We start from the raw sequence: 283330 nt of genomic DNA on the forward strand, positions 1-283330 counted from the left end.
GATCTTTGTGTTGCCTGGATAATTTAAGCTTTTTGACTCCCTTATGATATATCTATAAATACAATGAGGCATACACATTTTCATAAGCAGATTCCTAATTATAAAAGTTATGCATGTAAATATCCACCAACTCTAAAGCTTAAAAAGTGCCTTTCTTTTAAACCTTCATCAATGGGAAATGTGTTCCAAACACACTGAGCTTGTATATATACTGACAATTATATTACAAACAAAAGTTCCAAAATGCATTACTAAATGGTTAATAAATATTTATTGGAAGTATTTAGTCAATGACTAATTACGTACATGTGTTTTACTGAAGCTTGTTTTACTTAATGAAAATTTTTGTTTTGTTATCGATTAAAAAAAGTAAAGTTTCCTTTCAGATGATGTAAAAATTCATCTGATTCTGTGGCCTACGGTTAATGAGGGTGTCATGTGGCCAGCACATTGACCAACCACGTTTACCTTTCCCCAATTAATGTCAGATAACTATTAGAGCTGGGTAGACTCAGAGGCACCCAAAAATCCCAAAATTAAAAATCCAAGTCTTCTCCAGGATTTGAACCTGGGACCCCCGATTTTCTTTACCACTCAGCCACCGCACATCCTCATCAAGTGTTACAGTCAGATCTTGTTGTATGAAATGTTACACTGACCAACTCAGATTGTTTCATACAAAATTTTGATCTAAAAACAATTGTTACTCTGCTAGAATTGGACTGACTTCTAGAGATGGAGTTTCTGTTGTCTACGAGTAGACAAGTCTTTTCCTGTCTTAGAGACTCAATGATTACTTGACAGGATTAACAGGAAGCTTTAAAGTGATTGTTGTAAAATGTATTACATGACTCTTGTTTGGTAGGGGCATAAAGCCTAGAGACTTTGCCACTTTGTTGCATCATACTCTAAGATATAAAGTCTTTAGATGGCTGTTACTTCATGCAGTGTATCAACTCAGAGCCTCTTTGTGATTTAAGTAGCCTGGTCATGGGGTATGGGCACTGAACTGTCAGTTCATACCCTGCCTGCTGCCATCCCCCCAATCGTCCTGCAGAAAGTTTGGACTAGGAAGTAAATTATCTTCAACTTTAAGGAACACACCAAACAGGTAACATTTTACAAGCACGTTCACCTTGAACTTTGATAGCCACAAACCAAATTGCTTCATCCTACTAGATTTGTCAAAAGTAATGAATGTAACCTTCTGCAAAGTTTGTTCCTTGAGTTTAAACTTTACCAGACAATAAATAAAAACAGAAAATAAACTGAACTTTGCTATAAAAATTGCTCAATTTTGAATGAGTGTATTAGCTTTGTATATGCACTGACCTAGAGTTATTGTTAGACTAAATATAATATTTCTGTGGCATTTTACATCTCGGGAGATGTTATTTTCCCTTTGCAACTTCTTGTGTGACTAAAGAGGCCAATCCTTGATACACAGCTGCAGTCACAGGCTGGGCATCTGCAAGTATCAGGTACCATTACATTTTCACCCTTCTTTCTACTACTGTTGTGTATGGCATCTGCAATCTGGGACCCTACCTTTAAGCTCGCTCTCCATGTGGATAGACCCACTAAATATATATCAGAGGATATTCAACTTGAAGGGCTTATAATATGGTTATTAGTAGTAGTTAAATGAATGCAAAGACATGAAGACCAATTTGAAACTTTATTCCATGACATAGGCCTGGCTCACCATTTCCTTCAAATATGTCTGTAGCAGTAACTTAATGTATTACAAACAAAAGACATTCCTTAACCTCTTGCTGTCCACTGTACGAGGACTATTCCTACATAACGTCTGTGATATATTTGATAATTTTTTTCTCTCTTTTATTCATTCATTTGAATGACATTTTCTACAGTATTTTCTTTGTATTATTTACTGTTTATAAAGAAACAATATTTTTTTTATATGTATGTACAGATATAATGGATATTTCCTAATCAATAAATCTTGTGGTATTGATGTAAATATTGTTTTCATGTTTTGATGTAAATTTTGACACTTTAAAATCTGTGTTTATCTCCCTTTCATTAAAATCATGTATTGCTGAGTTTGCAATTAGAGTTTGTTTAAACTAAATAAGGTTTTTACAAATATTTTTTTTTGTTTGAAATTAATTTTATCCAATTTAAACAAACTATGTTTAAATAGCTTTAATACAATTGTTATAAATAGATTTCCAGTACAAATACTGCTTAGAGAATTGTTTTGAAGACAATTTTAGACATTTTTGAAATTTGTTACTGTTATTTTTAATATTATTTTCTTATATTTTATTAGTTTCAGTTTTTTTTTTATATTCTTATGAAAGTCTATTACATCGTGATGAATGTGAATGCTTCTAATTTAAATATTAAATACAGAATTCTTTCATTTTAAATATGGTATTGCTATTTTGCCTACATTTATTCAAGAGTTAAGATAGAGCTATGAGGTAACTTGTCAATGTAAAGAAGTGAGGTCATAGGTCATGTGTTTTCATCTCTGCTAAAAAGAAACTTTTAAACACACTTTTATTTATTTCATTTTAGAATTATTTTTTTTTATTTTTATTAGTTAATAAACAAAAATAATTAAATCTATAAAAAATTATGTTGTTTTCATTCTCATCAGTAATTCTTTTAATATCAACATGGAACTAATCCTATGACTATTTATACAGATATACGAATACAAATGGAATAGTGAATGAGATCGGAATTTGATTTTAATCAAATTTAGTATTAGAAAAATTTAGAATAAATATATATTCATGAAAATGTTTATTTTAGCAGCCATCCAGCTTGCATTACTGTCACAATTTTCTAAAAACAATCAATATTGTTGGGTAGACTTCGAGTCGTCTTTGCACCTCGCTTTCATGTACACATCTTGACGAGGAAAACCCCACACCTGTCATTTATAGTTTGATCACTAACCAGACCTTAAGTCTTACACTGTGGAAGCTGACGTCATCGTTCTGAATAAAAGCAGAAAGAAGCCCAGTTACTTTTTCTTCTTCTTCTAGCCAGCTTTATTGCTGCTGAGCTGTGAGCTCTTTTGCAGACTGTGCCAAGGAAAAAAAGTGTGCTGTTTTCTTCAGTTGTTCAGCACTGCCGTACAGGGTGTTTGTTATGTTGGGCTGTAGTGGAAGTAGGGTCTGCCTAAGGTGTATTAGGAAGGAGCATTCAAAGAGGTTTGGTCCATCCCAAAAGATAAATTAACTGTTCTTCTTCTCCTAACCTGATCTTCTAAACAATATAGTTCAGTTCGATTGAGACCAATTGTCATAGAAGGCCACGTGGCAACCTGTGGGCAGTGGAGACCAATAGCTCGATGCCATGTCACATGTCGTGATATCAGACTTGTGACAAGACAATGATTTATTGACTTAATGTAAGGAGGCCTACATTGGTTTTTAATCAAAGTGCTTGATTGTATTTTCCCCTTCTCCATGATAAGTCCCTCGACCTAGTGTCGGAAATTAAACTGTTCATCACTGCTGCTTTGTATTCTCCAGTTTTTATAAAATCAAAATGCAAACAAACAACAGTCTGTTAATTTACTTCAAAACTAAAAACAAAATAGGTTTTCATACTTTGGTTAAGCTGTTAATAACAGATTACTGTAATTAATCAAAGTATGAAAACCTATTTTGTTTTTAGTTTTGAGGTAAACTAGTAGACACTAAGTCAAATGAAAGACCAGATACTTTTGTATGAAATAATTTATTAGAGCTAGAAATGTAAAAACAAAAACATGATTCTACATTCAATCTGTCAGTAAATGAAATAAATAGCATCACATTTTTATCACATGGACAGCCAAAAGAACATGTTATTCTTAGTAACAAACATTTTTACTTAACAAAGGATATAATATATATATATAATTCTCTTCATGGCTCAAGAGTTTGGACAAAAAGAAAAGAAAAGATCAGTCTTTTATTTCTGAAAGTCGGACTAGAGTTACCCTACGAAAAAAAAAATGAGAGGGGGGGATACAACAAGCAGTATTCACCCGTCACAAAATGGCAGGGCCAGACTTAACCGTTGTGACCAAAAAGTCATGGAAAGATAACTTTTTAAAATTTCTACCCCACGTAGTTTTAGCGCAAAGAAAAAAATAAAAAATAAAAAAAAATAAAAGAGGGGTGGGGGAGAGAACAAGTAATTTAGTCTAATTTATTTATATAAAGGGAAGCAATGTTTGAAACAAACAGTTCAGGGGAGGCAATTAAGTCGTTCAAAATAAAATCGAGTTATTGGACACTAGTGAAGTGGTGTAAATCTGAGATAGTGTGGTTGACATTACAGGTTGAGGAGCATTCTATGGACCTTTTGGGGCATAGGCAAACGGAACGAGGTCATTACTTTGGAGCCCCACTTCTTACATATTACAAAACATTACTTCAAAAAGGATAATTACGTCCTACGCATTTCATGTGTCACTTTCCGATTTCCCCCCCCCCCCCCCAACCTAGAGTCTGTATTAGCAAAGAGCCTACAAATTTTGAGGTCTATGTGTTTGAGAAATACGAAACTTCTCTGGTGCTGTTATAACCAGCAAGACTGATTAGCTGATTGATACTTCTGGTTTATGTGTAAGTACCAACTTTCCATGACGACGATATGTACAGCAATACAGTTGTGGGAATAGGCTCCATTTTGGAGAAGACTAATCATCTACTTCCGCCTCGGCTGCAATGCGTCTGCGCAACAGGTCGTTCACGTCAAAAACGGCTAAAACAGCAGAACACGATGGTACTTAACTCTTTCTCTCCTAATTGACGAGACCATCGTTGATTTGACCTCATTTAATTAAATTTATGTTTAATTTTATAAACTTTACTTTGTGTTATATGAAAAGAGCATGCATTCCCCTTTAACTCTATACCAACTAAAAAAATTTCTGATAACAAACGAAAAAGTTATAGAAGCTTAATCAAAACATGGTAGTGAAATAGTAATAAGCAAATTGAAGAATTCCGTCAGAAGATGAAAAATAATTATGGAGAGAAAGAGTTAAAACATTCGACATTTCTAAGCTTTCTTTCTGGAATTAGGAGATGCCGGAGGCAGAGACGGTTGGCAAATATTGTTTGGAGCCCCAAATGTCCAACAGAGTAAGGGTTAATCGAGGTGAGGGTCCTTATTCCCCCCCCCCCTCCCCACTTAGGTCCTTGAAAAGCCAAAGAATGGCCCTGTTAAGAGAAACAGAAGTGGCCAAGTCTTTTCATACATCTTATTTCTACGCACATAAAACTGGAAAATGATCTATACAATTACTTTAAAATAAACTTTTTTTTTTTTTTTTGTCAGGAAGAGAAATAATAATTCTAGTTGCCAACTAGGGAGTTCAAACAAGAATTCACAGACGTTACATCTCAGACGTTTCAGAACTGAAGATGATTGCGTCCTAGCCCAGACGTCCTGCAGGACATCAGGCGACAGTGTCGGGCAGGGTGAGTCAGGGACCATTGCTGGCATATCACACGGCAGACATACACACCTACCCAAACGCACACACACGTATACACCCACACACGCACTATCTACATGTACTGTCACGTTTAGATGAACACAATGCATAGTGAATGTCCCCCCAGTGCAAAGACTTGGTGTGTCATTAAGAAGACAGAGTGTGTTGACCAGAAGGTGTGTAAGTTTTTAAAAAAAGTAGCTCACCCATATATGACGTAAATCTAGGGGATGTAAAGTATTGGAAAAAGAACACAATCTCATAATGAACAAACTCAATAAATCTAAAAGTGTGATACAATGTTAGATTGAGAACATATGTGTCGAATTTCAATAAAGTTGTATATACAAAATAATATAGTCGTTTTTTTTATAAACTACAAGTCTACTTTATAGATGGTGGTCAATTGTAGTTAATTACATGGTTTGCAGCCTACGAGCGTTTTCAGACATTATAGTCAACTTAATAGTTGCCAGATGTACAAAAATTGAACAGCGTTAAAACACTTTAAACACTTTGTAAACTCTCAAGGCGTTGATTGAACTAAAAATTTCAGCCCTTGATATGTCCCCTGGTTTCCCTGATGTAAATACACATACAACAGCTGATATGCCAAGGGAAACGACTCACAGTTCAGGATTTGTATTTTAACGCAGTGAACGCTCTTGCTGTGATCATGGCATCAATATACGAGTGTTAATTGACAACATTAAATGCTAAAAGTGGCTAATATCCGATACTATGTTTGCACATACAATCTCTGAAGCATACATTTGATGAGTTTTTATCGAACTTACTGGAGATTGTTTGATTATAACAGTGAATACTAATAGGTCCTACATCAAATGGCGGATTATATACATACACTCATGTGTCTATATCTAATCTTATGTGAATCCATTTAGTTCGTGCTGGAGTTCTAGATACACAGAAGCGAATGGACCTCATTCACCAACACCAACGTTCACGTGATAATATTGATGAAACTAAAAAAAAAAAAAAACCACAACTGTCACGTGATAACCATTGTTAATTAAAATTAGATCGTAGAAGACAGAGAAGCACGTGACTCAATGTTGTTTGTTTACGATTGGTGAATGAGGTCCATTCATCAGTGACATAGCTAGGGTTGGGGGGGGGGGGAGAATTTGAAAATCCCCACCGGGCTCCCACTTGGGAGGCGCAAATGATTTTTTACATTAAAAATTAAATATTATGCAAAATGCAGGGGCCCCCCAAAGAGGTCAAGCCCCCCCCCCCCCAAGGCCCCCAAACGATGGAAAATTCCTAGCTTCGCATCTGCCATTCATAAATAGTCAGCCTTTTGGTGTACTCAGTATACAAGATACGGAAGTACTAATATGTGAATAGTTTAAAGTTTAAATCAACCATTAAAAGTTTCTGTTTTCACCTCTTTAGAATCAAATTTCAGAGTTATTTTCCTTGTAGTACAAAGTAATTTGAATTGTTCAGCCGACGACACTGATCTTTCACTTTGGCGTCCTTGACATGATTTCGTCTCTTTATTTCTCCCACTCTTCCTCTTTTTCAGTTTATTATGTTGCTCTCCGAGTTCCATTATATTCCGTCCACATTTCTTCATATTGATTTCCCTTCTTTTTCTCTAAATGGATTTTATTGCCTAAAGAACGCAAACCGGATCTTGATAAATCAAAGCGTAAAACAAAGAGCAGATTACTCGCATTTACTTTTAAGGTGAATCTACTCAATACGAGAAACTATTAGATTACTTCTGTAGAGTACAGTCCCTTACTCTTTTTTTTTCTTACAGTACAATTCAAATTATACACAATTAGCTCCCTTACAAGGGGAGACAAAAGTGATGTTCTCTCGCGATGTCTAGACATCAAACGTATTTCCAGACACAGTTTCTGGATGCCTTCATTACTTTAAACACCTCTATATTTTAAGAGATAAGCTATCATGCGTTGTTAAAAAAGGGAATTTTTCAGCAAATTTGAATTCATTTTGTTGCTAAACGGATAACTAAAGGACACATTGTATTTTATTGACTTTTTCACATGCACTAAAATGTATTTTTTAGGTAAAATAATTCGTAACAAGTTTTAGAGATCTGGGGTTCGTGAATGACCAGGCTATCTATCAAGGGGGCCCGAGTTTGAATATCGACTGGAGCTAAGTTGTGTTTGCTGAACGCCTAAACCTTCTCACAGATACCCCCTCCCGCAAGATGTCCATAACATAGGATGGACCGTAGCGCACTGGACATGTAAGATGCGCTACACGAAAGCAATAGACAAATAAACATTCTCTAAATATTCAAAACATTGAAACCATTTTTGTAAACAGATTAACAAACATTTGAAAAACGTGTTACTTCTGCCAGTATGATTGCAGCGACCTTCACATTGTCTATGACTTCGATGAACCAGCAGACGACATGATGCTGAGGGAGCGTGCGAACTTGTATTCTCAACAATGCGTTGATGTCCAGCCTCGCATTCAGTGGTCACATGACCCAAATAGTCCAATGAAAAAGTGCGTGACGTAGAATGAAGTGACGAGGAGGTATAAGGCTTGATTTGTGCACGTCATTGATGACGTCGCGCCACCATTTGGCTTTTGATTATCTGAAAGAAGACAAAGTATGTGTAAAATTACTGGTGTATGCATTAATTAAAACTAGGCGGAAATAGGGGGGGGGGGGGAGGCGTCTCATTATAAAAAAAAAAAACAGCGCTTGGAGGAACGTAAGATGGTAAGTGAGGCTAAAAGGAAACTCCGATGGTTTTGACATTTTTTTTTGTTATATAATATGTGTTTTAAGTTGCAGAAAATGAATATATTATTCTTATTATTATTATATTTTCAATAATAATAAATAAATAATAATTTTTGTGATTGATGTTTTTTAGACGTAATTTTTCTGCGCATCCAAAACGGTCAGATTTTCACCCGATTTCTATGTGACTTCATGCAAACCTATTATATTAATTCTGTTGACTTACTGTATAACGGAAAACCATACACTATAGTGTACAATGTCATATCAATAAAAGATCTAGGTGTATGCAGTTAGATCTAGATTTTGTAGGCACAGAAAAAAATACGTGTTATGAGTAGATATCTCTGTGGCATTTTACATCTCGAGAGACGATCTTTTCCCTTTGCAACTTCTTGTGTGACTAAAGAGGCCAATCCTTGATACACAGCTGCTATGAGTCCCTGTAAGGTCTAAGGCTAAGGGAGTAAACTCTAACAGAAAATCCGGTCCTGGAGCCCCGTAGACGGGGGGACTGTCTACTGCTGGCAAACTCCTGCAGCCACCTGTCCCCAAATTGTGATGGCTCGCCATCCCTTTGGATCCGGTCAGTAAGGAATAGAGGCGTGTGCTGACGTGTGGGCAGCCCAGCACTCGAAAATTTACCGCCCAGGCTTTCCCCCAGCAATGGAGAGGTCACTCCATCTCTGACAGTAATGTCTTTGAAAAAACATGAGTAGATCTACATGCTTGACTAACTATGGCGGTGTGTATTTTCTCGCCTGACCACCAACACACAACAAACACTATCGCTATTGGTTCTTTTCTCCTGACCAACAACATGTAGCCTAGGCTAGCCTTACACTGACCAGTCACAGACATACGATCTATTTACTTTTTGGGACTAGGAGGGGTGTGGATGAAAATGTTGCTTTTTATCTGGAGTTATCTTAATGCACTGATGCCCAACCTTATACTGCCCGCGGGCCATTTTAATTTCCAACACTGGTGTCGAGGGCCACATTAACAAATAGATACCCCCTCCCCCCCCCCCAAAAAAAAAAAAAGAAGAAATCATTTTAAATAGTATTATTACAATCCTGTGTTACCGGTTGACCTACTTACACTCATAGAGTCAATTATGTAACAAGGGTTTCATATGTCTTATAACTGGAAAAGTTTTTTTCTTCTAAATTAAGTGCTTGTAAATATTATGATCATACCCAGCAGTTGTTTTCGAAAATATACAAGGTTTATATAGACAACTAGGGGTAGAAATCTATTGTATGTATTGCTCGAAATTCCTCAAACAGGGAAGCCTGGCTTTGTGAGTCCATCAGTTCCAGTTGGTGTCACTCCTCAGCGGCGTCATCTGCTGCTCTGTCATTTAGTTTTGGAGCTTTTTACCAACATCGTCTGCTCGACTCGTTTTGAAGTTGTCATGCCAGAAAGGCGGCACAGCTTCAACTGCATCTCTGGACGATTTGATTCCATCACTGCTAGCAAGCACTTTATTTTATTCGTCATTTCTCTTCTCTTATCTTATATAATACAGACGTCACTTCAAAAAAGAGGATGATTACGTCCTTTCGCGTCATGCATTTAGCCATGCATATTAACCAATGACTTAAATTCTGCCAAGTCGCTGGTTTTCCTGGCTAGAGAAACTCTGTAGCCTCCATTGCAGCCAACTCATTTCTTGACTTCTTGGGAAATATGTTCGTCAATCGCTCAACTGTAGACGTAACTTAGCGATCTGTTCTTATCGGCTCATACCAACAATGCCGCCATATTTTTTTTTATAATTTTAGAAAGACGATATATTAGAAAGAATTCCATCAAAGAAAAAGTGAGAATCCTAACAGAAATGATAAAAGTTTCAACCTTTTTTTTTTAGATTTAATTTTTATTTTCTATATTTTGTGCCGATGTTTTGTCGGGCCGGTGGGAACCACGTCGCCGGCCCAATATGGCCCGCGGTCCGTAGTTTGGGCATCACTGTCTTTATGCTTTTAAATCTATATATAGCATTCCATAGCTATGAACTAGGCCGTCACTAAGCTGTAAGAATGCAAGAACTTCACGGAATCTTTAGAAATTCGGATCCAGGAACGTGGACAGCTGATCTCAAAAACGTCTCTAGAAATTTAACAGTTGATGTATATCGTTGAGAAAAGAATTGCTAGCTCGTTGGCCACTTGGAGAAAACTCTAGTTTGACAGTTATAATTTTTCAAAGTAAAAAATAAATAAATGTAAATTTGGCTTGGGTAATAGACTTAGATTTAAGGTCAACATCCGTTCGGGAATTTCCGAATGTATGACATCATTGCTTCAATGTCTGCTGTAATCCCTATAAATAGCATAAAATATTGCCGAACAATTTCTAAAGGTCTTGATACTAGACAGGAAGTAGCGGGGAAACCTTCAGGATTTACAACTGTTAAAGGAATAGTTTTAAGTAGATTCTTATCTATATTTGCTGTAGCCCTAACTCTAGCTCATACTGTCTACACCCATGTTTTTACCTTGTGAACTGTTTCCATCGTTTTGACACATTGGACCCTCACATGGTGACGCCAGCTTAGGTTCAACTCTGACCTCTCCCATTTGTGGGGCTGCATAATAGAATGAAACTCAATCAATCAATCAATCAGTCACATGTTTTACATTAGTATTCAACCAATCTATGAAACAACCAGTCAATCAGCTAATTAATTACTTAAACAAACATTGTCCCAAACCACCAAGGTATTAATCAATTTATCATTAGGTAAGAAAATCAATCATTTAATCAATACAAGTTTATCATGCAATCATCTAATCAACCAATCAATAATCAGTCTATTCAATCATATAATCAGTATTTTCAGTTAATCATCATTTAATCAATTAGTAAAGAATCATTCGGTTGATAAATCAGATCAGAATAAGAATTAGGTTCATCCACCAATCAATCTACCCGAGAAAGCAACACGACTTTACACACCAATTAATAAATATCACGTTCCAACAAGATAGTTTATCTCTCGTGTGTCCCTTGATGTCGTAGATAGTTTCTCTCTCGTCTGTCCCTTCATGTCGTAGATAGTTTCTCTCTCGTCTGTACCTTGATGTAGTAGATAGTTTATCTCTCGTCTGTACCTTGATGTCGTAGATAGTTTATCTCTCGTCTGTACCTTGATGTCGTAGATAGTTTCTCTCTGGTCTATCACTTGATGTCGTAGATAGTTTATCTCTGGTCTATCACTTGATGTCGTAGATAGTTTATCTCTGGTCTATCACTTGATGTCGTAGATAGTTTATCTCTGGTCTGTCACTTGATGTCGTAGATAGTTTCTCTCTGGTCTATCACTTGATGTAGTAGATAGTTTATCTCTCGTCTGTCTCTTGATGTCGTAGATAGTTTATCTCTCGTCTATCACTTGATGTCGTAGATAGTTTATCTCTGGTCTATCACTTGATGTCGTAGATAGTTTATCTCTGGTCTGTCACTTGATGTCGTAGATAGTTTCTCTCTGGTCTGTCACTTGATGTCGTAGATAGTTTATCTCTGGTCTATCACTTGATGTCGTAGATAGTTTCTCTCTGGTCTATCACTTGATGTCGTAGATAGTTTCTCTCTCGTCTATCACTTGATGTCGTAGATAGTTTATCTCTGGTCTGTCACTTGATGTCGTAGATAGTTTCTCTCTCGTCTATCACTTGATGTCGTAGATAGTTTATCTCTGGTCTATCACTTGATGTCGTAGATAGTTTATCTCTGGTCTATCACTTGATGTCGTAGATAGTTTATCTCTGGTCTATCACTTGATGTCGTAGATAGTTTATCTCTGGTCTATCACTTGATGTCGTAGATAGTTTCTCTCTCGTCTATCACTTGATGTCGTAGATAGTTTATCTCTCGTCTATCACTTGATGTCGTAGATAGTTTATCTCTGGTCTATCACTTGATGTCGTAGATAGTTTATCTCTGGTCTGTCACTTGATGTCGTAGATAGTTTCTCTCTGGTCTGTCACTTGATGTCGTAGATAGTTTCTCTCTGGTCTATCACTTGATGTCGTAGATAGTTTATCTCTGGTCTATCACTTGATGTCGTAGATAGTTTCTCTCTGGTCTATCACTTGATGTCGTAGATAGTTTCTCTCTGGTCTATCACTTGATGTCGTAGATAGTTTATCTCTGGTCTGTCACTTGATGTCGTAGATAGTTTCTCTCTCGTCTATCACTTGATGTCGTAGATAGTTTATCTCTGGTCTGTCACTTGATGTCGTAGATAGTTTCTCTCTCGTCTATCACTTGATGTCGTAGATAGTTTCTCTCTGGTCTGTCACTTGATGTCGTAGATAGTTTCTCTCTCGTCTATCACTTGATGTCGTAGATAGTTTCTCTCTCGTCTATCACTTGATGTCGTAGATAGTTTATCTCTGGTCTGTCACTTGATGTCGTAGATAGTTTATCTCTCGTCTATCACTTGATGTCGTAGATAGTTTATCTCTGGTCTGTCACTTGATGTCGTAGATAGTTTCTCTCTGGTCTATCACTTGATGTCGTAGATAGTTTATCTCTGGTCTGTCACTTGATGTCGTAGATAGTTTATCTCTGGTCTGCCCCTTGATGTCGTAGATAGTTTATCTCTGGTCTATCACTTGATGTCGTAGATAGTTTATCTCTGGTCTGCCCCTTGATGTCGTAGATAGTTTATCTCTCGTCTATCACTTGATGTCGTAGATAGTTTCTCTCTGGTCTGTCACTTGATGTCGTAGATAGTTTCTCTCTCGTCTATCACTTGATGTCGTAGATAGTTTCTCTCTCGTCTATCACTTGATGTCGTAGATAGTTTATCTCTGGTCTGTCACTTGATGTCGTAGATAGTTTCTCTCTGGTCTGTCACTTGATGTCGTAGATAGTTTCTCTCTGGTCTATCACTTGATGTCGTAGATAGTTTATCTCTGGTCTGTCACTTGATGTCGTAGATAGTTTATCTCTGGTCTGTACCTTGATGTCGTAGATAGTTTATCTCTGGTCTATCACTTGATGTCGTAGATAGTTTATCTCTCGTCTATCACTTGATGTCGTAGATAGTTTATCTCTGGTCTATCACTTGATGTCGTAGATAGTTTATCTCTGGTCTGTCACTTGATGTCGTAGATAGTTTATCTCTCGTCTGTCACTTGATGTCGTAGATAGTTTATCTCTGGTCTGTCACTTGATGTCGTAGATAGTTTCTCTCTGGTCTGTCACTTGATGTCGTAGATAGTTTATCTCTCGTCTATCACTTGATGTCGTAGATAGTTTATCTCTGGTCTATCACTTGATGTCGTAGATAGTTTCTCTCTGGTCTATCACTTGATGTCGTAGATAGTTTCTCTCTGGTCTGTCACTTGATGTCGTAGATAGTTTCTCTCTGGTCTATCACTTGATGTCGTAGATAGTTTCTCTCTCGTCTATCACTTGATGTCGTAGATAGTTTATCTCTGGTCTATCACTTGATGTCGTAGATAGTTTATCTCTGGTCTATCACTTGATGTCGTAGATAGTTTATCTCTCGTCTATCACTTGATGTCGTAGATAGTTTATCTCTGGTCTATCACTTGATGTCGTAGATAGTTTATCTCTGGTCTATCACTTGATGTCGTAGATAGTTTATCTCTGGTCTATCACTTGATGTCGTAGATAGTTTATCTCTGGTCTGTCACTTGATGTCGTAGATAGTTTCTCTCTCGTCTGTCACTTGATGTCGTAGATAGTTTCTCTCTGGTCTGTCACTTGATGTCGTAGATAGTTTATCTCTCGTCTATCACTTGATGTCGTAGATAGTTTCTCTCTGGTCTATCACTTGATGTCGTAGATAGTTTCTCTCTCGTCTATCACTTGATGTCGTAGATAGTTTCTCTCTGGTCTATCACTTGATGTCGTAGATAGTTTATCTCTCGTCTGTACCTTGATGTAGTAGATAGTTTATCTCTCGTCTATCACTTGATGTCGTAGATAGTTTCTCTCTGGTCTGTCACTTGATGTCGTAGATAGTTTATCTCTGGTCTATCACTTGATGTCGTAGATAGTTTCTCTCTGGTCTGTCACTTGATGTCGTAGATAGTTTCTCTCTGGTCTGTCACTTGATGTCGTAGATAGTTTATCTCTCGTCTGTACCTTGATGTCGTAGATAGTTTATCTCTCGTCTATCACTTGATGTCGTAGATAGTTTCTCTCTGGTCTGTCACTTGATGTCGTAGATAGTTTATCTCTGGTCTATCACTTGATGTCGTAGATAGTTTCTCTCTGGTCTATCACTTGATGTCGTAGATAGTTTCTCTCTGGTCTGTCACTTGATGTCGTAGATAGTTTCTCTCTGGTCTATCACTTGATGTTGTAGATAGTTTCTCTCTGGTCTGTCACTTGATGTCGTAGATAGTTTATCTCTGGTCTATCACTTGATGTCGTAGATAGTTTATCTCTGGTCTATCACTTGATGTCGTAGATAGTTTATCTCTGGTCTATCACTTGATGTCGTAGATAGTTTATCTCTGGTCTGTCACTTGATGTCGTAGATAGTTTATCTCTGGTCTATCACTTGATGTCGTAGATAGTTTCTCTCTGGTCTATCACTTGATGTCGTAGATAGTTTATCTCTCGTCTGTCACTTGATGTCGTAGATAGTTTCTCTCTGGTCTATCACTTGATGTCGTAGATAGTTTCTCTCTGGTCTGTCACTTGATGTCGTAGATAGTTTATCTCTGGTCTATCACTTGATGTCGTAGATAGTTTATCTCTCGTCTATCACTTGATGTCGTAGATAGTTTCTCTCTGGTCTATCACTTGATGTCGTAGATAGTTTATCTCTGGTCTATCACTTGATGTCGTAGATAGTTTATCTCTCGTCTATCACTTGATGTCGTAGATAGTTTCTCTCTGGTCTATCACTTGATGTCGTAGATAGTTTCTCTCTGGTCTATCACTTGATGTCGTAGACAGTTTATCTCTGGTCTATCACTTGATGTCGTAGATAGTTTATCTCTCGTCTATCACTTGATGTCGTAGATAGTTTCTCTCTGGTCTATCACTTGATGTCGTAGACAGTTTATCTCTGGTCTGTCACTTGATGTCGTAGATAGTTTCTCTCTGGTCTATCACTTGATGTCGTAGATAGTTTATCTCTCGTCTGTCACTTGATGTCGTAGATAGTTTCTCTCTGGTCTATCACTTGATGTCGTAGATAGTTTATCTCTGGTCTATCACTTGATGTCGTAGACAGTTTATCTCTGGTCTATCACTTGATGTCGTAGATAGTTTCTCTCTCGTCTATCACTTGATGTCGTAGATAGTTTATCTCTGGTCTATCACTTGATGTCGTAGATAGTTTATCTCTGGTCTGTCACTTGATGTCGTAGATAGTTTATCTCTCGTCTGTCACTTGATGTCGTAGATAGTTTATCTCTGGTCTATCACTTGATGTCGTAGATAGTTTATCTCTCGTCTATCACTTGATGTCGTAGATAGTTTATCTCTGGTCTGTCACTTGATGTCGTAGATAGTTTATCTCTCGTCTATCACTTGATGTCGTAGATAGTTTATCTCTGGTCTGTCACTTGATGTCGTAGATAGTTTCTCTCTGGTCTATCACTTGATGTCGTAGATAGTTTCTCTCTGGTCTATCACTTGATGTAGTAGATAGTTTATCTCTGGTCTATCACTTGATGTCGTAGATAGTTTATCTCTCGTCTATCACTTGATGTCGTAGATAGTTTATCTCTGGTCTATCACTTGATGTCGTAGATAGTTTATCTCTGGTCTATCACTTGATGTCGTAGATAGTTTCTCTCTGGTCTATCACTTGATGTCGTAGATAGTTTCTCTCTGGTCTATCACTTGATGTCGTAGATAGTTTATCTCTCGTCTGTCACTTGATGTCGTAGATAGTTTATCTCTGGTCTGTCACTTGATGTCGTAGATAGTTTATCTCTGGTCTATCACTTGATGTCGTAGATAGTTTCTCTCTCGTCTATCACTTGATGTCGTAGATAGTTTATCTCTGGTCTATCACTTGATGTCGTAGATAGTTTATCTCTGGTCTATCACTTGATGTCGTAGATAGTTTATCTCTGGTCTGTCACTTGATGTCGTAGATAGTTTCTCTCTCGTCTATCACTTGATGTCGTAGATAGTTTATCTCTGGTCTGTCACTTGATGTCGTAGATAGTTTATCTCTGGTCTGTCACTTGATGTCGTAGATAGTTTATCTCTCGTCTGTCACTTGATGTCGTAGATAGTTTATCTCTGGTCTATCACTTGATGTCGTAGATAGTTTATCTCTGGTCTGTCACTTGATGTCGTAGATAGTTTATCTCTGGTCTATCACTTGATGTCGTAGATAGTTTCTCTCTCGTCTATCACTTGATGTCGTAGATAGTTTATCTCTCGTCTATCACTTGATGTCGTAGATAGTTTATCTCTGGTCTATCACTTGATGTCGTAGATAGTTTATCTCTGGTCTATCACTTGATGTCGTAGATAGTTTATCTCTGGTCTATCACTTGATGTCGTAGATAGTTTATCTCTGGTCTGTCACTTGATGTCGTAGATAGTTTCTCTCTCGTCTATCACTTGATGTCGTAGATAGTTTCTCTCTGGTCTGTCACTTGATGTCGTAGATAGTTTATCTCTGGTCTGTCACTTGATGTCGTAGATAGTTTATCTCTCGTCTGTCACTTGATGTCGTAGATAGTTTATCTCTGGTCTATCACTTGATGTCGTAGATAGTTTATCTCTCGTCTATCACTTGATGTCGTAGATAGTTTATCTCTGGTCTGTCACTTGATGTCGTAGATAGTTTATCTCTCGTCTATCACTTGATGTCGTAGATAGTTTATCTCTGGTCTGTCACTTGATGTCGTAGATAGTTTCTCTCTGGTCTATCACTTGATGTCGTAGATAGTTTCTCTCTGGTCTATCACTTGATGTAGTAGATAGTTTATCTCTGGTCTATCACTTGATGTCGTAGATAGTTTATCTCTCGTCTATCACTTGATGTCGTAGATAGTTTATCTCTGGTCTATCACTTGATGTCGTAGATAGTTTATCTCTGGTCTATCACTTGATGTCGTAGATAGTTTATCTCTCGTCTATCACTTGATGTCGTAGATAGTTTATCTCTGGTCTATCACTTGATGTCGTAGATAGTTTCTCTCTGGTCTATCACTTGATGTCGTAGATAGTTTCTCTCTGGTCTATCACTTGATGTCGTAGATAGTTTATCTCTCGTCTGTCACTTGATGTCGTAGATAGTTTATCTCTGGTCTGTCACTTGATGTCGTAGATAGTTTATCTCTGGTCTATCACTTGATGTCGTAGATAGTTTATCTCTCGTCTATCACTTGATGTCGTAGATAGTTTCTCTCTGGTCTATCACTTGATGTCGTAGATAGTTTATCTCTCGTCTATCACTTGATGTCGTAGATAGTTTCTCTCTGGTCTATCACTTGATGTCGTAGATAGTTTATCTCTGGTCTGTCACTTGATGTCGTAGATAGTTTCTCTCTGGTCTGTCACTTGATGTCGTAGATAGTTTATCTCTGGTCTGTCACTTGATGTCGTAGATAGTTTATCTCTGGTCTATCACTTGATGTCGTAGATAGTTTCTCTCTGGTCTGTCACTTGATGTCGTAGATAGTTTATCTCTCGTCTGTCACTTGATGTCGTAGATAGTTTATCTCTCGTCTGTACCTTGATGTCGTAGATAGTTTATCTCTCTCGTCTATCACTTGATGTCGTAGATAGTTTATCTCTCGTCTATCACTTGATGTCGTAGATAGTTTATCTCTCGTCTATCACTTGATGTCGTAGATAGTTTATCTCTCGTCTGTCACTTGATGTAGTAGATAGTTTCTCTCTGGTCTGTCACTTGATGTAGTAGATAGTTTATCTCTGGTCTGTCACTTGATGTCGTAGATAGTTTATCTCTGGTCTATCACTTGATGTCGTAGATAGTTTCTCTCTGGTCTGTCTCTTGATGTCGTAGATAGTTTATCTCTGGTCTGTCTCTTGATGTCGTAGATAGTTTATCTCTGGTCTATCACTTGATGTCGTAGATAGTTTATCTCTGGTCTGTCACTTGATGTCGTAGATAGTTTATCTCTCGTCTGTCACTTGATGTCGTAGATAGTTTATCTCTCGTCTATCACTTGATGTCGTAGATAGTTTCTCTCTGGTCTGTCACTTGATGTCGTAGATAGTTTATCTCTCGTCTGTCACTTGATGTAGTAGATAGTTTATCTCTGGTCTGTCACTTGATGTCGTAGATAGTTTATCTCTGGTCTGTCACTTGATGTCGTAGATAGTTTATCTCTGGTCTGTCACTTGATGTCGTAGATAGTTTCTCTCTGGTCTATCACTTGATGTCGTAGATAGTTTATCTCTGGTCTGTCACTTGATGTCGTAGATAGTTTCTCTCTGGTCTATCACTTGATGTCGTAGATAGTTTATCTCTCGTCTGTCACTTGATGTCGTAGATAGTTTCTCTCTGGTCTATCACTTGATGTCGTAGATAGTTTCTCTCTGGTCTATCACTTGATGTCGTAGATAGTTTATCTCTGGTCTGTCACTTGATGTAGTAGATAGTTTATCTCTCGTCTGTCACTTGATGTCGTAGATAGTTTCTCTCTGGTCTGTCACTTGATGTCGTAGATAGTTTATCTCTGGTCTATCACTTGATGTCGTAGATAGTTTATCTCTGGTCTGTCACTTGATGTCGTAGATAGTTTATCTCTCGTCTGTCACTTGATGTCGTAGATAGTTTCTCTCTGGTCTATCACTTGATGTCGTAGATAGTTTATCTCTGGTCTATCACTTGATGTCGTAGATAGTTTATCTCTCGTCTGTCACTTGATGTCGTAGATAGTTTATCTCTCGTCTATCACTTGATGTCGTAGATAGTTTATCTCTGGTCTATCACTTGATGTCGTAGATAGTTTATCTCTGGTCTATCACTTGATGTCGTAGATAGTTTATCTCTCGTCTATCACTTGATGTCGTAGATAGTTTCTCTCTGGTCTATCACTTGATGTCGTAGATAGTTTATCTCTGGTCTGTCACTTGATGTCGTAGATAGTTTCTCTCTGGTCTATCACTTGATGTCGTAGATAGTTTCTCTCTGGTCTATCACTTGATGTCGTAGATAGTTTCTCTCTGGTCTATCACTTGATGTCGTAGATAGTTTATCTCTGGTCTGTCACTTGATGTCGTAGATAGTTTATCTCTCGTCTGTCACTTGATGTCGTAGATAGTTTCTCTCTGGTCTGTCACTTGATGTCGTAGATAGTTTATCTCTGGTCTGTCACTTGATGTCGTAGATAGTTTCTCTCTGGTCTATCACTTGATGTAGTAGATAGTTTATCTCTCGTCTGTCACTTGATGTCGTAGATAGTTTATCTCTGGTCTGTCACTTGATGTAGTAGATAGTTTATCTCTCGTCTGTCACTTGATGTAGTAGATAGTTTCTCTCTGGTCTATCACTTGATGTCGTAGATAGTTTATCTCTCGTCTATCACTTGATGTCGTAGATAGTTTATCTCTCGTCTATCACTTGATGTCGTAGATAGTTTATCTCTCGTCTATCACTTGATGTCGTAGATAGTTTATCTCTGGTCTATCACTTGATGTCGTAGATAGTTTATCTCTCGTCTATCACTTGATGTCGTAGATAGTTTCTCTCTCGTCTATCACTTGATGTCGTAGATAGTTTATCTCTCGTCTATCACTTGATGTCGTAGATAGTTTATCTCTCGTGTGTCCCTTCATGTCGTAGATAGTTTCTCTCTCGTCTGTCACTTGATGTCGTAGATAGTTTCTCTCTGGTCTGTCACTTGATGTCGTAGATAGTTTATCTCTCGTGTGTCACTTGATGTCGTAGATAGTTTATCTCTCGTCTATCACTTGATGTCGTAGATAGTTTATCTCTCGTGTGTCCCTTCATGTCGTAGATAGTTTCTCTCTGGTCTGTCACTTGATGTCGTAGATAGTTTCTCTCTGGTCTGTACCTTGATGTCGTAGATAGTTTATCTCTCGTCTGTCACTTGATGTCGTAGATAGTTTCTCTCTGGTCTATCACTTGATGTCGTAGATAGTTTATCTCTGGTCTATCACTTGATGTCGTAGATAGTTTATCTCTCGTCTGTCACTTGATGTCGTAGATAGTTTCTCTCTGGTCTATCACTTGATGTCGTAGATAGTTTATCTCTGGTCTGTCACTTGATGTCGTAGATAGTTTCTCTCTGGTCTGTCACTTGATGTCGTAGATAGTTTATCTCTGGTCTGTCACTTGATGTCGTAGATAGTTTATCTCTGGTCTGTCACTTGATGTCGTAGATAGTTTATCTCTCGTCTGTACCTTGATGTAGTAGATAGTTTATCTCTCGTCTGTACCTTGATGTAGTAGATAGTTTATCTCTGGTCTGTCACTTGATGTCGTAGATAGTTTATCTCTGGTCTGTCACTTGATGTCGTAGATAGTTTATCTCTCGTCTGTACCTTGATGTAGTAGATAGTTTATCTCTCGTCTGTCACTTGATGTCGTAGATAGTTTCTCTCTGGTCTATCACTTGATGTCGTAGATAGTTTATCTCTGGTCTGTCACTTGATGTCGTAGATAGTTTCTCTCTGGTCTGTCACTTGATGTCGTAGATAGTTTCTCTCTGGTCTATCACTTGATGTCGTAGATAGTTTATCTCTGGTCTGTCACTTGATGTCGTAGATAGTTTCTCTCTGGTCTGTCACTTGATGTCGTAGATAGTTTCTCTCTGGTCTATCACTTGATGTCGTAGATAGTTTCTCTCTGGTCTATCACTTGATGTCGTAGATAGTTTCTCTCTGGTCTGTCACTTGATGTCGTAGATAGTTTATCTCTGGTCTATCACTTGATGTCGTAGATAGTTTATCTCTCGTCTGTCACTTGATGTCGTAGATAGTTTATCTCTGGTCTATCACTTGATGTCGTAGATAGTTTATCTCTCGTCTATCACTTGATGTCGTAGATAGTTTATCTCTCGTCTATCACTTGATGTCGTAGATAGTTTATCTCTCGTCTGTCACTTGATGTCGTAGATAGTTTATCTCTGGTCTGTACCTTGATGTCGTAGATAGTTTATCTCTCGTCTATCACTTGATGTCGTAGATAGTTTATCTCTCGTCTGTCACTTGATGTCGTAGATAGTTTCTCTCTGGTCTGTACCTTGATGTCGTAGATAGTTTATCTCTCGTCTATCACTTGATGTCGTAGATAGTTTCTCTCTGGTCTGTCACTTGATGTCGTAGATAGTTTATCTCTGGTCTATCACTTGATGTCGTAGATAGTTTCTCTCTGGTCTATCACTTGATGTCGTAGATAGTTTCTCTCTGGTCTGTCACTTGATGTCGTAGATAGTTTCTCTCTGGTCTATCACTTGATGTCGTAGATAGTTTCTCTCTGGTCTATCACTTGATGTCGTAGATAGTTTATCTCTGGTCTGTCACTTGATGTCGTAGATAGTTTATCTCTGGTCTATCACTTGATGTCGTAGATAGTTTATCTCTGGTCTGTCACTTGATGTCGTAGATAGTTTATCTCTGGTCTGTCACTTGATGTCGTAGATAGTTTATCTCTGGTCTGTCACTTGATGTCGTAGATAGTTTATCTCTGGTCTATCACTTGATGTCGTAGATAGTTTCTCTCTCGTCTGTCACTTGATGTCGTAGATAGTTTATCTCTGGTCTATCACTTGATGTCGTAGATAGTTTATCTCTGGTCTATCACTTGATGTCGTAGATAGTTTATCTCTGGTCTATCACTTGATGTCGTAGATAGTTTATCTCTGGTCTATCACTTGATGTCGTAGATAGTTTATCTCTGGTCTATCACTTGATGTCGTAGATAGTTTATCTCTGGTCTGTCACTTGATGTCGTAGATAGTTTATCTCTCGTCTGTCACTTGATGTCGTAGATAGTTTCTCTCTGGTCTGTACCTTGATGTCGTAGATAGTTTCTCTCTGGTCTATCACTTGATGTCGTAGATAGTTTATCTCTGGTCTGTCACTTGATGTCGTAGATAGTTTATCTCTGGTCTGTCACTTGATGTCGTAGATAGTTTCTCTCTGGTCTATCACTTGATGTCGTAGATAGTTTATCTCTGGTCTGTCACTTGATGTCGTAGATAGTTTCTCTCTGGTCTGTCACTTGATGTCGTAGATAGTTTATCTCTGGTCTGTCACTTGATGTCGTAGATAGTTTCTCTCTGGTCTATCACTTGATGTAGTAGATAGTTTATCTCTGGTCTATCACTTGATGTCGTAGATAGTTTATCTCTGGTCTATCACTTGATGTCGTAGATAGTTTATCTCTGGTCTGTCACTTGATGTCGTAGATAGTTTATCTCTCGTCTGTCACTTGATGTCGTAGATAGTTTCTCTCTGGTCTGTCACTTGATGTCGTAGATAGTTTATCTCTGGTCTGTCACTTGATGTCGTAGATAGTTTATCTCTCGTCTGTCACTTGATGTCGTAGATAGTTTATCTCTGGTCTATCACTTGATGTCGTAGATAGTTTATCTCTGGTCTATCACTTGATGTCGTAGATAGTTTATCTCTGGTCTATCACTTGATGTAGTAGATAGTTTATCTCTGGTCTGTCACTTGATGTCGTAGATAGTTTATCTCTGGTCTATCACTTGATGTCGTAGATAGTTTATCTCTGGTCTGTCACTTGATGTCGTAGATAGTTTCTCTCTGGTCTGTACCTTGATGTCGTAGATAGTTTATCTCTCGTCTGTCACTTGATGTCGTAGATAGTTTCTCTCTGGTCTGTCACTTGATGTCGTAGATAGTTTATCTCTCGTCTGTCACTTGATGTCGTAGATAGTTTCTCTCTGGTCTATCACTTGATGTCGTAGATAGTTTATCTCTCGTCTGTCACTTGATGTCGTAGATAGTTTCTCTCTGGTCTGTCACTTGATGTCGTAGATAGTTTATCTCTGGTCTGTCACTTGATGTCGTAGATAGTTTATCTCTGGTCTATCACTTGATGTCGTAGATAGTTTATCTCTGGTCTGTCACTTGATGTCGTAGATAGTTTCTCTCTGGTCTGTCACTTGATGTCGTAGATAGTTTATCTCTCGTCTGTCACTTGATGTCGTAGATAGTTTATCTCTGGTCTATCACTTGATGTCGTAGATAGTTTCTCTCTGGTCTGTCACTTGATGTCGTAGATAGTTTCTCTCTGGTCTGTCACTTGATGTCGTAGATAGTTTCTCTCTGGTCTATCACTTGATGTTGTAGATAGTTTCTCTCTGGTCTGTCACTTGATGTCGTAGATAGTTTATCTCTGGTCTATCACTTGATGTCGTAGATAGTTTATCTCTGGTCTATCACTTGATGTCGTAGATAGTTTATCTCTGGTCTATCACTTGATGTCGTAGATAGTTTATCTCTGGTCTATCACTTGATGTCGTAGATAGTTTCTCTCTGGTCTATCACTTGATGTCGTAGATAGTTTATCTCTGGTCTATCACTTGATGTCGTAGATAGTTTATCTCTGGTCTATCACTTGATGTAGTAGATAGTTTCTCTCTCGTCTATCACTTGATGTCGTAGATAGTTTCTCTCTGGTCTATCACTTGATGTCGTAGATAGTTTCTCTCTCGTCTGTCACTTGATGTCGTAGATAGTTTCTCTCTGGTCTGTCACTTGATGTCGTAGATAGTTTCTCTCTGGTCTGTCACTTGATGTCGTAGATAGTTTCTCTCTGGTCTATCACTTGATGTTGTAGATAGTTTCTCTCTGGTCTGTCACTTGATGTCGTAGATAGTTTATCTCTGGTCTATCACTTGATGTCGTAGATAGTTTATCTCTGGTCTATCACTTGATGTCGTAGATAGTTTATCTCTGGTCTATCACTTGATGTCGTAGATAGTTTATCTCTGGTCTATCACTTGATGTCGTAGATAGTTTATCTCTGGTCTATCACTTGATGTCGTAGATAGTTTATCTCTGGTCTATCACTTGATGTCGTAGATAGTTTATCTCTGGTCTATCACTTGATGTCGTAGATAGTTTCTCTCTGGTCTATCACTTGATGTCGTAGATAGTTTATCTCTGGTCTGTCACTTGATGTCGTAGATAGTTTATCTCTGGTCTATCACTTGATGTCGTAGATAGTTTATCTCTGGTCTGTCACTTGATGTCGTAGATAGTTTCTCTCTCGTCTGTCACTTGATGTTGTAGATAGTTTCTCTCTGGTCTGTCACTTGATGTCGTAGATAGTTTATCTCTGGTCTATCACTTGATGTCGTAGATAGTTTATCTCTGGTCTATCACTTGATGTCGTAGATAGTTTATCTCTGGTCTATCACTTGATGTCGTAGATAGTTTATCTCTGGTCTATCACTTGATGTCGTAGATAGTTTCTCTCTGGTCTATCACTTGATGTCGTAGATAGTTTATCTCTGGTCTATCACTTGATGTCGTAGATAGTTTCTCTCTGGTCTATCACTTGATGTCGTAGATAGTTTATCTCTGGTCTATCACTTGATGTCGTAGATAGTTTATCTCTGGTCTATCACTTGATGTAGTAGATAGTTTCTCTCTCGTCTATCACTTGATGTCGTAGATAGTTTCTCTCTGGTCTATCACTTGATGTCGTAGATAGTTTCTCTCTCGTCTGTCACTTGATGTCGTAGATAGTTTCTCTCTGGTCTATCACTTGATGTCGTAGATAGTTTCTCTCTGGTCTGTCACTTGATGTTGTAGATAGTTTCTCTCTGGTCTGTCACTTGATGTCGTAGATAGTTTATCTCTGGTCTATCACTTGATGTCGTAGATAGTTTATCTCTCGTCTATCACTTGATGTCGTAGATAGTTTATCTCTGGTCTATCACTTGATGTCGTAGATAGTTTCTCTCTGGTCTATCACTTGATGTCGTAGATAGTTTCTCTCTCGTCTATCACTTGATGTCGTAGATAGTTTCTCTCTGGTCTATCACTTGATGTCGTAGATAGTTTATCTCTGGTCTGTCACTTGATGTCGTAGATAGTTTCTCTCTCGTCTGTCACTTGATGTTGTAGATAGTTTCTCTCTCGTCTGTCACTTGATGTCGTAGATAGTTTCTCTCTCGTCTGTCACTTGATGTCGTAGATAGTTTCTCTCTGGTCTGTCACTTGATGTCGTAGATAGTTTCTCTCTCGTCTATCACTTGATGTCGTAGATAGTTTCTCTCTGGTCTATCACTTGATGTCGTAGATAGTTTATCTCTGGTCTGTCACTTGATGTCGTAGATAGTTTCTCTCTCGTCTGTCACTTGATGTTGTAGATAGTTTCTCTCTCGTCTGTCACTTGATGTCGTAGATAGTTTCTCTCTGGTCTGTCACTTGATGTCGTAGATAGTTTCTCTCTGGTCTGTCACTTGATGTCGTAGATAGTTTCTCTCTCGTCTGTCACTTGATGTCGTAGATAGTTTATCTCTCGTCTGTCACTTGATGTCGTAGATAGTTTATCTCTGGTCTGTCACTTGATGTCGTAGATAGTTTATCTCTGGTCTGTCACTTGATGTCGTAGATAGTTTATCTCTGGTCTGTCACTTGATGTCGTAGATAGTTTATCTCTCGTCTGTCACTTGATGTCGTAGATAGTTTCTCTCTGGTCTGTCACTTGATGTCGTAGATAGTTTCTCTCTGGTCTATCACTTGATGTCGTAGATAGTTTATCTCTCGTCTATCACTTGATGTCGTAGATAGTTTATCTCTCGTCTGTCACTTGATGTCGTAGATAGTTTCTCTCTGGTCTGTCACTTGATGTCGTAGATAGTTTCTCTCTGGTCTATCACTTGATGTCGTAGATAGTTTATCTCTGGTCTATCACTTGATGTCGTAGATAGTTTATCTCTGGTCTATCACTTGATGTAGTAGATAGTTTATCTCTGGTCTGTCACTTGATGTCGTAGATAGTTTATCTCTGGTCTATCACTTGATGTCGTAGATAGTTTATCTCTGGTCTATCACTTGATGTCGTAGATAGTTTATCTCTGGTCTATCACTTGATGTCGTAGATAGTTTATCTCTGGTCTATCACTTGATGTAGTAGATAGTTTATCTCTGGTCTGTCACTTGATGTCGTAGATAGTTTATCTCTGGTCTATCACTTGATGTCGTAGATAGTTTATCTCTCGTCTATCACTTGATGTCGTAGATAGTTTATCTCTCGTCTATCACTTGATGTCGTAGATAGTTTCTCTCTCGTCTGTCACTTGATGTCGTAGATAGTTTCTCTCTCGTCTGTCACTTGATGTCGTAGATAGTTTATCTCTCGTCTGTCACTTGATGTCGTAGATAGTTTATCTCTGGTCTATCACTTGATGTCGTAGATAGTTTATCTCTGGTCTGTCACTTGATGTCGTAGATAGTTTATCTCTCGTCTATCACTTGATGTCGTAGATAGTTTATCTCTCGTCTATCACTTGATGTCGTAGATAGTTTATCTCTGGTCTATCACTTGATGTCGTAGATAGTTTATCTCTCGTCTATCACTTGATGTCGTAGATAGTTTATCTCTCGTCTGTCACTTGATGTCGTAGATAGTTTATCTCTGGTCTATCACTTGATGTCGTAGATAGTTTATCTCTCGTCTATCACTTGATGTCGTAGATAGTTTATCTCTCGTCTATCACTTGATGTCGTAGATAGTTTATCTCTCGTCTGTCACTTGATGTCGTAGATAGTTTATCTCTGGTCTATCACTTGATGTCGTAGATAGTTTATCTCTGGTCTATCACTTGATGTCGTAGATAGTTTATCTCTGGTCTGTCACTTGATGTCGTAGATAGTTTATCTCTCGTCTATCACTTGATGTCGTAGATAGTTTATCTCTCGTCTATCACTTGATGTCGTAGATAGTTTATCTCTCGTCTATCACTTGATGTCGTAGATAGTTTATCTCTCGTCTATCACTTGATGTCGTAGATAGTTTATCTCTCGTCTATCACTTGATGTCGTAGATAGTTTATCTCTCGTCTATCACTTGATGTCGTAGATAGTTTATCTCTCTGGTCTATCACTTGATGTCGTAGATAGTTTATCTCTCGTCTATCACTTGATGTCGTAGATAGTTTCTCTCTCGTCTGTCACTTGATGTCGTAGATAGTTTATCTCTGGTCTATCACTTGATGTCGTAGATAGTTTCTCTCTGGTCTATCACTTGATGTCGTAGATAGTTTCTCTCTGGTCTATCACTTGATGTCGTAGATAGTTTATCTCTGGTCTATCACTTGATGTCGTAGATAGTTTCTCTCTGGTCTATCACTTGATGTCGTAGATAGTTTATCTCTGGTCTATCACTTGATGTCGTAGATAGTTTATCTCTGGTCTATCACTTGATGTCGTAGATAGTTTCTCTCTGGTCTATCACTTGATGTCGTAGATAGTTTCTCTCTGGTCTATCACTTGATGTCGTAGATAGTTTATCTCTGGTCTATCACTTGATGTCGTAGATAGTTTATCTCTGGTCTATCACTTGATGTCGTAGATAGTTTATCTCTCGTCTATCACTTGATGTCGTAGATAGTTTCTCTCTCGTCTGTCACTTGATGTCGTAGATAGTTTATCTCTGGTCTATCACTTGATGTCGTAGATAGTTTATCTCTCGTCTATCACTTGATGTCGTAGATAGTTTCTCTCTCGTCTGTCACTTGATGTCGTAGATAGTTTATCTCTGGTCTATCACTTGATGTCGTAGATAGTTTCTCTCTGGTCTATCACTTGATGTCGTAGATAGTTTCTCTCTGGTCTATCACTTGATGTCGTAGATAGTTTATCTCTGGTCTATCACTTGATGTCGTAGATAGTTTCTCTCTGGTCTATCACTTGATGTCGTAGATAGTTTATCTCTGGTCTATCACTTGATGTCGTAGATAGTTTCTCTCTGGTCTATCACTTGATGTCGTAGATAGTTTCTCTCTGGTCTATCACTTGATGTCGTAGATAGTTTATCTCTGGTCTATCACTTGATGTCGTAGATAGTTTCTCTCTGGTCTATCACTTGATGTCGTAGATAGTTTATCTCTGGTCTGTCACTTGATGTCGTAGATAGTTTATCTCTGGTCTATCACTTGATGTCGTAGATAGTTTCTCTCTGGTCTATCACTTGATGTCGTAGATAGTTTCTCTCTGGTCTATCACTTGATGTCGTAGATAGTTTATCTCTCGTCTGTCACTTGATGTCGTAGATAGTTTATCTCTGGTCTGTCACTTGATGTCGTAGATAGTTTCTCTCTCGTCTGTCACTTGATGTCGTAGATAGTTTATCTCTGGTCTATCACTTGATGTCGTAGATAGTTTCTCTCTGGTCTGTCACTTGATGTCGTAGATAGTTTCTCTCTGGTCTGTCACTTGATGTCGTAGATAGTTTATCTCTGGTCTGTCACTTGATGTCGTAGATAGTTTCTCTCTGGTCTATCACTTGATGTCGTAGATAGTTTCTCTCTGGTCTGTCACTTGATGTCGTAGATAGTTTCTCTCTGGTCTGTCTCTTGATGTCGTAGATAGTTTCTCTCTGGTCTATCACTTGATGTCGTAGATAGTTTCTCTCTGGTCTATCACTTGATGTCGTAGATAGTTTATCTCTGGTCTGTCTCTTGATGTCGTAGATAGTTTCTCTCTGGTCTATCACTTGATGTCGTAGATAGTTTCTCTCTGGTCTGTCTCTTGATGTCGTAGATAGTTTCTCTCTGGTCTATCACTTGATGTCGTAGATAGTTTCTCTCTGGTCTGTCTCTTGATGTCGTAGATAGTTTATCTCTGGTCTGTCACTTGATGTCGTAGATAGTTTATCTCTGGTCTGTCACTTGATGTCGTAGATAGTTTATCTCTGGTCTGTCACTTGATGTCGTAGATAGTTTATCTCTGGTCTGTCACTTGATGTCGTAGATAGTTTATCTCTGGTCTGTCACTTGATGTCGTAGATAGTTTCTCTCTGGTCTGTCTCTTGATGTCGTAGATAGTTTATCTCTGGTCTGTCACTTGATGTCGTAGATAGTTTCTCTCTGGTCTGTCTCTTGATGTCGTAGATAGTTTCTCTCTGGTCTGTCTCTTGATGTCGTAGATAGTTTATCTCTGGTCTGTCTCTTGATGTCGTAGATAGTTTCTCTCTGGTCTATCACTTGATGTCGTAGATAGTTTCTCTCTGGTCTGTCACTTGATGTCGTAGATAGTTTCTCTCTGGTCTGTCTCTTGATGTCGTAGATAGTTTCTCTCTGGTCTGTCACTTGATGTCGTAGATAGTTTATCTCTGGTCTATCACTTGATGTCGTAGATAGTTTCTCTCTGGTCTATCACTTGATGTCGTAGATAGTTTATCTCTCGTCTATCACTTGATGTCGTAGATAGTTTATCTCTCGTGTGTCCCTTGATGTCGTAGATAGTTTATCTCTGGTCTGTCACTTGATGTCGTAGATAGTTTATCTCTGGTCTGTCACTTGATGTCGTAGATAGTTTATCTCTGGTCTATCACTTGATGTCGTAGATAGTTTCTCTCTGGTCTATCACTTGATGTCGTAGATAGTTTATCTCTGGTCTATCACTTGATGTCGTAGATAGTTTATCTCTCGTCTATCACTTGATGTCGTAGATAGTTTATCTCTGGTCTATCACTTGATGTCGTAGATAGTTTCTCTCTCGTCTATCACTTGATGTCGTAGATAGTTTATCTCTGGTCTATCACTTGATGTCGTAGATAGTTTATCTCTCGTCTATCACTTGATGTCGTAGATAGTTTATCTCTCGTGTGTCCCTTGATGTCGTAGATAGTTTCTCTCTGGTCTGTCACTTGATGTCGTAGATAGTTTATCTCTCGTCTATCACTTGATGTCGTAGATAGTTTATCTCTCGTGTGTCCCTTGATGTCGTAGATAGTTTCTCTCTGGTCTGTCACTTGATGTCGTAGATAGTTTATCTCTGGTCTATCACTTGATGTCGTAGATAGTTTCTCTCTGGTCTGTCACTTGATGTCGTAGATAGTTTATCTCTCGTCTGTCACTTGATGTCGTAGATAGTTTATCTCTCGTCTATCACTTGATGTCGTAGATAGTTTCTCTCTGGTCTGTCACTTGATGTCGTAGATAGTTTATCTCTGGTCTATCACTTGATGTCGTAGATAGTTTCTCTCTGGTCTGTCACTTGATGTCGTAGATAGTTTCTCTCTGGTCTGTCACTTGATGTCGTAGATAGTTTATCTCTGGTCTGTCACTTGATGTCGTAGATAGTTTCTCTCTGGTCTATCACTTGATGTCGTAGATAGTTTCTCTCTGGTCTGTCACTTGATGTCGTAGATAGTTTATCTCTGGTCTATCACTTGATGTCGTAGATAGTTTATCTCTCGTCTGTACCTTGATGTAGTAGATAGTTTATCTCTGGTCTGTCACTTGATGTCGTAGATAGTTTATCTCTGGTCTATCACTTGATGTCGTAGATAGTTTCTCTCTGGTCTATCACTTGATGTCGTAGATAGTTTATCTCTGGTCTATCACTTGATGTCGTAGATAGTTTATCTCTGGTCTATCACTTGATGTCGTAGATAGTTTATCTCTGGTCTATCACTTGATGTCGTAGATAGTTTATCTCTCGTCTATCACTTGATGTCGTAGATAGTTTATCTCTCGTCTGTACCTTGATGTCGTAGATAGTTTCTCTCTGGTCTGTACCTTGATGTAGTAGATAGTTTATCTCTGGTCTGTCACTTGATGTCGTAGATAGTTTATCTCTCGTCTATCACTTGATGTCGTAGATAGTTTATCTCTCGTCTGTACCTTGATGTCGTAGATAGTTTCTCTCTGGTCTGTCACTTGATGTCGTAGATAGTTTATCTCTGGTCTGTCACTTGATGTCGTAGATAGTTTCTCTCTGGTCTATCACTTGATGTCGTAGATAGTTTCTCTCTGGTCTATCACTTGATGTCGTAGATAGTTTCTCTCTGGTCTATCACTTGATGTCGTAGATAGTTTATCTCTGGTCTATCACTTGATGTCGTAGATAGTTTATCTCTGGTCTATCACTTGATGTCGTAGATAGTTTATCTCTGGTCTGTCACTTGATGTCGTAGATAGTTTCTCTCTGGTCTATCACTTGATGTAGTAGATAGTTTCTCTCTGGTCTATCACTTGATGTCGTAGATAGTTTATCTCTGGTCTATCACTTGATGTCGTAGATAGTTTCTCTCTGGTCTATCACTTGATGTCGTAGATAGTTTCTCTCTGGTCTATCACTTGATGTCGTAGATAGTTTCTCTCTGGTCTGTCACTTGATGTCGTAGATAGTTTATCTCTGGTCTATCACTTGATGTCGTAGATAGTTTATCTCTGGTCTATCACTTGATGTCGTAGATAGTTTATCTCTGGTCTGTCACTTGATGTCGTAGATAGTTTATCTCTGGTCTGTCACTTGATGTCGTAGATAGTTTATCTCTCGTCTGTCACTTGATGTCGTAGATAGTTTCTCTCTGGTCTATCACTTGATGTCGTAGATAGTTTCTCTCTGGTCTATCACTTGATGTCGTAGATAGTTTCTCTCTCGTCTGTCACTTGATGTTGTAGATAGTTTCTCTCTGGTCTATCACTTGATGTCGTAGATAGTTTATCTCTGGTCTGTCACTTGATGTCGTAGATAGTTTCTCTCTCGTCTATCACTTGATGTCGTAGATAGTTTCTCTCTGGTCTATCACTTGATGTCGTAGATAGTTTCTCTCTGGTCTATCACTTGATGTCGTAGATAGTTTCTCTCTCGTCTATCACTTGATGTCGTAGATAGTTTCTCTCTGGTCTGTCACTTGATGTCGTAGATAGTTTCTCTCTGGTCTATCACTTGATGTCGTAGATAGTTTCTCTCTGGTCTATCACTTGATGTCGTAGATAGTTTCTCTCTGGTCTGTCACTTGATGTCGTAGATAGTTTATCTCTGGTCTATCACTTGATGTCGTAGATAGTTTATCTCTGGTCTGTCACTTGATGTCGTAGATAGTTTATCTCTCGTCTATCACTTGATGTCGTAGATAGTTTCTCTCTGGTCTGTCACTTGATGTCGTAGATAGTTTCTCTCTCGTCTGTCACTTGATGTCGTAGATAGTTTATCTCTGGTCTATCACTTGATGTCGTAGATAGTTTATCTCTGGTCTATCACTTGATGTAGTAGATAGTTTCTCTCTCGTCTGTCACTTGATGTCGTAGATAGTTTATCTCTCGTCTGTCACTTGATGTCGTAGATAGTTTATCTCTGGTCTATCACTTGATGTCGTAGATAGTTTATCTCTGGTCTGTCACTTGATGTCGTAGATAGTTTCTCTCTGGTCTGTCACTTGATGTCGTAGATAGTTTATCTCTGGTCTATCACTTGATGTCGTAGATAGTTTCTCTCTGGTCTATCACTTGATGTCGTAGATAGTTTATCTCTGGTCTATCACTTGATGTCGTAGATAGTTTCTCTCTCGTCTGTCACTTGATGTCGTAGATAGTTTATCTCTGGTCTGTCACTTGATGTCGTAGATAGTTTCTCTCTCGTCTGTCACTTGATGTCGTAGATAGTTTATCTCTCGTCTGTCACTTGATGTCGTAGATAGTTTATCTCTGGTCTATCACTTGATGTCGTAGATAGTTTCTCTCTGGTCTATCACTTGATGTCGTAGATAGTTTCTCTCTCGTCTATCACTTGATGTCGTAGATAGTTTCTCTCTCGTCTGTCACTTGATGTCGTAGATAGTTTCTCTCTCGTCTGTCACTTGATGTCGTAGATAGTTTCTCTCTCGTCTGTCACTTGATGTCGTAGATAGTTTATCTCTCGTCTATCACTTGATGTCGTAGATAGTTTCTCTCTGGTCTATCACTTGATGTCGTAGATAGTTTATCTCTGGTCTATCACTTGATGTCGTAGATAGTTTATCTCTGGTCTATCACTTGATGTCGTAGATAGTTTATCTCTGGTCTATCACTTGATGTCGTAGATAGTTTATCTCTGGTCTATCACTTGATGTCGTAGATAGTTTCTCTCTGGTCTATCACTTGATGTCGTAGATAGTTTCTCTCTGGTCTATCACTTGATGTCGTAGATAGTTTCTCTCTGGTCTGTCACTTGATGTCGTAGATAGTTTATCTCTGGTCTGTCACTTGATGTCGTAGATAGTTTCTCTCTGGTCTATCACTTGATGTCGTAGATAGTTTCTCTCTGGTCTATCACTTGATGTCGTAGATAGTTTCTCTCTGGTCTATCACTTGATGTCGTAGATAGTTTCTCTCTGGTCTATCACTTGATGTCGTAGATAGTTTCTCTCTGGTCTATCACTTGATGTCGTAGATAGTTTCTCTCTGGTCTATCACTTGATGTCGTAGATAGTTTCTCTCTGGTCTATCACTTGATGTCGTAGATAGTTTCTCTCTGGTCTATCACTTGATGTCGTAGATAGTTTCTCTCTGGTCTATCACTTGATGTCGTAGATAGTTTCTCTCTGGTCTATCACTTGATGTCGTAGATAGTTTCTCTCTGGTCTATCACTTGATGTCGTAGATAGTTTCTCTCTGGTCTATCACTTGATGTCGTAGATAGTTTATCTCTCGTCTATCACTTGATGTCGTAGATAGTTTCTCTCTGGTCTATCACTTGATGTCGTAGATAGTTTCTCTCTGGTCTGTCACTTGATGTCGTAGATAGTTTCTCTCTGGTCTGTCACTTGATGTCGTAGATAGTTTATCTCTGGTCTGTCACTTGATGTCGTAGATAGTTTCTCTCTCGTCTGTCACTTGATGTCGTAGATAGTTTATCTCTGGTCTATCACTTGATGTCGTAGATAGTTTCTCTCTGGTCTATCACTTGATGTCGTAGATAGTTTCTCTCTGGTCTATCACTTGATGTCGTAGATAGTTTATCTCTCGTCTATCACTTGATGTCGTAGATAGTTTCTCTCTGGTCTATCACTTGATGTCGTAGATAGTTTATCTCTGGTCTGTCACTTGATGTCGTAGATAGTTTATCTCTGGTCTATCACTTGATGTCGTAGATAGTTTATCTCTCGTCTATCACTTGATGTCGTAGATAGTTTATCTCTCGTCTATCACTTGATGTCGTAGATAGTTTATCTCTGGTCTGTCACTTGATGTCGTAGATAGTTTATCTCTGGTCTGTCACTTGATGTCGTAGATAGTTTATCTCTGGTCTATCACTTGATGTCGTAGATAGTTTCTCTCTGGTCTGTCACTTGATGTCGTAGATAGTTTATCTCTCGTCTATCACTTGATGTCGTAGATAGTTTATCTCTCGTCTATCACTTGATGTCGTAGATAGTTTATCTCTGGTCTGTCACTTGATGTCGTAGATAGTTTATCTCTGGTCTGTACCTTGATGTCGTAGATAGTTTCTCTCTGGTCTGTCACTTGATGTCGTAGATAGTTTCTCTCTGGTCTATCACTTGATGTCGTAGATAGTTTATCTCTGGTCTATCACTTGATGTCGTAGATAGTTTATCTCTGGTCTATCACTTGATGTCGTAGATAGTTTATCTCTGGTCTATCACTTGATGTCGTAGATAGTTTATCTCGGGTCTATCACTTGATGTCGTAGACAGTTTATCTCTGGTCTGTCACTTGATGTCGTAGATAGTTTATCTCTCGTCTATCACTTGATGTCGTAGATAGTTTCTCTCTGGTCTGTCACTTGATGTCGTAGATAGTTTATCTCTGGTCTGTCACTTGATGTCGTAGATAGTTTATCTCTGGTCTGTCACTTGATGTCGTAGATAGTTTCTCTCTGGTCTATCACTTGATGTCGTAGATAGTTTCTCTCTGGTCTATCACTTGATGTCGTAGATAGTTTATCTCTGGTCTATCACTTGATGTCGTAGATAGTTTATCTCTGGTCTATCACTTGATGTCGTAGATAGTTTATCTCTGGTCTATCACTTGATGTCGTAGATAGTTTATCTCTGGTCTATCACTTGATGTCGTAGATAGTTTATCTCTGGTCTATCACTTGATGTCGTAGATAGTTTATCTCTGGTCTATCACTTGATGTCGTAGATAGTTTATCTCTGGTCTATCACTTGATGTCGTAGATAGTTTCTCTCTGGTCTATCACTTGATGTCGTAGATAGTTTCTCTCTGGTCTATCACTTGATGTCGTAGATAGTTTCTCTCTGGTCTATCACTTGATGTCGTAGATAGTTTATCTCTCGTCTGTCACTTGATGTCGTAGATAGTTTATCTCTGGTCTGTCACTTGATGTCGTAGATAGTTTCTCTCTGGTCTGTCACTTGATGTCGTAGATAGTTTCTCTCTCGTCTGTCACTTGATGTCGTAGATAGTTTCTCTCTGGTCTGTCACTTGATGTCGTAGATAGTTTCTCTCTGGTCTATCACTTGATGTCGTAGATAGTTTATCTCTCGTCTGTCACTTGATGTCGTAGATAGTTTCTCTCTCGTCTATCACTTGATGTCGTAGATAGTTTATCTCTGGTCTATCACTTGATGTCGTAGATAGTTTATCTCTGGTCTGTCACTTGATGTCGTAGATAGTTTATCTCTGGTCTATCACTTGATGTCGTAGATAGTTTCTCTCTGGTCTATCACTTGATGTCGTAGATAGTTTCTCTCTCGTCTGTCACTTGATGTCGTAGATAGTTTATCTCTGGTCTATCACTTGATGTCGTAGATAGTTTATCTCTGGTCTATCACTTGATGTCGTAGATAGTTTATCTCTGGTCTATCACTTGATGTCGTAGATAGTTTCTCTCTCGTCTGTCACTTGATGTCGTAGATAGTTTATCTCTGGTCTATCACTTGATGTCGTAGATAGTTTATCTCTGGTCTATCACTTGATGTCGTAGATAGTTTATCTCTGGTCTATCACTTGATGTCGTAGATAGTTTATCTCTGGTCTATCACTTGATGTCGTAGATAGTTTATCTCTGGTCTATCACTTGATGTCGTAGATAGTTTATCTCTGGTCTGTCACTTGATGTCGTAGATAGTTTATCTCTGGTCTATCACTTGATGTCGTAGATAGTTTATCTCTGGTCTGTCACTTGATGTCGTAGATAGTTTATCTCTGGTCTATCACTTGATGTCGTAGATAGTTTATCTCTGGTCTATCACTTGATGTCGTAGATAGTTTATCTCTGGTCTATCACTTGATGTCGTAGATAGTTTATCTCTGGTCTATCACTTGATGTCGTAGATAGTTTATCTCTGGTCTATCACTTGATGTCGTAGATAGTTTATCTCTGGTCTATCACTTGATGTCGTAGATAGTTTCTCTCTGGTCTGTCACTTGATGTCGTAGATAGTTTCTCTCTGGTCTATCACTTGATGTCGTAGATAGTTTATCTCTGGTCTATCACTTGATGTCGTAGATAGTTTATCTCTGGTCTATCACTTGATGTCGTAGATAGTTTATCTCTGGTCTGTCACTTGATGTCGTAGATAGTTTATCTCTGGTCTATCACTTGATGTCGTAGATAGTTTATCTCTGGTCTGTCACTTGATGTCGTAGATAGTTTATCTCTGGTCTGTCACTTGATGTCGTAGATAGTTTATCTCTGGTCTATCACTTGATGTCGTAGATAGTTTCTCTCTGGTCTATCACTTGATGTCGTAGATAGTTTATCTCTCGTCTATCACTTGATGTCGTAGATAGTTTATCTCTGGTCTGTCACTTGATGTCGTAGATAGTTTATCTCTGGTCTATCACTTGATGTCGTAGATAGTTTATCTCTCGTCTATCACTTGATGTCGTAGATAGTTTCTCTCTGGTCTGTCACTTGATGTCGTAGATAGTTTATCTCTGGTCTATCACTTGATGTCGTAGATAGTTTATCTCTGGTCTGTCACTTGATGTCGTAGATAGTTTCTCTCTGGTCTATCACTTGATGTCGTAGATAGTTTATCTCTGGTCTGTCACTTGATGTCGTAGATAGTTTATCTCTGGTCTATCACTTGATGTTGTAGATAGTTTCTCTCTGGTCTGTCACTTGATGTCGTAGATAGTTTCTCTCTGGTCTGTCACTTGATGTCGTAGATAGTTTATCTCTGGTCTATCACTTGATGTCGTAGATAGTTTATCTCTGGTCTATCACTTGATGTCGTAGATAGTTTATCTCTCGTCTATCACTTGATGTCGTAGATAGTTTATCTCTGGTCTGTCACTTGATGTCGTAGATAGTTTCTCTCTCGTCTGTACCTTGATGTAGTAGATAGTTTATCTCTGGTCTGTCACTTGATGTCGTAGATAGTTTCTCTCTGGTCTGTCACTTGATGTCGTAGATAGTTTCTCTCTCGTCTGTACCTTGATGTAGTAGATAGTTTATCTCTGGTCTGTCACTTGATGTCGTAGATAGTTTCTCTCTGGTCTGTCACTTGATGTCGTAGATAGTTTCTCTCTGGTCTGTCACTTGATGTCGTAGATAGTTTATCTCTGGTCTGTCACTTGATGTCGTAGATAGTTTCTCTCTCGTCTGTACCTTGATGTAGTAGATAGTTTATCTCTGGTCTGTCACTTGATGTCGTAGATAGTTTATCTCTGGTCTATCACTTGATGTAGTAGATAGTTTATCTCTCGTCTGTCACTTGATGTCGTAGATAGTTTCTCTCTCGTCTGTACCTTGATGTAGTAGATAGTTTATCTCTGGTCTGTCACTTGATGTCGTAGATAGTTTCTCTCTGGTCTATCACTTGATGTCGTAGATAGTTTCTCTCTGGTCTATCACTTGATGTCGTAGATAGTTTCTCTCTGGTCTATCACTTGATGTCGTAGATAGTTTCTCTCTGGTCTATCACTTGATGTCGTAGATAGTTTCTCTCTGGTCTGTCACTTGATGTCGTAGATAGTTTCTCTCTGGTCTGTCACTTGATGTCGTAGATAGTTTATCTCTCGTCTGTCACTTGATGTCGTAGATAGTTTCTCTCTGGTCTGTCACTTGATGTCGTAGATAGTTTCTCTCTGGTCTGTCACTTGATGTCGTAGATAGTTTCTCTCTGGTCTATCACTTGATGTCGTAGATAGTTTATCTCTGGTCTGTCACTTGATGTCGTAGATAGTTTATCTCTGGTCTGTCACTTGATGTCGTAGATAGTTTCTCTCTGGTCTGTCACTTGATGTCGTAGATAGTTTCTCTCTGGTCTGTCACTTGATGTCGTAGATAGTTTCTCTCTGGTCTGTCACTTGATGTCGTAGATAGTTTATCTCTGGTCTATCACTTGATGTCGTAGATAGTTTATCTCTGGTCTGTCACTTGATGTCGTAGATAGTTTATCTCTGGTCTGTCACTTGATGTCGTAGATAGTTTCTCTCTGGTCTATCACTTGATGTCGTAGATAGTTTATCTCTGATCTGTCACTTGATGTCGTAGATAGTTTATCTCTGGTCTGTCACTTGATGTCGTAGATAGTTTCTCTCTGGTCTGTCACTTGATGTCGTAGATAGTTTCTCTCTGGTCTATCACTTGATGTCGTAGATAGTTTATCTCTGGTCTGTCACTTGATGTCGTAGATAGTTTCTCTCTGGTCTATCACTTGATGTCGTAGATAGTTTATCTCTGGTCTGTCACTTGATGTCGTAGATAGTTTCTCTCTGGTCTGTCACTTGATGTCGTAGATAGTTTCTCTCTGGTCTATCACTTGATGTCGTAGATAGTTTATCTCTCGTCTGTCACTTGATGTCGTAGATAGTTTATCTCTGGTCTATCACTTGATGTCGTAGATAGTTTCTCTCTGGTCTGTCACTTGATGTCGTAGATAGTTTCTCTCTGGTCTATCACTTGATGTCGTAGATAGTTTATCTCTGGTCTGTCACTTGATGTCGTAGATAGTTTCTCTCTGGTCTATCACTTGATGTCGTAGATAGTTTATCTCTGATCTGTCACTTGATGTCGTAGATAGTTTATCTCTGATCTATCACTTGATGTCGTAGATAGTTTATCTCTGGTCTGTCACTTGATGTCGTAGATAGTTTATCTCTGGTCTGTCACTTGATGTCGTAGATAGTTTCTCTCTGGTCTGTCACTTGATGTCGTAGATAGTTTCTCTCTGGTCTATCACTTGATGTCGTAGATAGTTTATCTCTGGTCTGTCACTTGATGTCGTAGATAGTTTATCTCTGGTCTATCACTTGATGTCGTAGATAGTTTATCTCTCGTCTGTCACTTGATGTCGTAGATAGTTTATCTCTGGTCTATCACTTGATGTCGTAGATAGTTTATCTCTGGTCTGTCACTTGATGTCGTAGATAGTTTATCTCTGGTCTGTCACTTGATGTCGTAGATAGTTTATCTCTGGTCTATCACTTGATGTCGTAGATAGTTTATCTCTGGTCTGTCACTTGATGTCGTAGATAGTTTATCTCTGGTCTGTCACTTGATGTCGTAGATAGTTTCTCTCTGGTCTATCACTTGATGTCGTAGATAGTTTCTCTCTGGTCTATCACTTGATGTCGTAGATAGTTTATCTCTGGTCTATCACTTGATGTCGTAGATAGTTTATCTCTGGTCTATCACTTGATGTCGTAGATAGTTTATCTCTCGTCTGTCACTTGATGTCGTAGATAGTTTCTCTCTCGTCTGTCACTTGATGTCGTAGATAGTTTCTCTCTGGTCTATCACTTGATGTTGTAGATAGTTTATCTCTCGTCTATCACTTGATGTCGTAGATAGTTTATCTCTGGTCTATCACTTGATGTCGTAGATAGTTTATCTCTCGTCTATCACTTGATGTCGTAGATAGTTTATCTCTCGTCTATCACTTGATGTCGTAGATAGTTTATCTCTCGTCTATCACTTGATGTCGTAGATAGTTTATCTCTGGTCTATCACTTGATGTCGTAGATAGTTTCTCTCTGGTCTGTCACTTGATGTCGTAGATAGTTTCTCTCTGGTCTGTCACTTGATGTCGTAGATAGTTTCTCTCTGGTCTGTCACTTGATGTCGTAGATAGTTTATCTCTCGTCTATCACTTGATGTCGTAGATAGTTTCTCTCTGGTCTGTCACTTGATGTCGTAGATAGTTTATCTCTCGTCTATCACTTGATGTCGTAGATAGTTTCTCTCTGGTCTATCACTTGATGTCGTAGATAGTTTCTCTCTGGTCTATCACTTGATGTCGTAGATAGTTTCTCTCTGGTCTATCACTTGATGTCGTAGATAGTTTCTCTCTGGTCTGTCACTTGATGTCGTAGATAGTTTATCTCTGGTCTGTCACTTGATGTCGTAGATAGTTTATCTCTGGTCTATCACTTGATGTCGTAGATAGTTTATCTCTGATCTATCACTTGATGTCGTAGATAGTTTCTCTCTGGTCTGTCACTTGATGTCGTAGATAGTTTATCTCTCGTCTATCACTTGATGTCGTAGATAGTTTCTCTCTGGTCTGTCACTTGATGTCGTAGATAGTTTATCTCTGGTCTATCACTTGATGTCGTAGATAGTTTCTCTCTCGTCTGTCACTTGATGTCGTAGATAGTTTATCTCTGGTCTGTCACTTGATGTCGTAGATAGTTTCTCTCTCGTCTGTCACTTGATGTCGTAGATAGTTTATCTCTGGTCTATCACTTGATGTCGTAGATAGTTTATCTCTGGTCTGTCACTTGATGTCGTAGATAGTTTCTCTCTGGTCTGTCACTTGATGTCGTAGATAGTTTCTCTCTGGTCTGTACCTTGATGTCGTAGATAGTTTATCTCTGGTCTATCACTTGATGTCGTAGATAGTTTATCTCTGGTCTGTCACTTGATGTCGTAGATAGTTTATCTCTCGTCTGTCACTTGATGTCGTAGATAGTTTCTCTCTGGTCTATCACTTGATGTCGTAGATAGTTTATCTCTGGTCTATCACTTGATGTCGTAGATAGTTTATCTCTCGTGTGTCACTTGATGTCGTAGATAGTTTATCTCTCGTGTGTCACTTGATGTCGTAGATAGTTTCTCTCTGGTCTGTCACTTGATGTCGTAGATAGTTTATCTCTGGTCTATCACTTGATGTCGTAGATAGTTTCTCTCTGGTCTATCACTTGATGTCGTAGATAGTTTCTCTCTGGTCTATCACTTGATGTCGTAGATAGTTTCTCTCTGGTCTATCACTTGATGTCGTAGATAGTTTCTCTCTGGTCTATCACTTGATGTCGTAGATAGTTTCTCTCTGGTCTATCACTTGATGTCGTAGATAGTTTCTCTCTGGTCTATCACTTGATGTCGTAGATAGTTTCTCTCTGGTCTATCACTTGATGTCGTAGATAGTTTCTCTCTGGTCTGTCACTTGATGTCGTAGATAGTTTATCTCTGGTCTGTCACTTGATGTCGTAGATAGTTTCTCTCTGGTCTGTCACTTGATGTCGTAGATAGTTTCTCTCTGGTCTATCACTTGATGTCGTAGATAGTTTCTCTCTCGTCTATCACTTGATGTCGTAGATAGTTTCTCTCTGGTCTATCACTTGATGTAGTAGATAGTTTATCTCTGGTCTGTCACTTGATGTCGTAGATAGTTTATCTCTGGTCTGTCACTTGATGTCGTAGATAGTTTCTCTCTGGTCTGTCACTTGATGTCGTAGATAGTTTATCTCTCGTCTGTCACTTGATGTCGTAGATAGTTTCTCTCTGGTCTATCACTTGATGTCGTAGATAGTTTATCTCTGGTCTATCACTTGATGTCGTAGATAGTTTATCTCTCGTGTGTCACTTGATGTCGTAGATAGTTTATCTCTCGTGTGTCACTTGATGTCGTAGATAGTTTATCTCTGGTCTGTCACTTGATGTCGTAGATAGTTTATCTCTGGTCTATCACTTGATGTCGTAGATAGTTTCTCTCTGGTCTGTCACTTGATGTCGTAGATAGTTTATCTCTGGTCTATCACTTGATGTCGTAGATAGTTTCTCTCTGGTCTATCACTTGATGTCGTAGATAGTTTCTCTCTGGTCTGTCACTTGATGTCGTAGATAGTTTATCTCTGGTCTGTCACTTGATGTCGTAGATAGTTTATCTCTCGTCTGTCACTTGATGTCGTAGATAGTTTCTCTCTGGTCTATCACTTGATGTCGTAGATAGTTTCTCTCTGGTCTATCACTTGATGTCGTAGATAGTTTATCTCTGGTCTGTCACTTGATGTCGTAGATAGTTTATCTCTCGTCTGTCACTTGATGTCGTAGATAGTTTCTCTCTGGTCTATCACTTGATGTCGTAGATAGTTTCTCTCTGGTCTATCACTTGATGTCGTAGATAGTTTCTCTCTGGTCTATCACTTGATGTCGTAGATAGTTTCTCTCTGGTCTGTCACTTGATGTCGTAGATAGTTTATCTCTCGTCTATCACTTGATGTCGTAGATAGTTTCTCTCTGGTCTATCACTTGATGTCGTAGATAGTTTATCTCTGGTCTATCACTTGATGTCGTAGACAGTTTATCTCTGGTCTGTCACTTGATGTCGTAGATAGTTTCTCTCTGGTCTGTCACTTGATGTCGTAGATAGTTTCTCTCTGGTCTATCACTTGATGTCGTAGATAGTTTCTCTCTGGTCTATCACTTGATGTCGTAGATAGTTTCTCTCTGGTCTGTCACTTGATGTCGTAGATAGTTTATCTCTGGTCTATCACTTGATGTCGTAGATAGTTTCTCTCTGGTCTATCACTTGATGTCGTAGATAGTTTCTCTCTGGTCTATCACTTGATGTAGTAGATAGTTTCTCTCTGGTCTATCACTTGATGTCGTAGATAGTTTCTCTCTGGTCTATCACTTGATGTCGTAGATAGTTTCTCTCTGGTCTGTCACTTGATGTCGTAGATAGTTTCTCTCTGGTCTATCACTTGATGTCGTAGATAGTTTATCTCTGGTCTATCACTTGATGTCGTAGATAGTTTCTCTCTGGTCTATCACTTGATGTCGTAGATAGTTTATCTCTGGTCTATCACTTGATGTCGTAGATAGTTTATCTCTGGTCTATCACTTGATGTCGTAGATAGTTTCTCTCTGGTCTGTCACTTGATGTCGTAGATAGTTTATCTCTCGTCTGTCACTTGATGTCGTAGATAGTTTCTCTCTCGTCTATCACTTGATGTCGTAGATAGTTTATCTCTGGTCTGTCACTTGATGTCGTAGATAGTTTATCTCTCGTCTGTCACTTGATGTCGTAGATAGTTTCTCTCTGGTCTATCACTTGATGTCGTAGATAGTTTCTCTCTGGTCTATCACTTGATGTCGTAGATAGTTTCTCTCTGGTCTATCACTTGATGTCGTAGATAGTTTCTCTCTGGTCTGTCACTTGATGTCGTAGATAGTTTATCTCTGGTCTGTCACTTGATGTCGTAGATAGTTTCTCTCTGGTCTATCACTTGATGTCGTAGATAGTTTCTCTCTGGTCTGTCACTTGATGTCGTAGATAGTTTATCTCTGGTCTATCACTTGATGTCGTAGATAGTTTATCTCTGGTCTATCACTTGATGTCGTAGATAGTTTCTCTCTGGTCTGTCACTTGATGTCGTAGATAGTTTATCTCTGGTCTATCACTTGATGTCGTAGATAGTTTATCTCTGGTCTATCACTTGATGTCGTAGATAGTTTCTCTCTGGTCTATCACTTGATGTCGTAGATAGTTTATCTCTGGTCTATCACTTGATGTCGTAGATAGTTTATCTCTGGTCTATCACTTGATGTCGTAGATAGTTTATCTCTGGTCTATCACTTGATGTCGTAGATAGTTTATCTCTGGTCTATCACTTGATGTCGTAGATAGTTTATCTCTCGTCTGTCACTTGATGTCGTAGATAGTTTATCTCTCGTCTATCACTTGATGTCGTAGATAGTTTATCTCTCGTCTGTCACTTGATGTCGTAGATAGTTTATCTCTCGTCTGTCACTTGATGTCGTAGATAGTTTATCTCTGGTCTATCACTTGATGTCGTAGATAGTTTCTCTCTGGTCTATCACTTGATGTCGTAGATAGTTTATCTCTGGTCTATCACTTGATGTCGTAGATAGTTTATCTCTGGTCTGTCACTTGATGTCGTAGATAGTTTCTCTCTGGTCTATCACTTGATGTAGTAGATAGTTTCTCTCTGGTCTATCACTTGATGTCGTAGATAGTTTATCTCTGGTCTGTCACTTGATGTCGTAGATAGTTTCTCTCTGGTCTGTCACTTGATGTCGTAGATAGTTTATCTCTGGTCTGTCACTTGATGTCGTAGATAGTTTCTCTCTGGTCTGTCACTTGATGTCGTAGATAGTTTATCTCTGGTCTATCACTTGATGTCGTAGATAGTTTCTCTCTCGTCTGTCACTTGATGTCGTAGATAGTTTATCTCTGGTCTATCACTTGATGTCGTAGATAGTTTATCTCTGGTCTATCACTTGATGTCGTAGATAGTTTCTCTCTGGTCTATCACTTGATGTCGTAGATAGTTTCTCTCTGGTCTGTCACTTGATGTCGTAGATAGTTTCTCTCTGGTCTGTCACTTGATGTCGTAGATAGTTTATCTCTGGTCTGTCACTTGATGTCGTAGATAGTTTATCTCTCGTCTGTCACTTGATGTCGTAGATAGTTTCTCTCTCGTCTATCACTTGATGTCGTAGATAGTTTATCTCTGGTCTGTCACTTGATGTCGTAGATAGTTTATCTCTCGTCTGTCACTTGATGTCGTAGATAGTTTATCTCTCGTCTATCACTTGATGTCGTAGATAGTTTCTCTCTGGTCTGTCACTTGATGTCGTAGATAGTTTCTCTCTGGTCTATCACTTGATGTCGTAGATAGTTTCTCTCTGGTCTATCACTTGATGTCGTAGATAGTTTCTCTCTGGTCTATCACTTGATGTCGTAGATAGTTTCTCTCTGGTCTGTCACTTGATGTCGTAGATAGTTTATCTCTCGTCTATCACTTGATGTCGTAGATAGTTTATCTCTGGTCTATCACTTGATGTCGTAGATAGTTTCTCTCTCGTCTGTACCTTGATGTCGTAGATAGTTTATCTCTGGTCTATCACTTGATGTCGTAGATAGTTTATCTCTCGTCTGTCACTTGATGTCGTAGATAGTTTATCTCTGGTCTATCACTTGATGTCGTAGATAGTTTCTCTCTGGTCTATCACTTGATGTTGTAGATAGTTTATCTCTGGTCTATCACTTGATGTCGTAGATAGTTTATCTCTGGTCTATCACTTGATGTCGTAGATAGTTTATCTCTGGTCTATCACTTGATGTCGTAGATAGTTTATCTCTCGTCTATCACTTGATGTCGTAGATAGTTTCTCTCTCGTCTATCACTTGATGTCGTAGATAGTTTCTCTCTGGTCTATCACTTGATGTCGTAGATAGTTTATCTCTGGTCTATCACTTGATGTCGTAGATAGTTTATCTCTGGTCTATCACTTGATGTCGTAGATAGTTTATCTCTGGTCTATCACTTGATGTCGTAGATAGTTTATCTCTGGTCTGCCCCTTGATGTCGTAACAGTTCAACCCAATCCCTTGATTCTTTCTGGTTTAGCAGCATCGCAGGTTCTGCCACGGTGTATCACTTTGTTCTACAACAGCGGTTCTCAACCTTCTAAGCTCGGCGACCCCTTATTACAATCCCCCACTCTGCCGCGACCCCCCCCCCCAACCCCACTCACACAGACAGCAATAGAAGAATAGACAAAAATAATCCATTTTTTCGATGGTCTTTGGCGACCCCCTGGCAAATCGTCAATCGACCCCCCCCCCCCTCCACCAAGGGGGTCACGACCTACAGGTTTAGAACCCCTGCTCTACAATCTATCTTTTCTTCTAGCCTTCCTGTTTTTCATCCTACTATCACCAAAACAAACACTTCACCCAATGAACCGACCTGTTTCCTCGTGGCTATAGACGATCTCGTCATAGAGCCCCGGCTTCTGGATGTATCCCCGGTACCCGCACCGGAAGCGCGTACCACGTGACTGCGCGCTTATGATGACGTCAACAGTTCTCGTGCTGAGGACGAGGCACCCGTCGGTTTCTTCAACGATGTCATTTTGATCATTTAAGATCTGAAATAAAATTAAACAGATATAAGAACATTAGATATGTACCCTGAATACAAATAACAATGTGTAGTTATAAATATTTTTATTTTATATTGAAGGGATAAATGTAAGTTATATTGTTACGAAATATTGATTCTATTCAAAGATAATGTTAAATAGTTCTAACTCTGTTATGCTGATTGTAGTACCGTATGACAGTGCGCACAACTATTCAAGCCTTGTCAATATGTGTATTGCAATGTACTAGATTAGAGAGAAGGTTAGTTTTGTTAGACAAATATATTGTGTGTTGTTTTTAGCGACGGTAAAAGTAGTGACGTAGTAAGACAAGACTAATGACGTAGTAGACTTAGGCGAACAAGAGACCAACATGGCGTTATGTTAGAAGTAGGCTGTTTTAAATAGTAGTTAGATATAGCGACGTTTTAGGAAGACTGGACGGATTTCCCAGTGGTTAATAAAGTCTCATATTATAGAACTGAATGTTGTTATCAACTATATTCAGCATATGTCTATTTAGTAATGTTCTGTGGCTAATGTTAAGTATTAAATGATACATAGTCGAAGTCAGATTAGATTAGCCTATTTTCTTTCATTTATTTTTAATTATATGTACACAATTATCGACCTTGACTTAAAGGAAACTGACAATTATTACATCTATGTATACCTTGGTGTTTTCCCGTCATAATTAAGATGTGACTACTTTCAAAACGCTTGAGAACCGCTTCAGAAAATCTGCAATACGGCATACATATTTGAGTACTCGCCCTTGGGCGTAGATCTACATACCGAGAAATAATCGGCTTCCTGTTCTTTGTAATACCACAGTAGCATTCGGGGAGGTAATCCAGTATTGGCTTTGCATTCCAGAGTTATCATCCCATGCTCCATCTTCGGAATATACGTGTTGATAATGTCGGGCTTGGTAGGTTCCGCTGAGGATGCCAAGGGCAAGTAACCTTTATTGAACACATTTATTTTTGATTAGCTAACATTATACAAAAGGGAGAGAATCGAAGCGGTCTATTTGCATAAAGTAGGTCACGAGTATGTATAATATAGCCCCTGTTTCTCACACGTAGATCAGCAAAGAGGTTCTCAAATTACAACAAGTAAAAAAAGCCAAGCTACAATATCAAATTGCAAAATTCCATTTCACTGCATTTCTAAATTGCAAACAGTATATAAGGTTTGTCTTCAAGTTCGAATAAACCCTTTCACTTCGCAATGCAGACCTAGCCCTGACCTACATAATGTGCCACATATCAACGCAGACCAAAACAGAATATAAACATTTTATTGAACCAAGGGAAGAGAGACAGAGAGACAGAGAGAGAGAGAGAGAGAGAGAAAGAGAGACAGATAGAAAGAGGGAGAGACAGAGACAAGAAAGAGAGAGTGAAACAGGAGAAAGACAGAGAGATAGAGAGGCCGAGCCATTTATTCAGACAGACTTAGACTTAGGTCCTCCCGCGCCGTTCGGCGCATTGGGCGGCTAGCTATCTCCATAAAGATCTGTCACTGGCAATGTCTGAAGCCTCCTCCCACCTGGTGTCCACTGTTCTGAGGTCTGAAGGTGTGTCGCCAAGTAATACGAGGACGTCCCTGTTTGCGCTCTCCTCGTATAGGCTTCCATGTCATCGCAACTCTTGGTGTGGGTAATTCATTTTGACGTAGAACATGTCCGGCAAACCTCATACGACGCTCTGTCACAAACTCACTAAGTGTTCGACTCCCAGTTCGGCATAGGATTTCCTTGTTTGAGACCCGATCAGTGTAACTGACTCCCAAAATCCGTCTCAGCCATCTCTGTTGAGCCATATTTAGTCTTTTCTCAATTTTGACAGATGACTTCCACGTCTCGCATGCATATGTAGCAGTTGGAATGACGATTGTGTTGAGAAGTTGTATTTTCGTCTCAAGTCCAATGGCTTGGCTTGTCCAAATAGGCTGCAGCCTTTGGAAAATGCTCCCTGCCTTTCCTATTCGGCACGCTACATCATGGTAAGCATCTCCATCATTTGTTATGATGCTGCCAAGGTACGTGAACTTGTCCAGCTCTTCAAGCTTTGACTCGCCAAGTCTGACGGAGGCACCCTTTGCTTTAGATCCCACTGGCATTTTAGTCTTATCCAAGTTTATGCGGAGGCCAATTTTGGGTGCCTCTCTGTCTAGGCTCTCCGTCATTTCTTGAATGCCTTTGTTTGTAGCCCCGAGTAGTGCAACGCCATCAGCAAAGTTCAAGTCCGTCAATCGGAGTTGTTCACGCCATGGACAGAGAGAAAGAAAAAAGAGAAACAGAAAGGCGAAAAAAAAAATAAACGAAAAAAGAAAGGAAAGGAATAATACGCTAAAGACAAAAGTGAGAGAGAGAGAAAGAGAGAGAGAGAAAGAGAGAGAGAGAGAGAAAGAGAGAGAGAGAGAGAGAGAAAGAGAGAGAGAAAGAGAGAGAGAGAGAGAGAGAGAAAGAAAGAGATAAAGAGAAAAAGCATTTTAAAAGTAAAGAAAGAAGGATAGTGAAATACTAATACTGACAGAAGGTGAAAGAAATCCTCCCCTAGCCTAGTCAACCTAGAAACACAGTTCAACTGTTGTAACACATTCGACCTCAACAAACCGATGCTACTTTCCCGATAGGTCAAGAAATGATCAAACTATTCAAATATTTAAATTAAAATGGGATAATTTTTTTGTTTACCCACATAGTGAATGTCGTTGTCTTTTTTTTTATACAAAACAAAACTACACAATTCGTACTATCTCAAACTTCATTATCAGGTCACACAACTCACCCACGACGTTTAACTCTGCAGTGGAGATGATCTCCCCTTGAGGGGTAATCGCAATACACCTGAAACAGTAAAGTATATATATAAGAGAATATACAAACAATTCGATTTTAGATGGATCAATGGACCTCATTCACCAATCGTAAACAAACAACATTTAGCCACGTGGTGCTCTATCTCTTCTATATAATTTACGATCTCATGTTTAACTCATGATGGTTGTCACGTGACAGTTTTTTTTCATTGTTTTATCAACAAGATCACGTGACTAAATGTTGTTTGTTTACGATTGGTGAATGAGGTCCATTGTCATCCTTTTTTAACCTATCCCATCTAGTCTATCTTATTCATATATTTTTAAGCGAAAATAATAAATAAATAAATAAAATAAATAAAAAATATTATAATACCCTTTCAGGCCTACTGATCTATAGGACAGATAATAAAAAGTTCATCTGTTTCCATTTCCAGACAGTTAACGAGGGTGTCATGTGGCCAGCACAACGACCAACCGGCTTTACTTCTTACAACTAAAGTCAGGTAAACATTAGATTTGGGTGGACTTGGGGGCGCTTTTACAAATCCCTGAATTTTTAAGTTCAAGTGTAAACTGAGATTCGAATCCGGGACCTCTCTTATTTGTAAGCTAAGCGCTAACCACTCAGCCACCATGATCCCAATTTATTTACTTTTTATAAATCAATCGTTTGAAATATCTGATTGTAAAAGAAGTTAAAACAGATACAGCAGAAAGAGACCTCGGCGCATGACAAGGGTGACAACTAGGAGACGATAAAGTCTTTATTTATAAGTCTCATCATTGAGTAGAACAATTCAGCTTATTGATTAATGATTGATTCGTTGGTTATTGGGTAAGATGAGTTTAATTATTGATTATTATGATTTTCGAATAAAAGCGTCTAATGATTTTTCAAATATTTCCACTTTCACTGTTCTAATTTAATTGGTACAAGCTAAGATAAGATAAGATAAGATACTTTTATTGATCTATTGAGCTATGGCTCCTCTTGAATAGTATTAGTCGTCAACACTCAAGTGACAATCTAGATTACAGCAGTTCTCAACCTTTTAAGCTCGGAGACCCCTTTTTACAATCCCCCAATCTGCCACGACCCCACACTAACATACACTTTTAGCAATAGAAGATTGATATTTTCGATGGTCTTAGGCGACCCCTGACAAATCGTCAATCGTCCCCGAAAGGGGTCGCGACCCACAGGTTGAGAATCCTGATCTAGAATCTAGTCCAGCGGTTCTCAACCTTTTAAACTCGGCGACCCCTTTTTACAATCCACCACTCTGACGCGACCCCCCTCCCACACATACAGAAATAGAAGAATAGACAATAACAATCCATATTTTCGATGGTCTTAGGCGACCCCTGGCAAATCGTCAATCGTCCCTCAAGGGGGTCGCAACCCACAGGTTGAGAACCCATGATCTAGTCTATGGCTTAGTATTCCTTAGCTCTTCTCCAGGTGCTCGTAGTAGTGTCCCTTGGGGTTACGCAAATACACAACAACAACAGATTGATAAGAACCTCTGTACAGACAGCCTTACAATAACAAGAGGGGAAACACTTTAACGACTGAACTGAAAAAGACTCTGGCTAGGGCTTGTAGAAAGATGGATATTGAACAGACTGTTTATTGAAATGAAGGATAGATCGTATCTACTTATCTTATATAATACAGACGTTACTTCAAAAAAGAAAGTAGATGATTACGTCCTGCGCGTCATGCATTTAGTCATGCATATTAACCAATGACTTAAATTCTGCCAAGTCACTGGTTTTCCTGGCTAGCTCAGGCAACCCATTCCATGTTCTAATAGCAATAGGAAAGAAGGAGTATTTGTACAAATTTTGTCCTAGCATATGGGACGAGGAATGTGCCTTTATCTTTGAGTCTTTCTGAGTATTTTATTAAATTATCCCCATCTGTAAATAAACATCAGTTGAAGTCTTCAAAAGTTTTCTGAACTATCTTGTAGTTAATTGTTGTGAGCCTTGGATATGTTCGGACTCGCATTAGAATAAGTAAAGCAGTATCAGGCAACAAACAAATTCCAAGCCAGGAAACATAACTCGTATTTCAATTCCCCTTCTATAAGTATCGCATGATTTTTATTTGGTCCAAGCCAGGAAACATAACTCGCATTTCAATTCCCCTTCTATAAGTATCGCATGATTTTTATTTGGTCCAAGCCAGGAAACATAACTCGCATTTCAATTCTCCTTCTATAAGTATAGCATGATATGTATTTGGCGATACATCTGGAAGTCTGAGACAGAATACTCGTGTATTATTAAAGGGAAACTCCGATGGTTTTTCAAATTTGATTTATTGACATATTTAAATTCTGCGTAAAAAAGTTGTAATAGTAAACATTTTACCATTTTGTATTTAAATGCTTAGAAACATTTATATTTAATAAATTAGTCAGTAAATTCTTGACATCTCAAAAATAAAAAAAAACTGGATTCTATGAGATTTTGTTTTAAACCATGTCAAACGTCACTTCCCTCAACAATACTGAAAGAGAAACTAGATTTGACCAATCGTATCGCTTCATTCTTAGACTAGCTGTTAGGCTTAGAGACGGCCTAGTCCAGAGCTATGATACAGTTATAATATATATATATATATATATATATATATATATACATGTATTTATGGCTCCTTTTGTCTCGAAAGGCAATGGATGCGCCCAAATGAGTCACTGGTTTTGGCTTAATCTTGAGACGGGGCAGAATCTGATGTGGCTTATCAAGCCAATTCTAGAACGGCAGACTTTGCCACAATTCGTACATGTGTATGCCTCTGATTTAGGGCTAGCGGACAGGGCAGCTTTCTTTTTTTCCCTCTTGATTAAAGCCGCTTCAATTCTTTTGTTCTCAGCAAGGATTGTCCCAGCACGCACAGTCTGTCTCCATGCACTCCGGTCTTTGGCTATGTTTTCCCACATACTTTCACTGATGCCTGTGGCTCTCATGTCTCGCTTGCAGACATCTCTATATGTTAGTCTTGGGCGGCCCTTGGGTCTGACTCCTTCCACAAGCTCAGCATATAAGATATCTTTTGGGATTCTACCATCTGGCGTGCGGGTGACATGTCCGAGCCAGCGTAGTCTTCTTTGTGTCAGGAGAGCATACATGCTGTTCATATTGGCCAATCTCAAAACTTCCTGATTGGAGACATGGTCCCTCCAAGAGATGCCCATTATGCGTACATGTATAGATAGGTCTAAAAACATTAGGCTTAGGATAATCAACTCGAGAAAAAGAGTAACATTTTCATCTAAGCCTCTCCCTATCCCAAGAAGTAAATAGATCGTGTGTCTGACTGATTCGAACAAACTGGTCAGTGTAAGGCTAGTCGAGACTACGTGTAGTCGGTCATGACAAGACAACCAAGCGATAGTGTTTGTTGTGTGTTGAGTGGTCTGGCGAGAAAATACACACTGCCGTGGTTAGTCAAGCATGTAAATCTACTTTTAATACGCATTTTTCTTTGCTTACAAGATCCTAGATCTAACTGCATAGACAAAGATATATTTCTTTTACAAGAATGTAAACTTTGCTGCATGGTCTCCCGTTATACAATAAGTCAATAGATTAAAACGCATTTGTGACGTCACATAGAAACCCGGTGAAAGTCTGACTGTTTTTGGATGCGCAGGAAAATTACGTCAGAAAAACATCAATTACTAAGTTATTATTGCAAATTAAAAAAAAAAGAATAATATATTCATTATCTGTACATCAAAACAAATATTATATCAAAAATTGTCAAAACCATCGGAGTTTCCCTTTAAAGGAACAGTTAAAATGAAAAAACCTGAATTGTCCTTCGTCTGCGCATGACACATTTCTTATATGTAAGTTGAACTCCACGTGATTGGGCTGAACCGTTATGACTGGCTGGATTCTAGACTGCAAACTGGGTGGAATGTCTTTACTCCATTCTGGAATCTAGGTCAAATATTAAGTCACCATTAATTTACTAGCAGAAACTTCTATAAACAAACACAGCTTTTAAATAAAAAATACACCCACAGCTTTTAAATTAAAAAAACACAGCTTTTAAATTAAAAAAAAACATTAAAAAACCCCACAGTTTTTAAATAAAAAAAAACACAGCTTTTAAATAATAAAAAAAAAACAGTTTTTTAAAAAAAAACCCACACAGCTTTTCTTAAATTTATTTCACGTAAAAACAAAATAACAAAAAACGCAAGAAACACCTAAAAATAAGTAGCATAGAAAAACGCTAAAAAAAAAAGACAAACGCTAGAAAAGAAAAGCTAGCAAGCTGGTTTATAAGATTGGCTACACCCCACCCCAACCCCACTTGCACCAAACCTCTTATCTTATATAATACAGACGTTACTTAAAAAAAAAAAAAAAAAAAAAAAAAAAAAAAAAAAAAAAAGATGATTACGTCCTATGCGTCGTGCATATTAACCAATGACTTAGATTCTGCCAAGTCACTGGTTTTCCTGGCTAGCTCAGGCAACCCATACCATGCTCTAATAGCAGTCTTAGCGCTTTCGAATGCCTGCTTTGCCGGTTATTAAAATGATAAAAGCTTCGCGCACTCATTTTTGGTGTACTATTTTGACACGTTTCATGTCACTTCATTTGTTTGGTACGCTTCGCTGGCGTCTGATGGCACTGAAAGCATCTAGATCAGTTTTTGGAAAAGTAACAATTGAAAAACAAAAGGAGCCTCTTCACTATCAGAAGGTTAATATTTAAATATATCCCAGGATGATTGTTTAACATGAGAAATCAGACTGCGGTGAAACTAGGTCACTGAAAGGTTCGGATTTCGTCAGACTTATTTCATCAGACTTGTTTCATCAGACTTATTTCATCTGACTTATTGCATCAGACTTGTTTCATCAGACTTGTTGCATCTGACCTATTTCATCAGACTTATTTCATCTAACTTATTGCATCAGACTTATTTCATCTGACTTATTGCATCAGACTTATTTCATCTGACTTATTTTATCAGACTTGTTTAATCAGACTTATTTCATGAGACTTATTGCCTCGAACTTATTTCATGAGACTTATTGCATCAGACGTATGTGACTCATTTCAACATATTTATTTTATCAGACTATTTCGTCAGACTTATTTCAGCTATCACTTAACTGATGATAATGGGGCAAATGACCAATAGAGATGACCAGTAAAACTGACCAAGTCCTACCTTTTGCCTGAAGGGTAGATTGACCAGTGACGTCCTGTTCCCATCCGCGTTGATTCTCTGCCACGTGATGACGTACCAGCCTCGGTTGTGTGCCCCTGTCCTTAGCTGACACCGGAGGGTGGCGCTTTGGTCAATGCCGGCCGAGGCGTCATGAGCCGTCAGAGGCGCTGTTGAGCACACAAAGACATGACATTGATCAGTTTCAGAAACATGGCATGTTAAGGTCAAGTCAGCGTTGACTAGTACAAACGGCTTTCTACAACACAAACTTGATAGCACATTCACTGCAGCCCAACTTTGTGGCGCAATCTTTTTCTTCGCGGAAGCCTACATTTTTTAGGCCTCATTACTGCCCTGTATCTTCTCTCTCTTTTGTCTAAAGTAATCGTATATGGATTCATTTAAAATCTCATTTTTGTGACGAAGGCACACTGGAGAGAGAGATGGGAAGAGAGAGAGAGAGAAAGTAAGGGAGAGAGAGAGGGAGAGAGGAAAAGAGGGAGAGAGAGATAGGGAGAGAGAGAGAGAGAGGGAGAGAGAGAGGAAGAAAGAGAGAGAGGGAGGGAGAGAGAGAGAGGAAGAGAGAGAGAGGAAGAAAGAGAGAGAGAGGAAGTGAGAGAGAGAAAGAATGAGAGAGGGATGAAGAGAGAGAGGGAGAGAGGAAGAAAGAGAGAGAGAGAGGAAGAGAGAGAGATGAAGAGAGAGAGAGAGAGAGGGAGGAAGAGAGAGAGGGAGGGAGAGAGAGAGAGAGGAAGAGAGAGGGAGAGAGAGAGAGGAAAAGAGAGAGAGGGAGAGAGAGAGGAAGAGAGAGAGATGAAGAGAGAGAGAGAGAGTGAGGAAGAGAGAGAGGGAGAGAGAGAGGAAGAGAGAGGGGGAGAGAGAGAGAGAAGAGAGAGAGGGAGAGAGGAAGAGAGAGAGGGAGGGAGAGAGAGGAAGAAAGAGAGAGGGAGAGATGGAGAGAGAGAGTGAGAAAGAGAGAGAGAGAGAGAGAGGGAGGGAGGGAGAGAGAGCATAATTTCATAATTGTTAAGTTTCATTTTGTTCTCGCTTGTATTGTATATTGGCAGCGTTATCACGTGACTGGTCTCGGCATTTCCTAAAATCTATTTTGCACTCATCTGTAAGGTAGCTCTGCATCATGGTAGCCATACTTTCCTGTGTTTAGCTACCCATCTCTAGGAAATTTAAGAAGCTCATCATTTGGTGAAACAAGCCTCCTAACAGTGAGCTGATCACTGTGTAACGGTTTTGGACGATGGAGTGGAATCTACAAATAAACTAAAGTACCCTGCAATGGACCTCATTCACCAATCGTAAACAACCAACCTTTAGTCACGTGATTCTCCATCTCTTCTATATAATTTACGACCTCATGTTTAATTCATGATAATTGTCACGTGACAGTTTTTTTCCCCCCGTTGTTTTATCAATAAGATCACGTGACTAAATGTTGTTTGTTTACGGTTGGCGAATGAGGTCCCTTCCTAAACTTCTCCATGATTGAGTGAGGCGTATTTATATCCTAACTTATAAAACTCTGTCAATCTGGAGTCGTCTGCCCTACCCCAAGACAGCTGACGACACTTCTGCTTATCTTGCATCATTCACACTGCAGCCAGCAAACGATCCCAAAGCTCTTCCCACCGTTACCATAGAAACACACACAAACACACACTCCACAACATTGAGCCCCTTACTTTATGTGTCATGATTTGGATAAAGTCATCAAACATTGTTTTTAAAAGCACAATACATGACACCTGACCCCTTTATTCCCAAATGTTTTTATATGGTTGGCTAGAAAAGGAGAAAATTTTGCTACAAGTTCAAGCAATCCAAAAAAGATTGCCATAATCTCATCTAATTGGTAAACCACGGTTTCCTTAAGTAATTGTGACTGTCATCACTCGGTTCAGAATGATTTCTCTAGTACTGCCGTTTCTTGTTTATCTATTCTGCTGGTTGGCAGTCAACTGTTTAGTCAAGATATAGTGCTAGATGACTTCGAATGACTTAGGTGTTGTGCCAATCACAAAAACCAAGGATGGCTGCCTGGTCGTGCGGTTTGCGCGCTGGATTGTCGTTCAGATTTATCGGTGGTCCAGGGTTCAAATCCTGCCCGCTCCCATCCCCCGTCGTCCTGCGGGAGGTTTGGACTAGGAAGTAATTATCTTCAACTCTGAAGGAACATCCGAAACATGTAAAACATTTTACAAACAAACCATCCGATGTTTTGAGTGCTGAATTAGAAAAGCGTATAGCCATGAAGCTGTAAACACGACCAGTCGATGGCCAGTAAACTGACCAGTCTCTGCTCTATTTATTTCTCCATTAGTTCGTTTAGCCCAGCGGTTCTCAACCTTGTATGCTCGGCGACCCCTTTTCACAATCCCCCACTCTGCCCCGACCCCCCTCCCCGCACACACACACATACAGGAATAGATGAGTAGTCAATAACAATCCACATTTTGGATCGTCTTAGGCGACCCCTGGCAAGTCGTCAATCGACCGTCGCGAACCACAGGTTGAGAACCCCTGGACTTTAGCCGGACAAAATTTTTTGAGCTGTCGTAACCTAATAAAAGACTACAGAGTGCTGACATTGTAACGAACCATTATGTGCCTACTAAAACTAATAAGTCTCTTCTTTACTTAAACCACTCCAAAGCCCAACATCATAATGTAAAGATGTTTGGTTCATCAGGACCCTAATTTTGTTAGCTTGTAACCTCTTCTTCAGCTTTAATAAAGAAAATGAATTAAAATACAATTGCAGAAAAAATTATTGCATGTTACATCTCTATAATGTTAATTACGCACTGTCATCCAATAAGTTTTTGATATCAAAATATTGAACACAGAATACAGTAGAAAAATATTCTTGCGTTAATTATCTTCTTATCCTATAAAATACAGACGTTACTTCAAAAAAAAAGATGATTACGTCCTACGCGTCATGCATCTAGTCATGCATGTTAACCAATGACTTAAATTCTACCAAGCCATTGGTTTTCCTAGCTGGCTGGCTGGCTAATTGTTAGAAACAGCCAAATTATCGGTATACTAGTATTTGTTGTTTCATTACAATTTATTCGACAAAATTATGTGGGAAGCGTGGTCGAGAGGCTAAGTGCGCTTGAACTTGGCTTGTCTTGGCTACCTAAACTTGCGTTTACTGAGCGCCTAAAGGCAGCACGGAAATCCAGCCCCCTGCCCCCCACTGGTCCACAAATAAGATTGGGCCAAAGCGCTCTGAGCATGCTATAAGCATGAAAGTAGCGCTATATAAAAGCTATAATAATAAAAATCTGGATTAGAGTTGGATTCCTTAATCTACAATGGATAAATTACTCAGACGGAGAGAGTTGGACATTGATCCTAATACTCCTCTGGCCTCAGAAAAATGGACTCACTGGTATGACACATTTCAGAATTTTCTTTCGTCCATCAAGGATATTAACGAAGACTTTTAATTGTGGTTGAAAAATCACGTATCTACTACGGTTTATATGCTCATCAGTGATGTATCGTCCTCAGTGATGGGCAAAAGTTAACTAAAAAGTTAGAAACTTTTAGTTTAACTAAAAAAAAAAAATAATTAAGGCCATTGTTTAACTAGAAACAAAAGTTTAGTTAAAAATCGTAGTTTAATTATTTTTTTATTAGTTACTAACTAAAAAGTTTAATTAAAATTTGTAAAACTTTTCAACATGTGGTCAGGGTTGAAACGCACTCCCTGTTTTATGCTCATGTGATATCAATAACTTTGATTATCAAAAAAAAAAAAAATGATGCAGTTAACAACTAGTTAGACAGTCTGCATTTGAAGAGGATAAAGTAAGATGCTGGTAGAAGTTATGGGAGTCAATATCTGCACTTGAAAGTAGCAGTATTATTAAATGTTAAAACATTGTTTTGCCAAAAGCTTCTGTGCAATATTATGAATGAGGTTGTTCCGAAATTTTTTGTGAGCCACGTGGAGGTGTTTAATTTCTGTTTATAGTGGGAATCTGATTAGTGAATTAGGTCAATATTTAGTGGTTTTAATCAATTTATTTGCGGCAAACAATATTTTTTTAACTGCAGGAACATCAAGTGCACCCTTTTTATAGTCTTAAGGCTTATTATTGAGATCTATTAAGTCTAAATCAACAGCTAGGCCTATATAGATCTAAAAGCATTAGGGTACCCAACTCTAGAAAAAAAATCTTAATCCACACCCTCTCTGACCATAAAGTAAATAGACTGAGTCCAACTGATTTTAACAACCTGGTCAGCTAAACATACACATGTAGGCCTAGTGTACTGTACGTGTGTAGTCGATGATACTACAAGAATACTCTGCATTTTTTTCATTACGCGTTATGCTATAGTGTTTGCTTAATGTGGAGTGGTCAGACTAGAAAATAACACACTGGCGTGGCTAGTCAAGCATCTTCGTAGATATATCTTTACACTAAATAGTTACACCTCCCCCCCTGCCCAGAAAGTACAAATGTACTAATGTGCGACTGATTTTAACAACCTGGCCAGATAGACGTACACGTGTAGGCCTATATAGTCTACTGAGTGTGCAAACCATAATGACAAGACCACCCTGTTGTTTTTTTTTTCCCTTGCGCGCATTACGGTTATGCAATAGTGTTAGTTGTATTTTTAGTGGTCAGACAAGAAAATAGCACATGTTTAGTCAAGCATGTATTTTACACTATAAAAAAAGTTATACAGGTCAAATGTTTTTAAAACCAACGATTTCGTTTCTATTTCTTTAGTTACTAGATCTCAATTTGAAATTCTAAATCTATGTTATTAATGAGATTTTAAACTTTACCAGTATAAGTAAGATTTTCCGTTATATAATGTTAATATAATTTTAAAAAAAGAGTACCATTCTTTTCTAAAGGTTTTCAAGTAAAAAAAAAATAAAAAGCACACATATTTATTTAGACATCTATTATTTGAATTTGTTTATTGTGCATTAACGTTATGTAAGAAACATATTCCTTAATACTGATTTTATTATGGATAAATATTTCTACAATGTTAAAAGAATAAGATCGAACCGTAGGTATAGGCCTATAGTCGATAGTCGAATGATTATATCTATACAGGTCTAGTTCAACCCCGCCCCCCCCCCCCCAAAAAAAAAAATTATGGAAAGTTTAATTAACTTTCTTTAGTTTAGTTAAACTATATTTTGAAATTCATGATAAACTTTTAGTTTAACTACTCTATTTTAGTTAAAACTAGTTTTAGTTTAACTTTTAAAAGTTAGTTTAGTTCCTATTCGATGGCCATAGACACACTCAAGACAACTTATATTAAGGTAAAGAATGAGATTTTTGCTAGACACTTGGTTGCTACATGTAAACAGCAGCCGGGCCAAACGGTAGAGTCCTTTATGCTAAAGTTGCGAAGCCTGACCCGGGACTGTGACTTAAAAGAAGTAACAGCAGAACAGCACAGAGACATTTGCATTAGAGACGCCTTTATAACTGGTCTGGCATCCAACACTATTAGACAGCGGCTACTGGAAAAGACATCTCTTACTCTACTAAGCGTTTTTAACCCTTAAGATGCGTGTGGTAGTTTAGCCTCTAAACATCAACATAGTAATTTCCTTTTGTATGTCTTCATTGTAAAACAGCTACGCACTTTAAGGGTTAACTAAGCTAGAGTGCTAGAAACAGCCATGTTATTGTTATACCAGTATTGGTTGTTTCATTACACTAATATACGTACTTGTATCAATTGCAAATGCTTAAAATGTAACTAAAATGAAGAAGCTATTTACAACTTTCCAAAAATATAGTCAACAATCAAACTACCAATCAAACACACTGTAAATACAAAATAAAGTTCAGAAATATTGACTCGCCTGACGGCCCACACAACGTAAGAAAATTGTACGCCATCTCGAGAGTAGCGAAGGGGAATAACCTGTAAAATTGGTAAGAGGCTTCAAGAGGTAACATTAAGCAGTAATGCAAAACGCTGTGCTTCAAATTACAATTAATAGTTAGAACTTTAATTATTATTAATAGGGTACAGGTTAATATTCTCATTGGATAATTCCTTGAAAGCCCTAAGATTCGTAAGATGTAAATAGCTTCACAACTGATGCCACAAGCAAAAGAACTGTGGTAAAAGCGAGGCGACGAAGGGGGATGCTTGGGGAAGCCCCGTGTTTAGTGTAAAAGAAATGAAACATTTTACAGTTTCAATTTCTATCATAAATAATGAAATAATGTTTCAAATTACTGAAAATACAGGTATTATGCTTTCAAAAATTACCAGTAATACATTTAAGCATATGTGACAGCCAGGGCCTGTTTAATTATGCAGATTCCCCAGGGACAGAACGTTTGTGGAGGCCTCTACACTTTTTTCTAAAGCTTTAATTAACATCCACTTATTAATGGAGATACGAATATCCAAAAGCATGTCATATTATAAAAGAAATTGCGCACTTGTAAATTACATTTAATTTTCGAACATTTTAAAAATAAAATTATTTAGTAAAAAAAAAAGATTTTTTGTTAGCGTTTACGCAATGTAGTAAATCCTGGCTACATGCGGCGTCGGAACGAAACAGCAGGAGGTCACTCACGAAGGCCGCGGGATACACATTTGAGACCAAAAGAAAATCTGCTGCCGATGACAAACGCAGACGACGAAAAGAAAATCTAAATCGATCACCTGCGGACAATGGTTATGCTTGCCTTGGATGTGGCAAAATATGTAGGTCACAGCTGGGCCTGCGCAGCCACGGGAAATACTGCATCCCTCACTAATCTTCGGACTCGAAGACAAGCCTTATAAATATAAACAGACACTTTGGTCTTCTATTGTGGGGCCCCTTTCTTGTGGATCTCCTGTGCAGTAGCCCCGGCATGACTATCTTAAATCCGGTTCTGTCGACAATTGATAATTCGGACAAGTTTCGGGGACCCCAAATCACTCGGGTGGGCCTTAACGCTAGGAGCGCTTAAAAACTATATGCTTTATGAAGAGCTCCTCATGTCTCAAAGCGAGAACGAGAGCGTGGAGACTACTTTTTACCGACGGCCAGTTTTGTATGACATTTTTTTTTTATTATTCTTGTAAGACATTTAAAACGAATAGTCCCGTAGCCCCAGGGTAGTGATTTTTTTTTAAAGCTTTTTTTATTTTAATTGTAAGGGTATTGGAAGTGGGCCTACACATTTTTATTGAAAACTTAACATTTCGTTCTATTTTTAAGTTGTTTATTTATTTTTATTTAATAATATTTGGTCTTGCATTTTTTGGGGTGAATGTTTAAAAGAAATATTTTGGAAATTCTGAATTACCTCTCTTTGTTCGGTGTACCTTGTGGATTTTTTAAACCGGAAATCGGGCATATTGGTTTATAATAATAACTGAAATTTTCCCTCTATGTCTCTCTGTTAATCATTTTTTTTTGTATTTATTTATTATTATTATTTTTTAAGAAACCTCAGTATTTGTGCTATTCATTTATATCTTTTAAATCCTAGAAATCCTTGGGTCTCTGATTTTGTTCTTTACTCATTCTAAATACTTTTTTTAAAGTATAAAAGTGAATTGAAATAATACCAAAATGTTTTAAAAACACTTTTAATATAATACAATAAACATTGCAATAAAATTGGTGGAATCAAATTTACATTATTATGATAATATTGCTAGACCATGGTTTTCCCAGCTTTATAATTAGAGCTAGACAACATAATCATTTAGTCAAAATAAATTGAAGGCAGAAATACGAAGGAAGAGATGAGAGATAGGGTTACTACAGCGATTGGGCCCCATGATGATCTGTTAAGTTTTAAAAAACGCAAACTAAATTTCTAGGGCCATATTTAGAGAACTTCGGGGCTCGCAAAGACTTTCCTTCAGGGAACAGTACCAGGAAAAAGAAGAAGAGGCAGATAGAATAGAAATAGAAAAAAAAAGGACGGACCTGCTATTGAAAAAGGTTCTATTCAAGGTAAAAGTCGGGAATGGAGAAAGACCATCGACAGATCTTGTGTGGTGCCCCAAAAAGTCCAATAGACCAGGATAGGTAAAGGTGAATTTGGTGAATAGAAGACAGAAAAGCGCAAAAATTCGAGCATTTTGGTCTCCAGTTGGGAGCCAGGTGGATGAGGGATGTCGTTGAAGAATTTACGGATTTTTAGTCCAACTCTACTGGGTAACTGTCGGTACGGAAAGTAAAAGGCATTTGATCGTTGTGCTGGCCATATGACACCTCGCTCATTAACTGTCTGCCAAAGAAACTGATAAGCCTTACATCATCTGCCCCAGAGCGTAGATCGAAATGTCTGAAAGGGATACTGTACCTTTTTTTTTATTGCCGTATGACAAAGTTTAATGTTTGCAGTTTAATAATAATAATAATAATAAATAATAAGGCTTTTCATGAGTCTGAGGATAAACGAGGAGCACAAAATTAATTTCACGCGGCCACGCAGTCCCAGCTGTGACCTACATATTTTGCCACATTCAGAGCAGACATAACCGTTTCCCAACGTTGGTCGATTTAGATTTTCTACTCGCCAACTACGTCTGTCCTCAGCAGTAGAATTTTTTTTTTTGGTCTCAAATGTTTATTCCGCGGCGTTTATAAAAGGAAAAACAACAACAACAACAACACCTCCAGCTGTTTTGCACAGTAGCTGCCTGCAGTCGGTTGATGTGTATTCATCATCATCATCATCATCACTCCTTTGAGTTCCTCATGGAACATAGGGCCTCGACAAAAACATGCCACTCTCCACAGTCTCTTGCTAGTTTTTTGATGGTGTCTCAGCTCTTCCCGGTCTTCTCTGCTTCTTCAAGTACACTGCGTCACCATGTTCTTTTTGGTCTTCCTCTGCGTCTTGTTCCCTGGGGGTTCCACTCTAAGGCCTGGCTATTTCTGTTGCTGGTATCTTTTCTAAGGGTGTGACCAATCCATCTCCACTTCCTCTCTAAGATCTGCATTTCTATATTTTCCTGTCCACTCATCTCCCACAGTTTGGTGTTTTCTACTTTGTCATACCAGTGTATTTTTAGGATATTTCTCAGGCATCTGTTGATGAAGGTCTGTATTTTTTTTGTTGTGGCTTCAGTTGTTCTCCATGTGTATTAGTGAACAACTAAATGTTCCTCTTTACCATTATCATTCGATATTTCAGTTTGTTTAATTGGAAAAAGTGGCACTGGATTGATCCACAAGGAGAGAAAGCATAAAGGCATGGACCTGGACTGCAGGTATGTTTACAGACCGAATCAGATACCCCATTAGTAACGAAACGTCCTGAGATTATCCCCTTAGAGCACGTGAAAGGAAGCGGGCAGTGAGTTCTAAGGTCGCCTTGTGCCAGTACAACGACAGCCCCAATGCCGCACACAAACCAGTTCTTCCTCTATCAAATCCTTGCCCCAATAGACCTTCATGTGTTTGAATTTGAGTTTTTGGCACATCGGCAGAATTTAGGCCATGTCGTGCCCGTAATCCTTCAAGGATTACTCTCCTTTACAAGAGCTAAATTCCATACAGTTAAATCATTAAAAACAAGGTCTATTCACAGTTAAAATAGTAAAGATAATAAAAATTTAATAATTAGTTAATATTATAGGGTCACAATTTCACAAAACAGATCTTCGTAGTCAACCCCACCTCCCGGACAAAGCCCAGTATCTTCCCTGGGTCGACATTGTCGCATAGTGTTTTTAAGTTGTGCGCTCTAAAAAAAAAGTGTTTCCCTAACATCCTGGTATCTGGGACTATCAATGAGGATATGATCCACCGTGAGGCGAGAGTCACAGTATAGACCTTCATGCAGAACGCGACATTCATAAGGAATGTCGTCTGCTGTTTCTTCGTCCTCGACGCAGTGGCGACACCGTGTGACGTAGTTTTCTCGAAACCGTCACACACACACCGGAAGTGGACAGAAGGGCGAGAGTGCAACAGCGTCTTGTGATTACACATGCCCAACTTGTGTGTCCGCATCAAGGACACATTTGAGAAGCTGCAAAGGGAAGTTATCAGATAATAATTCGTAAAATGCCACAGACTAGACTACACAGTGACTCGAAAGCTAAGATCCGATCATTACTAATTCCCCCTTTTAATCTTCACTTTGTCCCAGTAGTAAGTTAAAATCAGCCCAGATGTTTGATTCTATCCCTTTCGGTGTTATATTAGATACACAATATTAAGCAATGGTGAGCATGATTATATAATTATCTCCCCTTAACCTTATTCTAAAGAACTTTTTATTTTGGTCAGCTCCAGTCCTCTCCCCTTAAAGGTAATTTTCCCTTCAATACGTTTAAAAATAGATTCAATTCTTGTACGCAATTTGGACTTCAGCGACTCCTTATTGTCCAGTAGCTATATTTAACTATGCACACGCTACTCAACCAAGACAGCTCTAAACAATTATTCTGATAAATTCATTGCACTATACAGTCTCTGTTATTCCGAACATAATGTAACTATGCACATGCAACTTAACCAAGATAAAACAACAATGTTGATAAATTCATTCCACTTTACAATCTCGGTTATTCCATTCATCAGCACCTTGGGGAACCCCCCTACCTTCTCAAACATTAATATCAATGCAATCAAAATATTAACAAGTCTAATGCATGCTGTGGCTGAACGGTAAGGCGCCTGTCTTCCAAACCAGAGGCCCCAAATTCGAATCCAAAATGAATCCTGGTAAAGACGGATTTTTTTTTTATTTCGTGAACCCTGGGCGCCTCTGGGTACCTGACATTAGTTGCGGAAAAGAAACCGCGGTTGGTCGTTGTGCTGGCCACATGACACCCTCGTTAACCGTGGGCCACACAAACAAAGATGACCTTTTCATCATCTGCCCTAAATAGATCGCAAAGGTGCGCAAATGTAGCTCCCACTGTTATGGAATGTGTTTCTATGGTGACGTTGCGAAGAGGCTAGCGATTGGTTATGAATGATGCAAGGTAGACGGCATTGTCATCAGCGGTCTTAGTTAGGGGAGACGACCCCAGAACGTGAGACTGAATAGACGTGTTAGTGAGTAAGATTTTGTTCAGAATACCATTTTATGGTATTACTAAAATCTACTACATTTATTTTCACTTCATATCAAGTTGATCTTGTATATATTGCAATAAAAGCTCTATTTAATTTTTTTTCACAAAAAAAGTTATTCAAGTTATTTATAAATTCTACAAAATTTAAATATAATAAGCCAACAGTGGTTTAGTTGTCTGCCAGCGGTTTAGTGCTACAAGTCAACGGCCGTCAACACCACAGACCCTGGTGCTATCACATGTCAGCGTTCGTCCAAAATTTCCATGTGACTAGTCGACTGTACCACCCCATACAGGTCAAAATCGATAACCAATCACAGAATTAGCCAGACCCTGTTCCCCCAATCCCTCCTTTTCTTCGTCTATTTCGATCCCATAAGTCAAAATTAATGTCCTTTAACGCCCTGTTACCTCTGTGCTATTGCGCCAATTAAAAAGGCAAGGGGGAATAATGTAGAGGAAAATCGGATTACATTCTCAAGATTGTCCTCTCTTGGCTGTCTACCTAAAGATGTCGCTTCACTAAGCAGCCGACAACATTTTATGGAATTTGTTAAAACAATTGGAAAAAAGGGGGGGGGGGGGAAGGCACAAATGCACGTTTTATTTATAAAAAAAAAAAAAGAGTTATCTTGTGTTGTTTGGATGTGTTGATTGCGCCATTAGTTCGTCTGCTCGAATGAGGAGAAAGTCGCAAGAGTAATGGCCCATGAAGAGTGACGCAACAAACACATTAACGCTCCATCTACCTCCATCTTGTGTCCGCCTCTACTTAAAACAAATACCAATTACTTTAAGTCAATAAACGATGTTGGTAGGTGGGCGCTACACGGAGATGCCTACACGGCACAGGGGTGTCTTCACTACACAATATAGATTACATTACAGGGGCGTTAACTCCACAAAGTCATTTTACTCTTTCTCTCTGTAATCATTTACCACATTCAGGTGGAATCAACGTTGGCATCGTCAGTTAGGAGAGAAAGAGTTAAACTACACAGAGTCATCTACATAATACAGGGCCGTCTTCAATACACAATAACAGATACAATACAGATGGGTTTAAATTATGCAGACATTTGCAATATACTGAGGCGTCATCACTACACAATATCGATTTCACTAGACAGAAATGCTTGTTAGAGAAAAAATGTTTTACATGTTTCGGATGTTCTTTCAGAGCTGAAGATAATCTACTTACTATTTTAAACCTCCCGAAGGCCTGCAGTTTATAAGATAATTGCTAAAGAGTTTGTAGCGGGACCAACTGTGAAATATGCAGTTTTTGTATAACAACTCGTAGGACGTAATCATCATCCTTTTTGAAGTAACGTCTGTATTTTATAAGATAAGATAACTCTCAAAAGTACCCTGAACCAAATTAACTAAGGCTCTCAGATTTGCGAATTTATTCTTTCATCATTATCATCAATCCTTTGACTTTCATGGCGGTGGGGTGTGAAAGTTCGCGTCACAGGATTCTTCCACTCTTCACTTGCCAATGCGAGGAAAGCGCATCCAGGGACGTCCTCGTATAGCTTGGCGCCACACTTTATTAGAATACCTCAGAGCAGTGGACGACACCAGGTGGGAATAGGCTTCAGACACTGCCAGTGACAGATCTTTGTGGAGACAGCTTGCCAAACGGTGGGGGAGGATCTAAGTCTTAAGTAAGTGAAACTCTTATCAGCAGATGCTCTAATCAGAATATGATTCAGATGTCCTTAAGGTCCGAGAACGTCCCGTTCCCTATTATGGGCCTCTTGACCAAGGAAAGGCTTTTATCCATGGCCAGGATGAGGCATCGGCTCTTCACCAATCCCTCTATCCGAAGTCTCGCCTTATCCGAAATGATCATGTATTCACACCCGGTGTGTCGCTGGTCACGACCCCCTTGAGCCAAGCACGAGTTCCCTCTCTCCTGCGAGGCCGGAGGCCGAGCCGCGTGGGGGCCCTTCGTATGCCTATACTTTCCCATCGAACCCGTGAGAGGGTCCATCACAGCCCGTTTGGCCCCCGTTAGGGAACTAATCGGGGGGGGGGGGTTGGACTGATTAGCGGGCCTTTGTTACATCCCTACCACGTGCAATGTACAATCTCTCGACCGTATCTGTGGTAGCCCACTGAGAGCTATGTGCGCTACCATACTTAGCCTATCCGTCTCCTTTGGCGGACGTTTCCACGGAGGCGCCATGCTGAGGCGACGGTAGCTGGAATTTCCTCCGAATCAGAATATGAAGACTGGCCTAGTCAATTTTGTGTTTTTTTTACATCGACCAGCCAGCCTTAGCGCACAAAACCCTTTCTTAAGGCTCCACCCACTGTTGTAAGTTCACATTTTTTCCCTTCCATTGTTACCTTACAATCACGTAATAGGAATGAAAGTTGGTCATTGTGTATTCCACACAACACCCTAGTGAACTGATGGTAACATAATAGGCTAATACATTAATCTTAATCTCCTCTGTCTTATGAAACCGGTCCACGGAGACATTGTGTTTTAAGAATAAACCAAATCTTTCTTTTTCCGGTTTAAACAAAAAAAAAAATGTCTGCAATTTCTTTCATTAATGTAGCGGAAACATTCAGAGAGCATGAGCGCCAATTATTGACACCTTCCGGTATGACGTTATCAAACAGCAACAATGAGAAACACCAGCATTGTAGTCATGGTTACAGATATACTACGTAGCTAGTAACCGGTGAGCTTTGTACAAAATATGGATTGGAACAAACGAGGTTTAAAGCTTATCCATTGGACTGAGGCTGGGTAATGTAGCACTAGAGATGGACAATGTAGCACTGGGGCTGGGCAATGTAGCACTGGGGCTGGATAATGTAGCACTGGGGCTGGGTAATGTAGCACTGGGGCTGGGTAATGTAGCACTGAGGCTGGGCAATGTAGCACTGGGGCTTGGCAATGTAGCACTGGGGCTGGGCAATGTAGCACTGGGGCTGGATAATGTAGCACTGGGGCTGGGCAATGTAGCACTGGGGCTGGATAATGTAGCACTGAGGCTGGGCAATGTAGCACTGGGGCTGGGTAATGTAGCACTGGGGCTGGGCAATGTAGCACTGAGGCTGGGCAATGTAGCACTGGGGCTGGGCAATGTAGCACTGGGGCTGGGCAATGTAGCACTAGTTTGTGGATCTTAACCTTTGACATTTGTGTCTAAGATAAAATACGGTGGACGCTTTGTTTATATAACAAATGTTACTAAAAGACATTACATTTGAAACAAAAGTTGTAGTTAATGGATAAGAAATTGTTAGTTGAGTTCCACCAAAAAAAAAAAGATTTTTCGTTATTGATAACTGTTGAGAATTGCTGATACTTTTTTACAAAGCTGATATCAATTCATTTCGTCTGTCCGTCTGTCTGTGGGGTACACATTTTGTACACGAACTCTTTAATGTCCAGTCTCAAATCAAGCTGAAACTGTGCACAACTATTCATTGTCCATAAAAAAATGAATCAATAAAAACAAAATGACGAATGAAATAATTAATTAGTATTAAGTAATTGATCTGGATAAAGAAAAAGGGAAAGTAATATTACAGCATTGATGAGATATGGCTGTAAATGTACAGTTATTTCCCTTATATATGCTATGTAGCAGTTTTTTAAATTATTTTTTACTTGTTTAATTGTGCTTTTAACGTGGTGACAATGTGTTTACAACATTGATCCCATGTCTTGTTTATGTTTAAAATATTAGTGTCTCCCCATGGTTCTTCCCCTCCCCTTTTCCTTGCAGACGGTTCATGAGGAAAACAATGTAACAAAACAGCTCACCGGTTTAATGACTAACGAAAAAAAAAAACAAAAAACGTTGGCAATAGATGAAAAAAAAAAAAGCCTTATATGACGATATAGCTAAAATAAAACAATATACATAAAACAAACAGATACAATTAACATTAAAACCTACTCGCTAAATTATCGTAAGTGGGGATGGTGTAAGAGAAACCCCCCATCCCCGTAAAGACTTAAAAAAAACAGCTCAGCCAACCCCATTTCTTAACTGGCATAGCAAAGAGCGCCTGGCAGCCAATTTTTCAAGATGGAGACAGCTAGAAGTCTCTTACAAAATAAAAGGGAGGCGCGCTGAGCGGTAAAGCGCTTGGCTTCCGAACCGGGGACCGGGGTTCGAATCCTGGCGAAGACTGGGATTTTTAATTTCGGGATCTTCGGGCGCCTCTGAGTCCACCCAGCTCTAATGGGTACCTGACATTAGTTACGGAAAAGTAAATGTTGTGCTGGCCATATGACACCCTTGTTAACCGTAGGCCACAGAAACAGATGACCTTTACATCATCTGCCTTATAGATTACAAGGTCTGAAAGGGGAACTTTCTTTTTTTTTCCAAAATTAAAAAAAAAATATTTATGAAGACAGTCGCAGACAACGAAAAGAGGACCTAAATCCGCCATCCGCAGACATTCATCTAGTCTGTGTTGCTTGTTACATAATATTTAGGTCACAGCTATGATTGCGTGCTAACTTGAAATAGTGCACCCCTCTGAAATCTTAAGACGTGAAGCCAAGTCTTATATTAAAAACTGAGAATCTTAACACGTCTCGTTATTGAATCTGACGTTTGTGACAACATGATTAATAGCTTTAGGCCAAGAAAAGACAGCTTAAGATGACCGCGTCAGTAACTGACAGCGCAAATGGGATACAAAAGGAAATAGTGCCACTTGCTCAGTGTCAACAAGTTTATCAGCATAAAAAAAAAATATTTTGATTAAAAAATCTGGCCATAGGCAGATTGTTTTGTTCAGTAAGCCAAACAAAGCTAAAGTAAGCCAAACCAAGCCAAAGTAAGGCATAATTAATTTACAACATATATTGATGTAATGCCAGGTTTTTCAGACTTTGTGACTTCGTACCCTCTTTCGCCCGACCAAGACCACAGATCTATTTTTGTGCTTTCCTTAGCTGGCAGGGGTTTCTCAGCAGCGCCAAGCGTTATCCTGCATTCTGAGCTGAAGAAATGCATTCACTTGGACCTTCATCATCACTCCTTTGAGTTCCTTATGGAACATAGGGCCTCGACAAAAACACGCCACTCGCCACGGTCTCTTGCTAGTTTTTTTATGGTTTCCCAGCTCTTCCCGGTCCTGTCGGCTTATTCAAGTGCACTGCGTCGCCATGTTCTTTTTGGTCTTCCTCTGCGTCTTGTTCCCTGGGGGTTCCACTCTAAGGCCTGCCTATCTCTGTTGCTGGTATCTTTTCTATCTGGTATCTTTTCTAAGGGTGTGACCAATCCATCCCCACTTCCTCTCTAAGATCTGCACTTCTATATTTTTCTGTCCACTCATCTCCCACAGTTTGGTGTTTTCTACTTTGTCATACAAGTGTATTTTTAGGAAATTTCTCAGGCATCTATTGATGAAGGTCTGTATTTTTTGTTGTTGTGGCTTCAGGTGTTCTCCATGTTTCAGAACCATACAGTAGGACAGCCTTGACATTAGAGTTAAAGATTCTTAGTTTAGTCTTGTTTGAGATGTGAGGAGATTTCCAGGTTGGTTTTAGCTTGGCGCCTACAAGTCACTATTTCTTCTAGTAAGCAAAGAGCGGGTCAAATAAATAAAGAACTGCTGGATAGGGCAAACATTGAACGTGAGAGATACCGGAAGTAGCAGAGAATGTATTTTTTAAAATGAACTTAAACATCGTAATATTATGTAGAAGGCCTGGTTACTTCCCGGTGGCTGAGAGGTGAAGCGCTGGGCTTCAGAACCGATGGGTCTTGGTTACGAATCCTGGTGAAGGCTTGGATTTTGAGCTTGGGGATTTTTTTAGGACGTCCCTGATTCCACCCAGCTCTAATGAGTACCTGACAATAGTTGGGGGGAAAGTAAAAGCTTTTGGTCATTGTGCTGGTCACGTGACATCATCGTTAACAGTCTGTCATAGAATCAGATGCCCTTACATCAACTGTTCCATAGATGGGAAGGTCTGAAAGGGGAACCATACGATTATCGGGAATAATTTGATGCCAGGTAATCTCTTCTAGGCCAAAATAAGACAAGCTTGTGACCGAGATGTTATCACAGTTTTGACGTACGACGAATGTTTGGACTTGATAATTGAATTGGGGGAGTGTTGTGTATTTATGTTTCTTGTTGTGTGCTGTGAACTGATCTGTTCTAGTGTGTCAAAATGTCTTGGTGTCCAGGTCAGATTGTGTGTGTGTACTGTGTTACTGTGAACTGTTTTGTCATTCTCGTTCAATAAAGCCTAGCATCAAGACATGTCTTCCTGTAGTGTTTTATAAGGTCACTACAGGGAGACGTTTTGAAATGTTTTCTTCCGAAGAAAGTCCACAACCTCCTTGCTGCGACCGTCTCTCTTGACATCAGTGCTTAAGAAATCGATTCCACTTAATTTATAAAATTTTAATCATTGGTAATTATGCCGTTTTCAATTAATTAATACTCATTAATGTATCATTACAATGCAGAAAAAAAAGATTTTTGTCATTAAATATAATGCCTTCGCGCCACCCTTGTAAGCGCGCTCCACAGATTGAGAAGACCTGCGACTGAAAAAAATAACGCTAAGAATAAAATCAGTTTGTACGTTATTTTTCTATTGTCTGCGTTTTAAAAAAAAAAAAAGTATTTAATTCTTTTCTGAGCACAATGAAATATTAACAAAACGTGACGTATTAATAGACATAATGTCATGTTCATCTATTTATGTATCTTACATAAAAAATAGATATTTCAAAGATTTCTAAAGTCAAATTCCTTATGAATAATTCGTTTCCTATAACTGTATAATTAGATCATCATTTTCGCAATGTCAAAAATTATTAGCAACAAAAAAATGGTAAAACTTCTGTCTTCATATGAACTTAAGAATAAAAAAAAACACACCTAGAATTGCTTATTACATCATTAATTAGTTAATTGGGGTGTAGGTATGCAACATGAACTATAGTTGAGTCTTATAAACCTTTTATGTTGGTGACACACACACACACACACAAAGATCCACACACATTCAATCTCAAAACGTTTAACTTCACTGTCACAGTCTCGGTTGACATTGCCTGTTATATATAACCTCGGGTCATGAGGGTGAAAAGACACGTGAAACTCCTGATATAGAAACAGGAAGTAAGAATGACTCAATTGACTCTTAGTCAGTAGTAACCTCGATGGTCGAGAGAGTGGTCACTGACAGTCGGTAGTATCTCTTGGTCACTTGAAGATAGTAGTAACTTTAAAGCAGTCGAAGTCAGTAGTATCTTTTGGTCCGTTGCTGACAGTAGGAACTTAAGTCGAGAGTAGTCACTTGAAGTCAGTAAGACAGTACACGTATTTTGATAGCTATTTTGTATTTGGAGCTGGATACATATATTATTATTGTTTATTGTTACCGGCTGTGATGCGGACGTGATTTAATAAATAAATTTATTATATATATATCTATATATTCCTGAGGACTAAGTATATTAGATATAGTTGATACCGATGTTATGCGGATGTAGCTATATTGCAACTGGATTATTGTTGAAAAAACGTCATAATGTCTGCTCACGAATCGACTTTGTATACTTTTCATGTTTGTTACGTACTAAGTTGACACACAAACCCAGCATTCTACAGCATCACACATTCAGCTGTTACATTCACACATACGTTCCCAAACAAAGTTCCATAAGCCCATACATATTCCCCCACGCAAAGTCCCACTTACACACACTTCCAACACAGTCTATCACACTCATTGCTTAACAATGCCCCATCCTCATGCCAACTGATTGTTGCTTCTTAGCAAATTTAAATGACCAATTTCGCTTCTAGCAGCAAATCTACACAAATAACAACAACTTTGCACTTTTGCATGTAACAGTACATCAATTAGAGAGAGAGAGAGAGAGAGAGAGAGAGAGAGAGGGGGTTAGTTGAGTTTTCAAAAAAATATTTTTTTTTGCTTTGACCACTGATGATCGTTCATTAAACAAACACAGGTGAACAAACGTCGAGAGAGAGAGAGAGAGAGTGAGAGAGAGAGAGAGAGAGAGTGAGAGAGAGAGAGAGAGAGAGAGTGAGAGAGAGAGAGAGTGATGGAGGGAGAGAGAAAGAGAGAGAGAACTAAAAAAAAGGGCAGCTTACTCGCTCACACGATCCATCAACCGTGACCAATAACAGAAGAACGTAAAATCGTCATAAAATCAGGGAAGGCGCCATTACTGCATGTGCGTCACCAGGTAACCAAGAACTTGCCAGATTTTGTCTATAGCAACCCATATTCAGGCCACATTTAATATCCAACAACAAAAACATATATGCATGGTTGTCATTTGTAAGATTTGAAATGATATATTCACCAAGACATTACATGTATACCTAAAGATGTCACTGGCAATAGTTCCTCGATGCTACAACTAATCCTATTATAAATCTTATAATTGTTTTTTTTTCCCTATCAGCTAAATTTGGGTTTATTGCACAAACGAGGAAAAGATGTCATAAGACACGAACAAAACTGGGACCAGCATCTGCCGTGTGATCAGAAAGTGTTTTTTTTTATGAAGATATCGTAAAAAAAAAACCTATCAGCTAAATCTGGGCAGTTGAACGTGAGGTTGGGGTATTGACAGGAACACGAGCCAGGGGGGAAGGTCATCTGTCTATCAGATCACGTCCACCTTTTTTTGTCCGCGCATGCCAAACTGGCAGATGTCCTGATAACTCGAGGGATACGTAATTAGGGCCTCGATTCCCTGGCCATCAGCAGACACTAGGAGGTCGACCTAAACAGGGGGACTCTTTTTATTGTGGCGGTCGAGCAGTTTTAGATCTAGATCTATATTGTCCCACATGACCTGATCACGTGTCAGACATGAGCATTGCCAGGTTATGGTCTTCTTGACGTAATTTGGACAATCTTTTCGTTAAATGCATTACTTCCCCTAAAAGATGCCCAATGGAATTGTTCGGTGGGTCAGATGTCACGTGGAAAAGACCCGTGAAACTAGGACAAAAGTTAAAACAACACAAATGGCACCGAGATACCCGTGTGTAGTCGCTGAATGAACTCTTTATGTTGTGTCTGTTGTATTTATGTGTATTTTTCTGTTGTGTTGTCTTTATATGAGAAAAGAGTCCTTGCAATCACAACAAATTTCCGTAAGGATCAATAAAGCAGTCTTAGTCTTATCTGGTTGCATGTTTGACAGATTATAAATCTAAGTATTGCGATTTCGGAAAAGATTCTTATATTATTAGAAGGCAACTCTTATATTAGTGGAACTATTCTCTTGTATTGTTAGAATATATTTTATTATATTTTTAGAGGAGCCTCTTATATTGTTAAAAGGAACCTATTGTACTTTTATATAGAGCCTCTTAGAGTGCTTGAAGGAACCTCAATCAATGAATAAAACAAAGTGCACAGCACACTAACGCCCGCCTAGTGCATAACAATAAGCCGCCCTTTTAGTGCATACCACACTGCCAGACAACCGCCCTTCTAGTGCATACCGTACACTTTTTTCGTGTGCCCTTACTATCGGAACATTCTATATCAGCGGTTCTCAACCTTTTAAGCTCGGCGACCCCTTTTTTTACAATCCCCCAGTCTGACGCGACCCCGTCCCCCCCACACACACACACATACAGCAATAGAAGAGTAGACAATAACAATCCCTATTTTCGATGGTCTTAGGCGACCCTGGCAAATCGTCAATCGCCCCCCCCCCCAAGGGGGTCGCGATCTACAGGTTGAGAACCCCTGTTCTATATGATACATAGTGAAACACCATGTGACTAATTCAGTGTTGATCAATAGACAACAAAAACAATGCCTGGTAGTAGCTCGTGATACCCGTGATTACCGCGGTAGGATTATAAATAGCATGTCACGCCTGGATGCAGATTTATTAAGAGCTTTGTTATACTTCCAGGTCCAGGCATTAGAATAAAAGTTTTGTACCTGAGAACACTGCAGCGAGTAGGACACTGCAGTGAGTAGGGCACCTTGTCCTGTGTGTGCTTCATCACACACACACACACAATCATACTACACATACACATGTGTTTGACCAAAAAACAAAACAAAAAACAAACCCAAACACACAAAAAAACTCAACAACAACAACAAAAAAAAAAACAGTATGTTTCAATACTAGGTAATATTCTTCAGAGTTCCAGTCAGGCCACAATATATAAGGATCCCTTTATTGTATTGCAATAAAACAATAATTTGAAAATAATAAATGTATTACACAAAAATGACTACTACTACTACTGCTACTACTACTACTAATAATAATAAAACAAAGAAAATATGGGAACCTAGGCTTGGAGATTAAGCGTTTATGGAAGCTATCCAAAATAACAATGTACTCCAATGTTATATCAAGTGAACTCACAGATACCTGCAAGGCCCTTCCTAAGAACATCCTGCTGCAGAGCTGCCCCATCACCAGAAAACTTCTCAGTGGACACTTAATTTTGTTTCTCTTTAACGAGATAGAAAAACAAAGAAAATATGGGAACCTAGGCTTGGAGATTTAGCGTCTATGGAAATTGTCCAAAAAAACAATATACCCCATTGTTATATCAACCGAGGGGATAATAACAACTGACCTCACAGACACCTTCAAGGCCCTTAACATTCCTAGGAATATCCTCATTGCGAGTGCAGCATTGCTTGTGGTTACGCAGCCCCAGCTGGGAGATATTTACATACTTACACTTGGGGGTCGACTGACCATTTGCCAGGGGTCGCCAAAGACCATCGAAAATATGGATTGGTATTGTCTACTCTTCTATTGTTGTGTGTGTGTGGGGGGGGGAAGTCGCGGCAGAGTGGGGGATTGTAAAAAGGGGTCGCCGAGCTTAGAAGGTTGAGAACCGCTGTTTTAGAGTGACTAAGTAGTGTGTGTGTGAAACTTTTTTCCACAGGCCTTTTAACCAATGAGAACTCATCCGAACTACTAATGTATAATTACTATACGATAGAACAGTATCATTAGAATCTAAGGTCTCATAAAACATGTGTGACGTATACATGTCTATGGGTGGAACGTATGCATACAGAAAATTATAGGAATATAAACTAAAGTAAAAAAAAAAAGTTCCCCTTTCAGACCTTATGATTTATAGGGTATATGATGTTGAGACCACTAGGATCATCGGACCACAAAAAAAATACAACTGCTGCCTACTTACCGTACAAAACTTAAAGAAGGAAAAATCATTCAAAAAAAACGTACAAGAATGGACACAAGACAATATTCTCAAACTACAGGGATGTCTAGACTGCACTGACTGGAATTTGTTCAAAGAGACCACTTCAAATCTGGAAGAATGGGTCGACGCAGTGACAAATTACATCAAATTCTGTGAAAACATGTGTGTCAGTACTAAGAGCATCAAGATATACCCCAACAATAAACCATGGGTCACTGCAAAAATAAAACGGGAAATAATCAAAAAGAAAAGAGCATTTATGAGTGGCGATGGACAGACAAGGAAAATTGCTCAACGAAATCTCAACGTCGTTCTTGAGGAAGGGAGGAGAAACTACCGCACCAAGCTGGAAGACTCAATTAATACAAGTGACATGAGACAGACGTGGGGCATCATGAACAAAATGGCAGGAGCACAAGTCAAATTTAAAAATAATCTTGCTACAAGAGACGAAAAAACATTGGCCAACGAGTTAAATGATTTCTATTGTCGCTTCGACACGAAAGATTTTAATTATCTAAGACTCAAAGCCCTTGAGGATGTCAATGTTAACAACTGCTTAGAATTAGCGATTACTAAAGAGCAAGTTTGTAACATTTTCAAAAACGTCAACCCAATGAAAGCTGGTGGGCCTGATGGAATAAAAGGGCGAATCTTAAAAGAATGTGCTGAACAACTAGCTGAACCTTTCCAAGATATTTTTTCTACTTCATTACTAAACCATGAGATACCACCTGTGTGGAAGTCATCTATAATTGTACCTGTGCCAAAGGTTTCCAAACCAAAGGAAATGAATGACTATAGACCTGTTTCACTTACTTCCATTGTGTCTAAATGTTTAGAAAAATTGGTTAAAATGTTTCTTCTGAATGATCTTTGTAATAAGTTAGACCCTTTACAATTTGCTTACCAAAAGGGTAAAGGTGTAGACGATGCCATCCTAAATATTTTAAACTGTGTCTACAAACATCTGGACTTACCGAACACTTATGTAAGATTGCTCTTTATGGATTTCTCATCAGCTTTTAACACTATACAACTTCATTTACTCATTGAAAAGATGAAAGCGTTGCAGATTAGTCCATACATAATACTATGGGCTAATGAATTTTTGACCCAGAGAGCTCAGAGGGTTAGGGTAAACAATGTTATATCTAATGAACGCATAGTTAACACAGGGGCGCCCCAGGGGGCTGTAACATCGCCATTGTGGTTCATTTTGTACACCAATGATTTTCAATCCGATAGTTATTGTTGCTCCTTCACAAAATTCGCTGATGATGCGGCTCTTCTTGCCCTGCTCTCAGAGAGCTCAGACGTAAATGAGTATTTCAAAGAACTAGAACACATTGAGGAATACTGTAAAGATAATTTTTTATTATTAAATGTAAAAAACCCCAAAGAAATGATAATCGATTTTCGTAGGGACAAGAAGGGAAATGATATTGTTTCTGTAGCTGGAGAGACTATTGAAATTGTGCAAACCTTTAAATACCTTGGTACTATCCTAGACAATAAACTAAATTTTACTGCAAATACTGATTATATCAGCAAAAAAGGGCAGCAAAGATTACGACTACTAAGAAAACTGTCCTCGTTTAATGTTAGCGAAAAGGCCTTGGCTATGTTTTATCACGCTCACATCTGCAATATTTTAAGTTTCAATATCACTGCCTGGTATGGCAATCTGAGCATTAAAAATAAAAATAAACTTAATAGAATCCTAAATGCTGCTGGCAAAATCATTGGCAAAAAACAAACCCCATTTGGGCAGTTGTTTGAGACAAACATCTATAAAAAAGCTAACAAGATCCTCGAAATAAAGAATCACCCTTTGTGTCAGGACTTTGTGATTTTACCATCACAAAAGAGATACAAGACACCGATAGCAAAGACAAACAGACACAAACACTCTTTTGTTCCCCTTGCAATCAAATCATTAAATAAGAACAATCTGGTATAAACTTTGTCACATGTAAATTATGAGTGAGTCTGGTGTGAATGTACACTTTGGTTTCTTATAGTTATAATGTTTTTTGTTTGGTGTAATGCACAAATTGTAAGACAAATTTCCTTACGGATAATAAAGATTATTATTATTATTATTATTATTATTATTATTATTATTTCTATTAACACGAGGCCGACGTGGCCAGCGCAACGGCCAACCGCCTTTACTTTTCCTCAACTAATAAGAAGTACCCTTTAGATGTGCTCTTAAAATCCCCAAATTTAAAAAAAAAACAACAACAAAAAAACAAGTCTTCTCCAGGATTCGAACCTGGGACACCTCGGATCGGAAATCGGGCGCTTAACAATTCAGCCACCGCGCCTAATATAGGAATAAAAATAACCTTTAAATTTTGCTAAACTTTGTGAAAACATGATTTCACCAAAAAAAAAAAAATTAAAAAAAATGAGCATATATAAAAAGAAAAAAAAAAGAACAAGGGATATAAGTAAACAAAACATTAGTAAAGTATTGAGAGTTATCTCCTCTTTAAGGAGTTTATTGTCATTGAATGAAATGGAGCCTATTGTTTGCTTAGAGCGCTGTCAGGTAAATTGTACCTTAGGAACACATCATTAACTTGACGGTGTCTGTCATTGACTGGACTAGACTAGACATTATCCTTTTGACGTGTTTTATGGTGATAGAGAAGGAGAGAAAGAAGGAGAGAGAGAGAGAGAGAGAAGATAAAAGAGAAGGAATGAGAAAGCGCAGAATAATTAAAGAGATGGATAGAGAGGGGGGCAGGGAAATAATAGATAGAGGAAGATTAGAAAGAAAGACAGACAGACAGACAGACAGACATAAAAAATCAGAAAGCACAAGCGAAATTGGGAGACTAAAAAAAACAAAGACACTGTGACCAGATTGTGTGAGACCTAAAGACATAGGGAAATGTAAAGAGAATGACGTCACGTTAGATAGATTGACAACTAGAGAGAGAAAAGTAGAGAGCAGAGAGAGAGAGTGGCAGAGAGAAAGAGGTAGAGAAAAAAAAGAGATGAGGAGAGAGAAAGAGAAAGGTAGAGATAGACAGAGAGAGATAGGTAGAGAGAGATAGGTATAGGTGAAAGAGAGAGATATGTGTAGAGAAAGAGAGATAGGTAGAGAAAAAAAGAGAGAAAGAGAGAGATATGTAGAGATTAAGGTAGAGAGAATGAAAGACAGGTAGAGAGAAAGACAGAGATAGCTAATGAGAAAGAGAGAGATAGGGAGAGATAAAAAGATATAGGTAGAGAGAAAGAGACAAAGAGAGAGATAAAAAGAGATAGGTATAAAAGAGAGATAGGTAGAGAGAAAGAGAGAGAGATAGGTAGAGAGAAAGAGAGAGAGATAGGTAGAGAGAAAGAGATAGGTAGAGAGAAAGAAAGAGGGAGAGAGAAAGAAAGAGATATAAGAGAGAGAGAGGTAGAGAAAAAGGTAGAGAAAAAGAAAGAGAGGTATAAAAGAGAGAGATAGGTAGAGAGAGAGGGAGATAGTGAGAGACCTAGAGAGAAATAAAGAGAAAGAGTAAACCCAGCCCAGTTGCGTGTTACCAGATCTCAGAGATAAAGACTTCAACTGCGGGATTCTGTCTACTGACAAACCGAAGAACATCAAACGTGAGTCTGTGAGAGGAAGTAGCCAGTGGTCAGACGTCACGCTAGGGGGCTCACTTTAACTCATTACTTACTAAGATGTAAGCCTCTTCTTTAAGTACAGTGTTGATTTTTATGTTAATGTGCCTTCATCCTTATCCTTGTCTTAAAAGCGACATACAGATTGTCAATTCGCTTGGACAAGGACTTCGCACATATATAATATTTTACAGAATTCTTTTACCATTTCATGGGATAGTAAGTGTGTTTGTTTGGAGTGACCAAGTATTGTATGTGTGTCTGTGTATGGACTAGCTAGTTCACGTGTTGGTCCAGTGAACAGGATATAAAATGTTCAGGGTATGACTGGCCCCGGGTACACTATTCTACCCCAACGTGGCACCCGGGTGGAAACGATCATTTGAGGAAGTGATTAGGCTAAATGAATAGCAAAACAAAACTCCTGTGGGCGTGTCCAAGGGAATGCGAGATCTTTCCCATTGCACGGTGCGGAGTTGAAAAGAGAGCTTCAAGGTATATATCGATAATCCATGCGCCGTTCCTCAAGGGACCGTTACACTTATGGCGAGTCCTGCACGGTTTTGCTTGGTACAACATATGAAAATGGCGGAGGTTCCCGGTGTACTCGGCCTTCGGCCATGCATTCTAGTCCATGCATTCAGAGTGCCAGATACACAGGAAATAGCAATGCTTTACATAGGCATTGACTTGGATCTCTTCCAGACATAACGGTTGTTCAAGCAGGCTTACATGCCTAGAACTCGAAGAGCCTTTGGCTCAACTCTTTTAACAATCAAACGGGTATGACTGTGTAGAATGGAAGTCAGTAAACATCAGAGTGCTGAAGTGGGCAGCGTGGACTGAGACTTGAAGAATGTCAAGAAAATAAAGATATGTGTTCATTGTTGTTATAGTCTTCTCAATGTGTTTACAGTACCTATTACAGTCCTTCTATTTAGTCTTACACCCCCAACAAGATATGATTGTCAACTAATAAATGTTAGATTTTTATAAAGAAGACGATAAGCAAAATGTCCAAAAACATTTAATTAATTAAACTCTTTAATAGATAGAACTTCATGCTGAAATACCAGAAGATGTGTAGACCTAACCCTGTTCAAGAGAAATAATTTCTAGTACTCTAGCCAAATTTAAATTATTTTTTTTATACTTTAAAGAATTATAACGGTCAAACTAGTTTTTCCCATTGTGAGTAACGAGCCAGTAATTCTATTTCCAAAGATACGTACACCAACTGTCAAATTTTTAGGAAAATCATTTGAGCCGTTTTCGAGAACCGTGTCCACCAACCCATCAATAACATTAAAAGGGCCAAAATTTAGATTGACTTTTTTTTTCGTTTCATAAGTTTGGGGCGTCCCATCAGTAATACAGATCATTATGCCTAGGCCCAAACCTCCAGCTGGGTGGCAGTGTCCCATCAGTAATACAGATTAATAGGCCTAGGCCCAAACCTCCAGCTGGGTGGCAGTGCCCCATCAGTAATACAAATTATTAGGCCTAGGCCCAAACCTCAAGCTAGGTGGCAGTGCCCCATCAGTAATACAGATTATTAGGCCTAGGCCCAAACCTCAAGCTGGGTGGCAGTGCCCCATCAGTAATACAGATCATTATGCCTAGGCCCAAACCTCCAGCTGGGTGGCAGTGTCTTAACAGTAATACAGATTAATAGGCCTAGGCACAAACCTCCAGCTGGGTGGCAGTGCCCCATCAGTAATACAGATCATTAGGCCTAGGCTCAAACCTCCAGCTGGGTGGCAGTGTCCCATCAGTAAACAGATCATTAGGCCTAGGCCCAAACCTCCAGCTGGGTGGCAGTGTCCCATAAGTAATACAGATCATTAGGCCTAGGCCCAAACCTCCATCTGGGTGGGCAGTTGACGGCAGAGAGGATGGTTCGGATTTAGGACCATTGGTGCTATTTAAAGAATTGTCCAACATGGGCCAAAACTAATCACTAGAAACTATATTTCTTTCAGGTTGAATATTGTTAATCTTTATTATTGGAAGAGAAAAAAACTTTCACAAAATTTTTTTGTTTTGAGAAGTAAACGTTCGATGGGGCATTCTTTCAGAACTATGACTTTTCTTCCAGAACTATGACTTTTCTTTCAGAACTATGACTTTTCTTTCAGAACTATGACTTTTCTTTCAGAACTATGACTTTTCTTTCAGAACTATGACTTTTCTTCCAGAACTATGACTTTTCTTCCAGAACTATGACTTTTCTTCCAGAACTATGACTTTTCTTTCAGAACAATGACTTTTCTTTCAGAACTATGACTTTTCTTCCAGAACTATGACTTTTCTTCCAGAACTATGACTTTTCTTCCAGAACTATGACTTTTCTTTCAGAACAATGACTTTTCTTTCAGAACTATGACTTTTCTTCCAGAACAATGACTTTTCTTTCAGAACTATGACTTTTCTTTCAGAACTATGACTTTTCTTTCAGAACAATGACTTTTCTTTCAGAACAATGACTTTTCTTTCATAACTATTGCTTTTCTTTCAGAACTAGGACTTTTCTTTCAGAACTAGGACTTTTCTTTCAGAACTAGGACTTTTTTTTCAGAACTAGGACTTTTCTTTAATAACAAGGCTTGTCTTCGAGCTTGAAGATTAGTGAGGAATCAGTATTTCCCATGGCTGCGCAGCCCCAGCTGTGACCTACATATTTTGCCATAACGACATAACAACACCAGAAACATATACAGAGAGAGAGAGAGAAAAAGAGAGAGAGAGAGAGAGAGACGTAAACAACCCCCCTCTTTTCATTTCACTAGCATATTCATTTGTCAGCCCCCCCCCTCCCCCATTTACCTTTTTTTTTTGTTTCTTTCCTAACGCCACTGCTGCCAGTCACCTAGAAGCTGACATGTCAGTGGATGACACATTTGTCACTCTCCCCTAATGCTAATACTCTTCTGCATTACCGCCTGGCTGGTGTCAAAGAGAGGACGGCATGGGACACTGAGTTGCGGGAGTGGGGGGGGGGGTGTTAAAATAAGTAGCAGGCGAAATAAGACTCAAGTCGGGAGGGGGGGGGGAGGACTTATTGTAAGTGACACGATGTAACAGATTTGAACTCGTTCTAAATGATGTCCTTTTTTTTTCCTGTGACATGTGATGTGTTTTGTAAGATTACTTCAGACGGGAAGGGGAGAGTCTTGGGGTTGGCTGAGAAGCAAAGCGTTTACTGCTGAGCGAAGTGACTTATTTTTTTAATCTAGGAAGTCTCTAGGATCCGTTGTGTCACCAAACGGTTACCTGACATAAGCTAGAGAAACGTCAAGGCCTGCGGTCATTGTGTTGGTCACTTTACACACTTGGTCTCTAGAATCCATTGTTTCACCAAACTGTTACCTGACATAAGCTAGAGAAACGTCAAGGCCTGCGGTCATTGTGTTGGTCACTTTACACACTTGGTCTCTAGAATCCATTGTTTCACCAAACTGTTACCTGACATAAGCTAGAGAAACGTCAAGGCCTGCGGTCATTGCGTTGGCCACTTTACGCACTTGGTTCACATGAGATCGCCACTTGTTGAGAAAAGCCTGAGAGGTGAGATAGATGGGATAAAACTGTTGAAGGGTCAACATTGAACCCCAATTCTCCCCCTCCCTAACAGATATAAGGGACATAAATGTAAAAACTGCTGAGACAGGCAACAGTAACAGACTCTTTACTTAACAATACTTCTTTGAAAAACTGAGACTGAATTACTTTAAAAACTAACGGACGTTGTTAACTTGAAGGTAGCCGCAACAATACAGGCAGTAGGCAGCCGCAGCACTACGGGCAGTAGGCAGCCGCAACAATACAGGCAGTAGGCAGCCGCAACAATATGCGGACAGTAGGCAGCCGCAACAAAATGCGGACAGTAGGCAGCCGCAACAAAATGCAGACAGTAGGCAGCCGCAACTAATGCGGACAGTAGGCAGCCGCAACTATACGGGCAGTAGGCAGCCGCAACTATACGGGCAGTAGGCAGCCGCAACAATACGGGCAGTAGGCAGCCGCAACTAAGGCGGACAGTAGGCAGCCGCAACAATACGGGCAGTAGGCAGCCGCAACTAATGCGGACAGTAGGCAGCCGCAACAATACGGGCAGTAGGCAGCCGCAACAATACGGGCAGTAGGCAGCCGCAACTAAGGCGGACAGTAGGCAGCCGCAACAATACGGTCAGTAGGCAGCCGCAGCAATACGGGCAGTAGGCAGCCGCAGCAATACGAGAAGTAGGCAACAAAATGTGGGCATTAACAATACGGGAAGTAGGTAGTCGCAACAATACGCGAGGTAGGCAGCCGCAGCAATACGGGCAGTAGGCAGTAACTCGGGTGCGGCTAAACCCGGACTATTTCGATATTAATACACACAAAAACAAAAAATTAACCAACCTTGGAATTAATTAGGTCTTCAATAAAAGATCTGAACATATAAAACACTATATCCATAACTTTTTATTTAAAGAAACACGTCACACATTCGGAACATTTAGCGGAACACTTTTTACACATTCGAACATTAAGTGGAAAATTTTGCTTATTTTTTTCGAGATGGATTATTTTCTATTTGTTAAATTAAAAAAAAAAACACAACATTTTCTAAATTTAGCATTATTACATATTATGATATATAAAATAAAATGTACTTATAAATGTGAATTGTCTCATGGCTGTGTTGTATCTTTGATATTTGATGATATCAGGCATGATATTTGTACTTTTTGAAAGAGTAAGACCTTAGACATATTTCATGTTTCTGTGTTTATGACTAAGAAATGTGCTTCGCTGCTATAGTTTTCAGATCTATGAATATTATTAGCTAAACCAACAGCTTGTAGGAAACAATTAAAAAGACGACAGTTGGTTTTGAAATATGGTGGCACTCTTCAGAAAAACTCAACTAGAAATCACTTGGATGGTTGGTCTTGGTTTTGAAATAGTGGTAATATCTAAATTCAGAAGCGTTCCAACGCACAGTCATGTTGTTATAGTCATGTTGTCATTGTTAAATCTTGTTGTTATAGTCATGTTGCTATTGTTAAATCATGTTGTTATAGTCATGTTGTTATAGTCATGTTGCTATTGTTAAATCATGTTGTTATAGTCATGTTGTTATTGTCATGTTGTTATTGTTAAATCATGTTGTTCTTGTCATGTTGTTGTAATCATGTTGTTATTGTCATGTTGTTATAGTCATGTTGCTATTGTTAAATCATGTTGTTATTGTCATGTTGTTATAGTCATGTTGTTATTGTTAAACCATGTTGTTATTGTCATGTTGTTATTGTTAAATCATGTTGTTATAGTTATGTTGTTATTGTTAAATCATGTTGTTATGGTCATGTTGTTATTGCTAAATCTTGTTGTTAAATCATGTTGTTATAGTCATGTTGTTATAGTCAGGTTGCTATTGTTAAATCATGTTGTTATAGTCATGTTGTTTTAGTCATGTTGTTATTGTTAAATCATGTTGTTATAGTCATGTTGTTATAGTCATGTTGTTATTGTTAAATCATGTTGTTATTAAGTCATGTTGTTATAGTCATGTTGTTATTGTTAAATCATGTTGTTATTAAGTCATGTTGTTATAGTCATGTTGTTATTGTTAAATCATGTTGTTATTGTTGCTAAATTATGTTTTTAAATCATGTTGTTATAGTCCTGTTGTTATTAAGTCATGTTGTTATAGTCATGTTGTAGTAGAATCTTTTTGTTTCGTTTGCCAATAAGAGCTTTAAAAAAATCAATTCCGATTTTATTCTCTGTATTCAATTGTCAATTCTTAATTATCCCAATAATTCTCGGAACATTTACTCAAGCCTCGCTGGATAGTGTCGTTTGGCGAAACAGTATGATATTCCTTTGCTGTCTTTTTGTAAAATATCTGACTAAAATTGTATCTACTATTTATCCAGTATATTAATTTGGTCTTTTTATTACGCATCACAAGCTCGATATTTCGACTTTGAAATAGATCTACATTGGTTTGCATGTGTACATATTCTTTCAAAGTGAGAAAAAAAAAGGGAAGCAACTATTTCAAGTAAAACGTGTGCTTCTCCTTCGGGTAAATCTCCGAAACCAAAAATATTTCAATATATATTAATATATACAGATTTTGATATAGTCTGACCTAAGTATAGTAAATTATAAATATATCAAAAGAAAAAAAATCTGTACAAACCATTATGTACCAAACAAGAACTAAAATATTTACTAAAATATATCTCTTATATTTGCTTGATCAATGCATCTATGTTGGTACACATTCATGATGGTGTCAATCAATATATTAACACAGTAAAGCCAATTATCTCAATACTGTACGATTTATTTCCATTATGGATATCAAACAATGTTAAAGGTTACGTTATCGTGAATAATGCCGGGAGACGAGATAGTTCAAGAAATAATCACCCGATATAAGCGACAAATATCATAATTGGGACGCAGGGGCCAAAAATAGTTTCAGGGATATTTTCAAATGCTCAGACGAGAGAGCAAATTAAAAAAAAAATAAAAATTATTGAATGCAAAGTGAAACAATATAGCGCTAAATAAAAATACCAATAAAAATACCAATATTGTCCATTAACTTAAAGAAAAGGGAATATATATACATATATGAATATGTGTATGCCAGTGTGTATGCGTGTGTATATATTATATATATATATATATCTCCCAAATGATCCTTTTATATATTTAAAGACCCTGTAACCATATAATTGAAAAGACCAATACTCCAAATAAAAAAAAAACAGTGATCGCCCCTTGAAATTGACAAGGGTTAAGACAATTCAAGACAGTACACATACACGAAGGCCACGCCTTGACCTTGTGACTGTAAAGACTTAAACCAAAGTTTTGATCTACAAAGACGAACGAGTTAGGCAGGAGAAAACGAGAGATCTCATTCGATTAAAACAGAGAATCATATCGCAATGGAACATTAGGCCGGCAAGTCAAGGAACGGAAACTCAATAAGGAACCAGGAGCGAACACGTGAAAACCCAAGAAAAGGGAAAGAAGAGTAATTCCAAGAAATCAAGAAAAAGGGCAGACCTTTACGTTTTATGTAAACACTGTTTTTCTTCTGTTTTTTCCTGTATTGAGAATCAGGCATGACCACATGATATCTAGCAAACAATTCTTTGTATAAATGTGTACTTTTTAACAATTATGTCCATAGTGACTTCTTTACGAATATTGAAAAAATATCACCACTACCCGTATTGTGCATACCCTACATATAAATATGTTATTTCTTACTACCTTGCAGACGTTTACAGTCTACATAGTTATTGTTGTTCTTCTGTTGTTCTAATATTGAGCATCAACATAACCTCATATCTCAACAAGCTTCTACATCAAATTGTTACTGAATTAGTATTAAGCTTAATTTTTTTTTTTTTTTTTTTTTTTTTTTTACATATGTCAAAGTTTTTACTATTGTTAAAACAAAATTCTCCACCACCATTGTCAATATTGCGCAAGCTTGTGCAGTCTACAGATATATAATATATTTAAGAGGGGAAGAGGAAAGATAAAAAAAAAGGGGGAAAATATTCAAGAAAAAAAAAGTATATATATACATATAAAATAACTTTCAGTACGACTCTAATTGGCCCCTGTGACCAAAAAAAAAAAAAAGTCACAGAGAAATTGTCTCTGAACAGAAACTCCCGATATACTGGCTTTAGCAGACAGGTATTCCACCTTGATGATGAGAAAGTAGTTTTCCAAATCTCAAGGGAGGAAATCAAAAATTGTCATAAAAAGGGAGACAACAAAAGAAACAATATAAATGTTTAAATGCCTATGTTAACATAAGTGTGTACACACATAGATGTGTATGCACGTTTGATAGAAGTTAATATAAAGAACTGGGGTAATGTAGCAAAGCACAAGGGAAACAACCATAAGCAATGTAGACAAAGTGGAAAAAAATGTGACTACGATGTTTAAAATGTTTTAATATCATTTAAGTTTCTACTTTCACTCTTTGATTGTTTCTATTTAATTATCTATTGTTGACATTCTCACCACATATATTTTATGAACCTTAAATTTCAAAAATATTCATTATATGCTAGTGGAAAAAAATAACGCCATATACAAAGTAATTTAAAACGTGAAAATATTATGACAACCTAAATGTAACTATATGCATTGCTATGTTTTGCAAACATTGTACAGTAAAATGTAACTATTTAATTTGTACGCTTACTAATAAAATATGCATCTTTCGTTATTTAAAAAAAAAAAAAAAAAAAAAAAAAAAAAGCCCAATAAAGAGGCCACTAGCCCAAAAAAGAGGCAATGCCCAAAAAAGAGGCAAAAGCCCAAAAAAGAGGCAAAAGCCCAAGGATTTCTAGGATGTAAACAGCTCGACAACTGAAGTCAAAAGCTAAAAAGCTGAGGTATCCTTAAAAAAAGCTAATTACCTCGATACTGTACGATTTATTTCCCTTATGGATATCAAACAATGTTAAAGGTTACGTTATCGTGAATAATGTCGGGTGACGAGATAGTTCAAGAAACAATCACCCGATATAAGTTACAAATATCATTATTGGGACGCAGGGGGCAAAAATAGTTTCAGGGATATTTTCAATCATTCCGAAGAAAGAGCAATGAAAACAATGTTGATTACAAGGGGCCAATATCTCAAAAAAAAAAGCTTAGGGCCTTGTCAAGTCAAAATCCGGCCCTGGTTATAACAATATGTTTGAGTTGCAATATTCATTATTGATACAAATCAAGATAATTAGTAAAACACTTTATCTAAGAGAAAATACCGAGCATCGGTAACACCGCCAAGGGAAAACTCTAGTTATACAGTCTATTCTACAGTGTATTTTGTATCATTCGAAGCATGACTTCCTTGAAATAAAAACCAATCCACTTTCCCCCCAACTCTCCGAACCTCTGTATGAACAACCTTATCTGCATTCCCAGCATGCACCTAACGATGATTAATGGCGCGAAAGAAGATAATGCCTTCCTTGTTTCACACGTTCTTAAATGTAAATCTAATTTTCCAGCCTGATCTGGCTTTCTTAGTTCCGCGCCCGCGACGTGCACGCATGCGCAGAGATAATTCGAACATGCCCATAGGAGTGGGATATTCATTTTGTTGTTTCCCTTTCATGCGATCATAGTTTTTTGTGCGCTTTTGTTTAATTGAATAAAAAGTGCTAGAAATGCATAACTTAACACTTCAATGTTTGCAGACTAAATGAAGAGGTCGAGAGGTTATGCACGCTTGACCTTGGCTTGGCTACCTATCAAGGGGGCTCGAAAAAATCTTGGAAGACAACGGCCACCCTCTCCATCAGAACTACGTCAGGTCGTCGCGAAGTGGGCGACTGCTGTCAATCAAAACAAGAACGGAGCGGTACAAAAACTCGTTCGTACCTCACTCGGTCAGACTCTTATCACCGCCACTCATTGATCAGGGAACATGAAATGCACCAAGATACCTGTGTGTAGTCGCTGAATGAACTCTTTACGCTGTCTGCTGTATTTATGTGTATTTTTCTGTTGAGTAGTCCTTATATGAGAAATGAGTCCTTGTAATCACAACAAATTTCCGTAAGGATCAATAAAGCAGTCTTAGGTTCGACAACCAACTCGAGCAGAGTTGCGTTAACTTAGCGCCTAAAGGCAGCATGGAAAAAACCTTCTCCAAGATACCCCCTCCCCCCACTGGCCCACAAAAGAGATTGGACCATAGCGCCCTGAACATGCTATAATCTGATCTGATATATTACAGACGTTACTTCAAAAAAGAAGATGATTACGTCCTACGAATTTCATGTGTCAATCTATCATGCATGTTAATCAATGGCTTACACTCGTTAGTTTTCCTGGCTGATTCAAGCAACCCATTCCATTCTCTAATGCTATCAGCATGAAAGTTGCGCTATATAGAAGCTTAAAAAAACAACAACAAATAAAAACAAAAAGACCCCCCCCCCACACACACACACACACAATCTGTTAACATTGCTGGCTCAGTATTAGAAAGGTAGACCACATACCAGACACAGAAATCTTAAAGCTGTCCAACATGCACAGTATCAATGCGACAGTAAAAAGGTCCCAACTTCGATGGGCGGGACATGTAGTCCGCATGCCAGACAATCGCCTTCCCAAGCGACGGAGAGTTGTGTGCAGGAAAGCAATCCCAAGGACGCCAATACAAGCGCTACAGAGACACTCTGGATCGCTCCTCATGGCATGAAGCTGTGAGTCTCGGAGTCTCAAGATTTCAAGCAAGAAGAGTGGCCAGCGCGAAAGAGCGCCGAATCAACAAAAAGCTGAGAGAAGAAGCAACTGACATAACCCACCCATGCCACATATGCGGCCGGCTTTTTAAAGCGAGGATTGGACTTTACAGCCATCTTCGAGTCCATAGGAAATGAGAAATGTGCTCATCTTCGACCACGAATGAGGAGCTATATATATTTATATATAGAAAGGTAGATTTCTAGGAAATTACTTCTGAAAGTTATCCCCACTATTTTGATAACGAAAGGAGAATGATGGTTATCCTCCCTTGATAAATGTAAATTAAATTTTATAAAAGAGATTAATGAAACACGTTTATGTTTTGAAACATTATAGTCCAGGGGTTATCAACCTGTGGATCGCGACCCCCTTGGGGGTCGATTGACGATTTGCCAGGGGTCGCCAAAGACCATCGAAAAAAGTATATTCTTCTATTGCTGTATGTTTGTGAGCGGGAAGGGGGGGGGGGAGAGGGTCGCGGCAGAGTGGGGGTTTGTAAAAAGGGGTCGCCGAGCTTAAAAGGTTGAGAACCGTTGTTATAGTCGCTTAAATCCAATCTACAATGTTGGAAATTGCTCGGCCATTATAGAGTATTGACCTAGATTTATGATTCAAAGCGCAATAGCTAAAGGTCTAAATGGTACGACTTAATATCTAATTCCGAGAGGATCAGATCTTCCTTTCAACTTGAGGGTGCAATAGCTGTAGTGAGTTGCCAACAAACTTGTCGGCGGTTAATAAATATATGTTATATAGTGTTTTAAGACCCGTTTTGGCGCCCCCTACGCTTCAGCTCCCGGAGCAACTGCCCCCACACCCCGCTTCCTCGTTACGCTACTGTCAGCACCGCCAACACTAGCAACGCCAAATTGTTTTAATTTCATGTGTCTGCTTTCTCAATTTAGGTTTGAGTGATGGATTATATAAACGCAAATATATGAAAACCCATTTACATAGCAAGTTGCATTCAAGTAAAGGTATTAAATGTCTAAACGTGTTTGAATCCCACTGGAAACTTATTTTAAATTCGCATTTTTGTTTTGGTTGTTGTTTCTGAGTTTAGTGGTTGCCTGAAATTGTAGGCAAAACTAAAAAAAAAAAAGTTTCAGTATTAACTCTTTTTCTCCGTTATTATTTGTCCACTTTTCGAAAGAAATTTTTCATTTTGCTCATTACTATATCACTCCCCTGTTATGATTAAGATTCAATAGCTTTTGTTGTTTGTTATCAGAAAATGTTGTATTTGGTCTAGAATTAAAGGGAAATGCATGCTCTTTTTATATAACACAAATTCAAGCTTATAAAATTAATAATTAATTTAATTTAAAGACGTCAAATCAACGATTAGGAGAGAAAGAGTTAATATATGTATTCCAAGTTGTATGTCTATTTGATTAGGCTAGAAATGCCCCCTGTGTTAAGTGGGTTAGCCTTAGTGAAGATGACAACTCAATTTACACCATTCTAAAACCTAAACTCAGTAAGCCTAAAGTTTGTTTTTGTGTCTATTAGCCTTAATAACAGTAAGAAAAGGATTGGGAGAAAGAGAGGTTGTTTCATTGTTCAGTATCGAAATCCCAGTGGAAGGAGGACATTTTAAATACCGGTATTTTTATGCTTTTTATGCGCTTCTGAATTCATGCATAAAGAGACTGCATTAAAAATGCGGAAATTCGACACAGGATCACATTGTCTATTTGACCCACATGGACCTGCTGACAACTTTTAGTTTAGACTTACAGCCATTTAACGAGTTCCTCAGGACCCCCTCAAAACTTTCCGAAGGGAACGGTAACAGGCAAAAGAAGGTAAAGCAAAGAAAGAGTCGGATTGCTGGGAGTGTTTGATGACTTCGTGTGTCAGATTAGGAAAAGTCAACTGTAACAACTTTTACGCGTTTCGAATGAAATCGAACAAAGGCAGCCAAAGGTTTGGTTATTTATGGCTGGATGCTACAAATGGACCTAATTCACCAATCGTAAACAAACAACATTTAGTCACGTGATAATATTGATAAAACAACGAAAACAAAACTGTCACTGTGTATTAAAATTAGATCGTAATTTGTATAAAAGAGATAGAGAAGCACGTGGCTAAATTTTGTTTACGATTGGTGAATGAGGTCCATTGCGTAGATGACAGTTTGGACTGCATAGATTTTAGGCATTTAGAGTTGGAACGCACTACAGTTCAGAGACCTTGAACACAGCATTTAGTGACGACACGGATAGTGTGTGTGTGTGTGTGGGGGGTTTGTATGTTATTTTTAGGACTTAAATAAAAGCACATAGGATATTGACAGAGACACGAGCCCTTTATGCATTAAACAATTTTATGTCGTTGAACTGTCTTTAGTTCTTTACTCGGCTGCCTGGTCGTGCGGTACGGTTTGCGCGCTGGACTGTCGTTCAGATTTATCGATGGTCCAGGGTTCAAACCCTGCCGCTCCCATCCCCCGTCGTCCTGCGGGAGGTTTGGACTAGGAAGTAATTATCTTCAACTATGAAGGAACATCCGAAACATGTCAAACAAACAAAGAAACAAATATTGTTCTTCTGATAGTTTGTCTTTGCATCAAGCTTGAATGAATTTAAAACACGCCCGTACAAGGCACTTAAACATCACTTGAGTAATTGTAAAAGTCAGACATACATTTGTAACAGCAAGGCAACCGGTACAGTACAAACGTGAAATACTGCTATAGACTCGAATACCAATCTTATAATTAGCGAGATAATGTCTTTCCATAAAAATACAATGGACATCATTCACCAATCGTAAGCAAATAAGATTGAGTCACGTGCTTCTCAATCTCTTCTATACAAATTACGATCTAATTTTAATCAACAATGGTTATCACGTGACACGTTTTTTCCCCCGTTGTTTTATCAATATTATCACGTGACCGTTCATTTTGGTGAATGAGGTCCATCACTTTCTTATCCATCTATCACAGCGGTTCTCAACCCTTTCAGCTCGGCGACCCCCTTTTACAAGTGCCCACTTTGACGCGACCCGCCCCCCTTGCACACACACACACACAGGAATAGAATAATAGACAAAACAATCCAGTTTTTCGATGGTCTTTGGCGACCCCTGGCAAATCGTCAATCGACCCCCAAGGGGGTCACGACCCACAGGTTGAGAACCCCTGATCTATCATCAAAAATCATGACAAATAGAAACCAAAAAAAACAGAAAGATAAAAGCGCATTTCTTATTCCGCATGCTAAGACTAATGCATACAAGTGCCCCTTCTTCCAGGGTGCCATTAGCTTATGGGAAAAGGTTGCCTAAATCAGCCGGGAAGAGTTTAAAATCTCTTAATTATAATGCACGACTAAAATGAAACATAGTTAAACGTAGGGCGCAGTTATCGTCTGTTAAGAAAGATCTGTAATTTTTTAGATACATTTATAAGACAAAAAAAAAAACAACAAAAACTGTATATCAAACTATCAAAATACCAATGCCGGTAAGTCCGTCTACCGAACCAACATCATTTTGTAGGTTATCTATCAAAATTACTGAAGTTTTACTCTCTTCATATATATTATTATAGGTTTTATACAGCGCTACTTTTCATGTTTATAGCATGCTCAGAGCGCTTTTGGTCCAATCTCATTTGTGGACCAGTGGGGGGGGGGGGGGGGGGAAGGTATCTGGGAGTTGGTTTTCCGTGCTGCCTTTAGGCGCTCAGTAAACGCAACTCTGCCCGAGTCGGGTGTCAAACCTCGAGCCCACTTCTAGGTAGCCAAGCCAAGCCAAGTTCAAGCGCACTTAGCCTCTCGACCATATATATGTATACATAGGCTATGCCATAATTCTGAGGATTTCTTTTACAATACTCTTCCCTGTATACAGTAGGGCACGGAACATGTTGCCTGAATCAGCCAGGAAAACCAAGCTAGACTGCTCTTAACACAATGATAAATGCAGAGCGTGGCAATTTTCATGTTTGAAAGAATGTCTATAATTAATAAGATAAATTAAGATGATTATCTTGATGTCATTTTATAAAATACAAATATTTTTCTTGACTGCTTATCAAATACTATAATTTTGGTATCTTTAAAACATATAACGTTGGCCGTATTTAAAGATTAACGAATATCTTAACTGTTGCCCAGATTCTAAAACAAATTGATGTCAAAATTTAGTCAGACATCTAATTTGTATAAAAGAAAAATCAAAATATTTAGTTACAACTGTTTGGGTCAAACAGTAATGCGGGAAGGCCGCACATTCACTCGTATCTATACACACACAGGGACTACTGCTCAATCAAATGCCTTTCAAAAACGCCCCTTGTTTTCCCGCGCGCCTACATCCGTCATTTGTTCTCTAACCCCCGTTACGTTGGGCGCCACGCAATTTTCCTTTTTTTGACATTGTGAGTGCGCGAGCTTGTGTGCGTGTGTGCGCGCGCGCGCTCACGTCTGCTTTGTTCGGCCTCAAGTCCATTTCCTGGCCAGATAAGATTAGCCATTATAAATGTGTATGTCCCAAGTGGCCAGTTAGTTCAACAGCCACTCGGCCCAACAAAACGTGTCACAATCCAGAGTTTTATTCCCGTTCCCCCTTTCTCAATGTCCATTACCCCAAAGCTTTAATGGCCGAACATGAATTCCAGTCGCGACATTTCAACGGACTCACTTAATCCCCTTCTAACCACGATACAACTTTTTTATTTAAAAAATACAGAACAAAAAAAAATCATCTTTAAAATGGCGCCAAATTATATCCACTCGTGATTTTTTTTTAAAGAAAATATTAAACCCTAACAAAGTGATTTCCCTTTTAAGGTCAGCTTTGATTTTTAAAGAATCCAGCTATACACAGAAGAAGTCAAGAAATAGTTCTTGAGAAACGCTTAGTGCTGCGCATTTGATTCAGCGTTCCGCCGTTTTGACAGAAAAAGTGAAGTCACATTTTTTTTTTACGAAACAAAACAAAGAGAGAGATTAAATGAAAATGCTCTGAACAAGTTTTTAAACTACTGTGCACAAGAGTGAAACGTTTAAATAATAATTAGGGTCAAGGTCACCCGGTGCCATTAGCTCAACATGTCCCCCCCCCTCCCTTATCTTAAAAAAAAAATAGAAACAAAAACCACACATAGCCCCCTTAACTCTTTCTCTCCGTAATTATTTACCACATTCTGGTGGAATCAACGCTGGTATCGTCAGTTAGGACAGAAAGAGTTAAAAATACACAACCCTTAGATTATTGTTTAAATCATAATACATAGAGCACCTACATTCATTGATTGTTACACAACGGTAAAACAGAGTTGATTAAATGTTAACTCGGGATAAGTCTCCGACCCAGTGCAGCTTTCGAACTGTAAGTAGTGATTCTTTACTGCCAACACTAGCCTCCAGCAGTACACGGTTATTTGCCAGGTAGTTCTGCCATCGTATGTCCACAATGGAGTGGAGGCGCCTTTGATATGCAACGTTCGAGGAGCCTTAGATACATTCACTAGAGCACACGGGTCTCAGAGCCAGACAAAAGTTTGATGAGACCCACTGCTAGGCAGACACTGATTTTTGTAGACTAGGTTAATTCCGCCACACTCTGGCCTGGAAAAAAAAAAAAAAGCTCTATTTCCCTTAACAAGACGGTTATAAACCTCCATTGAAACTGATGCATTGTGGGATACCGTGCTTCCAAGATATAAGGGGGTGTCCATTCACGGTAATCTTTAGGGGTGAGTAAATTGTTTTGACGACTTCTGAAACATGGTTTCTGTTAATTTTTTTTTCGAGGTGTACTGGTAAATTAAAAGAAGTCGATAATAAATGTATAAAATTGGTATTATGTTTAGAAGTGGAGTGTCTGGATATAGGCCTGTTATAGTTACATAGCAAATAAGACAGTAGTTTTTTTTTAAAAGTATAACAGTGTACATTTTATCTTTAAATATACATAGCTCTAAATCAACTCTACGCTTTTTATTCGACATTTTAGAGTTGAGATGTTGTACGAACCAGCGCAGTGAATGAAAGAAACAGTAAACACCAACTTAACTGTCGCTTTTTTGAATAAAGATTAACATTTTATTCACTTCGCTTGTGCAAATTTCAAATCGGCAGACGCTACCAGAAGTGAGTCATAAAAAATCGCAAGACTACTCCAATGTTTCGTCTCATACTATAAACAATTACTTGATTTTGTTGTTTCTTTTTACACTATTTGTGAATTTTTTATTTTAAATTATTCACGCAAAAGATGTCACTAGAACAACGGTACTTTAATTGTACGGTCTGCGCGCTGAACTGTCCTATGACTGGACCATACCTTGACCACTGCCATCCCCCGTCGTCCTCCGGGAGGTTTGGACTAGAAAGTAGACTGTCTCCTGCGGGAGGTTTGGACTAGAAAGTAGACTGTCTCCTGCGGGAGGTTTGGACTAGAAAGTAGACTGTCTTCAGCGGGAGGTTTGGACTAGAAAGTAGACTGTCTCCTGCGGGAGGTTTGGACTAGAAAGTAGACTGTCTTCAGCTCCCGAAGAAACATCCAAAACATGAAAAACATTTTACAGACAAACAATAACCGGTAGAAATGTATTGTTGTAACATTCGCGACGCAATAGGGTTAACTGTGTATAATCAACTGACATATGTGACACAGGCCAGTAATACAGTTTAGCGTGCTGTACTGAAAGGCAAGGGACAGTACTGGCATGAACTTTGCACGTGAATAGGACCAAAGCCAACGTGAGGTCACGATAGGACCCGGGTTATGGTCGTCTGATCATAAGCCTGCGCGGACCAGAGACACAGTTTGTGTAAGGCAGTTGCAGTTCAAGACAGGACAGCGAGGAGACCGGGACTGTTAGTCTGCCATGAAGTCGGTCCTGGTGGAGTCCTGAAGTGAATGTACGAGTTTAGGAAGAGATAGAGACAGTAGAGTTTATTAGTTTAGTACGGCGATGTACAGTGTAGCATTTTTAGTGTTGATGTATTGCCAATAGTGTCATATTGGTTGTTTTAATTGACCATCATTAAAGCACCAGATTATTTGGAGCCTTGTCGTCAAGTTCTTGATGTGTTGTTCGTTTAGCAGTGTTTACAGAACGCCTGATTTGGAGAAAGAATCGTCACAGTATCCTATTTAACGTATAGCGGTAGATAACTCTACATTTTCTTCTTTAAAAAAAACATATTAATTCAATTTGGGTGCTAAAGTCTTAACGCAAAGTACAAAATAAAAAAGGTTTTACTTTAGAGATGAAACGTCACTTCTTTTTTTTTTTTTAAATAATCATTTTATTACTAAACAAGGTTACAAAGACAGTTTGTGTGGAAACACTAACTCAAAATCGACCCTTCGAAGTGGTCCACCCAGGCAGGTAAAAAGGCAGGTGTCAATATTTTCAGAAAGAACATCACAATTAAATTCGATCAAAGACGAATGACAGAGAAAGAAGGTTGACAGATCTTGTGTGGTGCCCCAGCGGTCCATCAAACCAAAGGAGAGGTGAAAGAGAATGTGAAGTTAGATGTGAACGTGGCCTAACTGATATCTTGTAATGAATATCTAATTGATCTAATTGCTTTGTAAATGATCAATCTCTAATTCCTAAAAAAAATAAAAATTCTTTAGTTAAGTGTTCTATAACCTTCATGATTCACGCGATAATACGAAAAATTACTTATTAAATGGTGTTTTAAACTATGTCCAACTTGTATGTATACTAAGTCGATTTTTTGTCTTTAAAAAAGTAAACATTTTTTTTCGTGTAAATGTAGTCGTTAGTATGACAATACAAATGTAAAAAAAAAAAAAAACATTTGGCAAAAAATAAAAATAACGTTTGCGTAAATGTGTTCAGAATATGTAAAATGGCTTCTTCCCCTACTAAATAGCCTCCAGTGTTTGTTACTATTAATAGTGGATAGTTGTAAAAGTGGTGTATTTTTATGAAACAACTGCTTGCATAAGTGATTTTAAAAAATTAGATTTTTCGTTTTTAGAAAATAAAAAAAGTAGCCGTTGCATCAGAACTTTGAAAGGACTAAAATATTATGAGGTCGGATTTTCACTATCTTTTCTAGTTTACGAGATCTAAGCGGGACGGACGGACAGACATTTCACACATAACGTCTTTTCCCCTTTCGGCGGCCGCTAAAAATTGGTAACAATTTGTTTTTTCATTGATAATAGTCTACTTAAATATGCAATGAACAATAAATCAACAATTTCTTTTTTTGGCCCTTAGCAAAATGCGCCTTTCCTAGTTGTGCCACCTTTAACCCTAATGCTGTGAAACTGAATCTGGGTATGTTACGTGCATATACGTGTATTTTGAATGTTATAGGAATGGTGCAATTAGTTTTCCATTTCCAAACAAAGAAAAGCGTGCCAAACACAAAAAAAAATAGAATAACTTCTCTACCCCTCAAGCGAATGCCGCCTTAACATGTGGACGGGAATGCCTCTCGAGAATGGGGCTCCGCTGTCACATGAACAAGTGTTCTTCGAGACGAACCATGGTCGTTCTAGGACTGAAGGAGGCCAACACTTTATTTGGATTGATTCTTGCGTTGTCATCGACAATGAAATTGACAGCAAAGCCTCAACTTGATCCGAAAACGGGAAGTGACAGAAGTAACGTGCACACGTTTTAGATCTGACAGAAAGACTAAGAAAATACAAAGTAAGCTAGGTGAAGAAAAACAACAACAACAAACAACTTAAATATTAGATTTAGTTGCTTAAATTACATTGGATAATTCTTTTTCAGGTATTTACAAAAAAGGTCAAACTTTTAAGGATACTTTACACGTCATTCAATTATTTTAATGTATTTAAACAATAATTTTAACATTATGAAAGATAATTCCTGGCAGCTTGGCCTTGACCTTGGCCTTTTCCAAGGTTATTCATTACGGAAATCATACAACAGAAATGCATTTCTAATTAGCTGATAATTGGTTGTAAGTGATTGCAAGAGAGTTTACTTTCTCTATAGAGATTGGCAGTTCCAGTCATCTAATGTGTGGTTCTAGTCATCTAATGTGTGGTTCTAGTTATCTAATGTGTGGTTCTAGTTATCTAATGTGTGGTTCTAGTTATCTAATGTGTGTGCATAGTTATCTAATGTGTGTATCTAGTTATCTAATATATGTCTAGTTAACTAATGTGTGTGTCTAGTTATCTAATATGTGTCTCTTGTTATCTAATGTGTGTGTCTAGTTAACTAATGTGTGTCTCTTGTTAACTAATGTGTGTGTCTAGTTAACTAATGTGTGTGTCTAGTTAACTAATGTGTGTGTCTAGTTATCTAATGTGTGTGTCTAGTTAACTAATGTGTGTGTCTTGTTAACTAATGTGTGTATCTAGTTATCTAATGTGTGTGTCTAGTGATCTAATGTGTGTGTCTAGTTAACTAATATGTGTCTCTTGTTAACTAATGTGTGTGTCTAGTTAACTAATATGTGTCTCTTGTTATCTAATGTGTGTGTTTAGTTAACTACTGTGTGTCTCTTGTTATCTAACGTGTGTGTCTAGTTATCTAACGTGTGTCTAGTTAACTTATGTGTGTGTCTAGTTAACTAATGTGTGTCTCTTGTTATCTAATGTGTGTGTCTAGTTAACTAACGTGTGTCTCTTGTTATCTAATGTGTGTGTCTAGTTAACTAATGTGTGTGTCTAGTTAACTAATATGTGTCTCTTGTTATCTAATGTGTGTGTCTAGTTATCTAATTTGTCTAGTTAACTAATGTGTGTGTTTAGTTAACTAATGTGTGTGGCTAGTTAACTAATGTGTGTCTAAGTTATCTAATGTGTGTCCAGTTAACTAAAATGTGTCTAATTAATTAATATGTGTCTAGTTAACTAATTTGTGTCTGATTAACTAGTATATGTTTAGTTATCTAATGTGTGTAAGTTATCTAATGTGTTATTCAGACCAGCCAAGGGTCCAGCGATGTCTAATCGTTTGGTTAGCATAATTCGACTTTTACGAAGTAGATTAATGCTTCAGTTAAAATTCATCTCAGCGGCAAAAAATGTATTTGCTGAGAGCCTAAAGACAGCACGACAATCATGCAAATATACCCCAACCCGCCAACCCAATCAGTATACAAAAAAACTCAGACAACAGCCAATGATCAAGCTTTAGGAGCATTTAGACAGAAAGGATCAAGCCCGTTTTCGCACTAGACCCTGCCCAGTGTGATCCCAGATGCCGACAATGCTGCTGGAAAGAGGAAACAGTGGAAGACATTCTGAACGAGTGCAGGATGCTCAGGAACAATGTCAAAGGTTTCACTGGTCACGAGAACGATAGAACTGGCGCATGCGGGGGTCTCGCCCCCCATATACCTAGACCGAGCTATAAGAAAGTAATATCAGCTTCGAGCTTTAATTCACGGAGGCTTACAAATAGTAGCGTTTTAAGATTCTCAAAATGGTCGCATTTATCTTCTAAAAAAAAAGAAAAGAACTTATTTACAAATCTCATATCAACTCAGTCTGATTGGTAAAAGTATGTACACGTCACTTGTCCCATACTTATTCACGGATCAAGCTAAAACTTCGCACAATTATTCATTGAATTAGACAGACATGAAATATTATATTAAAGTAAAAAAAATGTTTTTTATTCTGACTAAATTTCTCGATTTCTACAATTAAAGAAAAGGGTCTAAACACACGTTAAAGCAAGCAAAGTTAATATATATATATATATATATATATATAAAAACACTAAAATTTTATCGAATGAACAGAACACCATTGCTGCCATCTCTCAATATTGCAAAGTTTATCTTCCAATTTTCTAAATAAAACGAAATTAAGAAGATACCACTAATTAGTTAACTTATTGATTAATTTTTGACGTTGACATGTGTTGTCATCGATAGTATGTCGCTTGACAAAATTTCAAACTTGATGCGAGAATGGAAAGTGAGTGAAGTAACGTGTGCACAATTTTTACCAGACAGACAGGAAGACAGACAGACAAGAGTAAATATAAGCTTTGTAGCGAGCAATAGAAAAAAAAGATTACTTTTTTTTTTTAAAGAAACAAGCTTCTCAAAGGAAACAAACTCTAATTACATCCCTTTATCTGAAAATGGCAGTGTTTAGCTCCCTTTTCTTGAAAGCAAAGCAAAACTAATTAATAATTACTAATCGATTAAACTATTGGTTAATTTTTGGATAGATTCGTGTGTCGTCATCGACTATGAATAATTATGCAAATTTCAACCCATATTCAAGAAATGGAAAATAGGAAAAACATGCAGAGGTGCCTATATGCCAAAATGGAAATGTGTATTCTCAGACCTGGAAATGTGTATTCTGAGGGACAAATGTGTTTTTTCCTTAAATATAAAGAAATATACTCAGGAAAGACTAAACATCATCCAAGCACGTAATGCAGCTATCCTACAGTTAACACAGCAGAAAGTTATATAAGACATCTTGTACATTTGTCAAAATATTTACACTTTTAATCTTTGTCACCTATAGACCTTTTTTAGAATATGTTAGAATGATGCCGTTCTTGCTACTTGGCAATGATCTTATGATCATAATGCCTGTAGTGTTTTCTACATTTCACAATAGCGGCAACAGAAAATTCATTCAAAAGAAAATGGACATTTTTGTTACAAGTGAAATTAGACTTAAACCTGATGTAATGATTTGCATAGCTGGATCAGTGACATCTAACTCTATAAAAGTAGTTTTGTTTATAGGCAATGTTCTTTCTGAAAATATTGAAACCTGAATTTTTACCTGCCTGGGAGGACCACTTCGGGGGGCCAATTTTGAGTTTAAGTTTCCACACAAACTGTCTTAGTATTTTACACGTTTCGAACGTTCCTTGAAAAATTGAAGATTCCAACATCCCAGCCCAGGCCTGTCACAGGAGGGCGACGACAGGATTCGATCGCGGAATCATCAAAGCGTAGTCCAAAGCCAGGTGGCAATCACAACCAGACAGCAATCACAACCAGGAAGCAATCACAACCAGACAGCAATCACAACCAGACAGCAATCACAACCAGGCAGCAATCACAACCAGGCAGCAATCACAACCAGGCAGCAATCACAACCAGGCAGCAATCACAACCAGACAGCAATCACAACCAGACAGCAATCACAACCAGGCAGCAATCACAACCAGACAGCAATCACAACCAGACAGCAATCACAACCAGGCAGCAATCACAACCAGACAGCAATCACAACCAGGCAGCAATCACCACACTAAGGCTAAGTGAGATGAGAAGGGTTCTGATCTCTTTCTCCGTTCGTGGCTTGTATAAAGAGTTGATATTTTTTTACCAATTCTATTAACAGGCGCTGTGGCTGAGCGGTAAAGCGCTTGACTTCCAAGCCGCGGTCCGAATCCTGGTGAAGACTGGGATTTTTAATTTCGGGATCTTCGGGCGTCTCTGCGTCCAACCAGCTCTAATGGGTACCTGACATTAGTTTGGGAAACGTAAAGACAGTTGGTCTTTGTGCTGGCCACACCCTCGTTAACCGTAGGCCACAGAATCAGATGACCTTTACATCATCTGCCCTATAGACCACAAGGTCTGAAAGGGAAACTTTACTAACTTACTTTACTATTTATATCATTGAACGAGCTCATTATCTTCTAGTTGAGAATTATTTCAAGAGAGATAAAAAACAACATTCTCTGGCACTGTTCATTCCTAGGCATTCTTCACTCGCAATAAGACTACGACTCTTGAAGCTACAAACAAGCATCATGGCGTCTGCGGAACATCGTCTGCTAGGTTCACTTAAATTTGCTCATGTGGATAGTATGATCTTTTAAAGTGGCGGGGAGAATGAAGTAACTCCTAGGCATTGTAATCATTGAGCTCTTGAACTCTCAATACCAAAACGTAATGACGTCATTGGTCAATGCAGAGTTCTCGTCTCCTACCCCCAGGTGCCTGGGTCTTCGTAAAAAAAAAAATGATTTCCGTACCAGTGTAAGTAATTAAAAAAAAAAAAAAGGCCCATCTGTTTCATTGAACGACAGTGAGCGAGGGTGTCAGTTGGGCACTCACTTGGAATTGGGCTCCCAGAGGCTCGAGTTGGGAAGTCAGACTCTTTCCAACTCCACCACCACGCCCCTATTAATGAGAAGGGAGCCAGTCCGTTGGGAATTCTTACTTTTATTTGATACGGTAACGCAAAACCGAATTCTTACTTTTGCATCATAAAATACCACATCATAACCCTGAAGATATAAATTTTAATAATATAACAAGAATTTCAGTGGATAGTTTCCAATAATTAGCCTCCTTTACACGGAGAGCGTCAAATATACAATTGAGATAAATGTTTAAGTATCGGCTGCTGAATAGCGATAGACCTAATGCCATATATAAACCACATTTTTTTGTAATAAATTTGCTGCATAAAAAAAGAAATATTAATATTTTACATTAAATATTCACTTGCTTTGGTTTAAATAAATATTTATACAATAAATGTCCTCAATATTTACTGAATATATAATATTTCAAACAAATGTACTCATAAAAGAATGTATTAAATTAGTTATCTATATTTATTAAAAAAAATAATCTCAAAGTTTTGTTGATGAAGTCCCTTTAAAGACAGAGAATCTGCGAGAGGGGTTATAATAATCTTCACCATATTTTGTATTCATTATGACTTTCTATTCAAGTGTCTTGGTATGTCCTTATTTTAAAAGTAATTCTTAAGTGAACGAAAGAAAAAAAAAATTACTATTTCAGGGCGCCTAGATCTGCTATTCCCAGAAATCATATAAATAATATAGATCACAATAGAAAGGCTTAATATAATAGGAGGCCTTGGCGAAGTTAAATTGGTGGTCCAAATGGGATTTTTAAAAAAAAGGCGGAAATTAAATTAAGCAATTTATATAAAACAAAGTGACTCCAATAATAACATTGGGCACAGGTATAGCTATTTCTTCTCTGTACGAGTCCCCAAGAAATCGTTGGTCCTAGGCGGCTGCCTAAATTGCCTATGCCAAAGGTAGGCCCTGTTTCCAAACCTTTCCAGCCAGGGGCCCATATATATATATTACCAACACTATTAAGTCCTCTGTTAGAGACCCCCTCCTCTGTTTGGGACCCTCGTCTGTTAGAGACCTCCTCCTCTGTTTGGGACCCTCGTCTGTTAGAGACCCCCTCCTCTGTTTGGGACCCTCGTCTGTTAGAGACCCCCTCCTCTGTTTGGGACCCTCGTCTGTTAGAGACCCCCTCCTCTGTTTGGGACCCTCGTCTGTTAGAGACCCCCTCCTCTGTTTAAGATCCTCGTCTGTTAGAGACCCCCTCCTCTGTTTAAGATCCTCGTCTGTTAGAGAACCCCTCCTCTGTTTGGGACCCTCCTCTGTTTGGGACCCCTCAACTCAAGATAACGTAAAGACCCCAACTAGAGCCGTGAGATTTATAACAAACTAATATTCACATTTTGTTTAGAAAGACACAAGATAAAGACACATTTGTTTACTCCATATTCTAGGACAAATGTGCGCAAGTTTGAAATAAAAAAAACAAACCATAGACTTATATATACTATATCTTGACTGGACATGGAGACTTTTTAACACTACAAAAAATGTCGTGAAAATGTTGTAGAAAGTTGGATCAAGGTGTTGTTTTGTAAAGTAGTTCAAAGAAGTAAAGGCTTTTTTTTCAACCCTAACCTATGTAACATATAAGAGTACTCTCGTCTCATAATTATTATTTTGCAATTTTTAGATACATAATCTTCTTTATCAAAAAAAATTGAATGCAACACTAAATTTAGATTTTTGGTGTATTTTTGATAATCAATTACTAGATCTAGATCTAAAAAATTAAATTCTATGCTACATAGGTTAGGGTTGAAAAAAACACAACTTGACTTCTTTGAACTATTTGACAAAACAACGCCTTGATCCAACTTTCTACACAATGTTCACGATCAATCAGTCGCGGATTGCACCAGAGTGAGTTGCTGTACGCTTTGTAAACAGTGACGGTGTTTGCTACATATCAGCATCGTAAAGAGTTGACCACACCGGTGGATTCATTCTGTTTCTTGACTTTTACCTTTACCTATCCTCTAGTCTTTGGACCGTTGGGGCACCATGCAAGACTCGTCGACCGTCTTTCTCCATTCTCATGTCTTTTGCCTTAGTCAGAGCCTCTTTCAATGTCAGGCCCGTCCATTCTTTTATGTTGTCTTCCCATCACTTTCTCTGCCTCTTCTTCTTTTTCCTGGTACTGTTCCATGAAGGAAGGTCTTTGCGAGACCCGAAGATCTTGTTATATGGCCATAGAGTTTTAGCTAGCGTTTTTTTTTTTTGGTTGACTTTTCAGTTCTCTATATTTGGAAACTCAGAGCGGAGTGACGTCACTACCAGGAGCGCCATGTTGAATTCTGCCACTTCCTGTCAATTTTGAATTGTCCTGTTTTTAGAATGATATTCTCATTGAGACACTCAAGGGGAGATTACACATGGGACTATTTTATATCGTAACTGCAGGAGGGGAAAATTTTAATTTCAGCTATATAGGGGGAACAATCAAGGTTTGCAGTCGACATAGATTGTATTAAGAAATATTTGAATATAAGCAAAGTCGTCGGTTTAAAACAAGTAAATTATAATAGTATTAGTATATAGTATTAGTAATAGTATTATAATACAAGTAAATTACAAGTATATAATATATATATTTATTTTTGAATATAGAAAACTAAGATTGGAATATACCTGGTGTTTGTCTATTTAAAAAAAAAAGTATTCCTGGAGGCGATAATGATGTATCGGGAGATACAGAAAAGGAGATAACTCGTATAGAAGAGAGGGGAGGAGTACTACTCCTTGACAACGAAGTGTTGGTGTGTAATTGTGTATGTGTTTGTGTGGGGCTGAACAGTGTTTTCTGTTTGTTGTTATCTGCTTCCCTAGTAGATCCGGTGAAACTGATGTGGTCGAATGATTATTATCACAGTATTATATAGGCGAGTTCGATATAGGCCCGAGTTTTTCGATATAGGCGAGTTCGATATCATTAGCCTTTCAGAACAAAACGACTTATAAAGATGAGTGTAGGAGACAGCCTGTAGAGTAGATATTTTAGACAGCCTGTAGAGTAGATATTTTAGACAGCCTGTAGAGTAGATATTTTAGACAGCCTGTAGAAGAGATGTATTGTTTATTTACAGATGAAGGAATACCATCATCCACACCGTATTTTCCCTAAACTATCAGTCATTTCACTCCCATCTCTCCCTTGACTTTCGTCGTAGGTGGCGCTGTTACAGTTCGCGTCACCAGCTCCCTCCATTTTTTCCCGGTCAGCAGCTGTTCTTAGGAGGATATCAAGAGAGAGGCCGGTCCATTCTTTTACGATGTCCAGCCAGCTTTTCTTTGGACGACCTTCGTGCTCCCTCCCTCCCTCCCCCTCTCTCTCTCACTGTACCTTGAATATTTGACTTTCGATAATGAGTCATGTCTTAACTCTTTCTCTCCTAACTGACGATAACAACGTTGATTCCACCAGAATGTGGTAAATAATTACGGAGAGAAAGAGGTAAAGGGAAACTCCAATAGTTTTTTTTTCAAATCTGAGTAACAGGCATATTTAAATTCTGGGTAAAAATTTGTAATAGTAATAGTCACACAGACTAAAAACTAAGAAATATCTAGGGTGTGTAATAATAAAGGAGAAGTTATCATGGAATCCCCTTATTGAATGTGATTGCTTGATGAAATTATATAAAAGAAATCAAGCAAAACATAAAGGTTTGTTAAAAGATTTTTTTTACGAATCAAATAAGAACGTACAACTAGAATGCTATTAAACTTGAGTTAGGCCAATATTAGAATATGCATCCTCTGTTTGGGATTCCTCAACTCAAGAAAACAAACTAGAACAAATACAAAATAGAGCAGTGAGATTTATAACAAACGAATATTCTAATTTGATAAGAGTAGCACCGTTAGTAAACTCTCTATATGTATATTTATGTTTATCTTATGTATATCTATGTTTCTGTGCATCCATGTTTATGTTCCTCTATGTTTATCTACGTAAAACTATGTTTATCTACGTATATCTATGTTTATCTACGTATATCTATGTTTACCTATAATTATTTATTAGTAATAAAAAATGTATTGAAACAATCTGATCAATGGTGTAAATAAGAATGACTAAATCCTTCTGTTTTCACGTGAACCCTAACATTTCGAGCCATAGAGTCTTCATTGTCAAGCTATGTAATTAACAAATAGGTCATGATCGCATTGAAGACTTGTTGAGCCGCGCCCCCATCGTGTGATTAGTTCAGCTTTAGTGTAGGTCTAGCTTTCATCATTACCATCATCTTCGTCATCAGCATTAGACCTTTGGCTTGTGACATCATCAGTATTAGACCTTCGGCTTGTGACGTCATCAACATTAGATTTTTTCGCTTGCCCTCATCAGCATTAGACCTTAGGCGCACGACGTCGTCAGCATTAGGCCTTTGGCTCATGGCGTCATCAGTAATAGACCTCTGGTTTGTGACGTCATCAGCATTAGACCTTTGGTTCGTGACGTCATCGGCGTTAGACAGAGTAAAGAAGCACAAAAATAAGTGGTACATTACGCTCCACCACTCAGCATTGTATTACTGAGGGGGGGGGGGGGGGCTCTGTCCAGTTAATCTTATTGTTCATTCTCCAATTCTGGTGACCTACTGCTGGGGTACGATGAAGAATGGCCTTGGCCAATACATTAAAAAAAAGTAACAGTGAATCCGAGCCATTACACAAGCCTACATCGGCCTGGGCATACATAACGACCTGCTTTCATCTCTGATGTCTGTACTCTACAGTTAAATATAGACCTACGCGATTGAATCAAGGGGGGCGAGCACTAGAGGATAGCACATCCTTTGTAGCGCGATAAATCAATTAAAACAATTTATTAACTGCTCTTGAACAGAGTGATTTCCCTTTAATTGTGGCTCTACGCTTCTAAAGCGACAGACTTTTGACGGAATGAATGAATGAATGAATGAATGGGGGGGGGGGTCACTAGAGACTAAAGGAGAGACAGAGCGAATGAGTGAGCTTGGAGTCAGTCTGCCGTACCAATAACACACTATGGTCGCCTCAAGTGGATGTAGATGCACTATACCGAACGGACGGCTTCACTAAAAACATTACGACAGACATGTATAAGCCGACTCTTTTTTTTCCATCCAAGACTCCTGTATCTCACATTCTCTCAAGTTCTTGGCGAGTCTCTCAAGTTCTCACATTCCACTTTTGTATCTTAATTTCATAAATCTCTTCTGTTCTCTTTTATCTTTCATTTAAATAAAAACATTCTCTATGTTCTTTTCTTTCTCTTGTTCTTTCGCTTGATCTCATTCTCTCTATCTCTACTGCATACATATCTTTATTTTCTCTCTTTTTTTCTCTACTCCTAGCATTGAAGCAGTCTCTATACTGATCTCTATGTCTCTCTCTCTCTCTCTTCTCAATTTGAAAACACACACACACACACACTAATCAGACACACACTATCAGACACACAAACTATCAGCCACACATTCACACACAGACTCACACTATCAGACACACATTCATACACACACACACTATCAGACACATACTATCAGACACTCACACACACACACTAATCAGACACACACTCACACACACTAATCAGACATACACTATCAGACACACACTATCAGACACACACTCACACACACATTATCAGACACACATTATCAGACACACACTATCAGACACACACTCACACACACATTATCAGACACACACTATCAGACACACACTCACACACACATTATCAGACACACACACACAATCAGACACACACATTATCAGACTCACACTATCAGACACACATTATCATACCCACACTATTAGACACACACTATCAGACACACTCTATCGGACACACACTATCAGACACACACTGTGTTATTTCAATACAAAGACCTTCAGTCGTAGTACTGTGTCACGTTACGTAAATTAAGAACATCGTTTAGGAAGCTTCACAACCTGCGAGAGGATAGTAAGATGTTGGTCACTGGTGTATTAGAATGTTGGACACTGGTGTATTTGAATGTTGGACACTGGTGTATTTGAATGTTGGACACTGGTGTATTTGAATGTTGGACACTGGTGTATTTGAATGTTGGACACTGGTGTATTTGAATGTTAGACACTGGTGTATTTAAATGTTGAACACTGGTGTATTTGAATGTTGGACACTGGTGTATTTGAATGTTAGACACTGGTGTATTTAAATGTTGGACACTGGTGTATTTGAATGTTGGACACTGGTGTATTTGAATGTTGGACACTGGTGTATTTGAATGTTGGACACTGGTGTATTTGAATGTTGGACACTGGTGTATTTAAATGTTGGACACTGGTGTATTTGAATGTTGGACACTGGTGTATTTGAATGTTGGACACTGGTGTATTTGAATGTTGGACACTGGTGTATTTGAATGTTGGACATTGGTGTATTTGAATGTTTGGGCACCATTATTTATTATTATTTATTACCATTATTTATTACTTTATTTTCAACTACTGTACACATTTCTTATAAGAGGTTGCTTTGTGGGCTTTTTCAATTTTCGTATACACTATTCCTCTTACTTATACACCCCCCTACGATTGGAATCTTCCACGGCCTAGATAGGTCTCACGTGCATTCCTAATAAGAAGGATGTCAAAGGTCAAATGTTGTGCGTTAACGGAAATATAAATATATATCCCCGAATCTATCCAATTAGTTAGTGCTGTGTATCACTTTCACCAGATTGCCTGAAGAGGTCACGGCCTTGAAGCGAGAAAGGTTAGACTCACTGAACTATATGTATGGTATTAATTTTTGCAAAGCATCGAACGAATACATGTTCCGTGGCCTCGGTGGGGCTAATAGTTCTGAGCGACATCCCGTGAGACATTTTAGAACTCACATGACACGGACACACACAGACATGTGAAAACATTAATACAACTGTTAAGAACATTAGGCAACTGAAAACCAGAAAATAGCGATAGAAAACTATCCAATGTTTTCCCTAGGAAACACTTTTTTTTTTGTCCTGGCTAATGGATGCAAGGATTTTACAATTAAGACAGATTATGGGAGTGACGTCGTTTTTCGCTGACCTCATTCTGGACAGGAAGAATATGTGGCTAAGTGTAATAAACCGCTTGACTAGCTAACATAGAGGGCTCGAGTTCGAATCGTAAAATGCTGGCTTGGTAGTTTTAATTGGAGATAAGACTTGAGCTGAGTTGTGCTTGTTCATCGTCTACAGGCAACAGGAAACCTATTAGATAGCTACTTGCCCAATATGTTCTAAAAGAAACAAGAAAACCTACCTGACAGCCACTTGCCCAAGTCTTAAAGGAAACATGGGGAAACCTAACATATAGCCACTGCCCAATATGTCCTAAAGAAAATACGAAAACCTACCAGATAGCCACTTGCCCAAGTCTTAAAGGAAACATGGAAACCTAGCAGATAGCCACTGCCCAATATGTCCTAAAGAAAATACGAAAACCTACCTGACAGCCACTTGCCCAAGTCTTAAAGGAAACATGGAAACCTAACAGATAGCCACTGCCCAATATGTCCTAAAGAAAATACGAAAACCTGACAGCCACTTGCCCAAGGAAACACAAGAACCTAACAGATAGCCACTTTGCCCAATATGTCCTAAAGAAAATACGAAAACCTGACAGCCACTTGCCCAAGGAAACACAGGAACCTAACAGATAGCCACTTTGCCCAATATGTCCTAAAGAAAATACGAAAACCTGACAGCCACTTGCCCAAGGAAACACAGGAACCTAACAGATAGCCACTTTGCCCAATATGTCCTAAAGAAAATACGAAAACCTGACAGCCACTTGCCCAAGGAAACACAGGAACCTAACAGATAGCCACTTTGCCCAATATTCCACAAATTATACCAGAACAAACTGAGCTTACAACATGGGGAATTTTTCACGAGAGATTAACAAGATTCTCAACAATGCCGAAGACGGTGTTTTAAAAGATGACTGCTGCTAAATACAATCTTATAAATGTGATTCTACAGTGCTCAAATGTGCGCATAATTTATCTTATACCTTGTAAATGAAATAGTTAAGCAACACTTACTACTTTTTGTACACCGAATATACCACAAAGCTAGCTAGTTACAGTGATCCGCCACAGATGAAAATCTAAAATGAATATACAAGACGCGCTAAACTAAAGCAATAAGAATAATACAAATATTAGGAGAAACTCTTTTTTAGCGGCCCAAGAAAGGGGAAAAGACGCTATTAGTTTTGTGCGAAAAGTCTGTCCGTCTGTCCCGTTTAGATCTCGTAAACTATAAAAGATATTGAAAATCCGACATCACAATATTTTAGACCATTCAAAGTTCTGATGCAACGGCTACTTTTTTTTTTTCTGAAAGCGAAAAATCTCATTTTTCAAATCAGAGCTAAAAAAAAAAATACGGATCGATGAAATCACAACTATTTGTAGACTATCGTACTGTTAACAAGAGTTAACAATAAAAATATATAAATTAACGGATCATAATTATTAAATCATAGACACTCTGATATATCTTCTTCAATTATTACGTTTGACGCATTGGGCTAAGAGCTACGTGGACGCTCTATTTTGATTTCATTTTCAACCTGCAAACATCGTTATCTTAGATATTACTTCCCTTTACTTGAGCTGAGATTTTCAGGGACTCTCAAACGTCTACGACTACGTAGTCTGAACACCACTGTCACACTATTATTTGGTAGTTGGAGACATTGGTTGGTGGAACACAACCAGATATGTGAGTTTATGGAGAATAAGATGTTTCACGTGGAATAGGGGAGTCCACAGTGGCATCATGGGAATAAAATCTCCTTCTCGACCACATGGGCAAGAAGAGTAGACCCTAGAGATATGTTGAAGAAGACAGGCGTGTCTTGTATTAAAGTTGAAAGTATTTACTACATATGTAGTTATGAAATTTTATTTATGGATTATGTGGAAGCTATGTTATATGATTCATTGGTGGCTGAGATTGCAAATTAAATATGTATTATCTTTTTATGAAGAATAAATATTTCGTCTCCTAAGACAGTGTTGGTTACTATATATTTGTGTGTTGGGGTCATATTACTCAGTGGATCTAGTAGACATACGCTCAACAAGTTTGGTATAAAGAAGGACTTTTAATTAATACACTATGAACAATCAAATAATACCAAAAGAGGTAATAAGAGTAATATCTTATCTTATATAATACAGACGTTACTTCAAAAAAGAAGATGATAACGTCCTAGGCGTCATGCATTTAGTCATGCATATTAACCAATGACTTAAATACTGCCAAGTCACCGATTTTCCTGGCTAGCTCAGGCAACCCATTCCATGCTCTAATAGCACTAGGGAAGAAGGAGCATTTGTACAAATGTGTCCTAGCATATGGGACGAGGAATGTGCCTTTATCTTTGTGTCTTTCAGAGTATTTTATTAAATTTTGTTTTTGTATTTGAAGATTATGGTTCAGTGTTTTATGTACCAGAAGAGGTCTCAACATACTATTCAAGAACAAAAAACACTCATTCATGTAAAAGTCTGACAAAGACAAATACTTGGAGATTTCATGTAGGATCAATTTTCGAAGACTCCTTTAGGGCTTATGTGGAGATTGAAGGCGCATTATGAGAACATGATAGCAGGATTAAATCACCAACAAGGACGATCCGCAGAAAGCAGGTTGCATGGTCATCTGTACTTTTACCAGCACTAGACGCCATGGCTGGCTAGGTCATGGGAACATAATCCCACAGGGGTCGACTTTCACAGAGCATACTGCATACAGATTTAATAGCGGGCAAGAGAGACGCATGTCGTTCTTTTTTTTTTTTAAATATAGTGATGTTCTTATGCATGACTTTAAATACCTAAAGATCTACACCAAATATTAGGGATAAAAAAAAATAAAAAAAATTATTAACCCAGCCCGCATAGCATGAAGCGTACAGGAGGGAGATCTAAACCGCAAATGTTGAACATCAGAAGCAGAAAAAAAGTTGATGCCTGTTGCTGATTCTGAATGATCAATCTCCAATCGTGCTTATGTCTCAGGCCGATGCGCTGGCTACAGGAGGAAGATCTAAACCGCAAATGTTGAACATCAGATGCAGAAAAAAGTTGATGCCTGTTGGTGATTCTGAATGATTTATCTCCAACCGTGCTTATGCCTCAGGCCGATGCGCTGGCTACATAACACCCTGGTAAACCATAGGGCCCAAAAACAGATAACCTTTACTTCATCAGTCCCATAGATAGCAAGGTCTGAAAATATTAATGACTTTATATAAACTCAAGGGTTGGCCTCTTTAGTCCTACGGGAACTTGCAAGGATCTTCGTTCTAACTAGAAATACAAGAATCTGCAAACTCCCAGGGTTTGCCACTATTTTGAGACTCCCTGTAAGGCCAATCAAAGAGAACCGCTTAATGCACACATCTTGTTGTTGTCTTCCTCTGGTCTTGTTGACATTTGACACAGGAAGTAAACCGATAAAGATGGAGATAAGTATCTGGTTGATAGACGTCACGTGGGGTCAGTGGTCAATACAGATGGTACTTCATTATTTATCTCGTATCGTAGACTCACTCCGTCATACACCCCTGCCCCCCAGCGCCACTCTCCAGTTTCATACTATTTATCATCCAGAGTTCAGGAAATGAAATCTGCTGACTGTGGCGTTATAGGGTGCGGTCGGAAAAGTTAAGAAGGGCGTCCGTAGGAGAGTTAGGAACAAGACAGTTTGACTTAAGTAGAACGTCTAATAACAATTACAGTATAATATCATATAAGGCCTCCTTCAGTCGTAGAACGACTATGGTTCATCTCGAACAATTTTTCATGTGGCTGTGGAGCCCTATTTTGGAGAGACGCTCCCGTCCACATATATTGCAGGTCAAGGTGGCTTTCGCTTTGGTGGTAGAGGAGCTGGCTATTTTTGCGTATGGCACGCTTTTCTTCCAGAGCTGAGGCCCATATTTTTTCACGGTCCATAGCTTTCTTGGTCACCATTTCTCTTCAACTAGTGCGGTCTAAGGCTATGTGTTCACAAATGGTCAGTATCAATGTTTACTGTTTTGAGGTCCCGCTTTATCACATCAACCTAACGGAGGTGGAGGCGACCAGTTTTTCTTGAGCCAGTCGCTAGTGGCCCGTAGAGAATGACTTTCGGTATGCGATTGTCCGCCACCAGGAAAACATGTTACAGTATAATATCCAGATAATAACTAGATAGAACAGAGATAATACCCAGAGTAAGTCAGAGCAGTTCTAAAGTCGTAATATCACTTTAAGATGGACATAAATAGAAATATTGGACTACTAGTATTGTACATCTCAAAGTTTGGGGAGGAGAGAGAGACAGTGAAAAGATAGACTAATAGGGAGGGAAGAGAAGAGAGAGAGAGAGCAAAGAGAGAAGAAGAAGAGAGGAAGAAGGAGAGAAAATTCACTATGCGAGAAAGAGATGGCGAGTGACTGAGAGGAAGAAAGAGAGAAAGACACACACACAAACACAGATTAAAAAGAAAGATCAAGATAATAGACACATATAAGAGATAGAAAGAGATGAAGAGAAAGAAAATCTTAGGCTTTGAGAGAGAATGAAGAAGAAGAGAAGAAAGTCAGAGAGAGAGAGAGAGAATAAGAGAGAGAGAGAAAAAGAGAGAGAGAGAAAGAGAGACAGAAAGAGAGAGAGACAGAAAGAGAGAGAAAGAGAGAGAGAAAGAGAGAGAAAGATAGAAAGAGAGAGAGAGAGAGAAAGAGAGAAAGAGAGAGAAAGAGAGATGGAAAGAGAGAGAGATAGAAAGAAAGAGAGAGAAAGATAGAAAGAGAGAGAGAGAAAGAGAGAAAGAGAGAGAAAGAGAGAGAGAGAGAAAGAGAGAAAGAGAGAGAAAGAGAGAGAGAGAGAAAGACACAGACAGAAGTGAGATAGATAATAGATAACAGAGAAAGAGAAATAAAAGACACATAAGAGAGAAATAAAGAGTGAATAGACACAATTTAGAGAAAAGAAAACAAATGTGACAGAGATATACGTAGTGAATAACAAATATGCTAGAAAAGAGAGACAATGGTTAAGAATAGAGAAAGAGACAGAAGAGAGAAAGAGACAGAAGAGAGAAAGAGACAGAAGAGAGAAAGAGACAGAAGAGAGAAAGAGTGAGAGAAAGACGACAAAGATAAATAGGAAAAGGTGAGAAAGAGAGGATAGAGAAAAGCGATGGTACAAAAAGGATATGATTGAGTGTAATCTAAAACAAAATTCAGCTTAATTACCTCCCATTAGCAGGCATACGTTAGAGTTTTCTCTCCCTTGTATTCCCATCGATCGAAGCTTTACCTGGGTCATTATCTAGCCTCCCTTTGACATGAATCCCTGTCATTAACCGAGACTCAGACTATGTCACTATTTGTCTCATTGGGGCATATTGTCACGGTAGAAACTGTCCCGACGGGGCGAGATGTCTCTACAGTACCTCATTTTGTATACATTGTTTTAAACCGCCATCTTTACTCTTACTAAAAAAACCAGCTACAAGGTATGACACCTTATAAAACAAACTATAAATAATTTATAGCTATTACCTGAGAATTATTCTGTTCTAAAGATAGTAAAACATATATTAGTATATAGACATCGAAATCTTTTTTTTATAACCAATTAATTTTTTTTTGTTTATATACAAAAGTATAAAGAGAGTTAGTGTTATCACACAGGGACGGCCCTCGAGGGCTCGTTCACGGGTGTGTAAATCAATTTTTTTATATATAACATTTTCAGCACAAACTACAATCTACCAACAGCTACAATCCTCCTCTTCATAATAATAATAATAATAATAATAATAAAGGGACTACGATGAATTTTGTTTCTCTTTAGCGAAACTCGACCCTGGCAGTGCCAGAGAATGACTACTTGTTCATTTCTAACATAATAATAATAATAATAATAATAATAATAATAATAATAATAATAATATAATGACTACTCGTTCATTTCTAACATAATAATAATAATAATTTTATTTATAAAGCGCTGTTAACAAACAAAGTGTAGGCTCAAGGCGCTGTAATAACATTACAAACACAAACACGACAGCTAAAATGACAAACTGATCATCAAACTCTATTTTAATGAGGACTTGAGAAGATAGACCATCTCTTGCAGAGGCCCTGGACCGAAACCCTGCGGTTGTGTATAATGTATGTCACCATATAGGTCAAGAACTTGTGGCTTCAAAGATTTGTCGAGACGGAGGTCAGCAAGGCTGGGGCAGTCGAAAAGAATACCAGACACGGTTTACTCGCCCCGTCACGGGGGGCGCCCTGAGCGAAAAAATGAGCCAACGAGACAACTGCTCGTCCTGTACCGGGCAACAATAGTTTGTAAAGGCCTGGGCAGCAGCCACTATGGGCAAGGAAATGTTCGGCAGTTTTATTCTTAGGGCAACTGTGTCTGCAGGTGGGTGGATCTTTGGGATATGTGGGCAAGTTTGTGGGGTAGACCTTTGTGGGGTAGACCTTTGTGGGGTAGACCTAAGTGTGGAGGCGGATCAGAAGTGTGTGATTTAATTATAATTGTCTCTCTAGGAGGAAGTTGATCCTATTCCAATCATTGCGCATGCTCATCAGTCATAAATAAATGTACATCGTAAAGCTGGAAATAATTGATTCAGTCTAGTCCAAATTTTTGTTTTACCTACACGATTGTCCCACGGGGTGGTCTTTCACGTATATACAAGTGCTCCTTCTTCCCTAGTACCATTAGAGAACGGAATGGGTTGCCTGAATCAGCCAGGAAAACCAACGACTTAGCAGAGTTTAAGTCATCGATTGACATGCATGACTAGATTAACACATGAAATGCGTAGGACGTAATTATCTTCTTTTTTTTTGAAGTAACGTCACTAATATATAAGATAAGATAGCCACTAACTGGCATTGGTTCATGTATGGCTGTCTGGTCGTGCGGTTAGCGCGCTGGACTGTTGTTCAGATTTATCGATGGTCCTGAGTTCCAGGGTTCAAACCCTGCCCGCTCCCATTCCCCGTCGTTTGGACTAGGAAGTAAATTATCTTCAACTCTAAAGGAACATCCGAAACATGTAAAACATTTTACAAACATGTTTACATGTTAATTTAACGCGGAACTATGTGGACAAAGACTTTGTCTGCCTTAGATCTGAGAACATATACAGATTGCAACTAAGGTTCAATATATATATATATATATTAACAACACGTATAACATTAATGTATTTGTAATTGAACAGTATCCAGCACACTTGAGTTGTTTTTTTTTTTGTTTTATTCTCAGCATTTCTGTTTATCAAGATAGGATTTAGTCTTTCTTTACTGCGGGCCTTTCTATTATTTATTTAAGTACGGCTTCTTTTGGTGGGCTATAAATGCCATTTAAAAAAAACAAAAAATAAAATTGTAAAATAATGTTCATTCGCTACATATAACTGTATTTAAGACACATTCTAAAAATGGAAAAGAAAAAAATAATAAAAGAGGAAACAAAAGACTTCATATTAACAAGCAGTTTTAGGGGGGGAGGGTGGGAATCTGTGCATAAAAAAACAACGAAAGTATAAGAGACATACAATATAAGATTATATACACTTAAATAAAGATCAATACAATCAATTATTTAAAATAACGTTTTTTTTTTAAAAAAAGGAAGTTATAGTTATACTAATTTTTAAGTAGCAGGATTTACAAGTTGAGGTATCCCACCCAAAGTGGTCCCGTTTAAGGACTTGGAGTTTGTTGTGATTGTTGTGAACTCCTTACTGGGATTATACTTGACACATAACGTACTAGCAATACTTCTTTCAATAACTCAAGAGACGCCAGAGATGGATTAACAACAAAATTGAACTTTAATAAAAGTAATCAGGGTATCTGTAGCTGAAGACAACGCATCAACTGTTAATTAAATGAATACACACATAACTATGAAACTGACTTCGATATAACTCATATCGTACGACTAGGCTCCATAACCCAGGCCTCAGCCAACAATAATAACAAAACATCAAGCGCTGTCACTCCGTCCCAACCAATGGACCAATGAAATAATAGTAAAAACAATAAATAAACATAGAATTCTTTAAGTCTTACAACCAAGGTTCTATGACGTGCCGTTTACAATATTATATACAAAACATAATCACCACAGAGCTCCTCTATTTGGGCGAGCTTGGGGCCCGTTCTGCATCAATTTGCACCTTCTTTTCATCGGGACACGTGACTTCCGCCCCCGTGCCAACCAGGAAGTAGAGCTGCAGAACTGAGCCTTTGCTTTTTGGTTAGGTTCAGGTGACGTAATTTTGTATAATGTGGCCCGAAAGTCAGCTGTATTGTTCTTCCAGTTTCTTCACAGTGCGGTTCCTTGGTCTGGTGAGACAGACTGCCTGCTATCGGGCCTAGGTCATGCTGTTGCTTGTTCTTGGTTGTGGTACTCTGCTCACTCTGATAGCATGGACGGTGTTGACAGGGGCTTTGCCATTATTTTCCAATAGCCTAGTTATAGTCGTCTTGGCCACCGGTCACTTCAAGAAGAGAAGGGTCGTCAAATGTCACTTATGTTTTTCAACACAACCTGCACCATTTCGGGACTTTACGGCCGCCACCAAACTCTAATGAGTGCCTGACAATAGTTGGGGAAAATAGGTCGTTGTGCAGGCCACATGGCAGCCTAGTAAACCGGCGGCCATAGAAACAGATAACCTGAATCTTATAAATTCCATATGTAGCATGGTCTGAAAGGGTAATTTACTTTGTTCATGCAGTATGATTAGAATATTAATGGTTATAAAGCAAGAAAAAATATAAAAGAAATATTTTTGTTGATATCTAGGTTGCTCTGCTTTGCATGATGTTAGTAAATATTGTTTAATATTTTTTTTTATTTAACAATAATAATATTAGTTTTACCTGTTTTGTAACAAGTATATCAATGTCACAAATTGTGTAATGTTTTTAGTTCAAAATCTGTTGTTGCAATTAGATATTTAGGTTATTCTTATCTTACATAATAAAGACGTTACTTCAAAAAAGAAGATGATTACGTCCTACGAGTCATGCATTCAGTCTTGCATATTAACCAATGATTTAAATTCTGTCAAGTCACTGGTTTTCCTGGCTAGCTCAGGCAACCCATTCCATGCTCTAATAGCACTACGGAAGAAGGAGTATTTGTACAAATTTGTCCTAGCATATGGGACGAGGAATGTGCATTTATGGTTATTGGTTAATATGCGTGACTAAATGCATGACGCCTAGGAGGTAATCATCTTCTTTGTTCAAGTAACGTCTGTATTTTATAAGACAAGATAAGATACTCAAGTGAAAAACACATTGATACATTCCTAATTCGATTTCAGATAAATTTACTTCACAATTTTTCCCCACCCTCAAAAAGAACATGTACAAATGGAAGCGACCTAGATAACTCTGAGACATTGTTATAAGCGAAAGGAAGATCAATATAGACACGTTTAAACTGAAAGATGGTTCCGGATGACTAATCTCAAGATTGTGTAATTTTTTTTTACTTTTGTGTGTGTGTTTTGATATTAATACAGGTTTTGGTTTTACCGCACCCATTTATTTACCCTCTGACCGCCCAGTTGCAGACCTACGATTTGTCGTGGAACCGATTTACCGTACCAGTGTAAATCGTATCGTGGCGCCAGGGATAAAACTGGTCGTTAAAAAAATTAGGCCAATAATGCTGCAAAACAGAACTCTAGTTGGTGTGCCTAAGAACCGAGTACCTTGCATTGGCGGGAATGAAAGAGATCCCTTACAACAAGGTCACTATCCTCATTGATCCGTTTTATGGCGGACAACCGTACGGCTGATGTGGTACAGAGAAAGAATATAGGGAAGTACAGCCGGTCTGCCTTAGGCCTCGTTTCTGACCCAAAGCGTCTTAGCTAGAAACCATCGGTAATAGGGATGTAACAAAGTATAATCTACTTGGATCCCTGCCAGGCCGAAAAGTTGAGGGCCGAGGGATATGAGCTTTGATGGGCCTGGAGTTCCAAGAGTCTTCAGTTCAACTCTTAGGGCACTTCCAGAGAAGTGCGGAAATTGTCAAAGTAATTCAAGTTTTGAAAAGTATTATTCTTATCTTATCGTATATAATACAGACGTTACTTCAAAAAAGAAGATGATTACGTCCTACACGTCATGCATTTAGTCATGATTATTAACCAATGACTTAAATTTTGCCAGGTCACTAGTTTTCCTGGCTAGCTCAGGCAACCCATTCCATGCGCTAATAGCACTAGGGAAGAAGGAGTATTTGTACAAATTTGTCCTAGCATATGGGACGAGGAATGTGCCTTTATCTTTGGTCTTTCAGAGTATTTTTATTAAATTTTGTTTTTGTATTTGAAGATTATGGTTCAGTGTTTTATGTATAATTGCTACTTTACTTTTAAGTCTTCTGTCCTGAAGGCTTTCTAAATTTAGTGTTTTTACTAAAGGTGTTACTCTAGTCAAATGTGAATATTCGTTTGTTATGAATCTCACAGCCCTATATTGTGTACTGACCCAAAGCGTCTTAGCTAGAAACCATCGGTAATAGGGATGTAACAAACTATAATCTGAATGGATCCCTGCCAGACCGAAAAGTTGAGGGCCGAGGGATAGGAGCTTTGATGGGCCTGGAGTTCCAAGAGTCTTCAGTTCAACTCTAAGGGCACTTCCAGAGAAGTGCGGAAATTGTCAAAGTAATTCAAGTTTTGAAAAGTATTATTCTTACTGTAATTGGGCTGAAGATATTTCTGTTTTTTTCTGTTACCTAGATTATCAGTTTCAACAATAACCAGTCTTACACACGCTTCTCAAAATTACTGAGAATCGAATGACCACTAATGTCTAGCATATTTAATTGGAACAGCGCTTATTCCGATTGAATCATGTGATACACAATACATTTACAGTGGTTTAGTTGTCCATCAGCTGGCTGCCTGGTCGTGCGGTTTGCGCGATGGACTGTCGTTCGGATTTATCCTCGGTCGAGGGTTCAAACCCTGCCCGCTCCCATCCCCCGTCGTCCTGCGGGAGGTTTGGACTAGGAAGTAATTATCTTCAATTCTGAAGGAACATCCGAAACATGTAAAACATTTTACAAACAAACATCAGACGTTTGGTGTTGCAAGTCAACAACACATAGTCAAATGGTTTTGAGATCAGCAATATGCTTTTTTTTAAATTTACTTTTTATTAAGTAGATTTTATATACGAGATCAGAGCAATGCTTTACTTTATTTTATTTTTATATTCAGTATTGTAGAGATTACCTTGCTAACAACACATAAGACACTAACATAAGTTGACGGTTTACACAACAGTTCACGTTAAAATTGGTCATATACTGTCCAAACATGACGATCACTCGGTTGTCCATTGTCCTGTGTTGTACTTATGTAGACGGACGAAGTTATTGGGATTCTTACGGAAGGATCTGTCCTTATTTCCTAAGGAAGCCCAAAGGTTCCAAGAAATATAAATGTTTTTGTTAGTGTGATTGAATTCCTGAAACTGTTGTTATGTACCACAAGGCGGGCTAATGAACACAATACATTGTTCGTGTTCATCACTCAGTCATAAGACCCACGCCATTGTATACAGGATGAACACTATTACTATGACCGCTTTCCATGAACATTTGTAGAGAAAACCCCCACATGTTAACTTGTCATCAACCCAAAATTGAGGGTACAGAGCAGTGCAATGGATAACGTGATGAATAAAAAGATTACAATGTATAAAAAAATAAAATAAATATTTAAGTTTATATTTCGGTTTATCTTCTATGCAAAATTTAGAGAAAAAAAATGTACTATTCTCTATTTAAAGATATTATTACATTTATTTTTAAATAAAATGTATATCACTATTAAAATGAATGTAATGTTTTTAATTCAAAATGTGTTTGTGTTGGACATTTACCTAAGCGAAAAACACTGATACATACCTAATTCCTTTTTCAGATATGGTTACTTCCCCCTTTTATCCACTCCTAGAATATAACATGTTTAAGGCTAAGATATACATTGATATAGAGATAGGATGATCAGGGCCGGACTTAGGTATAAGGAAGCCGTGAAGCAGAATTTTTGTGGAGGCCTCTACACAGGGTCGCCGCGAGGGTTGTGGCCGCTTGCGTGCGAAATTAAAAAATTTCCCCCCCCCCTTTTTTTTTTAAGAATTTTTTTTTTTAGGGTTGACGCAATGTATTTGGTTTATCCGAAGTTTATTATAAGAATACGAGCACAATAAAAAGAGAACACTTTTTAACCAAGACAGTGTAGTCAACTGTAAGATTTAAAGTGTGGTATCGTTGGTAAAAATGAGAAAGTAAAAATGATTCAGACCCGTCGAAATAAAGATTTTTTTTGGTCTTTTGTTCAGTACCCTTTCTTGTGGATGCACCTGGGCTGTAGCCCAACCTTCCCTCCCTTAAATGTGTCCATGAGGATGATTAATATATACGCTTTTGTCAGAATATTTTGTTAAAATAAGTTAAATAGTTAAATTATTTAACATTTGAGATGGTTCTTGAGTGATTTTAAGGTTACATATCTATCTATCTATCTATCTATCTATCTATCTATCTATCTATCTATCTATCTATCTATCTATCTATCTATCTATCTATCTATCTATCTATCTATCTATCTATCTACCTACCTACCTACCTACCTACCTATCTATCTATCTATCTATCTATCTATCTATCTATCTATCTATCTATCTATCTATCTATCTATCTACCTACCTACCTACCTACCTACCTACCTATCTATCTATCTATCTATCTATCTATCTATCTATCTACCTGTCTATCTATCTATCTATCTATCCATCTCTCTCTCTCTCTCTCTCTCTCTCTCTCTCTCTATATATATATATATATATATATATATATATGTGAGTGTGTGTGTGTGTGTACATGTATATACTTATACGTACGTGTGTGTGTGTGTATGTGTTTTGTTATTAAAACAGGCTTGCTCTCCCTACAAACATTTCTCTGCCCGCTCTCGCCTAGTTGCAGTCCTACCTGAGTTCACGTGTGTCAGCTGAACCAACAGTTAACCCTTTCGCGTCGCCTATAGGGTTATAACAATATATTTGTCACAAATTAGTTTAATATGTTCTAAGAATAGCAAGTGCTGTCTGGGTTCTATTAAAAATAACAATTTCTAGGCCTACAGCGTTTTAGTTCAACTGTCTGGAGCTACAAGCCACAATGACCGTCCATTACAACCCCTCTCTCTTTACCTATATTTTTTTTCCGCTCTTTCTTTATATCTCTTATCTTATCTTATATGATACAGACGTTACTTCAAAAAAGAAGATGATTACGTCCTACGCGTCATGCATTTAGTCATGCATATTAACCAATGACTTAAATTCTGCCAAGTCACTGGTTTTCCTGGCTAGCTCAGGCAACCCATTCCATGCTCTAATAGCACTAGGGAAGAAGGAGTATTTGTACAAATTTGTCCTAGCATATGGAACGAGGAATGTGCCTTTATCTTTGTGTCTTTCTGAGTATTTTATTAAATTTTGTTTTTGTATTTGAAGATTATGGTTCAGTGTTTTTTTGTATAATTACTACTTGACATTTGAGTCTTCTGTCCTAAAGGCTTTCTAAATTTACTGATTTAAATAAAGGTGTTACTCTAGTCAAATGTGAATATTAGTTTGTTATAAATCTCACTGCTCTCTGTAATAGAAAAGGAGGGGGGGTGAGAGTGTAAAGAAAGATTTCATTTGGGGGAGTGTAAAGAAAGATTTTAGTTTAACAAACTTTATTTGGTAGTCATTGTGACTATACTATTCGCATGAACGCTCTACGCCCCGGCCGTCAACTGACTTCTACGCAGTCATCCGTAAACATGCATGATCAGTTCGTTCAATCAATATTTCAAACTGTCAGGTAGAGTTGAGCTTAAAGTCTCTTTAACTCTAGACCAGCAAAGTAAGAGCATAAGAGCTACATTTCCAAGATCCAAAATAGTGTCAATGTTTTACACCACTATTTCCGATGATTTATACTTTCCTGACACACGGAATTAAAACGTAGCTGAAGGCCGAGCACACCTGGGGCACACCACCGTTTTCATACTTTTTACAACAGTGACCGTGTGGGACAAGCCTTGCAACCGCGTCCAGTGCTATCAGCATATTCTAGCACCCTTTAGGCACTTCTACGGGAGTCTTGTTATTCACTTGGCTTAATCGTTTCCTCTTACGACCCCCGGCGCCGGTATAAGGCAGAATTGCTTGCCATGGATTTAACTTGATAACAACAAAAGGTTAATCAGTTAACACGAACACACAAACACACTTTCCTTTTTTTTAAACTAATTCAATAGTTACGTCCATATTTTTATTTCACTCCAGCCCACACCTTTTTAAAGCCCTGCGACTCGTTTTTACCTAAAGTTTCGGTTTACGGGCTTTCTCAGTGCATGGACCATCTAGCTTGGACACACTCACTACATTGAGTATGTTGTCTACTGTAGTTATAAGACCCATCTCTTTAACCTTTTCGGGAAAGACGACTTTCCAAAACACACACTATTATTAAAGACAACCTGCACCCAGTAAACCACTGTTATATCAGATCTGATCGAAGTGGTCGTCTCCTTTTCATTAGGACTAAAATAAAAAGATTTAAAAACTCCTTCATCCCACTTTCGGTCAGAGTGTTACAAGATCAGCTGTCGTCATCGGGAAGTACATAGAAGTCAAACTCATAAAGCGCTGGTTGTGGGTGTGTATGTGTTTAGTATGCGAATGTTTCTCGTATTTACATCTACATTGTTTTGTTTCAGTGGTTACGCTGAGGTGGTCAATGGGCCTCGTTCACCAATCGTAAACAAACAACATTTAGCAACGTGATTCTCTATCATTCTATACAAATTACGATCTAATTTTAATACACAGTGGCTTTCACGTGACAGTTTTTTTTTCGTTGTTTTATCAATATTATCACGTGACTAAATGTTGTTTGTTTACGATTGGTGAATGAGGTCCATTGTAGTCTAACTGAATTTCCACTTGGTTGAACCAATAAAAATTATCTTATCTTATCTTATCTGTTATCCTAGCGCCTTGAGTACCTATATGTTTTTGTTATTAACAGCGCTCTATGAATAAAATTACATTATGATTATTATCTAAGTCTCATTTTTTCTCTTTCTCTCTCTCTCTCTCACACACACACACATACACACTCCCACACACACACACACAATTTCCTCACTCTCCTTCTCTCTTCCTCTCTTTCCATTTCCATCAATATAAAAAAAAAGTGATCCGATATTTTAAGACCAAATAAACCTGGCCTAGATCAAAGTCTACAGAAGAACAAAGCGAGAGGGGAGAACGGGGTGAGGGGGGTGGTGGTGGTGGTAGAGTCTAGCGAGCTGACGTAACAATGTAGGAAAGTTTGTAAATCTGAGATTTCATCATTTGAAGTCTTAACACACACAGACTCACGTGTAGGTGTGTGAGAGAGAGAGAAAGAGAGAGAGAGAGAGAGAGAGAAAAAAGAGAGAGAGAGAGAGATAGAGATGTTTTGTTCAGCCTTAGCTTATTTAAACTTATTGCTCCATTTCTCAACTAAACTTATTGGGAAGGAAATTCTTTCCTCGACTGTCTTGGGAGAGAAAGAGAGAGACAGAGAGACACACAGACAGAGAGGGAGATACAGAAAGAGGGACAGACAGAGACTTAGAGAGAGGGAACAGAGATATTGTCTGACAGAGGCAGGCAAAGAAAGAAAGAGAGAGAGAGAATGAGAGAGAGAGAGAGAGAAAGAGAGAGGTGCTGAGAAATATGAGGGACTTTTTGCAAGTGGCAGATATATACATATATATATATTCTCGCAATAGTTATACCTCCATATTTAAGCATTAAATCAGGTAGAATTGAATTATAATAATTAATTAACAATGATTTAGAAAGGCTACAATGAATTAAAGTTTCATTAAAGAGACTCCGTATCCTCTTCTGCGTAAGACCTTTTTGTAATGTAAAAGCAAAACATTTTCGCAGAAGGCGCCTGAAACAAAAATTGTTTTAATTTTTTTTTTTTTTTGGAAGAGGATATTTCAATACGTCTACGGCAATGCGATTCTACTCGACTTTCTCACGTCAGAGCCGTTACATTTCTCTTGCCTGTCCTACTGCCGACGACTTTTGAGTGAAGAAAAAAAAAATGTCTGCGACTTCACATCTTACACGAAGGTCACGTATAAGGACGTATGAATCTCAACTGGTACCAAAACATCAACAGTTCTCGTTCTTGACTAAGAACTAGATCAAGATTCTGTCCCCTTGTCAGTCACACACTTCATGCATCGCTTTCCGTCGGTACAGATAAAGCAGCGCTATGGCACCCCTGTAATAATGCAGAGGGTGCCGAGTCACATAGGTGTAATGGGCAACACTATTGCAGACTCCTTGGCCCACCAGGGAGGGCAAATTCCACCAACTGAACAGGCTGTAAGTTTTCATCATGCCCTGGCTACAATTCAAAAAACAGAAATTGAAAAGTGGTTTAAGTGCTGGGACAAGTCCCAAAAAGCCCGTGGAGTCTGGAAACGCATGAGGTGCCATGACCGCATTTTCCCGTGGTGGAGGCTGTCCAGGCCTGAGCAAGCTATTATAGCACAGTGCAGGACAGGCCACTTTCCTGTTGGCTCATATTTCTCATGGCTATGGCCAAATTTCGATTCACGGTGCCCCCGCTGCGGGGAAGAAGAGGAAACCATGCCTCTGTTTGACTGCCCCAGACTTGCTGATCTCCGCCTCGACAGGTCTGGGAAATAAAAAATTCTCGACCTGTATGGTGACGTGTCCACACTAAGCAAGACAGCGGGGTTTCTGTCCAGGGCTTTTGCAAGAGAGGATTTGAGCGTCTCAAGCCCTCACTCTAATGGAGTTTGATGATGATGATCGGTACAGACACACTCGTTCTTGAGTTACATAGACGTACATACACTAAAAGCGTACACTAAAGACGTACATACACTAAAAACGTACACTAAAGATGTACACTTAAGACGTAGGCTCACTATTATGTATCTGAAATATCTCTTGTATTATAAAGTATGGGTCAATGCTGCTCCTGTCTGTATTACAAGCTGTTTTTTATTACAAGGCGGAATACTGCGATCTGGACGCTAGGATAATGAAAGTCTGAAGCTAAAGATGCTTTAGTATTAGTCCCGCCCACATTTTGAAACCTTTTTATTTGATTTGCGCTTTATTAGGAGGGGAAAAAATGCATTTTAGACGCCATTAGAAGGCAGGTCAGGCAATTGAATAGCGCAAAGCTCCACCTTCGGGGCAGCTTTCAGTACTTTCCCAGAACCTCTTGCTGGCTATGGGACAGGGTTGGGCGGGGTTGGCCGAGGGGCAGCCTGCTGCAGTTCCACAACAAAATGCAGAAAGAACTATTTCTAGTGGCTACTGTGCATTAAACTAAACAGCTTCTACGAAACACTACTTTTGAAACTAAAACGGTCTATGAAACACTACTTTTGAAACTAAAACGGTCTATGAAACACTACTTTTGAAACTAAAACGGTCTATGAAACACTACTTTTGAAACTAAAACGGTCTATGAAACACTACTTTTGAAAATAAAACGATCTATGAAACACTATTTTGAAAATAAAACGGTCTATGAAACACTACTTTTGAAACTAAAACGATCTATGAAACACTACTTTTGAAAATAAAACGGTCTATGAAACACTACTTTTGAAAATAAAACGGTCTATGAAACACTACTTTTGAAAATAAAACGGTCTATGAAACACTACTTTTGAAAATAAAACGGTCTATGAAACACTACTTTTGAAAATAAAACGGTCTATGAAACACTACTTTAGAAAATAAAACGGTCTATGAAACACTACTTTTGAAAATAAAACGGTTCATGAAACACTACTTTTGAAAATAAAACGGTCTATGAAACACTACTTTTGAAAATAAAACGATCTATGAAACACTACTTTTGAAAACATCTATGAAAACGTACATTTAAAACAAGAAAATAAATGGTGCTAAACAGTACATTCCGAATTTAGCCGAATCAATCTTTAAGACCAGAAGAAATACATTGCTTGGTTGTTTTGATTTCTGCCGGTATTTAGACAGTTCATCGACCTTTTTGTTCCAAGTGGCATTAAAACGTGGAACGGGTCGCCTGAATCAGCCAGGAATAAAACAAAACAAAACTATGATTTGGTAAAGAAAAGAATGGCTAGAATGATCATAAACAGCTCGGTTAAAACATGGGTACGTCTGTAAATGGACAGCATTGATGCCTTTTTCTGCAACGTGAAGAGTCCTACTTCGTTCTCAGTACTTCATTCACAGTAGGTGACAATACAGTGTTATCAGACTTCAGTTATTAAAAGTATCATTACAACGCCATCTTGTTTACTTCATAATAAGTGTCATTACAACACAATTTTACTTCATTCAGGGTGATCCAAATATAGGTGGATATCATGCTTCGTTCTCAGTACTTCATTCACAGTAGGTGTCAATACAGTGTTATCAGACTTCAGTTATTATAAGTGTCATTACAACGCCATCTTATTTCATTCCTAATAAGTGTCATTACAAACCAATTTTACTTCATTCAGGGTGATCTTAATATAGGTGGACATCAGGTAGAATACTAATGATAAGTCATCACTTCGAGTAGGAATAATAATGAGAAAGTCCTAGCAGTGATCTACATGGTATGCCACATTATGAATATTCATTTGTTATTTTGAAACCGATACAGTTGTCGGTGCAATTATATCGTGTTCTTTTAGATTATTCGTTTTGCAAGAATAGAACCAAAGCAATTTTTGAATTATCGTTACTTATAACAATAAATTAATGTATTAAAATTGATTTACATTAATGTGCATAATTGCAGTACTATTGTGAGGTGCGAGATTGTTCTGCTTCCTATTTCGAGCTAGACTAACTGTTGTTTTTTTTTGGCCCACAAGATACATCAAATGGCTTTTATTACTTTCAATACGTGTCTATTATATCGACGTATTTTTTTTTCTGGCCAGTGAAAGATTTTTAGCCTATACAGACATGTGGCTTGACATGAATTCCTTGACGTGAGTTCATTGATGAAGGCTGACAGCGTGTGGCATTGCTGGTGTCAAGTTGGCAGTTGGTATTAGAGAATATTATCAGAGCTTTTTTTTTTGGCAAGCCTGCAAATGTTTTCGGCAGAACAGCAGCATTGGTCCTGATCAGAAAGTGTAAAATTAAAGCCTTGAGGCCCAGTGAAATCTGCCCATGTGGAGCATCACCAGAAAATGCCGACCATGTCCTCCAAAACTGCTCTCTTTACCAAGAGACCCGTATAAGACATTGGCCCCAAATCACCCCAATAGAAAGAAAACTATATGGAGAGCTCCCTGATTTGGAAACCACTGCGCAGTCATGTATTGGTCTAATCATATGAACACCCCAACATAACAATGAGAACGAAGAAGAAGAAGAAGAAGAAAGCCTTGAGATAATGTTTCTATTGAAGCTCTGGTAAGTTATATATATAAATATAGTAATAATACTGTCATTTCAATATAACATTAATTTTTGTTATATTTATTATTTATATGTAGTAGTAATTTTAGTCTCTTATTCGAATGTCATTGTAGATATGGTGATAATTCTTAAAAGCCTGCAATAATTATATTCGTTTTTTTTTTAGTTCAATTACAAGGGGTATATAAATACCCTTTCAGACCTTGTGGTCTATAGGGCAGATGATGTAAAGGTCATCTGTTTCTGTGGCCTACGGTTAACGAGGGAGTTGGGGAAAACTAATGTTAGAGCTGGGTGGACTCAGAAGCGCCCGAAGATCCCGAAATTAAAAATCACAGTCTTCACCAGGGTTTGAACCCCGGACCCCGGTTCGGAAGTGAAGCGCTTTACCGCTAAGCCACCGCGCCTTTTGCATTATACAGACACGTTCTATGTTAGATTGTATTAGTTAAATGGAGCTATATCACAGCCTTGCTGTATCATGCACTATCAGATCATTTCTTGTTATCTAGGACTACATAAAATAAGAGATGGACATAACAAATTGTCTTGCCATTTAGATTCTATCTATTTGGCGTGTAAATTGTGATGGAAAGAATTTAGAGCGAATGTACGTTCAAATAAAACTATATAATCTCCTACTTTATCTGACAAATCTCGAATGTAGCGGTGACGACGCTAGAGGCACGCTACCTGGAAGTCAAGATACCTTAGAAGAAGGCTACCTTGGAGGGAGACTACCTGGGGGAGTGTCAGGCACATAAAACAGACTGATACACCAAGGGGGTGTTTTTGATGCACATAATAACATTAAAATAGAACATCCTAAAGGAGAGTAATAATAACTTATAATGATTACAAAGTAGTGTACTTCAACTGCGACGTAGTGTACTAGAGGAAGCCAAGAGGACCGGAGAGAGCTGGGAAACCATCAAAAAAAAAACTAGCAAGAGACCGTGGAGAGTGGCGTGTTTTTGTCGAGGCCCTATCTTCCATGAGGAACTCAAAGGAATGATGATGATGATGATGATGATGATACTTCAACATGATAACTTCACGTTGACATCCTTCAAGACTTATTGGTGATGTACAGAATCAATGAGTCTGTTATATCTGTAGATAATAAGGTACCACAACATCAACAGTTCTCGATCTTGAATAAGAACTAGATGAAGATTATGTCCCCTTTTAGTTACACACTTCATGCATCGCTTTCCATCGGTCCAGATACAGTCGTTCTAGGATTACATAGGCACTGGCCTTAAAGACAATAAATAGTACTCTAATTAATTCTATTTAACCAGCTATAGCTTCTAAAATAACGTGAACAGGATATTCAACAAGAAGAACATTAAAAATATATTTAAGGCAATACCTCCTTTATAGAACTCATAGAGAGATTGTTTTTCACTTCATAACTAATGAATTAAACAAGGTTACAAAAGACAGTTTGTGTGGAAACACAAACTCAAAATCGGCCCCCGAAGAGGTCCACCCAGGCAGGCTTCAATATTTTCAGAAAGAACATCCAAATGAAATTATATCAAAAACAAATGAGAGATAAGATTGGAGAAAGAAGGTTAACAGATCTTGTGTAGTGCCCCAACGGTCCCGCAGATCAAAGGATAGGTGTAAGTGAATGTAAAGTTAGATGTGAACCTGGCCTAACTAGTTCCCCTTTTAGACCTTGTGGTCTATAGGACAGATGATGTAAAGTTCAACTGTTTACGGTTAGCGAGGGTGTCATGTAGCCAGCACAACGACCAACCGCCTATACTTTTCCCCAACTAATGTCAGGTACTCATTGGAGCTGAGTGGACTCAGAGGCGCCCAAAGATTCCAAAGTTGAAAATCCCAGTCTTCACCAGGATTCGAACCCGGGACTCCCGGTTCGGAAGCCAAGCGCTTTACCGCTCAGCCACCGCGCCACCCCTGGCCTAACTGATGTCTTATAATTGATCTAATTGTTTTGAAAAGGCTCAATCTCTTATTCGAATCCTCAAAAAAAAATTAAAAAAAAAATTTCCACAATAAAAAAAAAATGTTCAGAAAAAATGAAGTTTATAAGATCACTATTCATTTTAAATTAGGTCTAAATTATAATGCATACTAATGAGCTTTTTCTCTTTAAAAAAAACTGCTTGCATAACTGATTTTTAAAATTAGATTTTTCGCTTTCAGAAAAAAAAAAAGTAGCCGTTGCATCAGAACTTTGAATGGTCTAAAATATTGTGATGTCGGATTTTCAATATCTTTTCTAGTTTACGAGATCTAAACGGGACGGACGGACAGACGGTCAGACATTTCGCACAAAACTAATAGCGTCTTTTCCCCTTTAGGGGGCCGCTAAAAACAATGCAACATTTTTTAACGCCCGCTACCTCCCCCTTCTCCCCCTTCCCCGAGAAAGAATCCTGGCATATATTTACTGCACTTTATAATATTCCAATAATAAGCTTTTAGATCTAGACTTAGAAGACGAAGCGCCAATTTTTACTGAACATTCATTTAGTAAACTCTTGAATCAATAAAGCCTTCTATTCGAAAATTCCCGAACGCGATTGTCCTTTCAAAAAAAATTAACTGATGTTGGATCAAGACTTAGATCTAGTTCTCTAGCCAAATGTAAATTTATTTCATTTTTTTACTTGACAAATTATAAGGTCAAACCAGAGTTTTCCCCATGTGTCCCATTGGTGTATAAATGCATCATTCGAAGCAATTTAAGTCATTGGTTAATATGCATGACTGAATGCATGACGCGTAGGACGTAATCATCTTCTTTTTTGAAGTAACGTCTGTATTATATAAGATATGTTTGTAAAATGTTTGTTTTACATGTTTCGGATGTTCCTTCAGAGTTGAAGATAGTTTACTTCCTAGTCCAAACCTCCCGCAGGACGACGGGGGATGGGAGCGGGCAGGGTTTGAACCCTCGACCGTCGATAAATCCGAACGACAGTCCAGCGCGCAAACCGCACGACCAGGCAGCCAGATAAGAAGACTTTGAAGTCTTAATCAAGAAAAACATTTTTGGTTGTAATGTTCTTTTGGTTAGTTTGTACTAGTTGATGAAATTGTTACACAAGATACTAGCCAGAACAAGTGCGAGAATTAAATTTATGTAGCAAAACTGGTTGAATTCTCCAATTTCCAAATTTAACACAGTCAAACTGTTAGGAAGATGTCTTTTTGGTCCATGTTCATTATTTAAATGTCCTTTATTCTGATTTTCAAATAGAGGTTTAAGGATAATCTTATATGGTGATATAATAGAGGAGACGGCTGTAGCATCACAAGAGGAACTGATCGGAATAAAAAAGAAGAGCTTAATGTACCATTTTAAAAAGATATCAGCTCTTCTGGCTTCAAAAATGAGTATATCTTATATTATGGAATAAATATAAAGTTAGTAGTTGCTTTTTTATTTTCATATATAGTGGACATATGTTTCAGCACGATTGCCAATATTGTAAAAAAAAATAATATAGAAACAAACTGGACATCGCTAAATGATGTTTGAGAACTTTTAGATCGATTTGAACCTTGTATTATGAAAGCATCAGGCGCATCCCTCTTTTATGGATGATACCCGCCTTGTTAAGTGATTTATTTTTCTTCGTTTTAATTTGAATTTCTTTAATATATAAATGGTCTACAACTTAACGTTTAACAAAAATTATCTATTTCAATCTTCACCTAACTTCAGTTGGAAATCATTGGGAAACGCCAACATGTTTGTAGTTGAATTATCTAGAATGAAATATTAGCTAGGCAGGTAGTCTGCTAGAAAACCGGAAAACATGGCAAGGGGTCTACGAGACAAAAACGTTTGAGAACCACTGGGGTTAGACGAATCTACATCATGACATAAATACGACATTAGTCAACACTATGGCCACCCGTTACAGTACAGTGCTGCATGACCTACACATTCAACTACACACTGATCAGTCTGTCAACTGAAAACATTGAGGGACCATCCATAACAACGGTCAAACGGAGTCATACAGACAATAAGTCACATTCAATAAAATAAGACAATATGAATCTACTGCCATTTAATCATATCTCTTTATCTTTCTATGTTTGAATGTAGCAGTGACGATACTGGAGGCATGCTACCTGGGAGTCAGGCTACCTAAGAGGGAGGCTACCTTGGACAGTATAATGTCCGATACTTTTTTAATCACCTATGTTGTGTACAAAGACTTGTTTGTACAAGTTTAGACCCAATCTGTACACGGCGGAATCTGTGACGACATCAAGGGATTTACAGTACTTTACACGAAGTCCACGATTTACAGCCTCGTGATTCATATTTAATGAAAGTTAAGCTTGGCTTGTCTCCCTTTGTCATGGTATAATTGGAGAAGTTGTTTTCTCTTTAATTTAATTTAATTTAACGCTCTCTGACCGTTTGAAGGCTGTTTGTAGTTTACGTCTGTATCTCTTCGTTTGTAGTTTAATTTGAATTCACACGTTTGTAGATTATGTTTGTATATTTTATTTTGTATCACATGATTGCAGCTCATACACATGTTATTTTCTTAGCTATTGTATTATTGAGTTGTCATGTGAAAGACTGCACTCCCCTTGATCTTCGACATTGAAGATATGGTTTTGGATAATTGAATAAAAATCAAACTTTACACGTAATGGCTAAGAGACACTGTGATATGGACACACATTTGGTGTGATATAGTATAATTCTTTTGCATTGTTATTTATAATGCGCCAATTGCCAGATACATTTCCTCAAGCTAATAAACATGTTTATTACTATTAGAAATGAACAACAAATGGTCCTTCCAATTAGATTCTTCACTGCTAGGCAGGGCCGGACTTAGGCCACTGCAACCTATGCGGTCGCATTGGGCTCCGCACTTTTATAGGCCCCGCGCTAATTCTAGGTGTAAATTATTACATTTAAAACATTATAACTTATACATAATAACAGGTTTTGCGTGGCTTCCTGATTTTCCAGAGGCTAGTGGAAATTTCTTGTAACTGCAAAATATACCAAAAGGTTTTAGAAAACTCTTGAAATTAAAAATCTCCTGAAAACTCACCAAAATCTTTTGAAAAATAGACAAAGTTGTCATTTTGGGGTAACAATCCTACGAGCGATTAAAAAAAAAACGGCATTGTCAGCTTTCATTTAGCAATTTAAAGACGAATGTATTTTATAATACAAAATCTTAATGTTGACATTATGCGTATCCCTACCCTGACTAGGCCCCGCGCAATCCGCTTCGCATAGGGCCCCGCAATAGCTAGGACCGGCCCTGCTGCTAGGGTCGAGCTTCGTTGTACGGAAACAAAATTCATTGTAGTCATCTTAACAGTGTCCACTGGGGAATTTTCTGGTTATGTGGTAGGTCAGTAACAGTACTGCACTCTGACAGGCAACGAACATCTTTTTAGGGATGCTTAGGCCCTCGAATGTGTTTGCAAGAACAGTGGTCATCATCCCCTCGGTTAATATGGAAGCGTGGTCGAGAGGCCAAGTGCGCTTGGCTACCTAGAAGGGGGATCGAGGTTCAACACTCGACTCGGGCAGAGTTGTGTTTACTGAGCGCCTAAAGGCAGCACGGAAAACCAACTCCTAGATACCCCCCCCCCCCACCACTGGTCCACAAATGAGATTGGACCAAAAGCGCCCTGAGCATGCTATAATCATGAAAGTAGCGCTATATAAAAGCTATGATAAATAAATAACAGGGTATAGTGTTCTCTGTTATCTTTCTTAGTCGCTTAACTCTTTCTCTCCTGACCGACGATACAAACGTTGATTCCATCAGAATGTGGTAAATAATTACGGAGAGAAAGAGTTAAGCTTAGGTTTTGACGTTTTGTTACTGTTATTAATATTATTATTATTATCTTATGTTTATATCATACGAAGTTGCATAACATGGATGGAAATATTATTGTATTTATATATATGTTTGCATCTTGTCTGTACCAAGTTTCTAAAAAAAACAATATGTACTTTTTTTGTTTGCAAAAGTGTGTATTAAATGTTTGTAGGCTAAAAAGTATGACACGTTTGTAGTTGATGCTTGTAGTTACTATTTTTAATAAATGTTTGTATTAAATGATGGTTGTTCTAGTATTTTATGTTTGCAGTTTATGTTTGTAGCGTAAATATTACGTTTGTTTGTGGAATTCATAAGTTATGAATAAAACGCCAATACTACACTTTGCTGATGTCCGGGTGGGGGGGGGGGAGACTGGTGTGGGCAACATCGTTCGGACCACAATGCCTGGGCATTCACTTCGTTTATCCAAAGCCCTAACCCTTCATGAAGAGAAAAAGAGGAGCCCCACTCTTAAACTGGGCACTTGAATTGTACGGTCCTAACAAACCGGTCTCAATGATAACTTACTGAACATAGGAACACCAAAGCGAATGCCACCTGAACCTGCGTTATATGTGGACGGGAAGGTCTCTGGAGATAAGGTCTCCACAGTCTCATGAAGATGTGTTGTACGAGATGAATACAGTCATTCTACGACTGAAGGAAGGAGTCCAACATACTACACTTAATAAGGTGCTGCAATTTCATGTCAAATACTAAAAACCATATTATCGAACCCCCAGAAGCGTCTTCGGAGAAGTAGATGCCGCACCATAAAACGCCGACTCCAACGAAAATGTGTAAAGCCCCAAATCGTCAAGCACTTTGTGACAAGATAGAAAATTTAGCTCCTAAAATATAAATTGACGACTCAAGAAGAAAAAATAAGGGAACAATGTGCTATTGAGTAAATAGGTATAAAACTAAAGTTTAAAGTGTGTACACTAATACAGAAAACCAACTTAGAAATGAAATACATTTCATGAATCACATTTTAAAAAATTTAGGTATATTTTTTCAAACGTCATTCTGCATACAGACTTTTAGTCATGCGGTTTGTCTTTATACGTGATTCTATTTATTTGTAATGTATTGCTGTATATATTTTTTTTAAAGTGTCCTTGTTTCTGCCCCTGTGTAGACCTTGAGTGTAAAACTGTGTCTTCGACTCTTGTGTCTACGGGTGTCTGTGTTAATATTGGATTTATGTCAGTGTGTCTGGCTCCTTGTGAAGTTTCTGTGTCAGTATCGGTCTGTGTCAGAGTGTCGCTCAGTATCTCGGTGGGTATCTGGAAATTTAGGCACCGGATATTTAGGCACCGGATATTTAGGCACCCGGAAATTTAGGCTCGGTGTGTCCATGTATGTATTAGTGTCGCTTATTATCTCTCTCTGTCGATGGGCCTATAAGTATACTTGGGTTGACATTTTGAAAAGTTTCAAAGCAAATCAGAAATACCTACAAGTACGCACCTTGCGTATTTTTGTACGCAAATGGACACGAAAATATTCGAGTACGGTTTATGATTTTAAAATGCTCATTTCCCAAGGGGGGACAATGCCTTAAGCTGGAACCCCCCAAGGAAAAAGGAAGATGGGACGGCCCAGGAATACATGGCGATTTGGAAGCAGATGGGCAATTTGGGGACAGTTGGAGCGTGACCTCCGTGACCCCATGTCGACGGTGCCGGTTGGAGAGACTCGCCCAGAACCCAGACGCCTCGAGGAAGCTGGTTGGTGGTCTGTGCCCCCAGAAGGGACCACAGGCAAAGATGAGATGCGATTTAGAATCCATATGAATGAAAATACACATTTGCCCCTCAAAATACACATTTCCAGGTCTGGGAATACACATTTCCAGGTCTGGGAATACACATTTCCAGGTCTGGGTATACACATTTTCAGGTCTGAGAATACACATTTCCAGGTCTGGGAATACACATTTCCAGGTCTGGGTATACACATTTTCAGGTCTGAGAATACACATTTCCAGGTCTGGGAATACACATTTCCAGGTCTGGGAATACACATTTCCAGGTCTGGGAATACACATTTCCAGGTCTGGGAATACACATTTCCAGGTCTGGGAATACACATTTCCAGGTCTGGGAATACACATTTCCATTTGTAGGCATCCATATGAATGAAAATACACATTTGCCCCTCAAAATACACATTTCCAGGTCTGGGAATACACATTTCCAGGTCTGGGAATACACATTTCCAGGTCTGGGTATACACATTTTCAGGTCTGAGAATACACATTTCCAGGTCTGGGAATACACATTTCCAGGTCTGGGAATACACATTTCCAGGTCTGGGAATACACATTTCCAGGTCTGGGAATACACATTTCCATTTGTAGGCATCTCTGGGCCCAATCTATCCCCTTTTGTAGTGACGTTAGTTAATCATTGATATGTCAAAAGTTAATTTATAAAACGACAGAAAAGCCCTAGTGTTGGGCACTTGTTTGCTTCCTCAGTCATTATTGCCCCCCAATATTTTTTATTTTTCTCAATGAACGCTATACAATCATTGATTGATAAGTGAACATTTTGGTTTGCTCTGTAATAAAGTTTTATCCACGGCTTCGTGTCTTCTAACTTATGAAATTGATTTATCCTAACCTGTTCAGGGGAAGTAACTAAATGTGCCAAATCTCTCACTGAGTTATTTTCTCTTTTTTTTTTAGGACGTTCTTACATCAAAAGCAACAGTAGCTACCCCCACCCCCTCCTATTCCCTAACTATTGCTTACCATGTTACCTTCTTTCTCCCCCCTCTCCCCACCCTTAACTATTGCTTACCCTGCTCCCCGTCTGGCCCCTGCACGCATTGTCACCGAAATGTCCGAAGCCTGGTTAGCGTTAAGCTCCGTATTGACGGACAGGCAAGGGGGGACAACTGCGAAGTCTTTGATGTCGCAGTGGGCTGAAATTGATCCGATGTTGCGCCCCCTTTGTGCGCGGGAAATTGGTTTGATTCTATTAAGTGTGGATTGGTCGCCCGTGTGCTGTTTGGTTGTCCCCTCAATGCTTGCCACTTGTTTTCCGAAGAAAAGAACCAAAAAACAAAACAAAAAAAAAGTGTGGGGAACGGGGATGGCAATAAATTTGGTTTGGTTTAAAGAAACAATCTGGCCAATGTAACCCGCAACCAATTTCACAAGACTCTTGAAAGTTGTAATCGTGTTTATAAATTGTAGTCTGCCTGGTTACTATTGTAGTAGAGATAGGCCTATCCGGCCACATGGGAATACTTAAAAGTATTTTTTAAAATTATATTAAAGTGTTGGTTGTGGCAATTAAAAACAAAACCGAAGCACAAACGTTGCTGTCGGATTGATTTCATCTTCTACTTGCACTTTCAGTTAAAAAAAACAACAGAATCAAGCACTTGACATTCATTTAATTTTGTAAGAAGCAAATATCCAATGAAATGAATAATGGGCCCCATTCACCAATCGTAAACAAACAACATTTAGCCACGTGGTTCTCTATCCCTTCTATATAAATTACGATCTAATGTTAATACACAGTGGCAGTCACGTGACAGTTTTTCCCCCGTTGTTTTATCAATATGATCACGTGACTAAATGTTATTTGTTTACGATTGGTGAACGAGGTCCATTGCCGTTTTCTAGGTATCTAGACAAAGGGTGTATTCGTTCTAATTGTAAACAACACACCCACGTGACCAGCTCTCAAGTCAACCAACAGGTAGACTTCTCTTGACCGTTGTGTCAAGGTTGGCCACCCGTGTCGTTCAATAACTATGTTATCACACATATCATATTTATTAATATTCCCTTTCTCTAGGTAGATCAGTGTAGACAAGTGATGCCCAACCTAATTCGACCTGCGGGCCATTATAATTTCTGACACTCGTGTCGCGGGACACATGAACGAAAAGGTACAAAAAAAAAATGAACTGAAATTGACCTGAATTTGTAACTAATTGATTAGAAACCCGTGGATCTAGTACTTACATTAAGGATATGGATATCTGAAGCGATTTTTTTTTTCACGCGTCTGAAAATGTCTTAATTTCTCTACTTAAAATAGAGCAACAATGTAGCTAGCTTTACTGCCGACTCATTTTGTTGTCGATTTTTGGTAAATATTCCTATCGATCCTCCAATCTGTAGGCGTAGTTTAACAATCTTTTATTCGCGGCTCAAACCAAGAATGTCGTCATGTTTGTTTCATACTGACGTTTGTATGGTTGTTTCATACTGACGTTTGTATGTTTGTTTCATACTGACGTTTATATGTTTGTTTCATACTGACGTTTGTATGTTTGTTTCATACTGACGTTTATATGTTTGTTTCATACTGACGTTTATATGTTTGTTTCATACTGACGTTTGTATGTTGTTCTTTTTTTTAAACAGCCACACTTTCTTTACAAATCAAATATGCTGGTTTATTATCATACTCCACAAAAAAAAAATGTTAAGATCCGTTCTCTTTTTCTGGTAGATTCTCATTTCATAAACACACTAATGTTAAATGTCATGGTACCAATCAATTAAAGAAAAATTGAGGGCCCTAACATAGGTAAAGATACATAAGTCAAACTTTTTTTTTTGGAGGGGGTATGTCTACACTTCGTGCCAACATTTCGGCGGGCCGGATGAAACCACGTCGCGGGCCGCATCTGGCCCGCGTGCCGTATTTCGGGCATCACTGGTATAGACTATAAAGCAATCTGTTCAATACATTTGGCTTATTAATTTCTGACTGCGTATCAGGTGACATCACTCAAAAGAAATCGCCCATTGCAATTATTCCTTTACGGCCTCTTTGCATGCTACGGGCATAGTATCTAAGGCCGAATAGTACCACCTCGAGGGTCGCATATTGCCCGAGGCCGTAGGTTTACTAAACTAAATCTGTATCAGCATTGTCATGAATTCGAGCTTCAGTTCACCCGAGTCATTCATTTAGCACATTTGTTTAAAATATAGATTCGCTTTGGAGCTTATGTTGCCTATTGGTAGATCCGGCCCCGATTCAGTACATTACAAAGATGAAACAAAAGAGTTACGTAATTTCAAACGGCCAATCAATAGCAGCACCAAACTGAGGGGTCTCTGGCTTGACTTGGTGAAGACTGGGAATTAGAACTTCGGGATTTTTTGGGCACCCCTGAGTCCACCCAACTCAAAGGATACCTGACTTTAGTTGGGGAAAGTGAAGAAGTAAAGGCGGTTGGTCGATATGCTGGCCACATGACACCCTGCTCGTTAACCGTTGGCCAAAGAAACAGATGACCTTAAACATCATCTGCCCTATAGATTCCATGGCCAGAAAGGGAACTTTTTTTTTTAAATTTTCAAACAGCCAAACAATAGCAGGACCAGTATTCGCCTACTTATAGTGTATCCAAAGGTCCAAAGTTTGTCCAAGTAAGAGTTAAGTTGAGCTGGCTAAACGAAACCTGTGTTCCTCCAGTGTCATAGAGTGCGTGGAAAGATTTAACGAAAGAGAGTAGAGGATGAAAAAAGAGTCAATTTCCTCTCTTAAAAGACACCACAGATGGAACGAAGTATCTGGCTAACTGAGAAATGACATTAGGACGAAGCTGGTTGGATCATAAAATGTTCACCCACAAAGTGGTTGAGCAATCGTAAAAAAAATCTGGCAATGATCAGAAACAAAGTCCCATAATCGTCACAACTTTATTGGCCATCTTGACTTGGAGCTATTGGGTGAAGGTGGTGTGTTTGTATGTGAGTGAAGGTGTGGGTACAAGTGTGTGGGTACAAGTGTGTGTGTGTAGATGTGCGTGAGATCAATCTCTGTTGGGTATATTTGTAATTTTGCGAAGATTTTAGTTTTTGGTGAAGGGAATTAGTGAAAGTAACGAAAAAAAAAAAAGGTGAAAAGTCTGAGAAGTGAAAGTATATGTGTGTGTGAGAGAGAGAGAGAGAGAAAGAGAGAGAAAAGAGAGACAAACATTGATTCAGAAAAACAAAGGTATTCTGAATTCAGAGACAGACAGAAAGAGAGAGAAAGAGAGACAGACAAACAGAGATTCAGAAAAACAAAGATATTCTGATTTCAGAGACAGACAGAAAAAGAGAGACAAAGAGAGAGAGAGAGAGACAGAGAGAAAGAGATTCATAATTCAGAGAGGAACAGAGACGGAGGCAGTGATTCAAAAAGAAAGAGATATTCTGAATTAGGAGAAAAAGAGATTCAGTGTGTGTGTGTGTAAGAGAGAGAGAGAGAAAGAAAATTGAAAGAAAGAGAAAGGTAAACATAAAACATACAGGAAGAGCAAAAGACTTACAAAGAGAGATGTAGTAAGAGACAGAGAAAGAGAGACAAACAGACAGAGAGACACACACACAAAAAAAAAAGAGATAGAGTAAGACAAGATGTTGAATGTGTCATTTTCATTGCATTATACACACGAAAGAACGCTCAGTTCTTGTTTTAAGTCTTAAATGTTCCCCATTTCTGTGTGTGTAACACAAGCTTGTCTCATTTTTTAATCGTTTCAAATAATGTCAATGTTTTAGTTTTGTTAACAATTGTTATACCACCCATCTGTTTCTTTCATATAGAAATAAACATTCTTTCATTCTAGCACAAACCTTATACTAGATATCAAATCAATAAGACAAGAACGTGACGCGTTCAAATATTCTCTCCAGTCAAAGACAACCTAGTTTCTTTTTCATTGCTATATATTATTTACGCCAATTTTCATCCGTTTTAATCAACTCTGAAAGAATTATCTTCTTATCTCATATGATACAGACGTTACTTAAAAAAGGAAGATGATTACGTCCTACGCGTCATGCATTTAGTCATGCATATTAACCAATGACTTAAATCCTGCCAAGTCACTGGATTTCCTGGCTAGCTCAGGCAACCCATTCCATGCTCTAATAGCGCTAGGGAAGAAGGAGCTTTGGTACAAATTTGTCCTAGCATATTAAACTATCTTTCATGACTATCAGTCACTCAGAGTCACTAGTGCATTATAAACATATACTGTATTATACCCAAGTGATATGTTCATCTACACTTCTACTAGGTATTTCCTTTATAACCATCTCTTTACAAATATAAGATCGAAGTACTCTAATGCCCCAATGCGAACACCCTGAGCTATAGATAAATCCCATCACTGTTACATTGCTAGCACAACTACCTAAAAATCTGAATATAGTTTTAGTCCTAGGCTGGGTCAGGATATTTCTGCCTCAGAAAACTCATAGTATTGTTACGCTTCTCTCTCCTAATCAGACCTTCTGTAAACACTGCTAAACACAACACAACACATCAAGAACTTGACAACAAGGCTCCAAATAATCTGGTACTTTAATAATGAGTGAACAAGTAGATAACAGCCAATACTTGACAATTGGCATCAAACACATCAACAACTAAAATGTCACTCTGTACATCACCGTACAAAACTCTACTGTCTCTCTTTCTGGACTTGTACATCAACACATGAGGACTCAACCAGGACCGACTTCATGGCCGACTAACAGTCCCGGTCTCCTCCGTGTCCTGTCTTGAACTGCCGCTTTCCTACACACTGTGTCACTCGTACACGCGGGCTTTCGATCACATGACCATAACATTGGTCATATTTGCGTGTAATCGTAGTACTGTCCCTTGTCCATGGCCCCGCTGACCTGAGTGATTCACGTGTGTGTCAGCTGAGCCTATAGTTAACCCTTTTGCGCCGCCAATAGGGTCATAACAGTCTCCACGCAACCCTGATGCAGTCTCGTCTCAATAGCGATGGGCAGGTCACGTCTGCAGAATGGGCAACTCCCACATCCCTAAAAGTGAGGGCCAGTGACGTATGAAAAACGAGCTCATTGTATTCAGAGAAAGCGAATCAGGGAAACATTCATCTCTGAAAAAATTCAGCATAGACTCTTCCAGCTGAGCGACGGAAGCAGCCCTTTTAAAACCGTTCCAAAAAAATCGCCGAAGACCAGACAACCGCGATGGGAAAAGAAAAGCTCCACAGAGAAAAAGAAATCAAGGAAACTCACACAAGCTCCAGCTGAAATAGGTTACCCAGTGTGCAGCCAAACATTTTGGGGTCCACCAAATAGTTCTCAAAAAGTCTCACGAAAATACACAAAAACCGCTGTGCAAAGCCTCTCAGTTCCCTGAATAACAAAAGCGGTCAGCATCGTATTACAATTGTGATGTTTACAGTCGTTGACACCTAACTGCTGGTAGACCACTAAACCCCTATAGGCGTATTATATTTTAAGACTAAGACTAAGACTGCTTTATTGATCCTTATGGAAATTTGTTGTGATTACAAGGACTCTTTTCTCATATAAAGAACACCACTTCTAAAACTTGAAAGAACTTGAATAAATTCTTAGTGAACAATACTAGAATAGTCGTCGTCTACTTAAAGTCCGCTGACGACAACGCCACCTATCTTGCATCATTCACAACCAATCGCTAACCTCTTCCCATCGTCACCATAGAAACACACACTCACACACTCCATAACATAAACTATTAAAGTGCTACATCTAGCTATTTTTAAATCGCAAAGCTGTTACGAAGTTTATCATAGCTATCCTTAGATCACAGTTAGCAGCTAGCTATTGTAAAGAAACGCAAGCTTAAAATCTATGGCCATATTGCAAGATCCACGGGGGCTCGCAAAGACCTTCCTTCAGGGAAAAGTACCAGGAAAAAGAAGAAGAGGCAGACAGAGAAAGCGATGGGAGGACAATATAAAAGAATGGACGGGGCTACCATTGATAGAGGTTTTAAACAAGGCAAAAGACAGGGAGGAATGGAGAAAGACAGTCGACAAATCTTGCTTGGTGCCCCAACGGTCCAACTGACTAAGGGATAGGTAAAGGTAAAAGGTAGATCACAGAGCTGTTAACTCATAGACTACAGACTTTAATTTTTAAAAAGAGGATATTTACGTCCTACGAATTTCATGTGTCAATCTAGTCATGAATGTTACTCAGTCTTCTCCCGGCTGATTCAAGCAACCCATTCCATTCTCTAATGACACTAGAGAAGAAGAAGCACTTGTATGAGTTCGTCCTAGCATATGTATATACGGAATAAGAAATGTGTCTATAGTGCTAGATATAGTTATCTTTAGACCCCAGAGCTGTTACAGTGCTAAATTTAGCTCTCTTAAGATTCTACTGTTGTTACAGTACCAGACCTATATTTAGAATCAAGCGTTGTAACAGTGCCAGAGCTAACTCTCTTTTGGAGCCCAACTAACGTTAGTGTGTTGACCAATGTCTCCCGAAGATGCCAACTAAGTGATTACCGACCACTAAGTGACCACTACCCCATCCCAGGCACTAAACTGTTTAAACACCGACAATTTTGATGTGTCCAGCGAATTCCGTAACTCAATCTAACTACCGATTACACCTAATTAAATCGACTACAGCTTAGGAAACGCGTAATCGGATCCAAGATCCCTGAGAAATCGGATCTATTCTTTATTAGTGACAAGTACGATACAAACTCGCCCCCCTTGCATTCCCACTCTCCAACAGCCAGTGATGTCTTATGATAGAAGTCCAGCTTCCATTCAATTCCTACGGCCCCCTCTCCGCTCCCCCCCCCCCCTTTTTTTTTTCTCCCGCTGGTTGGCGACAGCCCAAAAGTAATAAAAAAAAAAAATGAAGAAGTCGATAAAGACGGCATCCAACTCCAGAGGCTAGACTAAATCATATCGATGTGAATATGTTAGGATGGACTTATTAGGGGTTAGGTAGTCGCATATTTAATGGGCTTAGTAAACGCTGATATAATTAAAAATCCAGAGGCTTACTGGAATTATAGTGTCCTTGCAACAGTTCATAATATATAATACTGTAACAATATTAGGGGCATGGTGGCCGAGTGGTAAAGCACTAAGCTTTAGAACAGAGTGGTTTGGAGTTCGAATCCGGTGAAGAATATGATTTTGAGCTAAGGGATTTGAGAGGGAAACTCCAGTGGTTTTGACAATGTTTTTATAAATGTGTTTTGATTTTTTTTTTTCAATAATAACTTAGTAATTGATTTTTTTTAGGACGTAATTTTTTCTGCGTATCCAAAAAGAGTGAGATTTTTCGCAGGGCCTCTGTGACGTCACACAAACCTATTAATTTAATCTGTTGACTTACTGTACAACGGAGAACCATACGGTAAAGTTTTACAGTCTCGTAAAAGAAACAAATCTAGATCTTTGCAGTTAGATCTAGATCTTGTAAAACAAAAAATGTATTAAAAGTAGATTTACATGCTTGGCTAAAAACGGCAGTGTGTATTTTCTCGCCTGACCACTCAACACATAACAAACACTATCGCTTGGTTGTCTTGTCATGTCGGACTACACGTAGCCTAGGCTAGCCTTACACTGACCAGTTTGTTAGAATCAGTCAGACACACGATCTATTTACTTTTTGGGACAGGGAGGGGTGCACATGAAAATGTTGCTTTTTTTCTGGAGTTGGTTATCCTAATGATTATATATATATATATATATATATATACATATATATATATATATATATATATATATATATATATATATATATATATATATTTGGGGTTATGGACTAGGCCGTCACTAAGCCTAACAGCCACTGGATGAGTGAAGAGATACGATTGGTTAAGTCTAGATTCGCTTTCAGTACTGTAAGCATTAAAAAAAGAAAAGGTAAAATGTTTATTTTAATTTTTTTTTTACACAGAATTTAAATATGTCTTTAACTCAAATCTGAAAAAACCATCGGTGTTTCCCTTTATCACGGACCGGCTCTCTCTCTCTCTCTGTGTCTCCCTCTCTAGTATCCTTGTCCCCTATCACTCAAGACGACGTGGCGTACGTTGGGCAAGTAAAGACGGTCGTTGTGCTGGACACATGACGCCCTCGTTATTCTTCGGCCATAAAAAAAAGTGAGAATAATACTTGACGAGCCAATGTTTTTAAAGTCGGAAAGGGTTAATTTTATGTTTTACTTATTTATTATTTATATTTATAAAAAATGAGCAATACATAGAGAAATTTCTTCTTCGTTCTCATTGTTATGTTGGAGCGTTCATATGACTAGACCAATACATGAGATGAACTGCGCAGTGGTTTCCAAATCAGGGAGCTCTCCATATAGTTTTCTTTCTATTCGGGTGATTTGGGGCCAATGTCTTATACGGGCCTCTTGGTAAAGAGAGCAGTTTTGGAGGACCTGGTCGCATTCTCTGGTGATACTCCACATGGGCAGATTTCACTGGTTCCAATTTTGAGCTTCCGGTACATGTGTTGATAGAGAAATGAGATTGAATCAAATATCAAGATTTTCTGTGTTCTTCTAGTAAAGTTAATTCTATAATGTACAATGGCTGCCTGGTGGTATGATATGCGATCTGGACTGCCGTTTGAAGGTTTAGAATACTAGGGTCTATATGGCCTTCGTTCGAACCCTTCAATGCCACCATCTCCCGCGTGCTGCGGGAGGTCTGGACTCTAGTGAGAAAAATTTTCAACTTTGAAGGACCATGAAGTACTTTTACAATGAAACGATATACAGAAAGACTGTAGCGCTTGTTCCTTTTACAAATTGTGTTTTAACTTCAACAAATCATGTTTGTGAGTTAGGGCTTAATGTTTCGATCCCCATTACTTTGAAAACTTATCGTACTTTTGGTATTGAGAAACTGATCATGAATGGCACACGGGGCTGTGATATCAAAGTCAAGGGTTTCTCTAAGATAGTAGCGGGGGGGGGGGGTATATGGATGCTGATGTTCAATATATTAAGCAGTAATGTAAAAAAAAAAAGATTTTAGTATCTGTAATATAATAGATCAATAAATAGTGTCAACAAAAACTAGTTTCTGTTATATAAACAATAGCAAATAGTGATACAAGTGATCATTAATACCAGTATCAGAAGTATGATTGATAAATAAATACTAGCGTACCCAAGTAACCATAAAGCCTAGTATCAGTAGAATGATAAGCAGTACTATGTAGTCAATATAATTAGCATATTGTAATAACTTAAGTGAGGCAACTCAACGAGGACATAGACGTTTATTTACATAGAGACATGACAAACACAAAGGGCATCTGCCTTGAGTACAGCATCTCCATATTGGCTCTCTACTTGGGCGGAAATCGTTAGTCTCCTAATGTCAACACCGACTTGTTTAGTCACAGATAGTGCGCACTTTCTTTCTGCACTTTCTTGGATGGCGATGCGCATGGCAAAGTCATAACATTGCCCCCGTCTTAGCACTTTTCGTCCCGAAAAGAAACACTGCAGCTGAGGTTTGACAGTTCAGGTGGAGGTCGATCAGTGGGAGCCACAGGCGGCAGGGAGCGTGTTCTCCACGAAGCCATCAGCATTGTTTTCCCCCAGTGCCGCTTTCTCTTTCTCCAGTTGACCAGGCTGTTGTTGCGATGATGACGTGGCCGTTTGACACACAAAGAGATAGGGTCGAGCACTGTTTTCTTCAGCACAGCCGTTGATCGGACACGCTGTCTCAGCAGACCTTCCCGACAGACGCCTCTCATGGGAGCTGCAGGTTCACATGCAGCCACGTTGCAAACAAAGTCCAATGCACCGCAGTCATCCTCAGACAACAGTCTCACGTCCAGAAGATAGGTCTCTTCAGTTTCAAGTGGAAAATGTCTTCCTCTTGACAGATCAGATTTAGAGTGGTTTGATTGACATTCATCTATGCCAATGTCGATGATGATGGTAGAAGTACATATGCCCTGTTGGTGGTTTTCTTGGCATCTAAATTCTATGTGTGATGCGCCGCACGTACAGTTCATGCCAAACTTCTGGATGCAGTTGTCAAGCTTCGAATTTCCTTCGTGAGCACCGGCAGATAGGCAGAGGTCATTAAGGTCCATAGCAACAGGCTTGAACGCAGACCCAACGTTGTCTTGATCTGTCCGGCTCATTGAGGTATTGGTAACAGGTGCAACAGGAACAAACACTTCAGGCACATAACAGACTTCTCTTGTTTCTTCATTTGTTTCTTTCCTTTCGATTTGAAACATACCGTTCAGATCGTCGAAGCAATCGTCGTCACGTTTCTCGCCTTGAAAGTCACCCCCGACAGACTTGCCCACAACACAGTCACAGACGGCGCTCCAATCCCCAGCGCCTCCATCACCACTGTTTGTGCAGCCACAGTCCTGACCAGGCGGCTGCTCCTTCCCCAACGAGTTTATTCCTCCTTTTGCTTGCGACACAATTTTATCACTTTGGTTTATTTGGACTTCTACTTGCAATTCACTTTCATCTACTTTGTTCCACATCATGCTCCTCATCTTATTCCTAATCATGTTCAATTGTTCATTAAATGCATCCCTAAAGTCCTGGTACTCGCCAATGAACTCAACAATCCCAGGTTCAACTTCAAATTGGTAGGTTTCTGGATCTTCTTCTTCCTCGATCAAGGCTTGCAGGAGACGAGCCGTGAGCGTTTCTCTGCTACCGACGGGTCTTAAACCTCGGTACTGAAGCTCTTGTCTTAGCTCTTTAATTGAGAGCTGATGTAAAAGCTTCAAATATGTCATTGTAATCAAAACCTACCTCCTCTCGTTGAGTTGCCTATAATCCCACATCTGAGACCAATTGTAATAACTTAAGTGAGGCAACTCAACGAGGACATAAACGTTTATTTACACGGAAACATGACAAACACAAAGGGCATCTGCCTTGAGTACAGCATCTCCATATTGGCTCTCTAATGTCAACATCCGACTTGTTTAGTCACAGATAGTGCGCACCTTCTTTCTGCACTATCTTGGATGGCGATGCGCATGGCAAAGTCATAACAATATACAATAATAAACAAGTATAAACTATCATAACACATTTCGTCGGCAAAATACTGGACTGGGGTTTGTAATATACTCGCCAGCAATTAAAACAGACGCGCCTGTAGAGTCACCCCAAAGCTACAGATATAGAGACGGTTTATGACGTTCAGTTATAACGAATTAAAAAAAACACTCTTTATTGGATTACTGGTCAGAATACCTAACACTTACAATGAGATAGTCAGAGCACGGCGAGGCAAATTTCAACAAGTATAAACTATTATAACACATTCAGTCGACAAAATACTGGACTGGAGTTTGTAATCTACTCGCCAGCAATCAAAACAGGACGCGCCTGTAGAGTCACCTCAAAGCTACAGATATAGAGGCGGCTTATGACGTCCAGTAATAAGGAATTTAAAAAACTCTTTATTCCATTAATGGTCAGAATAAACTTTACACTTACAATGAGATAGTCAGACCACGGCGAGGCAAATTTCAACATACAAATATGCGAATACATAACACACATTTCTCATCCCTCCCAAGTGATAAGAACAAAAAAAAATTGCAGCCCTCCCCCCCCCCCCAACTGTGTTTCTAAAAATAAATAATTCAAAAAAAAGTTCAAGAGCACAGGCATTAATTCCCATACTGCATTAATTCCCACACCGCATTAATTCTCACATGGCGTAATGGCCTTTCTCGGCCTGTGAATTAATCACATTATGAAACTGCGTTTCAAACTAGATCTAGTAATTAAGCTTTTGTTTTTTTTTTAAATTGATGCTTTTATCTTGAAAAAATGGCGACGCTATTTAGCAAAACAAATAGATAATATGCCAACTTATTTATATTGTATTTCCTTGATATTATTAACCTTACGCTTTCATCTAGCATGTCTGGGAGCAGAGATAGGTGTCACTGGGCGCACAACGCCCTCATCATTTAGGGCATGATAGAATGTTCTTGGTTCCCTAATGGCCATTTCACAAGCCACAATTTCAACAGTAATTGTGTTAGCAAAGAAAAGGGGAAACAATACGGAGCTAATTTTGTTGTTGCATAAAAATCGCGTTAAAAGTGTGAACGCCAAGCCGGCAATAAACAGAGGAACATTTAAAATTTAAACACTCGTTTTGGCCAGATAAGCGGCCATGCGTCCAACCAAACATCCCCTTTCTATGTGTAATTTTAAAAAAAAAAATGTAGCTATTTAAGAAATATTTTAAGATAGCTAGACTTTTATTTTTTTCCAAAAGCTTTTCATTTTTATTTAAATATCTATACAGCCATTATAGACGAAGGCTGAAAAACTAAATGAACCATCAAACTGAGATACACTTATTGGGAGAATTTAAGGCAGATTAAAAATAGAGATCTACATTTCACACATTTTACTTCATGCATTTTTAGTAAGTTTAAGAATCGTAAACACAATGGAACGCAGAAGCTATTAAAATAAACAAAAAAACATTGTTCCTTTATTAATATGATTTTAATAGTATCTTATCCTATCTTAACTTATCTTAAATGATACAGACGTTACTTCAAAAAAAGAAGATGATTACGTCCTACGCGCCATGCATTTAGTCATGCATATTAACCAAATGACCTAAACTCCGCCAAGTCACTGGTTTTCTAGGCTAGCTCAGGCAACCCATTCCATGCTCTAATAGCGCTAGAGAAGAAGGAGCTTTTGTACAAATTTGTCCTAGCATATGGGACGAGGAATGTGCCTTTATCTTTGTGTCTTTCTGAGTATTTTATTAAATTTTGTTTTTGTATAGAAAGATTATGGTTCAGTGTTTTATGTATGATTGCTACTTTACTTTTAAGTCTTCTATCCTGAAAGCTTTCTAAATTTAGTGATTTTACTAAATGTGTTACTCTAGTCAAATGTGAATATTCGTTTGTTATGAATCTCACTGCTCTATTTGGTGTCTGTTCCATTTTCTTAATGTTCTCTTGAGTTGAGTGGTCCCAAACAGAGGATGCATATTCTATTATTGGCCTAACCATGGTTAAATAACATTTTAGTTTTATATTCTTATTTGATTTATAGAAATTTCTTCTAATAAACCCTAATGCTTTGTTTGATTTTCATAGTATTTATAGTTTTGTTTTTATAGTTAGGGTTATCAACAACCGCACACCCATAGGTGGACAAAAAGGGGGGACACAGCCTTACACAGGAGGACACAAGAAAATTAAAAAGATAAAACAAAGAGAAACAAAAACTTGGCTCACGATGTATCGGATAACAATCAGTTATTCAAACAAAGGCTGCACAACTTAAGTTTCTATATTCTCAAACAAATCAACTTATCGATTATTTAGTATTTATTTTTCATGCAAATATTCACATGGAACTCCATGCACATTTAAAAAAAAAGATAATTACACTATAATTAAAGCAAAAAAAAAAAGGAAAGTCCATATCTCTCTTTCGTCCATTGTGAGTTGCTCATTAAAAAAACCCTACTCTTTAATGTTTGCATTACTCCAGCGAATGCAATGCAGATCTTTGGAATCTGAATGTCTTCAAATGAACACAGTTGTCTGTAGTTGCGTGTGTTTTGAACCAGAAGATATGAAGGAAACAATTCGATTGATGGAGAACATTCCATAACAGTGAGATAGAGAATTCGACTTTTTCACACTCATTCGGCCGGAAATCACTCATTCGGCCGGAAATTTTGTTACCATAATTAGGTGTAGACCGCATACATCATTGACTCTGTTCTCGCCTACGTTCTCTTATGTCAACCCGTAAGAATGAAATGAATATAAGAGAAGGGATCCGTGCTGCCTCTAGGCGCCCAGCAATCACAGCTCGGGCTCTAGTCAAATCTCCAAATAAAGCTACACCAAGATTCGAACTCTTGCACCTCAGGGAAACAGATTGGTTTATGCTACACAGGCATCCCACAAGATGTATAACACTACAGCTGCCAGTGTCTGATCCTCTGCATTCGTCTATTTTGAACCTCAGTCCTCTCAGAGTCCTCTGGTGGCTGCTCTCTCTGTTTTTAAGTTGGCACTTGCCTATATGTAAATATATTGTTCATCTTGTATAATGCGCTTGTTGATCCATAAAATATAGCTGCACAGAAAGAGCGATACATCATTCACTCTTTGCATCGCCATTCTCTCATTTCTTCTCCCATCTCTCTATCTCTGAGCGTCTCAGGTCACGCAGCAGTGACCCTTGGGCAAATAAAGATGGCCGTTCATATCCCAGTTAGCGTCCATTCCACGCACAAATAATGGCGCCTGGAGCAAGATTTATTCCTAACCTCTGACCTGAATTTTTTAAAAAAGTAGGGAGGAAAAAAACAACAACACAAAAAAGAAACTCTTCTTGTTCTGAAATGTGTCTTTTGTGACCCCTGTATGACCTTGAAATGTTCGATGTATGACCTGTATGATTCAGGTTTGCACAAGGGAACATAAATTGTGTGAAAACGATGTTCCCTCGTGATAGAGACATGAGAAGAATAAAGCCACACTGGCCAAGGATGGCTGCCTGGTCGTGCGGTTTGCGCGCTGGACTGTCGTTCAGATTTATCGATGGTCCCGGGTTCAAAACCCTGCCCGCTCCCATCCCCCGTCGTCCTGCGGGAGGTTTGGACTAGGAAGTAAACTATCTTCAATTCTGAAGGAACATCCGAAACATGTCAAACATTTTACAAGGAAAACAAGAGGAGGTAACTCTGCATGATTTATCTACCACTCTTTGTTGTATGGTCCCATTTAGCCTCTATAGTGTCTTAATAACCAGGGCCAGTTCTAACAGAGTGCATGACGTGGAGCTCGGGGCTACTGCAATAGTTAGAGTCGGCAGGGTAAGAGAATGGTGGGGCGACCTGTCAGTGTTACTATCACCCTACTCTAGCGATAACAGTATAGGTATAAGTTAAAGACGTCTGTCGGACAGTCGGGTCGTGTTTGCTATGCGATCTAGACCGTCGTTCAGAAGTCTCAATGGTCTTGAGATCGCACCCTGCCCGCGGTCAACACCCCCCCCCTCTTGGTCCTGCGGGAGATGTAATTATCTTCATAATCTGAAAGAACAACCGAGACGTGAAACGACGTCACTGAAATTGTACCACTTGGTTATTTCCCATTAATAATACTGTCCCTTTAACTTGAAATTAAAAAAAAAAAAAAACACTACTCTAATACTAAAACAAATACAACAGATGTTCTATTTGTCCTTCTACAGCGCCCCCTACAGTTTGAGAATCCTGATGTATAAAAAAAAGATTTCAAAATTTAATTTAAACATAAACATCAAACCGCATGTTGATTTTATTCTGCCTGACAAGGTCTGCAGAATGTTAAAAAAAAAAATGCACATTTAAAACAAATAATTTTTAACAAAGTTGTAGAACTTTAGTTGTAATAGTTTAAAACCAGTACTTTGTTTACATTAGAATTAACATTTTTGGCAGATAATCATCTTAGAAGCCGAACCGAAGAGAATAAAATACAATAGAAAGAAGCTTATTTTAAAAGTTGAAGTGAAAGAAAAAATACACAAATCCTCCGCCGATGTATTTCCTTTCGACGAAGAGAAACATTTAAAGACAACGAGGTCAATTCAAATTCTTTTGAAACATTTGGAATTAGGAACCCTCCGATTTTTGAGAGAGAGACAGAGAGATAGAGAGACAGAGAGAGAGAGAGTGAGAGTGGGAGAGAGAGAGAGAGGGAGAGAGAGAGAGAGGGAGAGACAGTGAGAGAGAGAGAGATCTTTGCTTCGTTTTTTTAAATCCAACAATTTTATTAGTTCTAATTTTTTAATTATTTTGAAATGAAACACAGGAATATGTGTTTGACTGGTGAAGCTCGTAACCTATCCCGCTTTTTTTACAAGGCTTATATCAAGTCACTCCGTCCATCTGTCTGTTTGATATACATTTTGAACACTTGATTTCTCCCACTTCCCATTCTCCAATTAAGTTGAAACTTTACGAAATTATTCACACTGTTCTTAACAAAATATAAATCAATAAAAAAATTAAATCAATTAGATAATTAAATGGTGGTAATTAATTAATTTTGGAGGATATCAAGAAAGGAAAATAAAACTTGCAATATTGATAGTTATGGTTGTAAATATGATGTTCTTCCCCCAGGGATAAGCGTTGCTTGTTTTAAAAGCACAAACACATTCTCTCTCCCTCTTTCTACCGCTCTATCCTCTGCAAACCTATCCTCTCCTCTCTCGCTTATCCACTATCCTGTCATAAGCTTATATCGACTCTGTCTGTCTGTCTGTCTGTCTGGGTAAACATAATTTGTACATTTAATAGTTTGCTCACAAGTTTCATGTTTTATTGAATTTTAAACAAGTATTTACAGTGCCCTTTTCATCTCACATGGGGACGCGATGGCTGAGCGGTAAAGCGCTTGGCGTCCAAACTGGGGGTACGGGGTTCGAATCCTGGTGAAGAATGGAATTTGTAATTTCGGGATCTTTGGTCGCCTCTGAGTCCACCCAGCTCAAATGGGTACCTGGCATTTGTTGGGGAAAAGTGGCCACATGACACCCTCTTAACCCAAGGCTGCAAAAACAGATGACTTTTACATCATCTGCCCTAGAGACCACAAGGTCTGAAAGGGCAACTCTACTACTTTTTAATATCGCATATGGATGGCAAGCGGGCGGGGCATCAGCTCTTTTCTTCAATATTCTCCGTAACTTTGAGCCATAGATGACAACTTGCACCCTCCCCCTTCATTTTGCAAAAAAATCCGGCAGGCGCCAATGGGGTGATCCAAACTAATTGATAAAATTACAAGTCATGCAAATCTTTTTTTTTAATTTATTTTATTATTATTTGTCTGTGTGTCTTCATCTTTCTGTTTCTCCCCGTCTCACTAATTGTCTCACTAATGTGTGTGAGTCTCACCTCCTCTCGTCCACTCCACAACTGGTCAAACTCAGCTGACCGCAAACGCTGATAAAGCCCAGGTCAATTTAGTGGCGGTTGGTCAAGCCAGTGACACCCGTGCTGATTTGGTCACTCTGCAGCTGACCCTAAGGGGAGTTAACACAAACCTCTGCTTCGTGTCCAGGTCAGGGGACACAACTGAAGTGGTTAGTAAGTGACGCTTCAAAAGGACCACTATTGACCAGAAAAGTAGCCGTTACTTGGGAAGGAGGAATGCAGAAACAGAGGCGTAGCCCTTGTTGGAGTTTAAGAAGGTCGTGAGGGTTTCTTATATCTAAAAACGAAAGATAAACTTTTTTTTTCCTAAGAGACTTATATATTACAGAGGTTACTTTAAAAAAAAAAAAGATTGGTTGATTGAACGGAATGGCACTGATCAACATATTCTGACCCCAATCAGTTTAGAGCAGCGGTTCTCAACCTTTTAAGCTCGGCGATCCCCATTAGCTCACATACACAGCAATAGAAGAATAGACAAAACAATCCATTTTTTCGATGGTCATTGGCGACCCCTGGCAAATCGTCAATCGACCCCCAAGGGGGTCGCGACCCACAGGTTGAGAACCCCTGGTTTAGAGTCTTTGGCACATCGGCACAATTTAGGCCATGCTGTGCCACTTCTATCAGAGGCGGATTTAAAGGAGTCGAGTGAGGTCCTTAGCGAAAGGGAGATTCTTTAAGATAAGATAATTTTTATTGATCCAATGAAATTGAAATTCAGTTAGACTACAATTGACAACCTCAGGGTAACTAGTACTTTAATTACTATTAGCTCATCATGCAAATATGTCTGGCATCTTCCGCATTGGCTAATGTGACCAAACGATAGGTTCTAGACTTAGACTAAACTGTCGTGGATTACTTCGAAAAAAAAACCCCACTTAAGCCTAGGTTTGGGTTTTGGTTGACTTTTTAAACCTAGTCTCGTTTTCCCTGGCACCTGCTATTCCAATAAACTAACAGGTGACAAGTGAGTATGAAATCTCATATTCCTATATTATCCTATAGATTACAGACGTTACTTCAAAAAAGAAAATAATTAAGTCCTACGCATTTCATGTGTCTATCTAGTCATGTTAATCAATGACTTAAAACTCAGCCAAGTCGTTGATTTTCCTGGCTGATTCAGGCAACCCATTCCATTCTCTAATGGCACTAGGGAAGAAGGAGCACTAGTACGACTTTGTCCCAGCGTATGGAATAAGAAATGTGCTTTTATCTATGTGTCTTTGAGTATTTTATTAACCTTCGCAAACCTACATCCGATATAACAAGACCTGGAACACGAAAGGAAGGAGGCAGGTGGGCAGCCCGGAAATACATGGTGCCGAAATTTTGAAGCAGACGTCAAGTAGATAGGCGAGACGTGGGGGACAATTGGTGAGACTCGCCTGGAGATGGTTGGTTGGAAGCCCCACACGAGACCAGATGTTATGAGCGGTTAAATAAAGAATATAGGCAGGCAAAGCGCGCTGAAGTTGAGAATGGCATGTACTCTCGAGAACGGCGCATACATACAAATCTTTAAATATGTATTGTTTTTAAAATCGTGGATTTCTAGATTTTAAAAAAAAAATGTTTAAATTTTTAAATTCAATAATAGAAGTGTTCATAAAAAAAAAATATAAAAAAATTAGCCGCTGGATTTCTTTTTCTTTATTATTTTATTTTTTTATCTAAGGATAAAATCAGATTTTCTATTGTGTTTTTATTTATTTTTTTAGATCTAAACGAGACACACACGACGACGAACAGACAACATAAAGAACATAAAGAAGCAGCTTCATTTTTATGCCTACCTGCAAATAAATGGAGTCAAATACACACATTATATAAGTAGATGTTTTTACAATTTAAATCATTTTCTATTAGCTTAAATGCTTAAAATTTTCTCTCTTATAATTCCTGATTAGAGAGGAAAGTTTATAATAATTTTTCTTTAAAGCAAAATTTTGAAGGTCTCATATTAAAAAGTAATAAAAAGATTACTTAAAACTCTTTTATAACACGAATACTCAATCCATAAGTGGGATTTCTTATAAACCTAATTTCGATAAAATATGCAAACACTTGTTGACTTGTTACAGAAAAAATATTTTTTTGAGTAGGTCGTAGCATACTTAAATTTGTGTCAGTACAATAGACGTTAATAAGTGCATATCTGTGTTTTACAAGAAACACTTGACTTTATACACAGTCAAAAAAAAAAAGATTTAAAATAAATAAATAAAAAATATTTAAAATGTTAATAGTTAATTCAATTAATCTCGAACAAGTCGCTAAAATCTACTATTTGAGTAAACGTTGATCATGTTTTATACTTATAAATAATAATAATAATTTTATTTATAAAGCGCTGTTAACAAACAAAATGTAGGCTCAAGGCGCTGTAATAACATTACAAATACAGACACTACAGCTAAAACGACAGTTAATCTAAAAAAAGTTTTAAACAGATAGGTCTTGATGTTCTTCTTAAAAGTGGTGTAGCATGTTGTCTGTCTGAGATCAATGGGGAGTGAGTTCCAAACCTTTGGTCCGTGAACTGAAAAAGCCCGCAGACCGTAGCTTTTGAGGGCGAAACATGGCACTACTAAAAGCGTTGAGTCCATTGAGCGCAGGGCTCTCCATGGGGACATATGGAGTATTTAAAAATTCATTTCATTCTAAGCATGTATGCAAAATGTGAAAATATGTTAATAATAATAATAAAACAAAGTAAATTGGAAATTCGCTTACGCTTACATATTTACATTAACGTGTTCCCGCCTTTTTTTCTAAACAAAAAGCATGGAGTAGAATGACGAGAAAAGGCGACAGTTTATACCAACACCATTTACAAACATTTTCAAACACAAGGATTCACACTGACTCAACTGACGTCCAAGAAAGGAACGTCTTTATGGCGTATCAACATTGAGTGTAATTAAGAACTGATAAATGAATGTCTATTTTATATTCAAGTGTAATCAAGCATTGATAAATTTATGTATATTTTATATTTGATTCATTAAATTATGTAAATGTTATAAAAAAAGAACACAAAAAAAAAACCTAGGACAATCGGAAAACGTTGGACGGAACTAAACGGGTTGTCTCTGTAAGAGTTTATAATCAAATTTAACCTAAGAATCACTACACACATTAAATTAACTCTTTCCGTAATTATTTACCACATTCTGGTGGAATCAACGTTGGTATCGTCTGTTAGGAGAGAAAGAGTTAAGACATTCTATATATATATAAATCTAGGTTCAAGATGGAACTTCTGTAACTGGTTTACTTGCTAAATGTTGCTATCTATTGTTTAGCTTGTTGCATTTAATGTTGTTGTTGTATTTGTTGACACAACGGATCAATCTCCCATCTTGAAACTTTGCTGTCTGTGCGTATAAGAACGCCTTTCAGGAACTAATGTTGCCATGAACACGTCTTCATCTAGATAGCCAAACTTGTACTTATATTTAAATTACTTCAGACTTGTGTAAGCAGGTAGAGGTGGGCAGTAAACATTTGTATGGGGCCTGGTCAAATGAAACTGGGGCTCCACTTTCCACACATTCTCAGCAAGAACTGAGCCTCATGTAATCAAACAAAGCTCATTGTAGCTTCTCTCAGACACCTACCTGCAAAGCTCTTGGTGTCAGAGACACTGCTACTGCTGCTGCAAACTGTGCACATTTCTAGCGAGTAATTCGGGGTCTTGTTACTTCGTCTGAAATAAAAGCAGCATCAAGACATTATCATTTCCCTTTAGGGTGGCTATCCGGCAGTGTGATGTATGCTTCTGACTGACCACACAGTTCGCGAATTTCATGCCGTCGTTCACTTCCGTGATACAGGAGGATAGATTGCCTAATTCAATTCACTTCAGTGCTACAGAAGGCTAGATTGCCTAATTCACTTCACTTCAGTGCTACAGGAGGCTAGATTGCCTAATTCACTTCAATTCAGTGCTATAGGAGGCCTAGATTGCCTAATTGTGGTGGAATAAGTCCGCCCATCGGTTCGTTTGCACTTCCCGATGGGGACGATGGCCTGCGACTCCTAGGGGTAAAGTCTTAGAGCCACAACGTGGTAAATATTTTGTTGGTATTATATAGGCACATAGACAGGCACAAGCAAAACGCAAAGCTTAACGATTTCGTAGAAGAACAAGTATTTAATAAAGATAAATTAAGAAGAAATACAATCAGTGAGTGGGGGGGGGATGTACAGAATGATTTAGGATTTTATGATGACGTTTAAGATAATATCATCACTGGGATGTTGCTCATAAAGATTCGTGTATGGTTTGCTTATTCGGCTGTCTCTCACTTATCTGTTATGCAAGGTTCTCCTTCGGGGTTGGATAAGTTGAAGCTCCGTTGTGTTGTAGCCAGTTGCTGGTGCCCTGCAGGTAGGCAGGCACTAGTGTGATGAATATGAGGATGCCACGCGGTGGGCTTACTCCTGCGGTAGTTGCAGACCGGTCCTGGGACGTCAGCCTGGAATGCCTTCGATTCGGGTCGAGGGTGATGAGTGACTCACCCTCAACAGGAATGTGTGGAGAGCTGCTGAGGTCTGCCTTCAGGCAACAAAACACGCCAGCCCTGGTGTAGGAGGCTATGAAATGAGACATGAGAGGAGCCTGAATTATTAAACCATACAGGCTGGTTGGCGAGGGGCGCATCCTTGATAGGAGCGTCTCCCTCAGACTAACTAAGATACATGTTAATGGCAGTTCACAAGGACTGATAATAATTGCTATACAAATGATATAATAACAATGTTACGGATACACATATAAATGTACAAGGCAGGGGCATAAATGAGGAGGGAAACAGGGAGACCATATTACAGGGTTGTAGCCCCTGTGACCTCATTGACCCACAGGTAAACAAATCCGCGGTCACTCGTGACCAGAGGACCGTGACAAGAAGAAAGGGGGAGGGGGTAGAAAAGGGCACATAATTATGCAGGTCGACAAGCTGAAAATAGTGGGGTAGACACGCGAGACTGATTCTCGGGCCTAAGGATGCATGGTGACAGCACAGTATGTGCATAACCAAAACAAGCATAATCATAATGTATATATATGTGCACATATACAGGTACATATGCACAGGTAAGAAAATGATCTAGACGCGAGTAGGTCCAGATGAATATGGATATGAATAAGTAACAAATGCATAAATAAATATTAGGATTAACTAAATTGTAAGGTGGATGTCCACCGTTGGGAATACAGTCAACATTGACGAGTTATTAAGGAGCACATATTCATAGAGATTTACAAATATAATATTTGGAAGCAAACAAGTATTAACATGGTAATGATACATGAACCTAAATGTTACAGGCGAAGACACACTAAATAATAATGATAAAGTTTTTCCAACTCACCCGCTTTGCCTTACACAAGTTCCCAAATGAATCGTTGACTTGAGAGTCTTCTGACTTCTCAGTGATTCTGATCTAGAATGGCATTAACCTGAAACTTTCGTCTCCGGCTTTTATAGGTTACCGAACGGTATGTTAAGAGTAGTGATGATCCAATGGCCAGCGAGTCTTTTGAGTTTAGAATTGTTAAATTGGACCAATCTTTTCATTTGGGGCTCATTCACCTGACTTCTTTAACCCGCGACCCGGGGGGGGGGGGGACGAAGGAGGATGAAAGCGGAACCATACCATAATTATCAGGCTGGACCATCGCTCGACGGTACAGCGGACGGAAACGATTTGAATAGCCCTGGACGTTAGGAGTGTCGACTCAATTTGAATAGCCCTGGGCGTCAGAGGCGTCGACTCAAAGGGATGTACGTGGACACCAAATTTTAATGTCCCTGGACTTTACGGTTGCGTGCTTTTGTTTCGGCGTTTGGGGCGTAACATTCAATTTTAATGTTCCTGAACTTAACGGCTGCGTACGTTTGTTTCGACGTCTGGGCGTAACTTGGGATGTGTGTTTATGGCCTATAATTTGGGGGTTGGATCTAACCTTGGCGTAATAGATTGTTTGTGTTCTACCCTGGTCAGTTTAGTGTAAAAAGGGCTATACAATGCTAACTAGTGGTTAAGAGGGGGGGGGGGTTAGTTCCGCACTGGTCAGTTCTGTATTGAGAAGGGACGCGTTTCGTCACACACCCCTCCGCCAAAGATAATGCATTGTAAAGGCATTATTCATTTCGAAATTCTGAACTGACCTGCGGGATGTGAACCTAGTTGATAGAGGGACAAGCGGAGCCCCTACGTAGGAGCGAGCATTCGCTGATCACGTAATCAGGTCCAGCGTGAGCTGGGAAGCTATGGTGGATATCAAACTCCACTGCAGTATCTAGGGTTGATTTATTGGCAAACACAATTGTGCACCAATCAAGGAAGGCGGGAATTACTCCCTCTTTGTGACTGCCGTTACGGGCAGGAGAGTGGCTAAATAGTAGTAGCCGGGACTGGGCATTCAGCTTGTTTTCATTGTGTTGAAACTGCAGGAGGCCCTTCGAGAACTTAGGCGTGGTGAGAAATACCTTACGCCGGCTGCAAAAGTGTGGCCACCTTATTCTATCAGACAGATAGCCTAGCAAGAACGTAGTGAGCATAAGTGTTACCACCAGTACTGGTTTGGGAAGCACATGGAGAGTTGAACCATCGTGTGAGGGCCCATGTGATGCTTTAGGGTTGAACCAGTAGTATTGCGCAAGAAACATCAACGAGACTACTAGACATAGAAACTTTAGACATATTTTGCGGTCTTCTCGTTTATTAGCCGAGCTAACTTGCAAGTTGGATAGTCGGCTGGGTGGCGGGTCGCTTTCACTTAGAATGACCTCAGCGTAGTTAGAGGGTAGCTCATCTATGTGGCTTAAGGGCGGATGCGGTTTTAGGCCCTCGGCGTTGAGGAGGGGTGCAGAAATGTGTAAAGTGGGGGACAGAGATGCCTTACCAGGCGGCTCGAGGGGGAGACATTGTCTTGTCTCATAACTGTTTGTACAGGCGCTTCTCGTGTTGAGTGGCCTGGGGTGGGTTTCGGTGGACCGTGAGTTGAAGGCGGCACCAAGGGGTTTGATGCCTCGCACGATATCAGGTGCAATCATTGTGGCGCTGGATGCGATGTCCATTACGCTGTCGATGCCAGTGTCCTGCGGAAGGACGATGGCGGCAGTGCCAGTGCCCTGTGCATTGATGGGTGCGCTGGCAGAATGGGTGCTTCGCTCGGTGGCGAGAGCGTTGAGATTGGCGACCTGTGTAACAACAGGCGTGCCGCTAGAGCCAGCGTTCTTCGTGATGGAACAGCTGACGGGTTTCTCGGCCGTTACTCCTTGATTCTGTTTAGAATCCTGGGAATTGTGTTGGCCAGTTTGCTGGGTTTGAGGGCCGAAGCGCTGGGACTGGGCCGCATGACTTCGTGCGCCTCCCTCCCCGCCCGAATGGTGCTGTGGGAGGCCCGGTTTGCGAGCTATTGGGCGCCTATGGATTTTCGACTTATCCCTTTTCACGGGAACGAAAATCTTTGCAGACGATAAATAGCTTCGTGGGGATTCCTTGTATCCTCTGCGGAGAGAGTTAAGGGTTTCCCTTGCGCCATCCTGTGGAGCCTGGGCTCCAGTAATCACAGGGAATGCGCTGATGTGGTCCGTTTCAGGGACCGAGGGGTTATTTGTATTGGGGTTCACCGGAGTGACCTCTGAGGTAGTGAACCTTGGGCCTGTAGGAGTTCCCAGGAACACGTATTTATCACCAAGCGTTAGGTCAAAGCATGGATTGTCCATGACGGCCGCCTCTATCCTACCGTTGACATATCTAGATCTCACCTTTATTCGGGCGATCGGAAGGGTGAATGGGGGAGAGTTCAAGTCTGCGCCTTGTATGGTGACCCATTTGTTGCTAATGTAGCGGGGCTTTACCAATGATTTCCTGACGATTGCCGAAAAGGAACACCCGGAATCGTATAGACAATTAGAGGATATTCCGTTCACTAATACCTTTTCGACCGTAGGGGGATGGTTACTCGGTGATGAGTCTAGGACGGGAGTTGCTTGCGTTATCACCATCAGTGGTTGGGCTGAGTAAGGGCGACTTCTATTGTGACACTCGCTGGAGTCATGGGTAGGAGAGTTATGGAAGCTGCACCACTTCTTTTGCGGCCTCGGCGGGTTGGGAGGAATGGGGTGGCGGGGTGCTTGGTTGTTGGGCTGGCGTGTTTGTTTGTTGTTATTGTTATTGCTGCTACTTGGAGGGTCGGGCTGCTTATCTACCTTCGCTATCGATGGGCTTTGGTCTGATGTTTTAGTTTTCTGCTCCCTGTGGGCTGCTAGAAATCTATCAGAGTAACTGACTATTTCTTGTGGTGTTGTGACACCGCTTTCATCTATGAAGATGCGAAGGTCAGGGGTCATACATTCGCGGAGCTGTTCTACCAGAATAAGGTCTTTTAGGCCTTCATAATTTTGAATGAAGGGACTTAAGGATAACCATTTATCCAAGTATTTCTCTAGTCTAGTAAAGAGACTGGAATACATCTCGCGCCTTTCAAGGCGAGAGTTCCTAAATTTCTTGTGGTAGGAGCTGGCGGTCAAGTCGAACTGGACCAGCAGTGCGTTCTTGAGCGCTGAGTAGTCGTTTTGACTAGATGAGGGGAGCTTAGCATACACCTCGTAGGCCTTACCCCGAAGAGCTTGTGACACTCTAAATGACCATTTGCCCATTGGTAACTGGTTGTTGGTAGCCACGTTTTGAAACCTTTCTAAGAAAGTCTCTATACTTTCTTTGGTTTCATCGAAAGGTTCTAAGTTGAAGTGAGGGGTTTGACAATTAGGGGAGTTTTGATCGGCAGCAATTGTGATGCGGGATTCGTCGTTAGCTTTTAATTTTTCTAACTCTATTTCCTTTTCTTTCATACGGAACGCGTGAGCTTCCTTTTCCCTCTCTCTATCTATTTTTTCTTTTTCCCTCTCTCTATCTATTTTTTCTTTTTCCCTCTCTCTATTTTCCCACTCCTCGAACTTAGCCAGGACGAACGTTGGTCGATCATCAGGTCTGATACCTATTTGCTCTGCTAGCTCGTTGAGCTCGCGAATTTTGATAGATTTAGCTGATTCGGCTTTTGATCTAGTGCCTTCAGCCATGTTTGTGGGATAGAAGTGATGGGGAAGTATGCTCAGAAGCTGAAGCGGGTGAGGAGGCTAACTGAATATTTATTTAATTATGTCTTCACCTGTGTTATTATCTAAATATGATACAACAAGTATATAGTTAATATAATATACTATACAGCATTGACATAATCAAACCATACTGAGCAATATGTAGTTCTATGTTATCAATATATATTTATAGGGTCTAGTGGGTGGAAATTTGTGAACGTTCTGCTTATTGCCTTGTGCCTATACTGAATGGGTTAGGGTTTTGTGATCCCGGACAGGCCCCCAGTTTACCCCCGTTGTGGTGGAATAAGTCCGCCCATCGGTTCGTTTGCACTTCCCGATGGGGACGATGGCCTGCGACTCCTAGGGGTAAAGTCTTAGAGCCACAACGTGGTAAATATTTTGTTGGTATTATATAGGCACATAGACAGGCACAAGCAAAACGCAAAGCTTAACGATTTCGTAGAAGAACAAGTATTTAATAAAGATAAATTAAGAAGAAATACAATCAGTGAGTGGGGGGGATGTACAGAATGATTTAGGATTTTATGATGACGTTTAAGATAATATCATCACTGGGATGTTGCTCATAAAGATTCGTGTATGGTTTGCTTATTCGGCTGTCTCTCACTTATCTGTTATGCAAGGTTCTCCTTCGGGGTTGGATAAGTTGAAGCTCCGTTGTGTTGTAGCCAGTTGCTGGTGCCCTGCAGGTAGGCAGGCACTAGTGTGATGAATATGAGGATGCCACGCGGTGGGCTTACTCCTGCGGTAGTTGCAGACCGGTCCTGGGACGTCAGCCTGGAATGCCTTCGATTCGGGTCGAGGGTGATGAGTGACTCACCCTCAACAGGAATGTGTGGAGAGCTGCTGAGGTCTGCCTTCAGGCAACAAAACACGCCAGCCCTGGTGTAGGAGGCTATGAAATGAGACATGAGAGGAGCCTGAATTATTAAACCATACAGGCTGGTTGGCGAGGGGCGCATCCTTGATAGGAGCGTCTCCCTCAGACTAACTAAGATACATGTTAATGGCAGTTCACAAGGACTGATAATAATTGCTATACAAATGATATAATAACAATGTTACGGATACACATATAAATGTACAAGGCAGGGGCATAAATGAGGAGGGAAACAGGGAGACCATATTACAGGGTTGTAGCCCCTGTGACCTCATTGACCCACAGGTAAACAAATCCGCGGTCACTCGTGACCAGAGGACCGTGACAAGAAGAAAGGGGGAGGGGGTAGAAAAGGGCACATAATTATGCAGGTCGACAAGCTGAAAATAGTGGGGTAGACACGCGAGACTGATTCTCGGGCCTAAGGATGCATGGTGACAGCACAGTATGTGCATAACCAAAACAAGCATAATCATAATGTATATATATGTGCACATATACAGGTACATATGCACAGGTAAGAAAATGATCTAGACGCGAGTAGGTCCAGATGAATATGGATATGAATAAGTAACAAATGCATAAATAAATATTAGGATTAACTAAATTGTAAGGTGGATGTCCACCGTTGGGAATACAGTCAACATTGACGAGTTATTAAGGAGCACATATTCATAGAGATTTACAAATATAATATTTGGAAGCAAACAAGTATTAACATGGTAATGATACATGAACCTAAATGTTACAGGCGAAGACACACTAAATAATAATGATAAAGTTTTTCCAACTCACCCGCTTTGCCTTACACAAGTTCCCAAATGAATCGTTGACTTGAGAGTCTTCTGACTTCTCAGTGATTCTGATCTAGAATGGCATTAACCTGAAACTTTCGTCTCCGGCTTTTATAGGTTACCGAACGGTATGTTAAGAGTAGTGATGATCCAATGGCCAGCGAGTCTTTTGAGTTTAGAATTGTTAAATTGGACCAATCTTTTCATTTGGGGCTCATTCACCTGACTTCTTTAACCCGCGACCCGGGGGGGGGGGGACGAAGGAGGATGAAAGCGGAACCATACCATAATTATCAGGCTGGACCATCGCTCGACGGTACAGCGGACGGAAACGATTTGAATAGCCCTGGACGTTAGGAGTGTCGACTCAATTTGAATAGCCCTGGGCGTCAGAGGCGTCGACTCAAAGGGATGTACGTGGACACCAAATTTTAATGTCCCTGGACTTTACGGTTGCGTGCTTTTGTTTCGGCGTTTGGGGCGTAACATTCAATTTTAATGTTCCTGAACTTAACGGCTGCGTACGTTTGTTTCGACGTCTGGGCGTAACTTGGGATGTGTGTTTATGGCCTATAATTTGGGGGTTGGATCTAACCTTGGCGTAATAGATTGTTTGTGTTCTACCCTGGTCAGTTTAGTGTAAAAAGGGCTATACAATGCTAACTAGTGGTTAAGAGGGGGGGGGGGTTAGTTCCGCACTGGTCAGTTCTGTATTGAGAAGGGACGCGTTTCGTCACACTAATTCAATTCACTTCAGTGCTATAGGAGGGCTAGATTGCCTAATTCAATTCACTTCAGTGCTACAGGTGGCTAGATTGCTTAATTCACTTCACTTCAGTGCTACAGGTGGCTAGATTGCCTAATTCAATTCACTTCAGTGCTATAGGAGGGCTAGATTGCCTAATTCAATTCACTTCAGTGCTACAGGTGGCTAGATTGCCTAATTCAATTCACTTCAGTGCTACAGGTGGCTAGATTGCCTAATTCAATTCACTTCAGTGCTATAGGAGGGCTAGAATGCCTAATTCAATTCACTTCAGTGCTACAGGAGGCTAGATTGCCTAATTCAATTCACTTCAGTGCTACAGGTGGCTAGATTGCCTAATTCAATTCACTTCAGTGCTATAGGAGGGCTAGATTGCCTAATTCAATTCACTTCAGTGCTACAGGTGGCTAGATTGCTTAATTCACTTCACTTCAGTGCTACAGGTGGCTAGATTGCCTAATTAACTTCACTTCAGTGCTACAGGAGGCTAGATTGCCTAATTCAATTCACTTCAGTGCTACAGGAGGCTAGAGTGCCTAATTCAATTCACTTCAGTGCCACACAACTCATCTCATCTTTGCCTGCAGTCCCTTCTTGGGCATAGGCCACCAATCAGTTTCCTCCAGGCATCTCGGTTCAGGGCGAGTCTCTCCAACTGCTCCCATGTCTTGCCCATCACCTTCCAAAATTGCGGCGCCATGTATTCCTGGGCCGTCCCCTCTTCCTCTTTCCTTGGGGGTTCCAGGTTAGGGCTTGCCTTGTTATGCTGGATGCAAGCTTGCGAAGGGTATGACCTATCCATCTCCAGCGTCTCTGAACGATGTCTACTTCAACGGGCAGCAGCGCATTGTCACACGACTGCTAGGACTGTAATTATTCATATTTCTGAAAGCACGTACAAAACATACAAGTCAAGATCTGTGCTTTTAATGCGATCACATTGGCGCTAGTTGTTGTTGTCTATTTTGAGTTGTCGCGCCTGTCTATGGAACTGTGCTGAACAAATATTTTATTGAGTTTAACACATTATTTTTTTAAAAGAAGATAAGCGTGTATTTAAAATTAGCTTGAGCTTATTTTGAGGGCTTGGCGTCTTCCGATGAGTACATTTATTATTATTATTGCTATAATTATTATTTTTATAACTATTATTTTTATTACTATTAGTATTACTTTTTTAAAATGTCATTTCTTTCTCATCTCCCATCTATTTGTTGACCTTTGACCTAGGCCTAGGGGGTCATTAAAAGGTTCAAAGTTCAAAGTAATCAAACCCTTCCTTTAGCATTACTTCCAGTGTACCTTGCAGGATGACTTTTGACAATGATTCATGTCCTACGATATGACCAAACCAGCTCAACTTTCATCTCTTCACAGTACTGAGGAGTTTCTCCTTTTGTCATTGAGAGTGTTAACTTGTAAAAGTACAACCTCGTTAGTCTTTTTTATTCTTTTATCTGATCACCTTAACCTATCATTTAAGTCTGTTGAACCGTTGGGGCACCACTCAAGATCCGTTGACCGTCTTTCTCCATTTTTCTGTCTTTTGACTTGGAAATAATCTCTTTCAATGACAATTTCTATTTCTTTTAAGTTGTCTTCCAATCGCTTTCACTGTCTGCCTCTTCTTCTTTTTACTGGTACTGTGCCTTGAAGAAAGGTCTTTGCGAGGACCTTTGTGATGTGGCCATAGAGTTCTACATTGCGATTTTGACAGCTGTCAGAAGGCCATCGTGAAGTCCGATCGCAGTATTAACCTATTTGTTTGTGATGCTGTCTTTGTATGTTTAATCAATAGGTTGATAATAGCTAATAGTGAGGGAAAAAGTTTTTAAAAAAATACCACCACCAAAATCTACTTTCCTATAGAGTATAGACCCATCTATCTCTTCTCTCGTTTAGTAGCCCTGAGCGTTATAACCTATCATTGAACTATTTTAAAATGTAAGTAAGACCACATATATGAATAGAATTATATTAGCTACTTCTTATATTAAAATAGGGAACAATAACAAGTGAAAGAAAAATAAAACCTAAATCTAGTGTCCTATAAACCCAGCCATCTCGTTTCTCGTTTAATTTGTCGTCTGACAAATATTTACAGGACTCCGTCCCAAAATGAAAGGATAATATTAAAACACAGACTAATTCAAACACGCGTCACTGGGCAAGCACACACCCACACACTTATCAAAATGCCCGTTTCAGAGACACGCGACCAACAAGAGACACTCTCGGACCCAAATGTAATCTCAAATATGTCCAAATACATTAATTTACTCTCGACGAAAAAAGCGTTAAAAAAAAAAAGAGTACCCGACAAGAATCTACGAAAATAGGGAATGCTGGCAACAGTGTAGATAAAATGTTTCGAATGTTCTCAATCAGACAAGGCCTCGCTTATTTTGATGGGGTCCCCTTGGCCTCGAGTTGGCGTTAAGAAGCAAGACAAATACAGGGCCACTTGTTGATCAGCCTCTTAGATCAACACTGATCTACACCGTGAATAGACCGGCAGTCTACCCTGTCCATTGGGCTCCACAAAGTGTCGTGTTTTTGTACCATCACTGCGCGAGCGCTCAGGACCCACACCCAGCACTTGCCAACTCTTCAAATTGACTCAGTTTATCCCCAGTTTAACGTCTCTCCCCCCCCCCTTTTCCCTCTCTCATTTATCCCTCATCCCTAATTTGCGCCTGTGAATACAAGTATTTCTCTCTTTTTAAATCTTCTTTTAAACTTTCTCTCTCTCTCTATTTTTGTCATCACTTTAGTGTTCCACTTGCAAGGGAAGTAATACATTTACCCATTCCCTGCATTTACACCGTTAAAACTAACAAACATTATTTCATGATTTGGTCAATTGCAAAGTTGTTTCCCTTGTTCTAAACATTCTATTTTTTTTCGTTTATTGTACATTCGCGTAGTTCTTAATACAATAAACAATAACAAAAAGTATGCGTGAGACGTGCATATGATATTAATATATCAATATTCACATTTGACTCGAGTAACACCTTTAGTACAATCACTAAATTTAGAAAGCCTTCAGGACAGAAGACTCAAAAAGTAAAGCAGCAACTATCCATAAAACACTGAACCATAATCTTCAAATACAAAATCAAAACTTAATAAAATACTCTGAAAGGCACAAAGATACAGGCACATTCCTCGTTACATATGCTAGGACAAATTTGTAAAAATGTTCCTTCTTCCCTAGTGCTATTAGGACATGGAATAGGTTTCCTGAGCTAGCCAGGAAAACCAGTGACTTGGCAGAATTTAAGTCATTGGTTAATATGCATGACTAAATGCATGACGCGTAGGACGTAATCATCTTCTTTTTTGAAGTAACGTCTGTATTAAATAAGATAAGAGGAATAGTAATACAGTCTTAACATCGCTTTACTAGTTGGCGGACAGCTGCGTGACTCAAGAAGTCTATAGCTCAGATCTTGATGACGGATGGGACACTGAATGCAAGATGTCAATTTCGATTCGGATATTCTACCAGAATTGAAGAATTTTACATCCATGCCCAAACCCGTAGCGGAACGGCAAGGGATTGACTTCCCAGTCCGGGACGATCGGGACGAAAGTTCAAGGCGCATACCTAATTTCGAGTCCGGAAAAAGAACAATTGGTTAGTAGTTGTACTGACCACACGACACCATCGTCACTTGTTTCTCCACAGATAGATGCGATTCTTCAACATTAGCTCTAATCTTACGTTTAGACATACCATGGAGCTATGGTTTAAGTCGGATAATCGGCATCCAGTTAACAACAAAATTGGCCCTAGGAGAGACAAATGCATATTTACTAAACCATAAACATTTCATTCTTCTGGAAAACATACATTTATTTTTTTTATGTTAAAACAAAAGCACACATTTCCTGTTAGTATATAGTACAATAAATGGTGTGTACACTATTAATATCTTTATAATGTAAACCACAAAGCGACATTTCATTAAAAAAAATTATTTAGAACCACACCTTATAATTGCAATTGACACTTTTTGAAACCGACACTTAAAGCATTTGGTATATTAAATTGACTACGAAATATGTAAATGAGCAATGAATAGTTTATAATTGAATTGTCGCATTTAAGATAAACATTTCTTATATGCAGAGTTTTAAACTTCTCAATTCTTATGGCTATTGTTACATTTTTTTAAATATTATTGTAACTCCGCTCCCGCGCCGACACTGATGGTGCGCATCAGAGCACAGTTCAACATGAGTAGGAGGACTGTTGTAGATCCGGCTGAGGGGATCTGCAGGTTATGCTAGTCTGAACTGTCTGGGGCTAAGTGCTGTCCTGTATGATGCGGCGACACGACAATTCGTTCATTGACATTTTTACCGACCAATCATTCACGACTTTTCGTTCACGCGACAATTCGTTCAACAGACATTTCATTCACGCGACTATTCGTTCACCCGACATATCGCTCACCGACAACTTGTTCACTGACAACTTGTTCACCGACCAATTGTTCACCGACAACTTGTTCAACGACAGATGGTTCACACGTCTCTTCTCCTAACTCAATCTAACTCTCTAACATCCACAAATTCACTATTCCTCCACAATTTTAATAATTAGTAGCAAAGTAAAAAATAGTAAAATAATAATAATAATATTCGTTGCATGCGCACCCGTTCGCACCAATTCGTTGCATACGCACCCAATCGCATCGATTCGTCACACACACGCGCCCACACCTCGCACTTTTATCCTTTATCGTTGCACACGAACCTATTCATTGCACACGCACCCAATCAAACAGCCATTTTTTTTTTTCACGATTTCTCGGTCACGTTCGTTGCTGCTGCGGAGATAGGTTGTGTCCAAGGTTTCTGGTCCGCCTCCTCCATCTTGATTTCAGCTGCAGATGCCGTCTGCTCTTCCTTTACAGATTCTCCAACTTACGCTTTTCAAAGTGAATCTGAGTGTAGGAGGTAAGGCGTAGGAATGCGTGAAATGAAAATATATCCCGAAACTTTTAAGGAAACCTCTTTTTTTTTTTTTTTAATTAATATTGGGCCTTTTTAAAAAACACCTTTTTTTTACAGTGTTCATTGATATTTACCAGCCGCAGTTTATAAGGAAACCTCTTATTTTTTTTTTCTCAAAATGACATGCAAATAAACAAAAAAAGCGAAAGACACTGTTGACTTATAAAAGTAAATCATGTACCCTAACGAGTACAGAAGTGCAGCAATAACGAAATGGCTAATGGCTAAAAAATGTCATAGTTTTATCCAGTAGTGAACTTGTATTCTATTTAGTTGTTAATTTCTATTAATTATTTTATATTTCTGATTTATCTATTGATGTATTCCTCTCTAAACCAAAAACGATCTTACTTCGCGAGTTACGTTTCTTTACTAGATTGCATACTACCAGATGAATGTAATAAGATTTAAATAGTTCAACCCGGAACACAGTGTAAGAGATAAATACTAGAGAAGATCATTTTATGGTTCCGCACAGATGGAAATTCAGTTTGACTACAATTTTAGACCTCAGTATAACTACTAGAACTATAAAAATATAGGCGAACATCATTCACACACGAAACACACACACACACTAAACCCACAGGGCTTTATGAATCAGGCTTCTAGGTCCTTCTCGGTGACGACAGGTGACCTTGCAAGGAGTTTTTAATAGCCTTAATGGAGAGGAGACGACCACTTCGTTCAGATCTGTTGTAACAGTGGTTTAATGGGTGCTGGTTGCCTTTAAGGATCGTGTGTGCTTTGGAAAGGCATCTTTCATGAACACGTTCTTCAAGAGATGGTACCAATGTTTGACTGATATACGATGCTTTTTAGTATATTATCTTATTATCTTATATGATACAGATTTACTTAAAAAAAGAAGATGATTACGTCCAGCGCGTCATGCATATTAACCAATGACCTAAATCCTGCCAAGTTACTGGTTTTCCTGGCTAGATCAGGCAACCCATTCCATGCTCTAATAGCGCTAGGGAAGAAGGAGTATTTGTACAAATTTGTCCTAGCATATGGGACGAGGAGTGTGCCTTTATCTTCGTGTCTTTCTGAGTATTTTATTAAATTTTGTTTTTGTACTTGAAGATTATGGTTCAGTGTTATATGTATAATTGATGGTTTGCTTTTAGTTCTTTGGTTCTATTAAATGTTTTTGTGCCAGTGAAGTAATACCATACCAGCAGGTGATGGCAAAGTTAATTATACTGCATTTGGTTGCTGTTTTGAAAAGTTTAATTATTGTTTTGATTTTAAATTGTCTTAGCTTTCTAATATAGCAGGGTCGTTGATGAATGTTGGTGAAAACTATTTCTACAGTGTTCATGTACTTAGGTATTTATATTCTTGCACTTGGTCTACGATTGAGTCAGTAAACTTTATGATGAGCATATCAACTGATTGGATCTGAGTTACATTGATGTAGATGGTATACAGTACTGATGAAAAAAAAAATCAACTGATTGGCTCTGAGTATCATTGGTGTAGATTAGGACAGGTCCTAGTAATTGCGGGGCCCTATGCGAAACCGTTGCGAGGGGCCCAGTTTCATTAGGGATAAGGATAATTGGCTCTGAGCATCAAAGGTGTAGATTAGGGCAGGGACTAATAATTGCGAAACGATTGCAGGGGCCCAGTCTAATTAGGGATAAGGATAATTAGTGAAAATTAATATTTAGATTAGAAAATATATTCGTCAGCCTTATATTCATTCTTTAGAAAATCAAGATCAAATAAAAAAAAAATATGGCTTTTGATTTTTTTGTAATAGATCAAGGTTGATTTATATCTATATTTATATCTATATTTATAATCCAGCGAATAATAATGTAAATAAAGGTAAAGCGAAACTTCGGTATTGGTTAAAATTCGCCTTATTATTACATTTTTATTAAATGAAAGCTCACAATGTCTTTTTTTAAAGCACATAGAATTGTTATTTTCCATATTGAATGACACCACAAAACGACTATTTTGTCTATTTTTCTGAAGATTTTTCACATTTCCAGGAATATGGAAAATCAGAAAGCCGCAGGAACCCTGTTAAAAGCTATAATGGTTTAATTTAATTAATAATTTATACCTGGAATTAACGCGGGGCGTAGGAAAGTGCGGGGCCCACTGCGACCGCATTGGTTGTAGTGACCTAAGGCCGACCCTGGTGTAGATGGTATACAGTACTGGTGAAAGAAAATACCTCTAGGGCGCTCCAGTGCTAGGCTCTCTAGTGCATAGGCATAGGCCCGTTCGCTTTAATATATAGTGGGCGTTTAATCCAAAAATTTAGAACAAAAGCTTGAATGTGTTTGCTTAGGTTCAAGTCAGTAGCTGCATCATGACATGTTGTTGGATGATGTTGATAGCGGATGAGAAGTCCAGCATAGTGTTTCTCAGTATCAAGTTGACGAAACTGACGATCCAGAATGAATAGTACATCTTCAGTACTTCTGGACGGTTTGTATACAAAGTGGTGCGGGTCAAGACGTGTTTCTAATTATTGAAAAAGACTTGTCAGAATATTTTTTTCCAAGCACACCATTGGAAATGATGTAAGTGTCACTTGTATATTATGTTTGTCTGATTTGATGATCTTAATGATATCAATTTGTGACATATGCGGATTCGGAGGTGCCTTGATTATAGTTTAAACACTTAAATAATCAATGAAGCAACAATTTGTCTATATACTTTTCTAGAGTTTTAATTAATTTAAAATTGAACTTCAAACAATAAATGTATGTACAAAGATATATAAAGCAGATACAGGATTCAGTAAAATGATCAATAAAATGAGTAACTAATTACTTTAAAAACTATCGACTTCTAAGTCTAACTTTCTAGCTCTCTCTCCCGTCTCAAGCTAACACTCCTTCTTTTATATCTTTCTTTAGAATAAAGAACCATGACAATCTCAATACCCATCCTTGACTCCTTGACTCGTTTACATTTAATTTTCCTTTTAATTGTTTTTGTAATTTAACCTACGTTAATTATGTTTCCCTGCTGTAGCATTGAACTAAGTTTTAATCGGCGTCTTTCTGGCATTTAAGCGTGGGTACGCGTGACCTGATTTGAGATAGGTACACTGTCCTTATTTTGTGAACAATGAGGTGTCACTTGTCACGTGACAGTAAGTGCCTAGGGGCGCAGCTACGCTGTTAGAAGCAATGATCTTCTTTTTGGGTACTGGAATTATTTCTGATGTCTTTCAAATGGTAGGTATAAGTACTAATATAAAAGTTGCTAAGTAACAATGTGTCAGACTTTAAATCGTTTTCATTCTTACGGTCAATCATTTTTTTTTTGTTTGTTTTCTTGGAAGGACTCCAGTGGGTTCGTATTGATCGTAGAAAATAGCGTAATGAATTTTTATCGCGCCATGTTTGCTACGCCACTGCTCTAGCCCATAACAGGTGCACAGAGGACGAAAACTTAAACAGACCCCCCTGGAGGACAACGGCTTTGTCTGCATCATATTTGTCAAAATATGCAGCTCACGAATTTGGCTTTGCGTGGTCACGTGAAATTCTGCACCCCCCTTCCTTAAGCTTCGGAATCGAAGACAATACCTTATTATTATTATAATGGAGAAGTTGTGATTGTGTGAGTGCTAAGCGTTTCTTTAATTTGACATCTCACGTGATCTCTAAAGTCTAATAATAGATTTCAATGAAGCCAGGGACGACAAACCTTCTTCGGCCTGTCATGTGGACTTCACGAGTGTGACGGCCTGTCATTACCACAAAAAAAAAAAAGCATCGATCCTCAAGGAAACTGTGACTGCTACAGCTTGTACTGTTAGTAGACGTGTCAAGGGGCAGCACCGCGACACGGGATGCTTTGCTACGCCAGTTTACAGAAAGAAGTTTGGCGTGTAAAAGTTAAGATTCATTTTGTTTTCTATTCTTCGGGTTAGGTTTTATATAGCGACAATAAAGTCATATTAAAAACAAAGACTTGAATAAGATTAGTTCATATTTTAGCGTCATTGGAGACATGTTTGGTTAATTGAGAACTTTTTTGACGACGTAGACGGATTACATTCATTACTAGATTTAATGATTTGATCGTCAGCACTCTTGATTATCACACTGTATTGTTACTTCCCCTGTGTTCAGTTGGTATTAGTTGTTACCTTCCCCTGTGTTCAGTTGGTTAGTTTCGAATAGTTGCTACCTTCCCCTGTGTTCAGTTGGTTAGTTTGGAATAGTTGCTACCTTCCCATGTGTTCAGTTGGTATTAGTTGTTACCTTCCCCTGTGTTCAGTTGGTTAGTTGGTATTAGTTGATACCTTCCACTGTGTTCAGTTGGTTAGTTGGTATTAGTTGCTACCTTCCCCTGTGTTCAGTTGGTTAGTTGGTATTAGTTGTTACCTTCCCCTGTGTTCAGTTGGTTGTTTGGAATAAGTTGCTACCTTCCCCTGTGTTCAGTTGGTTGGTTGGAATTAGTAGCTACCTTCCCCTGTGTTCAGTTGGTTGGTTAGAATTATTTGCTACCTTCCCCAGTGTTCATTTGGTTAGTTGGTATTAGTTGCTACCTTCCCTGTGTTCAGTTGGTTAGTTGGTATTAGTTGTTACCTTCCCCTGTGTTCAGTTGGTTAGTTGGTATTAGTTGCTACCTTCCCCTGTGTTTAGTTGGTTAGTTGGTATTAGTTGCTACCTTCCCCTGTGTTCAGTTGGTTAGTTGGTATTAGTTGCTACCTTCCCCTGTGTTCAGTTGGTTGGTTGGAATTAGTTGCTACCTTCCCCTGTGTTCAGTTGGTTGGTTGGAATTAGTAGCTACCTTCCCCTGTGTTTAGTTGGTTAGTTGGTATTAGTTGCTACCTTCCCCTGTGTTCAGTTGGTTAGTTGGTATTAGTTGCTACCTTCCCCTGTTTTCAGTTGGTTAGTTGGTATTAGCTGTTACCTTCCCCTGTGTTCAGTTGGTTAGTTGGAATTAGTAGCTACCTTCCCCTGTTTTCAGTTGGTTAGTTGGTATTACCTAGGCCTGAACCTAGTCAACACTCAAGACACGACGATGAGGTGTCCAATAGTTGGAGCTGGACATAGACAAAGGCAAACTAGGGCCTCCGATTGCTTGAGGCGTCGGACAAGACTTGTAAACAACTTTTTAGAGAGAATATAGCGAAACTTGTGCCAAATGTTATTCTTGGGAGTCACTAGCCTGACTAGGTTTCAAATAAATTGTGGAATTTTTTTTTTCACTGTTTATTTTTTATGTCGTTCTTTTTCAGTTGGGGGGCCACCAAAGTCCCTTCACCTAGGGCCTCCAATTATCTAAGACCGGCGCTGCCAACAGAGTCCAGAGGCGTATTTTAAAGATCACTGTTGTAACTAATTTGACAGAAATGCAAATCAAAGTTTTAAAAAAGCAAAATTCTCAAACTTTTTTTTTAAAGTATACCCCCCTCTCATGCACCCCTCCAGCAAAGCTGAATTATCAAATAAATGTTCTCTGGTTAGATCACGCTAGTAGAATGGCACATGTGTAGGTATCATTATCTATATATTCAAAGCTTCAAACGTCACTCCTCGTAACAGCTATTGCTGTCTCTAGACTGCAACTGTATTGAATTGTGCTGTGATGTTTTTTTAGGAAAGAGCATAACTTACTTAGAGAGTTTGTGTGAATGGGATTTACACGTGGAGATGACGCCATCAATACACGTGTGTGTGTGCTTGCGACGCAAGTCTAAATATAGCCCGTCGCCCTATTTACTATCTTGACGTGTCGACCTCCTAGCGAGATTTTGTGTAGATCAGTGTCTTTTTAACCAGGAAGAAGAAAGAGACGCAGACAAAGAGAATCTTACGTACAAAGATGTCAGAGAAAGAGATATAAAGAGAGAGATTGGGAGAAAGAGAGACAGTGAAGGGTTTAAGAAAAAAGAGAAATACAGATAAAGCGAAAGAAATAAAGAGAAAGACTGAGGAAGAAAGGGGGAGAGAGAGATAGAAAGAGAGAGAGAGAGAGAGAGAGAGAGAGAGAGAGAGAGAGAGAGAGAGAGAGAGAGAGAGAGAGAGAAAATAAAATGATAAAAGTAAAGAAACATGAAAGATTTAAAACCTCCTATTCTTCTTTTCCACAGTCCAAGAAACATATCAATTGACCAGGAAGAGAATCTATGACTTAAATACATTGTACCAAAATTAAGCGTAAAAATGGTTTAAACCTAATTGCCCTTTTTGCCCTAGGTTAGGGAACTTTAGAGTGGATTCACATTATTTTTAAGACTGGTTTCAATGTCAACTTTTTTGGTCTAATTAAGTACATACACTATTACAAAATAGACAAAGAAACCTAAAGAAACTCGGGTGATTTGTCGAGAAATAACTTTAAGCATTGTTTCCTTTACATCTTTAGAACATCAATTAAATACAGAAAATTTACTCCAGGGTGGGTCATGACGCCCCCCAAAAAATTACTGCCATTGCCTCCCAAGATCTTATTTTAAAAGAAAAGACAATTATGTCCTACGCATTTCGTATGTAATAAAATACAGCAACATTCATACAGGTCTTGGTTTCATCGGTCAATCTAGTAATGCATGCTAATCAATGACTTAAACTGCGAAGTCGTTTTGTTTTCCTGGCTAGCTCAGGCAACCCATTCCATGCTCTAATAGCGTTAGGGAAGAAGGAGCATTGGTACAAATTTGTCCTAGCATATGGGACGAGGAATGTGCCTTTATTTTTGTTTTTGTGTCTGAGTATTTTTTTTTAATTTTGTTTTTGTATTTGAAGAAAATGTTTGAGTACTTTATGTATAATTGCTACTTTACTTTTGAGTCTTCTTTCCTGAAGGCTTTCTAAATTTAATCATTTTACTAAAGGTGTTACTCTAGTCAAATGTGAATATTCGTTTGTTATGAATCTCACTGCTCTATTTTGATTCTGTTCTACTTTCTTTGTTTTCTTGAGTTGAGGGATCACAAAAGGAGGGTGCATATTTCTAAAACTGGCCTAACTTAAGTTAAATCACATTTTGGTTTTATGTTTGATTATATCTGGAATCCACAAGGGATGAGAAACGCATAGAGACCAAAGCAAGCATGGATCAGTAGACCAAGAGGCCAGGATGCCAGGAAGGACACGGACCGACCCAGCGGATGGAAATAGCCAAACGTCCGGTCAACGATGACCAAGTGCTGTTGCGGCCCTATGCTCCACTGGGAGACAAAAGGACCAAGTCAAGTCACAAAACACTTATGTTAGTACATTTTGTATTGCCGAACAGTTCAATTTTTTAGATGGAAGCTGGTTTCCAGAACAGCATGAGCAAACAATTAAAAGCCAGTAAGTTATTGCACAGCATCTACGTGAATATGGAGATAGCATCTATCTCCACAAACGTTAAAAACATTATATATGCATATTTGCGTTACCTTTTTTTGGTTTGGTTGAATGTCAATATCATTTTGAAATAACACTGCGACAATAATGGGGCATTTGTTTGTATATATATATATATATATATATATATATATATATATATATATATATATATATATATATATATATATATATATATATATATATATATATATATATATACAATGTCGTAGAACAATGTAGTCTTGTCCTAGTTGGTGCACCGTGGTGCTCAAGATGCGATGCGCATGTTTTTAATGTGCAACATATAAGCAAGCCATTTCAGTCTCTCCCCAGAAATACGTTTTCAATGTCTGTTACATATAGCAGCGCTACTCATTGATTGAATAGGAAGACAAGATGAGACATGAAACAGCTCAGACGACATTTTATTCAACGACATCCAGACCACATAAAACTTTTAACCAAAAGAAATAAAAACACAACCTCTTCAAAACTTCTCTTGGAAATCTCAGACTGAACGAACGAAACGAAAAAAAAACAAAAAGGTCAACTCTTGGAGCATTTAGTGTAACCATAAGATATTCCGTGGACGGCAATTGATAGTTTGACATGTTGAAGGTTCGCCTGTCACTATTTGTTGACATATTCAATTCTAGGAAGTAAGTTTGGGTGAATCGTGACAGCGTCAATTAATGTCTTCCTGTCTGAGATACAGGCATCCGACAGATACAAGAAACAAAAATACGTTCTGTCCACAAGGGCAAAGATCTAGTCATGCTTCCTTCGTCTTTTAAAGGGGCGGCGAACTCCTCCTCTGTTACGCCTACGCGCCAAAAAATAAACACTGTAATACATCTAAAACTGGAGTAGTGAAAGGGACAAAATGAGCTAATACACTTTCATTTCAGTGTCAACCTATTTATTTGGCACCACACATGAGGACATTGTTCGCTAGGGCGCTTTGCAATAATGTTGTCAAAGTGTCGATATAAATTGCCAATTTGGGGCGACACTTCAAAGAGAATTGCGTTATGATGATAGGTGCATAATACTAATATACCATTTATCAAAAAAACAAGTTTTGAAACACAAACAAAACGTTTAATGTGGGCTGATACCTTGGTCAACTTCACTATTTTATAAACTAGTTTACATTAGCCCCAAAACATAACAGGTTAACAATGTTAACTTCATAAAGACTTTTCACTGCTGTAAATGACACATTCATTCATAACTGGGAAGTCTGTCTAGTCTTCTTAACCGTCAGTATTTATGTATCTATACTACTAAACGACCTTCTACGCTATCGCCATATTGTTCGCCTATTATGTCATGTCATTGGTCTTGCTACGTCACTACTTTTACCGTCGCTAAAACAATACACAATATATGTGTCTACCGAAACTAAACTACTCTCTAAACTAGTACATAACACGCTCTACAGCGAACCGAAGTCATGACAGATTATTTAAATATTATTTTATAGCTCAACGAGATACAAAAAGATCCGATAGTTTTTCGAATAATCTTCCCTCTCTTAGTCTCTGTACGCTTGCTTTGATTATCTCCCTTTAGAGAAGTATTCTATTTATAAATCATGGGAAGATAATTAGAACATGTACCCAAAATGTTAGTTTACTTGTTTTTACTTTTTTTTTAGCACTTGATTAGTCAAGGACAATTAATATAAAAACGCAACACATGTTGGTGTTAAGCGAAGAAATGTTGCTTCAGTAAATGTATTTGAATGTTTGGAACACATAAATTAAGAACTTCACATTTTAATCGTTAGATTTACAAGTCCGTAAAGAGTTGCAACTATCAATGGAAACGAAAAGTACTTCGCAAACGAGAAAGGAGACAGAACCTGAAGCCCTTATCCATTGCATGTTTCATCTTTTATGTTTCTTTAAAAAAAAAAAAAGCAAACAATTATATATAAATCAATTAAGCAAACAATTTTTTGAAAACTATTTAGGTCAGACAATCTTTGATTCGCCAACACGTCTTAAGAGGGAAAAAAATAATTCAAAAGTGGGGCGGGGGGGGGGGGCGGAGTCAATTAAAAAAAAAAACGTCATGCGCCAAAAGGTCTCAGGGCAAAAAATGGGGGGTGGGGGGGGGAACGGTATGTGTAAAAAAAAATAACGTCTTAAGGCTAAATGTCCATGTCGCGCGCCAAAACACCATGCATTAAAGGACAAGAACAATTGATATATAGAAGAAGACCGTACTACCACTCCAGCCCAACATAACCAACACCCTGTACGGCAGTGCTGAACAACTGAAGAAAACAGCACACTTTTTTTTCCTTGGCACAGTCTGCAAAAGAGCTCACAGCTCAGCAGCATTAAAGCTGGCTAGAAGAAGAAGAAGAATATATAGACGAAACTAGAAACAAACAACGCTATGACTGTTCAGCATGTCGAGGAACATATTTTGAGAGCACTCTTATCAAGGTTACTGGTTAGAGACTCTTCTACTACAGTTGTCATACCCCCCCCCCATGGTACTTATTCCCCTCGGTTGTCCCTCCCCCCCCCCCAGATAGTTCAGGAGAACGCCAAAGTCTGATGTAAGCTAAGTGAAGTCTGTCGTAATTCGGCCAGGAAATGACCGGAAATGGGTGAAGACAACAGAGGCTGACATAGTTAATTGATGACCAACACGCCATGAGACCAGACACCCTCTAAAGAAGGATTTTCTCTCGCTTCGCTTTCTACAGCTCACTCAATAATCACGGGAATTAGGGCCGGAGTAAGGGAGAGCGGCGCCTTGGGACTTTAATTTTACAGATTTTTTTCTTTTTAAAGATAAGAATATTATTTTCCAATATTTTCTACTATGGATAAATACCGATTTTTTTAGGGTGGTGGGAGTGCTGGGAATGAGGTGTGTTAAGACTATCAAGTCAATTATCATGTGCTTGGTATGCAATCTGCCTTTTCAAGATACTTTTTAGAACTCGTTTATTATATTAGTATTCTGTTAATTAGTTATAGGAAAATCATCATCCTTAATCAACAAAAATTGAAGAATTGGTCCTTTTGTATGTCACAAAAAAAAGTATTTGTTTATCAAATATTTTGTGAATACAAATTTTGTAACAGAAGTGCCCCCTGTAAATGCTATAAAGATCAACTCAGGCGCCATTTTGCCCTAACTGGCTTAGAGGAAAGTAGATGGCGGCCAATGGCCTCTGGAAGAGATAGTCGGTGAGCTCTCACGTTTGAGACCCAAAACCTTTATTGAAGACAGGCGCAGAAGACGAACAGAAAACTTAAATAGACCGCCAGCGGACAACGGCTTTGTCTGCACTACGTGAGGAAAAATATGCAGGTTGCAACTGGGTTTGCATAGTCACGTGTAATACATCACATATCCTTAATCTTCGGAATCAAAGACATTGCCATTATTCTTATCATTAGTTCATTAATAAAGTAAAGTAATGTTCCCCTTTCACACCTAATGATCTATAGGGCAGATGATGTAAAGGTCATCTGTTTCTGTGGCTCAAGGTTAACGAGGGTGTCATGTGGCCAACACAAGACCAACCGCCTTTACTTTCCTTGACAAAAGTCTGGTACTAAACAGAGCCCGGTGGAGGGGCAGTCTAAATAACCAAAATTAAAAATCCCAGTCTTCACTAGGATTCGAACCCAAAAAGCTTCGGTTGGGAAGCTAAGCGCTTTACCACTAAGTCACCGCATAGCACAATATTTTCAGAGATGCTATTGGCTCCAATGGCCACCTTCAGTCAAAAAACAACCCTGATTGAACTCGAGGGTTAAGACGACAGCATGGATATTATCTATAGTCAGAACAGTGTCGCCCACACAGATGGGTATTATCTATAGTCAGAACAGTGTCGCCCACACAGATGGGTATTAACTATAGTCAGAACAATGTCGCCCACACTGTTGTCCCATTCCCCGCATCTGATGACATCTATCTGACATTGCATTTCGAGACAAGTGGAGAACAAACGGAATATTTTCCCCCACAATTTCTTGGATTAGACTGAACTATATAAGTTTCAGACTATTCAGATTATAAAGTCTTGTTTAACCTCTCCTTTTTTTTTTTTTTTTTGAAGTGACGTCTGTTTTTTATAAGATAAGATAGATAAGATAAACGCGTACGAGCACAAACATATGCTACTTCTAAACAGACATTTCTTGAGAGTTTATCAACGTGTCAAAGCCCTCGCCTGTCAGTGGTTAACTAGCTGTGCGCCCCGTCGCTTTGTGGGTAAAGTATCGCTCATTTCACGCTTCATTTCGTAGCGTTCATATTCTCTTTCCGCTCGGTTGAACGGCTCAACTTGCGACAAGAGTGACTTTTAATATCAGTTAAGTTACACAGTAACGTTGCTAAGCCGACGGGTTACGAGGATATCATGTGACCAACATGTACCCGATCGATGTGGGTAAAATCAGACACTTTGTTTCATACTTTAAATCGAAACATATTAAAAATAAAAAAACAAACAAAATTAATAATAAGAGGCTCAAATTTGCGACTAAGAAGATGGTTAACAAAGTGCTTTCTAGTCTTTCAATTTTATGTAGCATCATGAGTGGTCGGGGGGTATGCGCTCTGGACTGTCGTCTCCATGATCAAGTATTCAAACCCTCCCTGACGCCATCCCACCAACCGACCTGCGGGGGTCTAGGATGTAATCATTTTCAATTCTGGAATACCATGTAAAACAAAATAATATAAATCGACTTTTCTGCTGACAACAGAAAGTTAGTTTGTTTTTTTTAAAGTCTTTTTGCAAGAGATAATTTCAGGTTGAAATTAAATAAAAAATAGATTAATTAAGAAAAAAAAAAGGAAAGAAAACATGTTTTTAATTAACCTTTACACACGTAGGTTGGACAGAACTTTTCTTGGCGGCAATGTTGTGAACAAATCTTGATACTTTATCAAATGGGAGGCTCGTTGGTTGAGTGGTAAAGCACTTGGCTTGTTAACCGAGGGTCCAGGGCGCCTCTGAGTCCACCAAGCTCTAATGGGTACCTGACATTTTATGGTGAGAAGTAAATGCGGTTGGTCGTTGTGCTGGCCACACGACACCCTCGTTAACCGTCGGTCACAGAAACAGATAACCTTTAAATCAGGGATTCTCAGCATGTGGATCGCGACCCCCCTTGGGGGTCGATTGACCATTTGCCAGGGGTCGCCTAAGACCATCGAAAATTTGGATTGATATTGTCTATTCTGTGTGTGCGAGAGGGGGGGGGGTCGCGGTAGAGTGGGGGATTGTAAAAAAGGGGTCGCCGAGCATAAGAGGTTGAGAACCGCTGCTTTACATCATCTGTCCTACAGATCGCAGGGTCTGAAAGGGACAATTTAAATGTTTCTAAGGAAATGGTTTATTGATAATGTGGCTTCATGGCGTGGATACAGTTAATTTAAAATACATTTCCAATGCCAAGATGTTAGGGGCTATACCTTAAATCTGGCTAGTGGTCCCCTAAAGGCAATATAGATCTAACACGCTCACTCGATTTCATTGAAGATTTTCACGATCAATTCGGAACACAATTATCTCCTCTTTGTTTGTATTTCGATTTTTAAGAACCGAGTTTTGCTTGTTTACGTAATAAACATAGACATAAATAAATATAGACTGGAAAAGGATGTAACTTCATGTAACTTGAAAACATGTATATCTATTGTATTCGGATTTCCGAATTATGAAAAGTTGCATGATCTTCATTCTTAGAGATTAAACAAAACTACACTGCCTCCTTATTTACAATATATATAGGTGTGTATAGATATGAATACTTAACTTTTATACTGCTCATAAATGCTTTATAATAAAGTACACAAAATTGCAAGTCACAAATTTTCGTTTCATAAAACTCCCTAATTGGCCAGTCTATATTTATTTATGTCTATGGTAATAAAGGACATTAACATAGAAACAGGATTTGCAAAATATAGATGCTGCCAACTACAACTTAATAATAAAATTAGTTTGAGCTAGAAGGTGCGCAAAAAATTAAACTTAACTGACCTAAATTATATAAATATGAGAGAGAGAGAGAGAGAGAGAGAGAGAGAGAGAGAGAGAGAAAGAGTGGACCAATTTGTATATTTAGTCAAGCACAAAAATTGTGTCTGATCCAATAAGTTGTTACACAGCCATTACCAGCAGTTTATTTCAGCCATTCATTACGCACTTGACTGTATCAAAGCATGTCAAACGTTCGTCTCTGAGTTCAAATCAATGCATGACGGAAGTAAAAGATACGAAACTAAAGTTAGATATCTTAACTCTAATTTTCTCCTAACTGACGATACCAGCGTTGATTCCACCAGAATGTGGTAAATAATTACGGAGAGAAAGAGTTAAAACATATATGTCAAGAGTCGTATCCTCCTTCCTCTTAAAGGAATCTGTCTATCTGTCTGTCTGTGGCATTTTACGTCTCGAGAGACGATCTTTTCCCTTTGCAACTTCTTGTGTGACTAAAGAGGCCAATCCTTGATACACAGCTGCGATCGCAGGTTGGGCATATATAATCACCAGGCGCCGTTACATTTTCACCCTTCTTTCTGCTTCTGTTGTGTATGACATCTGCAATCTGTGACCCTTCCTTTATGCTCTCTCTCCGTGTGGATCTGTCCAGTGCCACCTCTTCCCAGTTGCCAGTGTCGATTTTGAAGTCGCGTTTGCATACATCCGTATAACGTAAAAGTGGGCGACCAGCGGCTCTCCTGCCTTCTATTAGATCGCCATACAGGATGTGCTGGGGGAAAGCCTGGGCGGTTAAAGGAATCTATGTGTCGGCTTAAGTGGTGAAGCCGCTTGGCTTCCCAATCAAGGGGTATCAGGTTCGAGCCTCGGCGATTGTGAATTTTAATATTTTCATGACCCTTTGAGTCCAACCAACTCTAACGGCTACCATTAGATATTAGTTGGAGAAAGTAAATGCAGTTGGTCGTTGTGCTGGCCACTTGACACCCTTGTTAACAGTCGGCCAACAAAAACAGATGAGCTTTGCATCATCCGGCCCATAGACCTCAATGTCTGAAAGGGACATTATACAATTCTATGTATCATCCTCAATGCCATAGAAACACCAGCTGAAGTGTGTAGTTGTCAGTGTCCTTGTATTAGGATGGCTGCCTGGTCGTGAGGTTTGCGTGCTGGACTGTCGTTCGGATTTATCGACGGTCGAGGGTTCAAACCCTGCCCGCTCCCATCCCCCGTCGTCCTGCGGGAGGTTTGGACTAGGAAGTAAACTATCTTCAACTCTGAAGGAACATCCGAAACATGTAAAACATTTTACAAACAACAAACATTTGTGTTTTTTTTTTTGTGTTTTTTTTTTTTGGGGGGGGGGAGGGTGAGTGCGTGTTTACGTTACGTATTTAATCCACAAAAAAATAAGTCAAAACATTAATCTGGTCAGGCAATGAGTGAAAAAAAAAAGTAGCTAGCACTAAGACAAGGGCCAGAACTCACCAATTAGTAACAATCTTGGTGGACGGCTTATTACTTTTTTTTTTAGCTAGTGACATTTTTTTTTTAAAGGATTAATTAGAAAAAGAAAAAAAAAAGAGATTTTTCCCTAAGGGCAATAACTGAGTGTTGAAGTATTGCCAACCAGAGTTACACATTTATTTACACAGCTGTCATCCTGTCTATACCGGCTTTAGTTTGGGCGACACAATCACTTGTCTCCCTTGGACTTCAATGTTTGAATGTAAATTAGTTCCACACATGTACATAAAACGTGGAGTATAGAAAGATGGAAATTGAGAGAGGCGAATGGAAATTGAGAGAGGCGAAGACATGAAAAGATGAACTCAAAAGTATTCAGATATACACTAGTAGTTTGATATTCTCTCTGCCTATTAAGTCGCACCATAGAAACAAAACTTATCCGTTTTAAATATAGTTAGCTGTAAATACATAGATTTTTATGATGACAATGCAGTTGTCATTTAAATCTTATAACTAATCTTTATTACATAGACTTTTTTCTTGAATTACTATTCTGTCAAACTAATAAATGTATGTCTGTCTGCCTGTCGAACTATCTAACTACCTATCTACCTACCCACCTTCATGTCTGTCTGTCTTTCTGTTCGTCTGTCTACCTACGTTTCTAAATGTATGTCTGTCAGTCTACCTACAAACCTACCTACTTATCTAGATACCTACATATCTACTTATTTACCTACCTACCTACCTACCTTCCTATCCCTCTCTCTCTCTCTCTCTCTCTCTCTCTCTATATATATATATATATATATAAATATATATAAATATATATATATATCAATCAATCAATCTCTATATCAATCAATATCAATCAATATCAATCAATCAATCAATCAATCAATCAATCAATCTATCTATCTATCTATCTATCTATCTATCTATCTATCTATCTATCTATCTATCTATCTATCTATCTATCTATCTATCTATCTATCTATCTATACCCTCTTAATTTTCACATTTTCTGCCCCAGTGAAAATTTAAAATTCAATGCTTTCATCTGACTTCATCTAAGACTTATGGCGATATAGGACTTTGCTAAATAAACTAATTAACCAACCTATGTTCATGCTAATATCTAAAACCTTAAAAATAACTTTAAATCTAGCCTATTTATTTATAACTGATAAATAAAACATATGTCCGTCCACACTGAATACATCTTGTTACAGTCACATATCCAGTATATACAATGTCAAAGCCTGCAAATAAACAGATTTCGTAATTCGTTCGCTGAATTCAAATCACATTTGTATGATATATTCACATAATAAACTGGAATTAACGAATTTCGTTTTTTTTTATCCTTGGGATCCAATCAATTGCTTGGCTTGTCCACAATAACTCAACATTTCTGTTTTTTGTGGGGTTGTTTTTTTTTTCTGTCCTTGTTTGTAAATTATTAATTTCTAAATACAAACATTGAACAAGCAGATTGATTTGATATAGGGGCAGTGTTTGTACTCTTAACTAGATACAAAACATGGACCACTGTTTAATATAGAGATAATGTTCTCGTCATATAAAACTTGTCTTCAGAATGTATAAGAAGAATGCTATATTTGACGCGGTTTCTCAGACCCACCCATGGCCTACATATTTTTACACATATAACGCCGCTGTTGCATAAATATAAAGATAATTTTGACAAGTATTTTTTTTTTAGTTAGGGTAACAAAGAAGTCAGGTCAACTTTGTCAAGTTGTCTTCAATGTAACGATATGAACAATACTCATAACCTACTATTTAATTTGGAAATAAAAAAGGGAATCTTCTTCTTCTTCTTTCTACTAGTTCTCATTGTTATGTTGGAGCGATCAGGTGACTAGACCAATATATGAGGCGAACTGTGCAGTGGTTTCCAGGCAGCTCTCCCTCCATATGGTTTTCTTTCTTTAGGGGTGTAAATGGTGACCAGTATTTATTTAATTGGTGGCGAGTATGTGTGGGCGGCCTCTTACTTAAGAAAAAAGGGGAATAATTGATGTATTTGACATTGCATTTCGAGACAAGTAGAGAACAAACGGAATATTTCCCCCCACAATTTCTTGGATTAGACTGAACTATATACGTTTCAGACTATTCAGATTATAAAGTTTTAGTTCAAATTTACTGCTGGTTGACAAGGAGTGGGGTGGGCAAGGTTCGAACCAGAGAACAACCAAGCGCTTAACCCTTCAGACACTGAGAGCCCAAGTTAAGTATGGCTTTTAAATAAAGACATTTCATTTAAATACGACACTGCATTGAACTAGCTACACAATCAACTCACACACAATATGAATGTATCCACATGAAAGGCGTTGAAGATTGTAATTAAATCCTCAACGTGAAACGAAAAAAAAAGAGGTTAGCGTAAATTGTTTATTTTTCTTATTATCAGCCGGTCAGATTCTGAATCACTGGACACCCAGAAACAGAGAAATAAACTTATCCGATATTTAGCTTGAGCGAAGAGTTGAAAAAAAAAATCCTCAAAAGAGTTATCCTTTATAAATCTGTTTAACCCGGATTTTTTCATTTGAGTGATAAAAAATGAATTTGAAACAGGCTCCGAACAGAAAATGCAAGACTTTTTTTTTGATAAACCCAGTGAGAAATATTAGACCTACACAAGAAAGTTATAGTTAGAAATAAAATATGTTTACGGTAATTAAAAAAATATTAGGTTCTTAAGAATATTAGATTCTTTCAAAAGGTTACTGTAAGTACTTCTTATTTACATACGTATAAATAAGTAATATGATGGACAATGAAAAACAATCAGCTGTACCGGCTGTTATAGGGGGCAGTGAAGTACTCGATATATCACATTAATCACATAATATGTGTTTAGTTGCAAGTAATGTTTATAGCATAATGTAAGTCGGTACGAAGAGTAGGTCTATACAATTGATATGATGGGTTTCGTCTAGTGATACGTAAGACTTGAGAAACATGTACTATACGGTAAGTCTATAGTTTTATGTACTAGATTAGAGAGTAGGTTAGTTTTGTTGACAAATATAGTGTGTATTGTTTTAGTGACGGTAAAAGTAGTGACGTAGTAAGACAGACTAATGACGTCGTTGACTTAGGCGAACAAGAGACCAACATGGCGTCATGTTAGAAGTAGGTTGTGTTTTGGATAGTAGTTAGAAATAGCGACGTTTTAGGAAGACTAGACAGACTTCCCAGTGATAAATAAAGTCAGATAGCCTACAAGATTAGCCCACAACAATAGTTACAAGTAGGACTGTCTGGTCGTGTGGTATGCCCTATGGACAACCGTTCGGTAGTCGGTAGGGTTCGAATCCTGCCCGCTGGACATCCCTAACGTCATATGAGATATTTGAGCTAGGAAGTAGATTATCTTCAAATCTGAAGAAACACCCGAAGAAACACCCGAATATATATCTTTTTTTTTATTTATTTTCTTTCAGCCCTTTCGATCAATGGGGCAGAATGTTTAACGAGGGTGTCACGTGGCCAGCACAAATTTATATTTTTTTTTTTTTTAGTTTTTAGTTTACACAAAAAATGTAAGGTTGGATGTAATCAAAATCCTAGTCTTCCGGTATTCAAACCCAAGCCTCCTCTGAACGAAATCCACAAGCTTGACCACTCACTGACCATATCAAGAAGTATGTCTATAGCCACAGTAATATCGATAGTTCAAAGTAAAGTAATAGATATTCTTACAGCTACACTTGTCTTGGGTTACCTATACGTTTAGCGTCAGGTATATCTATATTTAAAAGTACATAGAAAGCAAAACAAATAAGAACACCGTAAGATAATGCCCATTACTAATTGTACAGTTCAAAGTTTCATTATGAACTCTCACTGACTTCTCGAAGCTTCACAAAAATAATGACTAGATGTAATATTTTTTGTGAAAATATTTAAAACAATGTAAGACACAGGGGTACGTTGCAATGACATTGAGGTGAAAAGATGTATCCATTGTTCACATTAGATCAAAGTATTGAAAGGAGATTTATCAAAGAATTGAAAGGAGATTTATCAAAGAATTGAAAGGAGATTTATCAAAGAATTGAAAGGAGATTTATCAAAGAATTGAAAGGAGATTTATCAAAGAATTGAAAGGAGATTTATCAAAGAATTGAAAGGAGATTTATCAAAGAATTGAAAGGAGATTTATCAAAGACTTGAAGGAGATTTATCAAAGACTTGAAGGAGATTTATCAAAGAATTGAAGGAGATATTACTATGATTGTTGGGAAAGAAACATTTGAACAGTCTAAACACATATTTACAACCCAACTCCCACAAAACAGCTTTGGACTCTTACTAAATACATTTTAACTCTTTAGCTCCCAATTAACATATTTAAACTCTTTAGCTCCCAGTTAACATATTTTAACTCTTTAACTCTCACTAAACACTTTTTAACTCCTTTTTCTCCAGCTAAACACATTTTAACACTTTAAATATTACTAAACATATTTTAACTCTTTAGCTCCAAGTTACATATTTTAACTCTTTTTAAGTCTTACTAAACACATTTTAACTCTTTAGCTCCCAGTTAACACATTTAACTCTTTTTAAGTCTTACTAAACACATTTTAACTTTTAACTTCCAGTTAACATATTTTAACTCTTTTTAAGTCTTACTTAACACATTTTAACTCTTTAGCTCCCATTTAACATATTTTAACTCTTTTTAAATCTTAATAAACACATTTAACTCTTTAGCTCCCAGTTACATAGTTTAACTCTTGAAGTCTTAATAAACACATTTAACTCTTTAAATCCCACAGCTCACGTTGATGCGTCTCGAAAGAGCTTCTTAATGCGGAGAAATAGTATGTATGAATTACTGTAGGCAGGGGAAAAAAAAGATTTTTTAAAACATTAAGCCAGTGGTCCTTCAACATCGGCCTGGGACCAAGCAAACGTCCATCGCGATAATGTATCGAGTGCCATGGTGTGAAGCCTCTGCGGAGTTAATGCGAGCAAAAGTGGTTAAAAGTATTTCGGAAGCAGAACATCACGGAATGACGTGCCCCAGAGATCGTCGAATGAGCACCACCTGCTTTAAACAACTAGGTCTGTACTTACATGGGTCATAGTACGACATGTCATTGGATGTCACCACGACCTCCACAGAGGTCAGCATGGCCAGAAAGAATATCACAGCTGGAATCATAACCAGGTCACACTTGAAGGTTAAAGCCATTTTCTGGCCCACTTTGAGATCAGCCACGCTGTCAGTTCCTGCCTCTGAGGAGCCACCGTGACGCAGTCATTCACAGTAACTGCTCTTTATATTTTTTTTTTACATCCAAGTGCAGATAATCCAATGAATATTAAATTAATATAGAAGTTATCTTTTTTGATATATGTATTTAAAAAAAAAATAACTTTGAGTGTGTCGAAGTTATCACTATACTTTTAATTCCAGTGACATCGTTGTTGAATCTTTCTAACACATACACACAGATTTTCAAACTACGAATATGTAACAACTAAGTGAAGGAGAAAAAATCAATGCCTAAATGAGTTTTTGCAACAGGTCATGTGACAATCATGTGACTTTGAAGCTGGCAGCGAGACAAGAAACTGAATTAAATGAAGATGTGTCACTATCAACTCCTTGCTGCGTTTATACAACTGTTCAAGCCATGGTCGAAGTATCTTTAACAGGAAGAGTTTAGTTGCACTGGAAAGAGCTTCCGAATCTCTGTTAGAAGAAACATTAAGTCGTAGAAATATCATTCCTTGTTTTTAAAATATACTTTATCAACAATTTAAACATTTTGTGTGGCATTACCCTTTTGGATTCATAGCTAAGGGGTTGAGTTCGAATCCCTATGTAGACAAGGAACTTTAAAGTCAAGATGATAATCAAGATTAGTTGTGTTTCCTAATCATCAAAATTAGTTGTGTTTCCTAATCATCAAGATTAGTTGTGTTTCCTAATCATCAAGATTAGTTGTGTTTCCTAATCATCAAGATTAGTTGTGTTTCCTAATCATCAAGATTAGTTGTGTTTCCTAATCATCAAGATTAGTTGTGTTTCCTAATTATCAAGATTTGTTGTGTTTCCTAATCATCAAGATTTGTTATGTTTCCTGATCATCAAGATTAGTTGTGTTTCCTAATCATCAAGATTTGTTGTGTTTCCTAATCATCAAGATTAGTTGTGTTTCCTAATCATCAAGATTTGTTGTGTTTCCTAATCATCAAGATTTGTTGTGTTTCCTAATCATCAATATTAGTTGTGTTTCCTAATCATCAAGATTTGTGTTTCCTAATCATCAAGATTTGTGTTTCCTAATCATCAAGATTAGTTGTGTTTCCTAATCATCAAGATTAGTTGTGTTTCCTAATCATCAAGATTTGTGTTTCCTAATCATCAAGATTAGTTGTGTTTCCTAATCATCAATATTAGTTGTGTTTCCTAATCATCAAGATTAGTTGTGTTTCTTAATCATCAAGATTTGTTGTGTTTCCTAATCATCAAGATTAGTTGTGTTTCCTAATCATCATGAGTAGTTGTGTTTCCTAATCATCAAGATTAGTTGTGTTTCCTAATCATCATGAGTAGTTGTGTTTCCTAATCATCATGAGTAGTTGTGTTTCCTAATCATCAAGATTTGTTGTGTTTCCTAATCATCAATATTAGTTGTGTTTCCTAATCATCAAGATTTGTGTTTCCTAATCATCAATATTAGTTGTGTTTCCTAATCATCAAGATTTGTGTTTCCTAATCATCAAGATTAGTTGTGTTTCCTAATCATCATGAGTAGTTGTGTTTCCTAATCATCAAGATTTGTTGTGTTTCCTAATCATCAAGATTTGTTGTGTTTCCTAATCATCAAGATTAGTTGTGTTTCCTAATCATCATGAGTAGTTGTGTTTCCTAATCATCATGAGTAGTTGTGTTTCCTAATCATCATGAGTAGTTGTGTTTCCTAATCATCATGAGTAGTTGTGTTTCCTAATCATCATGAGTAGTTGTGTTTCCTAATCATCAAGATTTGTTGTGTTTCCTAAGCACTTAAAGACAAGGAGGAAAACGTATCCCAGAAACCCTTTACTTCAATGACCCAAAGCGCACTGGGTATTTTATAGGAAAATGGAGGATGCGTTATACACAAGCAGCAATAATGAGCCTTGGTTTTGTGATATGGTTATTATAAATAGCTGAAACAAGATGCAAGCTTATAAGCGACACCCGAGCCTGAACCTCAGAACGAGGCTGATGAATAATTGAAATATTTAAATGCGCAGAACGTGACGTTAACTTAACGTGTATTGTGTACAACGTTAAGCTGTGAGTAGAACAGACCCACAGGGGCCACAAATAAGTTTGTGTGTAGCACTGACTCATTTTATTGTCTTGCTTTTTGAATATCTATCTATCTATCTTTCTTTCCTTCTATCTATGTAACTATATATGTATCTTTTTAACTATCTATGTATCTATGTATCCATCCATCCATCCATCCGTCCATCCGTCCGTCCGTCCGTCCGTCCATCCATCCATCCATCCATCCATCCATCCATCCATCCATCTATCTATCTATCTATCTATCTATCTATCTATCTATCTATCTATCTATCTATCTATCTAAAACCGTTTCCCACTATAGTGCATCCTATTGACCAGTTTACAGTAGTAAAACGCTTCAAAGCTGTTTCTCTAGTCCACTGGCTAAACCAGTTAGTTCAAAGCAGATATATCAATCAGAGAATAAAGGAATATCAAAGACACTTTGAAATGTCCCAGTTGAATACATGCATGAATATTTGTAATATCTGCATGTTTCTCTGATCATATATCATAAGTTTGATTCTTTAGTCTTGTATTAACAGCATGATTCTTTAGATTTGCAGCAACAGCATGATTCTTTAGTCTTCAAACAACAGCATGTTTCTTAAGTATTGTAACATAAACATGATTCTTTAATCTTGTATCAACAGCATGATTCTTTAATCATGTATCAACAGCATGATTCTTTAATCTTCTAGCAACAGCTTGATTCTTTAATCTTCTAGCAACAGCATGATTCTTTAATCTTCTAGCAACAGCATGATTCTTTAATCTTGTGACAACAGCATGATTCTTTAATCTTCTAGCAACAGCATGATTCTTTAATCTTCTAGCAACAGCATGATTCTTTAATCTTCTAGCAACAGCATGATTCTTTAATCTTCTAGCAACAGCATGATTATTTAGTCTTCTAGCAACAGCATGATTCTTTAATCTTCTATCAACAGCATGATTCTTTAATCTTCTATCAACAGCATGATTCTTTAATCTTCTAGCAACAGCATGATTCTTTAATCTTCTAGCAACAGCATGATTCTTTAATCTTGTGACAACAGCATGATTCTTTAATCTTCTAGCAACAGCATGATTCTTTAATCTTCTAGCAAAAGCATGATTCTTTAATCTTCTATCAACAGCATGATTCTTTAATCTTCTAGCAACAGCATGATTCTTTAATCTTCGAGCAACAGCATGATTCTTTAATCTTCTAGCAACAGCATGATTCTTTAATCTTCTAGCAACAGCATGATTCTTTAATCTTGTATCAACAGCATGATTCTTTAATCTTCTAGCAACAGCATGATTCTTTAATCTTCTAGCAACAGCGTGATTCTTTAATCTTGTATCAACAGCATGATTCTTTAATCTTGTATCAACAGCATGATTCTTTAATCTTGTATCAACAGCATGATTCTTTAATCTTGTATCAACAGCATGATTCTTTAATCTTGTATCAACAGCATGATTCTTTAATCTTGTATCAACAGCATGATTCTTTAATCTTGTATCAACAGCATGATTCTTTAATCTTGTATCAACAGCATGATTCTTTAATCTTGTATTAACAGCATGATTCTTTAATCTTGTATCAACAGCATGATTCTTTAATCTTGTATCAACAGCATGATTCTTTAATCTTCTAGCAACAGCATGATTCTTTAATCTTCTAGCAACAGCATGATTCTTAGGTCTTGTGACATAAACATGATTCTTTAGTCTTGTGACAACAGCATGATTCTTTAGTCTTGTGACAACAGCGTGATTCTTTAGTCTTGTGACAACAGCGTGATTCTTTAGTCTTGTGACAACAGTGTGATTCTTTAGTCTTGTGACAACAGCATTATTCTTTAGTCTTGTGACAACAGCATGATTCTTTAGTCTTGTGACAACAGCGTGATTCTTTAGTCTTGTGACAACAGCGTGATTCTTTAGTCTTGTGACAACAGCGTGATTCTTTAGTCTTGTGACAACAGCATGATTCTTTAATCTTCTATCAACAGCGTGATTCTTTAATCTTTTATTAACAGCGTGATTCTTTTATCTTCTATCAACAGCGTGATTCTTTAATCTTCTATCAACAGTGTGATTCTTTAGTCTTCAAACAACAGCATGATTCTTCAAACAACAGTGTGATTCTTTAGTCTTGTGACAACAGCCTGATTCTTTAGTCTTGTGACAACAGCATGATTCTTTAGTCTTGTGACAACACCATGATTCTCTAGTATTATAATAAGAGCATGTTTTTCCCTTATCATATAACAGGAGAATGCGTCTCTTATCGCGTGAATTATATTTCTTTTATATTATAACAGTGAAAATGTTTCTCTATTCATCTCTTGTATGTAACAAGTCTTCTACACGAGAGTTACCAAACCAGAGCAGTTCAAATTAAATAACAAGTATGAAACATCTATGCAGCCATGACCAATGCTATTTGTGTTTGTTCTATCAGCTCCTCTTAAAAGAGGACATATTTCCTTTACAAAGAAGTGATCATTGAGGTAATATGGAGAGTTTCAGCAGCAAGAAGTTTCCAATAGTGTCCACTAAACGACGAACTGCTATCTCTTGTCCATGATTCTTATTCCACATTACAGCAAGGTGATTCAAAGCGGTACTAAAATACTAAAAGACCTTTGGTTTGATAGCCAAGCACTTTATCCCTGGGTCACATCAAACGACTTTTGTGAACCAATGCAGGAACTTAAAGTAATTTCTCAAATTTAACTCTTGATTCACTGAGCTATTGCTTTGACTCTTTCAATGGCAAGCCCTTCTTCCCATCGGTTTTTCTGTCTGCCTCCTCTTCTTTTTCTGATACTGTTCCCTGCAGGAAGATCATGGCCAATTCTAAGGAGCTTGTGATATGACCATAATATAATTAGAAAAACATAACCTAAACTTAATAACTTAATTCAATATCTAGACTTTGGTGCTTCGATCAATAAACGTTGGCGCTTTAACTCTATCCAAATACAACTTGTTCTCAAATTCACTTAATTATTTCATACAAAAATAACTAAATTAAACCTTCATATTAACCTGTTAATGAATCAATGAACATACGGAGCTAAAAGAACACTTAAATCTTCCACCAGCAGATTAAAGCTTCGTCTGCGTGAAGTGTGGCAAAATATGTAGGTTACCCCTAGGTCTACAAAATTTTAAAAAGTTTTAAACTCTTCGTAATGTTAGAACTCTCAAAGATAAAGCTATATGAACCACAGAAGTCTAAATTTGCATTAGAAAATCATCTTACCTTAAAATTTTATTCGGTGAACTTTTAGCATCTAAAAATAAAAGTTGGCAACTTTTTAGATACTGATCAGTGAAATCATCGATTGAAGTTATAGCTACAATGTTAACTCAATGCTGCCAATTGATAGTTTTTTTTTTCTGTGTGTAAGCTCCCAGCGCTGGTGTTAATTAACCGAACCATATCAGACTGGTAATGAATGACCACTGAGAGCAAAGGGGCAGACCGCCGTCAGAGGAAGTAGACAGCGCCGCTTACATTGTGGCGTGGCGGAGGGGGGGGGGATGGAGTGAAATACGAGGGAGGGCCGCTGGAGTTCGTTTCCGGGAGTGATGAGAGGGCGCTGATGGTTTCGGGGTGCTGGCGACAATTTTTTTTTAAATAATAGGCAGCTTTGGTCTTAGATTTAATATTTCTTTCTCTCTGTCTCTCTCTGTTTGTCTCTCTCTCTCTCTCTCTGACTCTCTCTGTCTCTCTCTCTATGACTCTCTCTCTTTCTTTCTGTCTGTCTCTCTCTCTCTCTATATATATATATATATATATATATATATATATATATATGTCTCTCTATCTCTCTATATATATCTCTCTCAGTCTCTCTATCTCTGTCTCTTTCTTTCTCAAACACTTTTCTATCTGTTTACTTTGTCGTCATTCTCTCTATCTCAATCTCTCTTTTCTCTCTCTCTCTCTCTCTCTCTCTCTCTCTAAATCAATCCTAGTTCTGTTATCTTAACTTATATAATACATCTGTCAATCTTTCTCTCTCTCTCTGTCTTTCTGTCTCCTTCTCTCTATATCTATCTGTTGTATATTTGTGTGTAAAAGAATGTTAAAAGATCCTCATTTGACCTAAAGGTTTGAACACTATAGTCTCTACTAACACACCTCACTAACTCAGATCCACTCACTGACTTAGTAACTCACTGTCGATGACTGTGTGTGTGTTTAGATACGGCACAAGATCTAGACTGCTAACCCTAAGTTTAACATAGAGCAGTATGTGGTTACTTAAACAAAAATCTTATAATTCTTTTTTTTTAAAGGAAAAAAATAACACAATTGTTTGTTCATTATCTACATTGTAGTATGCACTTTCACTATGAGCGTAGTGATATATAAATTACAAATTAAACCACAACACGTGAAAAGGTTTCAAATTAAAGCTAATCATTCACATGTTGCTAATTAACTTCATTAAACCCTAAATTCTGCTAGTAAGGTCATTGACACACGCATACAAAACAACAATATTTGAACAACTATTTAAAAACAAATTCACAAGAAACCTAAAAAAAATTCAAACATTTTACCGTTATAGGGAAGATACGAAACCCCGATCTGAAAGTAAACAGACACAATTTTATTCCTTTTGGAAATCAAATCAATCAGTACAATATAATATAAATTAGTGTTTCCCAAACTGTGTTCCGCAGACCCCTAGTGTTCCGCGCTGCCTAAATAGATGCTCCAGGAACCACTGGAACAATTAGCTAATAGCCACCACGAGAATTAATCTCTCAAAAAAAAAGCGAAGTGTTCCGATAAATACTCAGAATGTGCGTTAAGGAAACAGTGGTCTCTAAAATATTTCACATGTAATGTTTTGTTTTGTGTAATGCTAAAATTGTAAGACTATAACTTCCTTATCTTATCTTCTTATCTTATCAAGATATTATAATTATTATTTGTGTCAACATTCAGCATGTTTCGGTCTAGATCTCTTTCTTCAGATCTCTAAAGAGGAGCATCCTTCTAAAAATAGCATCAACGTGAAAGTACATGCAAAAACATCAGTCAAAACTTCAAAATACTAACACGCCTACATTCACTAAGCCACGCCTACAATCACTAAGCCACGCCTACATTCACTAAGCCACGCCTACTTTCACTAAGCCACAACTACATTCACTAAGCCACGCCTACATTCACTAAGCCACACATACATTCACTAAGCCACACATACATTCACTAAGCCACGCCTCCTTTCATCTGGTCTCCAGAACAAAACTTACTTCTTATAAAAATACAATGTTACTAATGTTCTACTTCACTGAAAACCCTCCAGTCTGAGTATGAAGTTGACATTGTACTGAATAGCAAGTGGCTTGTTTATAGTACGTTAAACACAATTATCTTCAACTCTGAAGGAACATCCGAAACATGTAAAACATTTTACAAACAAGTCTCCATTCAAGACTCCAGTCCAATGACAACACCACTTAGAAAAGGGCGTAAACAGACTTACGGACGTCATACATAACATAACAAGCATAATATACAAAATATGTTTTTAAAAAGCTTGTATAAATGGAAGCACTGCACAATCACTGTCTTATATATTAATACAAAGTTCGCTTACAAAAAAAAACAACAAATTAATACCATTGATTAACTAATTTTATTTTAAACTGATTCGTGTGACGTGCTGGACAATAAGAGATTACTTTTTTTAAAGAATACACCCAGACAGACAGACAGATAGACGGAGAGAGTTAATATTTGCTTTGTAAAAATAAGGAAGATGTTTGTCAAATGTTTTACATGATTCTGATGTTCCTTCAGAGTTGAAGATAATTTACTTCCTAGTCAAACCTCCCACAGGACGACTGGGGATGGGAGAGGGGCAGGGTTTGAACCCTCGACCGTCGATAAATCCGAACGACAGTCCAGAGCGCAAACCGCACGACCAGGCAGCCATCCAAGGGCCTATACAGTACGATTATAACAAAACGTACAGCAGAAAGAGCGATAAAGACATAGGGGCTTTCACATTACACAGTGTCGGTTAAATGACCGTAAGGCAATTCGAATCAGCCGTGTCTTGCAAACTAAATTTCAGTGGCCTTTGTGACTAAATCGACGCTTACACACTGGATGGTTTTCATTGGTTACGTCAGGAGAGTTGAACCAATCACAAAGCAGTCATTTATTTACGATTCATTTTACAAAACACTATCAACAAATGATATACATGAAATAGGGAATATGTACATACGCCCGGGAAAATCCCGTCCAACGGAATACCATGTAAAAGAAAACAATACATATCGACTTTTCTGCTGACACAAGAAAGATTTTTTTTTCTTTAAGTCTTTTTGCAAAATATAATTTCAGATTGTAATTAAATAAAAAAAATAGATTAATTAAGAAAAAAAGGAAAGAAAACATGTTTTAAATTAAACTTTACAAGTTGGACAGAAATTTTCTTGGCAGCAATGTTGTGAAAAAATCTTGATACGTTTTCAAATGGGAGGCTCGTTGGTTGAGTGGTAAAGCACTTGACTTGTTAACCGAGGGTCCCGAGTTTCAATAATGGTGAAGACTGGGATTTTTTATTTTCGTATCTTTGGGCGCCAGTGAGTAAACCCAGCTCTAATGGGTACCTAACTTTTGTTGGGGAAAAGTAAAGGCGGTAGGGAATATGTATATACGCCCGGGAAAATCCCGTTCAACGTCTAAGCTACCACGACAAAAAAATATCGTTTAACGTCTAAGCTACCACGACAAAAATATTATTCAACGTCTAAGCTACCACGACAAAAATATCGTCCAACGTCAAAACTACAACGACAAAAATCTCGTACAACGTCTAAACTACCACGACAAAAAATCCCGTCCAACGTCTAAACTTCAACGACACGGAAAAACTCATTTGATTATTTGACGAATTCCATGTCGTATGCCAGGGACTTGACAAAAAAAACACGACACCAGTCACAAGACTCAACACTGGAAAGACATATGTTCTAAAATTGCTGCTTCCCGGGCATGCTACCCTGCCTCATAGTGGCGCCCAGAGGGAAACGATCGTAGGAAGAAACGATTAGGCTCAAGGGTAGCAAAACAAGACTCCCGAGGGGGTGCCTAAGGGGGTGCTAAAGCATCCTCATTGCACTGTGCGGAGTTGTAAAAAAGCTTCCACAACCTTTGTCACAATCCAGGCGCCGTTCCTCAAGGGGCCGTTACATAAATGGCGTGTCCTGCACGGTTAGCCTGGTCTAGAAAGCATCTTCTGGAAAACGTTTCTGAAATCTAAAAAAAAAAAAAAAATGGATCACGATTAAAAACTTCCGTCCGGTCTCTTTTTAACACTACAGCGGTTCTGCTTATGAAATAAAAAGTGAGCAGCCTTGGTTTTGGGTTTTACCACAGCTTTCTCTATATCGATATTCAATACAATACCCACGCCAATATTTCTGGTACATGTTTGTAACATGTTTGACATCTTTCGGGTGTTCGTTCAGAGTAGAAAATAATTTACTTCCTACTACAAACCTCCCGCGGGACGACGGGGGATGGCAGCGGGCAGGGTATCAACCCGAGACAATGCATACGACCAAACGACAGTTCAGTGCGCATACAGCAAGATCAGGCAGCCAACCATATAACTGAGATTCGCAGTTACATAAATATGTGAAAACTCATAGATGTAAGGTTTGACTGAAACTGGTGTATATATATATATATATATAATATATATATATATATATATATATATATATATATATATATATATATATATATACACAATAAATATATAAAATTCGTTTTATAAATAGTTATGTTTTGTTTGGTGTAATGCACACATCCTATGAATGATACATTTCCTAATGGATTATTATTATGAAAATGAATGAATTTTCGTTCTCTGATACTGCCATGGTCGAGCTTCGTTTAATGGAAACAAAATTCATTGACCCATTTTCTGATAATGTATAAAGTCTGAGGCAGTACTACCCTTTGACAGGTAATAAGGGTCCTCTTGGGAAGGCTTAGGGCTTTGAATGTGTCAGTCTGCAGCAGTACTACCCTTTGACAGGTAATAAGGATCTTGTTGAGAAAGCCTAGGGCTTCGAATGTGTGCATGAGGTCAGTGGACATTATCCCCTCGCTTAATATAACAACAAAAGGTATGGTTACCATAAATAGCTTCCATTGTCGCTAAATCTGTAAACGTAGATATGTTAATTTTCTCCCGTTTTTCAGTTTCAGTTTTGATTGTAAGATAGAGTTATAGCGATGTCAATGATGGTTGCGAATTTTTGTTATTATTATTATTACTATTATAAACAAAGAGTTTGATATTTTTAAGTCCCAAGCATGAAACATCACGAAGATATAAGAAATAACAATCCATCTGGGTCCGAGCACAGAGTTATTTTATTCAATGCATTTTTTTTTGCAGCTGAATTAATATACTTAATCATTCGATGCCCTAATAAAATCACTTTAATTTGTTTTTCTATAAGTCCCACAGTAAGAGAATCTAACACAAAATCTGTTGTGTGTATAACTAGATATGCAGAAAGAAATGCGCCAAATTATAAACTAACAAAATTTAGTTATAAACACATTGAATAAAAATTCGGGATGTGTAAAGACTTTAGCAGTATTTATCACAAAGACATTCTGTCAGTGATTATCTTTTATCTCCAGAAAAGCTTGTGTAAAATATGAGACTATTAATACAAATAAAGCTGTCTCTGCTAAAATTAGACTACTGCACTCTTTGGTCATGCTCGCCATCCAGCAGTTCTATAAAGGGTGCTACATTAAGGCCTGTTGACCAGGGCATTGTTTTACAAAATATAATTGATTCAATGTCTTAATAGGCTTGTCTTCGAGTTAAAAGATTAGTGAGGAATGAAGTATTTCCAGTGGATGCGCAGTCCCAGCTGTGACCTACATATTTTGCCACATCCAGGGAAAGCATAACCATTGTCCGCAGGCGGTCGATTTAGATTTTCTTTTTGCCGTCTGCGATTGTCCTCGGCAGCAGATTTTCTTTTGGCCTCAAATGTGTATCCCGCGGCCTTCGTGAGTGACCTCCAGCTGTCTCTATCTGAGGCCGCATGCAACCAGGTGTTCTTCTATGTCAGCCAAGGAAAGTTGACGCCTAAGCTGGTCTTTGCAGAAATGTCTTAATAGGTCACGTAATTATAGGTTAAACTATATATTAAATTAATGTGTGAGTGAAAAAATATTTTGAACAGAGTTATGCTGAGCTCTTAGGGGGGGGGGGCGCGGTGGCTGAGCGGTAAAGCGCTTGGCTTCCGAACCGGGGACCGGGGTTTGAATCCTGGTGAAGACTGGGATTTTTAATTTCGGGATCTTCGGGCGCCTCTGAGTCCACCCAGCTCTAATAGGTACCTGAAATTAGTTAGGGAAAAGTAAAGGTGGTTGGTCGTTGTGCTGGCCACATGACACCCTTGTTAACCGCAGGCCACAGAAACAGATGACCTTTACATCATCTGCCCTATAGACCACAAGGTCTGAAAGGGGAACTTTACTTTACTTAGGGGGTCTCCAAAAAAAAAATAATGTTTTCATATCAAATTGGAAAGTAATGAATAATATCTCAGTCATGTTGCTCGCGTGGAACTGTCTTGCATTTCCGAATAAATTAATAACCTTTCAGTTGTGTGTTATTACAAATTTAATTTGAAATTAAAGCTTAAAAAAGTGTTGTTGATTTTTTTTTTTAAGTCTAGCTTCTCAAACAACTATCGAGAGGTCACAACATCTCAAGAAGGCTGCCTGGTCGTTAGCTAACCCAGCGAGATGGGGACGAACAGAACTCCACACAAAAGATGGGGGGGGGAGCCCCTATAACCCCTAAATATGGGGGGGAGCCCCTTCATGCCATATTAAGTATCCTATATAAGTATTTAAATATTTTTTTGGGAGGGAAAGGGCAGCAGGGCTGACATGTACTCAGTTGTCTGCTGCCCAAATACTTCTGGCGGAAGTGTGTGTCTTGTATTCTGCGCTCTGGAATGTCGTCCAGGTGTCAAACCATGCTCGCAGTCACCCCCCCTCCCCTCCCTGTTGTGAAAGGATCCTGGTGTGTGTGTGTGTATATATGTCGTTGAGCATGAGTGTCACCCTTAAGTTACGCCCCTGTTCTGTACCTGTCCAGCGGTTGAATGGGTCAGCCTAGCGGGGTAGCGAGAGGTCAGGAATGCAGAAGCTCAGTGAAGCGGCTAGGCCTGTTAGTGCAGGTTGTGAGGTAGAAACTAGAGAGGAAATATAAAGTGCTGTTTTAACAGACAAGAAAGCTAGTCCAGTTTGGTTACTTTTATGTTTTGTAGTGCATTACAATGAGGAAGTCGTCACACTCCCCGCCGTCCCGAGAGAGGTTTGGGCAAGGATCTTTAATTCTGAAGAATCGCCCGAAACCTGTTTACCACTGATAGCATCACCACAGAATGCTGACCATGTCCTTCATAGCTGCAGACTACATCAAGAGGCCCGAACAAGTCTCTGGCCCCCGAAACCCCTCCTATAGAACAAAAACTATACGGATCTGGCTAATCTGGAAACCACTGCGCGGTTCATCTCAGATAAACTAAATTTTACTGCAAATACTGATTATATCAGCAAAAAAGGGCAGCAAAGATTACGACTACTAAGAAAACTGTCCTCGTTTAATGTTAGCGAAAAGGCCTTGGTTATGTTTTATCACGCTCACATCTGCAATATTTTAAGTTTCAATATCACTGCCTGGTATGGCAATCTGAGCATTAAAAATAAAAATAAACTTAATAGAATCCTAAATGCTGCTGGCAAAATCATTGGCAAAAAACAAACCCCATTTGGGCAGTTTGAGACAAACATCTATAAAAAAGCTAACAAGATCCTCGAAATAAAGAATCACACTTTGTGTCAGGATTTTGTGATTTTACCATCACAAAAGAGCTACAAGACACCGATAGCAAAGACAAACAGACACAAACACTCTTTTGTTCCCCTGGCAATCAAATCATTAAATAAGAACAATCTGGTGTAAACTTTGTCACATGTAAATTAGGAGTGAGTCTGGTGTGAATGTACACTTTATTTTCTTCTAGTTATAATGTTTTTTGTTTGGTGTAATGCACTAATTGTAAGACAAATTTCCATACGGATAATAAAGATTATTATTATTATTATTATTATTATATAGGATTACAGATCTGAACTCTCCGACAAGTAAAATGAGAACGAAGAAGAAAGCATAAAGTTAGTCCGAGATTCTACCATTCTTTACAAACAACAATCCGACTTCATCAATGTGGTTGGTTCAAAAACATTTTTTACCATTGAAGGTGAGCATGTAAGTAAATCAATCAGTCAGGACTACTGCGCTCTCGAATATTCTTATCTCACGTTTTAGTGGTGTCTTTAGAGTTGAGTGCCTCAAATGCTCTTTGGAGGATCTTAGTGTAAGATATCATGTCTTGTCCAACGAATGTTTGAGAATCTTTGGTGGACCTTAGTGTTAGATATCCTGTCTTTTTCCAATGAATGTTTGAGACTCTTTGGCGGATCTTAGTTTTAGATATCCTGTCTTGTCCAATGAATGTTTGAGACTCTTTGGAGGATCTTAGTGTTAGATATCCTGTCTTGACCAATGAATGTTTGAGACTCTTTGGCGGATCTTAGTTTTAGATATCCTGTCTTGTCCAATGAATGTTTGAGACTCTTTGGCGGACCTTAGTGTTAGATATCCTGTCTTTTTCCAATGAATGTTTGAGACTCTTTGGCGGACTTTAGTGTTAGATATCCTGTCTTGCCAATGAATATTTGAGACTCTTTAGCGGACCTTAGTGTTAGATATCCTGTCTTGACCAATGAATGTTTGACTCTTTGGCGGACCTTAGTGTTAGATATCCTGTCTTTTTCCAATGAATGTTTGAGACTCTTTGGCGGACTTTAGTGTTAGATATCCTGTCTTGCCAATGAATGTTTGAGACTCTTTGTCGGACCGTAGTGTTAGATATCCTGTCTTGAAAATCAATGTTTGAGACTCTTTTAGGATCTTAGATATCCTGTCTTGTCCAATGAATGTTTGAAACTCTTTGAAGGATCTTAGTGTTAGATATCCTGTCTTGACCAATGAATGTTTGAGACTCTTTGGCGGATCTTAACTTTAGATATCCTGTCTTGTCCAATTAATGTTTGAGACTCTTTGGCGGACCTTAGTGTTAGATATCCTGTCTTTTTCCAATGAATGTTTGAGACTCTTTGGCGGACTTTAGTGTTAGATATCCTGTCTTGCCAATGAATGTTTGAGACTCTTTAGCGGACCTTAGTGTTAGATATCCTGTCTTGACCAATGAATGTTTGAGACTCTTTGGCGGACCTTAGTGTTAGATATCCTGTCTTTTTCCAATGAATGTTTGAGACTCTTTGGCGGACTTTAGTGTTAGATATCCTGTCTTGCCAATGAATGTTTGAGACTCTTTGGCGGATCTTAGTTTTAGATATCCTGTCTTGTCCAATGAATGTTTGAGACTCTTTAAGGATCTTAGTGTTAGATATCCTGTCTTGACCAATGAATGTTTGAGACTCTTTGGCGGATCTTAGTTTTAGATATCCTGTCTTGTCCAATGATTGTTTGAGACTCTTTGGCGGACTTTAGTGTTAGATATCCTGTCTTGCCAATGAATGTTTGAGACTCTTTAGCGGACCTTAGTGTTAGATATCCTGTCTTGACCAATGAATGTTTGAGATTCTTTGGCGGACCTTAGTGTTAGATATCCTGTCTTGTCCAATGAATGTTTTAGACTCTTTGGCGGACCTTAGTGTTAGATATCCTGTCTTTTTCCAATGAATGTTTGAGACTCTTTGGCGGACTTTAGTGTTAGATATCCTGTCTTGCCAATGAATGTTTGAGACTCTTTGTCGGACCGTAGTGTTAGATATCCTGTCTTGAAAATGAATGTTTGAGACTCTTTGACGGACTTTAGTGTTAGATATCCTGTCTTTTTCCAATGAATGTTTGAGACTCTTTGGCGGACCTAAGTGTTAGATATCCTGTCTTGAAAATGAATGTTTGAGACTCTTTGGAGGATCTTAGTGTTAGATATCCTGTCTTGAAAATGAATGTTTGAGACTCTTTGGCAGACCTTGTCCTGTCTTGCCAATCAATGTTTGAGACTTTTCAAAGATTTTTGTAAGATTGGTTATATACTCAAAACTAAGTGATTAAATGCTCTATAATGCGCCATATTAGCTTTCCTATTAGCCATATTAGCTTTCCTATTAGCCATTCCAGTTTGATCTATTAAATTAAACAACTTAAATATCGAAGTATAATAATGGCAGTGTCTTATTTTCCAATTTTTATAAGGATGTTTGCAGTGATTCACATAACTATGCAGACCCAGTTGCGACCTGCATATTTTCCCGCAACTCGTGCAGACAAAGCCTTCGTCTGTCGAATTACAGAAGCATATATATATATATATATATATATATATATATATATATATATATATACATATATATATATATATATATATATATATATATATATATATATATATATATATATATATATATATATATATATATATATATATATATACATATATATATATATATATATATATATATATATATATATATACATATATATATATATATATATATATATATATATATATATATATATATATATATATATATACATATATATATATATATATATATACATATATATATATATATATATATATATATATATATATACATATATATATATATATATATATATATATATATATATATATATATATATATATATATATATAATTCTCTTCTTCCCTCAACAGTTTAAATGAGAAGTAAAGGAAAGATCACTCTCTTATTTCTGCGGATAGTCCACGAGAAAACACAAGAGTAGTGTTCACACTACGGGTTTACAATACTATCTTTATTAAGAGCTTGCGTAGAGAGTCAGACCGAGATAACCTCCTAGACTAGCCTACAGAGAGAGTTCTGCAAGAGGACCAAGGACATCAAAGAAAGTGGGAGGACAATGTCCTTGACTGAGAGGCACTGAGTCAGTCATTACGTGCTGGTAAGACCCTAGCAGACAGCAAAAGGGAGGCGATCTCAAGGCAAGAAAAAGAAGAAGACAGCTGCCCAGACTGCACTAAGACACAATCATACTCATACACAAACTGGGGCAAAATGTGCCCGCTCCAGGATCGGCCCGTCTAGTCCTATCAGATTCGGCCCGACGTAACGAGAAACGATGTGCACCAGTAGCGGGGTGAGCCCGTTGTCTTTCAAAACATAATGTGCCAAAGTTAAGATAAATAATAATTATGAACGATTATGTTTGCAACCTGATGACGTGTAGGTCATGATAACATAGTTTAAAAACGAAAGACTGTAAATTACTAGAAAAGAAAAGTATTGATCATCATAGGCGTAGACAGGGGAGTGGGGGGGGGGAGTTCAGATATCAGACACAATAAAATATTACAACACCCGGAAAGATTTTACAAGCTGTTTTTCCTATCAGTCGCTGGGCTCCATTGATAGAGCAAGTCTACGACGATGATAACAGCCCGAGAAAAACAAGACCCTGATGTTCATACACCCCCCCCCCTTTTTTTTTTCAAGAAAAATGAAGCAACAGTTACACTCACCAAATTCCATGAGCGTAGAAAAAAAAGGGGTGGCGTAGAGGCTAAGTGTTACAAAACTTGGCTTCCGAGACAAGGAGCCGAGGATTGGAATCTCGGTGAAGACTGAGATTTTTTAATTTCGGTATTTTTTAGGACGCCCCTAGTGAGTTAGTCATCCACACCAATCTAATGGGTACCTGGCAATAGTTAGGGAAAGTAAAGGTCGTTCAGGTGGCCACGTGACACCTTTGCTCGTTATACAGAAATACAGAATAGAGAAACACTTAACTCCAGAAAGAACTTATTCTCAAATGCCATAAAAATTTATCTCCGATAAAAAAACAACTGAATGGACTATCTGTAATAAGCAGTATTACGTGAATTTAGATTTATAGATAAATATGTATAGAAAGATAGATAGATAGACAGACAGACAGAAAGACAGAAAGACAGACAGAAAGACAGACAGACAGAAAGACAGACACATACACACACACAAAGACACAAACACACACAGACACAGACAAACACAGACACAGACACACACAGACACAGACACACATACAAACATACATACATACAAACATACAAAAGAGCGACAAAGAGAGAAGAGAGAGAGAGAGAAAGAGAGAAATTGGTAGGTGTGTGTGTGTGTTTGTATCCCAAGAAAAAAACGAGAATAATGTGTTACCCCTGATTAAATTCCCACCCCAACATCTTGGTTACGCCCATGTTTATCATTGTCCTAATAAACGACAGCTCTCTTCAACATTTCATTGTCCTCATGTTTAGAGATTAAAGAACGTGTATAGTATTTTTACTTGGCTATAAAGACCCATGTTCGACTTGCATATTTTGTCACAAATGACACAGACAAAGCTGTTGTCTGTCGGGTGGTCTATTTGATATATATGTGGGAAGCGTGGTCGAGAGGCTAAGTGCGATTGAACTAGGCTTGTCTTGGCTACATAGAAGGGGGCTCAAGGTTCGACACCCGACTCGGGCAGAGTTGTGTTTACTGAGCGCCTAAAGGCAGCACGGAAAACCAACTGCTAATTACCCCCTCCCCCCACTGGTCCACAAATGAGTTTGGACCAAAGCGCTCTGAGCATGCTATAAGCATGAAAGTAGCACTATATAAAAGCTATAATAATAATTTTTTTTTCTCTTTCTGCGATTATCTTAGACATTTGGAACTAAAAAAAAATATATATGTGTCAAGTTTTGTGGAGGGTTGGAGGAGGCGAGGTAAAAGCCTGAGTCTAAATATCTTTAGAATACAAGAAAAAAAACTTAAAGTGATGATAGGCTTTGCACAATTTAATCTAGTGTTGCCCAAGCGGTGTTCAGCTGAACCCTAGTGTTCCGCGAGACCTAACAAGGTGTTCTACGAGATACTGGAATAATTAACTAGTAGGCCACCAGGTGAATTAACCTCTCGAACAAAAATAAGCAAAGTGTTCCGGTAATTACTCTGAATGTGCGAAGTGTTGCACTAACGAAAAAGTTTGGGAACCACTGGTTTAATCAAATATATATATATATATATATATATATATGTATATATATATATATATATATATATATATATATATATATATATAAACCAATGAGGAAGTGCTACGAAAAGCAGGGTGCCAGACATCCGCTCTGTTATCAGCAGCAGACGCCGTGGCTGGCTTGGCCACGTTCGTAGAATGCCAGTAGGTCGACTTCCACTCGACATCCTGTATGGCGATCTAATAGAAGGCAGGAGAGCCGCTGGTCGCCCACTTTTACGTTATACGGATGTATGCAAACGCGACATGAAGCTCTTTAAAATCGACACTGGCAACTGGGAAGAGGTGGCACCGGATAGATCCACATGGAGAGAGAGCATAAAGGAAGGTTCACAGATTGCAGATGTCATACACAACAGAAGCAGAAAGAAGGGCGAAAATGCAACGGCGCCTGGTGATTATATATGCCCAACCTGCGATCGCAGCTGTGTATCAAGGATTGGCCTCTTTAGTCACACAAGAAGTTGCAAAGGGAGAAGATTATCTCTCGAGACGTAAAATGCCACAGATATATATATAAGAGTGATGCAACCCTTTACGCTTATCCACGCTTATCTCAAATGTAGTGAACACGTGTAAAAAGAAGGCGTGGCCGTTCAGTCGACTTCCTTGACCTTGACTTGTCCGTAAGACTCAAAACGATTAAGTTCTTATGGAAAGGGAAGAGCACTCTTACCTGGTCAGTCTTGAACTCAGCCTATCCGTTTCACCACCTGGACTTTCCGCCCGCGTATTCCTCTGCTACTCCTTAACAACCGGGGGATGAGCGGAACAGCGAAGCGTGACCAGGTTTTGTTGACAATCGATAGCCAGCACGTGCCTCCCTTCAATGTCACGTGATGTCAATGTTTACATTTGTTTCGCTAATGTGCGAGCCACACTGTCGCCCCCCCCCTTCCTATCAGCAGCATGTTTAACAAACGTGAAGCTATCGCTAAAGCAGCAACATTTCCTTTCCAGATCCATCCATCTCGGGGACAAACATGGAGGGGGCCGTGGCCTGCTTTAAATCATCTCCATCCGGTTCTATCCCCTGCCTTACGCTCTCTATGCCAGGTGTTGTTGACGGTCGTTGACTTGTAGCACCAGTCTGCTAGTAAACAACGAAACCACTGTAGGCGTATTATATTGTTATAACCCTATTGGCGGCGCGAAAGGGTTAACTGTAGGTTCACATGACACACGTGAACTCAGGCGATGGAGAAGGGACAGTACTACGGTTGCACGCGAATATGACCAATGTTATGGTCATGTGATCCAAAGTGTATAAGAAACCCATCGACTGCTCAAGACAAGGACAGCGAGGAGACCAGGACTGTTAGTCTGCCATGAAGTCGGTCCTGGTGGAGTCCTGAAGTGAATGTACGAGTCCAGGAAGAGATAGAGTCAGTAGAGTTTATTAGTTTAGTACAGTGATGTACAGTGTAGCATTGTTAGTGTTGATGTATTGCGAATTGTGTCATATTGGCTGTTTTAATGGACCTCATTCACCAATCGTAAACAGACAACAGTTAGTCACGTGATCTTATTGATAAAACAACGAAAAAAAACTGTCACGTGACAACCATCATGAATTAAACATGAGATCGTAAATTATATAGAAGAGATAGAGCTATACGTGGCTAAATGTTGTTTGTTTACGATTGGTGAATGAGGTCCATTGACCATTATTAAAGCACCAGATTATTAGGAGCTCTTGTTGTGATGTGCTGTGTTTAGCAGTGTTTACAGAAGGCCTGATTTTGAGAGATCGTAACCATATTATAACTTGTAAGACGTAGAAATAGCTTGAATAACTTTGTGTGTGAGCAAAACTAAATAGAACTTCAGCAATACTATGAAATTGTATTTTGTACTGTCACGTGACATGTACTAAATCTAACTGACTACAAAAAAAAACACGTCTTTTCACTCTGGTAATCTCTCGCATAATTCACACTCCATCGTGAGCATTTTCCCACCGTCACCATAGAAACACAAACACTCCATAACATGTATGACACGTCAGCTTCGAGGAGAGAGGGAAACCGTTGTTTGGGCGACATCTTTCAGATTATGGCAATGGCTCAGCTTTCATTTCATTAACATAAGATAATGCATAGTCGCTTAGTGACGGAATGAGGACATAGACAGAAGCTAGTCATTAACCAACTAATATCACTAATAAGCTCTTTGTAAATGTCTTTTTATTTCTTTTCTGGTAAAAATGTTTGTAAAATGTTTTGTTTGTAAAAATGTTTTACATGTTTCGGATGTTCCTTCAGAGTTGAAGATAGTTTACTTCCTAGTCCAAACCTCCCGCAGGACGACGGGGGATGGGAGCGGGCAGGGTTTGAACCCTCGACCGTCGATAAATCCGAACGACAGTCCAGCGCGCAAACCGCACCACCAGGCAGCCATCCAGCCATGGTAACAACAATATCATCAAAAACATCAATTTCTATCATTAGTGCCTACGACTTTAAAGTGTTCTCACTTGCAGACGAACAGAAACGTGGGTCACGTGATGAGTGTTTAAATAATACAAATGTATTTATTTTGCAGAGTTCAAAGGTTGGCGCCACTGCTTCAGTCGAAATGGGGTAAAAATAATGTTCATCTCAAATAGACCGTGGCAGAATTCGGGCGCCCAAACCGATGCCTGTTCGCCCAAGCCCAACGGGTATGTGACACAGCGACAGACCACTTAATGACCAATGTCCACTTAAAAGACTTGTCAGAAAACTGTCACAACACGCCTAGTACCTGACAGCGAAACGTATCCACATTCGGCCACGTAAGCAAAACTGGCATGAAATGACCTGACATGTAAGTCAGTCACACTACCAGTCTACCCTGACACCATTTCTCTCCCAACTTGTAATTAGATTTACTGCCACGTAGAACACTCAAACATCTGACTTTCGTTTATTTCAAATATCAAAGTGAATAAGAAACTGAATGTTAGAAAAAAAAGGTTATTGATAAATAGCAGAGAAACTATGCAGTATTTTTGTTTCACTCCCTTTATTGTCCTGGTATAAAATTATCATTTCGCACATTTGTTTAATAAGTAATGGATATTTCCATCTATCGTAGATACCTATTAGCTTTGATACCGTTTGATCGTCTTAAGAGCTGAGCCGAAGGCTCTTCGAGCTCTAAGTTTGAAAAAAAAAAAAAAACCTGTTTGGACGCCAAACAGTAAAAAAAAAAAAACCTGTGTGAACACAGTTCTGTTTGAGAGAGACCCGAGTCAATGCCTATGTAAAGCATTGGCTGTTTCCGATGCTTTTGGCCCCGGACGCATGATGTGATACACTTGATGTCCAAACTAATGGAAGTGTGTAATGAAACAAGGAACGTGCCGAGGGTGTCAGGCGCCCGGTGCGCCCAGGGTAACAGTGCCTCTCGTCCTCTCACCCATATCTCAATACTATACATAATCTTATCTTATCTTATATATTACAGAAGTTACTTTAAAAAATAGAACATAATTAAGTCCTACGCATTTCATGTGTCAATCTAATTATGCATGCTAATCCAATGATTTAAACTCTGTCAAGTCGTTGGTTTTCCTGTCTGATTCAGACAACCCATTCCATTCTCTAATGGCACGAGGAAAATGAGTGTATCTGTATAAATTTGTGATAGCGTATGGAATAAGAAATGTGCCTCTATAGTTATGTCTTTCTGAGTAGTACATATTTGCATACGACAATATCCCCAGAGAGCGATACAACGTTTACATACAATGTTAACAAAGTTAACGGACGTCTGTGTCAGCTTTCCGTTTGGTAGATGCCTACAGAGAAGTGTAGGTCATGGGCAGTGACACCAAGTTTAGGGACAAGGCACACCAAACAGAAACACGGATAGTGTAAGTGCCAAAGGAGCGCGAAGCTAAAAAGGCAACACATCGAGAAGAGGCATTAAAATACACAGATCATAAAGGAATCTTAGTGGAACTGAACCCAAAACTAATAAGAAGAAATAAAAAACTAAAGCAATGATGTCTTAAAAGAACCGCTCTTTAACGAAACGATCGTGGACCTCCTCAATAATATCGAACAAGAGACAGACACACACCCCGATACAAAGTCAAAATAATGGATGCCAAAATCTCCTTTAAGCAGCTAAGTCAAACACTAGCAACAGTAGTCAATTTCTAAGACAAAAAAAAAATAGACTTAAAAATGTACAAACACAAGAAGAAGACGAAGCAACCAGAACACATACACTAGCACAACCAGGAGAACTATTCAACTATATTAAGTCATTGGTTAACACGCATGACTAGATGCATGACGCTTGCAACGTAATCATCATCTTTTTTTGGAGTAACGTCTGTATTCTACAAGATAACTATCAATACAAAGGAGAGGAATGGAGGTGTACAAGTATTACAATGACAGAAAGGCCTAACAATTTTTTTTTTTAATTGCGCTTTGTTTTATCAGCAGAACAAAACATCCAAACAAATAGGTAGAAAGGGAGAGAATACACACGACTTCGACGTAATAACAGGACGTATACAAAACACTTTTCTAATATATATGACAAGCTAAAAAAATAAGACACACACATATATTTACAAAACTGCAAAGAAATACATAAGCTAGAACAGATAGAGACAGACGCTCTCTTTACGCTTGACGAACTGAGGGCTGCTTAATATACAAACCAAGAGAACAACTCCCCCAGACCCAAATGGTTTGACATTAGAATTGTACAAAACCTTTTTTTTTTCCCAAATATGACTCTACAGTTAAAACAATACAGCGAAATGCCAGTTGACTTCAACATAGCAAACATCACACTCCTACCAAAAACAACACAACAAAAAACAAGAAAACAGCACAACACTTGGTATTAATAGTATCCCTGGATCAATCTCCCTACCAAACATCAACTACTTTAGTAAATACACTAAATTTAGAAAGCCTTCAGGATAGAAGACTTAAAAGTAAAGTAGCAATTATACATAAAACACTGAACCATAATCTTCAAATACAAAAACAAAATTTAATAAGATTCTCTGAAAGACACAAAGATAAAGGCACATTCCTCGTCCCATATGCTAGGACAAATGTGTCCAAATACTCCTTCTTCCCTAACGTATTAGAGCAAAGAATGGGTTGCCTGAGCTAGCCAGGAAAAAACAGTGACTTGGCGGAGTTTAGGTCATTGGTTAATATGCATGACTGAATGCATGACGCGTAGGACGTAATTATTTTTTTTTTAAAGTAACGTCTGTAATATATAAGATAAGATACTAATTCCTGACAAAAATTATCTTTCTAAGACTAAAACCCCTCTTACTACACTTAATAGAAAAAGACCAATACTGTAGCGACCCCGAAATAAAACATCAACGAACTGAATCATTTTTAAAAGATATTATATATGACTGTATTGATAAAGACTTAAGGAAAAAGTCTTGGATAGAGCAGACAATGACTAACCTTTTTAAAGTACTTGACAAGACCGAAGACGGGCGTATAGCTGAAGAAATATATAAAGCTGGTCTAGACAGAAGACAAAAACAAAGTCAATAATAAACCAAACCCTTAGTGACAGTATTCCCATAAAAAGATTTGTTAGGCAAGGGTGTACCGCTTACCCCTTTGACTAGAATTTCTTTTAGAAACCTTAGGCTAGATAGCGGAATCAAAATCCCAGGACCCATAAGCAGATGCCTGAGAAAAAGAGATAGCCACAAACATAGACAAGTTTATTCAATTTGAGAGGTCAAGTGGGTCAAAATCAACATAAGTAACTCTTATATTATGGGATTTACCTAAAAAATAGAAAAAGAAATACAAAAAAATATGTGGCATCGTTTAGACCAGCAACGCTCCACATTACCACTTAAAGAAGTGGGAGAATATTTTGGCCAAAATCAAAAGCACATTCCTAAGGTCTCATTACGTAACGACTACCATATTTGGTAGAGCAATATTGATGAACAACCTAGTCATCCCCGAAGATAGTTTATTAAGCAAATATCACAGAACCACCGCCAACTTTTACACGAAACATAAACACAATCATTGGGAGTTTTATTTTCAAAATCACTCTCAGAGGCATTAAGAATTGGGAGGGGGGGGGAATAAGCTTACAAGACATTAGAACAAAAATACAAGCACTTAGATTAAAATATTGTAGTAACTGCAGTGGCGGACCGAAAGGGTCAATGCATGAGCGGCCTACTGATACACACGACTCAGGCCAATCACACAGGTCAACGGGTCAACGGCTGTTGAACAAGGGACACTACTGCTAGTTCATGCAAGAATGACCCATGTTGTGGTCATGTGACCGAAAGCCTTCAAGGAAGAGGCACAGTGTGTCCAGGACAGCAAGGCAGTAAGGACTGTGTCATGGTACCTTGCGAGTCCTTGACAATGTATCTGTACGAGCTTGAGAGACTTGTATGATTAGTTAGGCAGTTCTGTTGTGTATCAAAGCATTTGAAGTTAGTGTAGCCAATTGTGTTTATTGGCTGTTGTCGGTGTAATTGTAATTAAACCGCCACATTGTATATTGAAGCTCTTGTTGTCAAGTTCTTGTGTTAGATGTGCTGTTGTGTTGTTAAGTAGTGTTTGCAGAAGGCATGATAGAGAAGATCGTAACAATATAATGCGATACTATAGGACAAGAAGCCAAGAACCCGAACATTTTCACTGATAAAAATATATATTACAGAGTAAGATTAGGTAGAATATTTCCAGTACAAAATGACACCCCACACTACTTGGTATAAACACACATCCATTATACAGATCCATATCAAGAATACCCCCCCGGGCGATGAACAACTTATACACAGTAAACTAAAAACACACACACAACAGTGAAACAAGAGCTACAGCAAGGATTATTTAATTGGATTAAAAGGGTGGGGGGGGGGGGGAGAGAGTGGGGTGTAACAGGGTTCAGGGACACTGCACAAAACAAACACATCCCACCACAGGCTAGAGACATGACATAAAGACTTGTGTTCGGAACTAAGGCTTGAAATGTACGTATATGTTTTTTATGTCACACAAAGAACGTGAACAACGCAATGAAAATGCTACAACCGCTTTGAAAGACCTATTGCATGCAAACTGTAATACCAATGTTAATCTCAATCTTGCCGATTGTTTAAAAAAAAAACAACTCTTAAAATAAGATGAACTTTAACCTAATCTAACTCCTTCTTCCCTAGCGCTATTAGAGCATGGAATGGATTGCCTGAGCTAGCCAGGAAAACCAGCGACTTGGCATAATTTAAGTCATTGGTTAATATGCATGACTAAATGCATGACCCGTAGGACGTAATCATCTTCTTTTTTGAAGTAACGTCTGTATTATATAAAAAAAAGATAAGAATAGTTTCTGAATACATAAATCTAGTATGGCTCAATATAATTAAGTTCTTAATAGCAAAATATCTGTAAATCCTTATAATTTAGATTTAATATTTAGAAAAATAATTGAACATAGAATAGACAAGGCCTACTTAATAAATTTGCTAGATCTCAGCCCTATCTAACAAAAGGCTAAAATAGTTTAATTTAATCTTAAAGGTTAATTTGACATTCCAACGTGTTATTAGGTCATCTTGTCTCTAAGTGTTTACGTGAGTGTGTGTGAGTGTATATGTAAATGTGTAAAAGAAAGAAAAAAAGGGGGGGTGAGTAATGGAAAAATCAAAAGAAACTTTTAGTTATGGAGCAACTTAGGGAAACAAATATTTGAGGACTTTTTTCTTTTAGAGAGGAGCCAACTCATGGACTTGCGTTTGCAGGTTTATTTTTTCTATTTTAATACATCCCTTTAGTTCACGTGACTAGAGAGCATATCGCAAGTCTACATGAGTGTAGTTTTATCTGGTATACACTCAAAGAACACGGCAAGCCCATGGAAACGAATAAAAAAACAAAGAATGTGTCAATGTGTATATCCTAGCGACCACATAGTATAGAGCAACGGTTCTCAACCTTTTAGGCTCGGCGACCCCTTTTTACAATCCCCCACTCTGCCACGACCCCCCCCCCCGCACAAACATACAGCAACAGAAGAATAGACAATAACAATCCATTTTTTCGCTGGACTTAGGTGACCCCTGGCAAATCGTCATCAATCGACCCACAAGGGGTGTCGCGACCCCCAGGTTGAGAACCCCTGGTGTAGAGACAAGCCAAAAATGAATGCAAATAGAACATGAACTGTAACCCAACTATTAAGCCCAGTTTAGAAATTTAAAATACCGTTTGAAGTCTAAATGAAAATTAAACTATAGAGATTTCAACTAAAATAATTTGTTTAACTCACAATGAAGAAATGTAACAGGTATGCAGTTAGACTGCACATGGAATAGAGTGGTTGGCCTTCAACGAAAATGTTTCTAGTCCTCTTCAAATATTGGACTCTTTGTCGACTTGATAACATTGGGAGAAGATTCTTTGTTCCAAGTTGAAACAGGGAACAAATTGTTGCTAATGACAAGGAAGACTATACTGTCACTTATTCAACTCATTTCTATCTACCATGTTTGTCAGACCTTTAGCAGCACAAACCATCGGCCATCTTATTCAACCTTCGTATTTACCATATATTTTATAAGATAAGATTCGTCTGTCCCCAGGGCTAAGTATTGGTACATCCTTGTGAATGGACCTCATTCACCAATCGTAAATTAACATATTTATCCACGTCATAATATTGATAAAACAATGAAAAAATACGAATCACGTGACACCATTTATGGATCAAATACTTTGTAAAGAAGATATAAAGAATCACGTGGCTAAATGTTGTTTGTTTACGATTGGTGAATGAGGTCCATTTACTTGGTTTCATTACAATGGTCAACTATGTGGTGAGTCGGATAACAAACCAGGACGAAACGAAATATTCCCAATTCAAGTTTTATACTCAAAAATGTAGGAGAACAGTTATCAAGAAACAGCAATGGAGTACAGATCATTAACCGGTTCATTGCGCTGGGCCCATGACCAACATGGACACAAACGGGCGCTTGTAAAGAGAACAAAAATGTGTAGGCTGTAAGACTTTAAATGTTTACATTCTTACATCAGCTTACTTAACAATCAAATCATTAAATAAGAACAATCTGATATGAACTTTGTCCCATGTAAATTATGAGTGAGTCTGGTGTGAATGTACACTTTGGTTTCTTATAGTTATAATGTTTTTTGTTTAGTGTAATGCACAAATTGTAAGACAAATTTCCATACGGACAATAAAGATTATAATTATTATTATTAACCATTGTATACATATTGTTATTAAAAAAATAAATTTTCTGGTGTATTTCACAAAAGAGCCAATTAATAAAGCAATGTAGATTTTATTATTATAATATAAACTCTATTAAAGAACGGCACCTCTTCAAATGTCGGTAAAGAGTTTCATTCATTCTAACATATTAATATTAGATTAATGATAATAATAATAATAATAATAATAATAATAAAACTGTAAGTTGTTGACAAATGTCAAAAGGGCGGAACCGCGGGCGAGTCAATAGCGCACATTATGGCAAGTTGTTCATTTTTATCAGAATCTGCATACCTACGTCACCATAACCAAGTGGCGAAACTAATACATCAACACACCATACTACAAATACTTTGCTAAGAGTAATACAGAATTAAAACAATTACTAATTATACTGATATAGGTCTATTATGACCGACATTTGAATCGCCCTGAGTATGTGTGTGTATATATGGTAACGAGGAAGAGGCAGAACTAACTAGTTGGTCAGACCATGTGGTCTATAGGGCAGATGATGTAAAGGTCATCTGATTCTGTGGCCAACGGTTTACGAGGGTGTCATGAGGCCAGCACAACGACCAACCGCCTTTACTTTTCCCCAACTGATGTCAGGTACCCATTAGAGCTGGGTAGACTCAGAGGCGCCCAAGGATCCCGAAATAAAAATCCCTACCAGTCTTCACCAGGATTCGAACCCGGGACCCCCAGTTCAGAAACCAAGCGCTTTACCGCTCAGCCACCGCACCTCCTGGTCTGTCATATGTCATAACGGATGTTAATTAAGTCACGTGGGGGATAGTTGAACGTTTTTTCTAAGAGACGTAAGGACGAGCTTGCGGAGTGAGTTTGTACCTTGACCTTAGTCCTTTTGGACCGTTGGGGCACCATGCAGGATTTGTCGACCGTCTTTCTCCATTCCTGTTTTTGCCTTTGATAGAACCTCTCTTTCAATGTAATGACTTAGGTTTGTGTTTAAATTATCACTTCGTTTATGTTACTTATATCTCATTTCGTGTGGCACGGAAAATGGCCAGTTCCTCTACCACAGGGGTTCTCAACCTGTGGGTCGCGATCCCTTTGGGGGTCGATTGACGATTTCCCAGGGGTCACCTAAGACCATAGAAAAATTAATTGCTATTGTCTGTTCTACTGCGGTGTTTGTGCTGGGGGGGGGGGGGTCGCGGCAGAGTGGGGGGTTTGTAAAATGGGGTCGCCGAGCCTAAAAGGTTGAGAATCGCTTCTCTACCACCAGAACGAAAGCCACCTTGATATGCAATATATGCTGACGGGAGTGTCTCACCAAAAAAAGGGGCTCAAAAGCCATATGAAAAAGTGTTCGAGATGAACCCTAGTCGTTCTACGACTGAAGGCGGCCACTGATCTCATTTCAAGCTCAATCTATGTATATTTTAGTTTTATTCAATTTCATCAAACGGAAGTCTTTTCAAGTTCATCTAATCAAGAAACAAATACGCCTACAACGGGGATGGCTGTACTCGCTGTTTTGGAGCTACTTACCAATGACCAGGGCCGGCCTTAGTCAAAGTCAAACTAGGCAGCAGCGCGGGGCCTCCAATGAGTGGGGGGCCTCCAATGAGAGGGGGCCTCGAACAGGACTAGCAAAAAAAAAAAAAAGAGAAAACATTTCGAAATTTGGATCAGATCTTAAGCATGGTAGAGCGGTACAAAAACTCGTTCGTACCTCACTCGGTCAGACTCTATCACCGCCACTCTTCGATTAGGAAACATGAAATGCACCAAGATACCTGTGTGTAGTCGCTGAATGAACTCTTTATGTTGTCTGTTGTATTTATGTGTATGTTTCTGTTGTGTTGTCTTTATATGAGAAAAGAGTCCTTGTAATCACAACAAATTTCCGTAAGGATCAATAAAGCAGTGTTATTGTCTTATTGTCTTATTGAGTCTGTAGTTTGGAAATTGCGATATATTAATTTCAGTTATTTTTGTTGATTTAGATCTAGACGGGCAGGTTTTTAAATAAATTACGTATTTTTTTTTTAAATTGTTTTTTTTTTTTCTGGGTGGGGGAAAAGGGCATAAAATTCACTTCGCCTCCATTTATCCAAGGCTGGCCCTGCAATTACCGACCATCATATCCACCCCCCTTTCCAGATTAGATAGACTAGACCAGTGATGACCAACCGAACTCATCCTGCGGGTCATTTTCATTTCCAGCACTCGTGTCGCGGGACACATCAACAAAAAGATACAGAAATCAAGAATGCCGCCATATTTGTTTCGTAATGCCTTTTATACTTTCTTGTTGTTCTTATTAAACCCCCTTTTTTTTTTTAAATACACCAATATGTTGGCTTATCATCATGTTCCACAAGTTAAGATGCGTTCAGTTTTCCTGGTTGAGTCTCCATTCAGAAATGTTACGGGTCATGGTAAATATATATTGGGTACATAATGAGGGCCCTAATTTAGATACATTTTTCAACCAATAAGGGGGAGGGAGGGTATTTTTTACACTCTGTGACGGCGTTTAGTGGGGACGTATGGAACAACTTTGCGGGCCGGAACTGGCCCGCGGGCCGTATTTTGGGCATCACTGGACTAGACGATGTTAATATCATAGTCGAGGGGCAACGTTACGTTACTGAATGCATTACTCAGGAATCGATGATAGTTTATTTAGTACTGAAGGGTTAAACGAGCTAGGCCTTGAACTTTTCTATAGGCGCTAGAAAATACTTAGAACATGTCCAGATAATGAAGAGACATCCTGAAGCGGGGAGAGATGCTGGTCACTGTAAAGTCAGTGTCGGTGCGTAGATTATGGCATTCTAGCACCAATGTGTATTAAGTGCACACTTTTTGAACGGACTTTCTTTTGGTTGCCTTGCTTGTAAGCTGATGGAGTGGTTTTGTTATTATGCTGGTGAAACGTTGTCTTTGAGATTCTTCTGTGTTCCCCTGTTTAGGGGAGTAAGTATGGGATTGGAGTTCTACACCAAAATACTAGATTCAGCAGTGTTTTTGTTGGGATTGCGAGCATTTATGTGTCACGTTGTCGGACAGCAAGGTGTAGAATTACTGTTTAATTAATAGATCCACAATATTAGAATGTTTCCAATGCAATGTCATTACTCCATCAGTTGTCATCATAACTTATATTCATATCATTAAACAATTACATTGTCAACAGTGAATCACTTATTTATTTGTAAGCACGAAGGTGCCTGTTGAATCTCAGGGGCCCGGGTAAACGAGCTAAGGCCTTCACACAACCCTGACAGTCAGGGACATTCAATGAAAAGTTCATGAAGAAAATGAAACAGCCCAGGCAGGGGTGGGAGGGACTATGCTTATAACGAAATGAATATTCAGACTGGATTTAGAGTAGCAGCATTGGTAAAGTCACTAAATTTAAAGACGATTCCGAGCAGACGACCATAAAGTAAAACAGCTTTAATACATAAAACAACGAATCATACTTTACACATACAAAAACAAAACCTAATTAAATACCCCTAAAAGGCACATTCCTTATTCCGTATGATAGGACAAATCCGTATAAGTGTTGTTAGTGCATGGAATCGGTTACACGAGTCAGCCAGGAAAACCAACGACTTAGCAGATTAACATGCGTGACTAGATTGACATGTGGTCACGCGTAGGACGTAATAGTCTTATCTTTTGAAGTAGCGTCTGTAATTTATAAGCTTGGTTCTGTGTATCTATGAATCTCTCTTTCTGCCTCTCTCTCTCTCTCTCTTACACACACACACACAAATACACAAACACACGCACACGCGCACGCACGCACGCACACACACATATACACACACACATATATATATATATATATATATAACAGGAACACATCTACAGTGATCCTATGATATTCACATGTTACTCCTTGAAACAAAAGTCTATTGTCGTTCTGTAACCCCCCCCCCCCCCCCGGCTATGTATAGAACAAACCTTGACCCTTATCGACCTTCTTAAACTACGTAGACTGCAAGTTGAATAAATAAAATATATTATTTATAGCTCAACGCCTGTAAGGACTAGAACTCGCATCGCCCTTATTAATCCCCACCCCCCATACACCCAACCCATATACACTCGCCACTTCTTTGAACAGATAACACTTCACAGCCCACAAGTCCAAAATAACACATAGACACTGTTTTAACCGAACCGACAAACAATCTCATGAGAATTTAAAACACAAATTTGTGTCCCTAAGTTCACCAAGAGAGAATAGCGCTCTCGCGCAGTCATTAACTTTGTCAGATTGCATACCAAAAAAAAAAAAATAATAAAAAATTGTGATATTTTAAAAAGTGTTTAAAATTCTAAAAATACATTTTTTAATCCTAGAAAGACACAGTGAATGACGCGCGAGATGAGGCATTGTCCTGGCTCCATGTTCTCTGGATTCTCTTTCCATTCAATGATTGAATCGTACAGAGCAGGAAGAGACAGGTCTGATGAGTATCTTTTCATGTCATAGACTTCAAGAATTAATGTTTCCCCTTTTTTCCCACCCGCCCTTTCTATTTCACAGCTACATGTGAATCAAGACAGTGAGTCAAATAGGTGGTGGGGCGTAGGGGAGGGAGGGAGTCGGAGGGGGGCCTGGGGGAGCAGTGTTGCCAGCTTAGACATTAATAATCCCAACAAAGATGACCCTGTTGGTGGACCTAGGCGCAAAAAAAAAAGAAGGCCGGGTATGTTGAGAGCGGAGAGGCGGGGGGGGGGGGGAGGGGAGAGACAGAAGGAAAGCTAACTTCCGGTTCTGTAATAGAAACCCGTGAACAAAAGGTAGAGCTAATGAAATGAAGCTGGAAGGATGAGGGTTTGAATGTGGATGTGGGCTGGAATACAAGATTGCAGATTATGTTGGAAATACATACAAAGAATCTTAATTGGTCAGAGGAAATTTTTATTTTTCCATTTTTTTAAAGAACCTAAAGAAGAACCTAATACCAACACACGCACACACACATACACTATACAAAGGAGGAGCAAGAAACGGGTCTCTATTTTAGTCCGAAATCAATTTTGTAATGCAAAAAAAAAAAATCAAGAGGGAAAGAAAAAAAACTGTTTCAGAGAATATTAATGCATATTTATGAAACCTTAAATTTTAAAGAGATATCTTCTTATATTTTAATTGTAAAAATAGCACCATCGCCCCTAAACGGAGGATTAGATTTTAGTGGCAATATGTGGTAAGTTTGTGGACTAAGATTTAGAGGCAATATGTCGTAGATTTTTGGACTAGATTTTAGTTGAGAAGTTTTGTAAAATGTTTTACATGTTTCGGATGTTCCTTCAAAGTTGAAGATAATTACTTCCTAGTCCGAACCTCCCGCAGGATGACGGGGGATGGGAGCGGGCAGGGTTTAAACCCTGGACCATCAATAAATCTGAACGACAGTCCAGCGCGCAAACCGCACGACCAGGCAGCCATCCGATAGCTGCCAAATATCTAGACTTAGTCGACACATTTTTTATGGCATTGAGTCAGGAAATGGTGGAACAGATTTGACTGTTTTTGTTGTTTTGTTTTGTTTTTCAGTATTTTTTTGAAGTTACATAAATATCTTATACACAACACAAAGGACAACAAAACAATGTGACAAAGACTTCTGAGGGTAAAGCCGTTCTAACTGAATGTCCATAATCTCCACTTCCCTAGGGACATAATTAACTATGTTATAATTATATGTTCCACAATCTGTGCTTAACCGGAGCTATTAAGTTTACCATCACAAAAGAGATACAAGACACCGATAGCAAAGACAAACAGACACAGACACTCTTTTGTTCCCCTGGCAATCAAATCATTAAATAAGAACAATCTGGTATAAACTTTGTCACATGTAAATTATGAGTGAGTCTGGTGTAAATGTACACTTTGGTGTCTTATAGTTATAATGTTTTTTGTTTGGTGTAATGCACAAATTGTAAGACAAATTTCCTTACGGATAATAACGATTATTATTATATTATATATATGTAGTTCGTCCATCGTGGTTCGATGATGACCACTTTGTCATCCAGGGGGCTGAGGGCTTTGCACTGGGGTTTTATGCCTCCTCATGTGGCTGGTGAGACCTATGTGAGCCTGAATGTTCGGCCGCACACCGGGCAGGTTGTTTCAGCTGGAGCTAGTGTCGTTTGCCTTGCTTTTCGTCTCTGGCGTTTTTCTTCTGCCAGCGTTGTTCCTTTTTCCTCAGCAACCTGTGCGCCAGTTTTCACAGCGCGACGCCATGATGCTCTGTCATGTGCCTCTGTCTCCCAGGTGCAGGGGTCTATGCAGAGTTTAATATATATTGTAGAGAGGATACTGTGAAGTCCACCTGCCGTTTTTTCCTCATGAAATATTGGTTACAATAACAATATTACAAACACAAGTGGACAACGAAACAGTGACAGTTAAAGACTTTTGATGTTAATTTTTTATTCTGTAATACTATCCATAAATAGAATTGACATTGATAAAAAAAAATTTTGTGAAAAAATCAATGTAACATTTCATTAGGTCAAAGTAGAGGTATGCAAAGCCGATATTTCCTTATTAGAATTTTACAATTATGAAACGTTTTCTAAAAAAATTGCGCTTTTCTTTGGACACTAATATTAGAATTATAGATAACTATACAGTGACAGCCACAGCTGTTGATGGACTGCCATACCAGCTGCCCTACTGTTGGCCGCACCCTTGTGGAACAACTTTTTTTTGTTTATTCAGTACTGAAGAGATGACATTGCCAACAACACATAAGACACTAACATAAGTTTACGGTTTACACAACAGTCCACGTTAAAATTGGTCATAAACTGTCCAAACCTGACGATCACTGCGTTGTCCATTGTCCTGTGTTATTCAGTACTGAAAAGATTTTTCTTTTACCACTTTATTTTCCAAAAGATACATTGCGAAAAAAAAACGAATTTCATGGTATCACAACAACAAATGTAAAAACTTTGTTCAGAAATTGTTCATAGTTCTTGCTTTCATTCGCTGGTCCTTTTTCCTGCCCTAGACGCATGAAAGTCCGCATACAACCCACACGGGCTTGCATCTCACACGAAATGTCAGAAGTTTTTATGGAGCGTGTGTTGTCAGTACTCAAGTCATTATGAAACTGATGGGGAGGCTTGTGTATACAGCTTCTGTTATCTCGTAGTCGCAGCTATCGGAGCATTAGCGAATGGTCAAATTAAAAACTAATCAGTTTTTCATGTTCATTACAAGGTCCAAGATCCAAACCTAGACATAATACATTTTTTTTTTAATTTTTTTTTTCTATTTTTTTTGCTTTTGTTTTTTTTTTTTGTTTTTAATTTTTTTTTTCTTTTTTTATTTGTAAGTTATCATAATTCACAAGTATTAAATCATAGACAATTGAAAAGTGATTAACCTAAAAATAAAAATAATAGTAATACATTTTTTTTTTAGCACAAACCTTGCTAACAAAACATTCTCTGATTTTGAATTATTATCTTGAAATTCTTATATTTTTAAATTTAATTGAATAAGCTTTTAATTGGTTCCATTTAACATGAATAATTTGATAAAGTCTATTTGTAGCATAATCTTCTTCTTCTTAATGTTTTTTTTTTTCAAAATAAATTCATGCGATTGGTAAAAGAAATTTGTTAAAGTATGCATTTTGAAACGCTTACAGAAAATTTTAAAATGGCCAGTTGAAAAAAAAAAAGTACCTTCTTATCTTATCTTATCTTATATAATTCAGACGTTACTTCAAAAAAGAAGATGATTACTTCCTACGCGTCATGCATTTAGTTATGCATATTAACTAATGACTTAAATTCTGCCAAGTCACTGGTTTTCCTGGCTAGCTCAGGAAACTCATTCCATGCTCTGATAGCATGGGTAGAGTCTGTGAGTCATTTATGGTGGCAAAATCGGCAAGAAATATACTACTTTTTTTATTGACTACATTCAGTTGGACTACTAGTCACAAAGGATACAGACTCAGAATGTACTTAATTTAAAAAAAAAACGCGATCAAGGATCTTACTAGTAAATTTGTTCATAAAGTCATTATAAAAGTCATAAGGCCAAAATAAATATTTTAGGGAAATGTTTCTTCTCTTCTTTATGCAACATTACATTGTGTACACCCCATTGGCATTCACATGTCATCAAAATATCAATATATCTTATATGTTACTGACGTTACTTCAAAAAAGAAGATGATTACGTCCTACGCGTCATGCAATTATCTCATTATGTAGATTATGTAGATTAACAGAATGATTTTAACAAATTATTAAGAAGCTGGAGCAGACACGAACTAGAGCAGTGAGATTCATAACAAAACGAATATTTACATTTGACTAGAGTAACACGTTTAGTAAAATCACTCAATTTAGAAAGCCTTCAGGATAGAAGACTTAAAAGTAAAGTAGCAATTATACATATAACACTGAACCATAGTCTTCAAATACAAAAACAAATTCCAATAAAAAAAACTCAGAAAAACACAAAGATAGTCACATTCCTTGTTCCATATGCTAGGGATCAAAATTTGCACACAATGTCCTTGGTGCTATTAGAGTATGGAATGGCTTGCCTGAATCAGCCAAGAAAACCAATGTCTTGGCAGTGTTTGAGTTATTGATTAATATGTATGACCAGATTGACATAGGGACACTCGTAGGACGTAATCATCTTTTCTTGAAGTAACGTCTGTATTTTATAAGATAAGATAAGATTTTGGTTTGTCTTTTTACAATCGTCAATGAATCTTCTACGAGCTCCGAACAGATTTATTAACAACAAACCTCCCCCCCCCCCCCTAATAAGTTTTATGAATCAACCACGCAATCGTACCCTTCTAATGGGCCATCTATGTAGGCTGATACTCCAAGTCTGGTCACAGTGCCACGGCGACATCAGCAGATCGATGTCATGACACAGATGACATGAGCGCAAATGTCAACGAGGGATTTAAGCTCTCGTAACTAGATGTCATTAGGCCTCTCCCCCCCCCCCCCTCATAGAATGCGCCGCCTCCCTCTCAACTGCTAAAAACATTCCCGTGTAAGGAATGACTTTACCCTGCTTGTAAGGCTTACCTTTAAGGGGGCCAAAGGTCATAGTGTAGATCCGACAACACAATGCTGAGAATGTGTGTGTGTGTGGGGGGGATATTGAAGATCTTGTGGCAATGTCTTACACAAGGAAGTCATAAACAAAACATGGAACGCATACAAGCAGCATGAGAAGCGATATGGATCCAGATACAGTAAAGAGAAAGGCGATCCCTTTCAGACCTTGCGATCAAGGTGTCAGATGGTGTAAGGCTCGTTAAAGAGGATGTCCAGTCGACATCACAACGACCAGCCGCCTTTACCTTTCAGAGTATGCCAGGTACCCATTGGATTTGGACGAAGTCAGGGGCACCATGAAAATCTAGGATGGAGTCAGGGGCGCACTAGAAATCTAAGATGGAGTCAGTGACGCATAAAAATCTCGGATGGGATCAGAGGCGCCATAAAAATCTCGAATAGAGTCGGAGGCACCCTGAAAATCTAAGACGGAGTCAGGGGCACCCTGAAAATCTAGGAAGGAGTCAGGGGCGCCCTAAAAATCTCGGATGGAGAAGCCAATATCCAACATAACAAGGCAAGCCCTATCTAGAAACTCCCAAAGGGGAGTGTCCAAAAATACATGGCGCCGCGATTGGGAAGCAGACGCCAAGCAGATGGGCAAGGCGTGGGAACGTTTAGAGAACCGTCAAGCCTGGAGGAAGTTAGCTGGTTGCTTTTTCCCCAGACGGGAAATAAAGGCAGAGAAGAGATGACTGGTATACAAAAAAAATAACAAAGACAAAAAAAATAACAAATAAAAAAAAAATAACAAATACAAAAAAAATTTAGGCATCCGAGTTTTATAAAAAAACATAACTTTGAAACATTTTTAAAAATATATTTCCATGTGTTCAAGAGTTACGATGTAAGTAATTAAGTATTAGTTCTGGTGTTGAACCAAATGTTAAACCAGATGTTAAACCAAACAGGCTTGTGGGAAAGAGAAATTGTAAATGCAAGTTGAGATTCTATTGAAGTATAGTTCATTTCACTCGGAATTATTTTCTTTCAAGAGATTTTACAAAGCAATGATGGATGCAAATGTGACAGACTTCCAGACCTTCAAAAACATTTTTAGGACTTGTCTCAATGGCATCGATTACTTAGTTCTCTCAATGACGTCAAGAATATTCTCGATTACTTACTGTTACGGTCGACTCTTTAGTCAACCTTTATGTACTATTGAACTAATGAAGCACGGGCTTGTCACTAGTATTTATTTTTAAAGGTACAGTACAAACATGTATGTAAATCAGCGGTTCTCAACCTTTTATGCTCGGCGACCCATTTTTACACCTCCCTCACTCTGTTGCGACCCCTCCCCCCAACACACACATGCAGCAATAGAAGAATAGACAATAGCAATCCATATTTTCGATGGTCTTAGGCCAGCCTAGCAAATCGTCAATCGACCCCCAAAGGGGTCGCGAACCGCAGGTTGAGAACCCCTGATGTAAATGATGACACGAACGCTTTAGTCCAGATCTATATTTTATGATTAGAAATGAATCACCAGCTTTCTCTAACGGGACCTAAACGGGGGACTGAACTAGCCTCACGTAATTTTTATCTCCCCGACCCCAGCTACCATTTTGCCTGACCTTTTGAAGTCTCCCCTCATGCCCCCCCTCCCCACCCTGCCAGTCTCTATTGTATGGTCAACTAGTTGAATCCCCACTGTCCTCTCCCTTGCCCAGATAAGAAACAAAATCGTTATTGAAGTTTAATCATAACAGGAGAGTGGAATACAAATGAGCAAATTGAATAAAACTGTTTTTTTTTAAAGTTTCTCTCTCTCCTACTCAGCACTTCTGTAAACAACGGCTCAACACACAGCACATCAAACACAAGAACTTGACAACACGAGCTCCGAATAATCTGGTACTTTAATACATAGATAACAGCCAATACTAGACCATTGGCAACATAATCAACTACTAACAATGCTACATTGTACATCACCGCACTAAAATCTACTGTCTCTTCCTGGACTCTTACGTTTCACATGAGGACTCCGCTGTTTGCTGTTTTCTTCAGTTGTTCAGCACTGCCGTACAGGGTGTTGGTTATGTTGGGCTCTAGTGGAAGTAGGGTCTGCCTAAGGTGGATTAGGGAGAGGCATTCAAAGAGGATATGGTTTACGGTTTCAAAAGGGTGGGCGCAGTGTCTGCCTTACACACTGTGTCTCTGGTCCACCATGGCTTCTCATCACATTAACCATAACCCGGGTCCTATTCACGTGCAAAGTTCGTACCAGTACTGTCCCTTGTCCATCGACACTGCACGCTAAACTGTATTACTGGCCCGTGTCACACATGTCAGCTGAAAGTACAGTTAACCCTATCACGCCGACAATAGGCTTACAACAATACTATCGAAACGTGGAAAATTTATTACGGAGAGAAAGAGTTAATGAATAACAAAAACCGCATAATGTGGAACAGTGGATTCCGAATCATTCAAAACCAGTTAAGAACGTTCATATTTTAAAATACGAATATGTCTTAAAGTTAAATGCATCAATTGAAACATTCAATAATAAAACACAACTCTTCAGCCATCAGAGATAATGACAAGATAGTCCCATCATTTGACAGTCACACAGCATAAAGACAATAATGCATCCATCAATAATCAGAGATACGACATGAAAACATAAAAAAAAAATAGTTTATTAGACATACAACGTGGAGAGAGAGTATCCACCATTCGACAGATAAACAGCATAAAGACAAGATGTATTCATTATTAGATGGACTGAAAACAATCATAAAAGTATCTATCATGATCATCTCATATTGACTGACAAATAGCGTGAAGACAAGACATACCCATCTTTATAGAGGCACATAGCATGGTCATTACATCAAGAATGAATTGAAAGCTAATCCATTATCTATCTTGTCTTATCTTATAAAATGCAGACGTTGAAATAAGAAGAGGATTAGGTAATATGTATGCCCCTAGTTCAATCTAGTCATGCAAGTTAACCAATGACTTAAGCACTGCCAAGTCGTTGGTTTTCCTGGCTTATTCAGGCAACCCATTCCATGCTCTAGTAACACTAGGGAAGAAGGAGTATTTGTACATATTCGTCGTAGCATATAGATGGACGAATGTGCCTTTATCTTTGTGTCTTTCTGAGTATTTCTTTTTTTTATTTAAAGATTATGGTTCAGTGTTTTATGCATAATTGTCATTGTATTTGTACATCTGCTATTCTGAGGGCCTTTAAATTTAATTATTTAACTAAAGATGTTACTAAAATCAAGTGTGAATATTCATTTTTTATAAATCTCACTGCTCTATTTTGTGTATTTTCTAGGCTGTATATGTTTTCTTGAGCTGAAGGGTCTCAAACAGAGGATATATATTCTAGTATAAATCCTAAGTGTCGACAATACGAATTAGACTATTTAGACAAAACCACTCCTAGATATAGTGTACAGGCAGGCAATATAACATACATAACATTTTTATTACAGATATCAACAAATTCGTGGCAGTTTCAAGCACTGCAATACTGCAGAATTATCTATAACTTATAGATCTAGATAGAGTCATCCAACATTATTTCCCTTTGCAGGCTAGTCCCCCGTTGCCCGGGATCTAACGGTGGTATTTTCACACCAAACACTGAATGAAAGAAGTACGCCATTGCTTTGATCGCGGCATCAGTGGCCATTCAATCAGGAGATAGCCAATCAGAACCCGTCATCTTTTCCTTACAATACAGTGAATGTCCAATCAAATTCAGACTTGCAAAAAAAAAAAAAAAACAACAAAAAAATAAATTAAATAAACAAGAAACTCTCGACCCATTCTTCAATGTTTACAAGGACTCGGGGATGTGTTGATCATAAGCAGAACAGAAGGGAGGGAACTGCACGGTTGAGGGACTAGATATTTGCCCTTGCTTGAGCACCCCACATCTGTCATAAAGACACATTTGTTCAGTAGGTGTGTTATTAGGAGTGTGTGTTTCAGTTTTTTGTAGATGTGTTATTTATTATCTATTTTCTATGTCTAGGCGTGTTTCTTAATATAAATGACTAACTGGCTGGCTGGCTGACAGGCTGGCTGGCTGGCTGGCTGACAGGCTGGTTGACTGGCTGGCTGACTGGCTGGCTGGCTGACAGGCTGGTTGACTGGCTGGCTGGCTGGCTGGCTGGCTGACAGGCTGGCTGGCTGGCTGGCTGGCTGACAGGCTGGCTAGCTGGCTGGCTGACTGACTGACTGACTGACTGACTATCTATCTATCTATCTATCTATCTATTTCTCTCTATATATAATATATATATATATATCTTTATATATATATCTGTCTCTATAGCTTAGGTACCCCCCAAAAAATAAAATATCTGGACCTATAAAGGACCCCATATTTGATATAGTTAAGGCTTTTTTCATATCTAAATAAGGCAACTGAGCAGTTTTGATGTTTTTTTTAGTAGAAAAAATGTCTAGATTGATTTATGTATGCCGAAGACCATTACGTACTGTCCTTGTGTATTTCTAAGTAGGCCTTTAGGGCAGACGATGTAAAGGTCATCTTGTTTCTGTGACCTACAGTTAACGAGGGTGTCATGTAGCCAGCACAACGACCAACCGCCTTTACTTTTCTCCAACTCATGTCAGGTACCCATTAGTGCTGGGTGGACTCAGAGGCGCCCGAAGATGCCGAAATAAAAAAATCCCAGTCTTCACCAGGATTCGAACCCCTGGTTCGGAAGCCAAGCGCTTTACCGCTCAGCCACACCTCCTGCCCGATATATGATATAGAACAATTGCTTAAGGCCGACCCAGACCACGTTAGGGGAATGTTTTGACGGTCGTTGACTTGTAGCATCAATCTGCTGGTAGACAACAAAATCTTTGTAGATGTATCATAACTTAACTTATAAAACGTGAAATGACTTGAGTAACTTTTTATGTGAACACTATTAAATATTGGTTTTATTATAATATAGACAAAACTTGTGAATAAATGCAATGAATATAGTAGGCTTTAGTAATAATATAAAATGGTATTTTTTAACACAATCTAATTCATTACAATTACACTTCTTTTCAGTCTCACGTTCTGGAGTCTTCTCCCCTAAATAAGACCGCTGACTACAATGGCTAATTATCGTTCATCATTCACAACCAATCGCTAATCTCAATCCCACCGTCACCATAGACACACACACATACACACACTCCTTAACAGGGGCTGTCCATTCACGTTGATGTTTGAGGCCTAGCATATTTAATTTGGGTGACTTCTGAAAGAGGAAATCTGTTATTCAAAGGTTTATTGTTAAACCAAATGAAGCGGCAGCGCGCGAAAATTTTCTGACCGCGAGATGGAGCTCATGTTCTGTGTGAGCAAATAAGACGCAATCCTCGGCACAGAGAAGCTCTGTTACAACCAATTCCTTTGTTTTTGTTTGTAAAATGTTTAACATATTTCGGATGTTCCTTCAGAGTTGAGGATACTTTACTTCCTAGTCCAAACCTCCCGCAGGACGACGGGGATTGGAGCGGGTAGGATTTGATCATTCGACCATCGATAAATCCGAACGACAGTCCAGCGCGCAAACCGCACGACCAGGCAGCCATTTTGGTATGGGATAGTAGGTGTCCAAGATTGAACACATCGCCGTCTGAGCGGAACCGGAAGTATGTCTCTTCACGCAACGTATACCGGTGCGTCGTTGTTCTGCTCTATTCATTTTTCTTGCACTGTTGCACTAAAGCTAGATTACCTCTCAGCACCTGGTTTAGTAAGGAGTTGGTCAGTCGGTCAAGCAAGACTCGAGCAAAAGATATTCCCTGCTAGTAACAGAAGTGAAATGCCTCGATATTCATTGGCCTCCTTCAGTCGTAGAGACGACTATGGCTGTGGAGCCCTATTTTGGAGAGACACTCCCGTCCACAGATAGCGCAGGTTAAGGTGGCTTTTGCTTCGGTGGTAGAGGAGCTGGCCATTTTTTCGGATTGTACGTTTTTCTTCCTGAGCCGATATTAATTCGTTAAAAAATGTTCAATGTGTATGGCGTGTGATGGGGGGTGGGGGAGTTTGAATGACGACTGTCTCACAAGAATGGAAATAAGGATGAAGTGTATCATCTTTAAAGTCTTCTAGACTCCACGAGTGTGAAAGTGTGTGTAAAATGTCTTATGGGTCGTATAATGCTATTCATCTGAAGAAAAAGAAAGTTCTGCAAAAAAATTTTGAACTGAAGTAATATACGTACGAATTGCCAGCCTTGACTATTAGCATTGAAAATAAAGGAACACACGCACACACACACTCACACACAATGAGTAAGTAACAGATCTAAGGCCATAACAGTGATACTATCAATGACACAGACATACAAACTCTTATTATGTCAAACACACACAAGACAAATACACACACATAAACACAATGATCCACACAAGCAAACAAAGGCACACAAACATCCGCGCTTGAAATAAACATTCACAAAACACACACGGATGGCTGCCTGGTCGTGCGCTCTGCGCTCTGCACTGTCGTTCCGTCCCGGATTAAAAGCCTTGTCCGCTACCAACCCCGTCTTCCTGTGGGATGCTTGGACTAGGAAGTAGATTATCTTCAACTCTGAAGGACTATCAAAAACTTGTAAAATATGTTTACAAAAATGCAAACATACAAAGATAGACACAGAAAGACCCACATACAAATTTACACACACACACACAAAAGACATGCGCACACAAATTCACACATACACACATACACACTAATTCACATACGCACACACAATGACTACGATCCTGTTTATTTTGTTTCCCCTTTCAATTGTTCAAATCCGAGTAAGAATACAATCAAGGATTCTCAACTTATCTTCAGCTGTCCCCCCGATTGTAATCTTCCATGTGTCAAGACTTGAGTTATCGATCAACGGATGATAAAACTGTTACAGCTAGCCTTGTGTCATCTTGTCACATTTCTCTTGACCGCTGGTCATTCCTTCTCATCTCATGGTGTATCATCTAGGGCTAGATGGGTCAGTGTTGTTGCTTGCGTGCGCGCGAGTCTGATTATATATATATTGCAACGAATCTCTCCTACTATCCAGGCTCTCTGCAAACTGCACCACACGACACAACGAACTTAAAGAACCTCACAACTCGGGGCTCCAAAGTAACAGTAGCAATTTAATTTCAAACTAGATGCATGAATCCTAGGACGTAATCATCTTCTTTCTTGAAGCTACGTCTGCACTATATAAGATGAAAGACCCGTTGACTCCACGACGTATATGTGAAGCGGTGGCCATGGTTAGGAATTAAAGGCAATACGAAGGAGCAAAATCAAAACAAAGCTACAGAAAAAAAAATCAACTATTTTAATGACACCAGATATTGACGTGTGTAAACAAATACAAACATAAATACAGTCAAGTGTATAGCATGCATAAAGAGAAAGATTTCTTGTTCTCCCCCCCCCCCCTCTTTTTTTCCTGAGCCGTGCTTTTCGCCCCCCCCCCTCCTTTAGTTACAACAGAGTAGATTACTCCCCCACCTCTTTTTTTTTTAAACGGAGGTAGAAATAAATTTAAAAAAAAAAAGTGATAGTTCTTGGTTGCTATTTTGTGACTACGCGTGTTCTCCCCCCCCTTTTTTTTCCCCTCTTTTTTTCTCGTGGACTATTCGCAGAGTGATCTTTCCTTTACTTCTTGTTTGAACTGTTGAGGGAAGAAGAGAATTATATATATAGAAGATAGATAGAAGATAGATATAAATAGATGCATTACAACATTGTACAGTTGGCAACATCATCACACTAACTGTCCAAAAACCTAGCCTTGCTCCGCCTGACTTCACACACCGTGCTGTTTCTAACTTCGCCTCGTATTGGTCACATTGCGGGGTAAGGTGAAGTGTCGTGAAGTCTTGACTCAAAAACACATGCTCTTATATAGGGTCTCTACTGCTCTTCCAGAATCGGATGGAACGTTCTTGACCACTCAGAATGATCACAATCGCCGTGACTCGCGTGCGTAATATTTACACACAGGTCGTTGCCGAACTGGCGTGTACTGTCACTGGTCACGGTTGACCGCTCGTCCTGCGCTGGACTGTGACGATTTGCATAGGCTAAAAACACACACAGCCTACGACCATCTGTGTCACCACCAGGGTTATAACAATGTTTTCAAAAGAAGAGAGTATCCATACCAAATATAAGTTTGGACTTTGTATCTCACTGAATGACTTTAACAGAGATAGCACCGAAAATTTGTTTAGGTTTTTAAATGTTTCCAGCGTCCATTCAGAGTTGTAGAGTGTTACGTCCTAAGTCAACTCTCCAGAACGATAACGGTGAATGGCGTCGGCGCAGTGGCGTAGCTAGGAAATGGCCATCATTTGAGGGTCCCGGGGGGGGGGCTTGCATTTTGCCTAATATTTAATATTTAATGTTAAAAGTACACTCATTTGAGAGCCTCCCTCATGTATTGGCCCGGGAGGTTTTCAAATTTCCACTTCCCTACCCCACCATAGCTACGCCTCTGCGTCAGCGGGCAGCGCTCAAACTCGGCACCATCGAAGCCGCTGTCCAAAGCAAAACGGCAGGACAATGCAACCATCCTCCAGTAGTTTATTTATAACTATTATAATAATTCTGTTGTTGAATGTGTTGAAAGCATTAAGAGTATGGGAGTATTTATGATAATAATAGAAACACAATTAAAATTATTGAGAATTTTCATCATAATTATTACCGGTTTTTAAAGTATGTACAATGCGGGAAGTGGTTCGTGCATAAACTGTGTGTATAGTGGACTGGTACCACAATAGTCCCGAGTTCAACCCGTCCCTATCGTCGCCCCCTCACCCACCCAGCAGGAGGGTTAGGTCACTGTAGGTCAGTTTAGGTCAGTCTAGCTCAAAGCCATCTTTAGTTTTGAAAGAACGTCTTAAATTTGTCATGCAAAAAGCTAAAAAAAAAACATTTCCCCGTAGAGAACAAACGAAGAAAGGTCCAAATATAAAAACAGCTGGCTGGACAAAGCAACAACAAATATATATATATACACTGTCCTCTCTCTTGCTATCCTGCTAAGGACATCTACTGACCGGGAAAAGTGGAGGGATTTGGCTAGGTGAACTATCACAGCCCCCCTTCCATGTCAAGGGACAGATACGAAGAGAGAGAAGAGAGAACTATAACTCCAAAATGAAAACACACAATTCGACCACATCTGAATATTAGTACATTATGAGATCTAAGTATTAGATGAGAGATATACAATGTTAACATATTAATGTCATATCAACTGTTAACTTCTTCACTTTTCTTCTAAATAACAAACAGTTATCGCAGTTAAGTCCCAAAAACGACAGATCCCTGGCGTAGAGGGCTGGACTTAGTTTGAATAAGACCTATGATAAAGGTGAAATAATAAATGGCTACCTGTGAAAGCATGGTCAGCAACTGTGTCCATGATTGTCTGTATGTGTGTATAACTTTGCATGTTTATCTGTCTGAACTGTCAATCTGTACTTATGTATCTATCTAGATACCCATTATCTTTGCGTGTTATGTACATGAATAAGTCTTGGTCTATATCTGCATGTATCTGTTGTAGTTGATAAATTAGAATAGAATAGAATAGAACTGAACTGACTGACTGACTTACTGATAGATACATAGATAGATACATTGATAGATATATAGATAGACAGATTGATAGATAGAGATAAATAGATAGATAGATATAGATATTGAAAAATCATAGAAATAGATATAGATTTATATTTATATTATTATATCTTATCTTATTAGTTTCAAAACGCTTATTCTCGGATCAAGTTGAAACTTTACATAATTATTTATTGTATAATACAGGAATCAATTACAAAAAATTACCGATTAGCTAATTATTAATGGACATTCATTGTTTTTGTTTGATATCGAAAAAAGGAATATAATGGCAACATTATTGAGATATTTAGTTGTAAATGTGGAGTTCTTCCACTTAGATCAGCTGCTTTTAAAAAAGTTTTTGTTATATTTTGGTTGCTTTTTCTTTTCTTGACAGATTTCTGTAATGCAGATTTACAAATAGGGAACTGACAGATCTTTAGTAACTTCCAGGTCGCCCCAGACAAAACTTGCGTTTATTTCCCGACAAAAATCTGAGAACCTCCACGAAGTATTTTAAATGTTTTGATATTGTCTTAAGTTTCGGACGGAGGAGACTTGAGGAGGCAGGGTTTTAATCCTGGACCATCCTGATGACAATTTGAGACTTAATTAACCCGCCCAGTCAGGGCCGGTCCTAGCGATTGCGGGGCCCTATGCGAAACTGATTTGCACGGGGCCTAGTTTGTGTGGGAATAAGGACAAAAAGCGAAAATTAAGATTTTTAATAAGAAAATAATTCGACTTTACTAAGTTAAAAATTGCGATCTGTACTTTACGAACATTGTAACCAATGACCTATTTAAATGCCAGTGGCTATAAAAGTAAATAAAGTATTGGAACTTCCGATTAAGGTAAAATGTGCCCGATTATTACATTTTATTACATGAAAGCTGACAATGCTTTTTTTTTTCTTTTATCGCGCGTAGTATTGGCGTTTTCCGCAATGAATGACACCGTGACCCACATATGACAATTTTGTCTATTTTTCTTGAGATTTCAACAGTTTTCAGGAGATTTTAATAAATTCAAGAGATTTCCATGAGTTTCTCGTATATTGTTTTGCAATTTAATAATTACACATTGAATTAGCGCGGGGCCCACTGTTACCGCATAGGTTGCAGTGGCCTAAGACCGGCCCTGCACCCAGTAAGCATCTGTTTTTATATCAACATTATAACGTTACAGTACGTTTTCCATAAAGATTTGGAAGCAGACGATCTTAAGATTTCTTCATTCATTGGTCAATATTTATGAGGGTGTCATGCGGCCATGAAGACGACCTACTAGAAGGACGCTCTACTACAAAAAAACAACAACAAATAAATGTAATAGAAATTAGAATTTTGTATAAATGGTAGGGGGAGAAACTCTTGTTTTAGCTGTCTTGACTTGCTATGTACAAAACTAGTTTATTAAAAGACATCTTATTAATTACATCTCAACGTACAGCCACGAGAGTAACATTCGGTAGACCCAGATAAACAATAACCTCCAAACCAAAGTACTCGTGTTCATTACCGACTTCACTCGCTGCCGGAAATTAATGTGTCAACCAATCAATGCCCTCCTTTCTGTCGGAGTGGGAAAACAATGGTCCCGCGGTGAATAAGGTGTGACTCTAGAATTGGATGACTTTCGCTGGCCCTGGTCTCAGAGGTGTATCGAGGAGGGGAAAAAAAAAGATCTTTTGAATTCGTGGGGGCGAAGAAGTCATTTAGAAGGAGCATCAATTATATTAAGAGCCAAAGTCCATTAGTTTCTTTAGTTGAACGACTAACATTCTGTTGAAAAACATTTGGAGTCAGAATATAAATGAGAAAACTAAGAGTACAATCAGAACTTAGACTCGTTCAAAACAAAAATATAGTTTAGTAATGGGTGGTATAATAGTAAAATGCTTGACTTAGAAGCTGGTGAGTTAAGGGTTCGGATCTCGGTGAAATTTTGAACGTATTGATTCCTACAATGTATACTTAGACTTAGGTCCTCCCGCGCCGTTCGGCGCATTGGGCGGCAAGCTGTCTCCATAATGATCTGTCACTGGCAATGTCTGGAGCCTCCTCCCATCTGGTGTCCACTGTTCTGAGGTCCTCCATGAAGGTGTGTCGCCAGGTAATACGAGGACGTCCCTGTTTGCGCTTTCCTCGTTTTGGCTTCCAGGTTATCGCAACTCTTGGTGTGCGTAATTCATTTTGACGTAGAACATGTCCCGCAAACCTCATGCGACGCTCAGTCACAACCTCACTAAGTGTTCGACTCCCAGTTCGGCATAGGATTTCCTTGTTTGAGATCCGGTCTGTGTAACTGACTCCCAGAATCCGTCTCAGCCATCTCTGTTGAGCCACATTTAGTCTTTTCTCAATTTTGACAGATGACTTCCACGTCTCACATGCATATGTAGCAGTTGGAATGACGATTGTGTTGAGAAGGTGTATTTTTGTCTCGAGTCCAATGGCTTGGCTAGTCCAAATAGGCTGCAGCCTTTGGAAAATGCTCCCTGCCTTTCCTATTCGACATGCTACATCATGGTAAGCATCTCCATCATTTGTTATGATGCTGCCAAGGTACGTGAACTTGTCCAGCTCTTCAAGCTTTGACTCGCCAAGTCTGATGGGGACACCCTTTGCCTTATATCCCACTCGCATAATTTTAGTCTTATCCAAGTTTATGCGGAGGCCAATTTTGGGTGCCTCTCTGTCTAGGCTCTCCGTCATTTCTTGAATGCATTTATTTGTAGCCCCGAGTAGTGCAACATCATCAGCAAAGTCCAAGTCCATCAATCGGAGTTGTTCATGCCATGGAATACCAAAGGCAGTCTGGTTCATTGCTCTCCTCATTATGTAGTCGATGGCTAGGAGGAAAAGGAAGGGAGATAAGATGCACCCCTGTCTCACACCTGTCTCGATTGTAAAAAACTCTGTTGTTCCCTCTTCTGTTTTAATGCAGCAACTAGACTGACTGTAAAGGCGTCGTAGGATCTGGACGAATTTTTCTGGGATACCGTATTCTCTAACTATTTTCCATAGTGATTCTCGGTGGACACTATCAAACGCTTTTTTGAAGTCCACAAAACTGATCATTAGCCGTTGTTGGTACTCAAGACTTTGTTCTATGATATTTCGTAAAACGAAAATCTGCTCTGTACATGATCTGCCTCTTCGGAAACCTGCTTGTTCTTCTCTGAGCCTTTCATCTACAGACTGTTGAAGCCGTCTCAACAAAACAGTGCTGAAAACTTTGCCTGGGACAGAGAGGAGAGTAATGCCCCTCCAGTTGTTGCAATCTGCCAAGTTGCCCTTTTTTGGAAGCTTTACAATCACTCCCTTTTGCCAGTCCTCTGGGACTTTTGAAGTTCGCCAACAGAGATTTAAGAGATCAGTCATTCTGTTAACAATGCACTGTCCCCCATATTTTAGCATTTCTGCTGATATCATGTCTAGTCCTGGTGCTTTGTTATTCTTTAGCACTGCTATGGCCATGGTAACCTCCTCAGCAGTTATTGGGTCTGTCTTGACCTTGAGATCATTGTCTGGAGAGGGGTCCTTGAATATGTAAGTTAGGTCTGGCGACAGTTGGTTAAGGGTCTCTTTAAAGTGCTCTACCCATCTTGCATCCTGTTCTTCTTTGGTTAACAAAGTTTTGCCTTGCTTGTCTTTTATTGGTGCCCCATGTCCACTCTTTGCTCCAGTGAGATCTCGGACAATACGATGGAGGGTTTTTGTGTCATTTCTGCTTGCAGCTGCTTGTGCCTCTTGTCCCTTCTGCTCAATCCAGTCACGTTTATCTTGCCGACAGCTTCTCTTTACTTTCAGATCTGCTTCCCTATAGGCTTCTTCCGCTAGGCTGCGATCCTGTGTTTCATTTTTCTGATCTCGTCTACGTTTGGCCTCTTTCCTCTCATCTATCAATTTCCATGTTCTGTCTTGTATCCACCGTTCCTTGTATGAGCCTCGCCTCCTTCCGATAACTTCTTCCGCGCATCCAATAGTGGTATCTTTGAAGTTGGCCCACTCTTCTTCAAGGGTCAATATATCTGCAAGAGCCTCAAAGCGGTTCGTTAGTTTCAATTGGAACTGTGCTGCAGTATTGCCGTCTTTAAGCTTCTCTACATTAAATGGGCGGGGTCGTGTGGTTTGTTTTGGTTGGCGTTTCAATCGGAGCTTACATTTGCCACTGACAAGGTAGTGGTCTGAGCCGATATCAGCTCCTCTGCGGGTCCGCACGTCTAACAGAGATGACCTCCATCGTTTGGAGATGCAAATGTAATCTATCTCGTTGAAGGTTTCTCCATTTGGTGATCGCCATGTTTTTTTGTGTATTTGTTTGTGCTTAAAATATGTGTTTCCAATTGAAAGGCTGTTGGATGCGCTGAGAGAAATCAAGCGCTCGCCATTATCACTGATGTTTTCTGCAGAGCCATATGGTCCCATTACATATTCAAAGCCAGTTCGGTTGGGATTGATTTTGGCGTTAAAGTCTCCCATCAGTAGAATTAGGTCGTGAGTAGGTGTTTCATCAAGAGTGGTTTGTAGTTGATTATAGAAATGATCTTTGATGGTATCTTCTGCATCCTCTGTAGGAGCATAAGCTTGGATGGTAGTGACTTTAATTTGCTTTGTTTGGAGTCGAGCTGTAATGATGCGGTCACTGACCGGCTTCCAAGCAATTAGCGCTGAAGCTGCTATTTTAGACATGATGATTCCTACACCACCAATGTGCTCCTTGTCATGTCCTGAATATATTATTGTCTTGCCATCATTGATTATTTGTCCACTTGATGTCCACCGCATCTCGCAGATCCCAAGGATGTCCAGCCGGTAAGAGTCAAACTCTCTTAAAAGTTGGGCCAGTTTACCGCATTGATTCAGGGTTCTTACATTCCACGTGCCTATAAGAGTCGGTTTCCTTGCGTTGAAAGGCTTGCCATGTATCAGGTATTGGACTTCCAGTTGGCTTTGATCCAACACCGTCATCAGGGTTTGGCCGCCCTCGCCGCATGTATAGTTTTCATTATGTGTCGAGTTTGCCGTTTCTGTAGCAATAGTGGTTTTACAGGGTGGGGTCGCTAGCCCCACGCCAAACCCTCCTCCTTTCTCACCCGGGCTTGGGACCGGCATATACACAATGTATATGAGTCACCCAAATCTAAGTGACAGTTTAGTAATGGGTGGTATAATAGTAAAGTGCTTGACTTAGAAGCTGGTGAGTTAAGGGTTCGGATCTCGGTGAAATTTTGAACGTATTGATTCCTACAATGTATATGAGTCACCCAAATCTAAGTGACACCTGACATTAGTTGGGGCTTTTAAAGGCGATTAATCGTTATGCTAGCCACGTGATTCCCACGTTAATCATCAAGCATAGAAACAGATGAGCTTTACATTATCTTTCCCATCGGCCTATTCATGCTAGCATAAATAATAAAACTTTAAATATAATGGTTGTCTTTACAATGCAAACAATAAAAAAAAAAACTGTTACATATAAAAGTAACACATCCGAAACAATTACAACATTTTGAATCTAAGTTTTAAGTGTTTTTTTTTTGTTTTGTTTTTTACTAAAGATTTCTCGAAGAATGATGATCAAGATACAGTACAAATGGTATCGCTAGAAAGGTTATTTAAGTAGCTTTAATAATATGTAAGTTGTTTTTTGTTGTTGCTGTTGTTGTTGCTGCTGCTGCTGTTGCTGTTGTTGTTGCTGTAGTTGCTGCCGCTGTTGTTGCTGTTGTTGTTGTTGCTGTTGTTGTTGCTGTTGTTGTTGCTGTTGCTGTTGTTGCTGTTGTTGTTGCTGTTGTTGTTGTTGCTGTTGTTGTTGCTGTTGTTGTTGTTGTTGTTGCTGTTGTTGTCGTTGCTGTTGTTGTTGCTGTTGTTGTTGCTGTTGTTGTTGTTGCTGTTGTTGTTTCAGTTGTTTTTGCTGTTGTTGTTGTTGCTGTTGTTGTTGCTGTTGTTGTTGTTGCTGTTGTTGTTGCTGTTGTTGTTGTTGCTGTTGTTGTTGTTGCTGTTGTTGTTGTTGCTGTTGTTGTTGTTGTTGTTGTTGTTGTTGTTGCTGTTGTTGTTGCTGTTGTTGTTGTTGCTGTTGTTGTTGTTGTTGTTGCTGTTGCTGTTGTTGTTGCTGTTGTTGTTGTTGTTGTTGTTGCTGTTGTTGTTGCTGTTGTTGTTGTTGTTCCTGTTGTTGTTGTTGCTGCTGTTGTTATTGCTGCTGCTGTAGTTGTTGCTGTTGGTGTTGTTGCTGTTGCTGCTGTTGTTGTTGCTGTTGTTGCTGTAGTTGTTGTTTTTGTTGCCGATGTTGTTGTTGCTGCTGTTGGTTAAAAAGAAGATAAATAAATCAGTGGGGCAGATCACAGGATTGTATAATTTGGGTATATGTAGGATTTGTCGAAATACCGTCTTAATATATTTGTTTGATAGATGAACAAATATATATTGTTAAAAGAAAGGTGGTGGTTGATTTGGTTTAAATCATTTCAACTCCAGTGAAGCATAGGGCCACAACAGTACCTCACAGTCACACTCTGTTCGGCTGTCTCAGTTGAGCCCATGTAATTATCGTCTTCTTTTGAAGTAACTTCTGTGATAAGATGTCTAGCCTGTCGTAAGGACTCTATGATTTCCGTGAAGTTTACTGATCATTAATAGGCACCGTTCAAAAGCAGGCCAATTTGTTATAAAGTGTAAAAAAATATGATTTCTATTATTAGTATTTATATAATTAACTGAAGGTCTTAAGATTTTGCGACTTTCGTATTGCTAATGGTGGAGCGGGTAGGAGTGGTCGTGACACGCGTCACCGAGGCCTGTGTAATGTACTAGTTTAGAGAGTAGGTTAGTTTTGTTAGTTAAATATATTGTGTATAGTTTTAACGACGGTAAAAGTAATGACGTAGTAAGACAGACTAATGACGTAGCAGACTTAGGCGAACAAGAGACCAACATGGCGTTATGTTAGAAGTAGGCTGTTTTAAATAGTAATTGAATAGTAGTTAGTTATAGCGACGTTTTTAGAAAGACTGGACGGATTTCCCAGTGGTTAATAAAGCATCATTTTATAGAACTGAATGTTGTCATCAAGTATATCTATTTTGTAATGTTCTGTGGCTAATGTTAAAGTAATAATTGCACAACATGAAGTCAGATTAGATTAGCCCACAACACCTGTCAAGCGAGCCACGAAACTGCCTGGTCGTGCGGTTTGCGCTCTGGACTGTCGTTTGGATTTATCGATGGTTCAAACCCTGCTTGCTTCCATCCCCCGTTGTCCTGCTGGAGGTTTGGACTAGGAAGTAAACTATCTTCAACTCTGAAGGAACATCCGAAACATGTCAAACATTTTACAAAGAAACATTTTAAATTTTACCGTTAGACAACTTACTTGTGTGGTATGCGCTTAGGATTGTCTTCTTGGTGGTACCGGGTTGGAACCCTGCTCGCCGTCACGAGGGACGTTTGGACAAGGACGTACAAATCAATTCTGGAGGTACATCTACCTCCGCGAGCTAAGGGGGGGGGGACCTGTCTGAGCAGTCACTCGACTTGTATAGTAGCTACGAGGCATTAAGACGAACGGCTAAGTTTCTTGCCAGAGCACTACGGGAGGATTGAGTCCTTCCTGCTGATTTTTTTTTCAAAAGGAGTTCACCTCAGGAGGTACATCCAGACACTCGTCAAAAAGTTCACAATAGCCATCGGGAATCCAGTCGCGTAACGAGGGTGTCAAGCCACCTTGGGAGCAACGCCTACCGGCGCCCTACCATCATCCAATAGTGTACGAAATTCATTGCATCAGTCAATACAAAACTTGCATATAATGTAAACGAGGCTAATGAACGTAGCGACAGAGCTAGGCTAGATCAGTGATTCCCAAAGTGGTCTATATAGACCCCCAGGGGTCTACGAGACAAATAAGTAAGGGAACCACTGGGCTAGATCATATTTTATAAAGCAACTGACCCAACATACCCATGCTACGTATGTGACCTGCTTTTTCAAGCGAGGATTGGACTTGACAGTGACTTGGCAGTGACTTGACAGTGACTTTACAGTCATCTTCGAGTGCATATGATATCAGAAATGTGCTCATCTTCAATCACGAAGGCGGAGCTATATATAGCCTATTGTGTAGGACAGCGGTTCTCAACATTTTAAGCTCGGCGACCCCTTTTTACAATCCCAAAGTCTGCCACCACCACCCACAGAGCAATAGAAGAATACACCAAAAAAATCCATTTTTTGATGGTCTTTAGCGACCCCTGGCAAATCGTCAATCGACCCCCAAGGGGGTCGCGAACCACAGGTTGAGAACCCCTGGTGTAGGACTTCCAGATTCTATTACCAGACACCGGCATGCTCGTAGGAGATTTGTTTTTTTTTTTTAATAAGGGAAGACAAAGTCTTATAAAAAAAGACCAGACAAAAAAAAAGTCAACTTTGAAAGCTAATCATGACACGTAACATAGCAGCAGCACTTTAGTACAATTGATCATGCTTGACCGCTCGCATTACGCTGGCTTGTATCACGTGTGTCGACCAGTCACAAGCACGGCTCCCCCCTACCCGCGACTCCAAACACTACGAAATAACACAAATGAACTTTCACTTCTGGCGTCTGATTTACTGCCGACACACCAGTTATAATAATTCTGGCGACACACCAGTTATAATAATTCTTGGCGACACACCAGTTATAATAATTCTTGGCGACACACCAGTTATAATAAGTCTTGGCGACACACCAGTTATAGATCTAATTCTTCGTTTTTAACAACCCATCGTGAATTGGACGTGTGACCATCGTGGCGTTATTGAAGCGTGTTATGAAAACAGCCTATCTGTAATAGCGACGTTTTGCACTCGGTCGAAAAGCATCTGTACCAGACCGGAAAACTATTTTTAGAAACCCACTGAAACAAATTATATATATATATATATATATATATATATATATATATATATATATATATATATATATATATATATATATATATATATATATATATATATATATATATATATATATATATATATACGAATAGCAGGGTCCCAGGACATCCGCTCTGTTATCAGCAGCAGACGCCTTGGCTGGCTTGGCCACGTTCGTAGAATGCCAGTAGGTCGACTTCCACAGGACATCCTGTATGGCGATCTAATAGAAGACAGGAGAGCCGCTGGTCGCCCACTTTTACGTTTATACGGATGTATGCAAACGCGACATGAAGCTCTTCAAAATCAACACTAGCAGCTGGGAAGAGGTGGTACTGGACAGATCCACATGGAGAGAGAGCATAAAGGAAGGGTCACAGATTGCAGAAGCACAACAGAAGCAGAAAGAAGGTGAAAATGCAACGGCGCCTGGTGATTACATATGCCCAACCTGCGATCGCAACTGTATATCAAGGATTGGCCTCTTTAGTCATATATAGAGAGAGAGAGATTTCTTTTCAGAAAAATAAACTTTTTTTTCTAAATAGTTTGGTTCTTTTGAAGGATTCATTCAAATATTGTAGATCTTTAAGCCCCACCCTGTATTACTAATACAAAGGGTTAGTCAGCGTTAGAGGTGACACATAATGCAGGTCAAAATAGAGCCAAAAAGATGGGCTTTTAAAAAAGTAATGCCTAAATATTTTTTTTCCAATAGTTTTGAAGGTTCATGCTTAGCTATTGCTTAGAATTGACTTGTAAAAGTGATAGTCGGGATTTGAACCTAAGGCACGTCGTGACGAGTTTCACAGGTTGGAAAACTCTGCCTCAAATCAATGTCATCGATTGCTAACGCGCTCGTGGTAAAAGAAAAACAACTTACAAAATAATGGCGGCTATAAAACAAAGAACAAAAACAAAATTGAGAGATATCAATTCCAGGGAAATAACCGTGGCTTTGAGTGAAAATACATTTCTGAAGAGTTACCTTTCTTTAAATTGAAACTTTTTTGACCAAAGACTATGTCTAATAATTTTTTGTATTACACGTTTCAGATATTTCTTCAAACTGCTCAAATTTTTCAAAGGACAGTGGGGGGAATGGTTGCAAGGATGGTTCGAACCTGGGACAATCGAGGCGACAGTCCAGAGCGCATAACACTTAACCCGACAGCCACCCAAGATAACATTATTTTGGCAGTTTAGAGCTTGTTTTAATCTCTCGTGATTAATATACAATTAAATTATTCTTTTTAATTTTTTTTATAAGTCTAAATAAATAAACTCTTTTTGTGTGTCAAACGAAATGCATAAAACACTAAACCATAATTTACAAAAAGAAAAACCTAATGAAATACTCAGAAAGATATAAAGATACACCAAAGCACTGAGACACATTTCTAGAAGTGCTCCTTCTTCCCTAGCGCCATTAGAGCATGGAATGGGTTGCCTGAACTAGCCAGGAAAACCAACGACTTACCAGAGTTTAAGTCATTGGCTAACACACATGACTAGATTGACACATGAAATGAAACAATAAAACGCAGCAAAAAATACAAAACAAAAACAAAAAAAAAAACAACTATTTAACTCATAAAGAAATAATGTATATCAATTCTAGAGCTTATTCTTAATTACAAAGATTCAAATAAAACATTCCCATATCTTAAATATTGCATCTTTTTTATTCTACTTGCCAATTAGTTCTCCTGTTTTCCATATTGGAACTCTTATATATAAGGCTTATAGAAACCAACACTGATCAATTGTAATGAAATTTGGCTTATATGTACCTGAAATCATCGTGGGGACCGTAGTAGGCCTATATGCTAGAACAATGGCGACGATCTGTATTTCAGTTACTTTAAATTTTTTTTAAATAGAGTACATCTAGATCTCTACAGTCCATTTCATGTACATTTGTCAACGGAAGTAAATCACAATGGCCTGTCGTGTGCAAATACAGTTTTTTTTTAATATAAATGACAATTTCCTGTTGTCTGTAAATATAAAAATGTAGTTAAGAATAGACTGCCAAGAGCGACTGATTTTAATTCTCATAATTTTTTTTTTAATTTGAAGATTATTCTTGTGCGTGCAAAATATATAGACCGACAGGAAACATTTTTAAATCTGAATCTGTCACGCTTAAGCTTGTAAGTATGACAAGGTTAAGGCTACTTGCAAGAATGTGACGTCACATAATCGGATGTTCATGACTGCAAATCCACGAGCTAGGTTTGGTAACCAAAACAAAAAGGCGGATAATTAGTGGTGAAGCCTGAAATAGTGTCAACTTCAGAAGATAGAAGTTTTGGGGTCGAGATTATGACAAGAACCGCAGTTAAAATTTGGCTAGACTTGTAGTCAGTTACAGTCAGGGTCGGTCAGAATGGACCAATCGTAAACAAACAACATTTAGCCACGTGATTCTCTATCTCTTCTATTCAAATTACGAGCTAATTTTGATATTCAATGGCTACCACGTGACAGTTTTTTCCCGTTGTTTTATCAATATTATTACGTGACTAAATGTTTACGATTGGTGAATGAGGTCCATTAGGACTCGAGTCAGAGCTAGAAGTCGCCAGTTTAGCGTAATTAGTTGGTTACTTTTATTTCATCATCATTACTATTGTAGTATCGTGTATACCGAGTAAATATATTTATTGTTTCAAGTTCGAGTTAAAGGAATTAAACTCAAGAAAATTGCATACACTGTAACATGTGTTTCTTAGTAGTGTTTGTCTTAAACTAACGGCACCTCCGAATGCTAATAATAGAATATGCATCCACTGTTTGGGACCCCTCAACTCAAGAAAACATTAAGAAACTGGAACAGACACAAAATAGAGCAGTGAGATTCATAACAAACGAATATTCCCATTTGACTAGAGTAACAACTTTAGAAAAATCACTAAATTTAGAAAGCCTTTAGGACAGAAGGCTCAAAAGTAAAGTAGCAATCATACATAAAACACTGAACCATAATCTTCAAATACAAAAACAAAATTTAATAAAATACTCTGAAAGACACAAAGATAAAGGCACATTCCTCGTCCCATATGCTAGGACAAATTTGTAAAAATACTCCTTCTTCCCTAGTACTATTAGAGCATTGAATGGGTTGCCTGGGCTAGCCAGGAAAACCAGTGACTTGGCAGAATTTAAGTCATTGGTTAATATGCATGACTAAATGCATGACGCGTAGGACGTAATCATCTTCTTTTTTGAAGTAACGTCTGTATTATATAAGATAAGAACATGTACAAGGGAAGCGACCTAGACAACGGAACACTGGGACATTGTTACAAGCGATCAATATAGACACGTTGAAACTGAAAGTAACGTCTGTATTATATAAGATAAGATAAGAATGCTCATGTCAACTGAAGTGCGAAAGAGAGGCAAGTCTATCTCTTCAAACCTGACGCTATCTACTGACATCGTGAACGGCGACACTTGCTATATGGTTTGTCTACGGAGGCGACGATCATTAAGACTTAGTTGAAATCTCCTGCAGGTTTGTAGGTGATGGAATCGAACAAGGCTCTAACTTGACAGTCAGACGCGCACAGAAGACGATAAAAAAAAATTAAGAGATCCACGACAGACAACGGTTTTGTCTGTATCAGATATGGCAAACTATGGAGGTCGCAGATGGTTTAGCAATGTCATGATAAATACTACAATCATCATTGATCTTTGAAACATATAGGCCTATTTATATATATATATGTGACAGACAGACACAGAGAGAGAGAGAGAGAGAGAGAGAGAGAGAGGGAGGGAAAATTTATACAGAAACATATGTAGCAGATGTCTCAAAAAAAAAATCCTAGAAAAGAAATAAAGCTAAATTTACTGGGAAAATGCGGAGTAGGGTGTCCAGTGCACAATTGAACAGCAGTCTATTAAGGGGGGGGGGGGAAGTGGAGAATGCGACCTATGACCAGAAGTCAACTGATGAACATAAATGTGCTACCAGGATGCGTGTAATAAGATACAAACTAAGATACTAAAATACTTAGATAGAAAATTCATACAATACTAAGATAGAAAAAAAAATACTAATATATTGGAATACTAAGATAGTAAGATAGTAAGACACCAGAATGCTGAAAAACTAATTTAATTGATACTAAGATATTAAAATGCTAAGATAGACGTTTAGATGCTCAAACACTATGACGCTAGAGTACTAAGAGACAAACTACTAAGATACATAGACACTAAGATAGTAAGATAATAAAAGACTAATATATTAAATAATCATATACTAATACTATTCTAGGGCACTAAGATACTTAGAAAATAAAGCATGAAATATACCTAAACAATAAGATTAAAAATTAATAAGAAATTAAGGCAGTAATATGTTAGATTCTCTAATCCACTAAGATAATAAAGTACTAAGAAAGCAAGACAGGTACTAAAACATTAAACTTTTAAACATTAAGATAATAAAATACTAGATACTAAGACACCAACATGCTAAGATATCAAGATAAGATATTATTTCCATAATATACTAGGATACTTAAACATTAGGATAGTAAGAAGATACGATATGAACATACTATAATACGAATATTGTTTATACTAATAGAAACAAAATTGAAATAAAATGAAACTCAAAATAGAAAAAGAAAAAAAAAATGTGTAGGACAGGGTGTATGTCTGATAGAATGTAAAAATAGAGGGAAAAAATACGGTCCAAATTAATTTTTACCTTAATTGTGGCGTTAACATTCATTAGGTAAATCTTGATCTAGATCAGCGGTTCTCGGCAACCCCTTTTTACAATCCCCCACTCTGCCGCGACCCCCACCCTCCCCCGCACACACACAGCAATTGAAGAGTAGACAATAACAATCCATTTTTTCAATGGTCTTAGGTGACTCCTGGCAAATTGTCAATCGACCCCCAAGGGGGTCGCGACCCACAGGTTGAGAACCCCTGATCTAGATTATCTAGAGTAGATATTTGTAAACCTTATCTATTAGATCGGTGTTTCCCAAACTGTGTTCCGAGAGGCCTGATATTTTTGTTTTTTTGGCACAATTTAGGCCATGTCGTTCCGCGACACCTGATATAATGAATAAGTCAATAAGTGTTCCACGAAATACTGAAATAATGAACTAGATCTAACTAGATCTAGAACGCCAATTTTCATTGGGATGCCATTAAATAAAAACGGCATTGTGAGCTTTCATTTAATAAAAAAATTATTTTAAAGACGAATGTATTTTCTACAAAATCTTTATTTTTACACTATGCTTATTCCTACCCAGACTAGGCCCCGCGCCATCCATTCAACAGAGGGTCCCGCAATTGTTATGACCCTACTAGGAATTAAATATTTGGCCTGCATGCATAAAAACAGCACGAAAATCTGCAGAAATGAGTGCCGTGACCTTCACCTTATGGAGGCCAATCATTTTTTCCATCTATTTTTACTGTTTGAAAAATAAAAGTCTTACCTTAAAGAGATATTAATCCATAAGAATTCATGTTTGTAACAATAATCCATTGAACAAGAAAATAAATATATCCAAACAATAAAAGAAATACGCTTTAGAAACACCGACTGATGCAGATCATATCACGTCTGCTCGCACAAGAACTAGCGACAAAGGTGAATCTTTGGAGAGACACGAGTAGAGCCCGACGTAACACAGTTTGAGACTTCCGGTTAACGAAAGGTTATGACACACTTGCTTTACTTGGCCAATCGTGTAGGATTTGTGTTATGCATGTTTCGTTATAGCCAGCACTTGGACTTATAAGCAGAAAGATTACGATTACTAAGAAAACTGTCCTCCGTTTAATGTTAGCGAAAAGGCCTTGGCTATGTTTTATCACGCTCACATCTGCAATATTTTAGGTTTCAATATCACTGCCTGCTATGGCAATCTGAGCATTACAAATAAAAATAAACTTTATAGAATCCTAACTGCTGCTTGTAAAAATCATTGACAAAAAAAAAAAACATTTGGGCAGTTTTTTGAGACTGGTGTGAATGTACACTTTGTTTTCTTGTAGTTATAATGTTTTTTGTTTGGTGTAATGCACAAATTGTAAGACAAAGACTTATTATTATTATTATTATTATTATTATACAGTCTAATAGTTATAAGACATTTGATGACTAATTCTTATTTAAATCATATTCTTGTAAACCAGTGATTACCAAAATACGGCCTGCGGGCCAGATCCGGCCCATAAAGAGTTTTTCATTCGGCACTAAAGACAGAAAATCCCACTCCCCCCCCCCCTTCCCAATGTTCCAAATGTATCTTTACCTACGTTAGGGCCCTCACTTTGTTTTTTTCTAATGGATTACTATTAAGGAATTTAACATTTGTGTGTTCATGAAATCATCATCATCATCATCACTCTTTTGAGTTCCTCATGGAACATTGGGCCTCGACAAAAACACGCCACTCTCCACGGTCTCTTGCTAGTTTTTTGATGGTGTCCCAGCTCTTCCCGGTCTTCTCTGCTTCTTCAAGTACACTGCGTCGCCATGTTCTTTTTGGTCTTCCTCTGCGTCTTGTTCCCTGGGGGTTCCACTCTAAGGCCTGCCTAGCTCTGTTGCTGGTATCTTTTCTAAGGGTGTGACCAATCCATCTCCACTTCCTCTCTAAGATCTACACTTGTAAATTTTTCTGACCACTCATCTCCCACAGTTTGGTGTTTTCTACTTTGTCATACCAGTGTATTTTTAGAATATTTCTCAGGCATCTGTCGATGAAGGTCTGTACTTTTTTGTTGTGGCTTCAGTTGTTCTCCATGTTTCAGAACCATACAGTAGGACAGCCTTGACATTAGAGTTAAAGATTCTTAGTTTAGTCTTGTTTGAGATGTGAGGAGATTTCCTTGTTGGTTTTAGCTGTGTAAATGTCTGACGCGCTAGATTTATACGGCGTTTAATGTCTTCATCAGTTCCACCTGATATACTGACTACACTCCAAAGGTATACTTAATTTTCTACTTGGTCTATTGTCTGAGAATCATGAAATGGGAATATAGAATCTACTTGGAAAAGTGAACGGAATCTACCAATGTATTACCAATGTATTACAAATGTATTACAAATTTAAGACAAATGTATTACAAATGTATTACAAATTTAATACAAATGTATTACAAATGTATTACAAATGTATTACAGATGTATTACCAATGTATTACAAATTTAAAACAAATGTATAAAAATATATCACCAATGTATTACAAATTTAATACAAATGTATAACAAATGTATTACAAATGTAATATAGATGTATTACAAATGTAATACAGATGTTCTACAAATGTACAACAAATGTATTACAAATGTATTACAAATGTATTACAAATTTAATACAAATGTATTACAAATGTATTACATATATAATACAAATATATTACAAATATATTACAAATGTATTACAAATTTAATATAAATGTATTACAAATGTATTTCAAATGTATTACAAATGTAATACAGATGTACTACAAATGTACTACAAATGTACTACAAATGTATTACAAATGTATTACAAATATATTACAAATTTAATACAAATGTATTACAAATGTATTACATATATAATACAAATATATTACAAATATATTACAAATGTATTACAAATTTAATACAAATGTATTACAAATGTATTTCAAATGTATTTCAAATGTAGTACATATATAATACAAATATATTACAAATGTATAGCAAATGTATAACAAATGTATTAAAATTCAATACAAATATATTACAATGTATTACAAATATATTACACATGTATTACAAATGTATTAAAATATATTACAAATATATTACAAATGTATTACAAATTGAATAAAAATATATTACAAATGTATAACAAATGTATTACACATTTTTTACAATTGTATTACAAATGTATTAAAATATATTACACATGTATTACAAATGTATTACAAATTTAATACAAATGTATTACAAATATATTAGAAATGTATTACAAATGTATTACAAATGTACTACAAATGTAATACAGATTTACTACAAATGTATTAGCAATGTATTACCAATGTATTACAAATGTATTACAAATTTATTACCAATGTATTACAAATAAATTAGAAATTTAATACAAATGTATTATAAATTTAATACAAATGTTTTACAAATGTATTACAAATGTATTACAAATGTATTACAAATGTATTACAAACGCTTACTTTACAAAACGACATAAAAGAGTTGATACTTAGTTGCAAAGAGAAGTTTGAACCAGTTCTCTGGACGTCGTCTTCTGTTCCACCAAAAATCAAAGAACAAAAAACTTGTGCATGTTTGGGTGAAGTTAAACAAGTCACCAAAAAACTTGTGAATGTTTGGGTGAAGTTGAACAAGTCACCAAAAAACTTGTGAATGTTTAGATGAAGTGGAACAAGTCACCAAAAACTTGTGAATGTTTAGATGAAGTGGAACAAGTCACCAAAAAACTTGTGAGTGTTTGGGTGAAGTGGAACAAGTGACCAAAAAACTTGTGAGTGTTTGGGTGAAGTGGAACAAGTGACCAAAAAAAACAACTAGAAAAACGAAATCACAAAGGTTATAGGAAATGTAATTCTTAATGAAAAAAACAAAGTAGGATACCAGCAACAAAGCATAACAGACGAGGAGAGAGAAAGAGAGATAGAGAGAGAGGAAGTGGAAGAGAGAGAGAGAGACAGAAGAAATGAGAGAGTGTCAAATTAAACAATACACTTATAAGCTTAATATTGCACTAAAGGAACACTGAACTCTGTAAGCGACGCCAACACTACACGCTGGATACATCCGACTTTTTAATAACACATTCTCACATAACACAGGCTATATGTTTATTGCTATTCCACTAGGTATGAAAGCTCATATAGTGTTGTGTGTAACTCTGTCTTATCTTATATAATACAGACGTTACTTCAAAAAAGAAGATGATTACGTCCTACGCGTCATGCATTTAGTCATGCATATTAACCAATGACTTAAATTCTGCCAAGTCACTGGTTTTCCTGGCTAGCTCAGGCAACCCATTCCATGCTCTAATAGCACTAGGGAAGAAGGAGTATTTGTACAAATTTGTCCTAGCTTATGGGACGAGGAATGTGCCTTTATCTTTGGGTCTGAGTATTTTATTAAATTTTGTTTTTGTATTTGAAGATTATGGTTCAGTGTTTTATGTATTATTGCTACTTTACTTTTGAGCCTTCTGTCCTGAAGGCTTTCTAAATTTAGTGATTTTACTAAAGGTGTTACTCTAGTCAAATGTGAATATTCGTTTGTTATGAATCTCACTGCTCTATTTTGTGTCTGTTCTAGTTTCTTAATGTTTTCTTGAGTTGAGGGGTCCCAAACAGAGGATGCATATTCTATTATTGGCCTAACCAAGGTTAAATAACATTTTAGTTTTATGTTCTTATTTGATTTATAGAAATTTCTTTTAATAAATCCTAATGCTTTGTTTGATTTTTTTGTAGTTTCATCAATATGTGGATTCCATGACAGTTTTTCATTTATTATAACACTTAGGTATTTTGCGTTTTTAGTCTGTGTTACTGGTTTGCCATGAATAAGATAAGTGGAATTAATTTGTTTTAGTTTTTTTGTTACTCTTAACAACTGACATTTTTCTGGGTGGAAAGACATGCTCCAATTTGATTCCCATTTCTGTAATTCATCTAATTCTCTTTGTAAAATATCTGTGTCTTGTGTTGTTTTTATTGTTCTATATATTATACAATCGTCTGCAAATAATCTGACTTTTGTTCCTGAAGTAATGCAATTTGGTAAATCATTTATGTAAATTAAAAATAGTAGTGGACCCAAGACTGTTCCTTGAGGTACACCTGAGTTTACTGTTATCGGTGTTGATTTAGAGCCATTTATTATTACAGTTTGTTCTCTCCCTATCAGAAAGTCCTTAATCCACTGATGCAGTGGACCATTAATGCCGAAATATTTTAATTTTTTAAGCAAACTATGGTGGTGAACTTTGTCAAAAGCCTTAGAAAAATCTAATAGGTCAGATGATGTTTAGATCGTCTGTTTCTTTGACTAACTGTTTACGAGAGAGTCATGTGGCCTGCACAACGACCAACTGCCTTTACTTCCCCCTACCCCCCGTCTAAAAGGGAACTTTACTTTAATATACTTCTGATATAAGTTCTTGCAGTACAGTCAAGCATCAAAGGTTCTTATCAAAGTCTTGTAGAAATACGTGAGCTTCAATCAACCCATACATTAATACAGTAGTCACTCAATGACTCTTCCAGTTCTGTAAATGCTGTCTTAAATGTAGAAATACGTTCAGACAAACGCAGGTAAGCATTGGAATCAATACAACATTTTTGGTCTTGAGGATTTGGTTATTGAAATTTAGTAGGTGTTTTGTTTTAATGGATTATTTAGTACCATTATCTAATTATCACACATATATTTGTTTTGTTACCAACATTGACTCCTCGTCGACACATTTGTTTTATTACACTGTTAAAATATGATGCAGAAAATTAAATGTAACTTTTGAAATTACAAGCAAAGACAAATATGTTTTTATTCTTAAAGTTAGTATTTTATCATTTATTTCCCTTGAAAAGAAAACTGCCGCGATTTGTAACACATGTTAAAAGTTGGATATCAAATAAAACATTTAATTTTTTGTTTGTTTCTTTTAAAATGATTGCTAAATTTTTAATTATATTTAAAATGATAAAATACTGTCTACATTTAGTAGGTTGTTTACTGTTAATCTATCGGCATATTTATTATACAAATTAAATGTAAGTTTATGAGGTACATGGAAAGACAACTGTGTTTTTATTTTTAAAAATTAGTATTTTTAGTTAACTCCCTTGAAAAACAAAACATGGCTGCTTGATAGAAAAGAACTTTAAAAAATAAAATCAAACAACACACTAAAATTTTAATTCGATTAATTATATTTTATTATACCCGACAACTTTTTGTATTTGAAATGTTTGCAAACTTTTAGATTGCATTTTAAATAATTAAAAAAAAACAACAACATAAGAACTACATCTAATAAATTTTTCCACAAACCTGATCGTCGATAGCAAGTTCTGGTAGATTCGGTTTGTAGTTGAACAAGTTTCAATTATTTTAAATGTAAATTACAAACAACAACATGGATAACAAGGGAAACAAAACATTGTAAGTTTAAAGATAACATACACAATTTATTTACATAACTCAAGACTAAAGAGACATTTAAGTTTGATGTTCAGAATGTCAAGGGTTCTCAAAGACATCTTCATGGTGGAGCTGGACAACTCACAAGGGAAACAACTCACAAGACAACACCAACTCCACTGTAATTTAATCCAGACTTGAGACTTCCACTGTGGACAAGTTCAGGCCAAGTCCAGTCATTATACCCCAGACAGTAGACATGTGCTCACTTACTTCCTGGACATGTACAAGTTGTATAAGTCAACTTAGATCTAAGTTCACCCACCTCTAGTCTGTCCTTCCATTGACCAACACTGACCTGTTTAAAACATCCATGAGGATGTGACACTATAAAGGTCAACTTGTGTTTAGATCTAGAGGCAATGTATTTGTCACAGACTTTCCTCCAGATATTTAAAAAATGTTTGAACATTCCCATCAGTTTATTTCCTAAAGTTTTATTACATGTCACACATTTCAACCTACACCAGTCATCCTCAATGTTTACATCTACAACACTGACCTTATCAACAATGTCCACTTGGCTGTCATTACTATCATAAAACAATCTCAAGGTTGTGTGGTTGGCCTCAATGTCATCAAAAACCACATGTGTGGCTGTGAACACATCAAACTCCCACCACACATTGCTGGGTGAGTTTGAACCTTCACATTTTCTACACCAACACTTTGTGTAGTCAGTACGTCCATAACGTCCAACTTGTCTGACTCCATCTTGGAACTTGTTTACATCCCACACTCTTCCACTTCCTGTCCTCAAGTTTCTTCTCTCACTCATGTTAGAAAATGGATATGGTCGAGTTGTCTTTGGATAAAACGTTGGTCTGTCTGGACTTGACATTCTAACATCAACCCTAACTGTGAGGTCAGCTATAGCTTTGATGTATTCATACAAATCACTGTCTTGAAGACCTTCAGGTAAATGTTTCAAGGTGAATGTATCAACAGGTATAAACTGGCTATGACCTGGATTCTTCTTACAGCCCACAAGATATTTGTGTAGATCAGCTTCTCCACCTTCTGACTCCTGAGTTTCATGATTACCTGGAGAACAAGGAAATAAACTTGATCCAATGTTTACAACACAATGTACAGTATTGAGTCTATCAAGAGATATCTATGAATAGATCAAGTCTAACTCATGTGTTGATCTCTACAGTTTATACACTAAAAATGAAACTCAAAAGTTACCAATTAGTGGAACTTCAACCTCATCTGACTGGACTTTGAACTGGTCACTGATGAAATGATGAGAATCTGAATGGATGAAAGTCAAATAACTATTTTATATTTTCTTTTCTGTTATTATTATTAGAAAATAGACTTACACAAAAACCTTTCTCTAACTAAACATTTACAAATCAAAAGTTTACCTGTATCTTGATTCTCATCCCCAGGACTGGAGAAGTCTGCTAGGTCAGTCTGATCCTCTGATCCTGAAATAGTTTAAATACATGAGTCAGTCTAATTTTTTACAGAAATATTTTTATTTCTGAAATAAAAAAGATTTTTTTTTAATACTGCATTTTATTCATAGAGAAGAAACTAAATATTTAAAAAATAGTTCTAGAAGCTGAACATAGACCTAACTTTGCAACAACCTGAATTTGACATGCTACATATTATTGTGCTAAATTCTAGTTGAAAATTTGATAATAAAATAAAGCCATAAACTTAGTTTTAAATTTAGGTCTTGTTTCATTTTGATTTCATACCATTTAGTCCACATGTGTCTTGAGGAAAACAAAGGTCTGTACTGTTCTGGAAAATAGAATAAAATATGTACATAAAGTATCATTTATTTGTTTATATATATAAACCAATTTACATCATAAAAATGTTCTCAGGCAAATCTATTTTTTTATTTTTTTTTTGTTTGGGTAAATTGTTTAAACTAAAATTAACTGCATTTTTTCTAGGACTTAGACTGAATGTAATATATGTGACATGCTTTATAATGAAATGTAAAAAAATAATAATTCATCAAACTTTGGTAGTCTAGATTTTAATTTAGCGCTCTATTGACTTTAAAACTACTTTTGGAGTACAATATCTTGATTCTAAATCTAAATGATAAATTTCTTAAGATAGAAAAGAAAATAATAAAAATGAAAACTAGTAATAAAAGAACATATTAAATAATTAATATTTAAATACCAAAAATATAAAGAAAAACTAAAAACAAAAAGATTAGCCTAGGATTTCTTATGTATAATATTTTGTATAAGCCCAACAGTATCCTTATTACACAAATGGGATATTTTTATCTAGATCTGGCAGTCTTGTAATAAAATATATATGCAATAATAGTTGTCTCTCCATAGTCTTAGGTTTGAGTCCTGCCCACTCCATCCCCAGTCATCCTGCCTTAAGTTTTCAAATTAGAAAAAAATCTGTAAATACATCTACATTTTAAAGTAAACATTCTAAATATTATCTAGTAGATTTTAATTATTTGTTTTAAACAAAGTTATTTACAATTTTAGAACTAGTCTAGATCTAGTAGGCTTACTTTTTGTTTATCTATTAGATCTAGAAATTTAGATTTTATATAGATGCATTGACCTTTATTTAAATCTAAGTAGGCCTATATCTAAACTCTAAAGATGGATATATCAATAGATTAGATGTAGTATGAATTTAATTGATTATATATCTAGACTAGAAGCTTATGTGAATTTAGATGTAGATCTAGATGTTCTACATTACCTAAGATCTAATAAGCTACGGTAGTTTAGATCTAAACCAGACCAGATTAAAATCAAACCAGTTTAGCTTAAGTTATTTAAATTGTACAGATGTTACTTTAAAAAGAAGATAATTATGTTCCATGCATTTATGTGTCAAACTAGTCATGCATGTCAATCATTGACTTAAACAATGCTAAGTCTTTAGTTTTTCTGGCTAATTCAGGCAACCCATTCCATTCTTTACTGGCACTAGGGAAGGAGCACATGTACGAATTTGTTCTAAGTAACAAGTAATGCAATGTGGTGCAGTGACTATACAGTAAAGCATTGGCTTTTAAACAAGGTTTACTGGTTCCAATACTAGTGAAGACTGGGATTTTTTAGTATAATATCTGCCTGAAAGAAATACATTTCACAAGAAATACAAGTCTCTTAACACTAGATAGATCTATTTATAGGTCTATACTGATTATAAATCTAGTAGAATGTTATCTAAACATATAGATCTATCATAAGATCATCTAGGTCTATAAATTAATTAGATATGATTCATCTAGATCTATTTTAAAATTAAAGCCTATAGGTTAATTTAGATCTTTCAAGAATTAAATGTTTAGAATATTTACTACTGAATTTTTAGATCTATGAAATTAAAGGTTTAGTCTACTCTATTTCTAGATCTAGACTCTAGAGAAGCTAGTATAGAAAAGAAAGAAGAATGGATTTATCGGCTGCAGTATTCGTTTCTCGTAATCGACACATTCATTTACGCTTAAAATTCAAATCTCTATAAAAATATGGAGGAATACAATAGTCATTTCACAAAAAGTATAAATCTGGATTTAGTTAAGATTTTTTAAACATATATACATATGCTCATTTATCACTGATAGACTTTATTTTACAAACACCATTAACATTTTTTATAAAGATAATAGATCTACCATTCAATACTACTAGTTTTAGATTTGAGTAATTGAATTAAATTTCAATTCAAAAGTAATCGCATTCATGTAAAACCAGATTTTTCTGCACTTTAAAATTGCAATTTTAATTCTACATTTGTTATTGTCTTTGTTAGTATCATTATTGTTATTATATTAGAAACGGAGGAATTATTATACTCAGACACTTCCATGGATGGTCTAGATTCGTTAAGGAGAAACAAAATTCATTGCAGTCACATTGATGATTGTAAAAATGGCAATTGATATTTAATTTTTCATTAAAACCCTACCTGGCATGTCAAGGTTGAGCGTGAGTGAAGAAAAAAGTATGAGATGAAAAAAAAGTTGTTTGTACATGTTTGATATTCGACTTCCTAGTTAAAACCTTACGCTGGACGACGGAAGAGGGGAGCGGGTGTCATGCACTTATGGATTGCTTCTTTGCTAGGTGTGTGTGTGTGTTTTCTTATTTTTTTAAACATAATGTCGCGCTGTTTCTAAGGACGCGCTACGTTGGCGTCTTTGTTTTTTTCTGTTTTGCTTGTGTATCAGATTTTTGGCTGGAGCTCTCTGTTTGTTGTTTTTCCCCCTATTGGGGACACTTGAGACTGAAGTCAAGCCTGATTTCTAGTTGCATGGACACTACTTGGCTATTATACTTTGTATTGGGTTGTAGGCATCGCGAAGCCGGACTAGACTGTTGCATGTGAGGTGTGTTTGCCTGTTAACTAGATCTATGTTGTATAATTTCACCTAACTTAGGCCTTCTAATCTAGTATTTATCATTAGGTATAATCATCATTTATGTCTGAGTTTGAGTTTTGAGTTTTTGGCACATAATCACAATTTAGGCCATGTTTCTCAAACTTTTCTCTCAGATGCCATCTGCTGCCCGTGAATACTGCCAGCTACTTTATTCTATGCCAGTGAATACTGCCAGCTTTTTATTCTATGCCAGTGATGACAAAATAGCGCCTAAGTGGATCAATATAGCGCTCACTCTGAGGCACCTCTGTAAATCCGTTCTACTCAAAACTCGCCAAAGAAGATCACCTTTGACACGCAGTCGTCTTCCATGTGGGATAAGTGTTAGTGAAAGCATAACAATTAATAAATTGATGACATTTTGTTCAAATTTGCCATCGCTTCTTTATAAATGTTTTTTTATAGAGGAGGGCGCTTGCGGATTTTTCTAAAGAAAAAAATACGAAGAGGGGGCGGTACGCTAAAAAGGTTAAAGATCACTGATTAAGATAGTTTGTTGAGATATGGGCAATGTTGGAGATGTGCATAAATAAAAGAAAATTGTGTATTTAATTTAAACAAATACAGACTTACTTTTTCTGTTTTGTGTCTTTTCGATACTGTTCTATCAGTTTGAGTTTTTCTCTTGCAGGACATTTTTAAAGAGTTCTAAAAGTAAATAAGAATTGGTTCATAACTAAAACTTTTTTTTTTACCTTTGTTACCCAAATAGACTTTTTTTATCTTATGATTCAAGAAATGACGTACAAAACTCTGAGTACTTTGTAGATTTTCTTGTAACTCATGTTTCACTTTTTGTTTTCTTGTACATTTCCAAACATTAGCTGTGAACGTTTGTTGTTACAGTTTTGATCTGACCTTTTCCAGACCTTTTCTTTTCCACTATTCTGACAAACCTTGGTATGTCCTAAAGAGTTGTCCGCACTTGCTTTCGGGGATGAGATCTAGTTGTCTCCCACAAAATAGTATTTTTTATATTTATTTCTAGACATGTGTTGGAGAAATTTGACTAACTTTACGTTAAGGAAGTAGAATTAAGTGAATTTTCAAACGACGAAAGAATCTACCAGACTTTGGTGTCTATTTTTAATTTAGAAGTAACATTTAGAATTTCCGATTTCTTATTAAATCTATATTTAGCAAGAAATTCCTTTAGTCATATAGTCACAAAAAATATGTGTAGACACTATATTACATATCACTATCTGATAAGTTTAGTTTTCCATATACCACATGATTGACGCTATACATCGAATAATAAACTCACACATGCAGATACAAACATATACGTGCAATTATAACCACACACATGCAGATACAAACATATACGTGCAATTATAACCACACACATGCAGATACAAACATATACGTGCAATTATAACCACAGATATGCCCACCTTGTAAATCAAAAGCGGTGAAGTGCTTGGTTTCCGAACCTTGGGTCCTGGGTTCGAATCTTAATCTCAATGAAGACTGGTATTTTCAATTTGAAAACTCCAATGGGTTCGGGTCTTTATGCTGGCCACAAGACTCCTTGCTAGTTAACTGTTGGCCAAAAAAAAAACAACAGATGGCCTTTTTAACATCATCTGCACTTTAGATTTTTTTATCGTAAAAAATGATTTGGCCAGTTTTAAATCTAAATCTTTACAACATCAATACAAACCTAAATTCGTTCTAAAGTTCACTATTCTACTATTCTATATTAAGAGAAACCTTATATAAATAAAATAATACAATGAAGAAATGACTTTGAAATAGAATAACTTACTTTATAAATTCTGACAACTTCATAAATTCTTTTTATAGAAACACGGACATAGAATAAAAAGTCATTCAAGGAATTTCCGATTACTTCTTCATAATCAAAGTTTTTCCTACTGTGAAGCGCCCCCTAGTAATTAAATTGAAATATCTTCTTGTCTTATAAATAACAGATATTAAATGTATCCTCTAGGGGTGCACCGGATAGTACTTTTTGATATCCGGCCGGAGCCGGATATGACCGGATAGTAAAATTTGATATTCGGCCGGGGCCGGAGCCGGAGCCGAATACCTAAGTGTCTTGTAAATAGATTGTATTGCTGAGCATTTTACGAAACTGTTAAATAACATACCTATATTGGTTGGTATTAATTGTTTTCCTTTTATATACCTTATTTGTTTTAAACTCTGTTACTGATTGATTTATTCAAGCTTAACAGTATTTATAAACAAAAATTAATCTGTTTAGCATGTACGAGGCCACCAACCATAAAGGCTGTGTGTTGGAGGGTCAATGTAAAATATGTTAGTATATATTTAACTAGTTACTAATGTAAATCTCTCATCTGGCTTGTATGGTGGTTGGATGTATGTGTTCAAGAATTTCTGACCAACAACTGGTCATCAGACTTGTAATTTTAAGTCCAAAGACTGCTTCTGGTTCTGGCTTCAATGGCTTAATACTGATAGATGTTAGTTAATAGTTGGAATCTGAAGCGTAGTAGGTCATATATTTATTAATCCATTTGCGGCAAACGATATTTTATTAACAGCAGGAACATCTATTATACCTACTCATAGCCTGAGCCTTAAATATTGCGAAGCATAGATTTAATTGTAGTCTGTAGGCCTATTATTGGTATCTATGTTTAGATCTCTGTTATATAGATCTAAGAAAATCAGGAATATCAACCATAGAAGAAAAAAAACTCTATCACACCCTCCGTACCAAAAAAAAACCATAAATAGACTCTGTGTTCGACTGATAGTAACAATCTGGTCAGATAGACTTAGTGAGCCTACACTGCCTACACATGTAGTCCTAGTGTAGTGTGTATAGATGATGGTGTTGACCATCACGCGTTTTTTTTTCTTGGGCATACGCAATCGTGTTTAGTGTGCAGGCGAAAAAAGATAACACATTTGCATGGTCAGTCAAGTATAGGCCTATAGATAAATTATATCTGTACCTTAGTTACAGAGGTCAAGTGTTTCTTAATATTCCAGCATATTTTTTCTTTGTTTGCTAGATCTAAATGTGGTGTTTTAGATCAATTTATTTTCTGCTATGTTAAATTGTACTGTAAGGTTTTCCTTAATATATTAAGTCAGTAGAATTAAACAATGAACTTAGCTTTCTTTCTAAAGTTTTGAATACAAGGGGAAAAATACATACACGCACACATGCACATCTTTGTTTTATTTTATTGTGCAACGAACGTGTGTTCAGCGTCCTAAATGACATTTCTCTCCAAGTAAACAAACTTAGTCTCATCATCTAGCCACCTCTAGACAGTGTCAATATTTTTCAACAATCTGCGCTAATCCATTCTGGCTTAAGAATGGTCATTGTCTATCAATACATTGTCATGGATTAAACAAATAAGAAGTTGGGGGTGATGAGTCTCTTTAGCCCTCCCTTTAAAGATACCCCTAGTCAGTGTCTGTTTAGCTTGTAGTCCAGCCTCCTAATTGAGACTTAAAGTAAACAAACTAATTGTCCCGGCCAATAGTATAAATGGTGTGGCTTGTGGTCCAGACCCTTGATTGACAACCTATCTCATAATAAACAAACTCATACCAGCTGCCTATCTGTGAACTCAATGTTATGGACTAAACAAACAAAAGGAGGTGGGGGTTGCTCATCTCTACCTCTGGAGATATACCCGCACATCTAGACAATCAGCTTGACATAGTTAAGAAATATTACATGTTTACTAGACCACTCAAAGGTCAAGACAAGATTTTAAAGTGTGCTACGTATGTAATACGAATTTATAATGTAAAGTCTAGTCCACCCCCCAATATCAAACCTAGTTCCCTCGTGTGACCTCTAGAGAGTGCTTACGTCCATCGTATCTGACTTGGGGTCACCTGCCAATCAATGAATTCAATGGGATGGGCTAAAAAAAATAAAAGGGGGAGGGAGTTGTTCATCTAAAAATATACCTAGTTACCTTAGAGGTGTGGCTATGGTAGTCCAGCCCCCGTAATAAAGATTAACTACTAAGTAAACAAGTAAAGTTCCCTCGAAAGGTGTGACCTCTAGAGAGTGTCAATACGCTGACATTAAACCTACGTCCATCGTATTTAACTTGTGGTCACCTACCTATAAATAAACTCCCCTGTGATGGACTAAACAAATAAAAGGGGTGGGAGTTGTTCATCTCTACCTCTGGAGATATACCCGCACAGCTAGACAGACGTCTGGTCAGCATGACGTAGTCAAGGAATGTAGCATTTTAACATGTTAACTAACTTACTCAAAGGTCAAGACAAATTGAAAAAAGTGCCAGTCATTGCTGCTCTGTATGTAAAGCGCATTTATGATGTAAAGTTTCATCTCTATTTATATTAAGTTATTAACATGCCTTGTCTTTATAATAAACGATGTTTGATGTATACTCATAATCGCTCTATTTTTAAGCACATTATTTTGTTTTCATATAAACATTAATACATTCTACAACAGACATTAATGGAACGAGGTCCACTCTATGCATATTAAATAGGTGTATTTTTTACTATCCGGTTTACTATCCGGTAGTGATATCCGACCGGAGCCGAATAGCACCGGATAGTAAAAAATGCCGAATATTCGGCAGAAGCCGGAGCCGGAGGGACTATCCGGTGCACCCCTAGTATCCTCACAGGGGAGGGGGCAAACTGGGTAACTACAAAGTTTGTCTGAAGTACTGGGTCTAGAGCAAACATTAGTTCTCTGAGGCTGAGTTACAATGCACTTGGGGCCATGTTGGCAATGAAATAAATAAGTGTGTATTTAGTTAAAGCTTTTATTCTAATTAAACATTATATAATTACGTCAGATGTTGTGGAACCATGTTGGTCACAATGTGCAGATATGCGCTTATTAGCAGTAGTGTCCAACTATTCAGAATATTATGATATATGTTTGAAGAGGTATACACTATTTCTGTATGTTTTAAAACTGGTATTTGAATTTTTCTCATCATATTGTAAACAAAAAATAATCTAAAAGAGGAAACTCAACGATGATTGAATGTTAAAAGTGTTTCTCTATTCACTTAGATCTTAAAAAGTCTCTTCTTTTTGGTCTAAACAAGAATTTTATGGACCACTGGAAGGAGTTGAAGGTTCTATACTGACATTTCAATAACAATATTTAAAATAAAAAACGAAATAGTCTCTCCATAATGGAAATTCAACATGTTTTACCGCTGTGCTAGTTAATTGCTCACAAAATAACAACTACTGTTAAGTAACATTTGTGGCTTGATTGTCGGGATATATCTGTGCGTGATTATTGTCACTGGTATACCAAGGCCGCTATAATACATATCCCATAGAAAACAACAGACATTAATTACGACTCATTGATGAAGTGATTGGTTAATTTTGTGTTTATTAAGTCACGTGTTGTCATTGACAATAAATAAACGCGGAAAGTTTGAACTTAATCCCAGAATGCAAAGTGGAATAAATAAACTGTATGAGAATAAAACCTTACAGAGAGATTGAGTGATTTTGTAAAAACTTGGTTAAAAAAGATCTTGTTGAGATACAAGTAGACACATTATTAGATGTTACAATTGAACAGGTTTGTGAATTTCTTTATGTGACACTTGCCACTATTTACCCTATTATAAACACACACCAATCCTAACCTTACAAAAAATTAAACAGTTACATAGAACAAAAAAACAAAATTGATTGCAATCTAGATGAAGTCTTGAATATCTACATTAGGTGCCACTTTCTTATAAATCGTATACATAATTATACATTAGAATATAGGTACACACAAAAATAACATAAATAATCATTGAACTTACTTTATTTAAATCTTTTTTCACATCCCTACAGTCTCAGTATCTTTCTAAACTATTTAAACTTACACTTTTATTTTTTTTTTGACTTCCTTCAGTCGCAACGTCTTGTCCAACACTTTGTCATGTGACTGTGGAGCGCTATCTTAGGAGACACTCCCATCCACGTCATAAGACATTGAAAACTTATACTTGAGGAAATTCCCGATAGAGTCATGTACTATTAATAGAGCAATGCTTATATGTTTGTATTTGTAATTTTTATTTTAAAAAAGGCTTTGGTGATTTTCTGCTCTCCATAGTACAAGAAGGAAAAGGTTAATCTAACCAGGGATGTCTCAAGTCTGCTTACCCTTAACTGGGGCTTCAAAACGTCTCCCCCCACAATGCAGTTAATAGGCATTGAAAATAAATAGACATATGATAAAAGAAAGAAAAGGAAATCTAAGTAGGTTGAAGCACTTCAAAATGAAAGGTTTCACTTTAGCATTTTCTAATATTCATGCAGTCATTTTTGTATTTCTAGACATTTCTTTAGTTTTAATCTTTTGTAAATAGTTTATTTTGAGTTAGCCGTTTCCACTTCGTAACAGCTTTCCAGCAGTTTCAAGAGTTTTGTTTTGGCCATATGTTTTTCATGAGGGGCAGTGGCTGAGGGGTAAAGCGCTTGGCTTCCAAACCAGGCGTACCGGGTTCGAATCCTGATGAAGACTTGGACCTTAAGCGCCTCTGAGTCCAACCAGCTCTAATGGGTAGCTGACTTTAGTTGCGGAAAAGTATAAGCGGTTTGTCATTGTGCTAGCCACATAAACGGATTTCTGTAGCAAGGTGCTCAATGTAGTCTTGTGATGAAGTAGGGGCCTAGCTCTGTAAACGTCATCAACTTAAAGGCGTTTTACAGCAAAACTTTCATAGAATAGAATCTGAATAGAAAGATGTTCTCTTCCTCATTGAATCCCACACGCTTTATTTATGATCCAGTTAAATTTGTATTTTTTTGCGGCCCGGAACATAATCGTGGGTAATATTTTAGCACGCAGGACGATAGAGGTTTGGTCTAAGTACCAATGGCGCAGCTCCAGCCTTATGCATAGGCAAATAATGCAGCCGCCTACGACCTCTGATTGATTGGGACCTCGCACATCGTTACATATATATGTGTATTAATGTTTATGTATTTCGTAGTCTTGCTTTGTTTACTTGTTGTCTCCCTTGTCCAATGTATTATCTTAGAACTTGAATAGATTCTAGTTCTTCTTATTTGCATTGTTTTCTGTTTTAAATAACCTACATAGCTTGGCTAAATCTAAACCGTCACCGAATTACTGTAAATCCCTAACAGTTTGATCGTCAAAGAGCTGAGACAAAAGCTCTTTTAGCTCTAGATTTGAACAAAAAAAAACCTGTTTGAACCACCGTTCTGTCTGGAAGTAATCCAAGTCAATGCCTATGTAAAGCAATCTATTTCCGATATATATGACACTACGGGCGCATGGACTAGAATCCATGGCCGAACGCCGAGTACACCGGGAACCTCCGCCATTTTCCTATGTTGTACCAAGTAAACCGTGCAGGACTTGTCATTAGTATAACTGTCCCTTGAGGAACGGCACATGGATTATTGACATGGACGTGGGAGCTCTCTTTCAACGGGACCACTCTCTTGTTCCCTTGGACACTCCCACGGGAGTTTTGTTTCGCCATTCATTTAGCCTAATCACTTCCTCTAATGGTCGTTTCCACCCGGGTGCCACGTTGATGCAGAACAGCGTACTTATATAATGCTCCTACTTCCTAAGCTTCACGTCCCATATACACCTGTTTACAATTATTCGGTATTTACGATAGGTTTACATTGTTTGAATAATTAGTTTCTTTTCCTCCTCTACTATTATTTAATCTCCTCCATCCTCTTCCACTTTTCTCTCTACGAGTTTTTTTTTTTTTATTTTAGCGGCGGCGCACAAAGGTGCCCACATTTGGTGGGCAAAGTAGTGTAATATTAGTGCCGGATTTTAATATATGGAGGTCTCGAGCTGTAGTTTTGTGATGCTCCAAATCTCTCCAAGCTTTAATGTAAATGCACTTAATAATTTGCTAAGACTCTCTATAAACACTTATCTTATCTTATCTTATCTTATCTTATAAATAAAGACGTTATTTCAAAAATAAGATTATTACGTCCAACGCGTCATGCATCTAGTCATGCATGTTAACCAATGACTTAAATCCTGCCAACCCATTCCATGCTCTAAAAGCAATAGGGAAGAAGGAGTATTTGTATACATTTGTCCTAGCATAAGGAATTAGGAATTTGCTTTTATCTTTGTCTTTCTGAGTATTTTATTAGATTTTGTTTTTTTTTTTGTATTTGAAAATTATGGTTCACTCAGGTTCAGTGTTTAATGTATAAAGGCTACTTAACTTTTAAGTCTTCTATCCTGGAGGATTTCTAAATTGAGTGATTTTACTAAATGTGTTACTTAAGTCATATGTGAATATTCGTTTGTTATGAATCTCACTGAGACATGGACACTATACAGAAAAAAAAACGGAGACTTCTTGAGAGCAAAGATGCTTGCGCACCATCATGGACATACTATGGCAAGATCGCACTACAAAACAGCGATTTTCTTGCCAACGCCGGTATGGACAGTATAGAGGGACTTCTTATGGTCCGCCAGTTGCTCTGGGTAGGACACGTATACCGTATGGGAGACGAACGTATGCCAAAAGCAGTCTTTTTTGGTGAGCTAAAAGAGGCGCCCCACGGAAACGCTTCAAAGACCAGCTTAAGCGTCAACTTTCCTTGGCTGACATAGAAGAGAGCACCTGGTTGCATGCGGCCTCAGAACGAGACAGCTGGAGGTCACTCACGAAGGCCGTGGGATACACATTTGAGACCAAAAGAAAATCGCTGCCGAGGACAAACAGACGGCGAAAAGAAAATCTAAATCGACCACCTGCGGATAATGGTGATGCTTGTCCTGTTCGTGGCAAAATATGTAGGTCACGGCTGGGGCTGCGCACCACGGGAAATACTGCATTCCTCACTAATCTTTGGACTCGAAGACAAGCCTAAATTATTATTATTATGAATCTTACTGCTCTATTTTGTGTCTGTTCCAGTTTCTTAATATTTACATAAGTTGAAGGGTCTCAAACAGAGGATGCATATTATATTATAAGCGTAACCAAGGTTAAATAAAACGAGACATTGTATATAAATGAAAAATACATAAACAATGAATCTTTACAGTTGGTTGTACGAAATGTCTATAATCGCTGTACTGAACCTGTACTGGAATATCTGTCTCGTCATTAACTCTGCTGCCCCTAACTGACCCGAACTGACTTGACCCTGACACAGTCTTTCTTTTATTTCGATTTGGTTCACCAAGCCGTTTCCAACAGTCAGTCCGCTTGAAGTCCAAAAGCCAGTGTAACCTGTGTCACACATGGATAGCCCGACCCGCGTCACTAGTTTAGTAACAACAATGTTTTAAAACAAATTCAAAGCATGCCCTAATTCTGAACAAAGGATCTCTTATTTTTCATCTTATACTTAATAGTTTTATTTGAGATAAAACAAACAAGAAAAACGTTATAAAAAAATACCTCCTTCATACAAGTTTTTCTCTTAATAACTAATGTTTGTGTATGTTAGATTAAAAAAACAATGGAATATTCTTACCCCGATATCTCCCCCCTCCTCCTAAGTCGTAAGTGAATGTATAGCTCTACTACACTTTAGAATATTCCAATGACAAGACTTTAGATCTAGACTAAGAAGATGATGCGCCAAATATCCCTGAACATAAAATGACTCAACTCTTGAACCAATAATGTCTTACAATTGACATTCCCGAAAGCGATAGTCCTTTCAAGAACGAGATAGTCCTTCCAACACCGATGTTGGATCTAGAGCTAGATTTAGTTTTCTATCAATTTAATTGTATTTAATGTTTTACTTGAAAAATGATTACGGTTAGAGTTTTTCCCCAGGTGGCCAACGAGCTAGTAGGCCTAATTCTTTTCTCAGCGGTATACATCAACAGTTAAATTTCTAGAAAAAAAGTTAGAGCCGTTTTTTTTTAGATCAGTGTCCAGGTTCCACCCTACTTCTATGAATAGAGGTATTGCGAAAAAGTAATAATTTTAACTGTGGAAGCCCTGGGGCAGCTTCACATTTATGAGCTGTCGTTAATCAAGCCTTAGTAGTATCTATTTTGGTAATATCTATCTTGGTAGTATCTATCTTGGTAGTATCTATCTTGGTAGTATCTATCTCGTTAGTATCTATCTCGATAGTATCTATCTTGGTAGTATATATCTTGGTAGTATCTATCTTGGTAGTATCTATCTTCGTAGTATCAATCTAGGTAGTATCTATCTTGGTAGTATCTATCTTAGTAGTATCAATCTTGGTAGTATCAATCTAGGTAGTATCTATCTTGGTAGTATCTATCTTGGTAGTATCTATCTTGATAGTATCTATCTCGATAGTATCTATCTTGGTAGTATCTATCTTCGTAGTATCAATCTAGGTAGTATCTATCTTGGTAGTATCTATCTTAGTAGTATCAATCTTGGTAGTATCAATCTAGGTAGTATCTATCTTGGTAGTATCTATCTTGATAGTATCTATCTCGATAGTATCTATCTTGGTAGTATCTATCTTCGTAGTATCAATCTAGGTAGTATCTATCTTGGTAGTATCTATCTTAGTAGTATCAATCTTGGTAGTATCTATCTTGGTAGTATCTATCTTGGTAGTATCTATCTTGGTAGTATCTATCTCGATAGTATCTATCTTGGTAGTATCTATCTTGGTAGTATCTATCTTGGTAGTATCTATCTTGGTAGTATCAATCTAGGTAGTATCTATCTTGGTAGTATCTATCTTAGTAGTATGAATCTTGGTAATATCTATCTTGGTAGTATCTATCTAGGTAGTATATATCTTGGTAGTATCTATCTTGGTAGTATCAATCTAGGTAGTATCTATCTCGATAGTATCTATCTCGGTAGTATCTATCTCGATAGTATCTATCTCGATAGTATCTATCTCGATAGTATCTATCTTGGTAGTATCTATCTTGGTAGTATCTATCTTAATAGTATCTATCTTGGTAGTATCAATCTAGGTAGTATCTATCTTGATAGTATCTATCTTGGTAGTATCTATCTTGGTAGTATCAATCTAGGTAGTATCTATCTTGATAGTATCTATCTCGGTAGTATATATCTCGATAGTATCTATCTCGGTAGTATCTATCTTGGTAGTATATATCTTGGTAGTATCTATCTTGGTAGTATCTATCTCGGTAGTATCTATATTGGTAGTATCTATCTTGATAGTATCTATCTTAGTAGTATCAATCTTGGTAGTATCAATCTAGGTAGTATCTATCTCGATAGTATCTATCTTGGTAGTATCTATCTTCGTAGTATCAATCTAGGTAGTATCTATCTTGGTAGTATCTATCTTAGTAGTATCAATCTTGGTAGTATCAATCTAGGTAGTATCTATCTTGGTAGTATCTATCTTGATAGTATCTATCTCGATAGTATCTATCTTGGTAGTATCTATCTTCGTAGTATCAATCTAGGTAGTATCTATCTTGGTAGTATCTATCTTAGTAGTATCAATCTTGGTACTATCAATCTAGGTAGTATCTATCTTGGTAGTATCTATCTTGGTAGTATCTATCTTGGTAGTATCTATCTCGATAGTATCTATCTTGGTAGTATCTATCTTGGTAGTATCTATCTTGGTAGTATCTATCTTGGTAGTATCAATCTAGGTAGTATCTATCTTGGTAGTATCTATCTTAGTAGTATGAATCTTGGTAATATCTATCTTGGTAGTATCTATCTAGGTAGTATATATCTTGGTAGTATCTATCTTGGTAGTATCAATCTAGGTAGTATCTATCTCGATAGTATCTATCTCGGTAGTATCTATCTCGATAGTATCTATCTCGATAGTATCTATCTCGATAGTATCTATCTTGGTAGTATCTATCTTGGTAGTATCTATCTTAGTAGTATCTATCTTGGTAGTATCAATCTAGGTAGTATCTATCTTGATAGTATCTATCTTGGTAGTATCTATCTTGGTAGTATCAATCTAGGTAGTATCTATCTTGATAGTATCTATCTCGGTAGTATATATCTCGATAGTATCTATCTCGGTAGTATCTATCTTGGTAGTATATATCTTGGTAGTATCTATCTTGGTAGTATCTATCTCGGTAGTATCTATATTGGTAGTATCTATCTTGATAGTATCTATCTTGGTAGTATCTATCTTGGTAGTATCTATCTTGGTAGTATCTATCATGAAAGTATCTATCTTGGTAGTATTTATCTTGATAGTATCTATCTTGGTAGTATCTATCTTGATAATATCTAGGTAGTATCTATCTTGTTAGTATCTATCTTGGTAGTATCTTTCTTGGTAGTATCTATCTTGGTAGTATCTATCTTAGTAGTATATATCTTAGTAGTATATATCTTGGTAGTATCTATCTTGATAGTATATATCTTGGTATTATCTATCTTGATAGTATCTATCTTGGAAGTATCTATGTCTAGAATAAGATCTGCGTAGTTGATGTGTTGAGAGAAAGGGGCTAAGCTGTCAAGATCGAATCCTTGAGGATGACATTTCCATTCTAGAACTACAGGGTCGGATTTAACTATGCTGAAGCCCCCCTTTTCCTGCCTTAATACGAATTATCTGAATTAAACGTTGGCAAAAATATAAGCTTGGATTCTAAACTTTCTTATCAAAAGCTTACAATATGTAATAAAAGTGAGCTGGTTTGTGTCAGGCACGAGAGAGCTTAGTACTGGAGCGCCGCAGGGCTGCGTCCTGTCACCAGTATTGCATACCATATACACAAATGACATTCAGAGCCTATGAGATGACATTCCCATCATAAAGTTTGGTGACGACACAGCAATCATTGGCCTTATTGCAGGTGACGAAAATCTATACCATTCAACGATTAACACCTTTTACCAATGGTGTAAAAATAACTTTCTAATTTTAAATTTTTAGAAAACTAAAGAAATGGTAATAGATTTTAGAAAACATAAAGGCGGCCATCTTGCAGAAATTCAGATGATCAACTAAACCTTAGAAGAAGTGCCAGAATATAAATACCTAGGTACAACCATCAAAACAACAAATTGAAGTGAACACTGTCAAAACAACAAAACCGTTACATAAAAATTCATCAACGTCTCGTCTATCTTAGAAAGCTGAGGAAATTTAACATAGACAAAACAATAATTAAACTTTTTTATACAGCAACCAGCAGCAGTGTAATTAACTTTGCCATCACCTGCTGGTATGGTAATAATTCAATGGAATATAGACTAAATAGACTAATTAAAAAAGCATCGTATATCACTGGAACACAGCTACCATCTCTTGAAGAGCTGTTTCATGAAAGATGCCTTTCCAAAACACTCTCGATTCATAAAGATAACCTGCACCCATTAAACTACTGTTATATCAGATCTGAAAGAAGTGGTCGTCTCCTGTCCATTAGGACTAAAACAAAAAGATTTAAAAACTCCTTTATCCCACTTTCGGTCATAGTGTTACAAGATTATCTGTCGTCATTGAGAAGTACATATAAGTCTATTCATAAAGCGCTGGTTATGAGTGTGTATGTGTTATGTGTGAATGCTGTTCGTATTTGCATGTATATTGTTATTGTAGAGTTGTTACGCAGAGGTTGTCAGTTGTAGTCAAACGGATTTCCCATTTGATTGGATCAATAAAAATTATCTTATCTTATCTCTTATCTTAAATCTGGCCCTTGAACTCAAAGTTTAGCACACTTTGTAGATCTCTAATATGACAGTGCTGTTCAAAACTATGGCCCGCGGTATCATCCGACCCCTTGAGACTTTTATCCACAATACATAAAGAAGCCTCAGTTTCTTGTAAGAGTTGACATTTTTTTCCGATGATCCTGAACATAACACGCGTGTCAGTGTGACGAAATACGACCTCTCAATACAGAACTGACCAGTGCGGAACAATCCCCCCCCCCTTTTTTTACAACTAGTTAGCATTGTATAGCCTCCTCTCAACACTAAACTGACCAGCGTAGAACAAAAACATCCTATTACACCAATGTTAGATCCAACCACCAAATTATAGGCCATAAACACACAACCCAAGTAACGCCCCAAACATCGAAACAGGTACCCTTCCATTAAGTCCAGGAACATTAAAGTTGAAAGTTACGCCCCAAACGCAAAAACAAACACACACAGTCGTAAAGTCCAGGGGCATTAAAATTTGGTGTCCACGTACATCACTTTGAGTCGACACTCCTAACGCCCATGGCTATTCAAATCGCTCCCGTTCGCTATGCCATCGAGCTTGATAATTGTTGCACGGTTCCGCTTTCATCATCCTTCGCCCCCCCCCCCCCCCCAGGTCGCGGGTTTAAGAAGTCAGGTGAGTGAGCCCCAAATGAAAAGATTGGTCCAATTTAACAATTCTAAATTTGGAAGACTCGATGGCCATTGGATCATTACTACTCTAACATACCGCTCGGGAACACACAAAAGCCGGAGACGAAAGTTTCAGGTTAATGCCATTCTAGATCAGAATCACTGAGAAGTCAGAAGACTCTCAAGTCAACTATTAATTTAGGAACTTGTGTGAGGCAAAGCGGGTGAATTAGAAAAACTTTATCAGTATTATTTAGGGTGTCTTCGCCTGTAACATTTATGTTCATGCAGCATCACCATGTTAGCACTTAGTTGAATCTAAACATTACATTTGTGAAAACCTTTAAATATGTGTTCCTCATTTACTCGTCAATGTTGACTGTACCTCCAACGGGGGACATCCACCCTACAACTTAGTTAATCCTAATTTCTATTTATGCATTTGTTATTCATTCATATCCATATTCATCTGGACCTACTCGCGTCCGGATTATTTCCTTACCTGTGCATATGTACCTGTATATGTGAATATTTATATACATATAATTATGCTTGTTTTTGCTATGCACGTACTGTGCTGTTAACATGCATCCTTTAGGCCCGAGAATCAGTCTCGCGTGTCTATGGAGTATGAAACACCATTATTTTGGGCCGGTCGGCCTGCAAAGTTATGCGCCCTTTTCTACCCCCCCCCCCGACTCCCTTCTTCTTGTCACGGTCATCTGGTCACGAGCGACCGTGGCAATGCTTACCTGTGGGTCAATGAGGTCACAGGGGCTACAACCCTGTAATATGGTCCCTCTGTTTCCCTCCTCATTTATGCCCCTGCCTTGTACATTTATATGTGTATTCGCAATATTATTACTTTATTATTTGTACAGCAATTATTATTAGACCTAGTGAAATATCGTTAACATGTTTCTTAGTTAGTCTTAGGGAGACGCTCCTATTAAGGATGCGCCTCTTGCCAACCAGCCTGTATGGTTTAATAATTCAGGCTCCTCTCACGTCTCATCTCATAGCCTCCTACACCAGGGCTGGCGTGTTTTGTTGCCTGAAGGTAGACCTCAGCAGCTCTCCACACATTCCCGTTGAGGGTGAGTCACTCATCACCCTTGACCAGAACTGAAGGCATTCCAGGCTGAAGTCCCAGGACCGGTCTGCACCTACTACGGGAGTAAGCCCACCGCGTGGCATCCCCATATTCATCACACTAGTGCCTACCCAAAGGGCACCAGCAACTGGCTGCCAGCACAACGAAGCCTCAACTCACCCCACCCCGAAGGAGAATCTTGGATACAGATAAGTGAGAGACAGCCGAATAAGCAAACTATACTCGAGTTCTATGAGCAACATCCCAGTGATGATATTGGCTTATAATTCGTTATAAATCACCTTGTACCCCCCATACTCGCTGATTGTATTTCTTCTTAATTATTCTTTATTAAATATTTGTTCTTCCACAAAATCATTAAGCTTTGCGTTTTGCTTGTGCCTGTCTATGTGCCTATATAATACCAACAAAATATTTACCACGTTTTGGCTATAAAACATTACCCCTTGGAGTCGCAGGCCATCATCCCTATCGGAAAGTGCAAATGGACAGATCGGCGGACTTATTCCACCACAGTCGGATAGTTAAATAGCCCCCACCCCTGGCGAAATATTTGTTGGACATGATGCACGGACATCGCGGAACATAAAGATATTGTCCGAATACCTCCTCCTCTCCCCATTTTTTGTGCCAAAACAGTTAGTAGGAATCGGACATAAATGTTTGTGTCAGTGAAATGGTCAAATAATCCTAAATCGTAGCTCCCTTACTAAAAAAACAAGTAACTTACGCCTCTGTTAGGTCTACAACATACGTCCGGGGAAAGGTTTTGGTCTCAGATAGGAAAAAGTTTTTTTTTTTTTTTTTATATTTATTTTATTGTTTACAGCAATCGGATATTATACATTCCTTCATAACGTCTGAATCAAATGCATAGACACCAGAAAGATGACACTTTTGTGCAGCCTCCTTCAGCTAGCTGTTGGTCCGACAACATACCAGACACAGAAATCTTAAAGCTGTACAACATACACAGTATCAATGCGACTGTAAAAAGGTCCCAAACTTCGATGGGCAGGACATGTAGTCCTCATGCCAGACAAACTAGCTTGACACACCGCTAGGCTAAAACCTAAGTGTTCCTAACTCTTCCCCAAAAGATGTATATTTTTTTAATAATCACTACCAAATAAAACGTCACGCTAATTTATACTCTCTCTTTCTACATACCAATGTATTGTAGCGTCTGTAAGGTTGAATTAATTGTGGTTTTAAATTATGGTTTTTATATAGCGCTACTTTCATGCTTATAGCATGCTCAGAGCGCTTTGGTCAATGGGGAGGGGAGCTCAATCGGAAGTCGAACCTCGAGCCCCCTTCATAGGTAACCAAGCCAAGTTCAAGCGTACTTAGCCTCTCGACCACGATTCCCACAAATTGGAATGACCCTTTCTTTCTCTTTTTACCCCTTTCTCTCACTCTCTCCTTTTCTGTTTTCCTCTTCTTCCCTTTTCTTCTTTTTTGTTCACCTTCTCTCTTTTCTTCTTCTTCTTCTTCTCTCTCTCTCTCTCTCTCTCTCTCTGTTAACCCCCACATTTTTGTTGTTTTTTTTTTTGCACCATCGGCGTCGCGTAATGTTCTGTCATTTAGACTTATATCTTCCATTGAAACGGCACACTCTCCCTTTCACTCTCCGTCTCTCTCACTCATTTCTCTATCATTATCTCTCTCAGTAATGCTCGCACACATAGACTTTTGACTTGAATTGGAATGTCTTGCTTTTTAATATTCTCGCACTCTCCAAACGTAAAAATAATAATGGCCCCTTGAAGACTTGTAGCACTTTTCTCTCCCCTTCCCTTATATATTACAAACGTTACTTCAAAAAGGAAGCTAATTACGTCATATCGTGTGTCAATCTAGTACCAAGCGTCTGCAGTCCACCCCGCAACGTGTCATACAGCCCAAAAGTATCTCCGTGCTTCTACACAGCCATCGCGTGTGTCCATTAGCGCACGAGTTTCTCGTCAAAATAATGTCAACATTGGCAAGACTGAACTGGGTCGGAAATAAGGGAAGTAATTCAAGATATTATATAAGATTAATGAAGGCCTGCTGACCACTGTTAATAAAAAATTATTACGGCAATACCACTAAGTCCTCAGTGCTTGCTTCAGAGAACAGTACCAGTAAAAAGAGAAGAGGCAGACAGAGAGAGCTTTTAGAAAACAACATTTAAAGAATGGACGTGCCTGTCTTTGAAAGCGATTCTATTCAAAGCAAAGGGCAGAAAGGGATGGAGGAAGACGGTTGACCGATCATGAGTGATGCCCCAACAGGCTAACAGACCAAGGGAGATGTGGAGGTTAATAAAGGCGTCACGACAAATGGTGCACAGACAGCTGGTTCAATGACATCGAGTTAATTGCAGATTCTCCCCCCTGGCCTTAAGGTGGCGCCTCGTTAGAATTGTTAGTGGAAGCAGATAGGCCAACAACTGGTAGTGGACCTCGCTTCTGTCAGTTCATTTAAGTGTTTTTGTTTTGTTTTTGTTTTTGTTGTTTTAACCTTTTGAACGTTGTTGTTCTTGTTTTTTAATGGGTGGGGGGTGCTTCTTTTTTTCTCCAGGTTGAGAATTACACACACCCCCCTGTCCCAGTCCAAAAAGTCCGACACGCCGTTCCACAAAGGGGGTTGTCACCAGAGACCCGTGGCTGGCGGTCCTTTGTGGCTGTTACAGAATTATAATAGAAAGAAATTACCCATGGTCTGCGCGGTCTCCGGCCGCTTGTAGTTAGTGAGGTCTGTGAACTGAGAACGTGTGCAACTTATCTAGAGCTCCAGGGTCACGTGGTGTCCGTCAACTAATTAACCAATGTTAACTTTGAAGAAGATTCAATGACAATTCGTTTAAAACAATAAATAGTTCACTGGACAAAGAGTTTATCGACAAATAGCTCGCGTGGAAAATGGCGCGAAAAGCACACCAGGTCATGACTGTGACAAGAGAAAGAGAAAGAAAGAGCGAGAGAGATGAAGAAAGAGAAAGAGTTGGAAAGAGAGAGTGGGTAACAGAGAGGAAAAAGTAGAGAGAGAGATAGAGTGAAAGAATGAGAGAGAGAGAGAGGGGAAAAGAGAGAGAGAGCATAAGAGAGAGATTAAGACTTAGATGGAAGAAGAAATAGAGAGATTGGAGCCCCGCCACAAAGAGAATCTTTCGTCAGCTTCAGCCCATCGTACAAATATTCGTGTCCCTAATGATACCCGCCCATGGCCCCGTGCAATGCTGAGACGCCTTTGATTTTTTGCTCTTGTAGTAATGCTATCTTCATTTTTTTTAATAAAGGTTTGTAGAAACAAAGGGAGGAGACTACAATCAAAACATACCGAACAACGAGAGAGAGAGAGAGAGACAAAGAGAGAATAAGAGAAAAAAAATATAGAAAAGTTGACATTGTGTTTATGTGTATGTGTTTGTATGTAGAGTTAGTCCCCTTGGTAAGCAAGTTTCTATTATTGTGTGTGTCCCGTGTGTTATGTAAGAGTATGTTATTAAAGAGTTTGATGTATCCAGCGTGTAGTGTTAGCCTAGCCTCGCATGTAGAAATCCTGAATCGACCACAGCCGGACCAAGGTTCTGCTTGCCATATAGGTGGCAAAATTTATAGGTCACAGCTTGGACTGTGTGTCCACCAGAAATATTGCATTCCTCATTAATCTTCGGACTTGAAGACAATCCTTATTATTATTATTATTTAAGCCAACCTGAGAGGGAAAGAAAAAACAAAACAAAAAGAGAATAACAGAGAAAGAGAGACTGTAGCCCGCCACAAAGAGAATCTTTCGTTACTTCGTCACCTTCTGCCCAATTATTCGTGCAAAGATGAGACAACCTTGGATTATTTGTTCTTGTTGTAAAGCAATCTTCAATTTCTTTTAAATAAATATAATATATATAAACAAATATTTGTGTCCCTTAAGAAAAATTAGCCCACCGTCTTGACCTCACTTTTGGCCTGGTCCCTTTTCTTTACTCCATTCTCATCTCCTGATAATGAATTCATCTCTATAGCGCTGTGAACAAACTGAATGAAAAGAAATGAAACAAAAGGAAATGTATAAAAGCAAAGGTAAGTCTTTGTGTTTTACAGGCATGTGTAAAATAGGTTCATCTCAATTCGTTGAAGAACAGCTTTAATTTGAACTATTCTAGAGATTATATTTATACGACTATTGTACACTATATAATTGTATAACCGAACGACATTCAGTGATTTAGCTCGATTACTTAATAAAAACATTTTTTTAAACAATTCTAAATTTTTTTTTTGAAGGATGCCCACCCAACTCCCTCTCTCTAAATCTTGTAGCTCATGACATGTTAACAAGAGAGACACAAAGGTTTCTATTTTCTTTCACGGAATATATGATCTGGGGTATGAAGTAGAACTTACTTTGCCCGGTTCGGCCCAAACTATGACTCCTGATGCCGTCACTGTGGAGAGAGTGTCAAAATAGTTGTCACATGTCTTGTACGAGTGTCCCCAGCTCCGAGAGCTAAGGTGAGA

General features: G+C 38.2%; 2 protein-coding genes and 1 long non-coding RNA gene across 7 annotated transcripts; all 3 read right to left on the reverse strand.

Moving 5' to 3' along the window:
- Window positions 1-6753: 6753 nt before the first annotated feature.
- On the reverse strand, window positions 6754-192681 carry LOC106073579 (uncharacterized). Its single transcript, XM_056009869.1, has 8 exons — window positions 192400-192681; window positions 54271-54437; window positions 52888-53021; window positions 49031-49089; window positions 47028-47173; window positions 46058-46238; window positions 10747-10836; window positions 6754-8088 (listed from the first exon to the last, which is right to left on the reverse strand). The coding sequence occupies exons 1-8, from the start codon at window positions 192515-192517 to the stop codon at window positions 7961-7963; spliced, it is 1023 nt and encodes a 340-aa protein (XP_055865844.1). The 5' UTR covers window positions 192518-192681; the 3' UTR covers window positions 6754-7960.
- Window positions 192682-192718: 37 nt separating this feature from the next.
- LOC129922771 (uncharacterized) lies at window positions 192719-198128 on the reverse strand. The gene is made up of 2 exons (XR_008774629.1): window positions 197877-198128; window positions 192719-193021 (listed from the first exon to the last, which is right to left on the reverse strand). It is a non-coding gene; the product is annotated as an uncharacterized LOC129922771 (long non-coding RNA).
- A 60868-nt stretch (window positions 198129-258996) lies between these two features.
- Window positions 258997-269350, reverse strand: LOC106060212 (uncharacterized). Of its 5 annotated transcripts, none has more exons than XM_056010407.1 (7): window positions 269231-269350; window positions 264830-264977; window positions 264006-264080; window positions 260746-260791; window positions 260404-260466; window positions 260222-260287; window positions 258997-260074 (listed from the first exon to the last, which is right to left on the reverse strand). In XM_056010407.1, exons 3-7 carry the CDS (start codon window positions 264066-264068, stop codon window positions 259236-259238), a joined length of 1077 nt encoding a protein of 358 aa, XP_055866382.1. In that variant the 5' UTR covers window positions 264069-264080; window positions 264830-264977; window positions 269231-269350; the 3' UTR covers window positions 258997-259235. The 5 variants fall into 5 exon arrangements, with proteins under 5 accessions (XP_055866382.1, XP_055866384.1, XP_055866381.1 ...); XM_056010409.1 differs by having other exon boundaries at window positions 269294-269311; XM_056010406.1 differs by lacking the exon at window positions 269231-269350 and adding an exon at window positions 265204-265337.
- Window positions 269351-283330: the final 13980 nt, after the last annotated feature.

The sequence above is a fragment of the Biomphalaria glabrata genome, chromosome 14 (genome assembly GCF_947242115.1).
Source record: "Biomphalaria glabrata chromosome 14, xgBioGlab47.1, whole genome shotgun sequence".
Taxonomy (NCBI): Eukaryota; Metazoa; Mollusca; class Gastropoda; family Planorbidae; genus Biomphalaria; species Biomphalaria glabrata.

What these genes read in the sequence shown, in the direction of transcription:
- LOC106060212 (XM_056010407.1), bottom strand. Translation starts at nt 264,068, where the DNA reads ATGTCCTGCAAGAGAAAAACTCAAACTGATAGAACAGTATCGAAAAGA. An exon ending in AGACACATGTGGACTAAATG is followed by an intron (nt 260,467 to 260,745) that starts GTATGAAATCAA and finishes AAACTATTTCAG; the next exon opens with GATCAGAGGATCAGACTGAC. An exon ending in GGATGAGAATCAAGATACAG is followed by an intron (nt 260,288 to 260,403) that starts GTAAACTTTTGA and finishes TCATCCATTCAG; the next exon opens with ATTCTCATCATTTCATCAGT.
- LOC106073579 (XM_056009869.1), bottom strand. Translation starts at nt 192,517, where the DNA reads ATGGCTTTAACCTTCAAGTGTGACCTGGTTATGATTCCAGCTGTGATA. An exon ending in GCAGACGAAGGACAATTCAG is followed by an intron (nt 49,090 to 52,887) that starts GTTTTTTCATTT and finishes TTACTGTTTCAG; the next exon opens with GTGTATTGCGATTACCCCTC. An exon ending in CTATAGCCACGAGGAAACAG is followed by an intron (nt 10,837 to 46,057) that starts GTCGGTTCATTG and finishes TCTATTATGCAG; the next exon opens with CCCCACAAATGGGAGAGGTC.